Below are 261,622 nucleotides of genomic sequence, written 5' to 3'. Positions count from 1 at the left end.
AGAGCCGGGCTCGACAGCGCGCCGATGTTTCAGCCTGGCAGGACGCGCGCCGGCTGCGTTACCCCAAGTGCCAATTTTAACCAGTCCAGTAAGTAAATAGCCTGGGCCTAATCTTTACAGGCAGTTAAACTCTGCGGTGCTTGATAAGCACTCCTGGGTGGCTGCGTTAAGGCAAAACAAAGAACCCTCCTGGATAACGAGACAGCTGCGAAAATGAAAATTAACGTGCGATCCCGGAGGAGATCGGAGTTTCAGGGTCACAGAAGCTACCGTGGCTAGAGAGATACCTGTTACAGAAGAGCGTTGGGGATTAAATGCAAGAAGCCACTGCAGGTACGTTTGTGGCATCCTACAATCAATTTTAAGGTGAGTAACAGCGCCTGAAGTAAAGCTCGAACAACACGGCAACGGAACGCCAGCCCCACCGGAGCTTTGCAATTAACGGCCCATTATCAGAAGCAAACTTTGCATCAAAGGAATTCTGAAGAAAGATACTGGTTTGTAGAAAAGCATTAGCAGAGTTTGGTGAGTTAGACCTTGGGTCTTCTAAAAAAAAGTTGCAGCCTGTTGTCTCAACAAATTGTAAAAACCCTTGCCAGAAGCAGGAGAAATCTATATGCTAACAATCCTATTTCCAGTTGGGCTCAAAATGCGGGAGGTTCCGAAGAGCAGCACGAATGTGACGGGGAGGGCAGAGGGCCTGATAGAGAGAAGGAAACGATTAAAAGATTCCGAAACGCCCCCGCTCTGCCGAGCTGCCTCCAAGAGGAGCCGTGATCGTCACTGCAAAGTGTCCACAGAGTAAACAACGGTCAGCAGTCAGCGCCGTGACCTGGAAGGAGGGGAGGGCAGAGGTGAGACTCAGGCGAGAAGAGCTGCTGGAGAGGGAAGGTGGCCTCCCGGGAGACCGTGCTTGCCTTCTCGGGAGGCTTTTAAAGGTCAGGCTTCTCCATGAACCGAGGAGCATTTTCCCAGTGCTCTGGGCTGGAAGACTCTCTCTTAGAAAAGCAAGATTGTATTTTTTCAGAGAGAGGTGCAAAGTTCCCACCTAACAAGCAAGATACAAACTCTTCCCAGGGAAGGAAAATCTCTGGTAAGAGTCAACACGGGAAGCTTATTATGGAGGAAGTAGGGGAGGAGGCAGGAAGCCTTGGAGAGGAGCAGGTCACTGGCAAGCAGGGAAGTGGCGGGAGAGCCACCCTGTCTAGACTCTTCGGAAAAGCGATGACAGGCCTGTACATCAGCAGCGAACTTCCGCGGCGGTCTGTGTAGACAGTGGTGGCACAGGCAGAGGCCTTTGTTCTTCAACATGACCTGGCTGTTCCCGACGGCAGCCTCAACAGTTGGTGGCAACATACCACACGAATTCCTTGTGTCCTTAAGCTAAGAGCTAATTCTCTAAAAAACCATAGTAAGCTAGTCTTTGCAATATTTTCTATTTTTAGCTAATGGTACTTAACAGAGTGGCGGCTCAGAGCACAAGCCCGGCGTCAAGCAGACCCAGGTTCAAACTTCAGCCGTGATATGCACTGTGGGACTCTTGGCCCAGTCATATAACCTTTCGGTAACCCAAATTCTCGCTGAAATGGGGTCATCATGTTAATATATGCCTCCAGCAGTCAGTGTCCGCGGCTGCAAGAATTACACTGGAATTCGCTGGAAGGACATTAGAGAGCTCAGGAAACCGACACTGAAACCAGGTGAGAAAATGGGCGGGAAAGGAGGGGGTGACTCTCACTGAGCCGTGGGTGAGCTGACGCCACGGGAGCTGCCCTGTGAGGGTGTCGCTGCATGCATTGCTGCCACCGCCACCGCTGGGCCGTGCGCCGCTGGACCCCGCTGCCACGGGGCACAGTCTCCACCCCTCTGTGTGTCGCCATGGCGAGGGGACGTCTAAGAGATCTCTGCATCTCGTTTCTCGCACTGAAGATCTAATTCCCCGCAGGGCGCAGCTGGGTGGCCCAGCCCCGGCCACGAGCCTGCAGCACAGCTGCCGCAGGAAGCAGGGAGTGAGAGCCTGCTCCTTCTTCAGCTTCCGTGGACGGCAGGCCGCAGCCTCCCACGGAGAGCAGAAAGCGGGGACGTCCTCCGCATAAGGAAAAGGTTTGACTATCATCGGGCAGCCAGAACAAGGACAAAACCTTGTCCCAGTTCACGCCTTTGTCTCCCCAACTCTGCCTACACTCTGCTTCCCCTAATCAAACCTCCCAGAAATGTCCCGCCTAACGAAAGACAGATACCCTTCTATGGTCAAGAATTCACAAAACCCTCTCCCGAAAGGAAAGCAAGACATCGCGTCTTGCGCCAACTGGAATCCAGACTCCCCGAATAACGGTAACTCCTCCGAGTCCTCTAACAATCCCCCCTCAGTGTGTGTTAACCAGAGAACCGAACTGCAACCTGAATTACTCTGTCCCTGCAGTGTGGGAAAGGGAGAGGAAAGGAAGGGAAAAATAGCAAGCATGCAAGTCTCTGTCTAACCCAAATAGATCAGGCTCTGAATTCGTAGAGTAAGAGGTCAGATAGCCGGAGATATTATACGTGCGCTTCACGGCAAAGAAGGAAATACAGGCGGGAAGGAAATTCACGGTCATTATACCTGCACTTGCTCACCAGGCCATGGCTAAAATTTTATTTCCTCTTCCATAAACCATTTTCTGCTCAGAGTTCTTTTTCTGGTAAGGACACCCAAATATTTATTTCTGGGGGACAGATGTCTTTGGGGGTCCTACATATATGGAACCATAACAACCCTCCATTCAGGGTCACTTCTGGCTACAGTGAAAGAAGCCAAGAGCCCCCACGACCCAATCACTTCTCAAAGTTCCCAGCTTCCAATACTGCCACAACTGGGGGTAAGATTCAACGTGACTTTTGAAGGGACATTCAAACCATAGAATATCCATTAAAAATACCCACCAAGTAGTTGTTGTTGTTTTTTATTTGACTGTGGACTGCCATTTACAAATGTATAAGTATGTTGTATTTTTTTTTTTATAAAATTACAGATTATGCTTAGTCCGCTCTTCTTTAAATGCAGGGATAACTTAGTTGTCAAAACAGCATGGATGCCGTTTAGAAATCCATGGTCTTATAGATGTAATTCGCATTGAACTCTAACCTTCCAGTGTCCTTTGGATTTTGTCACCCTACCCCTTTTGGGGCATTTAGTTTGAGTTCAGTAAGGTTAGAATTATAGAAAAACCCAAATTTTTACTCATTAATCAATTCAAAGACTGCATATATTAGGTCTCTCTGGAGAATTAATTAAATATTCAGCTATTTTAAAGCCGAATCTTTGAAGGGGAAACTGTGATTAACTAACGCTTTTGCTAGGAGAGACACTTTAAACCTTCTAGAATACATCGCGTAGGAGGAGGTGTGACAAGCCGTCTCTCACCTTCCGGTTTCTGAGCGTCTCCAGATGTCTCCTGTGCTCATTTTTCTCCTGGTGATCATATTAGCGTTTGAGAAAGGACGATCCGGCGGAGAAGATGTAGAACTGTAGACGGCATGGTGACATTGTCAGAGAGAGGAGACTTCACCGACGAGACTCCAATCTCACTCCTTAAGGTGCTGCTCGGTGACCTCTGATTACGGCTTCCTTTCTCAGCGTCGTGGTTCGGATCTGCTCGGCGGGTACATTTGGACAAAGGAGAGCTGGGTCAAGTTCAAGGGCTGAAAGCGAGACTTTTAGGACAGGGAATGAGCCGGGAATTATGGGGCAGAAGCAGGTGGTAAAGTGCGATTTACAAGCAGCCCAGGTGAATTTGCCACCAGGTAGGCGCGGCGCTGGGTGCTGGGTGGCTGGGGCAGGGCGCAGGGCGGACCGAGATGACGTAGAAACTCATTAAATAAACTGTTCGCACGTGCGGGGGGCGTTAGTGAGAGAGCTAATATGCTGCAAAACAAAAACAGAAAAAAACACCTAGTCATTTTGTTTACTTCCGAAATGCCACTTAGGAATTCAAGGTCAAGTTTAAATTTGCGCCTTTCTTCCCTAAAGCAGATGGAGGGCTGAGATCCGCAGCCGGAAGTCCTGCTGTCAGGCTGCTGTCAGGCTGCAGGCAGCCGCTCTCGCTGGGGCGGCCGGCTGAGTAGGCATTTGTCGTGCAGCGTGTGGAGACAGAAGGAGACCCGGCAAGGAAGCTGAGAGCACAAACCAGGCCAAGTGGCAATAACCAGGCCCTGCTGGGAGCAGTGGCAGCACCTGGGGCAGAGTGAGTCACCGTGAAGGAGGGAGGGGACGTGTGTCACAAAAAGAGGGGAAAAAAAGACACAGAGTGGCAGCCACCAAGCCCAGGTCATATTACAGGTGGACTCTGAGAGGGACTGCATGACACACACACAGAGCTTAAATCTGTCACCATAAACACCTCTAGCAGACACCACAGACAGAAAGAGAATCAAAGAGAAAAGGTACTTTTTAATAGTGATGCTTTGTAGTCACGTTGTCAAAGACATCATGTCCTTTTAATGCCATTTTCTCTCTTTGGGTGTTCTCCTTGATTTGCTCCAAAAGCTGGGGGGAAAAAAAAGCAAGTATAAATTAACTATTATTAAGAAATTAGGCCGGGCGAGGTGGCTCACACCTGTAATCCTAGCACTCTGGGAGGCCAAAGCGGGCAGATCACTCAAGGTCAGGAGTTCGAGACCAGCCTGAGCAAGAGCGAGACCCCGTCTCTACTAAAAATAGAAATAAATTAATTGGCCAACTAAAAATATACAGAAAAAATTAGCCGGGCATGGTGGTGCATGCCTATAGTCCCAGCTACTTGGGAGGCTGAGGCAGGAGGATCGCCTGAGCCCAGGAGTTTGAGGTTGCTGTGAGCTAGGCTGATGCCATAGCACTCTAGCCCAGGCAACAGAGTGAGACTCTGTCTTAAAAAAAAATTAGAATAGGATTTTCAGATTATGATTCTGTATTTCTAAGACTACTAACTAAACAGATACTCTTTCATTCATTCAACCAACACTCGTCAGTCACCCGGCGTGAGTCAGCACTGGGCAGACCTCCAGGGGTGCGATGGTGAGCCTCACAGGTACGGCCCTGCCCTCCGGGAGCCAACGTTCTGATGGAGAATTCAGATAGCAATCAAGCAATCTCATGGTTTCTCTAACTAAATATGAGAAACCACTGTGACACAAAACCGCTGGGTGCCATGGGAACATACCGTGAAGGATTTGATCTAGCCTACAGACACAGGAAGGGTTTTCTTGGGAAAACCACAACATTTTACCTGAGCTCCAAAGGGTGAGTAGAAGTGTTTTTAGGACCTGCCAATTTAGGCATGACTCCCGGCTCTGGGATAGAGGCCTTATTTTGGTTTCTTTTAAAAAAATATGTAATGTGATAAAAGTATCAAGGCACCAAGACAGAGACCAGCCCAAAGAGTTTTATCATCCATTTTATACCGTCTGCAATAAAAACGATGTTACCCTAACTACTTTCCGCTTTCTGTCTGAAAGTAGGGCTCTTCTAGTTTCTTTGCGATTCTGGATATCACTGCAAATGCCTGCACTGAGGCACTGCTGGGGACTGTCATACAAAGAGGAGAATGGGAAAGATGTTTTGATCCTTTTTATTACCTTCCCTAAGGACCAAAATTACTGGCCTTCGATGATTATCAGTCTTTATTCTCTTAACTCATCCAGGATGCCAAGAAAGAAATTGCCTTCCTTTTTCTACTTACATAAAAAGGCAAGTAAGTACAATCTCTAAGCAAAAAAAGGCTTTGCAGCTATGACACTTTCTCCTCTGGGGAAGGGAATCACAGGTCTTGCTGTAACTTGCTTAAGAGCAACAGACAATGGACACCATCTTGGAATTTCATCTATTTTCCATAAATTTAAGCTTAATGAAAGAAGAAAAATTTTCCTACCAGAAGATGAAGGCCTTTATACCTATAAAAGGGATATTCTGGGAGATTTTCCATAGAAATGAGCTCTTGGTGAAGGAGGCTAACGTGAGGAATGGGGAAGACTGTCCAAGGATTAGGCAATATATTTGCAAAGGCCCCGGGGATCGCGGTGCACGCGAGGAGCTGAAGAAAGTGGACAGAGGGGATAAGATGCACGCGTAGACAGAGGCCAAGGAGTTTCCAGATACTACAGAGCCTTATAGGCCTAAACGATGGTTTTGATCTTTTCGCTTAAAACAAGCGAGATCCATGGAAAAAAATATTTAGCGGAAAGTAACAACAACAAATGGGTGTGCTTTAAAAGACCACATTTTTCTGCAACTTGGAGAAGAGATTAGAGAGAAGCAAAAATAGATAGAGAGAAAGGGCGAGGTGCTGCAGTGATAGCTCAAGGGGAGACGACAGTTTAGACATAGGGGATACACTATAAACTGGACTGGAGGTGATAGAGGAGAGGGAGGCGTCGACGAGGAGTTCTTAGTTTTGAGCTTCTTTGTATAAACGGGTGGGTAGTGACGGCGTTCTTAACAAGAGAGGGAAAGTCCTGGTATTAACACCAATAGGCTTGGTGGGGTGGTGGTGGTCGTGGGAGAGATGACGCGTTCGGCTTAGAACTGTTAGATGCGGGGTGCTGTGCGGATGCCCACCCAGGTGTGTATGTTATTCGGGAAGTTGCGTATTTATCCCACAGGTGAGAGACGTGGGATAATGAAAAATTGAGTCGGACTGTTGGTGGTCAAGACACAGGATGGATGAGATTATCTGGGAGAGAATGTGGAGTGGTGCTTTTGGGAAGGAAGATATTGATAGGTAGGCAAAGGGCAAGATAAAGAGGTAAAAGGAAAACTCAGAAGAGTGGTTTTACAGAGGACGAGGTTTCACGGAGGATGAAAATAGGGGTTAATGACGTGAAGGTTATTTTTGACCTTAAAAACGTCACCTCTACAAAAGAACAGAAACTACTTCAGAGTATGTCGTGGAGGACGGGTGGGGGGAGGGGATAAACAGCGTCATTGTGGGCGGCAGACCTTTCTAGAAGGTGGCTGTGCAGGGACAAGGACAGCAGGGAGGGGTACAGGAGAGAGAAGTGGGACGGGGCTAGGTCCATAAAAATGTTAACGGATGAGACTTGAAGGCGCGTGGGTGCCGAATGCAGGGGTCCATTAAAGAGGGAAAGGTTGAACACGCGAAGGGAGGCTATGGATTATCGGAAACCTACCTTTCCCGAAGCAGCAGCAGATGAGATCCTGACCCCATGGATAAGGACTGCGCTTAGAGAGGAGGAAAGCAAGAAGGACGTTGAGAACACCCCTCTGATGGCTTTTATCTTCTTTGTAAAGTAAGCGCGAGATTACTCAAGAGCCTGAGAAGGAGATGGGGGAATGGAACCGAAAGTTTAAGAAGAGCGGTGGTTGGAAAGTGTCATTGCGAAGGATGGGTAAGCAAACTAATCAAAGTACTAATGGTATTGAGGGAACTTCAGATAATGTTGAAAGCCCGGTTGAAGTCGACTGATCAAGAATTTGTGGTGGGCCGGGGCACGGTGGCTCAAGCCTGTAATCCTAGCACTCTGGGAGGCCGAGGCGGGCGGATTGCTCGAAGTCAGGAGTTCGAAACCAGCCTGAGCAAGAGCGAGACCCCGTCTCTACTATAAATAGAAAGAAATTAATTGGCCAACTAATATATATATAAAAAATTAGCCGGGCATGGTGGCGCATGCCTGTAGTCCCAGCTACTCGGGAGGCTGAGGCAGAAGGATCGCTTGAGCCCAGGAGTTTGAGGTTGCTGTGAGCTAGGCTGACGCCACGGCACTCACTCTAGCCTGTGCAACAAAGCGAGACTCTGTCTCAAAAAAAAAAAAAAAAAAAAAAAAAGAATTTGTGGTGGTTAATATCTGCCCCATGGCAAGACTTTCTCCAGCCGTTCTTCATCTACCTGCGAACAGGTACGGAAAACAAGGATGGGCAGGGTCGAAGTCCACGCTGACAAGAAGGACCAAAGACAAGTGTGAGGAACTCTGGAGTCTTAAAAAGAGGAATGATGGAACCATGGATTATAGACTCCACGTTACATATAGAAGAAAGTAAAGATAAAATAGGCTGATGAGCATAGAGGAGCCAGAGCTGTTAACAGAGTCAGCGCCCACGTGTGTTTGAATTATGATCCTAGTGCGAGCAATTGAACAGGAAATCTGGAAAGATGGAGGGCTGTACTCAGAGAGTGGGATGTTCGATTTGTGATTAAAAGTAGACAAGTTTTGGGTGTTTTCAGCTCCAGAACGTGACTCATGCAGTGAGTAGCTGAAATGAAGTGCAGCGGAAAGTTAACTGGAGAAACGAGGTCAGGACAGTGGGTCCAGGGTGGGTGTGGATGGACCACCTATTGACGTACGATGGCAGGACTCAGGGTGATGGAATTTCTAGTAGCCCATCATCATGCTCGGCAGGAAACGGGCAGGGGTACCACGGAGGCCACAACAGTTGGAAGGCAGAGTTCAGAAGGCAAATGCCCTGATGAAGCATCACTGTCAGCAAGACCGTGGACGTTATCCAGAAACAGCCTTGAAGAGCAAGGAGGACACTAACCCTCTCTCTCACCCGAGAGGCACACGGGGTATGAAAAGATGAGCACCCTCTGGCCCCCAACCCCTGGACAGCATGACCCCAGCAACCTCAAAGTATTAGCTTCCACCCCTCCAAACCCGCCGCCCTTGTTCTTCTAAATCTATCATTTTTCTCTGTCGGAAACTTCTGAAGCAATACAATCATTTCAAAATATATATATGAACACGACGGAGCGTTTGAAAGATTACATTTTTTGGTTTAAGTAGCTCCACTCTAAGACAGGTAGAGCTGCTATTATAGGCCTACCATAGAGCCCAGGAAGTACATTTTAGAAAAGCCTAAATCTGAGCTTAACGTTCAAAGTAAGAGATTCAAGGAATATTCATCAGGGACTTATACCCGCAATCTATTCAGCTGGTATATTTGGATTTTATGCTCAATATTTCTGTAATAGCATACTTTCACACTTCTGCATCTCCACAGTTACAAGGTCTTAATCATGATGAGTCATAGTGAACTCTTCTCTGGTAAGTGGGATTAACATTCCCACGTGAACTTGAGACACCAAATTATTAATAGCATCCTAAAACTTTTGGTTTTTACTGTGATGCCTGCAATGCTTTCATAAAAGTGTAAGAACATGAAAAGAAAATGTAGGCCCCAAATAGAAAAGTTTTAAAACTATTCTTCCTGCTGTGGTTTCGATATTCTTCAAGATAAGGAAGAAACTAACAACAACAGAAGGCCATCGTGAGCTTCTCGTGAGGTGCATGTTAAGGGAGATAATGAACTTAGTGATAATTTTAAAATGTTATTGCATCCTATTGAAAAAGAATAAACTCTCCACATTTTTGCTTTTACTATGGGGCATTTAGGGCTCATAAGTATGACTTTCTTGGCCGGGCGCGGTGGCTCATGCCTGTAATCCTAGCACTCTGGGAGGCCGAGGCGGGCAGATTGCTCGAGGTCAGGAGTTCAAAACCAGCCTGAGCAAGAGCAAGACCCCGTCTCTACTATAAATAGAAAGAAATTAATTGGCCAACTAATATATATATATGTAAAATTAGCCAGGCATGGTGGCGCATGCCAGTAGTCCCAGCTACTCGGGAGGCTGAGGCAGCAGGATTGCTTGAGCCCAGGAGTCTGAGGTTGCTGTGAGCTAGGCTGACACCACGGCACTCACTCTAGCCTGGGCAACAAGCGGGACTCTGTCTCAAAAAGAAAAAAAAAAAAAAAAGTATGACTTTCTTGACTGTGGTTGGCATTAAACCAATACTAATGGATGAAAAATGAAAAACGAAATCATCTGTGTGATTGCTCCCAAAAGACATGTAGTTTTACTGGGTTTTGCCTAATAATTTTCAGGAGGGAGGAGAGTACAAGAAAATATTCATGAGAGAAACTCTGGTCACAAAGAGGACATCCCTGCGCAAAATGCTGAAGACTTTATCACTAAAAAGGCCAGGAGGAAATCAGTTACAGCAATGTTACCTTCATGGGAGAGAATGAAAAATAAAATAAAAAAGGTTCTACAGAAAAGAAGGCCCTAAGGAGAAGCTTCCAGAAGAGACGTACATTACAGCTGCCTTTGACCAATGCTGGGGTTAGGGGTGCTGACCCCCTGCATAGTCGAAAATCCACATATAGCTCTTAACTACCCCAAAACTTAAATACCAATAGTCAACTACTGTTGACCAGAAGTCTTACCAATATCATAAACAGTCCATTAACACATATTTAGTGTGTGATAGGTATTATATATTATATTCTTATACTAAAGTAGAAAAGAAAAAAATTATTAAGAAAATCATGAGGAAGAGAAAACGTATTTCCTGCTCAGTAAGTGGAAGTGGATCACCATAAAGGTCTTCATCCTCATCATCCTCTCGTTGAGCGGGCTGAGAAGGAGGAAGAGACGGGCTTGGTCTTGCCGTCTCTGGGGTGGCAGAGGCAGAAGAAAATCCACGTATAAGTGGACCCGTGCAAATGGATCCCGTGTTGTTCAAGGCTCAACCGCATCTGCAAGTTTTTTTAAGTGAATGTCGGGGCGTAATCGAGTGTAAGGAAACAAGCACCATATTTACCAAAGAAAAGCAATCAAGGCATGTTTGCTTCGAGCAGTGTAGCTTTGCAACTGCCAGAGGAGGAATGACATGAGGAGAGAGCATTCAGAGGAGTCGCAGAGAAGAAAACAAAGAAGATAAGAGTCCGGGTCTGCAGCCCATGGAGCGCACTAGAGGAGGAAGGGAAGCCAAAGGGCGTGCGTTACAGAATGAAGATTAGGATACGGGAAAAGACTGAGAGCTAGAACACGGGAGTCAGAGTGGGAGAGAGAAGGAAGCCTAGAAGCTGTGGCACCGCCGACAATCATGGTGGTGATTGTAAAGCAAAACTTTTAGTAGGGAGAGGCCACAGCACATCCACGTGGACGGGTGGTGGGAGAAGACTACCAAGCTCAGTATACATTCTCAACTTATTTTTTCGGGTTGCAGACCGACAGTGGAAGGACAAAATGCGAAGTGAACGGCATCGGGGCTCCTCTTGGTGGCACTGCTAGTTTGCTGGGGCTGTCATCGCAAAGTGCCACAAGCCGAGCGGCTGAGGCACTCAGTTTAGGGAGCCCGGAGTCCGAAACCGAGGTGTCAGCCCCGACGGTGTCTTCTGGGGACTGCCGAGAGAAGCGCGTGCTCCAGCTGCTGTCCTTGGCCACAGACGGGCGTTTCCTCCTGGGGCCTCTGCACGTGGCATTCCCCTTCCGTGTGTCTGTGTCCAACTTTCTCCTTCTCCTGCGGACTCCTGCCATATGGGATCAGAGGACCACGCTGTTCCAGGACGCCCTCGTACTAATTGAACCAACTTCATCAGCAACGACCCTATTTCCAAGGAAGGCCGTACTCTAAGGCACTGGGGGTTACGACTTGGACATACGCGCTTTGGAAGGACACGGTTCGATGCAAAGCAGTGGGCAATGGTGCTGCCGGCAGAGGGATTTTTGTATAACCCAGATGTCATCTGGAGGGTCTCCTGCTGCTTGAATTTTAACACAATCCTCCTGGACCCCATCCATTCCCAGCAGATGCTCTAGCCCTTCCCGATACCTGGGCCTTGTACACCACGGCCAGCTCGGGTTCTGGCTCCTGCTCCCCTGAGCTCTCCACCCTGCACCGCGGTGACCCGGGAGTGCAGTATGCCCCTCGCTTCCTTGGCAGTCACAAGACCATACACGATACATAGGGTCCCGTGCGCATTAAGCATTTGCGCTGGTGACGGGGGCTGCTCAAGGTGCAAGGGCCATTTGAGGGGGCGGAGGGGTGAGGCGGCTGCACGGGCTGCACGCAGTGAGCAACTTAACCTTCCTGTCACTAAGAGTCCTTCAGGCCCGTTTGCCACCGGCCCTCCACTCCCAGGTCGCTGCCTCCTGACGCCGGCAAGTCTCCGAGCGAACCTCCCCCCTTCCCACGTCCACCCCGGGGTCTCCTGCCGTGCCCCCTGAACCGCAGCGGGCTCTCCGCACAAAGGGAGAGCGGCCCTGCCCAACCCACGCTAGGCCACGCGTGTCACATGGGCACTAGAGGAAGGCCACGTGTGCCCTTGCGTGGCGGTGGCCCTCCTGTGACCACGGCTCTGTCAGCGTCCCTGCGAGGCTCTCTCTCCTCTGAGGCTCATCCATGGGTGTGCCCTGCCCGAAAGACACAAATCATGCCGTCCCCTCTAGTCCCTCATCCCTTTCCCCAGGGAACGGGGCAAAACGCCTCTTGGCCCGTTTATGTTCCTGTAAAGGAATACCCGAGGCTCATTTCCAAGGAGAGGGGTTCGTTTGGCTCCAGCACCTGCTTCTGGTGGGGCCTCTGCAAGACGCACTCGTGGCACAAGGTGAGACAGCCGCACACGCAGATCACGCGGTGAAAGAGAAGCTCTTTCCAGCAACCAGTTCTGCTGGGCACAAGCGTGAGAAGCCACCACTGGGGAGGGTCCGCCCCCCAGGACCCCAACTCCCCTCGTGGGCGCCACCTCCAATACGGGTGATGGAAGTTCAGCATGAGACTTGGCAGGAGCCAAAAAAAAAAAAAAAAAAAAAAACCCGCCGAAATCACAGCGCTGCCTTCACCTCACCTCGTGCAAGTCAGTTTCTCATCGCCCGCCTGCGAGTTGAGGCTTGTCCGCACCCCAGAACACACTCAAACGGGGCCTTCTGTTTCATTTATTTATTAAGCTTCCTGATAGAGGAGTTTGGGCAATAAAAAAACAAGAAAAGTCCTGTCAGAACTGAACGAAATTGAAAGCGTAAGAGAAATGATGTAGGGGAGCGAGGCTCTGTCCTTCCAATATGCCGGGAACCAGGGAACATGTTGAAATATGGGGTGTAGGAAACTCTCGGTGGGAAGCGCACAGCCAGAGATTTTAGAGAGCCAAGGAAACATTCCCAACTGCTAGTAATTCACCGAGCACACGCTGGAAAAAACAAAGGTAAAAACTGGAGGAAAAGACCAAAAGATGACATCCTAGAGACTATTCCGTCAGCAGAAGTCAAGGCAGGTGAAGGAAGAAGAGAAATCAAGCAAGATTAAAGACACTTCCTGCGGAGACTTATGCAAGAGGAGAGTAAAGGGTGGCAGCGGGCTTAGGGACTGAAAATAGGTGGAAGTTTAGCCAGAAAAAAATTAAAAAAAAAAAAATCTTTAAAAGGAGCACAATATATCTTGGGAGGCCGAGGCGGGCGGATTGCTCAAGGTCAGGAGTTCAAAACCAGCCTGAGCAAGAGCGAGACCCCGTCTCTACTATAAATAGAAAGAAATTAATTGGCCAACTGATATATATATAAAAAATTAGCCGGGCATGGTGGCGCATGCCTGTAGTCCCAGCTACCCGGGAGGCTGAGGCAGAAGGATCACTCGAGCCCAGGAGTTTGAGGTTGCTGTGAGCTAGGCTGACGCCACGGCACTCACTCTAGCCTGGGCAACAAAGCGAGACTCTGTCTCAAAAAACAAACAAACAAACAAACAAAAAAAAAAAAAAAAAAGGAGCACAATATAGAATGGTTTCCAGAACAAGGTACAGAAAGGACACATTTTAAGGGTGAGTTGAGGGACACCAGGGGACTGGCCAGACCCCCTGCAAGCTCCAGGAAGGGAGCCCTGCCCGAGGTCAGACCCCCACCCAGCAAGCCCCATCCGAGGACTCTTCCGTTAAAGGATATGAAGCTCCGGCCACTTGGACCCAACTCGGGACCATGCTGAAGGGCCAGTCTGGCTCCAAAGCTCCCCGTGGGGTTGGTTGAGGCTGTGGTCAGGTCTGCGTGACAACTTGGCTTCTCCTTCTACCCTCCCTTTCTCATGTGCTGGTACCCAAAGCATCTTTAATTAACATCCAGACCACCAAACCTCCGTTTCAGGGTCTCCCCTCGCTTTCCTGGGGAGCCGACCAGTGCAGGGGGGTGAACCTGCCGTGAGTGAACAAGTGCATTCGTGAGACCGCACCCAGGACTGGCATGCCAAGCAGAGGGAAAGCGCCTCTGTTCACAATGTCACTTCTTTCAAACTCTAAGGATAGTCTGAGAAGACTTTTGGTGTTCAATGCCATGTGCAGGAAAAGTCAATATTAACGGCTTTTTTAAAAAAATAAGTATATTATCAATATGGCATTAAAGAGAGAGAGAGAAGGTAATTAGCACTTTCTGTTAACTGTGCTGACACACGTCTTGCATGAAACTTATTGTAAAGACGGGTGTGTACGGTGGGACATTGATGGACAAGACTTAATGTCGTGCCACAGACAGGAAGCTCGGCGGGCTAGCGATTGACAGAACCAAAGCAGCAGCAGGGAGGGCCTATGTCACCCACCAGGGGGCTGCAGGGCTGCAGGCAGCCCTGTTCCAGTGTGAGCAGCAAAGATGAGAGATGAAGGGAGAGCCCTGGTGACACTCAGGTCCCCGGTTTTAGTTTATTTTTAAACCCTCTGAAGAAGAAAGATCTCTGCCCTATGTTGGCCGGAGGGAAACAGAATCCTTCGCAGAAGAGCTTCGGCATGAAGACACTCTCGAGAAGGGACAAGGAACCTGTAATGAGAAAGCAGGTGAAGACTAAAGGAGCAATTTCTGGACCAGCCTCCTCCTTCATGGTGGGTTCTGACCACCACTAAAACCTGCTCTGTATTAATGGCCAGGTAAATTCAGACATTGAAAGGGTGCCGTAGCTCTGTATTAGCATGAAACGAAGTCAATGGCATATTGTCCACCGAAAGAAGATTTCAAAACAATATGTTGATGACTTCTTTAATACAAAAGACTATACCTCTATATGTGGCTGTGCATACCCAGTTGTCTCTGGATAGTGGCATTTTTTTTTTTTTTTTTTGAGACAGAGTCTCACTTTGTTGCCCAGGCTAGAGTGAGTGCCGTGGCGTCAGCCTAGCTCACAGCAACCTCAAACTCCCGGGCTCGAGTGATCCTTCTGCCTCAGCCTCCCAGGTAGCTGGGACTACAGGCATGTGCCACCATGCCCGGCTAATTTTTTATATATATATATCAGTTGGCCAATTAATTTCTTTCTATTTATAGTAGAGACGAGGTCTCGCTCTTGCTCAGGCTGGTTTTGAACTCCTGACCTTGAGCAATCCGCCCGCCTCGGCCTCCCAAGAGCTAGGATTACAGGCGTGAGCCACAGCGCCCGGCCTGGATAGTGGCATTTTAAAGGATGTTTTTTATATTCTTTTATACTGGTTGAATTGTCTGCAACATCATACATAACCAGTATAATTTTTAATACAGAGTAAATAATGAAATCAAAGAAGACAAAAACAACTCAGTCCCGGGGTGAAGACTTTCCTGTATAACAGAAACATGATCCAGGCCTGGTGGCTCACGCCAGTAATCCCAGCAACTCAGTGAGGCTGCGGCAGAAAGATCACTTAAGGCCAAAAGTTTGAGACCAGCCTGGGTAACATAGCAAGACCCCATCTCAAAAAAAAAATGAAAAAAAAAGAATTAGACATACTACCCCTGTTAGTCCCAGCTATGCAGGAGGCTGAGGCAGGAGGATCGCTTGAGCCCAGGAGTTGGAGGCTGCAGTGAGCTATGATAGCCCCACTGCACTCCAGCCTGGGCAACAGAGCAAGACTTCGACTCTTGGGAAAAAAAAAGAAAGAAAGAAATATGATAGCCTATAAGTGTGAAAAGAAGAGAGAGAAGAATGTGTTTTAAATGATAAGACATTAAAGAACAGTAAAATTAAAACAAGTAGAACATTTTTTAAAAAATAAAAGATTAAATTACTGAGACGATGAAACTGTTGGGGACAGTCCCTCATGGATATCTTACACTCCTGCATGGTTCAGTCCTGCTGAATGAAGGACACGTTTTAAGAACCAACAGCCTTGGAAGCTAGAGAGAGTATTAATTCTCTGGGAAAATACAGAGACGTGCTTCACCCAGGACATTCCAGGGTTGTAGAGATAGAAGTCTTTTCTCCACTTAGAGACACTGGCTTACATTTGGGGATAATAAGGACTCTCTCCAGAGGGGAGGAGACAGAAAGATGTCCTAGCAGCTCAGTCTGGCTAAGAGACTCCTAACCTGGGGACTCCTCTCCTGGGATATACCCCTCTGTGCACACAGGTAGCGTGCGGCCCTCATCGCGTCACCGTGCGTGGCTGGGACGAGTAGTCTGTTTCTCAGACCCAGGGATCGTGTGCCCTTCCGTCAGTACGTGAGCATAAAGCTGGGCCGGGTTAACCTGCTACCTTTCAAGGAGAGGAAAACCTTAGATCCTTTGCAGGTTTGGACCTATCAGAAACAATGTGTAACTTTCGTTGGTTTCATTTGTGTTGGAAAAAGAAATGCGAATATTTTAAATGTAACAGCTCTACGACACTCCAATATGAATCTCTAAAACTCAAACCCCTACGCAGCTATAAGGAGACAGGTTCAGCAACTCAGTTATCTGTCCCTTAAACTCGGGTGTAAGGGACCTTGGGAGCATTGCTTCCCTTGGATGTGGCGCATGCTTTCCTGCACGCCTGCCCGATAGACAGACAGCTGTGGAATTTGATGTTTGCATGCAGAAATACAACTTGCGTACGTGTGTGTCTCTGTTCACGTTTATGCGCATCTTTTCTTCTCCAGCCTTCCCGCCTTCCACCAGATGCCGGCGTTGGCTCCGCTGCCACCCTCCCTGCGCAGGGCTGGCCCTCACCCGGCCCCTGCTCCGCTGCTGATGTGGCCGCAGCAGGGTGCAGCACCCGGCCTTCCCCCTGGCTGCTGAGACGCCCGGCCAGGGTGCTTTATTTTTCTATGGCATGTGTGTTTTCAGCTCCTGAGGTTTATCCGTTTTGTCCTGTTTTTCGGAAGGACAAATGACAGCCACCGGCCACGACGGATGGATGGGAGAAGGGACTGCCTGCCCCGTCTGCCATCTGGGGACCCCTTCTCAGCCTTCCACAGTGGCCTTACTCAGCGACGATCTAAGCCTTCAGGGTTGCCCCCAGTACACCCAGAGACAGGGACAGGCCGGGAATGGGAATTAAGTGGCTCTCCTGAGAGTGATTTTAGAGCACTGCAGATGCCCTGGCAGTATGAGCAGGCTGCTGGGATTTTTTTTTTCTTGCCTTCTTCATATTTGGTCAAGCTGCACCCTCTCAACTGCTAGTTTCCTTCCAGTTGCAGTCTTGTTACCCATTGTCATAACAAACAGTTCTGATTGCTTTATTCAAAAGGTCCACATCAAAATATGCTATAAAGATGTTTCCTGGGAAATTGACTATTGTTGTTTAAATGCACATTTATCAGCGAGCTCTAAAGAATGCCTGCTAAGTTTCTACATTTACGTAAGACTCATTTGCATCACAATGGTTGCACTTTCAATGCCTTTATTAATTTTTTTCTTTTTTAGTATGAGTTTCTTAACCTCTTCTCTTGACTGCATTCTTTTAAGCCTCAGCCTTAATGATACTTAGGTGGAGTCGTCAACGGGTAACATCTCGAGGTTCCCAGGGCTAGGTCAGGGTGCCCTCGCCTAGCTTGGATCTCTTCCATCACGGATTCTCACACCACCCACACCAAATATTCTAAAATAAAGTCTCTCTCTCTCTCTCTCTCTCTCTCTCTCTCTCTCTCTCTCTCTGCACAGAGACTTCTGCTGCACAGAAGAGTGGGAAACGAGCAAGGGGCAGGGAGTGGAGGTGAGTCACAGACTGGATAGCACAGGTGTTTCAAAGAGATGCCATCTAGATGGGAATAACCAAGGGAACCTTCTTTGAAGTATCCACTCAAATTTAGCTGAGCCAGGTTTGTCTTGGGTTACTGTGACGCCATCACAGTGATTCTGCCGCACTACACGGAGGGGAGACGTGAGGCAAGCGGGCGTCTCGGGAGTTACAGTCCAGGGCCGGACTGAAGTCCAGGACAGGCGAGCTGGGCCGTCAGCCGGTGGGATCCTGCTGAGGGCCAGAGGGGGAACTTCAAGCTCAGCTGGATTGGGGTTTAGGGACCAACAAAAGACAGGAAATAGCAGAGAGCAGTGATGAAATTCAAAGTGCTTCTGCGAAGCCTGTGTTGGGATGAGACGAGTTTGGCTCTTAAGTGGGGAAGGATGAAGGGTATAGCATGAAATGTCCGCCATAACTCACACATGGGATTGGCCCAAACTTGGCTCATGTCTTTTTTGGTAACCATTATTTTCTTGCTCTGAGTCAGTTTCTTCAACAATACTAACCACTCTTTATGAAGAACCCGCATGTGGCGGGTGTAGACTGTGTGCTAAGCACCTTACCCAGATGATCGCATCTAATCTTTACAAAAACTCTGAATAGGCCGGGCGCTGTGGCTCACGCCTGTAATCCTAGCTCTTGGGAGGCCGAGGCGGGCGGATTGCTCAAGGTCAGGAGTTCAAAACCAGCCTGAGCAAGAGCGAGACCCCGTCTCTACTATAAATAGAAAGAAATTAATTGGCCAACTGATATATATATAAAAAAAAAAAATTAGCCGGGCATGGTGGCTCATGCCTGTAGTCCCAGCTACCCGGGAGGCTGAGGCAGAAGGATCACTCGAGCCCAGGAGTTTGAGGTTGCTGTGAGCTAGGCTGACGCCACGGCACTCACTCTAGCCTGGGCAACAAAGCGAGACTCTGTCTCAAAAAAAAAAAAAAAAAAAAAAAAAAAAAAAAACTCTGAATGGTGAGTATTATTTCTTCCTCTCAAAGGTCAGGACACTGCCGTTCTTGGAAACTTTTTTTCTAGGGCCACAGCTAGATCCTCCAAATTCTCAAAGCACAACAGAAAGACACTTCTGATCACGCTCAGAGCTGACCCTAAGATAAATACTATCTTGATGCAAACGGTATATGAAGACCTCCAAGACGTTATTTCTCTTCTTTCTTCATTTCTTTCACCTAGAAGAGTTCAAAGCCTCAAAGACCGGTCCATCTGCCCTGCTCTGTCTATGGATACCGCAATCCAAGCCACGCCCACGCCGATGGGCAGTGATACCATGTCGCTGTCCTGTGTCAAGAGACATCTTCCTATAGCTGGAAAAAAATTAGATGGCAATTGCAATAGCTCAGAGTCAGGCCAAATGCTATTGTTATAGTATGCAAACATGCCTCCAAAACATCTTGCCTTAAGTTGAAGGCTTAGGCAGAATCACAGCTCAGATGTATACCCACGGATATCGGATTCGGAATTATGGTTCTCATGACAGTCATAACCTACCCTCCAGCACACAGGTAGTATTTTTAGGTGTTAGGTTGTAGTTGGAATATGGCAGCCTGAAATATACGTGTGAGATGCTCGTGGTACAGCTAACACAAGACTGGTTAATTTAGATGCCCTTTACTCTAAGGTTGTTTACCTTTATACATAAGCTGATCCACTTGAGTGTGATTTTTGCACTTACAGAAATGTGCATTTACAAGTGAAGGTGTAATAATTACCTGCGAATTTAAATTAAAGTACTTAAGCCTTTAAAATAGGCAGTGTTTGAGCTCAGCACTCAATGACAGGTAGTGGGAATAAGATACCCTCAGAGCACATTCAAATATTTAAGTTAAGAGGACCCAGGAGGCAGGAGGGCTGCTTTGTTTTTAAGGTAGAAGAGACACCTCAAGGTTAAAATAAACTACACAGGCTAGTAAATGTATTTCTTCTAAATTGTATTTATGTCCTCATGATCATACACAAACATGCAAGTAATTCTTGTAAATGCATTCATGTATTTAGAGTCATCCTCTAAAAACACAGTATACAGCGGATATGAATACTTAATCTTGAAAATTAGCATGCAATTATGTGCCTGAGTCTGCAAATGGATCCTGAAGAAGAAAGGAGAAATAGGATATGAGACTAAAGGAAACAATATTTATTTAGCTTCCCTCGTCTGTTTGGATCCCTTAGGTACCCGTGGCTACTTTGGGAAAACAGTGAATGGTTTGGCCTCAGTAGGTGATTAAATTATGAGTCAGTTTCAGACAACGTTGTAGAATTGTACCCGATAAAAGGCACTTTTTAAAAAAATCTTGCAGACGTATAAATTCTCAAACAACGTTTATATATCTAAATTATTCCTTGTCCGTAAATACCACATATTTATATGTGCATAGACATTAAGCCAGCCTTCCACATTCTCACACACACACACCCCAAGTGTTTTTTTTTTCCTTCATTCAAAATTTGAGCTATATGAAAACATTGAGCTGCGGGAAGACAACAAGCGTATAACATGACTAAGAGCAAAAGAAAGACATAGACCAATTTTAAATGGGTAAACAGCATGGAGAGGGATATTTTATAACCTAAATCTAACATTATTTGGTTTTCCTCTCAGCTTTGACTACCCAATTGTTATATTCAGAGAATTAAGAATATATAGCATTGGTGACAATTTTAAAACGTAATTGACAAAATAAAAACTCAATTGATGGACCGAATGGCAGAATGGATGTAGCTGAGCGGCTATTTAGTGAATCAGGAAATAAAACTAAAGATTGTTAGAAAATTACCCAGAACTGACATCTTTACAAATTTCAAGCAGGAACTGAAAAATATCCATGAAAGAACTTCTTCACCTAACCCCAGTGAGATTGGCCTCTATCAAAAAATCCCCAAACAACAAATGCTGGCAAGGATGGGGAGAGACGGGAACACTCTTACACTGCTGGTGGGACTGCAAATTAGTGCAACCTTTGGGGAAAAGAATTTGGAGATATCTCAAAGAGCTAAAAATAGAAATACCATTCGATCCAGCAATACCATTTTAGGCATCTACCCAAAAGAGCATAAGATATTCTATAATAAAGACATCTGCACCCGAATGTTTATGGCAGCACAATTCACTATTGCAAGGACATGGAAACAACCCAAGTGCCCCTTAATTCATGAGTGGATGATTAAAATTTGGTGTCTGTATACAATGGAATATTACTCAATTATAAGAAACGACAGTGAGCTAGCACTGCTTATATGTTCCTGGGTTGAGCTTCAGCCCATTATCCGAAGTGAGGTGACACAAGATCAGAAGAATGGGCTCCACATATACATGCCATCAAATTGGTATTGACTGATTAGCACTATGGTGCTCTCACATGGTGGTCAGGTTCACCGGGGATTTGGGGGTTGGGGGTGTAGACCCACAACTGAGGGATGTGGTGAGCATTGTGGAGGGGAAGGGCATACCTCTAACCCTTACTAGGGAGAGGCAAAGATATAAAATGTAACCAAAATGTTTGTACTCTCATATTTTCCTGAAATAAAAAAAAAAAAAGGAATTTCAGAACATTAAAGATAAAATTTAAAAATCCAAAGAGTTTTTAAAAACAGAAAGCTGAGAAACCTATAAAATGAAAGTTATCAGAAAAATTAATAATAAATGGAGTTTATAATTATAATGTGAGAATATGAGACATCTGTCATAGAAATAGACTGACCAAGTAGGTCAAAAAAGGATAATAAATTTATTCTAATTTATATTAGTTTTCTCTCTCTTTTTCTGTTTCTCCTTTTCCTCCTTCTTTTCCTTCTCCTCCTCCTCCTCCACTCATTTCTCTCAATATAAATAAAAGCTAATACTTTGGAAAGGACAATAAAATAAACTTTTAACATGAAAATAAGAGAAAAGACACATGCACACAAAAAAACAGCATTAGAAATTAGAATGGAGCATGCTTTGGGTATAGACAATTTTTTTTTAATTATAATAAAAGATAAAGAATAATTTTACTCCAACAAACCTAAAAGTTTAGACCATCTACATTATTACCAAAAGCTGGTAAAAACCTTAGTATATCAAAAACCATAAAATAATTTTTAAAGATACAATAAAAAAAAACACACCTAAAAATATACCAGGACTAAGATGTTTTAAGGCTAAGTCCACCAAAAAAGAAAGAACAGGTCATTTCTGTGCCACATAAACCAATTCAGAGCATAGAAAACTATGAAAAATGTGGCAGCTTATTTTGATACCAAAACTGAAAACACAATATAAATAAAAAGATAGGCCTAAATCACTTGTAAATATAGATTAAAAATAATAAATGATATTAGCATATAAAATCCATCACTCCATGTCTAAGTGGGATTTATACAGGCATGCAAGGATGGCTCAGTGCACTAAAGGAGAGTTTGACAAAAATAATCATTAAACTTAGAGCCCGAAGCCCTGTGTTTTTAGTCCTAAAGCATGCAGCTCACTTACCTGTTTGAACTTTGGTTGTATTTATCTTTAAAATATCTTCCAATTTTAAATACAAATTATAAAAAAAAATAAGATTTCGGGGAATTAAGAAAACCTGTTTTTGATAATGCTCCCATGCAGGGTCATTAAGTTAAATGTCTGAAACATACACTCACATAAAGAGGAGAGTGCCCCCTGAGTCATGATGATCAGGCCGCTCCTAGCAATGCAATGAACACCAGGGTCTCTGAAGTAGAGAATGAGGATCAAACAGTACTCACACTGTGCTGATTACCAGAAAGCAGGTAGAGAAGGTAAGTAACCAGGATGCCCATATAAATTAGCAGGAGCTACTCAAGCACGTTTAACTCTCAAGACAGAATCTACAAAAAATGCAGATAAATCTGAAAACCATTGCGTCCAACAATTTAGGTCAAGCACTATATTTTCTGGGCACAGAGAGATATATCTTTTCTCTGACACCTTCTAATGCTTCCAAATTACTCCTCTATAGCTGAGCTCTTTGAGACATTAGTAATGACATGTTATCATGAGACTTTACAACTCATGATAACATCATGGGACATCCACTGCTGGGATATTATGCGATCGATAAAAATAAAGTTTATAAAGGATAAAAATACATCTTTAGAAGGGATACCACTAAAATAGCATTAATTTTTATGAAGTAGAATATAGAATTGTGAATACAGTGTAATACTACTGTGTTAAAAATAAACACATATATCGTATATATACATGAAATGCATACTAGGTATAAGCTTTAGGTCTTCAAGAACTGTAGGCATCTGGATTCACTCTTGCCTTCCAATATAATGCTGCCTTCAACTTTTCTGAACTTTCCACCCTTTCCTTGATCATTCCCTTCTGAACATAGCTCCCCTCTTCTGGAACCAGCTTCTTTAAGGTGGGCATACCAGTCCCATCATTCCTGAGTGTACGTACGACCCACTAAGACTATTGGTGTGAAGATCTTTACTGAAATCTGAGGGTTAGAGAGGGGAATTCCTATAGCACAAATGGGAAACCAGCTAAAGCTAGCTAGAATACAGGGAGATTTCCTTATGTGCATTAAATCTATTGCAACGTTATAAAAATCAAAGCACTGTGGTACTGCATCCAGAATAAAGGGATGAAATAAATACCATATCCAAAAATTAAATCTAATGTGTATGTATATAAGAATTTAGAATTTGATAAAAGAAAGTCTCCCAAAACAGAAAAGAATACAATACTTCAAATAACAAGAAAACTGGCAAACTATTTTTTAAAAATTAAGTTAGATTCCTCATGTCATGTTATATTAAAAAATAAAGTTAAAATATATTAAAGATTTATTTGTACAAAGTGAAAACATTCAAATTAGACATTAATAAAAGTGAACATTGATAAAATCTTACAGCTGTGGAAGGAATTTCTGAAGCGTAAGAAAAAAATTAGAAGTCTTAGAAAGGAGCCAGCAAGTATGCTTCCAAAAACTGGTCCAAAGGAAACATTACTAACTAGATAAGAAGACAAAGATATACTTAAAATGATGCTTGCGGGACTGCCGTTTATACAACCTCAATATTTGAACTAATTTAAACTTGTCGAAAGAATTTATTAGTTAAATTAGTTATCTTACTAGTCAGTAGTTACCATAATTTATTACTTAAATAGATTATAATACTTCCATGTAATAGGATACTATGTTGCAATTGAAAATCATATGTGTTTCTATTTATTGATATGAAAATATGTCCAAAAATACTAACAAGTGGGGTGGAGGAAGCAGTTACAAAACAATATGCAAATTTTTTTTTGAAATATTCGACTGTAAAAGTAAAATGACATCTCTTCCCTCATCACCTTGCTTGTCCTAGCTCCCTAACCCCTGCAGAGCAGCCAGGGTTTTTAGCACGACATTCAAAGCTTGCTACGTCCAACACTCTTTTTCCTCTCTCAAGAGAATGTGCTTCATTCACACAAATCTATTATCCGGTCCCAAGAGAACTGTGAGCTGTCACCTTTTTATGGTGCTGGTGCTGTTCTCTGCACCTGGAAGGAGAAATCTTCCACATTCACTTCTTAAGAAAATCTTCCTCACTCTCTAAGCCTTCACTCCAATGTCACCGTTCGTGATCTTCAGTATCTTGTGTGGGTGTGCGTTATGATATGAATTTTATGGATATGATTGTGTGGACATGGACTATTATCTGGATATAATATTGTAGAATCAGGATTCATAATAAAAATTAAGATCAGGCCGGGCGCGGTGGCTCACACCTGTCATCCTGGCACTCTGGGAGGCTGAGGCGAGAGGATTGTTCAAGGTCAGGAGTTCGAAACCAGCCTGAGCAAGAGCGAGACCCCTTCTCTACTAAAAATAGAAAGAAATTAATTGGACAACTACAAATATATAGAAAAAATTAGCCGGGCATGGTGGCAGGTGCCTGTAGTCCCAGCTACTCAGGAGGCTGAGGCAGGAGGATCGCCTGAGCCCAGGAGTCTAAGGTTGCTATGAGCTAGGCTGACGCCATGGCACTCTAGCCCGGGCAAGAGAGTGAGACTCTGTCTCAAAAAACAAAAACAAAAACAAAAAAAACCTTATAAGTAGAATTGTAGTAATTCTTGCTTTTGATATAAAAAGGAAAACTGACCAGGAATGTGTGACCTTCCTTCCCCACATTCTCACAGTGCAATATTTATATCTCTTCTATACAACAACTTTTTTTTTTTTTTGAGACAGGGTCTTGCTCTGTTGCCCCGGCTAGAGTGTAGTGGCATCATCATAGCACACAGCAACCTCAAACTCTTAGGCTACAGCCATCCTCCTGCCTCAGCCTCCTGAGTAGCTTGGACAACAGGTGTGAGCCACCACGCCTAGCTAATTTTTCTATTTTTTATAGAGATGGAGTCTTGCTCTTGGCTCAGGCTGGTCTCAAACTCCTGGCCTCAAGCAATCCTCCCGCTTTGGCCTCCCAGCATGCTAGGGTTATAGGCATGAGCCACCACACCCGGCCTCCATCAGCATTTTTGACAAAAATTTTTGCACACACAGTACTGAGTTTATGTTTATAGTAGATGCCCCAATGACTATTTGCTTAAATGCAATACTTATGAAATTTTAATTATTTTTTAAGTTCTCAAACCAAAGGACAACTGATAGATAAAGATATATAGTTTTCTGTCATTTTTATTGTTTTTACTAATTAAAGAAGAATGAATAGAATTAAAAATAGTAAGCCAAAGTGCCTCATAATTCCCCTGCCCAAGACAACCTCTTGTAAGAACTCATTATATATACCCTTTCACAATCTGTTGTATGTATAGATAAAAAACATTTCCACAAAAAAATGTCATCATATCATCAAAATTCTCATCAGATTAAGCAAGGTTTCTCTGAGTGTCAATTTTCTTCAGAATTCTTCCTGCTTCTTTCCCAGATTAGACCAGCCATTTATTTGCTTTTCATTTTGTTCAGCTCCACCCATAAAGCCTCAATTTGTCAGGTGATTTCATAATAAGGAGGCAATAATTCACAGTGACTGGGCTGATCCGTCCAGACCTGTCTGTCTGTCTGTCTGACTCACACCTTTCCTCCAGCCGCCATACGGCTGACTTTGGGCCTTCTGGTTGCCAGGCCTGTGGTCCTAGTTACGCATTCCTAAGGCACACAAAGAAATCGCACGGCAGCTGCCAGCGACTAGTTTTTGACCTTGAACAGATCACTTACCTCTCTGGAACTGCTCCTTTGTGCAATCATTTAACAAGCAACTTGTGAGCACCTTTTGCACACCTAATACTAAGTGTTGGATGAATTACAACTCATACAACCCAGACTTCCAGGGCTGACAGGGAAAAGCAGAAAGGCCGGTAACCACAGATGTGTTAAAAACCCAGTGGAAACGGAGAGGAAAAGAGCCTTGCAACTACGGCGTCAGCCCAGCTCTCAGCAACCTCAAACTCCTGGGCTCAAGCAATCCTCCTGCCTCAGCCTCCCAAGTAGCTGAGATTACAGGCATGTGCCACCATGCCTGGCTAATTTTTTTTTCTTCTATTTTTAGTTGTTTGGCTAATTTCTTTCTATTTTTAGGAGAGACAGATCTTGCTCTTGCTCAGGCTGGTCTGGAACTCCTGAGCTCCAGGGATCCTCCCGCCTCGGCCTCCCAGAGTGCTAGGATTACAGGGGTGAGCCACCATGCCCAGACCCCAAATCTAAAAATAGACCACTCCACAGAAAGAAAGCAGCTTCTTTTTTCATGATCCTGTACAGGTTTCCTTCTCGAAACACTGAAAAATGGGGGTAGAACTTAGAAATACGTATTCTGGGTTGACGCATAGCTTCCCCAAAATACGCCTCCCAGCGTGGTCTGAAAGTGCCACCGGCAGCCAGACAGCAGAGGCAGGGGAGCCCCTGCCGGTGCCTGGCACGAGGGAGGGGCTCGGTGACTACCTGGTGAGTCCCCTCATTCATGCCCAACAGGAGCAGAGGGGACTGTCCAGCATTTTCTCTGTTGGCATGGCTTTGGCGAAGGCTAAGATAAGGCAGAGAAGATGTGACTCTGGGGACAAGAGCGGAGCATGAAAGGCACTCCCTGGGGCGTGGGCCTGCGCGGCTGTCATCCTGCCGTGTTTCCAGAGCTGATTTTCCAACAAGACGAGAGTAGTAATAATGAGGACACCCCTGCAAGCCTGGAAACCGTCTCCAGACCTCACAGAGCCACAGACGAGCGCGTTGGCTTGTGACGAGGCATCCAGTAAAACGCTTTCCAAACACGGAATGTGCCTTTGCGGCTGAGCAGGCGGATCACGGTTCGACACAGACGTTCACATGCTGGCAGCTCATCTACAAACGTCTGCAAGTTTCAGATGTGGGAAGGAAGGAGGAGATGGCAGCCTTCTCTGTGGCACGCCCCACCTGGCCCGGTCCTGTCCGCTGGGCGACATCCGGGCCCCAGGCGCGGCAGCTGGGGGGGGCGCAGCTGTGCGGGGCGCCGGCTCGGGGCGCAGCTGCCCGGCCCGGGGAGCAGCAGACAGGATGCCCGCTTCCGCCTGCTGCGGGCTTCAGCTGGGGCGTCTGCTATTCCTGCAAATTGGTCTATACTAAATACACAATTCCGGGACTAAAATTAAAACGAAAACGGAGCCACAATTTCTGGAACAGTCTTCAAACATTCCAGTCGCAGCAAGCGCTTCTTTTAATACAGCCAGCTATCTTCTGAGGCTGAAAAGGAATTTCCCCTAAGCACGAGAGTCTGAAGTGAGTTCTTCAAAGATCCTCCAGGGAAACTCATCTGACAGCGGGAAAGGAAGGTTCAAGATGCCTCAGAGACTCCACACTGTCACGGTGAGAGGAGGTTATCTCAGATGATACACAAAAATGCACCGCCTTGTGAGAAGTGCTGCTCAAAACGAAAAGAGTAAGAGTACTATTAAAGAGATCACCCTGTAAAAGAAGAGCCCAGGAACATGCGTGTGCCTGTCTGTGTAGGTAACACGTTATGTGAGTTGCAATATGCATATATATTGCATACAATACATACATTAATTCAGGGGTGATGTTCAAAATATTTAAAAAACTGCTGTAACAACATAGGGTGAGCAACTGCCTTCGTTTGTCTGGAACTAAGGGGTTTCCTGGACGTGGGAATTTTAGTGTTAAAATTGGGACAGTTCTGGGCAAAGCGGGACAGACAGTTGGTCACCCTGTGCACTCACCGGATGGAACAGATGCCAATTATACATGACTGATGTGATCCTAATGATGCCAGACCTGACCTCTCACCCTTGGTACCTGAGGGGACTTGTACCAGACAAACACTAGGACTCACGCAGTTCCACGTGCAATCCCCTCAGTTGCTCCTACTTTGTCCTGCCTCTGTGCCTTTGCACACACTGCTCCTTCCACCTAGAAAGCCCTTTCCTGGCCTGGCCAGCACCCGTCACTTCCTGCGAGAAGACTTCTTGACCCTTCGAAACCTGAAATGCACCTCTCTGAATGTCAGCCCTAGGACTCTGCATTCACTTCCGGATTCAGGATTTTGGAGGAAATTGTGAAAGGGAAAGACAATTCCAATGCAGTGAGACTACACAGATGTCAATTTACTTATGAATGAGATGACACCGGTGAGCATCTCCCCAGATTGTGAACCGAAGTGATCTCGTTACAACGGGTAAGGGTCTCTGGGGAGCCCCTAAGGCCACTGCGGTCTTTTGCTCAGACAGCCAGGCCCCCAAGCAGGACAGAAAAGAATCCGAATCCAAAGAGCTCAGGCGCAATGACACAGACCCAGTGTTCCTGCAGGTGTGGGCCAGAGCCCGGCTAGCGAGAGACATGCTTTTCTCTAGGTTAGTCCATGTTGTCACTGAGAACGCAATTACCGGATGTCCTTGAGAGCTGGAATCACTTAGCAAGGTGCCAGCAGACCCACAGCCTCCCAGGTGGGAGAACCGAGCCAGAACTGAAGGAGCCCTGCCTCCCTCCCTCCCTCCTTCCCCAGGTCCTCCGGGTCGGGCAGAGCCATATGTGACACTGCAGGATTCAGGAACGATAGATCCCAAAACGTTCCCCTCCTGTGGCAGGGACGGAGCTTGCCCGGGAGCCCAGTGAGGCAGGGGTGTGCACTGAGGCAGAACCAGGTCAGGAATGGGGGAACACCCAAATGGACTGGTCAATTAGGGTCCCAGCAGGAAACAAATGGCATATCCACAGCAGGAAGATGCAAGGAAAGTGGAGCCAAGAGCCTATTAACAGAGGTGCAGGCAGGGTGTCGAGAAAGCACAGGGATTAGCGCACTCCCTGGGGCTGGGACGGCAGGTGTGACCACTCCCAAGTGGGGTCAGAGAGGGCTGTGCAGGAAGGGCCATCCCACAGGAGCATGGCACTGTGGGGACAGGACCCAGCCAGCAGGCAGTGACATGCACCGGGAGCCACCTCCCTACCCCTCCTCCCTGCAGCACCCAGCTCAGGCTATCCTTGGGCCAAAGGACAAAGGAACCATTGATGTAATAAGGTCATTGTCCTGGTGCCCACAGCAGGGCAGAGAGACTCGGAGAATTCGGGAGGGCAGGCGGAAACGTGTGCACGGACACGCACATTGCGAAGCCCGAACCTCACGGTCATTTCCTTCCACCGTACGAAGAAAATTCAGGCTACTGAGAACTTGAATCTTGGCAGTGGTTGGAAGCGTTGGTGAGGCAGCTTAGGCTAAAATCCTTGGTCCACCATTACCAAGCCATGCCACCCAGAGCAAGCTGCTTCATCCCCCTGAGACTTGGTTTACCCACCTATAAATGGGCACTATAGTAACACGTATTTGTAGAGTTGTCGGGATTCAGCAAAGCGCTCAACAGAGTTGACGGTATATGTAGCAGGTGAGCGATAAATGTTCGTGTTAATTATCCGATGAACTGTTTTTCTGCAAACATTGCATACTACATGGCGTCTGATGTTTTCCTATTGAAGAGACTAGAAGATCAAAGGAACCAGGGAAGGAAGAAAGAAGTTTCTCCATCCCATTCTCTCCAGCACGAAGAAAAGAGGGGAGTCAGGCCCCTGGACGTCAGGGACCCCCCAAGATACAGAGGCTGTGTGGGCAGCCAATAAGCCCAGAATGCCAGAGACACGGAGGGCCGTCCGCAAGAGAGGTGGTAGTAGGCTCATGTAGGTTGAAACTTCCACCCCCCGGGAAAGGATTGGGAGACTCACAGATTCCTCCTGTGCTTAGCCACTGGGGTCCGGCGCTCACGGCCGCGACGCCTGGCCCGCAGCCGCACGCGCGGTCGCACGGGGGTCTGCGCTGCGCGTTGACGACGCGGCCGTCTGGCTCTTGTGTGACGAGGAAAGCTCGAAAGCACTGCAAGCTCGTTTCACTTTCCAGACAGCTTTACTTGGAATGTGAATCAGAATAGGTAACCTAGACATACATGTTTTCATTACGTTATTTTTAAATGTTCACAATTTTCTTTTAATAAATGAAAAAGTTAGAAAAGTCACATCACGGCTGTCGGCTAAAGTCTCTGTGTGCGTTCATCTGTGGCTGTCGACTGCAGTCGACGCTGGTACTGAAGTGGTTAAAAGAGGAAAACAGGCCGGGCGCTGTGGCTCACGCCTGTAATCCTAGCTCTTGGGAGGCCGAGGCGGGCGGATTGCTCAAGGTCAGGAGTTCAAAACCAGCCTGAGCAAGAGCGAGACCCCGTCTCTACTATAAATAGAAAGAAATTAATTGGCCAACTGATATATATATATAAAATTAGCCGGGCATAGTGGCGCATGCCTGTAGTCCCAGCTACTCGGGAGGCTGAGGCAGAAGGATCACTCGAGCCCAGGAGTTTGAGGTTGCTGTGAGCTAGGCTGACGCCACGGCACTCACTCTAGCCTGGGCAACAAAGCGAGACTCTGTCTCAAAAAAAAAAAAAAAAAAAAAAAAAGAGGAAAACAGACCAGAAGGAGAAATTGAGTCCATGGAGAGCAATGTATGTGTTACACAGAGAAATGAGAGCTCTTCAGCGATTTACTGGCGATCTTAGCATGTGTTTGAGAAAGCAAAGAAAACAGAATGCCTCTGACAACAGTTTCTGTCTCTACAAAAGTTACAAAAATTACCCAGTTGTGGTGTTGTGCACCTCTAGTCCCAGCTACTTGGGAGGCTGAGGCAGGAGGATGGCTTGAGCCCAGGAGCTGGAGGTTGCAGTGAGCTATATGATGACCCCACTGCACTCCAGACCCGGGATGAGAGCAAGACTCTGTCTGGGGGTCAGGGGAAGAGGAGGAAGAGAACCATGAAGCCTGTGGGATCCCAGAAAAACTGAGAGAAACTGAGTCATTTGGAAAATAAAGCCTGTAGCCTTCCTTCATCTGGTTGATGAAACGCAGAACAAGAAGCCTGAAAGCTATTAATAGCTTTTATTCCCATTCCTTTACCCACTTTATCATTTCAAACTCTTTATGGTCTCAGTCGCTTCAGTGGAGTTAATAACAGGTAAGATTCATCTTTAAAAAATGTTAAGACCTTTGTTGTTTTTCAGACTGCTAAGTATTTTTTAAATATTCACTATGCACCTAATTTTGTGCCATGCCTAAGATGATGAGGTCAGTTTTATTTTTCCAGTGCCCCATTTACTCCTTCATAATGAGGAGGATGACTCCAGGTTGCATAAGAGTAACCAGGAAGAAGAGTACTTTTTCCATGATCTAGTTCTAGAACATGCAGAATCGAGCGCAACTCTGACCTTTAAAAAACTAGAGTGGAGGAAGTAAAGCAACATTTTAAGGTAGTATATTCATTGCTTTTAAAAAGTGAAAGCACACATAAACCCAAGAAACAGCATGTCACTCGAAACTTGAGGTATATTTTTGAGAATGCAAATGAAAAAAAAAAAAAACAAACATGAATGCAAAGGTTAAAAACTAGTTCAGAATTTGTAAGCGGGATGGCCTGACAAGTGGCTGATGACAAAATTCCACATCCCATTTTGTATTTAAGTGAATTTGTTTTGTCATGTGTATTATAACTCACATCGGAAAAGCTGGTAATCATTTCACTGTTCCCTCCGCTTTTATTGAGGGAAGAGCCCGGAGAAGCAAGATCTTAGCTCTGATCCGACGCCAGAAATGAACTGCAGTCAGAACAAAGAGAAGACTTCATTATAGCCTTCAAGTGAAAGCAGGAGCAGTACGCGTGTAACTGAAATCTCATCCAAGACAAATTAAAAAAGAGAGAGAGAGAGAAGGGAATAAAAGGATTGAAACTAACTGGAATGTTGGCGTTTGGAAGAAGAAAATCAGACTTAACTTCTACCCTTTCTATACATCGATATTGGTAAAAAGTAGTTTGGCATTTGGAGTCTTTGGGAGGATTTTGAACTGATTTCGAGTCTGTTTTGTGAACTTCCCCCCCAAAATGGTATTTCAGCACTGACAATAAGAAGGATGCCAGTGGATACGGTCTCTATAGTTTCATGAAATAAAGACATACGTGACTTGAGCACAGTTTACAAAATGGGTAATTTCATTTATGGCATAAACTAGGGGTAAGCGGCATCTAATAGAAAACACATAAAAATGAACCTCTTGACAGAAGGCAAGTCAAAACTTACCAGAGTCCCATAATCGTGTCATTCGGTAAAATGAGCAGGCTGGGAAACGGGGAAACGCTAATCCGAAGGGCGTTTTCGGTTCTGAGTCAGGATGAGGCAGGGCAGGTCATCGGGGTGACTCTGAGGCTGCTGCCAGACGCTAATGACACTGAGCAGCGTCCTGAGTTTAACAAGATTTTCAGCCAGCCCTTAATTGTTAAGTCGTTATTACAACGACTGATTATTACAATGACTGATGTGTCATTTCAGCCATAATTGCTTTGGGCTCTTTTCGGCACCTGTTTTCATTTGCTGCTAGCATTAAGAGACTTAACACAAATGTGAAATGGGACGATTGCTCCTGTCAACGGCATGTGCAGATTTGTTAGGAAGCTTTAAAAAAAAAAAAAAAAAACACACACACACACATACACAACATGATGGGAATAACTTGCACCTCTTCGTGCTGTACAAATGAGACCACCGCTTCGAGCTCAGAAGGCCCCAAATTGTGAAAACTAAACAACAACAGCAAAGAAATTCAATCCAAGAGCAATTTCATAAGAAACCTTGAAAGGAGAGGAAAGCAACAATTTTCACGTAGCCCGTATCGTGTGGGGGAAGGGGATTTATCAGCCGGTACACGCTCCACCCCTCCTCAAATGCCTCCAGTCACTCACATGGCCACGGCTGCTGAGAAGTCATGGAAAATGGTGTCACTGGGAACGAGTGAGCCACCACCCTGCTCACGTCTGTTCTTCTCACCCTAGCCCTCGGTCACAGGCGGGCAGTTTGCAAAAAAGGAAAGTCCTTTTCACATTCCTGTGCTTTCTCTAAAAATAACATTGGTCTTTACCTGAACAGGTTTGAACTGAACTGATGCAAAGAATTTACACGCATATTTTGATCCCCACTGATTGGAGTAGAGATTTATGCAACCACAGAGCTTCAGCTATCAAAGCCAAAATAGCCATCATGGGCAGAGTCAGAGTCATTTATTCCCAACAGAATACTGAAAGTACCCAGACGTAGCTGTGAGGTCTAGGTACTTTCAGGTGAGTCCCCTCCTGTCCGTGTCTGGAGGGGACAGGAAAATGTCCTGGCTCTGACCACGGGGCTCAGCGTAGAACCACAGGCCCCGGGGCTCGGCACGGCACTTCAGTGAGAATAACTAAGCCAGTCTGTGACAGGGTGACTGCAGGGCCTGCAGAGTTCCATCGTGCCGGGCTTCTTAGCGCCGTCATGGTGGTGCCCCGGCGTGAGTGTGTCATTCATCCTTCACAGGGGGAAGGTTTTGAAATCCTTCAGATATCAAAACTACCCAGCCGCAGCCTGGCCTCCTCGGCCCTGGAGCCGAAGTTATCTTGTTTCCGGAGCTGAGGTTTCCATTCTTCCTTTGACATGAAAGCACGCTGGATCGATAGGAGTTCTGAAAAATCTGTTCGCAGGAAGGTTTATCAGCTAGTCCATTTTATTGTCACCTGAGAAGAGTTTAGAAAGTATGCCTTCCAACAGCAACCATCTAAAAAAGAAGGGTGTTAAAATAAACTGCTTTGTAGAGGTACTACATTAAAAAAAATAAAGCATAAAGACCTGCAGTAGCTATTTAGGATCTAATTTTTTATGTTGATGTCAAAAAGAATATGAAATAATGTCAGTAACTGAAATAGTGGATGCAAGGGACTGAAAAATGAAGCCACGACACAGATAGTACCTGAAAGTTAACGAAATTGTGGTCCTTAAAAAAAACAAACACTATACTAAGAGAGTTCTCAAAGATTTTTTTCTCTTCCTGCTGTAGTAGACAAAAAGCAGTATATATTTTACAGAAAGAGAAATTCACTCACAGCACACCAAGAGAATAAGAGAGTCATCAAAGATTACATAGCAAGCTCATTCTGGATTTTCAGACCCTAAACACACCTCTCTGATCACATTACTGCAAGTCATTTAGAAGTCATTCTACATGAGTTCTGAAACACTGCCAAAGAAAAAGAAATAAAAGATTTCTTGAGATATATTGCAGCAGATTTAGTTTTTAGAATGAAAAAAAATTACTGTTGTAGTTGACTTAATGCCCTATGGCCTCATTTTCTTAATGCTACAAGCCAATAAAAGGTTTTACTTTGCTCCTTCTTAGAAGCCAGTTGAAAGCCAGCAGATGGCTTCACAATGGACCAGATAGGCACTTTTTTTGATCTCTAACTTTTGATGGATGAGGTATAATTTTTAACACAAGAATTTTATGGCAAACTGTGAGGTTAGAAGAAAGAAACATTTGTTGAGTGATAAAAAAAACCCACCTAAGATCAAGTTAGACTTGAAACGCCATTTCCATTTTTTCTGATTTGAGAACCAAGAAGGGGGCTTACTCCCTACAGTGAGGAGATTTTGAAGATGAAAATGCAAAGTTGGGGATGTCAGCCTAAGACTGTCTGTCCGTCATAGAAAAAGCATGAATTTATGACTTTTGGAGAAGATTAAGGGAAAGATGGGTCTTTGAGAAAGGCCTGTTAAGGACATGAATTTTGTTTGGATAACATAGTGCACATGTGGCAAATTCTCTCACTATCTGTGAACGGAAAGAGATATACAACTTTATTTGTGAAATTAAAGGCATTCTAAAGATTTATGACTTTTTATATTCATTTTAAGGCATTCTAAAGATTTATGACTTACAATGAATGTAAAATATGAGTCTAGCAATGTCTGCTTTTTGCAGCTACTGCAGGGCTTGATTTGCAAATATATTTGATTTGGAGAAATGGCACTTTGTGATTTATCCACCGGCACAATAGATGATCCAACATTCATTTAGTCCCTTTCCCCACACTGCTAACAAAATGCATTATGATTTAGTAAAATTACCTGGTATTTGGGGAAGCAGGGGGAGTAGGGAGATTAGAGGTGAGAAAGGATTATATTACAGAATGCTGTCTTCTAGGAAATAATCTTGCCTTAGGGCGATATAAAATAAACAACTGATGGAGGCAGTTACAGAATATCGCATATTTGTTTTTATTGGCCAAGTCCAGTAACACTTGATGGTTGACATTATCAGTACACACACACACACACGACTATATTGCATTTCCCTTGGTTTTACTCTCCTCTTATTCAATATTCCTTCATAACTTTTCACGTAAAACACAGCATGGAGATGCAGAAAGAAAATCATATGGATGCATAAATAATTCATTCGCACCTGAAGGCATAAAAATCATGCTAGACAAAAACAAGTAATAAGAAAGGAGAACAAGAAGTTAAATTTAAATGTTGTTCGGAGAAAAAAAAACACCCCAGTGTAAATCTAACTGCAGGAGTCAGAACATTAGTGAAAAATGAGATCGCTCTCTGAATGAGGGTGTACGTAACTTTACTCTTTGGCCCATATCATAGCAATTAAACTAATTCATCCGGGATTGTCTTACACTTGAATAACTTTAGTGTCTGGAAGATTGTTAATGTTAAGATACGGAACTGTCAGCCCAAGATAAAAGAGATTTCCATCTCTATTTACATAGTGTTCTTTTTTACCTCTAGGATGATATTCTGAACTATGCCTGTGCTTCTTAGAAGCCCTTGCCAATCCACTTGCAAACTTCATGGCACCAGCACTGTCTCCAGACTTTAGAATAATAGAGGTTCTAGCACTGAATAAAAGATAGTGACTACTTTTTAAAGATAGTGTACGTGTTTAAAACATAAAAAAGTATTTTGATGGAGAAAAAATTGTAATAGCCTTAGATTTGATGATACTTTAACAAGGCATTTAATCATTTTTGTACACATTTCTATAGAGTGAAAATAGAGTGTCATTTATTAGTTTATTTTCCTATAAGTATTGAAGTATGTACCAAAACAGAAAACCAATACACAGAAAGTGGTATTTATTAGTTTATTTTTCCTATAATAAGTGTGTACAAAAACAGAGAAACAAAACACAGTAGTCCAAACCTCAAAAAAAAAAAAAAAACACTTAAGTGCACATATCTTAAAAATTTAAGATACGAAAGGTAGCCAAATTACCTTTTTGTTTATTAGTATTATACTCCCCTATGTATGTACTTCCTTTAATTCTACATACCAATAGATTAACGACAATAATAAGGGTTAATATTCATTTAATGCTATGTTTCAGGCACTATGTTAAATACTTTACAGGATTTATCCCATTTAATCCTCCCAACAACCCTATCAGTATCACCAACTTAAAGATGAGGGAATATGGTCTAGAGGAGGGAAACTAGGTAAGAAAACTTGTTCAGTGGGATGCAGCTGGTCAGTGAGGGAGCAGGGTCCCGGCAGTCTGAGTCCTGGGTGTGTATTCCTAAACACTGCGTCATTTTCTGGGTTCATCAAAGGAGAAAACATCACCAGTTCTATTGTTAGGAAGCAAAATTAGGTATGTGTTGAGTCCATTTTAGATCTTTACCAATGGATCTACTGAACTGAAAGGACTTTAGTTTAAAAACGGTTTCACCGATCAAGCAATTATCTCAAAATACGGACATCAAAGAAGTTATAATTTTCTCTACCATTAACTCCCCATCATAATATTTTACTTTTTAATTTCAATAAGCATTTATCGATCACGAACTATGTACATGGCTTTTAAAAAATAGTAGGAAGGCTAAGACAGGAAATAAATTATACAGGTATTTTATTTGGGTGGATGGATAGCTTTCAGCAAATTTCATAGATATTTAGGTGCTCACTTCCATTTGACAAATAATTGATGCTACTAATGACAATTATCTGCAATCCAGATCCACTGGACTTTCTCCGACTTCGATTATTCTTCCTTATAGTGAAAGGTTCCTTTAGCCAAGGAAAAGGGCGATCCTTTGCAAGTGATTGGAAGGTCGTACCTGTATCTATTAATAGAATTCCCTTCTCTGTAGCAGTTTAGGTTTGTGTCTTACTTTCGGTTTGGGGAATGAAGAGTCAAGGAGGTAACAGCTGCAGGTCCGAAGTCATTGCAGACCTATGGGGGACTGGAGGTTCAACAGGGCTCCGACTGCCCGGCCTAGAGAAGTAACAGGGACACCCTGGAGAAAACAACGTGGGGTGGCGTCAGTGTGGCCGCCTGGCTCCCCCATTTCTCTTCACTGTTACGCGGCCAGTGCTTTATTCAATTGTCCTGTGCTCTGTCTGGGACACAAATATTCTTCTTAGAGAGTCTTTGATTTATGAGAGTCGTTGCTATTCTAAAGCAGAAAATGAAAGTGTATCTATGGAGGAAATGGTGGAAAGATGAAAAGGGCATTTTCCCCCCTAAGAAAGCAATACAACACAAGAGGAAATCTGAAAATAAATATAATCTTTCTCTTACATACAACAACAAAAAAAATCACGTTAAAAATTACTTCAACCACTCCCCAAAGTAAGACAATCTAATGATTCTAAGATTCCTCATTGGTTGATATCATCCACTCACCTCACTGGGAAGGACTGAAGAAAGTAATGGAGCCCCTTTGTTCTCTTCCAGTCCTGCCGATGCTGGAGGTTTGAGGCTGTGCTTTGATTTTCCGGAATGAATGTATTTCTTCCAGGTCTTGGAAGCTCCAAAATAGAAAGGCGGTCTTCAAAGAAAGGCAGTTGTAAACTCTCTGGAGAAATTTTGAGCCTTTTCTCTTGCAAGTGGGCTTTTTATCCACATGCAATTGGTCTAAAATACAAATCCCTCCTGAGAAAGCTCATGGAAAAGAAACACTATTTCTAAGAAAAAAGGAAAAAAAGAAACACTATTTCTAACATAATTTTCTCATGCTTTTTATAACATCATACCGGAAGTTGGAAGCAAAGTCAGAGGTCATCCATGCAAGAGTCTCCTCTGAAACTCCCTAAGAAGTAGTCATTTGTCTAACACTGTCTGTGGGGGGGAATCCTACCTTTGTGAGATAGTCATTTATTCCTAATTCTGAAATAGAGTCTGTCCTGCTTCATGCTCCACTCATAGGTACTACATCATCCTCTTGGAGTGTCAGAGATTTCTAACCTCTCTGCCCTGTAGCAGTCCTGTGACATTTGAAGACAGTCATGTGCACAGCAAGCCCTTTCTGTCTTGCAGAGAAAAGAACATGGCATTTGGGGTCAGTCCTAGATTTAAAACATGGCTCTGCCATCAGCCACTTTCACAGGACTGGGTATAATGACAAACGTCTCTAAGCCTCTGTTTCCTTAATCAAAAAGCAGAGGAAATAACACCACACTATACAGTTGTTAAATGGGTTAAATGAGTTAATGTATGCAAAGCGCCTTGCGTTGGAGGTGCTGGTTTGATTGTGGCCAGTGTAATTACTAATCCTATGGCTTCAAGAATTGAATATGGCTCCTTCCATCTCAGTGGGTTTTCTCCGGACACAATGGAGTGGAGCTTCCCAGACAGGCTGTTACGGGTGGGCCAAAATGTCGCCATTTCCTGTGGGTGTCATGGCCTTAGTGTTGAGAAAGCACCATCTTCAACCTCAGGCTCTCTCCTGAGTCCTGCAGCATTTTAGAATACAAAAAGTCTCTCTCCCATGTCATATTTTTTTCATTATCAGCGTTTACACAGCACCTTGCCTTAGAAGTGCAGGATTCTCTAAGAGAAATGTGTTAGTTCTTGGCAGTGATTTTAGTCCCTCAGCCCTAAGACTGGCCCCACAAGGCCTTTTCTACCCATTTGTATCTTACAAGTTCTATCATTTTCTAGGTCAGCAAGGTGGACAAAAAGTTAGGAAAACGCTGTAATAGAATTTATTGATGTCTGTTTATCTAGCGTGTGGTACTATATTTAACTAAATGTTATACCCCGAAAGACTAAGAAAAATAAAATGAATTATATTCTTCCATTTGTCTTGGACCTGATACTTCTAATATTACAGCCTAAAATGGCATTTGGGTTTGGGGAGAGCCACATTAAACTATTAGCTCACATTGACCTTGCAGTTAATGAATACTTCTAGCAAAAATGCGGATTTACTCGTTCAAAAAAATACTTATTTTGGGTCTACTTATGTGCACTATTTCCAAGCACTAGGGATATAACTTTGAACAATACCCACAAGATTCCTTCCCTTATCAAATAAAAATAATACCACTTTAAATTAAGTCAATGGAATCCATAGTATGATCTGAATTTTAAACAATAAATAAATACAAGGACTCCCACATGCTGCCTTGGCTCATTTCTGATCAGAAGGGTAAATACCAGAGCCCACATGGAATAGGAATAAACTGCTTTAAAAAATAGACTAATAGGGCTGGGCACAGCAGCTCATACCTGTAACCCTAGCACTTTGGGAGGCCCAGATGGGAGGGTCACTTGAGACCAGGAGCTTGAGCCCCGCCTGAGCAAGAACAAGACCCTGTCTTTACAAAAAACTAGAAAAATTAGCCAGGCGTGGTGGCATGTGCCTGTAGTCCCAGCTACTCAACAGTCTGGAGCAGGAGGGTCGCTTGAGCCCAGGAGTTTGAGGTTGCAGTGAGCTATGATGATGCCACTGCTCTCTAGTCCCGGCAAGAGTGAGGAAAGAAAGAAAGAAAGAAAGAAAAGAAAGAAAGAAGGAAAGAAAGAGAGAGAGAGAGAGAGAGAGAGAGAGAGAGAGAGAGAGAGAGAGAGAGAAAGAAAGAAAGAAAGAAAGAAAGAAAGAAAGAAAGAAAGAAAGAAAGAAAGAAAGAAAAGAAAAGAAAAGAAAAGGAAGGAGGGAGGGAGAAAAGAAAGAAAGAAAGAAAGAAAGAAAGAAAGAAAGAAAGAAAGAAAGAAAGAAAGAAAGAAAGAAAGAAAGAAAGAAAGAGAGAGAAAGAGAGAGAGAGAGAAAGGAAGGAAGGAAGGAAGGAAGGAAGGAAGGAAGGAAGGAAGGAAGGAAGGAAGGAAGGAAGGAAGGAAGGAAGGAAGGAAGGAAGGAAGGAAGGAAGGAAAGAGAAAGAAAGAAAATCTAATTTTTTTCCCATTCATTCAATACAAATAAAAAAATGCAGAAGAATGCATAACAAGCTGCCCGACATGGCCAGCACTATTTCGGCTACCGTGTGTTATTACATGCGCCATCTGTCCTACTTCGTGAGACACATCTTTGTAGTATGCAAATTAATTGACACAAACTGGGATATCTTTCTCATAGCAACTCCTGGTGGTTCTTTCGATAAAGCAAAGCAGAACTGGGACAGAGAACCTGTCTTTACGCCACACGTGATGATGACGTCCAGGGACCCACCGAGCCATGTGTGTTCCCGTGCGTGGCACTGTGGCCGGATTGGCCAGGTTGCGACACAGTGACAAACTCCAAAATCTCAGCGGCTTAAAGCACACGTTATACTTATTTCTTGCTGCGCCATGTCTCCGTGGCGAGGTGGAAGCAGGCCGCTGCCTTGGGTGATCGAGCAGGCCCCCGGCCGGCTGGGCAGCTGCCAGCTTCAACGTCGTCAATCCCAGAGCGTTGGGGAACACAGAGCCGTGAAGGAGATACCGCCTCGTAAAGCTTTCGCTTCCTCCAGCCAGAGAAATTCATGGCCACACCTAAGTCCAAGTGCACGGGGAAGTACAGTCCCACCATGTGCTGAGAAAGAGAGACGGCCGCGATCGTTTCCACAGGAGCACTGTTCACTGATTGTTTTCCTCCTTCCCAGAGTGACAGGACTCTCAGGTGTTCAGAATCTCACTCTGGCAATGATGCTAATATGATCCATTGGCGCAATTCATAATGTGCATTAAATTTAGGAAGTTCTTATATTCACTGTCATTAAAAATGATACATCATAATACATCTGGAATGTAATCTCCAATTAGGTATTTCACTTCTTTTAATGTCAAAGGAGTAAATCGTTTTGTACTTTCATAATAGAGTGACATCGATATAAAATACTTAGGTCTAAAGTAAAAAAAATATTTATTTTATAAAATGTAAAATACTTAGATATAAAATAAGTATATAAAATACTTATTCATACCTCTGAGAGGTATGAATGTCCCACATCATTCTAGACTTATTCATGTATGAATAAGTCTAGAATGATGTGGGTCATTCATGGTTTTTCAATAAATTAGGATTTAGGGATTTGTCAACTGTGGATGATTTTGGTTGGCCCAAACAGTGAGGAGTGACAGGACGATTTTGTGAACGCTTCTGCTCGGTGTTGGGTACGGTATATTGGAGTCCTTATAAAGTGAACCACGGTCTGTAACTCAGTTTGTAAAGAAGCGTCTGGCTAATAGTCTCCTCAGGCTTGTCTTTCTTTTGTAAAAATTGTGTTGCAAATAGCCTTGTATTTTCTTGATACTGTTCCTCTCTAATGAACCTGCTTTTGATCCTCCTTTCCTGGCTCCTGCAGGCTCTGTGGCGGGGGCCTGTTTTGTTTGAGCTGATGCTCCACTGCTCACGCTGGAGAGAAGTGAATGTTCTTCTCTTATTCTTTGTTTAATCCAGGAGGCTGCAGCGTGCACTCTCCTCTGTAACTTGAATGCGTGTCAAACAGTCTGCCAGAACTCCCACACGAGGACAACAACGAAAGTAGTCAGTAATTGTTGATGAAAGCTTTGCAGCTTCCCCATCATACCACAAAATCAAATTGTTAAGAATAAAAGCTGGTCTCTTAACCTCTTCTGTATTCCGAGAAGGTATACAGGAAACTCAGGTATAGTCTAGCTATATTATTCTTTCAATTTAGCAAACGTAATATAAGACAGAACTTGAAAAAAATTAACAAGATAATCTGATGAATTTAATCTTCATATGACCAGAAAATACTATCTCTTGCTAGTTGGTTTAACTAGTAGGCCTTTAAAATCATAGGGTGTTCAGATATTCCAGAACTGAATTAGTTGAAGATTTATCCGTCTTTGCATTCATTACTGCCATAAAGTCTCCATAAATTACCCACTGTTTATTATGAAATTTTTACATACATTTGAAGCCTTGAGTTATAAACGCTTAATTGTTGGGAGCATATACTGACTCTAATGGTTTCTTCAACTTATTTATTACCTACCTATTTATTTTCATGTAACTTATGAAAATACTACAGTAGGTACAAAAAGAAAACAATAATTGAGTAAACACAGCATATAAGAAAAATATGAGTGAGAAAAATAAGGCTATGACAGTCATTAAAACCAAGGACAAAAAATTAACCTTGGTGCTAGATCTCTGACTCTCTGTGTTACTAAGTTTTGCACTAAAACTTCAAAAACAATGACCCTTATCAAATCATATTTCTCTCCCTAAAAATTCCTGGTAATAATATATTTAAGAGCAAAAATAGTTTTGCTCTTAATAAATACTATAAATAATAAGTATCATATCTTTATTCTTTTAAATGTTTAAAAATATGTATAACACGGTAGCAAGGTAGTACTTGTGCATAATAAATACCTCTGGAGTATCCTGGTAACACTGGTAACAGCTAGGGGAGAGCTAGACCACGAATTTCTGTTCTGAACAACGAGGGTTGGGCCAGGATTAGATTTATGTCATGGTGGCTGCATGGAAGACCAGCTAGAAAGTAACCACAGTAGCCCAGATGAGAAATGATAAGGATATAGGGTGAAGAGCAAACAAAAAAAGAAGGAGAGCAGGGGCAAGTTTAAGGAATATTTAGGAGGGAAAAACAATGGTTTAATAGACACAGGAATTGTCTTAGTTTTGCAAACCTTATGCAGGCTAAATCCCCAATGTGTAGACTCCAAACACGTTTCTAAACTATTTTGCTGTCAAATATATCACACATGAAAAGGGTTTACAATATATATGCACAGCTTAAAGAATAACAATAACATGAAAACCCTTTCTTCTCTACCACCCAACTCGAGTGAGGGAACACTACCAGAAGCTTGGACGCCCCTGACTGCCCCTTACCAGCCAGAGCTCGTGTTCCACTTCCAGAGCTAACCACTGTGCTGAACCTCGTGCTAAGCATCCTTTTGCTTTTCCTTAGGGGAAAAGCGTGTGTGTCGTACCATGCTTTTTACTGTACCATGTGTATTATAGAAATGACATCTCTAAACAACGTATTGTTTAATTTTGCCTTCTTTCGTTTCACATTGACAGACACCGATACAAATGTGATGTGTGCGTTACTGTGACTCCGGTCTCTTGTCCTGCCTGAGGTTCCCATGAGCCATCCGTGTTGACACGTGTGATTACAGTGGAGCAATTTTTGCCACTTAATGCTTTCCATTGTATGATTACACTGTTGATAGTTGTTTTCAGCTTTCTGCTCTTAAGAATAATAGCCTATCTTCCTGTTAGCACTGGTTGTAAAAAAGAAAAAAGAAGAAAAACACCCTATCAACATGCTCTTGGCCCATTTGTGTGAGACGGGGTGCACCTAAATGTAAAATTAATGGGTCAAGGGTCATGCACACGTACAACTTCACCAGGCAACACAGAATTGCTTTCCAAAGGGAATGTACTAGTTTACACTCCTCCCAGTAATGCGCGAGTTTCGGTTGTTTCGTATCCTCAATAACATCTAGCATTATGATACCTTTTTAGGGTTTTGTTTACTCATAAAACGGGTCCATCATTATCTTTCATTTGCATCTCCCTGACGACTCACGTGTCTCAGCATTTCTGTTCCGTGTTTATGGTCATCTGTGTTTCTTCTCCTCGGGGAAAGCCTATTCATATCTTTTGTCCAGTTTTTTACTGGGTTGCGTGCATTTGTGAGAATCCTTTCTATTCTAGATATTAATCCATTCTCAGTTATACATGTTACAAATATCTTTTCCTAATTTTTCTTTTCACATGCAGCATTAAACTCCACTTTGATGAGATGTTCACAACACGGTCACATTTCCCAATGTTTCCCTTTGCATCCATCTCACACGAGGAGTAACCACCAAAAGAAATTCCTTCAGTTTGTCTTTATCATGTTTCTATTTGCTCATTCACACAGAAATATTAAGGTATGTGCAATATGGAAAATAACCTCTATATGCTAAAAGGGGGGGGAAGACATATTGTCTGTACCCTTCACAATAACCATGACATTATACTGACCGATCATTTTGTAACCAATCTGCTGGGGAAAGTATGCATAAAAGGGAGTATAGGTCTCTCCAAGATGAATGCAGAGACATCGCCTTTCATTCTGAGGCTGGGTCCTAGGTAAGGTGATAAAAAACTGTATTGCAACTTAGTCTGTCTTTTTCTCCAGATCTATTCTGAGATCTCAACTTTCTCCTTCAAATATTGCCGCCTCAGCCTCTCCGATTTTTTCTGTTTTCACCGAATTGCTCAGAACCAGGCTTTGATAGAAAGAGCGTCTAAGCCCCGCTGTGCCCGTTAAGAAGTGTGTCCCACCTGCTCTCCCATCCTGTTCCTCTTCTTCCATCCCTCCTCCACTTGCATCTCTAGGAACCCACCCTGCCAACCAACATCCTACCTCTGAGAGCTCAACTTTCCTAGTCATGCTAGTCGAGGGAAAAGGAGTGGGAAAGTAAGATTGCCACCAGGACCAAGATTGAGGCAATTTAGTACCAGAAACGGATTTCCAAGCTCAGTGAGGCATGGGGACCACATAGCTGCCTGGAACGACGGCCTTGACTCCTAATTTGAGATTCCAGCCTCTCCAGTTCCCTTACACTTAATAAAGCTTCATTAATCTGGAGCTCCACTAATCAAAAATAGTTAGCATTCGCACAGGTACTCCACTGAAGTTTAGTTTTACACCAAGAATAATGACAGAAATTGCAAACAGCATCAGTAGCATACAGGGGGATGTTCACAAGAAAACAATTGTCTTCAAGTACTGCCAAAGAACTTGTTTACAAATATTTTGCTTAAAATGTATGATAAAGTCAGTTCACCTCAGGAAATTCTGCTAAGAAAGTATTATATTATTACACATTGCTAGAAAGACATGATAGCTTTCAGACTAATTTGAAGTAGCCTTTCTACCAAAGAGTTCCAAAATCATATTTTTCAATAAACACAAAGACATCGCAATACTGTTGAGTGGGTTGAATAAAATGGAAAATAATACTGTAGTTACATTTTACTTTCCAGAGCGAATTGGTAATTTTTTAAATGTCCTGTTGGTAATCACTCTTAATATCTTTTACCTGTAGAAAGTAATTTTGAGGAAAATAAGATGGAAACAAAAGTGTCCAAATTTTTCTAGTTATTTAACTTATTAATCATTGACCCATATAGATTTGATTGATTTTATATATATGTTATGTGCTTTAATTATCTACTGTGTAATGAATCACTCAGCAGCTTGAAACAACGAACATTTATCGTCTTACGTGGTTTCTGAGAGTTAGGTCTTTGGCAGTGGCTCGGCTGGGTGGCTCTGGCTTGGCTGTCCTCTGAGCTGCTGTCTCATCCGAAGGCTGGGCTGGGGAAGGACCTACTTCTACTTCGTCACTTCTGCCGTGCTCCGCTGCTCACAGGAATCAACGCCGGCGCAGTGGGAGAGGACTGCACGTGGGTGGAGGCGCTGGGAGACATTCTGGAGGCTTTGCTACCACACTACGGTGTTAAAAAAAAAAAAAAGAATATAAAAAGGAAAGGGAAGAAAACACAAGAGACGGGGAAGAAGATGTTTACTCAAATGGAAGGTCCAGAAACATATCCGAATATATATACACACACAAACACTATATATATATATATATATATATATATATATATATAGTATACAGAAGGGTGGTTTGTATATACGTGAATATGTTTCCGGGCTTTCTATTTCAATCCATTGATCTGTCTGTTGTGGCGTCACCATTACACCAATTTTGATCATTATAGTGTTGTAACAGATTGTAATTTCTGCTAGAAAAAAGAGGAAGACATTTTAATTTTTAACAATGACAAAATTAATTTTAAAAAACTTTTTTTTTAAATTTCATAATCTATTCTATCCTCCTCTCCTTGCCAAATTCATCGATTTCAAAAAAGTGATCGTCAACAATTTCAAATAACTTCTTTCCTCTCTCTTTTTTGACATGGGATCTCCCTGTGTCGCCCAGGCAGCAGTGCAGTGCCTACTCACAGGTGCAATCCTGGTGTACCGGCCTCAAACTCCTGGCCTCAAGTGATCCTCCTGCCTCAGCCTCCCAAGTTGCTGGGATCACAGACATGAATCCCCATACTCAGCTCAAAAAAATCATTTTTTTTTAAACCGGGAAATGGAATGCAGGATGATAAAGCTAAATAATCAATGGGAAAGTGTTGTGAGTGGAAGAAATGAACTATTGGTTCCCGGGGGCAAGTCAAGAGATACAGGAGGGCTGTCCGGAAAGTATCCAGCCACGCAAACCACTCTCGTTATAGTAACAGTGGCTGGATACTTTCTGGACAGCCCTCCTATGTAGGGGGAAATGGGACACAGAGGTACAGAACTTGTTTGAGGAAAAAAAAAAGGATGGTGACAAGGTACTCAACTGCATTTGAACCTTAATGTGCTGGTGTGGTGACTTTTTGTTTATGTCTGTCACTCGTGTGGTTTTATACTATTTCTATATTCATTTTCACGCAAGTCATCATATGGAGTTAGTGGCAAACTATAAAGTGAGGGCATTTGCTTTTTCCTTCTCCTACCCACCGTCTTCCTTTGCCAACTGCATCATTCATCACGCATTAACTGTGGCGATGAACAACCCAAACCTCAGGGGTACAATGGGATACGGGTCAATTTCTCGTCCCCGTCACTGCCCGACGCAGGCGCAGGGCAGGGAAGAGGGAAAAGCCACTCCACGCATGCCCTCTGCGTGCTTTCCCCATCCCCAGGACCGTGGCCTTCCCTGCGTCCTGTGCGTGTGATGGGCACACAACACAGAACTTGGAGGACCATGTAAGAGAGGTCGGGGGCCAGGCGTGCACGTGCTGTACTTCGTTTTCCCCGATTACAATGCAGCGACGGGACCAGACCGAGGGCACCTGGGGAATGCACTAAAGCTGTGTGTCCGGGGAGGAAAGGGGGTGGACTTTGGTAAGCGCACAGCCGGCTCCGCACACCACCCTGTCACTCTACCCAGAGGACGTGGATGTGGGCTCCCGTAATCACCCTAGTAATCAGCCCTTCAATTTATGGTTTTCTTTTTTCTTTCTTTCTCCCTTTATTTCATCATATTATGGGGGTACAAATACTGTTAGGGTTACATATGATTTTCCCGTATTGCATACTTTGGAACAGTTAACTCTTCAAACTTAGAAATAAAAAGAGACTTCACTGAATCTTAGTTAAAGCTAGCCGATAAGCTCTGAACCGAGTGGTAGACAATGTGCTCAGAATGAAAGGAAAGGACTAGTTTGGAGCTGCTGTGAGTTGTGGTATTATTATTAATAAGATCACTTGTGCTCTAACAATGGGGGATCAATAAATGCAAGTTTATGACAACTGTAAATGGTAAAAGTCCTCTTTTAATGTACTCGTCTCAAAGTATGAGAATGCATATTTAAAATGATATTCAGTCTTTAAAATTGTCTACGTGTACTAGGCAGTGTGAATTCTTATTTATAGCAACTTCTACCTGTGCAATCAATATTTTTTAATAAACCTATCAAGTAAAACAATCTTCACTTTAAAATTGACATATGTAATACTATACATTCAATAAACTATCACTTCAGGGAGGCTCAAACTACAGCCCACGGGCCACATGCGGCCCTCCAAGGACATTTATCCGGCCCGCCGGGTGTTTTTGCCACCGCTGCCTGTCCTGCTTAGCAGCCAACTTGTCCCGGGCCCACAGTGCGCATGTGTGGAATGTGCGCCGCGCTCTCCAACAGCCCTCCACGGTCTGAGGGACAGTGAACTTGGCCCCCTGTTTAAAAAGTTTGAGGACCCCTGCTTGAGACTATTTGAAGAAAAGAGAAATGTAACAAAAAATTCTGATTTCTAATGCTGAGACTTCAAAATTAAAGAAGTTAAATAAAATCTAAAACCTCAAAAGCAACAAATTAGAACTGTTATTTTCCCCCCTGGTTGATTTGCTTTTGTTATTAAGCATTAAATGACTTATGAAATCAGATGTCACAATTTGCAATCATTTATTTAATCGACCTATTTCTGGGCAAGAGACATGGTTCTAGTCAGCTGGTTGGCTTTACATGAACAATTGGTGGCTGAAATTTCATTTACTGCTGAATTAAAGAATTGCAATAAATTATTTCCTCTTGATAACATATCTATCTGCTTTAGGGTCGCCTCAATCCTTAGGCTATGAAATTGAGAATTTTATTTAGATTGCACTGACTATTAACCACCTGTTTTCCCAACTTTGTTTAAAAATAATTATGAATCATCCTACAGTTCTATCTAAATTTCACTTTTACTCATTTCTGTGTTCCCTAATTGCTGTTCCTCCAAAAATTGTACTTAATTTTTCTTCTTATTATGCATCTTCCATAAAGAGCTGCAGGGATAATTATGGTAATTAGCATGTCCTTTCTTCTTTCCTTCCTTCCTGTCTTTTTTTTAAACAGAAAAACTCACCAGGATGAATCATGGCAGTGAACTTCCTGGTAAGTTCATGATGTGAGCTATTATAGCACAGAACTAAATGAAAGATACCCAGAAAAAGTGTTTTTGCACAATCCTAATAAAAAAAGATATTTGAAAATACTAACAAACCATTGCCTTAAATTTTTAATTAAAGGTAGTAGTGAGAAGAATGGTCAAGCAAAAGAAGTACCTGGTTTTTTTGTTTGTTTTATTTTTTGGTAGAAATAGACTTAACAACAAAAAAAACCTTTCAGCTCACACCTGTAATCCTAGCACTTTGGGAGGCTGAGGTGGGAGGCTCGCTTGAGCTCAGGAGTTCGAGACCAGCCTGAGCAAGAGTGAGACTCCTGTCTCTACTGAAAATAGAAAAATTAGCTGGGCATGGTGGCACATGCCTATAGTCCCAGCTACTTGGGAGGCTGAGGCAGGAGGATTGCTTGAGCCCAGGAGTTTGAGGTTGCTGTGAGCTAGGCTGATGCCACTGCACTTTAGCCCAGGCAACAAAGTGAGGCTGTGTCTCAAAAAACAAAACAGAACAACACAACTCCACTAACTTTCTGTAACTATTAATCATTCCATTCAGATTCTCCAGGCTATAAATGCCTTAGGGGCAAAACTTTATATCCTTAGTCTGACACAGTCAATATCTGTAGAATAAATATATCAATGCAATCATATGCAAATGGTGAGAGTTATGATACATTCGTATGTTTCAAATAAAACCAGAAACCTTTTCATGCTATGATATGAAAATTGATGTGTAGCATTTAAGAACAAAGCTATATAAATGATTTTACTACTACAAATAAAGTCTTTTTAAAAAAGAAAGCAAACTGGACATTCTTGTAAAGTTTCCTGGGATCTAGTCCACTGGTTGATTTTCTTTACCTTGTGCCGATAGAAAACTCTCATCACGCTGAAAATGTCTCCATTTGAATAAAACAGTCTCATTTTTGGAAAGCAATTTGCTGCCTGTTCATTTTCTGATTACCAAAAGACTTATACCCCAAATTAAAAAAAATGGCTCATTACTTTTATAACATTATTAGACATCTTATTCTATTTAGAACATTTTAGAAGTAAATAGGAATGTGTTGGATTTCAATCATTTTATTTAAAAATGTGTCCACAGAAAGATATACATTCCTCTCATTTTTGCAGAATGAGAGAACAAATGAAACAGATTTATGGAGTTGCCCACATTAACATCTTCTAGCAGTTTCTACAGCACATTGTACTGTAACATAGTTGTTCACACATCTATAGTCCCCACTTGTTCGAAAGCTTCTTAGAGGCCAGGAACGATGTCCTCAATTTGTATCCCTGGTACAATGTCTGGCATACGGCGCACTCATATTTTTAAGCAAGAAGTGATTTGGTGTTTGTAACATAAAACGGAAGTTAGTTCTTAATCTTTTTAAAACAATGACTTTAGAAGCCAAAAATTCTCTTATTCTTGGATATGATCCTGAGATTGACTTGCGTGCTTATTAAAACATTAAGCGGTCTGCATAATACCTATTAATAGACAGGTCCGGTTGCCTCATGTTGTTTTGTCCCATCCTCCCGTCAGATTCGTGGGAACAAGGGCCTCGGCTTCATTCCTAACCACCACGGCTCTACGTGCGCAAGCAGCTACTCGTGGGTCACCTCGTGGGGTCTCCAACAGTGCCTACTGCGGGGGTACCTGCCCTTGGATACAAACACGTTGAATAAGCTGAGGAATAGCGTCAGGGAAGAGAGCGCTGGCTTCTCTTTCCTCCCGTCTACGTGTAGGGACATAAATATACGTGTGTTCTTAACACGATCAGCGCTAAGATGAGGCGAGGGACGCTAGCTGGACCAGGTACATTCTGGGGTGTTTAGCTGGCGCTAACGCTCTCTGTGGCTCTCGGCACACACCCACTGAGAGCCTGTCTCCCTCCCTCGCCCAGTCTCTAGGGTGAGCTCTCAGATCCTGGCTTTCCCCATTGCCCGCCCTGGAACGTGCACTCCCGACACAAGGGCTTCCTCCCGTTACTCATCTCATCTCAGGCACTCTGCGCATTCTCTTTCCCATCCCACCCCTTGCTTGGGTGACACCTGCCCAACTGCCAGTGTCCTCTCAAACACCACTTCTTCCAGGAGGCCTTTTCTGGATCCACTAGTCTAGCCGAGATACCACCAGATGTCTCCGGGGCACACTATACTGGATCAGTATCTCTTGTCATATCGTTCCTCATATAAATTAATGTCTGCCTTCCCTCTGGGCCCGTAAGCTTTGTGGAGAGCAGAGAATCTTTCTATCTTGTCCATCACCGTATCTCCAGCGCCCACGCTCAGTGTCCAATCACTTAATTAAATCAGACAAAGTAATCAAACTGATCATGTCTTCGACTTGAAATAGGAGACCCAGCAAAGAGACTGGAGTCTGCAGAATTGGGTTTAGATCCTATTACCAGCGTGGTGTGGCCATTTGCTTTGGCCCTGGTCCCCTTCTCTCCCCCCCCCCAATAAAACATTTTATTATGAACTCTAGCCATTACACCTCGGCGTTAAAACAACTGAAATGTATGTTTGTGGGTCTCTGTGATTTCCATTCAAAGTCTAATGAGGTCAGTCAAAACTGGGGCCAAATTCGCCATTTATTATTTATGATTTATATCCAACTTCAAAGAAGATGAGGCAGTTCAGGGTAATACACACATGAAACAGCCTATTTAAGTCACCTATTAAGATACTGTCAGAGGGGGAGAATGGTATGTGAGGACATTTGATCACTGCAGCTCCACGGGGTAGGAGTCAGGGTTCAAGCATGTGCAGCAAGGGGCAGGCGAACGGGGCATTCGCTATGGCCCTTGACCCAAAGCATCTCATTCCCCTATTTTCTTGTTCTTTCCCTTTATCTTGTAGATGTTCAAATATTTCGCTTTAGATGTCAAAAGGGGAAAAATCAATTCATAGCTCCTCACTAGCAGGACAATACAGAAGACAGCTCTTTCTCCTTAGGTGTTCTTTCCAATTATTCATTTTTTTTTTTGGTTCAATAATTAAAATACACACAAAGATTGAATCTCATGATGGAACGACTACCTATAATGGAGATTCAGTCACCCCATTCGTAATAATAATAAATAGCTCAGCCAATGTGTTTCTGGCCATCAGTATGCAGGAAAGGGCTTACTCCAAAAGTCTGTGCCCCACCATGAATGCTAATGTTCATTTGTCAGCTCTTGTTTTATGAGATCCTCCATGGACTTTGTAGATAGGGGTTGTGCGGAAGGTTTTTATTAGTTTTAAAAACAGAGGTAAAGAAAATCTTATAGGTTTTCTACTGCAATCTACCTAATATGAATTATTAAGTCATTTGGTTTGATAGCCACTTGAGTTCTGGATCACAGTGATTATATTGCTGACTTTACCCTGTCTTGCCTTGCTCCCACTGCTTTCTTAATACCTGGCTTTAAAAAATGAGACACTTAATCATGATAACCACAAAGACAGAAATAACCTAGAAACCACATCCATATTTTCAGACAGCTCATAAATCATCACAAACAGGTCTCCATCGTAGGGATTTCCCCAGATACAATTTCCTCTGTATTTTTTAAGTGTTTCCAAACCCGAAGCTTGCCTTTCTTTATCATCTTAAAAACAAACTCCTTTATCCAAAGTATAAAATTAGTGATTAACTTTTTTTTTCCTTTATTTTGGTTACCTAGCTTTTCTGGGAGCAGGATTATGATCTCAATAAACAGTGGTTACCTCTGTATTTTACTCATCTGAGTAAAAGTTTACAAACCAAAGAATTCTGGACTTTACAAAATGTTCCATAAATTAACCAACTCATTAAATTTGCCATAGAAACATTCTATGTCATATCAGGGGACTGCCACTGATAATGGGGTGGCGGGAGAGAGATAGAGAATTGATTTTTAAAAAACAAAACTGGCATGCTAAAAAAATTATCAGCCCATAAAGCACCTATTAAAGCATTCACTTTTTGGTGCCTATGTATAAACTAAATCACGAAACTAGATCATGAATCATAATACTAGATGCTAGCTGGGAAAAACACGGGCTGTTCACAGTCCCCAAACACGTGAAAGCTTGAACCTAAAACACTGAAAAGGTAAATACCACACATTATAAGTCAGTTATAATGACTTATAATGTTATACCCAGTCATACCCAAAGCGTGGTAAACCGGGGATGTAGAAAGATGATTAAGTAGAACACAAGAACATACATATTTTAACAAATTTTGTTAATTATATATTTAATATATGCAGAAAAAAAGCAATACCACACTCCTGTGATTTTACTGGTATTATTGTTCAAATCAAAGCTAAATTTAGGTTTATAAAAAGTAAATGATGTTTTATATTCACACCTACTGGGTGTGGTGCACACCATCTGGGGAAGGACATGCTTAAAGCTCTGACTCAGGTGGGGCAAAGGCAATATATGCAACCTAAACACTTGCACCCCTGTAATATGCTGAAACAAACAAAAAAATTTTTTTAAGTAAATGATTTTAATGAAAAAGATTTTTTAAATCCATAGTATATTGTTACCCCAGGTGTGACTGAAAATGGCATGATTAGCACCAAGATGATAAAGTTCCGCAAACACTATCGCAGGTGACTCACTAGTATTGGTGTCACGCCTACAGTATGACTTACGTGTTATAAAACCGAAATCAGGTAATCCTATAAAAAAGAAAGTGTGGCTAGTTTGGTTCATCAGTCACCACATTTCAGATAACATCGCTAGGGAAATGACAGTTCCTTAACATTTGTTCTTAGGCTTTTTATATTTAATTATTCTATTCAATAGTATATTGATTCAATCAATGAATATTTATTAAGCATCTACTATATATAAGTGCTCTGATAGCTAATTTCTGGAATGTAGAAATCGTTTAAAACTACGCTATTGCCTTTCTTTTAAAAACTTTTTGGTAATGTTTACTTTTAAAATTAAAAGTTTCACTATTAACAAGATAGACAATATTAAGAAGGTTCCTAAGAACCTACTATTCAGATATAGATCAAAATGCTAATGGGTTATTTTTTAATAGTTTTTGAAAATGAAAATATATACATTTCTTTTAAATATAGAGTTAGAAACAGTGTGTTTAGCTTTATATGTTTTTTCCCCACTTAATATTTTGTTTCCTTTATTAAAAAATTTTTTTTTTGGAGACAGAGTGTCACTCCATTGCTGGGGCTAGAGTCCCGTGGTGTCAGCCTAGCTCACAGCAACCTCATACTCCTGGGCTCAAGCGATCCTCCTGCCTCTCAGGAGGATCGCTTGAGCCCGAGTAGCTGGGACTACAGGCATGAGCCCGAGTAGCTGGGGCTACTCGCTTGAGCCCGAGTAGCTGGGACTACAGGCATGCACCACCATGCCCAGCTAATTTTTTCTATTTTTAGTAGAGATGGGGTCTCGCTCTTGCTCAGGCTGGTGTCAGACTCCTGATCTCAAGGGATCCTCCCTCCTCGGCCTCCCAGAGTGCCAGGATTACAGGCGTGAGCCACCGTGCTCGGCCTGAGACTGGCTCTTAAAGCACCTCCTGGTGATCCTGTGCGTGCTCTTTTTAAATCTTCAACTGCCAGCTGGAAGCAAAGTATCCAGCCGAGGGCTCTGGCTTCCCGGGCAGGGACGGTCTCCTACGTGCAGAGTCTTCTCCCCAGCCCTCAGCCAATCCACAGCGAGAAAGCAACTAGGACAGAATACATTTTTATTGCATTAAGCACCTACAATTCGGGGGTTGTCATAGCAAATAGCCTACCCTCTAATTCATTTATATTCTTCCTCTAAGTCTTAAAAATGTCCAAACCCGGCCGGGCGCGGTGGCTCACGCCTGTAATCCTAGCTCTCTGGGAGGCCGAGGCGGGCGGATTGCTCAAGGTCAGGAGTTCGAAACCAGCCTGAGCAAGAGCGAGACCCCGTCTCTACTATAAATAGAAAGAAATTAATTGGCCAACTAATATATACAAAAAATTAGCCAGGTATGGTGGCGAATGCCTGTAGTCCCAGCTACTTGGGAGGCTGAGGCAGGAAGATTGCTTGAGCCAGGAGTTTGAGGTTGCTGTGAGCTAGGCTGACGCCACGACACTCACTCTAGCCTGGGCAACAAAGCGAGACTCTGTCTCAAAAAAAAAAAAAAAAAAAAAAATGTCCAAACCCCTGTCTCCTTGCTTTGTAGCACTTTTTCTGCAGCCCTTGTTTTGTTTTGTTTTTTTCATTTTATTTAATAACAGATGAAGTCGTCTAATCTAGTGCTCTCCTGGCTGTCTGTGTGAATATACTTGATTTCGCTTCCTGCCGCTTCTCAAATCCAAAGCAAGGCAGTAGGTTGCTGCACACATCACCTAAGACTTGTTTTTTTTTTTTTTTTTTTAACCAAGGATGTATCTAATATGACCCTGCAGGATCTTCTCCTTCTTCACCATCTATTGAGTCTTCTAACACTCTGCACCCGCAGGTCCAAGAAAACCTGTAATCTTCACGACGTGCTCGGAACAGGGCGCTGAGCCTGCGTTGGTGCCTTATTGGAGGAGATGAGACTTCCCGGGACGCAATGAATCACCGGCCGCAAGGGTGACCCGCTAAAGGCTCTTGCTCCAGGAGGGATACGGCTGGCTTGCATTTTAGGGAAATAATTCTGGTAGTGCTAGCAATAACGGTTTTAAGAAATAGGAGGTTAGAAGGTGGGAACATGATGAAGGAAACTGCGAGGGGCCTGAATCGCAGCAGTGGGAACACAGGCGAAAGAAACACCAGCTCTGATAAAGCCGTCCTGGCGCGGCAACAGCCGTCTCCAAGAGGAAAAAGTAGCGGAAACTATGGAAGATGTCTTAGAAATTTCTTAAGTGCCGACGACTAAATCGGGAGCCCACGGAGAGAGATTTGGTGGGGAAACAAATGAATCCAACTCTGGAAATGCTGACTCGGAAGTGCCAGCGGAACCCCCAAGTGAGGAATGGCCTGTACGTCTAGATGCTTGGAAGACAGGCTGCACGGAAATGTGGGTGTGGGGATTAGCAGCATGCTGCAGTGGAAACCCTGTGCATGGGTCAGTCCAGGAAAAGAGTAAGAACTGAGGAAAAGAAAAACAGCCAGAACTGACTGAATTCTAAATGCCTTCTTTTTTAGAGACAGTATAAGAATTACTGAAATACTCTGGGAATGAGTGGCCTGAAAGAAAAATAAGCTGGAGCCCAGATGCCAAGACATGAGAAAATTTCAATAATAACAGTTCTAATAGGCAGTTCAACCCATCTGTTAACTTTTAAAATTTAAATTATATATTTTTTTGTTTCTGGAAGCCATGCCTTTTCTTAATTTTACTCATATTTCCTGAGCTCTTTTTTCACTTCGTGAAATGTATCAAACATACATTATTTTATATCCTGACGATTGCAACTGCTCACTTTTTCTGGGTCACGCTTGCAGCGTGTTGGTCTGCCGGCTCTCCCTCGAGGAGCCTGGGGAGTCCACGGTGACTTTCAGCTGTGAGCCACGCGTTTCATGGACCACATGGGCAGAGTAGTTTTCTAAGTGCGACGTGAAGGGAGTTCTTTCAGAAAGGATTTGTTATTTGTAATGCCTTGTGACATTATTGGCCTGGGATCACTTTTAACTGAATTCTTGGCTTAAAGTTTTCCTAGCCATCCAGGTAGTATGAATGCTGGCTGCAAACCAGAAGGAGGGCCAATCAATCGACGGTGACCAGTTTCTTAGGTGATGCGGTCGGTGTGTGTGGAGGGACGTTTCTCCGCAAAAGGGGAGGGGAATGGGTTAATTTTAGTTCTCTTGCACCTTGGGTTCGGAAGCCTTTTGGGGAGCCTGGTTTTTGCAGTTCTATTAAACTTTCCATTTTGGGGTGGGTGCTGCATTTGGTTTTTTGGTCCCAAACCCACCACCTCAGATATCTCAGGTCTGGCCAAAGCCCTTAAGGGAAAAGCCAGCTTCATGCTCAGCTTGGCCTCCTCTGACCAGTCTTTGACCTTAGCATTCTTTATTTTCTGGTTACTCACGGATGCACTTTAAAAGATTTAAAAAATATTTTACCTGCATTTTCAGTTGTTTTCATCAGATCAGTTGATCCTGGCACCTAAGCTGCCATTGTTGCAAGGGAGATTTAATTTCTAAACACAGGTTGTTCCATTTGAAAATACACTGCATGTTATGAAAATCTAAACAAAAAGTGTTAGACAAATTGCCAAGTAATTGCTTGCACAGTTTCTTTAAATAATGTGTGTCGCTGGAGCATTTAGAGTCTGCTTTACAGGTTATTAATTTAACTACTTACAGAGAGTCTGGAATCAAAACAAGAAGTTAAATTATTTGGAACCATGATAGCCAGACAATAATCAAAATATGTCCATATTCTGACCTATGCTACCCACCCCTACTGTCAAAAACCTAGTCTATACTACTACAGTCTTTCACCTGGATTATTAAAATAGCCTCCTAACCGGTCCTTGCTTTTATCTCTGTTCCTTCCTGGCCCAAACTCGGAAGCCAGAGGCTGCGATCCTATTTAGACGTAAGTGAGATCAGGCCACGTTGCACCAAACCCTCAGACCGCTTCCCCTCTCACCCTAGATAAATGCCACAGCCGGACTCCGATCTCATGCTCTCGCCTCGATTTCTCAGCCACAGCTCTCCTCTGCCCTTGCTTTTCCTCAAACAGGCAGGAACCCTCTTGCCTTAGGGCCTCTGTGTCTGCTCCTTGTAGTTGGAGCCACCTCTACGTAGGTAGCATTTGGCTGTGCCCTGGTGCCCTGCCGTCTTGCTCCAATGGATCTTCTCAGCGAGATATTCTCAGGCTATTTAAAATTGAAACTTCCCCTCACCTCTTTCCAGCATTCCATATTCTACTTCTTCACAGCATTTGTCTTCTAATACACTCTATGCTTCTAATATACCAGCTAAATAAATAAGTTAATCTTTGAAACTCTTAGACCAATGCTTGACACACAAGTGATTATAGCAGTTTATTCAATAACAACGTGTAATAATTTACAAATCTGGTTTATTGTCAGACTCCATGAGGACAGGGATTCATGCTCTTTTAGTTTGTTGCTATAACACCAGCATCTAGAACAATGGCGGGCACCTGATAAATGCTCAAAAAATACATTGAATAAATAGAAATATCTAAAAATATATAAGAAAATATGATAGAAAAGGATTCAATTTGTTAACAATCAAATTATATGGTTTGAATAAAGAAGCTTATCCCATAAAACCAAGTCTTCAAAGACCACTCTCCAAAAAGAAATGTAATTAAAATTCAAATTTCAAAACTCTTTGCAATATGCCAAAAGGTACATTTGTCTAAACGACAGTATTTTGAGCTCCCCTGAAGGGCAGAACTCTTGGCTCACAGCTGCCTGGCGGGGCTCTCCAAACAGTCGTTTAATACAGATCTGCAAGTTCAAACAAAAGAGGAACCGTCCTTGCTCAGTTTCTAGACAATAACTAAAGAAAAGAGGAAATTTCCGGACATCAGCAAGATGCAGTATGGCACAGTTAAAAGACAAAAGGTTTGGAATTAACATATCTAGTCCCTGGCCAGCTTCTAATTCCTGGACCGTTTGGGATACTCTGTCTGCATAATCTCTTTGTAGTCTGTATTTTAGTTTCTTCATTTGCACACAACTCTGTTTATCTCCTCTCAAATGTCTAAAACAGGACCGTAGGCATAGTCTGTTACTAAAAATAAGCCAATCATATTTAAATTAATCAAAAACATTCAGAAAACGGTGCAAAGCACTTCTTTGTTGTTTCCAACAGGTTGCCTTTTAGGTTCTAGATCTTGCCTTTAGGTTGTCTTTAGGTTCTAGATCAAGCACGGGAATGTCCCTCCCTGGCCCCTTTCTGCAGGTCCACACGTCTTTACCTTCCTCCAGAGACCACTGCTGTGCCCAGTGTGGACCAGCCAAACCTCCTCACTCTACTGCTGTGCCCAGTGTGGACCAGCCAAACCTCCTCACTCTACACAAGGCAGGGCCGGTTCTCTGGCCATTTTATCGACAGTTTCTATTATACCTACCCATTGTTTCAAAGATATGCTCTAAGCGGTTATCAATACTAACGAGAGAGGCTAGTTTGCCTTGGTACCAGGTTCTAGGAAGAGGTGGGTAAACAGATCTCTGGGGAGAAGATGTGAAATGACAGCTGTTTGAAACTGCCTGTCTGCTGGTGCAGAGGTTTATGTGCACAATTTATAAGAAGACTTGCAGCAAGACCTTGACAAATATCAGTTTTGAAGACTTTCAGGTCATTTAACCACTCTGCTGACAACGCAAGTCTTTCTCCGGTGAATTTCATGCCTTCATTTTATGAAATTTTAGAACTTGAAGGGAAATTAGGAACTTGAGTCTAGCCAAATCCCTCATTCTACCTATGGCAGGGAGGGTTCTCTGGCCCTTTTGCTGACATAGCTTCTTTCCATTCCACCCCTGTCACATCAAAGTTATGTTTCAAGAGATTGTTGACGCGAAGAAGAGAGAGGCTAGTTTGTCTTAGAGGTACCAGGTTCCCACATTTTCCTTCAGTGAGCTGATAGGTCGTTTCAAATAGCTATCGGTTTATTACCTAGGAACGACAGTACTCATTTTGGTCGGATGAAAGTTCTTTCCCAACTCCCAAATAAGGGCAAAATCATCTACCTGTGAAATACTTCTGCAACACATGTAGCTATTATTGCCTTTTAAGATCTGTTAATTCAAAATATTAAAGAATGCTTCCAAATGTGTCTGTGCTTCAATCAGTGACACACGAAATGCACTTTCACTCGCTCACCCTCTCCCATACTGAGCATCTCTTCAGAGCCCAGCGCCGCCAACACCTGGAAATGCAATGCCGCAGGAGAACACCGTCCTTGCCCTTAAGAAACTTGGCCTAATGGAGGTGACAGGCATTGAATAACGAATTACAAGGTAGAACTCTACATCTCCAGAGAGAACTTACAGGGGGCTCAGAGAACGGGAAGCAGGGTTTCTGAAGGGATTGATGCATACACTGGAATCTGAAGGGTTTACAGGAGTTTGATGAAGGGTGGGGGTTGTTTCAGAAACTACCAAAAGAGTTTTCTAGGCAAGGGAATGATATAAGCAAAAGCAACGTGGCTCTGGTTTACTCGGGCAAGAGGGCACCTGATCGGCCGTGGGGGAAGCAGAGACAAGCTCACGAGGTCTTTGTAACAAGTCGAGGAGCCTGGGCTTGATTCAAAGAGCCCTAGGAAGCTGTTGAAGAGGTTTCAAATAAGAGTGGTCAGAGACAAAATCCCGTTTCAATTACCTCTTAAATAAATGGTTAAATTAGAAGAGCACTTCTGGATTACGGGAGCCCAAAGACAGTGCCAAATTATGAAGAGGTAGTTTTCTCTTAGACAATGTGAAATCTAAGAGGGCTTTTAAATAAGTATTTTTGCTTTCGAAACACTATAGGAGACTATTAACCTCATCAAACAGAAGCCCTTGACAACAGTCTTTTTATTCCAGATGAGCACAACTCAGGAATTATCTCTCTCTTAAGCTTATGATAGAAACAGTCATCCACATCAGAAAAGAAAAAAAGTACAAGGCAAAATCTCACTTCATAGTATCCCACATGAGAGCACAAATGTAGAAGTCTCAGCCACATAGCAGCACCATAGGACGATCTCAGAATTTCAGTGTTGGAAGGGATGTTAAAGACCATGTTGGTCCAACACCTTCACTTTGTAGACAGTATGCAGAGTATTTCTTTGCAAGGTCATCAGAAATAAGCAATGATTGAAGACTTGGGTTCTTTTTCGAAGATTTCAGTATGTCGCAGTGGTAACTGAATCCCTACAATAAATGAAAGGTCTAATGTCCTGACCCAAACACTTGATTCCCAACACAGTTCCTAAGCCTCCAGAATGGTTCCCAAAGAGCCCGCCTTTTAGCGCTCACATCCTTGTGTAGGCCCCCTCCTCCCACCTCCCACCAGACCCTGGGTTAGGTTCCCTCTTGAGCTCGTCCTTGGTCAGATCTCTCCCGCTGGGGGAAGTCGGCTTGCCATGTCACCAGCAGCTCTGTGGCCAGTCCTGTAAGACAAGGATCTGAGGCCTCCCGCCAACGGCCAGGGAGGAACTGGGGCCAGCCTGCCGGCCACGGGCCTGAACTTGGAGGCAGATGTGCCAGGCCCGGCTGAGCTGTGGCCGTAGCCCCAGCCGACAGTCTGGCAAGAAGCTTGTGAGAGACCCTGAAGCTTGTGAGCCAGATTCCTGACCCTCAGACACTGTGTGAAATAAACGTTTGTTGTTTTAAAGTCCTACATTTGGGGGTCATTTGTTAAGCAGTGAGAGATAACTAATAGACACCACACGGCATTATATATTCTTTAAACTTAATCTACACTGTCCTTGATATCTACATAGTAATTCTTTTCTAAGTATTAAAAAGAAACCTTCACTTAAAGATGCTATCAATGGTGTTCTTTAAAAAGACACGATTAAATGGTTTACAGAATAGGTAATAGGATATTTAGTAATTCATAAGGCACTAATTCTAATTTAATGTGCGTTCTTGGCAACCAGATATAGTTAAAATTTTGAAATTTGGTTGCAAGTAGTAATTGCTGCACGTTCCCATTTCAGTACAACTTTTTTCCCCTTAAAATCCCAGTAGATAAAAAATATGAATTTATATTTAAATCAAAACATTTTCTTCATATTTCTAAGTAACCTTAGTAGGATGTTGAGTAAGGGGGAAACAATCATCATCAGTTGATAATGATGGTAACATGTAAAATAATCACTTCTCTAATTAAATAAAACCTCCAAAGTTTTACCCTTGGAAGGAAAACCTCCAGGTAAGGAGGAAAAGCAGTTGCTATAATCCTGACCTCACAGCCGGGCGTGGTGGCTCACGCCTGTAATCCTAGAACTTTGGGAGGCCGAGGCAGGAGGATTGCTTGAGGTCAGGAGTTTGAGACCAGCCTGAATAAGAGCAAGACCCCATTTCTACTAAAAAAAAAAAAAAAAAAGAAAGAAATTAGCTGGACAACTAAAAATATATATTAAAAAAATTAGCCGGGCATGGTGGCGCATGCCTGTAGTCCCAGCTACTCGGGAGGCTGAGGCAGGAGGATCACTTGAGCCCAGGAGTTTGAGGTTGCCGTGAGCTAGGCTGATGCCGCGGCACTATGGCTCAGGTGACAGAGTAAGACTGCATCTCAAAAAAAGTAATAATAATAATAACCCTGACCTCTCTTCTAAATTTCCTCTGCCCTTCATGTTCTCAGTCCAATTATTCATTCAACACACTCCATCAAAAAATACTTATTGAACCCTTTCTCCACAGTATACACAGGGATACGGCAACAAATTAGACAGGCCGATCGGCTCCACCCTCATGCACCTTCTTATTTGGGAGCAAAAAAAAAAAAAAGAAATGAAGCAGTTACAATACAAAGGCGATTATTAGGGGAGGAGGAGAAGAGGGTGCAGAGGCAGCACCTAGTAGGATACCTGCCCCGATACTGGTGGGGAGGGACTTGGCAGGGCAGGGTGGGGTGTGGGAGAGAGTCTAGAAAAAGCTTTTTGTAACTGACATTTAAATTTAATGTTAAGGTGTCAGGAGATATTTCCAGCAAAAAAAAAAGAACTCCCCGCGCAAAGGCCTGAAGGTAAGCGAGTCACATTAAGACGCTGGGCAGTTCAGCGTGGCTGCAGCACAGAGGGGACAGGCGTGCTGGCGTGCTGAGAGCCTCAGAGTGCAGCCCAAGAACGGGCTGACATGGGGAAGGATTTAAAACCAACACAAGGATTTAAAAACCAACACATCTTTACACCCTGACCTTTTGCATCCTACCTGAGAACACTTATTTATATTCCAGGCCTCCTAGGCTAGTCCGGTTTGACAACGATTATGTATGGGGCGGCAAGAGCTCTGGGGTCAGAAATACCTGCTTTGAACCTCAGCTTGGGAACAACAGTAACACCAACCTCAGGTCGTCTAGAGGTTAGATGGAAAAGCATAGGTGAAACACCCTGCATACATCAGGTGTTTAAAAACCTCTTCCCTTCAGCTAGGTGAGGTGGCTCGCACCTGTAATCCTAACACTCTAGGAGGCCCAGGTGGGAGGATCCCTTGGGCTCAGAGGAGTTCAAGATCAGCCTGAGCAAGAGCGAGACCCCATCTCTACTAAAAATAGAAAAATTAGCCATGCATGGTAGTCCACACCAGTAGTCCCAGCTACTTGGGAGGCTGAGGCAGGAGGATCGCTTGAGCCCAGGAGTTTGAGGTTGCTGTGAGCAGCGATGACACCACTACACTCTAGCTGGGATAACAGACGGAGACTCTGTCTCAAAAACACACACACAAAAAAAACCCTCTCACTTACTTTCTTTCTGAGCCCCCAGCTGGCTCTGAGCAGAAGGGCACCATGTCACTGTCCACACGTGACCTCATAATTTGGCAGAGGACAATCCTTCTCTTGGCCACCCCCTATGTCCCTCCCATTCACTTCTAGTCTCCACCCTCTTTCTCAGATAACATTACCTTCCATTTGCACAATCCCTGTCATACAGCAATAACTGTAGCACTTATAAAACAAGAATTACCCCCGTATATAGCCGAGACTCGCCCCATCACACCATCTGTACTTTACATTTTCGTATGCACTTGACCTCACTTATTGCTTCTGATAACATTGTAAGGTTGAGTATCGTAATCTCTATTTGGCAGGTGAGAGCCCTAGGTTCGGGGAGGTTATATGATTTACCCTGACCTAGGCTTTGAACTTAGCTTCTCATTTTCTAAAGAGTTCTGTCAGCGCTACAAAGGCTGCCTCCAGTGACGGTTACGATGGACATGTGTTTTAAGGTTGACTTGCGGTTTCTTTTTAGCATTGTTAGGACTAGAGAAGCACGGGCTTTTATAAGTGTATACCCATTCATCAATAAGCAGCTATATGCCCTTTCACACATATTTTAAGTTCTCTAGATGCAAAACTAAACGGGGGTGGTGGCGGTAGGATGTTCTCATAGAGATGACTGCCGAAGAACTCCTCCCATGACTTCGGCGGTAAGTACCACTTTCCGTTTGCCTCCTTGCCCAGCTATGCTCATAATAGTAAAAATAAAGCTTCCTAGTGCCTTCATAATAATAAAAAAAAAAACCTGCCTTCTCTGTGAAAATAAGAGCACAAATGAAAGGTTTAATTATTCAAGTAGACCTTAGCTGCTTATTTAAAATGGAGTTATTTATTCCCTCATGGGATCAGAATAAGATGGCGTGTAGGTCACCTGTTCCGAGCCTAGTATTTACCTAGGGTGCTGTCTCCTTTGCACGGGCGTCAGCCTCACTTCCGAACAGCTCAAGTTCAGTCCACAAATGGAGCCTATTCTGCCTTCCAAAGTCTTTCCCAACCCCCCACCTTCCTTTAGGTGTTTCTCCTAAGGTGATGCACAGATTACCTGTATCAAAATTACCTGGCTACTTATTAACGGGAGATTCCTGGGCCCCCATATTGACCTGAATCATCACCAGTGAATGGGGCAGTAGCTTTTTAGCGTCACATGACCCACCAGATTCATGCTTTGTCAATTGCATATTCTGTCTTTTACACCAAAGAGAAAAACAAATGGTTTCCGGTGAGGTCCTTCCTTATCTCATAGTTAAAACAACTGGTTTTTAACCTAAGTGGCTGATAAAAATGCGAAGTCAAACAGTGATTTCGGTTTGACACCTGAGACCCTCTCTTCCAAGCATTCCATATAGTGGGCTTGCACACAGTACTGTGTACAACTATTCAGCCAACCAAGAATACTCTTAATCAGAAGCTGTTCTACGTTGCTGGAACCATGTTGTTCACAAGGGTAGCACTTCAAATATTCGGCAGAAATTCTGAAATTATGGCCTCTATGGACTCCCCCAATATACTAGCTATTGTAACCCAAACGATGAAGTACATGATGTTAGTTTGGTACAATTCTTTATCTTGATGATTCAAATTCTGTTTCATTCTAAAATGTTAAACAGTTGGGTTTTACTTGTTTTAAAGCAAAAAAAAAAATTGCATATATGAGAAAATATTAGGAAAAAGAATCAACTTTCACCATCATAAAACTTAGGATGAAATCTTAAAACATGATGTTCACCTTAAATTAGGCAGCCTAGGGCATGGCACGCTGATAATGTAATTACATAATTACGCACACTCCGCGACATAAAGGGACTGACATCTTCATTGGGAGACGTGGGCACAAAAGTTATCTCCTTAGGGTGGGGTATTTGGCTTAAAGTCCACATCTGCCAATATCCTTTCCTGTATAATTTGAGCAACACAGGCTGGAAAGGCGTTTGAGAAGCAAATCAGGTGGCAAAAGTCAGGTCTGAGGGAGGCAAGGAGGACGGAATACTGTTTTAGAAACCCGAAATCCTTGGTCCTCCGAATAGAAACTTATCAACCCGGGAACAAGGCTGGTACTGCTCATTAGCGTAAGACAGAGACTGGCTCTCCGCTCTGCAGCTCGAGAGGAGAACACTGGCTTTGCAGGTGAGCGCCTCCGGCTCGGTGCTATTTGCACATCCACCGGCTCGGTGCTATTTGCACATCTCACCTGGGCCTTCCGGTCACAGACGCACCACCTTAAGGAGCCGAGTGAGAAAGCGAGAACAATCAATAAAAAAAAAAGAAATGCTGCCAGCTATAAATCAGCCACGTGGAGCTGCAGCTGCCGCAGCCGCAACTTCCTGGTGTGCCTCCTGCAGGCGGCTGGGGCTCCGGGCGCAGGGAGGGGTGTGGGGGCCGCCGCGCCCGGTCCGCAGGGCCGGGGGTCTGCAGGGCACGGGCGCTGAGCGCGGAGTCGTGGTCTGCAAGCACAATAAAAGTTTGGGCGTCTGGAGGCTCGGGGGCGCCGGCTGCGGGGCGGAGGCTGAGGCCAGACGCGGGCGAGCGGGCGCGAGGGGCCGGGGGCGGGCTCGGAGGACCGGGCCGCGCGGGCCGGCCGGGCGCCGCGGAGGCCGCGCAGGGGCGGGGCGGGGAGGGGCCGCGCCGGGGAGGTCCGGCCGAGGGGAGTTCCGGAGCCGGCGCGGGGAAGGGCGGGCGCGGAGAGGGCGGGCGGGAGGAGGAGGAGGAGGGAGCCGGGAGGGAAGGGGAGCGCCGCGGCGGCGGCTGCGCCGGGCTGTGTCTCTCGCCGCCGGAGGAAGATGAGGCTGAAGATCGGGTTCATCCTACGCAGCCTGCTGGTGGTGGGGAGCTTCCTGGGGCTCGTGGTCCTCTGGTCGTCGCTGTCCCCGCGGCCGGACGGCCCCAGCCCGCTCAGCAGGATGAGGGTGAGTGACCCGCCCGGCCCCTCCGGCGGCTGGACCCGCAACTTGCTCAGCCGGCGCGCGCGGCGGGAGCGGGGCGGCGGGGCCGGGCTCCGCAGGTGGTGCGGGCGGGCGCGGGCGAGGGGGCGCCGAGCCCCGCGCTGCGGTCCCGCCGGCCCGCCCCCTCGCCGCCGCTTCCTCCCGCTCCTCCCCGCCGGCGACACGGCGCTGCGCGGCCGCGCTCTCGCCGGGACCGCGGGCGGAGGGCCGGGCCCGGAGCGCGGCCGCGCGGCGCCCGACTGGCCACCGCGGTGCGGGACCGCCGCCCGGCGCGGGGCCGCGGGTGGGTCCAGGCTGCGGCCTGTGGCGCGCGCAGGCCCGAGGAGGCGAGATGCCGCCGCCGCCGCCGCGGGGTCGGCGGGCCCGGCCTGGGTCCAGCCTTCGCTCCGCCGCCGCCCGTCCGGGGGCGTTCGCGGCGGGGCTCCCCCAGCCCGCCCGCCGGGAGTGGGAGGGCGACGGCGCCCCGCCTCCAGCCCGCGGCGAGCGCCGCCTCCGCCGCCGGGGACCCGGGGACCCGGGGACTCGGGGCCGGGGCCGGGGCACGGGGCGGCCGAGGCCTCGCGCGGGCTGGCCGTTCCCCGCTGCGCGGGCCGGCGGGGCGGTTGGCGGCGAGGGCGGAGGGCGTCCGCGGCCCGCTCGTGCGCCCCGGCCCCCGCGCCCGCCGAGCCCCTCGCCGGCGGCGCCCGGGCGCTGTCCGGGGGTCGGGACGCGGCTCCTCCTGCCGGGCTGCGGCGGGGCTGCTCGGGCCGGAAAACTAACTTGAGCCGGCGCCCGGCCGCCCGCGTCCGTCTGCCGCCCGCGGCGCGCGTGCGGGCGCCGACAGCCGGCCGGGGGGTGAGTCGGGCGCCTCGGGGCGCCAGTTACCGCGCCCCGCGCGCAGCCCGGCGGGGCCCGGCCACCCGGCAGTTGGCCGCACGCACCCTCCTCGCCCGCCTCACCTGCTCCCCGGACGGCCGGCGCTCCCGCTCCGCCCTCGCCTGGGGCCCGGGATGCCCAGGGATGCCCGGGCAGGGAGGGCGCGAGGCCCGGGACCGCGCGGCGGGCGGCGGGGAGGCGGCGCGGTCTGCCGCAGGGTGCCTCCCTGCGAACACAGACAGGATCCGCGCTGCGTCTACGCAGCCTTCCCTGTTAACTTTCCCTGGCAAAGTTCGCTTCAGGAAGTTGGGGGGACAGGCTTGTGGCGTCTTCTCTGGAGAATCTCAGGAGGAGATTTTTTTATTTTTTTAAATCGGCTGTTGCCTATGGATCACGAGATTAGATTTAATCTGCATATTTTCATATTTGGAGTCCTCACTGCAGTGGAATCCCTTTCTGATATCTGGGTTGGGTTCCCATCGAAGTCACCTACATTGACGAAAATAAAAAGTGTCAGATTTTTCCCTTCCAGCGTGTTCTCAGCTCCAGTGCGGTGGTGGGGACCCCTTTTTTCTTATGATTTTGCTTGTAAAATGATTTACTGACAAAGATTAACTCGAGTATTGCAGTTGTCCGAGAATATTTGTTTTAGGTCATCAAATGCCCTGTCACACAGAGCTGGAATGTTAACCCGCCCATTTTCTGGTAGAGAAATTGAGGAACAAACTGACAAAGCTAGTCAGGGTCAGAACGTCCTGCGGCTCACGTGGTGAGGCTTTTCAAGAGATGGTGGAACATCACTTTCCAACTCTTGGAACATTTTATTAGTGCAGATACAGGGTGAGCCCTACTGTCCACTTAGTAACTCTAGGGTGAGGGTGCGGAAGGTGGCGATGGCTTGATTTTGGGTCCAATGTATTGGATAAAGCTTGTCAGTGGAGCTAGCGTAATTTCTACTACTTGTCAAAGACAGAAGCTAGATTGTAAAGACTTACCAACTTAACATTAAAAAGGACGTTTGGGTATCAGGAGAGCAAGACCTTTATATTGGCTTCCCAGGCAAATAGTAAAATCTAAGCAAGTTAAGGTTTAGTTTATGAGTAATAAGAGTGGAAAGAAGAGACTGTTGCCTTGCCTTAATAGAAACTAACCTGAGAACTTTCGAGATATGGCACTGGAAGAACATCTTCTTTAGGGAGGGTTCTGATAAGGTGCTCAGATTCTGACTGCTGAGTTTCTCCTCCCCTTTGGGGTTCTTTTTTGCTTTTGAGACCCGTTTTGCTCTGTCGCCCAGGTTGGCGAAGGGTGGTACAATCATAGCTCACTGTAACCTTGAACTCCTGGGCTCAAATGATCATGTTTCCTCAGCCTTCCGAGCACCTGGCTGGTTTTTATCATCTGTTTAGAGATGGAGCCTTCCTATGTTGCCCAGGCTGGTCTCCAAGTCCTGGCTTCAGGCCATCCTTCTGCGTCAGCCACCCCGGTAGGGTTCTTCTGCTCTGATTATGGTTGCAGACGCTTCCGCCCATTCATTGTGAGGGCCCTGCTTCCCTTTAAAGCTCATCCACACGTGGACTTTTGGGGATCCTTTTAAATGGCTTGAGACGGGGTAGAACAATCCAGTTTACCAAATACGGGTTCTGCCTCTGTTCCAGCAAGCTTATGCTTATGGCTCTGTCCACCTTCGCGTTGTCTTATCCATGTCGCAGATACTAAAGTCTGTTACAACCTGGTCCTTCCTTACCTGGACTATTTCCTTGCTTCAGATTTGCCCACCTTTGGAGTCAAGACAGGAGAAACATGTTTCTTACCTCCTCCTTGTCTCTGGGCCTCTTGCCCTTTCTCTGAGGTGGGTGATGTGAAAAACCACCTTATTCCAATCATTCTGTTGTGGAATTTTTTTTTTTTTTATTGATTTGCTCAAACATTTCTGAGTGCCTACAATGTGCCAGGCACGGACGCTGTAGGTTGTTAAGGAAGCACTCTGTGCTCTTGACCTCATGGATCTTGCAGTCTAGTGTGAAAAACACATTAATCAAGCCTCCATAAGAGAGAGAGAATGATGCTATGAAGGTAAGTATGGGACTTATAGGCCCTGCTAAGGGGTTAGGTCTTAAGAACAGTGAGGAGCCATTGAAGGATTTTATTTTATTTATTTATTTATTTATTTATTTATTTTTATTTTTTTTTATTTTTTGAGACAGAGTCTCACTGTGTTGCCCAGGCTAGAGTGAGTGCCGTGGCGTCAGCCTAGCTCACAGCAACCTCAAACTCCTGGGCTCAAGCGATCCTCCTGCCTCAGCCTCCCGAGTAGCTGGGACTACAGGCATGCACCACCATGCCCGGCTAATTTTTTTCTATGTATATTTTTAGTTGGCCAATTAATTTCTTTCTATTTTTTAGTGGAGACGGGGTCTCGCTCTTGCTCAGGCTGGTTTCAAACTCTTGACCTTGAGCGATCCACCGGCCTCAGCCTCCCAGAGTGCTAGGATTACCGGCGTGATCCGCTTGCCCGGCCTGTTGAAGGATATTAAGTAGGAGAGAGACATGATCAGATTTAGGTTTTGAAAAGATCGCTCTGGTTGCTTGCAGGAAGTATGCATTTGTCTGTAGAGCAGATAGGAGGAGTCCTGTTGGCAGTTACAATAAATAGTTCAGGTGGGACATGGCATTATCTGCCAACCCTTGGGGTGGCAGGGTCATAGTAGAGAAGGGGAAACATAAATTGATTCAGGAGCTATAAAGGATGGAAAGGCACCAAGATTTGGTGATTGAATGAGGAGGCTGAGGATGATAGCAGTTGCATGAACATAGCTCACAACAGCCTCAAATTCCCAGGCACAAGCCATCCTCCTGCCTCAGCCTCTCGAGTAGCTGGGACTGTAAGCACATACAACCATGCCCAGCTAATTTTCATACACATTCTTTTTTTTTTTTTTTTTTTGAGACAGAGTCTTGCTCCGTTGCCCAGGCTAGAGTGAGTGCCGTGGCGTCAGCCTAGCTCACAGCAACCTCAATCTCCTGGGCTCAAGCGATCCTTCTGCCTCAGCCTCCTAAGTAGCTGGGACTTACAGGCATGTGCCACCTGCCTGGCTAATTTTTTCTATATATATTAGTTGGCCAATTAATTTCTTTCTATTTATAGTAGGGACAGGGTCTCGCTCTTGCTTAGGCTGGTTTCAAACTCCTGACCTCCAGCTATCCGCCCGCCTCGGCCTCCCAGAGTGCTAGGATTACAGGTGTCACTGCGCCCAGCCTCATACACATTTTCATATTGTATTTTTTTTGGTTATGGGAAGGCTCTTTTTGCCTTTGTCACCTGGATATTTTAAGGTCAGCATTTATTAAGACTATCTGTTTAATCTTACAAAGTGCAAAAGTTCCTTTAATTAAATAAATTGTAGTAATAGTATGTTTCATACAGACACCATTTATTCCAGGTTTTAGCCCTGAGTATTTCAAGTTGAATCATAAACCTCTGAAAATAAAAGTCTATGATGGAAATGTTGACAGATCTTTGGCTTTCGTGGTTCTGTTTAGACACCCAGTACTGGTGAGAAACGGTGTAAAGTGATGGTTCTCTGTATGTGCACATGCTACTTTAGTCTAACCATTAGTGCCACTTAGCTTAGGGCACATATAGTAGGAACTAATTCGGGAACTATCCTAGGCCAGCAGGTTTTATGTGATAAGCAAACTGACAGGTTTGAAAGGAATCTAGCTTAAAGGAGGACTGGCTGGATCGCTCACTATGTGTATAGTCACGTTGCACCTTACCAAAGCCATCGTATCTCAGTGATGGTCTGTTGTAACCTGAAAATTCTGCCCTTGACCATAAGATTTTATTTCAAATGGAAGCTCCATTTATGCTATTAGGGATGGAGCTATCACTTAGTGAAAACATGGTGCCTTAGGTGGTCACCATTCTCTTTCCCAGGCTACAGGCCTGGGGATTGGTTTTTGTTTTCTTAGCTGTTCCCCATCTCCCACCCTCCCCCACCCTACACACACAATACAAACAAAACAAAACAAAAAAATCCAACATCATCAAATCTAAGAGATTTGGGTTTGTAGACCTCCTGAAATTAATGCACACTTTTATGTACATGTGCATTGTTTTCTAGGTTGAGAATCAGAAGCTTTCACGTTTCCTAAATTTTCCTGTAAACCAAACAAGGCCTCAAACCACTGACACTGAGGTCTTTGGAGGTAGGGTTCATGTTTCCTGCTCATTGAGTATCCCCCCCTTCTCTCCTGGTACTGAATTTACGGAAGGCTTGTATTAAATTTTTGTCAAGTAAAATAAGGTACGTCCATTCATGTCTCCCCCATAGGTCTGTTCACTCTGGAAATGTTTGAATTCTGAGGAATTACTGTATTTGTCAGTTCCGTGGCAGTGCTTCCCATCTGGTGGCCTTAATCCAGTGATAATATAAGAAGATAATGAGAACTATCATGAGGATATGTTTTGTTAATAATCAAACTAGTAGGTGGAGAAGGTTTCTGATATAGCCTTTTGGGGAGTGCACATTATTAGTAAAGAGAGAGTGAAAACTGCTAAATAGCAGTGGAAATTGGATCACTACTTTGTGACTTAGGCAGGCAGCACAGAATGGGAGAGATGATGAAGGATACATCTTATACAGAAATTTGGATTTCTGTATAACCTGCATTAGATTAGCCAATAGCAAACTGGAGAAAGAGGGAGAGAGAAAATAATGCATCATGAATGAAAAGTAAAATTCTGAGCTCGAGCCATTTGTAAACAGTGTTTGTAAATTCTGACTTCAGCATTTATAGAAAAAAAGAGTTGGTCAGCAAGATTTGAGTAGCTATTGAATGCAGGAAAATGATTATGATTATTCAAATTTAAACTAGATAATTGTTCATATTTTGAATTCCTACTCTCATTCTTGAAGAACGAACGTACAATTCGATAAGTAGCTAAATTAAGGTTTTCAAATTTCTAGAATACAGTACAGAAGGATATGAAAGGAGTGGTTTTATAGTTATTTTGTATAAGGTAGAAGAGGGGCAGGGGTGAGAAGGTGGAATATATATTAATAATGTGGACAGAATTCTTTGTAGGAATTGAGAGATATATTTATAAGCATGACACTCATTCACTCAACAGACATTTCAAGCATTTTTGTGTTTACCAAGTGCCATCAATGGCTGTAGGCATTGGAGATAGCGTATGTGCAGGGGGTCTAAAGTTTTGACATAGTAAAGATGTTACTCAGGTCTTGACCTAAATAGGTAGTAGCTGCTGTGTCCATAACAGTGGTAATTTTCTCTTGATATATCCTCTGTTTGATACATCAGGTCAAGCCTTTTTCTAACAACTCCCTACGCCCAACCTTCCATTTGCTCAAAATAATAGCCCGTTTGCACTGGGCTGGGCACTGGGAATGAAAGAGGTGCAAAAGCGTGGACTCTGATCTCTTCTCTTGAGTGATTAAGCTGTGTGAACATGCAACAGCCACGGAAAGGGGGTTCTCACTGAGCTGTCAGAGGTCAGTGGTCGGAGGGAAAAGAGCAGAGCCTGGCGTTTGGCTGGAGCTGGTATGTCAGTGGGAGTTGGCCATGTAGAGATGCAGGGAGGAACATTCTAGACTACGGGAATGTGGCGAGACCTGAAGGAAGTCCAGTTTTACTGGTGAAAAGTGGTGGAATTTAAGATTGGAAAAGTAAGTGTGGGCCACAGGGAATTAAATGGTAGGTTAAGGAATTGGATTGGAGTTTTATTAATTCAGTGGTTAGAGAAGCGTTTTGGAGGCTTTGAAGTGGGATTGAGGGGTTGGTGACGTTCATTTACGTAACTCTTGAGTCAGTCATCATTCAACAAATACTCAAATATTTATGGAGCATCTTCTAAGTGCCCGCCATTGCTTTAGGCATCCGGGATGCCACGGAGTGGTAAACAATAACAACTGCAATAGCTCGCATGTATCGGATGCTTCCTCTGGGTCAGGTGAGTACTCTCTGGGTGTTACGTTGCTGAATTGTAACAACAACCCTCTAACGATCACAAGTCTAATCTAATCCCCACTGTATAGATGAGGCCACTGCGGTGCAGAGACGGGAGCTCTTTGTCCAAGGTACTTCACTTAGTAAGTGGGCAGGATTCAGTCTCCGGTGCCCTAACTTCACAGCTGTGCTCTCTCACCGTACACTAAAGTTTTAACAACACAGACAAGTTCATGTGAAATACATCGAAAGATGGATATGTAGACACCAGCAGTATAGCATCAGAGAAACACTGAAGACAATGTAGATGGTCCCTGACTTAGGATGGTTCAACTTAGAATTTTTTGGTTTAGGATGGGTTTATCAGGAGTCAAAGAGCATCTCAACTTAAGATGGTACAACTTACATTTTTGAGCTTTTAGGATGGGTTTGTCTGCATGTAATCCTGTTATACATTGAGGAGCAGCTGTACAGGATAGTATGAGAGAGAATGGGAAGGTCAGTGAAGGTGAGTGAGTCATGCAAATCTAAGGGAAGAGCATGCCAGGCAGAAGGAACAGGAAGTGCAAAATCCCTGAGATTGGAATGAGGCTGGAGTGTTTGAGAAACAGAAGACCAGTATGGCATGTTCAGTTTGCAGGGAATACAGTGCTTGATGAACTCAAAGATGTAGTCAGGACTTAGATAATGGGGGTCTTGTGGTCTGTTATTAGGGTGATTATTTGTTTTCGTTTACATTCATTACCCTTTTACTTTCAAAAGTGTTCTGGATTGGATGTTAAGTTATATGGTCATCTTACTTAATACGCATGGTCCTAGATAAGCGAAATGACTAATAACCTTTTTCGGCCCCAGGTTTGTGGGCCAGACACACAGATAAACGAGTGCAGTGGGTGAGACAAGAACTGCATTTTAAGTCCACCAGGTCCTGTGGGATCACAGAGTGGCATCCGGCCTACGGAGTCGGGTGCTGTCAAAGAGTTTGTCTTAGAAAAGGACGTGTTGGAGAGGGGAAGACGTGAGGACAGAGAAAACTGCGGAAGCATGAAAGACTGTGGCCAGTCCTGGGGCCTGCATGGCTGGAAGGTTGGGTTGGAAAGGGGAGGAATGGAAGAGAGGACCCCAAGGGTACAATCTGAGCCATGAAAATCTTTGAATGATGTGAGAAGTTAGAGCTAGGCTAAAAGGAATAATGTGGAAACAGAGTGCAGGCTAGAATTCAGTGAGGAGAGAATTGTCTCTGTAGGATATAATGAGACCTAAACTAGGAGAGGGACGTAGAAACTGAATACAGAGGAGGAGAGAGTACAGAAGTAAGTTGCCCAGTGGGAGGAGGACTCATGCCTGTTGGAAGGGCTAGGGAACATCACTGCCTCAGGCAGTGAGTGGTCCTCAAACTTTAGCAGGCATCGGAATCACTAGAGAGTGTGTTAAAACATAGATTAAAAAAAATTCGGTTTGGGCATATAGCATTTTGTAGACCACAGGTAAGTCAAACGAATGTGTCTAACAGGTAGGTGCAGGTCAGGATAGAAATCAGAAGTGGATACAGAGAGTGCAGGTCACTGGCAGGAGCATGCTGTCTGCAGCCCAGGGAGCAGATTGGTGTATTGAGGGAGCATGTGTGGATGAGGAGGAAAATGTGGGTAGAAAAAACCATGGAAAATACCTTCTTTAAGGCACCAGGAGCGGGAGAGACGAATTAATGCATAGGCATAAGAAGTAAAATGATTTAGAGAATGTTGACCTATAGGAAACAGGGAGGAAAATACTTTAAGGGAAGGACCATCAAAAAGTATTTGAGAAAGAACTGATTAGAATGCAGGATGGAGCAAGTGGCTGCTTGAGTGTCGCCCGTGTGCTGAGCTAACCAGGGGGGTGCTTTGGTCGAGGGAGGGACTGCAGTAGAGTCTGCATTGGCGTCCCGGTTAATATTATGGCCCAGAAAAACTGGCTCCTCTGGTAAAGAAGTTCAGGTGGTGAACAGTTACCTTCGCTCTGTGAAAAATACAAATAGAAGAGAAAGAGTTTTATTAGAGAACTGTAACTGTCAAAGAGGAACTTAACCATTTTTGGTTATATTTGTGCTACCACAATTAGGTACCTCTCCCCCTCCCCTCCCCTCCCCTCCACCCCACTGCTGTGCGTGAGACACAGGTGCGTGTCTGTTTCCAATCGAACTGTAATTGTGTGGCTGTGATAGCGTATGACACTGTATATGCCAGATACTGTAATATGTGTATAACGTATATCGGGCATTTTTGTGCACTTTGGCCTGAAGTCCAGTGATTTGTAAAGCTGCAGATGGAGAAACAGCTTAATATCTGAAGTTGGAAAAGAAATTTTTATCCTGAGAATATCAGGCAATTTTTAGTTTTTGACACATTCATTTGGCTGATGCATATTTAAAGGAAAAACGGAATAGCAAAACTGTGCTCTCAGCATTTCAGTTATCTTAGTTTTTGCAAACGAGGTTCACCATTTAATTCCGGTTCAGCCCTTGTGGTCCCGAAGGTAACACTGGCGCAGCTTGAGCTCAGGGCTGGAGTCTCTCTGGAGAGGAAGAACTGACTTTCAGTTGCTTTGTCTGCTAAGACTCCTTAATATTTCAGGATGAGAAATGTCCTCATTTCTGCGCCATTGTGAACCCCTTTCCGGGCTCCCCGGCCTGCCCAGCATTTCCCGGGGTTGCTCCCCAGAAGCATCCAAACGTGCTGATAGGGAGACCTGATCCAGTCCGCTGAGTGCAAGAACTGGCACACTGAAACTTGAGGGAAAAAATTAACTCTACATTATCTAATTAGGTTCATAGAATTGCTGCGGAGCAGCCTGGTTTCCCAAATCTAGAAGGTACAATTAACTGCAGTATTACATCAATACCAACTAGTCTGCTAATAGGCTTCTAAGCAGAGCAATTGGAATTTGTTATTACCAAGAATATTTTAAGCTGGATGAATTAAAATTAAGTCACACACTATTGGGAGCCATTCTGTATGAGAATAAAATAGATGACCTAATCGTTCTTTTTCATCTTTAATTTTTATTGATTCCCAGGGTTTAGGAAGACATTTGGGCCTCAAGAGGCATGCTGCTCTCTTCAATAGTCTGCTTACATGCTTAATGATCATCTGGCTTAAGGGTGATTTGGCATTTGTAGTTCTAAACTTTATGAAATTATTTTATGTGCTTTAGTGCTTAAGTATTGAGTTACTTACTGTGAAAATTATGTATTCACTGTTCGTATGTACGTTATTTAAAAAAAAGTTAGTATTAAAGAATATGTCTTAAATAGACATTAACTAAGAAACTCGCCCAAAATTTTTGGGGTGAGGATCCCTTTTAAGAGAAGGTGGGTATATCTGCATTTCTATTTATCAAACTGTTTGTAATTTTCCTTTGACTTCTGATTTTCCTTTTAATAAAAACACCAAAGGAAAAAAGCCTGATGAGACACTCTCTTCAACGTGAGCAAGGTTTGCAAGTGGCCCTTCACAACTATGCAAATGCCTAACTCCTCCTCCAGCTGGAACCCTGGATTCAAAATCAACCCGTTGAAACAGTAAGGTGCGATTGTACATTGCAAAAGTGAAGTCCCTGTGTCTCAACGCTTGAAGGGCTCTAGAGGTTCTTGTCAGCATGTACTTATTGCACCTTTACATTTTTTATCATTTTTACTAACATCTATTATTCCAAAAATAGTTCCCTTGTAGCCCTAATGTAAAACAAAACTGTGAATATACTTAAGTGAATAATGCAAGTGTCATTTTGCCAGGATATATCAAAGATACGTGGGTAAAGATGTTCAAGTATAGAAAATGGGAAAGGAGGAGTGTGGTAGGGAGATTCCCATTCTATTTAGATTTATAATTTACAGTAATTGCATAAACATTTCAGAAATGACTCAGGAACAACCTAGTGAGGTTAAATCAATTAAGATATTTTATTTGCTTGATTATTTAATGCTATTATGAAAAATATGTATTTGTGAGGGAAATTAGTTGCCTAGAAAAATTTGCCATGGGCTATATTGTCCTATGTACTGGAGTTCTTTGTCAGTAACAGCCCTGTACATACAAACTCAAAGGTATGCTTTGCATAGCCATTTCAAAACTTGTCTTAGGCGTTTTCTAAAATATCTGTTTTATTAGGTATAGCGTTTTTTTAAAATTTATTTATTTTTTATGTCTTGCTTAGTTCGAAGAAACAGGTATAGGTTTTAATTATGCTCACTTGCGATGACTTAGTTCTTACCCTTCCCCTGCAAATTTTGCTTGTGGCAATTTAGCATTTTGCCATGCAGCTCTTATTAGACAATTTGATCATTATGTTTCTTAAAATTTAAGCTAACAGATTTCGTCTTTTAACCTTTAATATGGCAACGTGTGCCACATAAGTCTCAGTATTTGTTACTCGTACAATCTGTTTGCAGGGTTTTACATCTTCCTTTTGAAAGAAAGTGTTTAAAACCCCTTCTTCAAAGGTCTGGTAATTCTTGCCAGAATGATTTAAAATGAATAAAAAAATCTATTAGATTTTTGGCAAATAAGCTCTCAATTATAGTACAGAATAAATGACTACAAAGTGCTTTTTAGAGTAATGGAACAGAAATGACTGAAATCTTGTTACTTTATACATGCATACTTTTCTACTGTGGTAGATGTTTAGTTTTTAAACTAAAAGATCATTGTCAAGATTGGAAACTCTGATCACTTAGAATATATAATTATATTTTCACATTGCTAGACTGAGGAAATGCAGGCGTGCAATTTCATTAACTTGCTCCTGTGTAATGGCCTCAGAGGAAAATCTAAGTTCAGTATCTGTCATAGAAGGCTGGAGGAGAAAGTGTCCATTTTGGAGAGCAATTAAGTTTGCTCTCAGTCCAGGGAGGTCATGGTAGTAAAGAAGGAAAAAAAAATACTTTTAGCAAACAATTCTCTAAAAGTCCCTCTGTTCCAAAAATGTACTAGCAGAGGATGATTTCCAAACACCTTAATGTTTTAAAGACTTTCATTCTCTGTACGAAACTAGGATAACTCTTACTTCTCGTAGCTCACATTTAGACTCCAAATCACGGCACATACAACCCTCGAGTTTTAAAATAACTGTAGGGTATGGGAAGCACATTTGCTAACTTTGAAAACTTTACAGAGTGGGGTCGACCTGCAGACATGAAACAGCCTACAGCACCCTTCCTTCTCCCAGGCCCTGCTGCGTCCTCGGCTTGCGACAGGCGCAGCGGGCCGTCTGTCTGTCCAGACGCAGGTGCGCTGCCTAGTCGCTCTCAGGCCGTTTCTCACAGTGTCCTGTTTGAAAATCTGAGGGAGGTTTTAGTGAATGTGACTCCTTTCGCTTTCCACTAACGACTGCTGCAGGGAGGGCGCCAGCCCCCCTCTCACCAGCCCGGGCCTCTGGCTGGAGCCCGGCAGGCAGATCCCATCCCAAGCCGGCAGTGGGGCAGTCACATTTTTTAAGAGGCAGTTACCATCTTTGACCTGAGGGAAAAGTAAACGTTAAAATCTCTGTTGCACTTTGGCAAAGATCCCTCCCTAAATTTAAAGGAAATGGCTTGAGATGTCCGTTCCTGATTTGCATCTGCCTCTTCAGCTTTAGTGACAGAGACTTGTGTTTATAAGTAAACGCCTCTTATGTAATGATTTAAGATTTAAAAGGGCTGATAAAAGGCAGAAAGAGTAAAAGGAAGTTGTTGTTGTGACAACTAAGGAATAGATGATTTTTCAAAATACAGAAAATCAGAAAAAGTAATACACATTCAGTGTTTTTGTCGGCTAGTGAATTGAGATACTTTTCTTACCATTCCTTAATTCTTTGTGAAAATAACTACAGTATGTTTAACTGTTTTCTTCTCCCTTGGGAAAGAGGATTCCTTTTTCTGATCATGAGGCCTGGCATTTGTTGAGTGGTTTGGTTGGTTGGTTGGTCGGTCAGTTTCTTTGGGTCCCAGGGAATGCTTAAATGTGAGAATGGCTCCTTTAAGATTAAAAATGTCAGTTGTTTGGGAGGCTGAGGCAGGAGGATCACTTGAGCCCAGGAGTGGGAGGTTGCAGTGAGCTATGATGATGCCACTGCACTCTAGCCTTGGCAAGAGAGCAAGACTGTCTTAAAAAAAAAAAAAAGAAAGAAAAAAGTTGTATATTTTATCGACTACAAGGTAGCTAGGAAAACCAAGCCTGCCATTTGGGCACACAGCGTGTTGCCTCTGCACGATGAGGCTAGCAGGTTACTCATAATTCTCATACGGACACAACACAGAAGCTGCTTTTTCTGAAAATACTGATTCTTTTTAATTAACCGAACCTTATAACTCTTGTGTTGAGCCAGTGCTAATGAGGAAATAAAATTTCATTTCTAAAATTAGAGATAATGAACCTTTAAAAAAAATTGATGCTCTGAGTAATCTCTGTGCACCCCCTCCCCTCCACTCCACTCTCACGCTTGATTTTTTTTTTTTTTTAAAGCTGCTTTAAGAGGCTGTTGCATTCTGTGGAATGCCACAGATCTTGAGAGGGATGAATAATGAAAGTTAAAGACCGAGTGATTGACGAGGAATGGGGGAAAGATGAGCGATTTGGTTTTCTGGCATAAGACTCCTTTCTGTCAGAGGACTGCAGATTTTCCTGGGTTGTCATGGACTTAATTTAAAACTGCCTCATATATGCAGTGATGAAAATCAAATTTAAATTACTAAGTGGAACATCTTCTCGATAATGTTTTGAAAAAACTGATTTAGAACAGTGGTGTTGATACTTTGAATCATTAATATTCTGCAATTTTAACGCTGATGTTTCAATCTACTTCTCTCCATTCCCGCTACCGGGCCTCCTATCACAGTTTTAGCCAGGAACTGTTTTCAAGTGGTAAAAAATGATCAGAAAATGTAGAGTGCCTTATTAAGTGAAGTTTCTGTTTTATTTGTAGTGCTTTACATTTAGCTATAAATTCGATTTACTTGTTTCATAGATCCATGGGCCAGTACTAACATTAAAGTGTCCTTATTTAGGATTTCACATGCGGACGTTTGAAAACACTGGTAACAGATGACTGACACTCCAAAGTGAAAGAACAGAAACCACCACACTTTAACTGTTTTGTGGTGAAGCAAATGCATGGGAAATTGGCTGTTTCAGTTTGTTTGTTGTTTGTCGGAATTTCCGCCTCATTCAGAGGAAGACTTAGATTGGTTGCATTCCCTTCCCCACTCTGTGAAGTGTGTGGCAGTGTACACAACACTCGTTAAATGTGCGTAAAGAGCGAATGGTGCACTAAGTGGCACCTGGGACTTGAAAGGGCAATGTCTCTTAGATGCTTAACTTACCACTGGAATGAAGAAGATTAATCTAAAGATTAAGAAGATTAAGAAAAGGTGGACTTTTTGATAAAGGCCATTCTCACTGGAGATAAGTGATCTCTCATTGTGGTTTTCATTTGCATTTCCCTGATGATTAGAGATGTTGAGCATTTTTTCATATGTTTGTTGGCCATTATCCTGTCTTCTTTTGAAAAGTTTCTGTTCATGTCCTTTGCCCACTTTTTGATAGGGTTGTTTGATTTTCTTTTCTTGCTGATTTTCCTGAGTTCTACATAGATTCTAGTTATCAGCCCTTTATCTGATGTGTAGCTTTCGAAAATTTTCTCCCATTCTGTAGGTTGTCTGTTTGCTCTTGTGACAGTTTCTTTGGCTGTGCAGAAGCTTTTTAATTTGATCAGGTCCCATTTATATATTGTTGTTGTTGCTTTGATTGCCTTTGGGGTCTTCTTCATAAATTCTTTGCCTAGGCCAATGTCTAGAAGAGTATTTCCAATGTTTTCCTCTAGAATTCTAATAGCTTTACACCTTAGGTTTAAGTCTGTTACCCAGCGTGAGTTGATTTTTGTGAGAGGTGAGAGGTGCAGATCCTGTTTCAGTCTTCTACATGTGGTTATCCAGTTTTCCCAGCACCATTTATTTAATAAGGATTCTTTCCTCCAGTGTATGTTTTTGTCTGCTTTGTCAAAGATTAGGTGGCTATATGAAGATGGTTTTATATCTGGGTTCTCTGTTCTGTTCCACTGGTCAATATCTCTGTTCTTGTGCCAGTCCAAAGTTGTTTTAATTACTATAGCCTCATATAGTTTGAAGTCTGGTAAATTGATACCTCCCATTTTGTTTGTATTGCCTAGGATTGCTTTTGCTATACGGGGTCTTCTCTGTTCCATTCAAAGCATAAAATTATTTTTTCTATATCTGTGAAAAATGATTATGATATTTTAATAGGGATTTCATTGACTCTGTAGATCACTGCAACCTCTGTGGAAAGCAATATGGAGATACCTTAAAGAGATACAAGTGGATCTACCATTTGATCCAGCAATCCCATTACTGGGCATCTACCCAAAACAACAAAAGACATTCTATAAAAAAGACATCTGCACTCGAATGTTTATAGCAGCACAATTCACAATTGCAAAGATGTGGAAACAACCGAAGTGCCCATCAATACATGAGTGGATTAATAGAATGTGGTATATGTATACCATTCATGGAATACTATTAAGCTATAAGAAACAATGGTGACATAGCACCTCTTGTATTTTCCTGGATGGAGCTGGAACACATTCTACTGAGTGAAATATCCCAAGAATGGAAAAATAAGCACCACATGTACTCACCAGCAAATTGATTTCACTGCTCAGCATCTAAGTGGACATATAGGAATAACATTTATCGGGCATCAGACAGAGGGGAAGAGGGAGGAGGGGATGGGTATATACATACTTAATGAGTGCGATGCATACCATCTGGGGGATAGACAAGCTTGAAGCTCTAACTCCAGGGGGAAGGGGGGGGCAAGGGCAACATACGTAGCCTAAACATATTTGTACCCCCATAATATGCTGAAATAAAACACACACACGCGTGCGGGCGCAAAAGGTGGGAAAATTCACTTTGGGAGAGGAAGCTAGTATAATTTAGGATTTTGATTACTACCATTACTTCATTAAGAGAAATTCCTGATCATATAAGAATAAAGACACTGCATTTCTATGATTTTATATTACTGCTCCAGTGCTTCCTGTCCCAGGCAGTGTAATGAATTAAAATGTGTTGGATATTTAGCACAGGCAAAAGGGACCTACAGCTCAGGAACACTAAATTTAGAATTTTGTATTGTGGTTAGTTACCAGGAAGTAGTGGGGATGAAATCTGTGCTGCTGGGAAGGTTTTTTATTTCCTCATATAATAGGCCTCAGAGCCCACCCATCTTCTGCTTTTGCTGTCGTGTGAACTGTGCGCTAGTGAAGTAAGAGACGCTAGCACTGTTTATTAGGTTCAGGAGCTGTAGCAGATCTCATGGTTTTAGGATGAGCTGATATTCTAGCGGTATTTTCTTGTCACTGTCTTATCGGGATTTTGAAAATCCCAAATATGTCCATAATTTATTCAAGAGATCGCTAGGGAAGTTACATTCAACTTCATTGTAATATTGCTTACTGGAGCTTGGGTGTGTAGGGCAGGGAGAATGAGGTTTAAGATGCAGGAAGAAGATAAGCACAGGCCACCTAAAGGGACTAGGGGCTTTGCTGTGTAGTTTAACCCTTTGCACTCGCTTGCTTTTTTCTACTCGCGATTTAATTTTTTAAATGCCCCAGATTTTACAAAGCACGGCAGTAGAATAAAAAAACTGGAGTTTCTTTTCATACAAACTTATTTATTTGGATTTTTTTCCTTATATTTCAAATTATTGATACATTCAAAGAGTAATTTTAATCTCCGTAATTTTTGCTAACCGTGTCGGGTCACACTCGACATCTGAGTGCAAAGGGTTAATTAAGGTCATGGTTTAGAGCAGGTATTTGTATTGGGTTTGAGGAATAGGAAGGAGGAGAAAAGTTTAAAGCACATACATGTTTTTTTTTCTTTTTTAAAAAGTATAATCAGAAAAGAAGAATACAATCAGGCCAATAACCATGGATATTAATCCCCTCGAACACTAAATATTCTGGAGAGATTATGTTAATGTTTAATTTTCCTGACTGTGTAATGTGTAGCGCCCCAAGGACAAGGTGGAAGCTGGCAGATTAAAAATAAAAGCTGACATCATCTTATGGTAAAAGTACACACGTCTCTGCTGTGGGTTAACATCCTGGTGCAGTCGCCGTTAATAGTTTTAGTGAGCTTGGCCTAATGACTGACTTTCTCCAAACTTCCTTTTCCTTATCTGTAAAGTAGACATAAAACCAGCTTCATGGCAATGTTCTTCTGCTTTCATTTATGTAAGTTTTCGAGCTTCTAGGACAGGGTTTAACTTGCGGTTTTACACATACTATTTTTCCTTCTTTCTCTTCCTTCTTGGATAAGCATAATAATTTGCATATAGTTTCAAAGATGCTTAAGAGAATGAAAGTATTTCTGCAAATTTGTTATGAATTCATTATTTTGAACTACAAGTGAAAAGGGCTGAGTATTGTCTTTTCCCCTGGACTTTTAAACTTTTGCCTTAAAAGTTACGTCACAGTGTTCTAAAATGGGGAAAGAGGAAAATATTACCATTTATTTACTTTTAAAATACATTTACATTCAGAAAAAAGGAATGTGTGTTCATTGTAGAAAATATAAAGTGAAAGTAAGAAACTAAAAATTACCTATAATCCATCCTACCCAAAGATAAATATCATAGCTATTTAATGTATTCCTAGGCCGGGCGTGGTGGCTCACGCCTGTCATCCTAGCACTCTGGGAGGCCGAGACGGGTGGATTGCTCGAGGTCAGGAGTTTGAAACTAGCCTGAGCAAGAGTGAGACACCATCTCTACTATAAGTAGAAAGAAATTAATTGGCCAACTAATATATATAGAAAAAATTAGCTGGGCATGGTGGCGCATGCCTGTAGTCCCAGCTACTCTGGAGGCTGAGGCAGGAGGATCGCTTGAGCCCAGGAGTTTGAGGTTGCTGTGAGCTAGGGCGACGCCACGGCACTCACTCTAGCCTGGGCAAAAAAGCGATACTCTATCTCAAAAAAAAAAAAAAAAAAAAAGTTAATGTATTCCTTGCCCAAATTTAAGTACCATATGTAGACATAGACCATGGTATATATACATACCACCTTGTGGATTGCCTTTTTAACTTCACTGTAGAAATATTTTAATTGTTTTTGGGATACATACTATTTTATAAGCTAATCTCATTTTACTAACTGGTCATTTTAGCAATGAGATAGTTTAAGGAAAGAGGACATTAGAAAAAATAAATACCTGTGTGCTGGGAATTACAGATCTGAAATTGTCATGTATACCACATTTGCAAAATTTTTTTAATGTACCCTTGGAAAAAAGCTTAGGCAGTGTTCTGAGTTATATAAGATGGTTTATAAGATTTGCTGCTTAAACTTTGAGTGCTTTCTGGCTAAACCAACAATCAGATGAAGAAGAGCAACTATTTTATGGGAGTTACTTATTTCAGTATCTCTTTCTTATTCTTCACCCCAAAATAAACCACAATCTAATTTTGAGTTGTGGTTGCCTGATACTCTAAAAGCTTTTAAACTGCTGCCTAGTGAGTTAGTATTAAGAAATCTAAGTTACTGCCATGGGTTAATTATGAGGTTTAGTAAATACATTGTTTTCTTAATATACTTATTTGTCTTACTACTGTTGTCTCCGCTGCAAAGAACACTTTCTCTTTTCTTTCTGCTGATTCAGCTCAGCCACTTCAGGATTTTCTCGAACATGTTTCTCCATATTATGAATATTTAAAGATTAAAATGATGCCCTGTCTTTTAGTCATTGCATAGCTGGAGTATACCTATTTCGCGGTGCAGTGAGAGGGCTCTTCTTTCCTATGTCCTCGAATCCTACTTTAAATACATGTATTTATTTACATTTATACATAGTAGAGCAACAGATCGGCACAGTCACCGCCCACCTATAAGGGGGGCCAGATCTTCGTCTGGAAATGGACGGAGCATCACACAGTAATAAGTAACTTTCATCGACTCTTCCTGGGCCCGCTTCTAGGCGTGCTCACACTCTCCGTTTAACCTTCTGACATTTCACACATGAGGAAATATGTGGCTTAGCGAAGTTAGCTGCCTTGCCCAGGTTCACTTGGCCTTGTAGGTAGTGGAACCCGAGCTCAGGCCCAGGCTGACTGCAGAGCCCGCCCTCCCAGGTGGGATTCATACCGCCGGCAGCACTTTCTGGTGCGTTCTGTGAACCAACATGTATTAGCAGGCATTGCTTTGAAAAGGGGTTTGGGGCCAATAAACTTGAGAAATATTGCATATTGTATCACCCCCTTGAAGATTGAGCACACACTGGTGTGTGAAAAGTCCTGCAGAAAAGAAACTTTAGCGTTTTGTCACATCTTTTATAAACTGACCCGGTCACTGATCCACTTTTTTAAAAAAAAAAGTGTGTTTTTCTTTAAAGAACTTTAGTGTCCTGATAGAACAGTTTGCTGATAGCTGAATCAGAGTTGTCAGTTACCTGGGTGATATTGGCTCTGTGGACAGATGTGCTTGTCTCCAGGGCCGGAATGTCGCTGCCTGGGCTTGCCGAATTGTGCCTTGAGGGCTTCGTTACACGTTTGTTCGTTCGTGTGTGACCTGTCATTGTCCAACTGTCTAAATCTTACCATCTTTCAAGATCAGTTCCGGCTCTGCCTGTTCTCTGCAGCTTCCCTGACTACTTTAGTGTCCGCGCTGACGTATCTGGTCTCAGAAAGGCTCCTCATGTGGGTTCACAGTTACAACTGACTGTAATCCTCTTTAGCGTGTGACTGTTTCCCAGTTGGACCCTCAACTCCTTGAGGGCGGGCATACCCTGCCACTCCCCCGTTCTGCCGGCTTTTGCTCATTTAACAAATACTCATCGTCTCCCTGGTCATGAGTCCCACTGAGACCTGCGGCTCATTCTTAGTCCTTAAACTTGAGCTGCTCATGTAGACACCTTACACTGGTCTCAGCCGGTGTGCTCCGTGTTGCTTTCCATTCGAATACAACTCACTGATCGTGCCCTGTTATTCATCAAGAGCGATTCCAGTTCTGTCGTAGGTTCTTATATACAGTGTATTTCACAATTACAGAAAAATTCTACTCATCAGTTAAGGTAGATTTCCTTAGAAAACTCCTTTTTGCCGGTCACTTCCGTCTTGCTGCATTGCTACAGCAGTGTGATGAGTCTGCTAAGTACCTGTATTTAGGAATTTCTTCTATACAGGGAACCTCAATGTAAGAGATTCCTTGACTTTGGTTGTGAGTCACATGGTTTTAAGTGCAAATCATATTAGATTCATATTCATATAGAAATAGATGTTTAATGTATAAATTATGTTTCAGTTATTGAAAACTCATTTATATGATGGAAATATCAAAATGGGTCCCCCAAACCAAATAAATGCTTTCCATAAACATTTTGCCAGCATGCAAAATCAAAGCCATGCCAGGTATATTACATGGATGAATTTTTCTGCATGAGCAAGATTGAAGTGTCTTAAAATATTAGTCTAATAAAGTTTGCACTGAAAGCGGCACCTTTTGTTTTGGAAACTCCCTGCAGTAATCATGGTTATTCTTCCCTTGCTCCAAGGGACTCTGTGTTCAAAATTAACATCATCTGTCTTGAACGTTTTTATTCCCTATTCAGTGTGCACAAATGCCTCTGGAGGTGTTTGAATGGTACCTGCCGAGAAGCATTATTTCTACCACATCCTAACCTACCCTTTGGAAATATGTGAAGGCTAGACCATCAGTAACAGTTGGCTCTGTCGACTATGTGAACTTAAGGGATGATAACTAGATATCTAGGGTTTATGTTAATTAGAATATAGATTTGGCTACTACAACAGAAATCCAAAAAGTTAGGTGGTTTTTTTCTCTTCCATAAAGAGAAATACCCCCACTGATAATGGCAACGCCTCGTAGTCCCGTAGGGTATCTTCAGGGGGCTGTGCCCCTTCTCTCTCGCTCCTCTGTCATTCCTAGGGAGTTGCTCTCATCTACCTGGTCTGAGATTTTACTGCCTTGTCCGCATTCTAGCGGTAGAAAGGAAGGGACAGATCAGGGAGTTTGCTTTTTCAACTGTACATGCCACTTTTCAGCCACATCCCATGGGCCAAAATGTAGTCATTCACTCCGAGGGAAGTCAGGAATGTGTTTTTATTCTAGACAGCCATGTGCGTGGCTAAAAATTGAAGGTTAGAGGGTTGGTGATTAATGAAGTAGAATGGGAGAAAGGATATTGGGAGGAATAGCTGTCTTTGCCACAAGCTAATAGCACAGGATTTTTTTAATGATGAAGTTGTAAAAGTAAGAGTCAAAAGTCACTTGTAGCTCGACTTCTAGTTCTGCCTAACATCTCTTGCCCAGAAAGGTTAAGATGGTTTTGGTATCTACTGAAGGTTTGATCTTATTACCCAAACATTAAAATTTGTCACTTTTTGTATGACTTGATTAACTGTTGATTCCAGGTCCCTTTTCAGACTTGGGTCCTAATCTCACACCAACAGGGCCAGGTTTTAAGTTTTTTTTAATACTCCTATTATCACCAAGCAGTGCTTTTTCATGCAGGTGTTCAATACATTTATATCACATTGAATTATAATGGTTCATTAAAACTCTACTCTTTTATTTATTTGGTTGTTAATAGATGGAATGGTCTCTTGTCTTTCTTCTGGAACAATCCCCACTCCCCGTGTCAGATGCTCTATCCACTCTCAGGGACGTGGAGGTGTGGGACTGGCAGGGACGTGTTGTCGCCAAGTCATCGCCAGTCAGGCCCCTTGGCCGTTGGCCGCCAGGGGACCGTGGCAAGGGTTAAGGGTCATCAGAGAGATGATGGCTTCGCATAGCAGCGTTGAGAGGCAGGTCTTACCGTGGGCAGGACGTACTGGAGCACTGAGGACATGAAATGTTGAGGAGACACAGATAGTTCCAAGAGGAGTCGCCGCCTCGAGGGCTGGCGGAATAAAAGGAGGAGGCTGGGATGGCGAAAATTCGGACGCTCACCAGAGGGCCCTGCAACCTGGGTGCCAGATCTCGAGGGGGCGGGATGGGGGGTGCTGGCTGCCTGCCGCATACCTAGAAAATAATGAGGCCGGTTTGGGGGCGAGTACGTGCCGAAGGTTGGGACCACCCCAGCTGGCGTGGGGAGCTGGCGTGGAGCAGGAAGCGGAAGAGCAGATGTCCCCCGCCAGCCTGTCGGCTCCGCCGCGCGCTCGCCGTGGAAGCCCGGCGGGGAGGCAGTTGAAAGGAGGCATCCAGGAGGGTGGGTCTGGAGCCCAAAGAGAACCCTTTGGGAGGTTCGTGCTGCCGGAAGAGTCGGGGCCAGACAGGACTGAGAGAAACTGGAGAGGCGCGTCCGGACGGGACGTGCTGTAACCGAGAGAGCCCCCTGCCAGGGGCCGTCTGTTCGCACGCGCGCCGGGCAGAACCGCGGTCCGCTCCGTCGTTCATTTGCCATAAAAACTTCCTTGTTTTGGCTTCAAGGATTCTCCTTGTTTCGGAATTTTGAATTTGATTCACAGCCTCTCCCTGTCCATTAGGATTTTTTGTACATTAGCCACATTCTTGCTGAGATACTCACCTTTATAAGCAAAAAAAAAAGTCCTATTTTTTTTTTTTACTTGATCTTCAAACTGAAGCTGTCACATCCCTGTATTTATATCAGTTGCTCCTGCAGAAAAATTCCTAGTTTTTGTGCGTGGGGCCTCCCCACTTCTGAAAGGGTGTCTTTCAGACAGTGAAGGGTGCCCCAGCTGCCCTGCCACCAGCAGGGTGGGCGCATGTCATGTCACCTTTATATGTCCAGTTGAGTTCTCGAATTGTCATCGTTGCCTTGAAAGGCTGCAGAATTAAATTGTCGGGAAAGAATCACAACACACCTGCCTGAGCCTTTCTCCCTCGGTCTTCCATGCTATCCTCTGCATACCATTCGATTCCAGAGGGACCTGGTAACACAGATGCCTGTTTTGTTTTGAGCCATGTCTCATTCTCATTTCTCCGTCCCTGTCTGTGGTTTGGAAGAGACGGCCCTGTCCCATGGACACTGTTGATTGGAACCAGGAGTGTCCAGGCGAGATGAGTTACATGCTTTGTCCCGGGATATTCGAGTCGCGTGTTGGTGTGCACGGGAGAAGGTGCAGAGCTGGCCTGTAGACGCAGCGCCAGGGGCAGCTCCTTAAGCACTGAAGTCACATACAAGGCAAAGCTCGGTGGGAGGAAACCCAGAAAGTCTTAGCAAGGAAGCTAGTCTGCAGAGAAAGGAATGAGGTGGATTTTCTTTCCAGAAGCAGAGGTGAAAGGTGATCTGTAGATGGACAGACAGAAAAAAAAAAAAGATTCTTCCTTTGCCTGAGGACCTTCTAATTCCCATGAGACCTACTGTTCTTCCTGCCGATTAGGTTCTATAGCATTTGCCTGAATCCTCATAATCAATACCATCTACTCACGCTAGCTTAGATGGGTTTCTATAACTTGTATACAAATCATTCTAGAGTAACGTACACCTCACGCAGAAATTACCTCCTGCTTTAATCTAAAGGACTTTACTGTTAGCGAACTTCCTGTGAAAGCCGGAAAGGAGGACTGTTGAGCAGGACCCGACAGTCACATACACGAAGTCGATGCTCAGCCACCTCATGTCCCCTGTCACCACTGCTGTCTTCTCTCTCCCCTCGCCCCAGCACTGTTTCTGGGGCGTCCCAGCTGAGGAAGATGAAGCCTGTTTTTGTTCAAGCGTAGAACTTGTTTTCCTATAATTTTAAAATGACGCCTGGCTTTTTGTTGATCTTTTCTGACAATAAGAAATCATTAACTGTGATACATAGTATGAACTTTGTAGAAATTTTGGTGTAAATGAGTGAAAAATCAGAAGGCAACAAAAGACAAAGGGATTTACTAAACTTCCAGATTGTTGCCTTTAGTTAATATAGTCAGTGAGTAATGTATTTGCTTTACCCAGAATCCCAAAACTTTTATATTTTGAGATAAGATTTTTATTTTTAACTTCCTTTTTCTAAAGGATATGAATGTTATGAGTTTGAAAATTACTAGGGAGCTATCTGAATGGCTTATAAGATAGATGATGGTACCAAAAACTATAAATTAAGTTTTAAAAGGAGGCCGAATATATTCAGCTGTTGACAGTACTAATTTACTGCTTTATTTACTGAGGCTTTTAGCTAATGTAAATTTTGTTAATATGCCTATGTAGTTACAGATAGTGAAAGCAATTAGACTTTAGTTTTCAACTTTTCTATTTATAAATGGATTTAAGGTCCTTTTGATAGTCTAAGAACCAATTAAATATTTCTTTAATGATTCAACTAATTGCTTTATAACTATTATTTATGTTACTGTGTTTGCTTAGGGTATATAGAGTTAAAAGCAGTAAGATTATAGAAGGTTAAAGAGACTAATGATGTAAATTAATTGGGCTTATTGTCAGATTTAATATGACAAGATTAAAATCATATTTTAACATATGGCATTTACACAGAGGGATGTTTTGTATATACCTTAGATTGTTTAAATGGGTAATTTACAGTTAAAGTAAGCAATTTACTTATCAACTTGGAAAGTCTGTCTTATTGCCCGAGGGCTAGTATACACCATATTGCAACCTTTAAAAAATGTTTGGAAAGCTGTTGGGAACTTTTTTTTTGTCACAAGTCCACATACATAGTAATATTCTGTGGCTTTGAATGTAAATTTTGGAATTCATTGTGTTCACGAATATGGGAGAGGCGATATTTACTGATAAAACTAGTTTTAAATCTAAGCACTTGCTTTGGAGGTGGTTTCACATGAGTCTCTCATTGGGATTTTATCTTATTGAAGGTAAATTTAATCTGGTTTTCAGCCAAAGAAACATTCAGACTGAATCTTGAAAACGTCCTATGTGCTTTTTGTTGCTATTGAAGAGATTGATGAAGGGTTTTGTAAACCTGAGAACTCTTAGATTTCATTTCCTTAGCTAAATTTCAATCAGATTAGAATCAGTGGGTAAGTAGCAGATGTTAATTTTTAGTGTTAGTTTAATAATAATTTGTTCATATGATTTGGTTTCACATGCACATAAAGTATTTATAAAGCCATTTATTTCCTTTAATTTTAAGACCAAAATACAACATCTGCCTTTGGGATTTGGAATTAATATTGAGTGTTTAGGGCTTGACGAAGTATCCTCAAACAAGTCTGTCATAGCTCTTACACTTTTATCATTTTTATTTCTTCATCCTCTTCTCTAAGTATTTGTGGCTACTTCCCTTGTGGCTATTTTAGCTGTTTCTTAAAAGATGATGAAATGATCTATAAAAGCAGGAATCACAGTCTTCCCGTCTTCCTGAAGGGAACCTGAGCAGTTGGCTCCAGGCTAACTTCGAAATGCCTTTCATATTTGAAACACTTCTCTGAACCTATGGCCTTTCCATCCAAAGATGTCTAAGTGCTTGAGTTGGTGTTTCCTCTTCTCTGGAATAAACTTGACTGTGTGATTTCTCTAGGATCTTAGTGTCTTTCTGCAAAGGAATAAAGATAACATAAAACCCACCTCTACTTCCCGGTGCCTTCAATACCTGAGTGTAACCCAGAAGCATATTTTCTTCTCTAGGAACAGTGGGTCCTAAAGATAATCTCAAGGTAGCAGCAGAGTTGTTCTTACTTGGCTATTCTCTTTGGACAGTCTGCAATTATCATCAAGAACTTCTGTTCATTCCATGCTTACGATGAATCAGATGAGATGACTTAGATGAGACAGGTAAAGGAACTTGTGTTTGCTTTACTCATGTGTTGTCTTGTAGTGAAGACACTAGATCTAGCATGTGGGATTTAATAATGAGGACACAGAGAGTGCATACCACCATGTGGCTTCTACTGACATTTTAATTGAAGCTCTAAAACTAAAAGATGCCTTTTATTAATGTTTGCAGTCAAAAGAATAGCTACCTTCAAGTAAATATGGACATGACTAAGAACCTCAACTACTTAACTTTACTTGCTTTTAGATGTGGATGAGATACTTGAAGTTATTTGATAATTCTCCATTAATGGGGAAAAACATCTAACTCTTGGACAATTCAAACTTACATTATAGTTTCCTAGTTCATATTTGAATAGTGAAGGGACTCTTAAGTTAGAATGTATTTAGTTGTTTAAAATGGCAGCATTTTATCTGTTAAGACCTTCTAAAAGAAACTTGGAATTTGGAGCAGGGATAAGGCACTATTATTTGGTATACTGAAGATTGTTGTTTGGTTGTCATGAAAGCAAATTAGTTTGGCGATTATAGTGCAATAGTGTAACAATGCCCTAACCTCAGAGACACTTCCATATTTGGATTTTGCTTTGCTTCCTGAATATTATTTTCATTCATTCCTGTCGCTTAAAGAGCAGGTTTATGCATATAAAAGTTGGGTTCTTTGCCCAGACATCCAGAGGTGCATTTGAAAGGTACATGTGTTTCAGAGAAGGTGAAATTTTTAGATCTTCCTTTTTTTTCTTGCAGGAAAACAGAAGAAACTATATCATTTGGGGTTGTCATGATGTGGGTAGGGAGATCTAATTCCATGAATGCCTTCTCTGTGTAAGTTCTTGAAAGTAACCCCAGAGTTTCAGACTCTTGACTGAAATTATATTCTTTTCTTAAACAAAATAGTGCTGCTATGCAGGCTTTCTATAACCTGTTTTTTTATAAAAAAAAATAAGTTTATATTGCATCAAGATGGTAGTATCTAGAGCCTATTATAATATGTTCTCTTTAAAAGGGTAAAGACATTTCATGCATATGAAGGAAAAGAGAAGGATAAGTTTGATTAAACCCTGGACTAGACTTTTGTGATAAAATTAATTCATTTCTTAATGAACTTAACAATTCAGCAATAGTTAGATGAAGAACTTTCTTTTCTTGATAGTAAAAGCATGAACAATGGTTGTACTACTGGTAATCAGAGGTGTTCCTGTTTTGTTCTGATGTGTAGATTCCATAGCCCCTAATGCTGTTGAATATTAAGAAAACGTTTCTCCATGGTTAGTCTGTCCTTGCCTAGGAATTGCGCAGGCAGAGTGTAAACACGTGTAGGGGAGGGCGAGATGCTCTCCTCCACACCTGCTCCAGCCTGGCGAGCCACACCCCACTCGGGGTCCTCCCAGAGCGCAGACCCGGGCACGTCCAGGCCCTGGTCGGACAGAAGTGGGGGCTGAAGAGGTGGGGTGCGCAGTAGCGGGAGGATGGGCTTCGGAACCAGGAGGTTGTGAATTTGAGTACTGATCTATCTATCGTCTTGATACCCGGGTGAATTGGGGCATACTGCTTGACCAGTCAGAGCCTCACTCTCCTGACCTGTGAAAGGGAGGTTGTGCCACCGTCCCAGGGCTGCCCTGAGGGCTGGGTAGGCCAGCGTTTATAACCTAGAAATCTCACATTGCGCCACGTTGCATCCTTACCGCGGCAGCCCTGTGAGGATGACGCAACCCGCTTTGTTTGCTCTCACTGGACCTGTTTCTCTACTGCAGAAAAGACTGTGGAGAGGGACACTTCTCAAAGCAGCGTCCACAGTCTGCCGCGTAGCTAATCCATCTTTGTGTGGCTCTTCCCAGAGTGTCCTCCTGTGAGGAGATCCATTAAAAATACAAAAATAAATTCCAGTGGCCCAGTAAGCTCTGTGACCAGATAAGTCTGGAAAAATCTGTCTGTTACACTTGCCTCTTAAAGACTCACAAGCCTGAGAGGTCTTGAAGGAATGTAACTTTCTCTAACCCAGAATTTCACAAACTCGTATGATAAACGAAGTCTTTATTTAGTGAGATAACCTGTCAACAGCAGTGCATTTGCTATTTCAGTGAATGACGTTTGAAAACTAGCCGCGTGCCCCGCGCACAGCTGTTGTCGTGGCTGTCCCAGGGAGGACCGGGAGGCAGAGAGAGAGGTAGAGAGAGTGAAATGAGGATTTCAGATAGCGATGCTGAGAACATCCTAAATCAGGGTGTGGGTGCCGTGGGCGAGAAGTGAGAGCTGTTTTAGACCAGATGTGGCCATAAAAGGCCTCTGGAAAAGGTGATTCTCGAGCTGGAATCTGAATAATTCAAGTGAACTGGCCTGGCACAAATCTTGGAGGGTAGAACCTTCTAGGCAGAGAGAAAAACAACAAAGGAATTCGTGTTCTCAGGAGCCCACTTTGAGGAAAGCTGTTATGATAAGGGCAAAGAGCCTGTGCTTAAGAAGTGTTTCCTAAGAAAATGTTTATATACACAATATCTGTAAATGTAATTCATTCAGCGTTATTTGCTAGATATTGTGTGCTACAAACACGGAGAAGACTTCCTGTTACATGTAAAGAGTAGAGTGATTCAGAGGAGAAAGTAATTCAGGTGACGGTGGTATGATGGAGTGGCTGAGGCTAGGGCCAGACTGCCTGTGTTCCATTGCCAGATCTGTCACTTACTTAATAACCTTGGCTAAATAACCTCTATGTCTGCGCATTAGGGACATTAATAGTGCCTCTCTCAGTGGGTTGTTAGTATATGCCGAGTTCTGAGAACAGTGCTTGGAACGTACCAACGAACCACTTGCTAAAATAGAAGATGATGGTGGTGATACTGATATTCCTAATATAATCATTGTCATTTTTGTGGTTAGCATCACTGTGATCTTTTGCCTAGTGCCATGGCCCAGCCCAGATACCTGGATATTCTTTATCCCTCCCAAGGGGTCCTGGGTCTGCCCACGAGCATCCTGGACATTATCTTCCACCACGTAGACACAGTCCTTACCTAGCAAAGAAGAGATTGAAATTTGCTTCATCAGTTTTTCTACTCAAGCTAACTTTGTTTGGTACCCCCACCAATAGCAAAACAAAACAAGTTTCTTGAGGGTTTATAAGTCTGGCTGTTTTCTGTTTGGGGCAGGGTGGCAGTGGGTAGTGGTGGTGGTTGGGTTCAGGGTAGGATGGAACCAGTCAGAGTCTGCAGAGAGCTACTTGCTGGAAGAATTGGATTAGGTGAGAACCACAGTTCTGTAAATAATAATGGATTATCATTAACAGTGGCACTAAAAGATTCAACCTGCTCCTTCTAAATCGATGAAAGTTAAAATTTTCCTGGAATAGTTTAGTACATTATTGGTTTCTAATTCTCAGAAAATTGGCTATGTATAGAATAAGAAAGTCTCTGTTACTGCAAATATTCATAACCTGAAGAACCCATTCCCTAACCGTTTTAGATAAATGAGAGGTTTTTTTTTTTATATAAAGCTAAAGAAATTATTAAAATTCTACTTGTGTGTGGAAGAAGCCATTTAGCTAACCGATTATATACCTAACTTCTGTAGCAGCCCTTTGGAATTAATCTAATTGCATCCTATTGAAAGTCAGCCACCTATTGCAACATGACAATTTTATGCCAAGGGAATGGAAATGTCAGGCCTTTCCCTTACAGAGAGCCACATTTTCCCTTGATTGTTTAAGGCAGAAAGAAAGCCACTGAGATTAATCTGTTTAGAACTATTTTCAGTTGTCTGTATATGTCATATGTGCTGTCATGTTCTAATCCCACTTTGTTCTTGGATGCTGCTTTCCAAATCTATGGGATTCTACTCTCAAAAAAAAAAAAAATCTCACTTGACATATCATTTGATTCAGGAAAGCCTAATTAATACACTAATATCAGAGAGCTGACAACCTCCTACATGTTATTTTAGGATTCAGTGTACAAGACCATGTTATTCTAGTTATTTGAATAGCATTTATTCTTCACAGCTTGCTTACAGCAGTTTTGTTTGTCTTTTTAAATGTATGCCTCTCTAGTCTTTAGGGTATGCTGAGGAGTGGGACGTGAATCTGTAATCATAAAGAATGTTGCAGCAAATGTATCTTTGCAGGAGGATACAGCTATTTCCATTTTTTTTTTTTAGCACAAAGATCCTATAATCTTGAAATTCCATATTTTAGATTGTTATATGTTGCTTTTTATTTCAGTGAGACAAAAGTAATACTCTGAGAAAAGAATGAGGGTGGCATTTCTCAAATGTCACTCTTGAACCTCAGATTAAAAAGAGAGATTCATCACAGAAAAGATTAAGAGAAAAGAAGAAAGAACATTTATGGAATAGCTAATGTGTGCAAGGGATTATACTAGGTGCTTTCATAGAGTATTTAATTCTTAAAATAAACCTTCAAGATTTGTAATATCCATCACACATAATGTGTTCAGATTGAGTATATGGCCTAATGAATATTACTGTTTTTGACTTGGCTTTGAATATCTGTGAAGTTCAGACCTAATATTTTATACTTACTTTTAGCAGTTATATGGGACCTTTAAGAATAAATTTTGTGCTTATCTTTTTTTTCTCCCGATTTTCCTGCCTTCGTTTTTCTTTTCTGCCTGATATTTTAAAAATTGTATTTTAAAGATATATATTTTAGATAAGCTACCTCATGTCCTTTTCAATATAAAGCATGGTTATTTAATGAATTAACTAATTATAAACTTGGCCAAAGTCAAACAGGTAGGAAGCGGTAGATCCAAATATTAATATAAACCCAAATATGGTAAATTTCACAGCTTCCGTTGCACCTTGCTGCCTTATGGAATCAAGATAAAAATAAAGAAAAAAATTTAAGTGCTTTGAAAGGGTTCACAGCTATTTGTATGACTAGAATATAATCTATTTTGAGTAAGGAGAATTGGGTTATATGCTATTTCTAGATTGAGCCAAACCGGTAAGTCATTTTCAGTCTGTAGGATTCAATTTAACATTGTATTAACATTTATGAAAATGTCAACTCCCATTCAAAGCAGATGACCAGCAAGCAATAGCAGAGAGGAAGTCTTAGAAAAAGCACCCTTTTTTCTAGCAACTGCTGATTGTACCCTACAACCTTCCGTGTCATTAGCTTGCAGTGCCTAGGTAACGTTTCAGCCGGGTTGCCCGGAACACTGGAACATCTTTTCAGCAGCCCACGCTAGGGTGCCTTGTCGTGGCCTTTCCTTAATGAGAAGGTGGAGAACTTTTGGACCCTGACATCTGTTAGTAGATTTAAAAAGTGATGGCTTTTTAAATCTACTGGTAAGTGGGTGCCTGGGTCTTATACTCCTGAAGAGAGGAAACTCTCACAAAAAGAAAACACAACAGACTCTATTTTTATGAATTGTTTATTAGGAAGTCTGGTTTTGCTTCAGGCAGCTGTGTGCTGGTCTAGAAAGTTCATAACATTTATTTATTTTTCTTATGATTATTATTGCTATTTTGTAGCAATATTGATCTTGTATAATAGAATTTTTTTTTTTTATTTTGCCAAAGGGTAAAATGCCCTATATTTCTGAAAACTAAAAAGCAAACAGCATCTAAAAGTGCCTTTTCTGGTTCATGCCCAGTATCTGTCTGGCACACGGCATGGTTCTAACGAAGTCCTCTTGGATATCCAGGGTGAATGAGAACTCTCCAGAAGAGAAGCACAGAGCACTGTGAGCCCAGCTCTATGCCAGACATTAGAGAAGGTGGAAAGCACTGCTACCCAAGCTGGCAGGACACTCGAGGGAGGAGCGTTTGTGAAGGGGGTTTGCTAGTGTAGGTCTGCAGCGGCCATGGAGCTGAGAAGTCACTGGAAGGCGGGGAGAGGGATCTGCCTGCCTAACTTTGGTCATGCTGTTGCCTGTCCTTTGATGCCTCTCTGCATCGTGTTTTGCCTCTTCAGTCCTTATCTCTCTGTCAGAGTCTAGCTCATGTCCTACCTCCTTCAGGAAGCCTTATCTGCTCACCTCAGGTCTAAATTATTTCTTCTGTTCCTAGCCATTTATAGCATTTGTTTGATCATACAATCTACCCCTTAATCCCGGAACTTCCTAATAAAAGCTATCATTTTGTTGACAACAGACTGTATCCTTGTTTTTATTTCACAGCAGCCCCAATGAAGTACGTACTATCATTGTCCCAAATCTCAGTCCATCTCTCCCTTCAGATCTATAGATACTTGCTTTATGTATTCGGTGCTATGATGTTGGGTACATGTGTATTTACAATTGTTATATTCTCTTGATGAATTAACCCCTGTATCTCTATCTAATGACCTCCTTTGTCTCATTTGACAGTATTTTACTTAAAGCATATTTTATCTGATATAAGTATAGCTACCTTCAAAGTATGGCTTTTCATTCATTTTTGTGTTTCCATTTGCATGGAATATCTTTTCATCCCTTCACTCTTAGTCTATGTGTGTCCTTACAGGTAAAATGAATCTGTTGTAGAAAGCATACCGCTATGCCTTGTTGTTTTTTTTGTTTTGTTTTTTTTTAATCCATTCAGTCACTCTACATCTTTTGAATGGAGAATTTAATCTGTTTACATTCAAGTTAATTATTAATGGGTAAGCACTTACTACTGCCATTTTTTAAATTTTTTTTAGTTGTTTTGTAAATCTTTCTTTCCTTTCTCCCTCTCTTCCTTTGTGATTAGGTGATTTTCTCTTGTAGTATGCTTTGATTCCTATACGGTTTTGCTTTGTGTTATGAGGTTTATATAAAACATCTTATGGTTATAATGGGCTATTTTAAGTTAATGACAGCTTAACTTTGATTGCATTTTTTAAAAACTACATTTTTATTCTACTTGCTCCCATATTTTCATGTTTTTATCTTACAGTTTACATCTTCGTATATTCTGTCACTTAAATTACATTGTAGCTATTATTTTTATAGTTTTGTCTTTTAACCTTCATACTAATGATATAAGTGATTTACACACCACTATTGCAGTATTAGAGTATTCTGAATTTGACCGTGTACTTACTTTTACCAGTGAGTTTTATACTTTCTTATGTTTTCATATTACCAATTAGCATCCTTTTCTTCCAGCTTGAAGTACTCCCTTAAGTATTTCTTGTAAGCAAATGTAGTAGTAATGAATTCCCTCAACTTTTGTTTGAGAAAGTCTTTATCTTTCTATTTCTGAAGGATAACTTAGCAGGTAGAGTATTCTTGGTTGGCAATTTATTTTTTCTTTCAGCACTTCAAATATATCATTCTACTCTCTTGGCTTATAATATTTCTGCCCAAGGAGTCCACTGCTAGCCTTCCTGGAAATCTCCATTATGTTATTTGCTTCTTTTCTCTTGCTATTTTCAGGATCCTCTCTTTATCTTTTGACAGTTTGATTATAACATGTCTTTGTGTAGCCTTGTTTGGATTGAATATGATTGGAAACCTTTGACCTTCCTGTACCTGGATATTTATATCTTTCCCCAGATTTGGAAAGTGTTCTGTTTTGTTTTTTTTTTTAAAATAGGCTTTCTCCCCTTTTATTTCCCTCTTCTTCATGAATTCCTAAGACTGAATTCTTTGCTCTCTGGATGCTGTCCCATTAATCTCATAAGCTATCTTTATCTCTTTTCTTTATTTTTTCTCTTCTGACTGTATGTTTTCAAATAACCTGTCTTCAAGGTCACAGATTCTTAAATCTACTTGATCAATTCTGTTTTTGATGCTATTTGTATTTTTCATTTCATTATGTTTTTCAGCTTAAGAATTTCCATTTGATTTTTAAAATTTTAGTCTCTCTGTTAAATTTCTCATTTTGGTCATTTATTGTTTTCTTGATTTTACTGAATTATTTCTCTGTATTTTATTGACATTTGCTAAACTCCTTAAAAAATTATTTTGAATTCTTTGTCAGGCAGTTCAGATATCTCCAATTTTGAGGGGTCAGCACTTGGGAGGTTATTGTGTTCCTTTGGTGGTGTTATATCTCCTTGGTTTTTCATGTTTCTTTTTGCCGTATGTTGATATCTGCACATTTAAAGAAGTAGGGACTTATTCCAATCTTTGCAGACTGGCTTTGTCTGGGAAAGCCATTATCAGTCAGGCCATCCAGAGATTCTGAGCAGACCACCTGATGTGATTCTCTGACAGGTTAGCTGCTGGAGTCCTTGGGTAAGCTGGCCTGTGCCTACGTCAGCAGATGGGTGGTCCTGGTGCCTGGGTTTATAGGGTTGTGCCCAGAGCCTGGATCCACTGTCTTGAACCTGTTCATTGGATATGCAAGGGCAGGCCTGGAGCCTGGTGCTTGAGTGGGCCTTGAGCTTGAGTCTGCAAGTAGTGACCAGGTACTAGGATGGGCCAATCTCCTAAGTCCACTGTATTGGCCTAGGGTCTGGGCTCAGTCTTGGGTCTACAGAGGGGATCCTGGAGCCTCGGCACATGGGGGCCAGCATGGCAGTGGGGTCTACTGGGATGGGCCTGGACCCTGGGTCTGCTGGAGCACAGGGCTGCAGGGACTGGACTGGCACTGGGAAATCTTGAAGCCTGTTCCCACAGGTGCCAGCCTCATGCCTGAGGCCAGAAGTGCTGACTTATTGTCGGGCTGGTCCAAAGCCTGGGGCTGTATAGGTAAATCTGGCTTTGGGATGATCTGAAACCTGGGGTGGCCATGGAGTCTGGGTCTATCTATAGAGGCTGGCTTGGCGCTGGATGGGCTTAGAGCCTGTACCCACAGGGATTCACCTGGCCAGGTGTTTGGGTGTTGGCCTGATGGACTAGGGCTGCAGGGCCAGACTGGCACTTGGATGGTCCTGAAGCCTAGTGCTACTGGGGCTGCTCTGGTGGTAGGGTGGGCCCAGAGACCGAATCTGCCAGACTGCCCTGGACCCTGGGGCTGCAGGGTCCCGCTTGATGCTGGAGCAGACTTGAAGGCTTAGTCTGCAGGTACAGCCTGGAACCTGGGGCTACAGAGGCTGGCCTGGTTCTGGGTGGGCCTGGATCCTGTGTCTGCAGCCTGGAGGCTGCGGCTGTGGGTGCTGGCTTGATGCCTAGGGCCTTGTACTGGGTTTTATTAGGGCAGGCCTGGTTTTCCTGGGCAGGGCCAAGGCAAAGTCCAGTGCTCACCTCTTCCTCCCTTCTTCAGTGGAGGGACTCTCTCTCCATGCTCTGCTGCCTGGGGTCAGGGCAGGAGTGACGCAGGGGATGTAAAACCGTCCTCCTACCTTCTTCAGTGCATCTGTACTTATTTCTGTGCCACACCCAGGTACCGTAATCCCTCACTTGGTTTCCTTAGCTCTCGGGAAGGTGTGTTCCTATGTGGATAGTCATTCAAATTGATGTTTCTCCAGGAGGACATGCTGGAAAGCCCTGTTCTGCTATCTTGCTGACGTCGGTCCCATTGTCCCAGATTTACAGATGAAGGAACTGAGGTTCAGGAAAGTTAAACCTTTTGCCAAAGACACAGAACCAGTCAGTAGAGCCAAGGCTCCAGCGTTGGTCTGCGTGACTTCAGAAGCTGCTTGCTTCCACTGTGTGGGTCTGAACTGTAAAACAAGGCTTTAGGTGTTTCAAGAATTTTTTTCCCCTCTTCTTATGTCCCAGGAAATGGGAAGTAGCGAAGAACAATGAAGGATGAGGCTGAATTGTCCCTGAGTCTGCACCGTCCCCAGGAGTTCTGTCGCTCAGGGGAAGAGTACGAGAGGGGTGCCGGGGAGATTGTCCGTGGTGCCCAGCTGAGAGTCTTCCTCCCACTGGAGTGGTTTCAGATTCCGTGGACTGTGCTTGCAGCCAGGGTGTGACACTGCCTCTGGCTTTGACCGCCTGCCATTGCCAGCCCTCAGGGAACTGCTGTTGTTGCCACCAGGGCCTCTGTGACAACAAAGGGCACTTTGCTTTCTGTCACGGTGGCCACACCAGCCTCTGCATGGACAGCTCCTGTCATAGCAGTTGGGATTTCCCATCCAGTAAGTGGACTCTACAGCGGCCTCGAACGCTGGCTCGAGTCCGGGCTGTGGTGGTTTGCCCTCTTCCAGTTCCTTCTCACGGCCGGCTCGTTTGTACTGTTTGCAGTACCGGACCCTGCAGGGGGTTCCGGAACGTCTCCAGCGGGGACTGCTGGCTTTTAGCTGGAGCTGTCGTGCGTGCACTGCCAGCAATGCTAGCTACCCTCTAGCAAGATATGCCCCTTCATGAGCTTTTTTAAAATCTTAATTCGAGAATAAATTTCTGTAGAAAATACAAAAAAGAATAAAGTAAGAATTACCACCCAAAGGTAACTTAATAATTTTGGTGTGTATTGGTACAATATTTCCCCACAACTATGTACATATATTTACATAAAGAAAACAGACTTTTAAAATAAAATGGCTCAGTTTGTACCTACAGCTTAGCAGTCTTTTTCTCTTAAAACTGTCTTCCATATCATTAAATATTTTATTGTTTAGTAAAATTATTAGGCTAATCCCCTAGTGAGTTGTTTTCTACCTCTCTGCTGTTATAAACAGTTTTGTGATGAGACTTGATGTAGCTAATTCTTCGTGCACATTCTTAAATACTGTATTTTCCCCCTTCCTTCTGGTTTCTTTGTTTTTCAAGTAATATATGTGCATGAGGGAAGTAACTAAGTTTCTCTTCCTTCTGATTCACAGCCTCATGATTTTCCTACATTTCTGGCATTTTAATTGTTGGACCAAAGGGTGTGCAAAAAATTAAATTATTTGCCTTCTAGAAAGGTTATATAAGTTTACTCTCTTACCAGTGACTGAAACCCCTGGTAACACTGGATATTATCATTGCAGATTTTGTCAGTTTTATAGGTGAGGAAGGGAATCTCATTGATTTTCATTTGTAGTTTTAGATTGCTAGAGAAGTTGAACATGTTTTTGTTTACTTATTGGCTATTTGAGTATTTCTTCTCTACAAAAGAAGAAAAAAAATCAGGCAATTTATAAAATTGCCTGTTTTTTATTTTTTGAAATAGATGTGTTTATTATTTCCTATTAATTTGTAAGAGTTTTGGGGCGGGGGCTGGGATTTAAAAATAACAAATTTGGTATCATAAATATTAGAAATATTCCCCCTAGCTGTTTGCATTTTCATTTTATTTGTGATATTTTAAATTAAACATTATTCAAGGTTATAGAAAATTATAATTGTTAAAAATGAAAAATTATGTATGCTGTCTATTTTCTACTTAACAGCATTAAAAAACATGCAGTTCTTCCTATTTTTTATTTAACAATAGAAAAATTTCTGTGTACTCTTTGACAGAAAAGATGCATATTTGATCTCTTTCCCATTTACCTCTCATCCTATCAATATTTGAGATTTTAAAAAATTCTTCTCTTGGCCAGGCGTGGTGGCTCAACGCCTGTAATCCTAGCTCTCTGGGAGGCTGAGGCGGGTGGATTGCTCGAGGTCAGGAGTTTGAAACCAGCCTGAGCAAGAGCAAGACCCCGTCTCTACTAAAAATAGAAAGAAATTAATTGACCAACTAAAAATATATATACAAAAAATTAGCTGGGCATGGTGGTGCATACCTGTAGTCCCAGCTACTCGGGAGGCTGAGACAGCAGGATCGTTTGAGCCCAGGAGTTTGAGGTTGCTGTGAGCTAGGCTGACGCCATGGCACTCACTCTGGCCTGGGCAACAAAGTGAGACTCTGTCTCAGAAAAAAAAAATTCATCTCTTGTTTACCTTTAAGACTTGAAATACACCTAATTCTCATTTTTAAATTTCATTATCATTTAACAGGGTCTCTCCTGACTCCCTTCTTTATGAAGTGAGAATATTAGTACCTTTACCCTTTCTGTCGCCTCCACCCTGCAGACTCTGAGCCCAGAGCATTTCCAGAAGCTTCTCCCTCCTCTGTAGTCTACACAGGACGGGCTTCTGTCTCCACTGCAGCTCTCTCAGCCGGTCCATCCCCCACCTGGCTTTGCTTCCCATCTTTCTACTCTTTCCCTTCACTGCAGGTTTTCCTCCTTGTGCTGCTGTCCTTTTAGTTCTCAAAAGATGAAAGGCATCCTGCCTACCTGTCATCTTGAACTGATCCTTGTGGTGGCTTTGGATGTATAGAATTTTAAAAATTTTTATGTAATCCAACCTACAAGTGATTCCTTTAGGTTTTGCCTTTGATGCCATGTTTAGAAAGTCCTTATCCAGTTTAAGATTATGTATCTCTAATGCTTCTATGAATTCTTTCTTTTAAATCTGTATTAATTTCCAGAAGTTATTTTGGTGGGCAGAATAGATCTTTTGTTCAAACGGTTAGCCAGCTGCCCCGGTATCTTTGATTAAATAATACAAAGTTTTGAAGTGCCACCTTTTTACGAAATACTAAATTCTTACACATTTGTGTCTGTTTCTGAACTTTTCTTAATTAATCTGTCTCTGTCTGCACTGGTGCCAAACTTTTAATTATTGCGATTTCAGAGTTTATTTTAATATCTGGAGGGCGGGTCTTCACCTTCCCCCTCAACCGCCGTTGTTCTTTTTAAGAATATTCTCAGCTCATGTTGGGTTCTCTCTTCCCTGCTGCAAGAAGGAAAGCTTGCTGTGGTACACATGTTTGCATAAGGCAGCCTGCGTCAGCCTGTCCCTTAGCTCTTGCGTATTTCTTCCCGGCGAGGTGGTGGGAGTAAAACTTCTGTGTTCTCCTAGTTTCGTGTTCCACCCAGGTTTTATTCTCACTGGCTCTCAGGTCTAGGTAGGGATGGAAAATCAGTATGTGCCGGTAACTCCAGTGCTCTCTGCACTGTGAGCATATACTTTCACTGAAATTTGTGTGAAGTTACTTGGAGCCAAGAGGAAGGTGGTTGCCTCGCCAGATTTCGACACCGCAGGTGTGCTGCCAGTGCCTGGCACCTGCCAGTGCCTGGAGGTCACCCAGCCGGATCTCCTTATCTCTGGCAACCTGACCAGCCTCCGTGGCAGCCGCCCTCAGGAATGTGTGGAAGGTCCTCAGGCCATTTCCTCAGGCTCCCCCTTTCCCACCCTGTCTGCCAGCCTGGCCTCGGCCTTCCCAGCTCCCTGGGTGTCAGCACCTGGAGAGTTCCTGACCTCAGGTGCCCTGAACTTGACACCTTAGCAATTCAGGAAATAACGTATTTAATTATGCTTACATAGAAACATTGCAGCACAAACACTCTATGGGGCTCCAGCCGGAGGAGCGAGTGCTTGTCTCCTGGCAGGAAGGGTGCCAGGAAACCTGCGCTTTGGAGTCTCTGTGGGCGTGGAGTCTGTCTGAGGTGGATAGAATTTCAACCGTCAGAAACTCACCTCCACTGACTCTTTTATAAACATCCTTAGATGATAAAGTGGAAAATGGTCACCTTTGCACCAATCCCTATCTGATGCCAAGGGGAGCAGAGCACTGCTTTTACTGCTTCTTTATTCCTTTTGCATTTGCTGTATGAATTCCATCCTTCTTTTTGATCCTGCAACAAGAAATTCAAATGTTAAATTTTTTCTTAGAAGATACTTTATTGAAATTCTATGTCGGTGCTGTCCAGTAGATAAATAAATGCAAGTCACAGATATAATTTCAGATTTTCTAGGAGCCATATCAAAAATGGTTTTAAAAACTCAGGTAAAATTTATGTAACCCAATTATCCAAAATAATATATCAGTGTAAGTTGATACAAAAATATATTGAGATACTTTACATCCTTTTTTTTTTTCATTTGAAATTTGATGTGCATTTCACACAGCACATCTCAATTTGGACTAGCCACGTTTCAAGTGCTCAGTAGCTACATGTGAGATCACTTTACTTCCAACTTCTGGATTATTTCATTGTGTCTTTATATTGAAAATAACCATATCCAGGAGTTCTTAACCAGAGGTACCTGTCTAGAATCGCCTGGAAGCCTTTTCTAAATATGCATTCTTGTCTATACCTCCACTGGGTCTATTGTAAAAGTCTCTGCATGTCAGCCTGGACATGTGTGTTTTGAGAAAGGAACATGTTGACTTCCTGTCAGTTTGCGAAACAAACAAACAAAAGAAACATGTAATTTTGACAAGTAACGTTGTACCCTGTACAATGCACACTATCTGGGTGATGGGCACACTTACAACTTTGACTCAAGCAGTACGAAAGCAACCCATGCAACCAAAACACTTGTACCCCTGGAATATTCTGAAATTAAAAAAAAATAATAGTGCCCCCCCTCCAAAAAAAAAAAAAAAACCAGAAACCACTGAGATAGTCCAGTTTCTTCATTTTACCTATGACTGAACATGCCCAGTGTGATCAATGGCTTTTCCACGGATGGTGACGGCACAGACCCGAGTCCTCTACTGGCAACTCTGTTGTCCTCTCTCCTGTACCACTCTTCCTTCCCTAACACACAGGATCAGAAAGTAGACGACTGTTGTACGCAGATTTTTTAATAACAAGAGTTGGCAACGAGAGGGATTTTCAGAGTAATCTTTAGATTGTCAGGAATTAAATGTAAAATACCCTACCAGCTCACGTGTGCTTGCGTGTACACACACACACACACACACACACACGTTGCCTAAATGATCTTGTCAACTGAGGACTTACTGTTATGGGCGTGACTGTGTAGATTTCATATGCACTTCCATTCTCTTGATACCCTTTAGACCCATCTTACAGACTAATGCTTTTTTGAAACTGCGTTTAAAAATCTGTATCAAAATAGCAATTGAAGGCTATTGTAATTACTTTTTTTTTTTGAGGCAGAGTCTCACTTTGTTGCCTGGGCTAGAGTGCCGGGGCGTCAGCCTAGCTCACAGCAACCTCAAACCCCTGGGCTCAAGCGATCCTCCTGCCTCAGCCTCCCAAGTAGCCGGGACTATAGGCATGCACCACCATGCCTGGCTAATTTTTTCTATTCTATAAATTATTTCTATAATTTCTATTATATTTTTTAGTTGTCCAGCTAATTTGTTTCTATTTTTTTAGTAGAGACGGGGTCTCGCTCTTGCTCAGGCTGGTGTAATCACTTTAATGTGTCTCCAGACATCATGACCTAATATAAAAGTTCCTCAGCCTATCAATTTTCAAAGGGTCAACTCTGTAGTTTTCAGGGTAAAATTTCATGTCTTCACTGACAAGACTGCCAGACATAAGCAGGCAGTGTGGTTGAGCACGCTGAGATTTTATAGGAATTCCTCATAGGGTGAGTCACAGTGGCTCTCTTCCCTTTCTCATAGAGCTGACAAGGGCAGCACATGTGCTACACCAAAAGATAACAAATCTCCGAAAGGTCATCCAAAGGTAGTTTGAGGATTATTTTAGATGAGTTGAAGATACGGAGAAAAATGTTTGTTTTTTTTAACACTGACTTTCTATGGAGTGACTAAACTTATAAGATTACCCAGTTTCGTTCATGGGAAGTGAATTTAACAAATACATATTTTCACGTTTCATTAATCCGTATCCATGTCTATTAAAACTCAGTTAAGTCACAAGTCACTAACAAGGCCTGTTAAATAAACCGACGGTATCCATAGCGTCCTACAAAGGACTACTAGGCTCTGAAAAAGAATGTTAAAGGTCCAAACTGCTTAAACAGCATTGAGCAGTAATCAGAATGGTTGTGCGGCTGCCACTTAAAGAGGCTTCAGTGTGGATCACCGAGAGTATTTCTTCAAACTGAAAATTCAGACTGGGATCCGCAGAGGTCAGGGGTTAACGCCACTCACACACAATTTCCTCCCAGCGCCTGTTCCCCACTGACTCGATCACTTTGCTGACTTTTCTTTTTCCATCAGCTGTGATGACTTTCTTTTGCTGGAATGTAATGGCATATCAAGGTGTGGTGATTTCCTGTAACCAGATGATTAGAATATTTTGACATACGTGTTGGACTTACCAGTACAGTGGAACAAGGACAACAGCAGTGCAACTTCAGTGCCTCAGACTTGCTGTGTATTTCCTTCTGGTTATCGGCCACAGGGCGTTAAATAGAGAAGGATCATTTCTTTAAAAATAAGTGTCTTAGGGCTGAATGCAAGAGCCAAATTTTAAAAATACCTTTTTTTTTTTGGAAAATACTAAAACTTGGGAATATAATACTGTTTTTCTCTTTTAACACGCTCACTTCTTTAAAAAATCCACTTTGGGCAAGTATATATAATTGTATATACAATGCATGGGAAGTACAGGTTACTGTTGATTGACTTCTAATGTATTAAATATCTGAGAAAAATGTGTATATTTTATTAGTGATTTTAAGTTGACCAGATAATAGAAAATCCCTTATTTGGAGTGCTACGATGTATTCTTAGTGTTCAGAATCATTAAACAACAAAAAAATGTGAATTCTCTTTTTATAGTTTCCTCCTAGCTAGTGGTTTTTTTCTTATGTGGGACAATGATTCTTTTTTTTTTTTTTTTTGAGACAGTCATTCTGGGTAGAGTGCAGTGGCATCATTGTAGCTCACAGCAACCTCAGACTCCTGGGCTCAAGTAATCCTCTTGCCTCAGCCTCCCGAGTAGTTGGGACTGCAGGTGCTCACCACAACACCCAGCTAATTTTTCTGTTAATGTTTTTAAGAAAGATGGGGCCTAGCTCTTGCTCACGCTCTTGCTCTCCAACTCCTGAGCTCAAGCAGGCCTCCAGCCTCAGCCTCCCAGAGCGATAGGATCTCGGTGGCGGGAGCCACCGTGCCCAGCTGACAATGATTCTTTTGTAGAATTAAAACTGGTGCACCTGATCCTCAACTCGGTGTACTATTCACGTTACCCGAGTGAGGAACTGTTCCCTATAAACTTGGGAGTTGATTAGAAGCTACTTCATTTGGGAGGTTATTATTAGGCTTAAGCATTTGCCATTCAGGAGAGTTTAGGAGTTTGGAAGCTGGCACGAAAAAAACAAGTTGTTATTTCTATGCCAAAGTTTGTAGAACCAGTCAGGCATAGATGGTAGTCTTTACTACTTAAACAATAAGTGAGCTGTGATGGACAAATGTGAATAATCATACACTGTCTTAAAAGAGTCCTGGATTAATATTTTTATTATGCATTGTACTTGCAAACAGTGGTATCCATAAAGTAAAGGAGGAACAAATAAAGGAGTCTGTACATAGTCTAAAAACTATCATTTGATAAAATGATAACTCTACAGTGATTATTTCTCAGTAACTTTTGAAGGTCTGCCAACCAAAAACTTTTAATAAAATTTAGTCTTATGAAATTAAAGATTAAATTACAAAACACAATTGTTCAGTTGGAGAAGTATATATACAAGATAAATATTCAATTACTGACAGGCATACAGTTCATCAGTTCCATTTGTTTGATGGCAATTATGTTTTTTACCAATTCAATTTTAAAAGTCCCATTTTTCTCCTTGCGTGAATTAGATGAACACCCTTTCCTATTATTACTAAAAAGGATTCCTCATAATTTTTTATACCACCTTTGATTTTAGACTGAGGCCTTACAGATAAGCTTAAATAGATTCACCCACCATGCATTTCTAAAATGTTGACCGCTGCACTCTACTAACATACGTTTCACTTTGTGAAGTGAATATAGGCGCTTTTCTGTGGCTCCAGGCAAATTTAGTAAACATCAGACAATCTGTGGTTTGTAAAAAGATCGTGATGCCTCTGGAAATAACACGTGACCCAATTTTTTTTTTAATTGCCAAGACATGACTGGACATGTGATAACTATGTACTAGTGTACCCTTTGACATCTTAGTAGAAGTTCATGTTGTGTCCTTTACCAGCAGTCCCCGACCTTTTTGGCACCAGGGACCAGTTTCATGAAGACAATTTTTCCCACAGACCCGCAGCGGGGCGGGGATGGGGGGAGAAGATGGTTTCGGGGTGATTCAAGCACATCACATTTATTGTGCACTTTATTTCTGTTATTATCACATTGCAACGTATAATGAAATAATCACACCACTCACCACAATGCAGAATCTAATGCCCCCGCTGCTCTGACAGGAGGCCGAGCTCAGGCCGGGATGCCGGCGATGGGGGGCGGCCGGAAGTACAGACGGAGCTTGCTCCCCTCTGCCCCCCTCTGCTCCCCTCCTGCTGTGCAGCCTGGCTCCTGCTGGGGATGGACCGGCACCGGCACCGTCCGCGGCCCAAGGGTCGGGACCGCAGCTTCAGACAAGTTCAGTTTCAAAGACAGAATAAATACAAAGCTCTTTAAAAACTCTTGAGCCCGCCTTGCGTTAAGTATTTCAGCCTTTGGATTTTGATAACCCGAGAAGCTTTATTTTGAGAAGTCATTAGCTTGTGGTTTGGCCCGGGTCGCTCTGTAAGGTCCCAGTGGCTCTAACTAGCCTGCCCCTGGGGACGCAAAGTGCGCTTCAAAAGAAAGAGCGCGGCCTCAGTGTGATTAAATCAAGTCGCAGGGGACTGAGAGAGCCTAAGAGAACACCAGATTTTAAGACATCCTCGTACAGAAAAGGAACTGACAGACCCGGGTGAGCCCTAAGGAAAAGCGCGGTGCTGGGTCCCTGGCGTTCTGCGTGCGTTCTCCTAGAGACAGACGCTGCAGCCTCCAGCCCGGGCCAGGTTCCCCAGCCTGGCGGGGAGTCGGATTCCCGGGCTTGGCAGCAGGGCGCTTGTAGGACGCCTCCACGGTCCACCAGGGAGTGACCTGTTGCCCTTGCCTTCCTTTCGCTCCCAAACTTAACACTTAATGGATTTCCCTTTCTGAATTATATCCCTCCCAGCCCCAGTAGTTGGACGGCATTTTCCAAGGTGTTACTCAACACCTCTCAAATACCACAGGCGGCACCCGCGCACCCTGGCGTCCGGCCCGCGGTTGTGCTTCAGGAACACGCCGACCGCCGCCGCCTCCGTGCTGGCCACAGGCCCGCCGGGCGGTGTGGCCAAGTCGTGGTTTGGACGCCGGGACCCTCCTGCAACCCTGTCGCGGTTACCTGCTCTCTTTCTCCCCCGCCAGAGTCCAAGCGCCTGGAAGGCAGACGCCGTGACTTTAATCTCTGGTATCTCTAGAGCCAAGGCCGCTAGGAACACGCAAGGTGCACGTGGACAGTGAGTTGGAGGAACAAACCCATCTGTCCAGAGTGTTCTGAATAACCCCTCACACATCCGCTTTTCTCTTTTTGGTAACGTCCAGGTCCTCGGGGACTGGGGACCACAGCTGCCAGCTGGGGGAGGGCCCCTGGTGACCCTAATAGTACTGACCTGACCTGAGCAGTCCGGGGTGTGGAGCCTCCGCCGGGCTCAGGACTCTCTTCACGGAGCAGCCTGACAACGGGACCATCTAAAACACACAGTTCTTTTTGTCAAGTGTTTTGAAACTGGCTTTAAAGGGAACTTATATTGATATCTGTATGTGGTTTCTATCTGAGATATTTCAGTGTGTTCACTCTTCCCTCTTTTAATATTGTTTGAACCACTGATACAAACTTCTGTTGCAGACATGGTGACACACAGATATTTTGCACCTGCCTCTGCCAGTTATTAAGCAGTGGGTTGATAAACTTGCAATCTTGCCTGTAGAAGATTGTGCCTATCATGAGATACTCCCTCTAAAAGGGAAAAAATGCTAAGGGTGCTGACAGTTGTTTATAAAATACAGTCATAAAACCATCAGGCTCCAGAGAATTCTCTGATTAAATTTCATAACAACTTTAGTTTTTCTGACTGAATCACTTCGTTAAATTTCCTCCTGGCTTCTAGAGACAGAACAGTGAGACAGATTAAATTTTAGTACCTCGTGATAGCTATTGGGCTTGGCAGAGTTTCTTTAAAAGCTTAAATGATAATAAAGATAGATTAGACTCTGGTTTATCTGCAAATCTTAGCATAGACATTTTCTGTAGATTAGAAGTCATTTCATTTGTGAATGAAATATGCTTTCTAATATGAAAAGAAAAATGAATCTTATTCAGTGTCCCCAGGATTGGAAGACATTGTTGGAATTTGGGGGTTGGGTAGTATTTTTATTATAACTACTACTCTAATTGAATAAACATGAGGTTTTCTAAAAAACTAAAAAGCTCTAAAAGTAGAAAGGATTAGTTTTATGTAGAACATGATAGTGTCGTACTTACCTAAAATTCTCCCCTCAATATTTTGTTTTGTTTGCTTTAGAAACAACATCCAGCAGTGGCTACCGAGAAGAGTGTGTGTGTGTGTGTGTGTGTATGGGGGTTGTTTGAAGGAAACGCTGCACATGTACTCTAAAAAGAGCAACTCAGGCAGGTTTCTCGGCCACTTAGATTTCCTGTTTCTTTTTAGTTTGAGCATTAGTATTCACATCGCATGGATTGTAGGAGGATTGATAGTGTCTAGTAAAAATAATAACAGTAAAAATTTCTGCTTAGAGTTAGTTGTAGAGTAAATGTGAAAATATCTTAAATAGAGAGTGATAAACATATGCTATTCTTTTAAATTTTGGCAGTTGCCCAGTGCTCCCCATTCATTTATCCGTTGGTGATTTTATTCAACAAGCATTTATTGACACCCTACTGTTGGTAGCACCCCCATCTGCACTGTGCTGGGTGCTTGGTATACAAAGACAAATGAGTCGTGGCCCCTCACCTCAAGCTACCAAATGGTGGTCATTTTAGTTGTTTTATTTTTTATTTCTTTTCATAAATATTCTGTCTTCCAGGAGAGCTGCTAGGTGGTAGGGATATAACAGAAAAAAGATGGGAATAGTCTCTTCCTTTATGGAGTTGTTTTCTAGCCCAGAAATAAAAGTCAACATGAATAAAATAAAGAAGCAATCAATACTGAGCTGATTTTTTAAAATTAGAGTAGAGCTAGTGATCATATTAGCACAGAGATAGAATTCTTTGATGAGAAGCTAATTAATATATGAAATAAAATACAAGGGATATTTTTTTTTAAGGGACCAATTGAAGTTAGGGAACTACCAATAGAAAGAATGAAACTGCATTCCATACTTGCGGTTTCCACAGTCAGACTTGGAACATTGTAAGTTAACTTAGCAATTGATTTATCAAGAACTTTAATATTTCAATAGAACTAACTGTTAAATAGTTACTAAATTAACTATTTTAACTTTGAAAAAGTTAAAAGGCAATATCACAGTTCTAAAATACAGCTCTGACTCAAACATTTGGTAAGTTTTATTGTCACATCCAGACTTTATTATATAGGCAGAGATTTAAATTATTTACAGTTACCTCAAAGGGGTGTGTCATCCAGGTTTATTCAACCCTACTCACTCTTTAATTACTATTGCTCAGAGAGGTCGATCTAATGAGAGATAGACTTAAATTTTAGCATGACTCATATAAGGGGCCAGAAACTTTGTTTTCATTACTCCATGCTCTGTAGTAGAGTTCTCAAACTATTAATGGTGAAGGAGCACGTGTGGTTTCTTGTTTAGTTTTTAATTTCCATCCAGCCACAAACCAGTACAATAAAATAAAAGTGAATTAATAGAAAAATGAAAAGTTTAAAAGCATGCATAATACAGGCCCCAGTTATATTCAGAAGACACAAAATTAAGCTATCAAACGCTTTAAAGCTTCTCAGTGCTGACTTTTACTCTCTGTACCTACCTCTGCAAGGACCACAGCAGTTCCCACGGAGCTGCGCTGCTCTGCAGTCCCAGCACAGGCTTACCAGACCCGCAGTAAACTTGTGCAAGAATGCAGCACTGGTTTCACAGAGAAGATCTCAACATTATTTTAATAATATACACCCCATACTTAGGTTTGGTATTGGTTTGTTTTTAAATCAGCTTTTTAAAATTATAAGTTTGAAACAGTGAAGATTTATACATTCCAAACACTTCTTTAGAAATTTTAAACCGTACCTGCCCCTCCCTAATCTGTTGTGTTTAGACAGGACCTGCACGTAAAGTGCTCTCCCACACGTGAACTCATTTGATCCTCTGGACAGCTCTGTAAGGGTGGAGGTTACTGTCCCTGTTTTACCAGTGAGTTAACTGCTGTTTACCTGAGATGATGTAGCTGACCAGTGGAAGACACTGGCTGGTAGCTAGGATTCATGACTCCTGCTTTAGGGCTGGGATCAGACCCCTTCTATCATCAGCCTCCGTCAGTGTTTTAGAGAAAAATTGCTGCTAAGGTGAAAGCATCAGACTGCTAGCTTCCACCTCCAGACTGTTTTTTGGCAATAGTAGTATAATTTTTCTTCACAGTGAGAATCTTCCTTAAAAACAAACCAGCCCCCAACCCATCTTAGTTAGCCTCTACATCGATTCCAGGAACCACTTGTACTTAGGTGGAGCTTCCTAAGACTAAGGATTTGTTTTAACAAAGATGAGCCCTTCAGAAGCTGCCTAATGAGTGAGTGTGAGAGTTAACATACTTACTCTAAGCATCACACAGTCAGTCACACAGTCTCTGCATTCTGTGTAGGAGTCCATTCATCTAGTCTTAAATGCAGTCGACTTCCCCACCCCTTTTTTATACCGTAGCCTGCCTTGTTCTAATCCATATTAAGTGTTCAATAAGTTAAGTAGTAGAGTTTTTAATTAGAAAAGCAAGATTTCACTTTAAGAGAAGCAGATCATACTAGCTCTTACATACAACAATGCTGTAAGGGTAAAGGAACTCTGTTAAGTAATAAAAACATTATTATTGAATTAAAACTGCGCAATACATGCTGTTGCATATGTTTTCTTTAAGAATTCCTTTACTTCACTTTTGGAATAAATCAAACTCTTGTCTCATATATGAGACCCCTCCCAGCCCAAAATGTGTCAAGCTAAGTTATTAAAATCACTTACAGAACTTTTGAAATGTTATTTTCCTTAAGCTTTTTATAACGAAAAGTTTGTTTACAAAAAGTTGAAAGTCTGGATTCAACATGTAAGTACCTCGTAGATTCAACAATTGTTAGTATTTTGACAAATTTGCTTTCTTTCTTTCCCTTTCTCTTCCTCTTTTTGTATATATACACAGACCTAACTATGTAAGTCCTGGCTTCATTTGAGTTTAGATAAAGATATTTCTTCATTGATATGTGTACTTCATATTGTATCACATCAAGTGGCAGATGATGTCAGATTGTCTCATTATTAGTGATGCTGTTTAATCACTTCTTTATGGTGGTAACCACCAGATTTATTTTGTGAAAAACACATGTGCCTGAGTGATGCTTTGGTACCATGTGAATATCCTGTTGCTCAGCATTTCACTTGAAGGTTTCAGCATCCTTTGGTGGCTGCCAGAATCTGTTATTCCATCAGACTCTGTTGTTCTGTCTGTGTTGGTTAGCTGGCATTCTTCATCACTTCCTCATCCACTGTGGAGGAACTACAGTTCCTTCTCAAAAGTGAGGCTTCATGCCTAGTTCTTCTGCTTTAGTTACCGTGTTTCAAGTGGATCTCACCAAGTCAAATTTCTCCCTTTTTTTTTCATGTTATTAATACTTTTCTTTCTGATACAACTAAATTTGCTCACCTTCTAATTTTCTGCCTCAGACCTAAAATCACCCTTTTCTTCCAGGAGCCCCCGTTCCTTTTATCAGGGAGTGGCATTTAGAAATCAAGACTAAGTGTTGGGTGTGCCTATTGCACCGTGTCATTGGTTCTAGTGTACAGGGCAAGCAGATATGTTTACTTTTAATTATGAGTTCATATTGATATTTCTAATTTAAATTCAATGTTAATTTTAAAATCTTATTTGTATCTCGTTGAATATCTTGGTTCTTATTAACATATTTGATTCACATATACATATGTATGCAATTTAAAATCATAGTAAAATTCCGAGTGAAGTTTAAGATTTCTTTATAGTTCTTTTTACACCTGGGGATTTTTTTAAAAATATAGATATTTGTGCCCATTCACCCCAGATCTTCTCAATCAGAATCTTGGGGAGAGAATTGTGTCAGCTTATAGGTTTGTATTTTTAAACTGACAAATCATGGTCTCTTGCCCTCGTCAGTCTCAGGCCTGCTGGGATATGTGAGATTTGTTTTGCTTTGTGTCATCTCTCTCTACTCTCCCTCCCTCCTTTTTGCCTTCTAAGACATTTTTATAATTATGTTGTAACTGTTGAATAAACTGGCCCGGGGAGAAAGGTGTGAGGAAATGGGAAAAGGATTGACTGGGAAACCAAAAGATGTATCAGGAATTTGCAAGGAGGTGGCAGAGGGAGCTTAGCCACAGCCATGAACAGTAACTTTTTATATGTTCTGAATCCCACTGTCCTCAGCATCTTCTTTATAGTTTTTCAGAGGATTTTAAATAGTAATCCTATTTTGAACAACATTTTAGGATTTGTTTAATAACGGCCTAACATTTATTGCATATTTAGTGTTGCTAGGCACCAACGTGTTTTATATATTACCTCATTTCATCCTTGCAGGGAACCTTAAGTTTGCTCACATATTAATATTCCAATTTTGTAAATGAGGAAGTTGACTTAAACATATGTACTCTCTGCTTATGGAGCTACTTTTCAAGGAAAACCCATTTTATCTTCTGCCACAGGTTGGGTTATACAGGAAGCAGACCCCTGAGTGAGGATTTGGGTTTCCGAGATTCTGCTGGAGTGGTCTGGGCAGGGACGAACCCCTTTGGAAGAGAGGGGACGTGGGGAGCGGAGCTGTGATGCTCTCTGCAGAGACCGCAGCCAGCCCCCCAGCGCGCTCTGAGCTAGGACCGTCCTTCTCAGCTCCGTGTGGGCAGGAGGGCCGCGCCTTTTCGCCTCTGGTCGGTCGGTCGGGGTCGGTCGTGTGCAGGCTGCCCCTGCAAGGAGGCTTGGCCCAGGCCGGGGTCAGCATCCTCTGCAGCCGCGGGGAGGCGGGGAGTGGGGGAGGCCTTTCATCTTGACAGGGGTGCTGGGGTGGTCATCACAGTGTCCGTCGCATCTCCAGTAAATGTGCTGTAGTTTCTCCAAAACAGATACTTCCTGACAAAGTCTTTTTTTTCCCCTGTTGTCTGTCCTTTTCATGTTTCCTGTTGAGGAATGTTATGTTCAAAGAAGTTTGCCCTTAAGTCATTCACCATAAACCTGAAGTCTTTCTTTCAACCCAGTTTATCAGCTTTTAACGCCTTGCCTTGCATGATATTGGCTGAGCCAAAATGTTTTACAGTGAGATCATTTTTGCTGTTTTTGTTTTTGTTTTGAGACAGAGTCTCACTCTGTTGCCCGGGCTAGAGTGGCGTGGCATCAGCCTAGCTCACAGCAACCTCAGACTCCTGGGCTCAAGCAATCCTCCTGCCTCAGCCTCCCAAGTAGCTGGGACTACAGGCATGCGCCACCATGCCCGGCTAATTTTTTCTATATATATTAGTTGGCCAATTAATTTCTTTCTATTTATAGTAGAGATGGGGTCTCGCTCTTGCTCAGGCTGGTTTTGAACTCCTGACCTTGAGCGATCCACCCGCCTCGGCCTCCCAGAGTGCTAGGATTACAGGCGTGAGCCACCGCGCCTGGCCGCTGTTTTCTTTTTTAACCATCAGATTGTTTAGCATCCTCATCCAGCCCCCAAAATCTCACCTTGCCTGTCTTTATAGCCCCATTTAAGAAGGTTCTCAAAGAGGTCAGTGCAAGAACGTCCTCACACTGACCCGAGCTGGGGCCTCTGACTTCCAAGCCCTGCTTAGTGGAAAGCTCCCTCTTGGACACTCGGCATCCGCCCTTCCTCCTGGGACGAAAGTCGCTGGCTTTCACAGCCTGTCCCCTCCCGTCCCAGCAGTCTGTCCTCAGCGTGGCATGCTCTGTCACCCCCTGGTGCAGGAGGAGCCGCTGCCACCTGCTCCTGGACCAGTGGACACAGGGCCGAGCAGTGCCGCTGCTGCCCACACGCCTCCTGCCGGTCCACCTCGTCCCCTGTGGGAGGAATTATGTGCTCTCAGCTAAAGAAGTGCCTGGGTTTTGTTTTTGTTTTGTTTTTTTTCATTTGAAGTAGGTCAGGCTGTATGCTGTAAATGTGCTATTTGTTATCTTCTTGCTTTTAGAGTATATGAGGTCTTCACTTTTATTTGAGGATCTCAAAATATTTAAATATGTTTGTTCTATAGTTTTTAAAAAATAAGTAATTCCTGAGTATATTGAAATTCACTATCCGGGAACATAACTTCCTTTGCTTAACAATTTTTTCGAAACTAGAATTGAAATGCTTTAAAATGATGCATGTGTCAGATATGCTTTAACATGTGGTTGAAGGCCAATCTGTTAAGATTCCATAACCTAAAGATTAATGCTAGAATCCAGCCACTCCTCTTAATTGCTTTGTTCCTCATTTACTATCTATGCCTATCACTTTGGAGAGAAATTAAGATAAAGACTATTAACTTCACTTCTTAATTTTTAATTTAATTTTTATAAATTTGAAGTTTAACTCCATTTAAAGAAGAATCTGGAGGAAGATTGAACCTGGGAGCAGGGAAGTAGGAGAGATCTGATAAAGAGCAAAGTGTAATGGAAAGCACTCGCTTTCTTTTCTAAAAAGATGTATGCATCTTCACAGAAAGTACTGTGCTGAGCAGGACTTGGGCTCCTCTGAATGTCATTTTAGAAGATATCATAGCACAAAGTTCTCTTTGCTTTTAAGTGGTTGATACTTGATTAAATATTTAATAATTGACTTCACTGCATTCTCTGTATTTTATGCCTTTAAAAAAAATTAAGCTGGATTTTTTGCTATTGAATTTTTAATGTGACTTACAGTTTGGTTGTATTCTCAAATGAAAAATATTCCTGGCTGTGCCCTGTGTGTGAACTTTCAGCCTAATCCTTTTGTGGTCATAAGTATTGTTTCCCTGAGCCTTCTGTCAACTGTATCAGCCATGTGTTTTCTGCTTGATCTTTAAATTATGTGAAATGACTTCTTTCGCAATCAACAAATTTTATAGCTTGCTGTGATAAAGAACTTCCTATGGAGGGAAAAAATCTCTAGTTATTATCTAAACTGTTTTCTAACAGGTCAGTTTTTTTCTGAATAAATGCTTTTTAAAAATGAATTTAATAGGAAACTTAACAATTTTTTAAAAATGTATACAAACGTGCTCAATATAAGAAATAAAGAAAATCAAAAGATGAAAAAACTATCATTTAAAGCTTACCACCAGAGACAGCTACTGTTAACTTTCTTTTCTTCTAGTCATATCTGTGCCTTTATTTATTTTTTGCATCTTTGAGGTCAATAAGCAGTATTTATATTCAATGTGTATATTCTACTTTTTAAAAACTAACATCATATTGTAAAGATTTTGCACAAAAATTATTTTTCTTAAATATTTTATAGTTATATACTATTCAGTTATGTTAAGTAGCATAATTTTCCTGACAATTCTCTCATTATAGAATATTCTGTTTGTTTCTACTATATTTGCTGGTATATGCTGCAGTGAACATTTACGTGTAATGTCTTTTCTGTAATTAAAATTATCTCCCTAGAATATATTCCCAGGTCTGAAGTTTTGCAGTCAGGAGGAATGAATACTGTTAAGGATTTTGATACATACAGCCAGATGGCTTGCAAAGAACACTAGCAGCATTATACTGTCTGTACTTTTTTTTCCTTCCTTAAAAGAGGGCCTAAGATCTCTGTGATCCTAAAAAGGTTAAGGGCCACTGGTTTTATGCTTCTCGAGGCCATCACTGCCTTTTAATTCTGGAAACCTAGCACTTCAGATGTACCCTGCAGTAGATTTATAAGAAATTTGTCAAAAATACGAGACCCAAATCGAGGATGCCTTTCAGGAATACTAACAGGAAGTAGAAGTGGTGGCAACTCTTCCTTGGCGTCAATTTGAAAACTTTATTTTATTTACTTCATATCTGTCAGTGGCAGACAAATGATAGATTTTTGAAAACCATTCTGTGTTTCCATGAAATCAGAATATTAATCAAAATAGCTCAGTTTAATGGTCCTATGTGCCAAAGTGACTAGCTGAAAATAATTTCTTTTTTCTCTGTATAAATCAAATCACATGAGCATATCATCCTCAGTATATTACATTTTATTATATCTTGATATTCACCTAGGCTAGTGGGCAACATAGTGAATTATTACCACCTTTTGAAATACTAATTGGATTTCCAGAAGTTTACTTCTGTTAAACCAGCCCTTTCTGAACTATTTTATTAATTTTAGTTAATTCTAATTAAGTTCATTCTAATTCATTGTATTGGTTTGAAAATAAGGGATGTTTTTATTGAAATTAAAAGTGATTCTAAGGAATGTATTTAGGTTTGGGGATTTTAAAGATCTTAAAAGATGTCAACTTATTTAGCTAAAACTTCCCCTAAAAATTCTAGTTTAGGGTGTGAAAAACATGAATGCCTTTCTCCCTGGAGAGAGATAGTCAAGATGGTCTGGAGGCAGACCTGGGGTTTGAATCCTACCTTTACTGCTTCCTTGGTAAAGTTACTGAAAACTCTGTGGCTCAGGTTTCTCAACTGTAAAATGGGATAATAACAAGGGTTATTGCAAAGATTAAGAGAGAGAGGAGTAATGTGCTTGGAACAGAGCTGGTTTCCTTGGATGGGTTCTTCTACCTCCTTCTCATCCTAGGATCATCTTTGTGGTAGTCATCATGATGCAAATCAGTGTTCACTAAAACACTTTCACGGATACATTGATTTACCTCTGTTTTTTTTTTTTCCCCTTTTGTTTTTGTTTCTTCCATTTTTGTCGTTAAGCCATTGGAGGTTCTCCGACTGGCGTGTTGGCAGGCTGTCTTCAGCGTGTGCCGTGGCAACAGTGTGCTTCTTTTACTTGTGTTGGTTGACACCAGGATGAATGTGTTGCTTAACTTCATTATTCTAGGTAAAGAAGGGAATCTTTTTAATAGAAAACAAATAAACAAACAAAAAAACTCTGGAGGACTTAGGGTCATCAGAAGATTGTGGCACAATAAAAGTGAGATATTTGGTTAGACTTGGCCATTCCAGTGTTATGTATGTCATTTGCCAGAATTTCACCTGCAGTTGCAAGGGGTGGCAGAGTTCAGTGGTACCATGTTGGCGGCGTACGTGTGACTAGCTGAGGTTGGTTGGGCTGTGTCAGACCTGCTAACTTTAGGCATGTGTGGTTGACTGGCTCCTCTCAGCTCATTGGTAGAGTTGCTTCCTGTTGCTCAACAGCTGCTGGGTCCTTTCTTCAAAGTGCCAGAAAGTTTTTTGAAACAATCACTGTAATTGGTTTATAAGGTATCCTAGAAATAGGTATAAATCGTAAGAACACTGGCATGATAGAATACTCTAACATTTAAAAGGTGGTGGTTATTAGCAAGATTAAGAAATGTAAATAGAAAGAAGTGGAAAGTTAAAGTTAACTTTATCCTATTTTTAATGTTCTAATAAAAGTGTAGTCTGTTCACTACATAATAAATCAGAGTTTGAATCAGGAAAACGTCCTGTATTGTTCACCATGAGGGTTGTGTCTTGGTACGCTACTTGGATTCCACAGCGAGCATCCTCATGTGTCCTAGAACACAGGCTGTTGATTGTGTATCCGGGTAAGTTCTCCATAGGGGTTTCCCCCTAATCTCTTTCTTTCTTTAATTGATACCTTTTATGCTGTGGGAGGGGAAAAAATGGACCTCTGATCTTGTATATAGTCAGCATGTCCCGAGAGGTGTAGTAAGATCTTCTGTGATGGTGTAATTATCTTCTACAGTCTTTATGGAACCAAGTATTATATTTGATAAAATTTTTGGTTAGAGTAGAATATCAAAGCAACCATAATCATGGGTTCAAAACTTGAATAATGTGGTTTTCTTCCATAGCCAAAGCAATACTTTTGGTCACAAAAAGACAAGAGTATTCTTTAGCAACGGTTTGAATAGTTCATAATTCATAGTATTATGTCAGTCTGAACAGTCAGATTAACATGGGATGAAAACCACTTTAGTCCTTACTTACGAGAGAAACTGATTTAATTCTTTGTGTAAAACTGTTCAAATGTTTTCCCTTTTATTTCACTTGCTGTCAGGGGAAATCATAACCTAACGAAATGAAGGAGTAAAAAAAAAACCTATGACAGGGCAGATCTCATTGTGAAGATTGTCAGAAATGGCTACTTCGGTGTAAGTAGCAGCCAGAGACAAGCTTTATAATGTGATTAAAAAGCAGAATAAAGAGACATTATAGTGTATATTCTAGTTGGACATCAAGTTAATTATTTTTGTAAATTTCTGGGTTCCTAGAAAGTAGAAATCATCATCAGGAGGTCTTTCCGAGTGGTTTAGCACTATGGCTAAATACGCAGGCTTAGGAGTCACACAGACCAGGGTTCAAATCCGAGATCACCTACTAATTGTGTGATGTTGGACATGGTATTTAATCTCTCTAATCTTTGGCTTCCTCAACTATAAAATGTGAGAGTAAAATTACAGGACCTGTCTCAGTGGATAGTTGTGAGGATTGGAATATGTAACATACTTAACAGTGTCTGATTGTTTTATTCTTAAAAATCAAACTTTGCATTGCTGCCCCCACCCCCAAATGCATCTAAACAACATAAAGCACACACCCTCCTTTAGAAATATGGAGGAAACCTCACGTTTCCTGTTGAATAGGTGTTATTTTTTTTTATATGAGAATAGGAATAAGGAAAACATAAATGGCAGATAGATGATTTAGGAGAAAAGAAGAAACATAATAGAAATTCTTACTGTGCAAAAAGAGCAAAAGACTACATGACTCTCTTCAATTAGAGCTTTGTAGTCTGGTTGGGGAGGAAAAACCAACATATAGGACAGTTAGAGAATTATAAAGTATTGAGTAGAAATTCCTATGAGGGAAAAATATCACTGGAACTAGAGCAGATGGTGGGGGCTGAATCTTTCTAAATAGAGTTGGAAATGGACCGAGAAAGAGGAGAAGGAAAGCAGGACAGCACTGTAGGCTAAGGTGGCTAACATGAGCCAAGCCCTAGAAGCAGGACTAAAGGTGGTCTTTTCTATATGATCTCTAAAGGACCATGACTGACTAATGAGTATGGGGACGGCTTGAGTGAGTATGCAGTGGGTGACATCGGAATGCTAGGCAAGAGAGTTTCAGCCTGATGTGTTAGAAAAAGATGGGGAGCCTTTCAGTCCCTTAAAAAAATACCTAACATACACTAGGAATCAGTGGGTTTTTAAAAAAATTTTTTTTTACTGATACATAATAACTGTACATATTGATGCGGTGCCGGTGATATTTTCATACATACATGCAATGTGTAATGATCCAATCAGGGTATTAGGATATCCAGTGCCTCAGACGTCCATCTTTGTGTTGGGAACCTATCGTCTATTTTCTTCTAGCTATGTTGAAATACACAATAAATTGTTAACTATAGTCACTCCGCTGTGCTCTTGAACACTAAAACTTTTTCCTTCTATCCAGTTGTGTGTTTCTACCCATTAACCAACCTCTCTTCATCCCCACTCTCCCTTCCCAGCCTCTGGTAACTGTCATTCTGCTCTCTACCTCTATGAGATCAATTTTGTTTAGCTCCCACATGTGACTGAGAACATGTGGCATTTGTGTTTCTGTGCCTGGCTTATTTCGCTTAACATGATGACCCTCCAGTTCCATCCGTGCTGCTGCAAATGACAGGGTCTCGTTCTTTTTATGGCTGAATAGTACTCCGTTATGTATATACACACCACATTTTCTTTTTCCATGCACCTGTTCATGGACACTTAGGTTAATTCCATATGTTTGCTATTGTGAATGATGCTGTGTAATAAACATGGGGGTGCAAGTATCCCTTTGACATACTGATTTCCTTTTCTTTGTATTTTGCTTTTTGTTTTGAGACAGGGTCTCTCACTCTGTCTTCCAGGCCCTCTGTCTTCTTGCAGTGGTGTGATCATGGCTCACTGTAACCTCCAACTGCAGGGCTCAAGTGATCCCCTGGCCTCAGCCTCCCGAGTAGCTGGGGCGACAGGCACGTGCCACCACGCCCAGCTAATGATTTTCTTTTCTTAGGATAAATACCCAGTAGTGGGACTGCTAGATGCTATGATAGTTCTGTTTTTAGTTTTCCTACAAACCTCCACAGTGTTTTTCCATAATGTCTGTGCTAATTTACACTCCCACCAACAGCGTGTAAGAGCTCCCTTTTCTCTGCGTCATCGCTGGCATCTCTGTTTTGTCTTTTTGATAGTTAGTGGCCATTCTGGTTTGGGTGAGGCGATGCCTCATGGTGGTTTGGGTTTGCGTGTCCCTGAAGATGAGTGATGATGAGCATCTTTCCATCTGCCCACAGCGCTGAACCGGCAAGTCTGAGCGCGAGACGCGATGACTAGATAGAACAGAGGCGACTGTGGGAATAATTCGGACAGCAGTGGTGAGGGTTCGGATCCCGAGGAAGAGAAAAATGCTGGTGTCTGCTCCGCTTCCGTCCTTCTGTGGCAGCTGAGGGGACTGTCCCCCTGACCAGGCCCTGCTGGCCCTGCACAGCCTCGGCTCCCCCCTTCTACATGCTCAGAAACTTTCCACTCTTGACCCCTTCTCTTATGTACTTCAGTGTCTCACCCTTGCCTTTGCTTTTCAACGTGCTCAAGCCTTTCCCATTGAAAACCAAACAAACCAAAATTTCCTATTCCCCCTGCTCTTTCTTCCAGCTACCTCTTTGTCTCTGTTTTTCCTTTTTTTTTTTTTATTTTGAGACAGTCTCACTCTGTTGCCCCGGCTAGAGTGCTGTGGCGTCAGCCTCACTCACAGCAACCTCAAACTCCTGGGCTCAAGCAATCCTCCTGCCTCAGCCTCCCGAGTAGCTGGGACTACAGGCATGCGCCACCACGCCCGGCTAATTTTGTTTTCTATGTATTTTTAGTTGGCCAGTTAATTTCTTTCTATTTTTAGTAGAAGTGGGGTCTCGCTCTTGCTCAGGCTGGTTTTGAACTCCTGACCTTGAGCGATCCTCCCGCCTCGGCCTCCCAGATGCTAGGATTACAGGTGTGAGCCACCACGCCCGGCCTGTTTTTCCCTTAACAGGCAAATTTTTCACAAATGTCTGTTCGTGCTTGCACTGTTTCTATACACCCCAGCTCCACACTTCCACCCACTCCAGCTGGGTCTTGACACGATTACACCACCAAGAACGCTCTCACTGAGTTATTGGTCCACGTCAGCTCCACGTTACCAAGAGCAGTCCTCGCCTTACGTGGCTTCTACACGGCGTTCGACCCTGCTGACTGTTCCCTGTCTTGAACACAGCCTTGGTTTGGGGTTTTTCCTACGTACTGGGATTGTCCTCTAGCTCTTTGATCCTCTAGCTCACTCTCTTCCTCACAGCGGGCTCCAAGGCCGTCTCCTGCACTCACTTTACAATCTCTCCATCAGTTGTTTTATCCAGGTTTTTGTGTCGGTTATTACCTACATAAAGATGCCTGCCAAATTATATTCTCCAGACCTCTTTGCTGAGCTATAAATCCTGTTTCCATCTCCTCTTGAGTGTTTCAGAAGCACTTCTAACTCAGCATATCTAAAAAGGAACTCATCATCTTTAATTCTGGTCTATTTCCGTGTTTCCTCTCTCAGCGAATAGCATCCCGCTGCATGGGATAGAAATCCGAAACTCATTCTTCATACCTCTTCTTCGCCACACATATCCAATCCATTATCAGATTTGTTCATTTTCCCTCCTAATTACTACACTTTGAATGTTTGTCTCCCCCCCCAACCCCATGTTGAGATTTGACCTCTGGTGTTGGAGTTGGGGCCTAATTAGAGGGTGTCTGGGTCGTGGGGGCGGCCCTCTCAGGGGAGTCACGAGTGAGTTCTCACTCTACCCAGGAGAGCTATTGAAAAGTCTGGCATCTCCCCTCTTGCTCTCTTGCTTCCCGTCCCATCGTGTGACCTCTGTGCCCACGGGCCCCTCCACCTCCTGCAGTGGGCGGACCCAGCCCGAGGCCCCCACCAGGGGCAGATGCTGGCGCCCTGCTTCTCCTACGGCCTGCAGAACCGTGGGGCAAATAATCCTCTTGCCCAGCCTCAGGTGTTCCTCTGTAGCAGCACAAAGACACACTTACTTGCCCCTCGAATCTGCCCAGCTTTTGGGCTTGCTACCACTACCACCTGTCTAGGGCAGACAAACTATTAACTCGCTTTTCCCTGCTCTCAGAGTAAGACTCTAGACTCGTTGCCATGGCCACCAGTCCCCGCTCCGTCTGGCTCCTGCTGCCTTCAGCCTCACCTGGCCGCGGGCCCCTCACTGTGTGCTCCGGCCAGGAAGGACCCAGTTCATCCTTCCCGCCGTGGGCCTCGCTGCTACAGAGACTTTGCACAGCATTATCCCCGCCGGGGATGCCCTGCCCTCCTCTCTTCCCCTGACTACCTTCTCCTCTGCCGGGTCTCCGCTAGGCGGTGCGCGTTCCCAGGGAAGCCCGTCCCAGCTTCCTAGATTGGGTCAGCCTTCCTCAAAGGCTCCCACAGCGCCCTATGGATGTGACTGTTTGGTTTTCTGTCTCCCCCGCTGGGCAGGAAGCTCCGCAAGAGCAGGGATGTATTCGCTCGTCTGGCATCCCCGTAACCTGGCACGTAGTAGGTGCTCAGTGCATACCTGTTAACCCACCAGTTAGGCTCCTGGGCCCCGCCACCTGGTAAGGCTGGGCAGCTGCCACCAGCGTGCGCCCCTCGCCCATACCTCGGGCTTTGTAACTGTGTTCATCTAACGTCGTAACCACAGTGTTTAGCCCTGTTGACCGCTCCCTTCTTGAGATTCTGCCTGCATTGCCTTCTCTAGTATTTTATTTTTAAATTTTTTCTATTTTTCTGGAAACATCTTGGCTTCTCTTCCCATTCATTTGTTTCATCGGAGCTCATTCCAAAATTCGGCTTTGCGCTGGCAGGCTTCCCTCTCAGGGCTCCCATTTCTAAAAGGATGAAGTCTGAACCCCTCGGCAGTTCGTGAGAGGCCCCCTGAGGAACTTACAGGATCTCCAGTCCCATGTCCTGGCCCCCTGCCACGCCCCCCAGCTGTCCCTGCAGTCCTTACACCAAGTGACTGGGAGTTCCCTGCACACTCCGTGCTCTTACGCTGCACCTGTGCCTCGGCCTAGGATGGTGCCACGCCCTGCTCTCCGTCCCCACCTCCTGACCCCCCAGTCACCCACTTGTGTCCTGGGAGCCCCTCCTGTTTTCATCAGGTATCCCCTTCCCGGACCGAGACTCCCTCAGAGGTAAGGCCTTTTTCTATATAACACTGTACTTTTATAGAGAGTGCCTGGCATAGAGTAGGCCTGTAATAAATATTTAGATAACAAAAAGGGTAGTTCTTTTATCCTTTAATGATGCCTATAAATACCGACCTGAATGCCAAATAGCACTCCCGATGAACTGGAGTATCACTGGAGAAAGCGTTCCCTCCTGAGATCCATGCCTGCCGATAGCTGAAAAATAAAATGTCGGAAAGTTTATTACAGAAATAACCTTGATCTACTCTGGATGTATTTTTCTGTCTCGCATAATTATGTTACCTTGTCTCACCCTCCTAAAACGGATTTCTGGTCCTGACACGGTAGTTAAATGTTGTTCTATGCTCCAGAATGACATATCTGCCATGACAACTTTGAAGTATTTTCTTTCTTGGGGTGATTTTTTTTTTTTATCAGATTTGCAAGAGAAAGTTATCATATACCAGTCAAAGTGTATGTGTTGTCAAGCCACACACTGCAGTGCTTTTTTTTTTTTATGAGCTGTTATGAAAGCCACGCTTTAGGGCAAAGCAAGAAGGCAGGAGAGGAAAAGCTGTTTTATGCATTTCCAGCTGCAGAAAGTAGTGACACTTCGCGTGGGAGTGCTGTATTCATTCTTGGATCTCTCCCCTGGAGGGATAATAGGACATTGCTTTTTTGGCTTTCAAAAGGGTATTGCATTGTCTCCCAACACAAATGCCGCAGTTTGACCTCATTCTGCTCTTGCTCGGTACAAAGTTTTCCTTAATGTCATAAAAAATTATTGATGATCCTGTTGGTGACATAATTTCCTATAAGGTTTTCAGGAAGATTTGGAAATCATTATGTGTTTTCACTGGGTGTGCCAGATGTGGAAGAGGATTAAGAATTAAACCGTCTGCTTGGCTTTGGCCAGTATTAGATTATAAAATGTGCTGTGATACTGGAAACAGGAATCAAAAGGACAGGACTAAATAGGCACTTCCCTGGATTAAAAAAAAAAAAAAAGAATGTATTAAGAGAGTGGTCCCCAGGAGTTGATATTGGGAGAGCTTTTTTAAAAAGTATTTTAAAGATGATCTAGAAAAGAGAAAAAAGAGGTTCTTAGCACTTCGTGCTAAGAAAGTAGGGTTGATTGGCACAAGCTGAAAGTCCCAAAACATTATGTGAGTGGGCAGGAGAAGAGCAGATGTGACCTCATTTCCAATCAGTTCAGCCTTTAAGTAGTTCTTCTTTCTCCACCTGATGAAATGGTGAGATTGTTCTTTTGAAGGGTGTGTTCAGCAGGGTTAATTTCTTATCCTACTAAGTCATTCGGTTTTTGAAGTGTATTTCCTTTCTCCATTGCATACATTATATATATATATATATGCATACATAAATATTCATGTGTTTAAAAATCTTCACAGATTTTATTTTACAATCTTACCCTCATTACTGTGCTTTCATTTTTTTTCTTCCTCTTTCCTGATAGCTTTCTTACTTTTAGGTCATTTTGTAGAAATAACACAGTTAAGAAATGTCAAATATTGACGAGTTTATTAAACTATTTCATGTGACTTTTATTATATGTTATTTTTAGAACGAAAATACTATTTAGGAGCTTTCTTTTTAAAATCCAGGAATTGCTTAGCTCCCAAACATGGAGAGTTAAAAATCTACCCATTGTAGTCTTTTCATGATTTCTAAGAAGTATTGCAATTGGCCTTTTACTACCTGTGGGAGATGGGGCTTTTAAATGGCAATGGTACGCCTGGTATTTTTAGCCCTGTGTAGACATATGTGCTCTTAACCAACAAAATGATGGCATAAACTTTGACACATACAGCTTTATCACCTTTTGAAATATACCACAAAACAATGTACTGGTTGTTTGTTTAATATTCATGTTTGACTCCTAAAGCTCAGTTCAAATCAGCTAAAGAGTTAAATAGTAATGATAAGCATTTTTTAAGACTGTCGTGTATATTTATGATTCAGTTCATGAGCTAAAGCATGAATTTTTATAAGGTCTCTAAAATAACTTATTTAGATTTTAGAAATATTTTTAAATTTTGTGGGCTTCCTAGACTTCTTGATTAGTTGTCTTATGATAATAACTTTGATCTGGACCAAATAAATAGTCTTATGAATAAAAGTGTTTTTGTAAAAGGATAATCAATTTTTTGTTTGTTATTTTTCTATTATAAAAATTAACCTGCATTTTGGTCCTTTAATTCCCCATTTCTTCTTTTAATTTATTCCCCCTTGAGTATTACCTAATATTTTTCTGACCTGATTTAGCAGGAATCTGTTTGCAAGATAAATCGGCCTAGGGAACCTAAGACCAACATCAGCGGATTTACTTTCTCATGTTTAAATAAGGTACTCATTTTCCATGAAGTACCAAATTTTACTTGCAGACACGATTTATCCAAATCTGAAGAAGAGAAGAAACTAAAAAAAGAATTATTCAAATTTTAGATTTGTAGGGAAGTAATGTTTTCAGTTATGTCATTTGGATTCCCAAAATGCTATCTTAAACCAAGCCAAGCAGTAGCATAAGGTAATAGGTCTAAAGTCAATTTATATTCCAGCAGGATAATAGTAAATGACCCACAGCTAGATGTTCTCTGTTTACTCGGTCCGTGAACAAACGTGCACTGAGTACCCACTGTCTGCTAGGTGCTTGGGACACACAGATAAATAAGATACACTGTCTGTCCTCAGAGAGCCCCGAGTCTGGGAAGAAATACGCAAGGCAGTGCAGCAAGAGCAATGCTAGAAATGTTCACAGCACTGTGGGAGGAGGGGGCGGTTTCCAGGAGCTGGTTCCTGAGTTTAAAGTTGTTGGTTTGAACTATTGTGTGCTTGATGGTAATTTCACATTTAGAAATAATAGTGTTTCATGTTAGACATAATAGTGCTAATACAAAGAAAGATTTCGTATGAAATTTCTTTTTCCAGTTTTAATTTATATTTTGACAATGGAAAGTTTTTATTACTAAGAAATTTGCAGTTTACCCTGATACCCTTAAAATATGCAGTGCATTGACATGGTTTTTTTAAAAGCAAATTTTAGGATAATTTTAATAAATTTGATCACCTTCTTTGAATGAACTAAATTTCGTTCAAAATTATACTATATACTTCTGAGTAAATATAGTGGATTTATTACCCCTGTTTACTAATATCACTGCCAAAACCACTTCTAAACTACACCCAATCACTAGAATAACCTAGAGTTCCAAATGCTCAAACTTAAAAAATTAGAATATTTTTATATTTCTGAAGTTTTTCTTTTTATTAGTATTATAACCTCTTATCTCTGAAACACTTTAAATAAATGCATATCCTATAAAGAAATTCATACTTGTCCATTAAGATGGGGTGCTGGTAAAATGAAGTTAATTTTTCTGGTCAGTTGAAGAGTGATTTTCCTAAAGCCTGAATGAAGAGATGCCTACACGCACACAAACACACACACACACACACACACACACACATGGGTACTCACTTGCAGTGTCCAAGGATATGTGTGGGATTAAATTTTTAAAACTTACTGAAGTATCTACTTGAAATATAGAGGTGGCCATGGAAATTGGGCACTGCCTAAATTACAACAGGGGATACAATCAGTGGATAATTATTATCCAAAGAGAGAGTATATGGGACTGGTGTGTCAATACTTCTTTATATCCTAAATCGAAGTCTTAGCCTGGTAGGAAAAAACTTGTTCAACCCTTGTTTGGTTTCCTAGATGATTCTAAATGCTTAGAAGGAGGGATCAACATTTTCCACTCTGAGCATCCAGGTCTTACCATTTACCTGGAACAGGAGTCCTCAAACTTTTTAAACGGGGCCAGTTCACTGTCCCTAAGACCATTGGAGGGCTGTTGGAGAGCACGGTGCACATTCCACACATGTGAGAGCACGGTGCACATTCCACACATGTGCACTGTGGGCCTGGGACCAGTCGGCTGCTAAGCAGGACAGGCAGCAGCAACAAAAACACCCAGCGGGCCGGATAAATGTCCTCGGCGGGCTGCATGTGGCCCTCGGGCTGTGGATTGAGGATGCCTGCCATAATGTATCAGAAGTCTTGAGAGAAAAAGAAAAAAATAACCATTAGCTATTATATAACAGGCAGCTCTCCACAGTCAAGAGTCTGATGTTCCAGTCTCTAGGGTGAGTTTGGGTTGGACAATAATAGTTTGCAGTACAGTACTCAGCCTGGCTGCCCTGCTGACAGACGTTAGCATGCAGCTTTAGAGTTGCTGACCTGGATTTCTGTTGGTGAAGCAGTCACGTGATGCTAATCCTGCTCTTTTCTCCATTCTCTTACCTTTGATTTACATCCTGGCCCCGTACTTAAAAAAGTCAGAAAGAAAAGGAATCCCTCCTAAGCGAGTCTGTTTCTTTGAGCAGATAATTATTATCAGAATGTCATACTTTATCTTAATTAAACCATCCCCAAGGCTTGTATAGAACTTTTATATTTATATAAAGTCACCTAAAAGCACACATTCTCCATCTTCAGTTCTGCCCCAGTTGCTAACAGAGGCATTGCCCTTGGATGGTGACCTTAAATCTTGTCCTAGTTTAGGGGCATTAAAGTATTCTTGGAATGGGGTCCTTTCCTGTAAGCGATGACATCCTGGATATTTGAAGGACTGGTGAAGTCTCTGTCAGACAAATTCTTGGGGGCCCCCCTGCCCCTCCCAGCACCCAGCAGGGCCCCAGCTCCCAGTGCAGTCCGCTCTCAGTGCTCTGAAAGGAGCAGGGCTTGGAGGTCTCCAGTCAGCCCCAAGGTCAGATGCACTGGCTTTCGCAGGAGCTCAGTGGCAGGAAACGAGGCACGGGCCTGGAGGGCCCCACCGGCCCACCCACGTCCTGCCACGCCACGCGTTGGTTGCTAGGAGTCCCGGGAGCGCAGCCTGCGAGCACACCTCGTTCCCTCCCGACTGGAGCCTGTTATTTTTACCACACCTGCCTGCTCTCCGAGCCTGTTTCTTCTGCTCCTTCTAAGTGACTGAGTGCCTCCAGAGAAAGGATGCCAATGGGATTTTTCTAATTAAAGGTGTTTTCGATGGGGAGTTTTTAAATCCAGAATGAAATCTGGCTTGTTATACTTTTAAATCCCGTGGCTCGCGGCGCGTGATAACCAAACTGTGCATGTGGCTCAGCAGGGGCCGTCTCTTAAAGCTAAGTCGTCATTTCTCAAGAGCTCGTCATTAAGACTTTAGCTTTCCAGGGTCCACCGATGATTTCAAATCCACACGAGCCCGTACTGCTGCCATTTGCTCTAATGACCATTTTTTTAAAAAAAATCCCTTTGGATGTATGTGATTTCTACCAAGGTCTGACTATCTTGGAAAAATATCACACAGAGTAGAGTCTGGGGGTCGGGTCAGGGGGACTTGGTCAGTTACGAGGTGGATAGTGACTAGTGCGACTTTATTTATGGCAATTCGTATCACTGTCCGGTGATGGTTATTATATTTTTCAGTCCATTTCTGCCTTGATGAGCACACTGATCTTGGAAAATTATCTAGGTCCTCTTTTCCATTTCTAGTCAACAGCGACTCATTGATTTTGGCTGTATAGTAAAACAGCCGGTGGTGATGAAGGTATCATAGTACCAGTGAGTCATAAAGGCGAGTGCCGATTCTCATTCACTCTCAGGAAGAAGGAGTATGTAGAAAGGATCTCAGGGGAGCGAAGTATGACTCTGCTTTGAGCCATTCCTTGAGTCACACAGTATTAAGATTTGACATGATTATTACCTTAATTGACTTGGAGTTAGACAGTTCCCATACTTGGTTTTGCCTTTGGATTAACGGCGTGCAAACTTTGCGGAAGTGCGCGAGTTCAATTTTTCTGGCATCATGTCGCATTGCTAAGAGTGCAATACTGCACAGCGAATACAGAGGACTCAGTAAGTACTGCAGTAAGGGTCTGTCTGATCCGAGCCCCCTCTCCCATTTCATATCTCCATCCTCTGTCTTTCCCTTTTCTTCTCAGTGTCTCTGTCACTACTGAAACAGAAATGTTAGGATTCATTCCTTTGTTTAGTGACTGTTTATTGGGATTCTGTGCCAGGATGGGCTCTGGGGCTGCAGCGGTGTGTGTGGTGGACAAGGCCTCCGTACTGGCACAGAGTCTAGCCCGGTGTGGAGACCAGGGGACCGGACCCAGCCCACACCTGTCTTAGTAAAAAAAGACTCATTGGGACACATCTATGCACATTCATTTACATATCGTTTGGTAGCTGCTTTCACACTGCAGAGGCAGATTTGAATAATTGCACAGAGACCCATGGTCTGTGAAACCAAAAATATTTACTACTTGACCCTTCACCAGAAAAGTTAGCTGACCCCTCCTCTCACAGGTAACGCTGGAGGTGTTGCATACATGCAGGCTGGAGCCTGAAAAGCCCCCACTCCCCGAGGACAGTGGGCCTGGCGGAATGTTGTAAGCAGGGAGAGTAATGTGTTCGTATTTGAGTGCTAGAAAAGTCCTGTGTTCATGCATTAGGAAGAGAAGCACTAAGTTATGGTGGTTAGGGGTATGGGCTCTTGAGCAGACTGTTTGGACCGAAATTTTGTATACCAGGTGTTGATTCTGATCTTGTGTAAACTTCTCTGTTAGGATTTCTGTCTATAAAACAGTAATGGTAATCATGGTACCTAATTCATGGATTAAAAGAGTTAATATCTGTGAAGCACTTAGAATAGAGTGTCCACAGTGGTTACTGTTGCAGTAGTTCTGCTTAGAGGTGACAGTGGCCCGAGGCAGTGGCAGTGAGGATAATAGAAGTGGCCAGACTCAGGGGCTACACAGGTGATGGAATTCACAGGGATTCGTGGTCGATTGGATGTCAGTAAGGCAGATAAAAGAGAACAATCCTTAGTCATCCCGTACCTACTAAATTCGCATCTGAAATAATTTTCTGTAGAGATTTTTGCCTCTAAGTAAACTATCAGCAGACAGCAACCCACACATCAGCATCATACCCAGAACCTTACCTCTGTGTTCCTGTGTTCTTCAGAGCAGAGTTTTCAACCCTTTCGAGGCAGTTCAAACTCTCTGGAAAAACACTAGTCGGATGGTGCTAATTGTATGATTAATGTGTTAAGGGATTGCACAGTCTTAGGTACAGGGAGGTGACAGACCAGCCAGCCCGCTTTGCATGGTCTAAGTGCACCTTGCCTCTCCCCAGCCATGCACTCTATGACCCCCTGTCTGATTGCAGTGAGCGGCTCTCCCTTAAGCTAGTGATTCCCAGGCTTAGATGCATATTAAAATCACCAGGGTGCTTTTCTAAAAATCCAAATGCCCAGACCAATTAAATCACAGTGTCCAAGGGTGGAACACGGATACCAGTATTTTTAAAGACTGCTGAGGTGATGCTAATGTTGAGAAGCACTGCTTTGCACAAAGGATGGTACTGGGCTAGCAAAACCTTAACATGTGACACCTGAAAAGCAGAAGCACCCAGGATTACTGACTGAAGGATGTGCGTAGGTGATGAAGGGTCCAAACAGAAAAGAGAGGCACCTTTGCTGCGAATGTCTTTATGTGCAGAGTCTGCTTTTCCCTGCCCACCTCTGCAACGGGGCATTTTGGGTGTGGTCCAAAAGCCCAAGCTGACTTGGCAACAGTTATTAGAGGTTTTTTTTTTAATAGTTCTGGATGTGGATAGACTCTCACTGAGGAGAAAATACTGAATCGGGACTGTTGAGTACATATCACCACCATGTTCCTCCCCCACGGGGGCACCAAGCCAGCCTAGTGAGGGGTGACATCCATCTCACACCACTGCCACCATATGGCCGTATGGCTGACGAAAGGTTCTATTTATCATGCACCGGATGACTGGGAAAACCGCATGCTGCGCAACGTGACCTATTGAGCATCTGTTTTAATGAAAGATCCTAAAACCTGATTGCACCATGCCTTAACAATATGCTTTATGAATGGGTCTTTGACAGAGTTAGGTTTATAAAGGGAGAAGTAAACAATTCAGCCATTCATTTATTTTGGAATAGTGAGATGAGGAAACAGCCTTAAATCTTGGTATTTCTTTTCTGTCCTAAAAGATATCCTCTAATGGGAAGTCCTGGTTAATAGCCTGCTTATATTTCACATTGTAAACTGTTTTGTTGCCTCAGCCTTTTTTAAAAACATGAACATTGGTGTCATGAACTCTGCTGTGGTGGTTTGCCTTCATGTACTCATTGTATATCCCCTCCCTTTTGTGTAGGAAGACAGAGATGTCAATAACCCCATGCCTAACCGAGGAGGCAATGGACTAGCTCCCGGGGAGGACAGATTCAAACCTGTGGTACCATGGCCTCATGTTGAAGGAGTAGAAGTGGACTTAGAGTCTATCAGAAGAAAAAACAAGGCCAAAAATGAACAGGAGCACCCTGCTGGAGGAGATTCCCAGAGAGACATAATGCAGAGGCAGTATCTCACTTTTAAGCCTCAGACGTTTACCTACCGTGATCCTGTGCTACGCCCAGGAGTCCTTGGTAACTTTGAACCCAAAGAGCCTGAGCCTCACGGAGTGGTCGGTGGCCCTGGAGAGAATGCCAAGCCATTGGTCTTGGGACCAGAATTCAAACCTGAAGTCCAAGCCAGCATTAAAGAGTTTGGATTTAACATGGTGGCGAGCGACATGATCTCACTGGACCGCAGCGTGGGTGACCTGCGTCAAGAAGAGTAAGCGCACACCCTCTTCCTTCTAAACTCGGGGCAGCTATTATTTCGATCGATGTGCAGGCTTAGTTAGAGTGTTAGAATGGAGAGATTTATTTATGCCTTAGTTTCAAGGAAGTAACAGGTTCTTTGATCAGCAAAGCGGCCAGAAGGAGGAGGCTCCTCCATTTATGCCACCTACTGAAGGTTTGGTATATAAAATTCCGGGGTCTTCTGCCCCAGTGCTTCTCAGAGTGTGGTCCCCAAACAGGTACCGTCTATTGGTTTTTTGTTACCAGTCCACAGTGAGGAAATGAGCTTACATCAGGGTGTAAAGCAACTACATTGTCAAATACTTTGTTTAGGTCAACTGACAGTTTTTTAATAACAAATCTCTCTTGATGTGTTGATTTTCATTGTGGAGCAAGCTGCTTATCTTGTTGTGGAACAATAGCAAATAGCAACAGTGCTCTGCATGTCTTGTATAATTAGCCAGCCTCATGTTTGCTGCGATTTTTTTCTCAGTTACTGAAACTGGGAATTGAAGTGCTTGAATGTGTGCAAAAGGAACACTCAGGTAAAACTGTGGCCTAAACTTTCAAGTTCTTTTCACGTAGCAAGATTTTAAAATGAGGATTTCTAGCTCTTACCTTTTGAGAGACACTGATTATTGAATGAACTCAAGGCTTTTTCTCTTTCAGGTTATTCAATAACCAGGTCTACGGCTATAGGGTCTAAATAGCTTTCATCAGTGTGGATGCAAGTTTAATTCACTGCTGCTAAAGAAAATACTCACAGTGTATTCCTGATGATGTGCTGTTAGCATGGTCTTCATCTTAAAAGGTTAACACAGCAGGTGCACACCCCCACCCCCACCCGTGTACACACACGTACATGCACACACGTGCATTCACCAGCATTCTTTATGACCACTAAGTAAAACTCCATGTCTAACGCAGTGCCACTCGATAGACCTTGGGCATTCACATACATTTATTGGTAAGTGAGAGGGATGGATGAAATTTGCAAAGGAAGCAGGGGTGGAGTATAGCAGCCGGATATATATGATGGTGAGAGGTCTGACCTCTGACACGGAGAAGGGTTGGAGCGTGTCTAGGGGCTGTGACGGAAGAATCTTGGAGCAATGTATTCCCAGTAAAGTACAGACTTGCCTGGTTCTGGGGTTAGCAAATAAAAATACAAGACACCTAATTAAATTTGAGTTTCAGGTACAGAGTGAAAAGAATTTAGTATAAGTTATGTCCCAAATATTCATAAAATGTACTTTTAACAACGTTGGTATCCGGAATCCAAATTTAGCTGGGCGTCCTGTGTTTTATCCGGTCGCAGCCCCGGTGAGGATGCGGGCCATGTTGCCGAGTGTCGTTTCTGAGGGTCGTTCTTCCATCTCCGCTGCCGCTGCTCGGGTCCACGGTTTCCCCTGGAGTCCCACAGTCTCCTTCCTAGTCTCTCCATCGCTCTCACTGCCTCTCACAGGCCCCGGGTGGTCCTGGCGGAACCCAAGCACAGCCCGCTAACGCCGCCCGTGCCCTCCCGCTGCACTTCGCGTGGAGCCCAGGCCCCCAACGCGCCGCGGCCTCCCGCCCGCGCGCGGTCTGTCTCGCGCGCACTGCAGGGCTTGTCCCTTGTCGCTGAACGCCCGCCCCCTTCGTCCTGTGCCTGGCTCCTCCCCGTCCCTTATTCCCGTGGGGACCTCGCTGTCTAGGCTGTGTGACGCGGTGGCGCCCGCCTCGCCCCCTGGCACTGCCCTCTGCCGTTCAAGGCGTGTGCTTGTCGCCTCCCCTGCGAGCAGCGCCCGTGTCCACCCCACAGTCCCGGAGGTCACCCGCGGGCTCAGGGTAGTGGGCTGGAGAGGGTCTGTGGAGAGGGATGGCGGACGGGTGGGCTAGAGAGGGTCTGTGGAGAGGGATGGCGGGTGGGTGGGCTGGAGAGGGTCTGTGGAGAGGGGGTGGCGGGTGGGTGGGCTGGAGAGGGTCTGTGGAGAGGGGTGGCTGGTGGGTGAGCTGGAGAGGGTCTGTGGAGAGGGATGGCGGGCGGGTGGGCTGGAGAGGGTCTGTGGAGAGGGATGGCGGGCGGGTGGGCTGGAGAGGGTCTGTGGAGAGGGATGGCGGGCGGGTGGGCTGGAGAGGGTCTGTGGAGAGGGATGGCGGGCGGGTGGGCTGGAGAGGGTCTGTGGAGAGGGATGGCGGGCGGGTGGGCTGGAGAGGGTCTGTGGAGAGGGATGGCGGGCGGGTGGGCTGGAGAGGGTCTGTGGAGAGGGATGGCGGGCGGGTGGGCTGGAGAGGGTCTGTGGAGAGGGATGGCGGGCGGGTGGGCTGGAGAGGGTCTGTGGAGAGGGATGGCGGGCGGGTGGGCTGGAGAGGGTCTGTGGAGAGGGATGGCGGGCGGGTGGGCTGGAGAGGGTCTGTGGAGAGGGATGGCGGGCGGGTGGGCTGGAGAGGGTCTGTGGAGAGGGATGGCGGGCGGGTGGGCTGGAGAGGGTCTGTGGAGAGGGATGGCGGGCGGGTGGGCTGGAGAGGGTCTGTGGAGAGGGATGGCGGGCGGGTGGGCTGGAGAGGGTCTGTGGAGAGGGATGGCGGGCGGGTGGGCTGGAGAGGGTCTGTGGAGAGGGATGGCGGGCGGGTGGGCTGGAGAGGGTCTGTGGAGAGGGATGGCGGGCGGGTGGGCTGGAGAGGGTCTGTGGAGAGGGATGGCGGGCGGGTGGGCTGGAGAGGGTCTGTGGAGAGGGGGTGGCGGGTGGGTGGGCTGGAGAGGGTCTGTGGAGAGGGATGGCGGGCGGGTGGGCTGGAGAGGGTCTGTGGAGAGGGATGGCGGGTGGGTGGGCTGGAGAGGGTCTGTGGAGAGGGGTGGCGGGCGGGTGGGCTGGAGAGGGTCTGTGGAGAGGGGGTGGCGGGTGGGTGGGCTGGAGAGGGTCTGTGGAGAGGGATGGCGGGCGGGTGGGCTGGAGAGGGTCTGTGGAGAGGGATGGCGGGTGGGTGGGCTGGAGAGGGTCTGTGGAGAGAGGGGTGGCGGGCGGGTGGAAGGAGGCTGCCGGAGTCCGAGCCTCAGCTCTGTCGTTGTAAGATGTGAGATCTTTGAGCAGCTGCTCACCCTCCCTCAGCGTCAGTTACCCGAGCCTTCAAACGGGCCTGACGATACCCATCTCTCAGGACTGGCATTAGAATTAAGTGACGGAATAGGCCAGCAGTCTTTTATTACAGGCCTGTTGGTCAGAAACTTAAGTATTAGCTGTTTTCACTGCCGTGGTACTGTTTCCAGTATCATCTTGTCAGCGTTTGAATGTTTTCAGTTACCATCTAACTTTGATACTCTCTGTTGCTTTTTGGAAAACATAAGTGTCACACATTGTCTTATCCACATCATCTTCTACTTGTACCTTCTGTGATGGCAAAGCCTCGATCTTTCCTTTGAAAATTTCATACACAGCAATTGTCATCTCAACCTCCCATTTCTCTGAGTCCTCACTGCTCTCCTGCAGTTCCCTTCTTGCACTTTTCCTTTCCTTCTTTCTCTCTCTTTTTCTTTTTCTCTTTCTTTTCTTTTCTTTTCCTCTATGTTTGTTTCCTCCTTTCCTTTTTAAAATTTATTTTTATTTTTTTGGAGACTGGGTCTTGCTATGTTGTCTAGGTTGGCCTTGAGCTCCTGGTCCCAGCATCTTCCTGCCTCAACCTACTGAGTAACACAGACTACAGGTGTGTGCCACTGTGCCTGGCTCCTCCCTTCCTTCTTCCTTTTGTTTTCTTTTCTGTTCTCCTTCCGTTCCTTTCTTCCTTTCTCTTCTTTTCTCTTTGTTTTCTGCTTCCCGCCTTCCCGCCTTGCTCTGCACAGGCCCGTTGTTTCCCATATTCTTTTCTCTTAACACAACCGGATCAGAAATAGGAAGTTGCATGTTTTGTGTGTCATTTCTTTAAGTATTGTATCCCCAGTCAAATAAAAGACTCAAGACTTTCTTAATAAATGCTCCTAAGCCTCTCTTTGAAATTCTATCCTAGTGATAAAACTCATTTAATATTTCAAAACGCTCAAATATAACCCCCAGAAAATTTTTTCAACTGAGTCCAAATTATTTTTTAAATTGGATTCTTTCTGACACTTTTTACAAGGTGAGATAGGCTTCATTCCTCTTCGTACACTTAAAATTCGCTGTAGAGTGTACAAATAATTTTTAAGTAAAGTTATTCATGATTCAGAATGTGGATAATCTTAGGATTTTCTCTAAGAAAACCAGCAATGAATAAATCTCCCTTAAGTTGTGCATGTTATCTAATAATGCATTTTAGCACTTTTCTGCTTTTATTGGTAACACTGAAAACAAGCCATACACACACACACACACACACACACACACACGTGCCCTTCCCCACCCTCATGGGGAATGCGCTCTGGACCCCCTCAGCCACTGGCCTGCTCTGGCTGCTTTTTGCAGCTTTGGAATCTAGGCCTTTCCAGCCTGTTCTCCTGCCTCTGTCAGTCATATAAATGAGCCACCTGCAAAGCTTTGAAACCAAGCTCTGGGCTGTTTGTCCAGCTGCGACATCTGACACTGTGGTTAGCTTGTTCGTTCTTGTGGCTGTTCTGTAGTCTTCTCAGATGAATGTTCTCTACCCTAGGAGCAGGAAAGAGCTGCCCAGCTGCTGGTGTGACTCATACTTCTGTATGTGATAGCTCCAAATTACACTCACTCACTGAGTAATTTGCTGGCTGTCGATTGCTTGTTAAGAGAGTGAGTAACAGTATTTTGAGTGAACTGGAGGCCTACTTCTTTTTTTAAGACTTGAGCCAAGCATGACTTCACCTGACTTCACACTTTTTTCTATAAAAAAAAAAAAAATATGATTTTCTTCAGAGTTCGACAGACATTGAGCATCTCTGTCCGCAAGGCACTGTGCTGGCCAGCCGGAGGATGCAGCAGTGAGAAAACACAGTCCCTGCCTTCAAAGGGCTCACGATCTACCCTGGGGAGAAAGGCAGGAATGCCAGAGTTTAAGAGCCATAGGAAAAGTCTGAGCAAAATGACATGGTTCTTTGGAGTGAGAGGTGGTGCCCAGTTACAGGGAGTATCAGACTACTGGGTAGAGGAATCTAGAATGGATTAGGGGTGAAGAACTGTTCCAGGGTTAGTGTCATTAGAAGTGGAACTTGTGTGGAGTTTAGAGAATCAGGAAAAGGAGACTCAGTGTGAGAGAACAGAGGAGTTAGAATCAGTGGGCTTTGGCAGGCGAACCAGAGGAAGGAGGAATCAAAGATAGAGCCAAGGATTTGAAGCTCAGTCACACACACAGAAGAACGGTGCCAGGAACAGACGGGGTGGCCAGGATAGAACGGCCCGGCCTCCTTTACTTAGCCAGTTTACTCCTTGGCTTCAAGTGAACTCATGCGGAGACAGTGAGGATGAGGAGCTTATTTATAGGAAGAGGTAGAAAGTTCTATTTGTGGATATGTTCGATTTTCTTCTGATAAAGTTTGGGATTTTATTTCCTTTAATGTGAACTATTGATGCAAACACATGGAAATTATTCTTACCCTTTTTCTGCCCAAGAAGGCAGGCAGTCAGAGGTATATCATCCAAGCTATTTTGTTTCAAACAAATGAAGTAAATATTTTGACTTGTTGAGCAAATCCATCTGCTTCTAATATTTAACCTTTTTTTCCACCTACACACCTTTTGCATTTCTGTTTTGTAGAAAGCTATCTTAGTTGCATTCACAGAGTGAAATAATAGATGTAAAAGTGCTTTGAAAATTCTGAGAGCTATGCAAATGTTAATATGATCGTTAATATCTTTCATAAGCTTGTCTGTGGGAAATAGAGTTTTTTGAAAGATATTTTATATTTATATTCATGCTTTATACACCAGATCATTTTTTCTTACCTGATGCCACAATAAATATTTATTTTTATACTCTTAATTTTATTTAAGGTGAGTTGTGGTTGTGAGCTTTTCTCATTCTCTATCCATATTAAAGGCTATCTTTGATATCTAACAAGTTGTTTAGAACATAGTGCTATAATTTATAAAATGGTTGCTATTTTTAAAACACTGATTTAGTTGAAATGCTATAGCTTTCCTTTTCAGTTTTTACATATCATGACCCATAGCTTTCAGTTAGGCTAACTACAACCTTAAAGCCACTCACAGAGGTTAAAACAGATATTTAGAATAATATATAAATCATATACACATATGTATATGTGAATCATGAATATGCATATGTCTTTCAAGACTTTACCCCCATTTTTCTATGGTCAGAATATATGTTGGTTCTATATGACCATCCGGCCTCTGCCAATGGTAATTTTTAACACACAATCTTTTTTTCTCATAGACTGCTTGAAATATGTTTCATTTTTCAGACTACAATTTGGCAACTTTTTCAGACTACAATTTGGCAACTTTAGAAGATCTAATCTGCAGGAAGCACGTTTGAAAGTGGTTTCAGATGACCCATGATGGACATGTTGCTTTCTTTAGGTACAAAAAATACTTTCTGACTGGCCTGAAAATGTTTACTCTTGGAAACTGGGGTACTTTGTGATTTTTTCAGGGGGTTTCCAGATTAACTTCAAAAATAAGTTGCATGCTGATACCTAGTTTCTTTTCTTCTTGTAGGTACCCAGATAGGAACACAAAAACACATGTGTACATTCCACTTTGGAATTTTCTCAATGATGGTAGTAGAGCTGGTTTTTGCTTAAGGTCCTAACTGAAATTATTATGGAGATCGGAAGGTAACCTATATCGACCCAAATTTCCGCAGCAGTTTTGAGGGGTACCATGGTTATGAAGTGAGGCTAAAAAACTGGAAATGCTGTGATGCTCTAAGCTGCCATTCACAGAGTAGCAGCAATCTCGAATCCTGCTGTCTCCAAAGTACCTCCTTTTCCTTGGTAGGATTCTGGGAGACTCACTCCCTTTAGTGGGATCATCCTCCTGCTCAGACTTCACTTGTTTGGGAAGGACCTTCCCACTGTCTGGTCCTCATCCAAGTTAGCTTCATTTCCCCTCCCTTCATGTGCCCAGCCCCCGCCACCAACATTACAAATCATAAAATGTGCCTGACGAGATGTTATAAACTCACGTTGCATTTATTGTTTTTTTCATGGTCCTCTATCTCCCCAAACTATTGGAGAATAGTTGGAAAAATATTTACAGTGGCACCACTAGATATCACATCACATCCCACCCCAGTGATAGACAATTTCAGGAAAACCTAAATGCTTTTTTTTCCTTCAGAATAAATTTCCTTCCAATGGGGAACACTGACACGGAGATTAAGGAATGTTTTCTGTACCCTTTCCTCCTCCTGGAGCATCTCAGTTTTGGAGCTAAGAGTCTTTTTCAATGTCCTCGGCTAAGAGGTTATCAGTTCCTCCAAAAAGAGAGCCTCCACCAGTAGACCCAGACGTGCCCAGTGCGGTGTGGCTGGCAGAACACAGGCCCCTTCCCTCCGTGGGTCAGCACGGTCCCTCTGGTCGTTTAGCAGTTCATACTGTTAGATGTAGCCAGGACCGTGAGATACATACACTTGCTTACTGCAGTGTGGGTTTCCTTAACGCACAGTGGCTCTTGTGTTTGTTTGATAAATAGGGAAATGGTATCAGTTCAGTGCAGAAGTCCTGGTGGTTCATAAATTTCCTCTTGCACGTTAATGTTTGGAAGTGGTCAGGGGGCCAGGTTACTCACAGTTAGCGAGATAGGCACAGCAGTGTACACATGAATACCTTAAGGGGGAAAGTATCAGTTCTGCAGAAGTGTCTCTCTTTTGTGCAAGACATAGAGGAGTTTGGTGGCTTCAAGACCCATTATACTTAGCACTGTGTTAAACTGTCTGGGAAGCTGCAGGCGCATGCAAAGGAGCTGAGAAGGAAATTGATGGATGACAAAGGCTATTCTTGGATTATACTTTTAATGTTGGCGGAATTGCTCTGTATTAGAAGTAAATGTCTCCAAAGACCCACAGAAAGGAAAACCCAAGCTCCCGGGTTTCAAGGTTCTGAAGGGATGGACTGTGACGTGTAACGAAAACATCAGTGGGCGATTTCACTGAGCTGATTGCTTTTGTTCCCCTTAGGGCTCTGGTCCCAACTTCTATGCCTATTTTACCCTTGAGTCCTATTTTTTTTTAAATGTATGGTTTTGCCAAACAGAGAGTTTACCAAGAATATATTATACATATTATGCATATACAAGAATATATTATACATTTACCAAGAATATATTATACACACATTGCAGAAGCACCTGTATTGCACCTAAAGGACAGCCGAAGCCAAACTGCCAGGTGTAGGGCCATAGAGTGACTGCAAAGCCATACTAAAAGAGGAAGAAGGGGAGATATTTTTCACACTGAAGATGAATAATTTACAGGAAACTGGCTAGCTGGTAAACCAAGTATAAATCAACATTTAAGGAAAAGAAAGATCCCCTACTTTTTCATTTATTCTAGAAACACAGCAACCATTCTAAAAAAAAAAAAAAGCAGCTCTCTGCACGAGTACTCCCCTTGAGCCGCACACCTGGGAGAAACTTGGACCAGTTTAGAGCCAGGACTCGCTACTGCTGTGACAGGCCGTAAACACCCGAGATGGCAACCTCACTCCGTTCACGCTCACATGCGGGGGTCTTACCTCTGGGATGCTGGAGAGGAGACACTCTCTGAAACTAGTTGAACCGGGTCAGAGGCAGTTAGGGAAACCACCTTGTGGAATCTCAGAATGAGTTTCAAGCCGGCATGACTCCGTGACCTGTGGGGCTAATTTGTGACAGCCGCCGTGGTAAAGGCAGGTGGTTGGAGAGCTGTCAGGCAGGAGCATGACCACCAATTTTTTTTTCCTTCAGCAAGGATTTTGGAAGTAATAATATGAATAATTTGTTGTATAACTTCTTGGATGCACCTTTGAGCAAGTTAATTATCTTTGCTCATTTTAAGCTAAATATGTAAACGATGCACTTGGTTATATTATAAATAGAATTGTCCTTTCATCATTCTTGCAATACTTATAAGGTGAATGTGCTAAAAAGTAAAAAGAGCCTTGCACCCAAAGCCAAGCTAATTGCATGAGTTAAAATTATATAAATAATATAATTACACTCAGTAAACTTTTAGTGCATCCCTGAGAAATGGCCTGTGGCCTTGCTTTCCCTCTTCCCTGAATCCTGGGAGAGATTCCACTCTTCAAAACGCAGCTAATGTGTAGGGGAGAAAAAAAATCACATGTTTGATAACCTAGGAACGTATTTTAGAGTGACGCCCGCCATTTTAATCAGACGGAAAACATCCACGCACCCTCCAGAACGGGAAGCCCCAGCGAGCAAGTCAAGAACCAGGACAAAGGGCTCTGGGGGACGACTTGAGAATCTAAACTACCCTGGAAATGCACCGCTGTCGCTTTAGGGGAAAGAGTTGTAAAGCCTTCAGTGAAGGATGCGCCTTGTCTTCTGCGAGGCAGGAGCTCCCTCCAGAGCCCGGACGTGCCACGCTGCAGCCCGCTGGAGTGGCCCGTCCAGGGACGGGTTTTCAGGTCGATTTCTTCTCTGAGTGAGAGGGAAGGAGCATATGGGAGGACAGAGAAAGTCTCTCCTAAAGTCTGTGTGAGCCACAGCTACTTGGGAAGCAGCTCGGGGTGTTCTCATTCACATCAAGTGCAAAGGAGGAGCGGTGGTCCAAGCAGACAACAGCACAGTGGACCAGGGTGTGGCCGGTTCTTGACCTCGTGTCTGCTGTCGCGGGGCGCCGGTCTCTGTCTCTACAGTCGCACGCCGCCGGACGTGGGGGCTGGGCGAGGGAAGGGCTGGACTTAACGATGAGTGGTAGTGCGCTAGGGCATGCACTGCAGGTGTAGAACGGCACAGAAAGGCAAGTTCCAGCCCCAGGGTATTCATTCCACGTGTCGGTATGGTTTTCGGGGATATTTCTCTATCGTTTCAAAGGAAGTATAAGCTGTGTCTTCCACGTCCACTTCCACGTAATCAACTGCGTTGCTGTGGCTGCTGCTTTCCCTAATTTCTCTGTTACAGCAGCTAATGACACAGGGCGCTCAGCACGTGGCAGTAAGGACAGACAGCATCCAGGCCCACGTATTGGTCACCTGCTTATGTCTGGCAGTGTGCTAGGTTTTTTTCATGCACTGTCTCCAGTCCTCATAACTGTCCTGAGACAGTATGGTTTTATTTTTACTGTGTTTTTAGATGATGGAGATGAGGCTCAGAGAAGCGGATAACTTGCAGGTCACACGACTAAAAGATGGAATTCCTGGGGCTCAGATTCTGGCTTATGCACCACGTTGCCTTGATAGTGACCGGCCAAACTAACGGCCAAGGGTTTGTGGTCCAGTATGCCACAGGGTGTTAACCTTTTAAAGAGAAAAACAGAGGAAGTTATTAATAGGAAAAGGCAAAAGGCTCTGTGTCTCGTTAGGCAGAATTTTTTTTTCCCGTCTCCAAGACAGTGTTTCTCGGTCCCTGGCGCTGTTGGCGCTGGGCTGGATGGTTCTTTGCCGGGGGCCGTCCTGCATGTCCTGCAGCATCCCTGGCATCTACCCTCGGGGGGCCCGGAACGCGCGCGCACGTACCCGTCTCCTCCTCCCGAGTCGTGAGAACGGGATCTCCCGGCCTTGCCCCACGTCCTCTGGCCGGTACAGTCGCCCCTGATTAAGAATCAGTGCCCTGAGGGGCCAGTCAAGGTCTCGTGTGTGTGTGTGTGTGTGTGTGTGTGTGTGTGTGTGTGTGTGTGTGTGTGTGTGGAGTGACGCAATGGAACGTACAGGGATGGGATTTATGGCATCAAGGGGACCAGCCGGGTCAGCCTGGTGCAATGGGACGTTCGGATAGGAGGACTTACTCCTGGGTAAGGTGAAGTTAGTTGTTAGACGTGCAGGGTCCCGTGCAGGCTCACAGGCTACATCGAGGCCGGAGAGCTGATTACGATCAGTCGCCACGCAGTAACCATTGGACGTTTTTTACTTTTTTTTTAACCCTTTGCACTCGCTTGCTTTTTTTCTCGATTCCTTTATTCTGCTCGGGATTTAATGTTTTAAATACCCCAGATTTTACAAAGCGTGGCAGTAGAATAAAAAACCGGAGTTTCTTTTCATACAGACTTATTTATTTGGATTTTTTTTTATATTTCAAATTATTTATACAAAGGGTAATTTTGATCTCTATAATTTTTGCTAACCATGTGGAGTCACACTCGACATTGAGTGCAAAGGGTTAATGACAAATACTGGGGGTGGACTAGAGGGAGCCGCCCTTTTTTCCACTATTAAAAAAGATCCTGAAAGACTCAGTCTTTCCTGCCTTTTATCTGGTTCCACCTTTGAGTCAGTGGTGGCCACTGATGGCAGTTTCAGAATTTGGTGCGTATTTGTCCAGACCTTATTTATCATAAGTTATTAAACCCATTCCCCTCTTGAATTTTCCCCCTAATTTCCATTTCTTTTCTTTTTAATCGGAAGAATTGCTAATTTTGGGGGAAATTATTCTAAGTAACAAGGAAAGTACTGATAATGCCTATGTCATTAACCTTTGAAGATAATTTTGCAAAGATACTTATCAGCACCATTGTGAGAAATTGACTCATAAATATTGTGGATGCGTATCAGCGAGGGCCAGAAGAGATCATATAAAGGTAAAACATAACAATACAGTTAGTCCTCTCCACATCAACGGCAGGTTCTTGGAAACTTTGACTTTAAGCCAAATGGCATACAACGAAACCAGTTTTACCATACGCTAATTGATGTAAATAAGAGTTAAGTTCCTGTGGCTTATTTCTGGTCACAAAAACATCACCAAACTTCTAAATAAAGACCAAACACTTTTAATATTAAACATTTAAATAAACATGACATACATACATTTAAGAAAGATGAATAAAAACAAGATTTTCCTAGAGTCAGGCCCCTCTCTTTTACATGCTTAAAGATTACCGAGAGTCCCAAATTATTAAGCTTTTGTTTATGTGGGTCAACTACCAAAATTTGCCACGTTGAAATTAAAACAGAAAATTTTAGTTATTTACTAATAGATTTTTTTTTCCATACACAAGAAGTCCTTATTACTAATAGATTTTAAAATAATACATCTGTTACATGCTAACATATTTTATGAAAATTTTCCAAAATAAAAAAATTGTAAGAGTAGCATTATCTTGGATTTTAACCAGTTCCTTTAATGTCTTACTTACAGAAGAAAGCTGAATTTTAGTATCTACCTCTGTATTCGGTCTTTCCCCTTATATTGTTTTGGTTGAAGTACATGAAGAAAATCTGTCCTCACATAGATATGTTTGTTATTGGAAAGAGGAGCAGTATTTTAATAGCTTTTTAAGGTAATTGTGGATATTCTTTTTTGATGCTATACTAAAATTCAACAAATGGTAATGTTTTTAAAAAAGTAGTAGCAACATAGAATCTGAAACTGGATAAATTAACCTTTTATACCCTGTCGTTAGACTATCTTGCACTCTTACAGGGTATTTTATCCTCACATATTGTTATAATATCATGTTGTGGTCATCTGGAAAATATCAGTTTCCCAAGTAATGCAGATCTTTTCCAAATATTGACAATTTCATTATATAAAGATAGCCAACAGCACATTAATATCACCATTAGTCTCATCAGAAAAGTATTAATTCCTAAGAGGCTATCATATTTCCAAATTTCTAAGTTTTGCCGGAAAGCTTAAGTTTTATCATTGGCAACAAATGCTGTCAGCTGTTTTCCTTGAAGTGACAGACTCCCTTCATTCATGCTCAAAAACATGCTGAATAACCAGCTCTCAATGACTGTAGTTTGTCCATTGAGTCTTTCAAGTAAAAATGCCATTCTATGGAAAAAATCATAGAAGCTTATTCAGCTTGCAACTTAGTCTCATAGGAGCTTTTGCTGTGAAATGACCATCATATTTCTTTTTCTTTCTTTCTTTCTTTCTTTCTTTCTTTCTTTCTTTCTTTCTTTCTTTCTTTCTTTCTTTCTTTCTTTCTTTCTTTCTTTCTTTCTTTCTTTCTTTTTTTTTTGAGACAGAGTCTGAGTCTATTGCCTGGGCTACAGTGCCATGGCATCAGCCTAGCTCACAGAAATCTCAAACTCCTGGGCTCAGGCGATCCTCCTGCCTCAGCCTCCCAAGTAGCTGGGACTACAGGCATGTGCCATCATGCCTGGCTAATTTTTTCTATGGCCAATTAATTGGCCAATTAATTTCTTTCTATTTTTAGTAGAGACGGGGTCTCACTCTTGCTCAGGCTGGTTTTGAACTCCTGACCTTGAGTGATCCTCCCGCTTTGGCCTCCCAGAGTGCTAGGATTACAGGCGTGAGCCACCGCACCTGGCCTGACCATCATATTTCAATACGTAACAGAAGTGCTTCATGCATACTTCCTATTTTGTTTCAGAACTTTAAAAAGGCATGTACTCAAGGAATTCAATATAATTAGAAAGTCGTCATCCAAGAAAACTTACTGTTTCATCAAGGACATTCACTGTAAGTGGCATTTATGTCACTTTCCGTGTGTGGCAGTGAAGAATGCCATAAACACAAGTACCCTTTGGTGTCATCTCTTCATTTGTGCAAAGGCGCCAGCAGTTTTACCCAGCTTTGCTTTGATACCATCAAAGGAAATATCAACATAGTGAAAAAGGTAATTAGCTCTTTATATTATGATTAAAATAATTTTTATCTAACCAAACTCCTCCAAGGGTCTTGGAAACCCTGAGAATCTGTGACTTGTACTTTGAAAACCACTGCTATAGATTTTAGAATGAGCTAGATGAGTAATAATAATAAAAGTCTTCAGAAAAAGAAAAAATTCATCATCTTCAGTCTTATGATTTGATCATTGACAAATACAATGCTATTTTATAAAATTAAATTAGACCTCTTATACATGATTCATTGGTAATTTCACTGGATTCCATGGTTAGCAATGATTTAGATAATTAAGATGCTTAATCCCAAATTATATGGAGCCCTACTTTTTAATTAACTGATAAAGAAGAACTTGATTTCATATTCCAAAAGTGCAAGAACATCTGCAAAAGGGTAGATGACCTGATATTAGGAAATCCTGTCTCTACACTAATTACTTAGGACTTAGGGATGGAATAATAGCAAAAATTGCCCAGTTTTTTGTTGTTGTTGTTGTTGTTGTTGTTTTGGTCCTGGGACAGAAATAGTTTTAAACGCAGCCAGCCTCCAAATTGGAAGGAGTACTTTACTGTTGTCATAGTAATTAAAATTAAAGGAATTCATGGGAGCAAACAGGAATTCAAACCCACGAATTCGAAGTTCAGCAATTTATGAGTTGGGTGCTTTATTATAATATCAATACTTTGTAGTGATTGTGTTTTGAATTTCAGGAATTCATAACAGGGAGCACAAAAGTTGTCCGTATATCCTGTGGTACAGAGATGGTGCTAGGAGAAATATCAATACATTACATAAACACATCATAAAATAAGATCAGTAGAATTTACATGATGAAAACCTTTGTTCAGATGTCATTATGATGACTTGAATTCTAAACTGCTGGCTCATTTGTCCAGGACATCTGCAAAGCTATTTCGTGCAAGACCTTCCCCCTTAACAAATTACTAAGCATAAAAGGGCATTTTATCATAGGTAGTGTTTATATAGACAAGTTTTTTGAAGTTAAAAGTTAGTCGTAGGACCAGATTTTCAGTAGGGAAATACAGAAACTCGAGAGTCTGTTTTGATGTTTCCACCCCACCCATCCTTCTGTTTTCAAAAGAAAAATGCCTGCTATAGGATACCTGAGTAGTCAGAGGAGCTTATCGTTTCTATTCTAATGATTGTAAAACTAAGCAGACACACTGTAGAGCAAGAAGAATTCACCCAAAGCCAGAGTAACTAAGCCATGAGTAGCTGTGATACCAGACAGAGTGTTACGAGACAAAGCCAACCCTCCAAGACGGTGACTCAAGTCTTCTTTCCCCATCAGTCTCCGTTGTAAAGTACAGCGTGTGGCATGTACCCCTTTGGTGCCGGTTCTCGTGGCTTTCTCCTAACGTGGCGTGAGTTCTCCGGACACAGTAGGATCCGGCGGGGTGTTGTCTGAGTCTCAGTTTCCTTATCTGTAAAAAGGGGGAGCTGCTTTTTAAATTTATTTTAGCCACAGAATCCTTCCCCAAATGACTTCGTGGGCAGCTCCGTACTTTCATTCTTGGCCGCTGCTTGCAACCCGTGGGCTCCTCCAACCAGTTTGGAAACCGCTGGCCTAGATACCTTCCAAGGCCTCTCCCGTTTTAAAATTAATTTCTTTCTGTGTCTCTGCATTCTTCCCTGGGTGTCCCACAGCGTTCCTCCAGACAGAAAAGCTGCATAGGCCCCGCCGGCAAGCAGCTGGTGTGCAGCTGTTGTCGCTGGAGCGTGGCGGCGTGCTTTCTGTTTTGGTGTTGCCTCTTCCCGCATCCTGGAAGGGCTGAGGTGCCTGCCAGCCTCTGGGCCACAGCCAAGCGTGACGCTCTTTTTGGAAAGCAACAATAGACGCGACGTCCGTGCAGAAGCTAGTGCTGCTCTGATTTCCAGCGGAGCCGTTTGCACCGCCTGGCTGCACTTGCGCTTGGTGTCCAGCCACTTGACACGGCGCCCCACCTAGCAGAGAGCATCAGGCTGGCAGCCAGGGTGCCAGGCTCACCCTCCTCCGTGTCTCCAGAAGCAGGCAGGGGACCAGGATGGATTGGCGGGAAAACAATCAGCCAGTTTTATATTGCCAGGCTCAACCCTGCTGGCATCTCCAGGACGTGATCCTGCTGTGAGAGTGTGTCCTAATAGGAGCTTTTGTTGTGCCAGCTCCGGGTGGGAGGAAACCCACGTTGCCATGTAGACCAAGAAGGGAAACTCCTCTTTTTCACTTTCCAGAGGCAGCTCCTGTTTGGTGGATTTCTGTCCTGTTCTTTTCCCATACACCTGTACACGTTCATGATTTGGGGACCGTAATTCTCATCGCTCCCCTACGCTTCCTTGTGCTTCAGCCTCACCAGCCTGCTTGTGACATGGTCACCATGCTGCCCCGCACGTGGCTGAGCAGCAAGTGCCTGCTAGCCGTCTATAGTGGCAGTGACGGTGGGGTAAGCACTTCTCTGTCTCCCTTCGCCTTCTCTCCAGCAGTCCAGGATCGCCTTGACTTTCTTCTACACTGCAGTCCTCAGTTTTTGCCTTTTCCATCTCCTTCCTCCAAGTCTAGATCTCTGCTTTCATCTTACCCCTCAAACGGCCCAGACTAACTGCTGCTCAGAACGGATGGGAGCCTGGTGCATAAGATTGCACTTTTGGAGTCTCGTGGTTTCTTGTAAAGGGAATTAATTCCTTGGGCACTCCAAGAACCTTGCTCATGATATGTTAAATACGTTATAGACTCAGGATTTTAGAGCTGAAGGGGGCCAGAGAAGTGCCTTGGTGTGCCATGAGAGATGCTTTGTTTTATGGATAAGGAGTCGCAAGTCCAAACAGTTACGTGACCAGCCAGGACGAAGTGGCTGCCAGGAGTGAATCCAAGTTTTCTAGGACCTTTCACCGTACCAGACAAAAGATCAGGCAAGTCTGTTTATCAGAGCAGTAGTTTTAAGTGTAGTGTCTGTGGTGCATTCGTGAAACATTTTTATAGTAATAAAAATTTTTGCTCAGCAGCAAAAAGAACTATGTTACCAATCCCAAAGTGACTCTCCCTTTAAATGTGAACATATAAAATCCCAATCACGTGTAGAAGGGCCTCTGCTTAAGTCTAAGTTGGAAGGGGTCGTATGAAGAAGAGAGCGGGCATGAAGACATGAAGTCTTGTCAATTGCAGCAACATGGATGAGCCTGGAGGACGTCCTGCTAGTTGAAGTAAGCCAGGCGCAGGAAGACACGCGCCACACGTTCTCGCGCCTACGGGAGAGCTGCGCACGTGGATCTCAGGAGGTAGAGAGCAGGGAGTAGACAGCGGTGGTTCCCGGAGGCTGGGAAGGGCGTGTGGGTGAGAAGGGGATGCAGAGGCTGGTTAATGGGCGCAAACATACAGTTAGTTCTAGTATATTCTAGTGCTTGATGGCACAGTTGGGTGACTGTAGTTAACAACAATTTATTGTATATTTTCCAAATGACTAGAAGAGAAGATTTGGAATGTTCCCAGCATGAGTGATAAATGTTTGAGGTGATGAATATCCCAAATGCCCTGATTTTATCATTACATATTACATATGCATGTATGAAAATACCACATGTACAGTTACTGGGTGTCAGTTTAAGAAAGGAGCAGAAAGTCGCCTTGGCATGGCCCCAGAGCGGAGGATCAGCACTGAGGGCGTGGGCAGATTGTACCCATGTGCCGTGCCTGTCACTTAGATCGAAGCCGAGTGCCAGGGAGATGCTACGAAAGAGCTCTTTCATTGACGCGTCCGTCAGGCTCCAGGGTGGCGAGTGGCCACACTGGAGAGTGTGTTGAAGCTGTGGACGGGTGATCAGCCAGCGGGCTCTGGGGCGACGCCGGGAAACCGTGGCCTGGGCACAGACGGGGCCTTGCCCCAGAGTAGGCACAGCAGGGCGCCGGCCGCACGGGAGCAGGGGCGCCCTGGCCGCTGAGCCCCATCGCGGCAAGCCCGGGCTCCCGGAAAACGAGGGGCGCTGCGCGGACCCGAGAGCGCCGGGCGCGTGAGGACAGGTGAGGTCCACCTGGGGGATCCCACAGAGCGCTGCAGGAGTTACAGGCGAGATAGCTAGCCTTTAGTGAGCTGTGGTTTCCTCTCCTGGCAAGTGTGGACAGTAATCCTTGGCTCCTAAAGTCGCTGTGAGGGACAGACGTGGTAGGGGGCGTGGAGGCCCCGTCGCGCGGCAGGCAGCGTGGGCCCCTCGCGTGGTGCGGGGACACCTAGGCGAGCTTTCCCCTGCCAGGCGTGTGGCGTGCAGCCTCAGCGTCAGAGTGTCTTGCCCTGAGCACTGTCTTTCATCCCCGCGCCCCGCTGCAGGAGAGGAGCGGGAGGAGTCCTAAAGAAAGTGAGAAAACACAAGACTCTTTAATACCAACGTAAGATAAAGACATACTTGCTTGTAAGTGCCGGGTGATGGAATCTATAATTTGTATCAAGAGAAGTGAGGAGAAACATGTCACAGCTGTAGGGCTTAGTATTTAAATAAACACTTCATAATAATGAACACCTTTGTCATTTCTGCAAATACACGTCTGTTTCCAATTTAACCCTGTAATTCTTCTAACGCTCAGCGTCTTTGTAGCCTAGGCTGTCATTTAAACAAGAGACCACGCTGTCCTCTGAAGGGCAGGTTTATCTTGAAACAGGTTCATTTCTCTGTGGGTGGCTCTTGGTTACGACTGCTGCTAAGTGGTGCAGACCTCTCTCTCTCTCTCTCTCTTTCTGTTTGCAGCTTCCTGCAGTTTTCAGGGCACATTTTTATACAAAGAGTTCCCGAACATTTTACAGAATGTTCCTGACTCACCCTGATTTTTAATGACCCTGTTGATTAAAGTCTTATTCTCTAGCATAATAATTGTTTGCAAAGGATACACTTAATTTTAATCGAGAGGATGCGATTCAGTCTCCTTCACGCACATCTTGCAGGTAATTTTGGCAGCCAGAAGCATTTGCTCACAGAATGGAAATGCATCCGCCTGTCACGCTTCCCCTTTATGGAGGGCGGTCCAAAAGAGCGACAGACATCATAGCCGACCTCTTGTAACTGTCCTTACCGGTGAAATGTAATTTCTGTGCATCTACCTGTCGATCGATGCACAGTCATTTCTCACTCTTGGCAGCTATGTTCTGTAAAGCCACTGTGAGCACTGTGTTAGGAGCACTGGGCCACTGTTCCCAGGAAAATGACAGGGTCAGGTTCCTGCGAGCCTTCGGTCACAGCATTTTCGGCTAATCGTCTCTCTGTTTAAAGGCGCCTTGTCTGCCATTGTATTGATCGATCAACACTGAACCGGGCCAACAGCGGCACTGTCACTCCTGCCTGAATGCGGCTCATCTAACACGGATTTTCCCCGTGAGGCCCGGCACGGCCTTCGTGTGCTCAGGAATGCCAGGCGGCATTGGCACCACACCTGGGGGCTGTTTTAAACAGCAAAATCGCCAACTAAAAGCACAGAAATGGGAAAGGCGTGACACCAGGTAGGCTGCAGGAGGGACACTTGCTTTCTGCACGGGCAGGAGCCGGAAGCAGAGAGCCATCCTGTGGGGGTCCCTGTTCGTGGACCTAGAATCCACAGATCATAGGGATCCACCGTGTTGTTATATATTTGAGTATGGAGGCCAGCTTAGTCACAGAAATATTCAGTATATAGGTAAAGGGGGGAAAATGCCCACTATTTCCTTACAGAAAACTCAAATTTCAGTAATGCTGAAAATGGTAATTCTGATACAACAAATAATTTTTACCTGTTAATTCATACTGAAAATAAAATCTAATAACAGCTTTTAGAAATGTCAAGACCAAAAAGCGTAGAATATTAAGTTTTTCTGTTGGGTTTTAGCCTGGAATGCCGGTTCTTGACGCGCTCATGGCCGGAGAATGAGCAGGCACACCAAAGTAAGGCAAGCAGGAGCATGAGGTTGATGGAGGAGGGAAAGAAGATAGGACTGTAGGGCAAGAGCAATCTAGTTTTACGGGGCGAGATGCACATGCCACAGGTGACGGCTGCATGCGTTGTCGCAGCAAAGGGAGAACGAGAGAGGCAGGGCGCAAAAAAGGCAGGGGCTGGTCATGGTCTGCATCTGGTCTTAGAGTGCCCAGATTGGGACCTCCATGTGGCTCAGATGTCACCGTGGAACATGACATTGACTGGACAGTTGGCAGCTGCGTGACCTGAGCCTTCCTGCGCACATGGGTCTCCCCTGAGCCTCCCTGAGAGCCCGTTTGGGGAGCGAATCGCAGCAGCACCCACCTTGTCCCCAGGAGAGCTGGGGTCCCTCGCTGTCTGCCCGACATTTCCATTCCGGGAGCAGAAATAAACGGGCCCAGTCACTATTACACGTACCCCCATAATTCGTCTTCCTTTCCTCCTCCCCACCTCATCCTCCACTTCCCTCCGTGTGGGAATCTCGACAGCATGCACCCGGCGGCCGGCGGGGGGAACACCGGAGGTCCCCGCACGGTTTGGGACATCGGTTAGCTGCAGTGCTGGAATAGCCTCTGTTGAGTGGCAGGCCTGACCGGAATCTCAGTGGCGCCGATGGCTGCGTAAACGTGACAGTGCCGTACTGTCTTCAGTCTGTGTAATTTCCTGATAACTGGCCCTGACTTTTATTGGGAATGTTGATTCATTTTGGATTTAATCTCCTCTCGCCTCCCCAAGAGAAGTGATTTAAATTCTTTCCAAGTAGCAGTTGCACCTTTTTCTTTACTCCGGTCTTGGTCTCAAACAGCAGGAACCTATGGGCATGGCCGTGGCCATGGCGTCCAGTTGCAACGGTGCAGTTAAAGGAAGGAATGTGTTCTGAGGATGGAAAAGTTGCAGGCATGGTGCCAGGGGGTTTCACCTCCAGTGAAACCGGAGGTACCTCACCGCAACGGCACCCCACCCCACCCCACCCCAAGTGACTGTTGCAAATTTGTTTGGAAAAATCGTGTGAAGAAAGCAAGGTGATACAGGTCATTGTTTCTAGAACCTGAAAATATAAAATGCTAATAAAGTGTGCTTCGAAGTACAGCCACTGGTTTTAGCAATTCTGCAGCAGTACAGAGGAACTGTTACTGGCAGTATGTTAAGGATGTGGATAATTTCACGGGGAAATCTTTGAAATCAAGATGGGAATAATCTGGAAGAAAATATAGGGCAAACTGTTTTTTTTTTTTTTTTTTTTTACTTTAAATGTGATAATAACCCTTACAATTGCCTGTGCTCCCCAGAATTAAAGTTTACCAGCTTGACGTCAGTTTCAGAAAAGAAAACGTTAGGTATCCACAGGCTTCAATCCAGTGGCTCCTGTGAAGTCTTGAGCTATCGAAGGTTGAAAAAAGAATGTTTTCTTTGTGACAAGTGTTTTGGGGAATTAGAGTCTAGGAGAAAAACTGAGGTTCTGAGTTCCAACACCTAATGAGGAAGCTGCAGAGATAGCTTCCATTCTTCTTGAAGGCTTTAGCATAGAAGATCACCATGGAGGTCAGTGCCATGATGCTGATCTCTGGCGGTCAAATGTTGCCACAGGCAAGCTGTCGGAGCCTTCAGACAGCAGCAGAGGCTCTGAGAAGTCAGTTAAATGCATTTAAGTAAATACTGTTCTTTAGATGTCTGTGAAGTGATGTCTACTTACAGCTATTGAAAGGAATTTGAAAGTCAAACTTTTTTTACACTTGAGAAACCCGTAACTGAACCCATCTCCATTGCTTCAGAATATCTAGGATTTCTAAGGCATTCGATAGATTTCTCCATCGAAAAGTATAATTTTTCCACCACGTGAAATGCTTTATTTTTAAAATGGTGATAATTAGACATATTTACTGGTAGTATTTGGAACTTTATGCTGGAACTCAGGAAGAGCTGGCTTTCCTATTTGGGTTTATGAAACAGCAAAAGTTGGCAGCTGGCCCTTGTAAAAGATTCTTCCAACAGAGCTCATATATCTTTGTTTGTGTTTTCCTTTCCCACTTAAGCACGTTTGTCTTTGCTTCCAGCGGCTCCAGGCCCTGAGACACAGTAGTCTTCTTGGCAGCTCTGCCCCGAGTGGCTCCTGCTCCGTCAGCACTGCGGCTGTCTGTGTGGAAGGGCTGTGTAATCAGGTGGAGTAACCAGCTAGTAAGAGAACGGAAAAAACTGGCACAAATTAAGTACAGATGTACCTTATGCATAATTTGCAAATCTTTCAATTATCCTGTTATCGAATGAAAATGAGAACGGGCATAAATAGGAATGTTTTCTAAAACGTGCCTCTGCTTCTTGCACTAGCTGCATCCGGCAACGCCAGTTGCAGGGTGAATACCAGAGTTTAGTCTGACAGTAAAGCGGTGCTCTTGTTCTGGAGAAAGCCTTAATGCAATAGTTTTTATGAGAAAAGAGATACCGAGATTAGCTCTCTTGCCTAAGGGTTTGCTGCTGTTTACAAAGCTGCCAGAGTAATGTTCTGTTTGCTCATAGTTGTCTTAAGTAGCTATTTTATTTTTAAACATTTTGAAAAAGGGAAATAAATACATATGTTTAATAGAAAATTTTAAAGAGTAAAGTAAACATCACCTGTAAGCCAACCACCTAGGTAGTATTTCCTTTTTTTTTTTTTTTTTTAAAGATGAGGTCAGGGCTGGGTGTGGTGGCTCCGGCCTATAATCTGAGCACACTGGGAGGCCGAGGTGGGAGGATGGCTTGAGGCCAGGAGTTCAAGACCAGCCTGGGCAATAACGAGACCCCATCTCTACAAAAAATTTTTAAAAATTAGCCAGACTTGATGTTGTGTGCCTATAGTCCCAGCTGCTCAGGAGGCTGGGGCAGGAGCATCGCTTGAGCCCAGGAGTTTAGGTTGTAGTGAGCTATGATGATGCCACTGCACTTTTTGAAACATTTTTATGTCCTTAAATGTTTTTCCTACCCACGACACCATTTGCTAGCTGTGTAACCCCCTGCATGGAGAACCACATTTATTTCACCAGTCCTTTACTTTGGAACAGATGGGTTGTTTCCAGTTTCTTACTATTATGAACAATCCTGCGATGAACACACTTGTGGCCCAGCCTTTGTGCCCATCATTGATTATTTCAATAGGACAAATTCCTAATGGAATCACCAGATCAAAGGATTAATAACTCTTACTTGGTAGTGTTTTTTCAACTCTGGAGTTCTCCTCGACTGCCACCATGTCCCTGTTGTACACTGCCTCCACCTCGCACAGAATAGATTCCTATCGCTCTTTCCTTTATTCTTCTACCCCCTCTTTTGATGATGGTCTCCCCCCCATATATCTATTTATCTGTAGGCTATTATTAGACATCCAGGGACTCTGAGGAGGGAACAAACTGATAATATTTTAAGATGACAGTTAAGTGAAGCTCACTTGTAATGTTCACATATGTTAAGTCCTTGGGTTCCCTGCCAGATTTTAAGTGAGCTAAAATGTTTTCCAAAATTTTGGATTGAGATTTTCTGGCATCTGCCTTCTTTAGGGTGAACATTAACATACCCTTTCAGTTCTTACTTCATAATTCCATCTTTGGGCCATGAACTGTTTGATAACTAACTTCAGCTCACTCCCGGTGACTTATTCGCCTCAGAAGGATTTGATTTTCTGGAAAATTATAATGAAACAAACATGTAAGAGAGAAATAAAAACTCAATTAATGCCAGAGAAGAGGTAGACTACTTTAATGATTTTTTTTTGAAATAGCATAAATACATTTTCTTCTCTACAGTATTTGTTGAACATCTCATATGTATCAGTTGTATTATCTGCTAAATGAACTACTCGGTTTCCCAATACCTTTAACAAGATAAATTACTAAATCTAGCCAATATATTTTAGTAGCCCCAGAAATTACCTATTTTTGAATTAATAAATGCTAACTTTTACATACTATATATTGTTTTCCACATTTGTAATAAGAGTTTTATAGTTGAGCAAGTCTTCAAAAAATGATCTATGCATCTCCTCATTTTGCTACTTACATTGATTAATACGAATCAATATTTAAGACTTCCATAAGTAAATATTATACAACCTGTCTTGATAGCTCCTTCAGTCTCTAACAATTCTCTATTGGGAAATTATTTACTAACCCCAACCTAAAGTTATACAACTACTGTAAGCTTGTACCTCTTCTTCAGTCATTAACAGTGTTGAAATTTGCTTTTGGAAATGCATGTCCTCATATGGTTATTATAATTAGAGAACATTGAGAAGGCATATCATCACTCACTGAGTGATAAAACGTGAAATAGAAGATGACTCAATAAACATTTTAAGGAATGTTTTGTAAAGTGTGATTTTCAAATCTGTGTTGAACTTAAATTCCCAACTTGTTCTCTGCACAACTGTTTTTACTGACTTGCACTTTGGTACGATGCCATCGGTCTCCATAGAAGCCTTCATGAAAAACAGTCCAGCAAAACTCATTACTGTGTTGACCATAAGGAGACCCCCTATTAAAAAGAAAAAAATACCATCTGGTCTTCACACCAAGAATATTGTACTGCTTCTGAACAACTGATTTGTTAAACACAGATCTGACCAGGTTTTCTTGCTAGAAAATTCAAGCCAAACTGTGGCAACCCCCAACAAGAAGTATCTAGGGGGCGGGGGAGGGTGCCCAACCCACCATGCTGCATGAGACTCAGGTGGCGCCATTCACCGCGTTCGTTATGAATGGTGGCCCAGAGCTGTGCACACGGAGCCCTGCACCCTCTGGTATACGCTTCTAAAACCGCATTCCTGATTCCTCCTCCTTTTGTCCCCTCATTCATTCTTTATCCATCTTTCTTTCCTCCTCCTATTTTAACTGTTGTGGTATTGTTTCATTTCATGTGTAAGCTGCCCGAAGTCCTTTGTGGAATAAATTGCAGCGCCAATTATTAACGAAGTCAAAGACGCAAGCCTGCATCTCCTCATGCTGTGGTAGCGTCTTTACGTGCACGCCTGGCACCCAGCGTGGATCTCGCTCCTGTTGTTGCAGCTTGCAACGCTGGTGTTTGATAAGCTGTACTTCCGTAGCACAGAGTGTGGTATGTAAGTCATATTTGACATGAGAGTCCAATATAGCTGTAAACATATGGCTCACACTGTGAAATGTTCTTTTTTCCTTTCCCAGGGAGTTTTGAAGGAATGTACAAGAACATATGTCCATTTCTAGGACTCCCTGCCAGATTTTTTTTTTTCCTAAATTGTGGTTGGAGATTTCAAATAATTAACTGGACACATCTGTCAGAGTATGTTCTCCTTTTCAAAAAAAGGAATTTGAAAACAGCTACCCAAAAGACATAGTGCAGCATTCTTAATTTTCCTTAACATATTTAGTATCCTCAACCCTTAGAATCAAGCAGAAAGAAATCCTCTGAGCTGTGTGCAGCCATTTTGTGAGTGGCCATGCCTTCCCTGGGTATGGGGTGAGAGTAAGGAATCCATTTTCCTGTTTGTTTTTTAAATATATATATTTATATATATTTTATATATATAAATATATATATTTATGTTTAATTCTTAGTAAACCTGTGGTTTAGAGAAAGAACCTTGAAGTTAGAGTGAAAGGATTCATTTCCAAATCTCGTCTGTCACCGTGTGACTTTGAACAGGTCATATAATCCAACAATGTCAGCTTCCTCCTGTAGAAAATGAAATAATTATAATAATGCCTGCCCTGTCTACCTCACAGGGTTACTGTGAAACTCAAATGAGCTAACACACATGAAAGTGCTTTGGAGAAACAAGAGCTGTTAGAACTGCATTTCCCCAGTCTAGGGTACAATGAGATCACAGTAACTAATAGCAAAATCAACATTTATTTGGCTCAAACACTGTCTATTCTGCAAGAATTTCAGCTCCATCAGCTTCTTCACAGCTAGCTCTGGGAGTCAGCTCATGGTGTTGAGCGCACGCTTGGGCACGAACCCGCGCCTGGGTTCCCGCCCGGCGCCCGTGTTCTCTCGGCCCACCGAGGTGCTCTCTCCACTGCTGCTCACGCGGCCAGCGTGCGCTGACCCGGGCCGGAGCCCCCCGAGGCCACTGACATCCTCACCAAAGGGAACTGGAGCCACCCCCTGCAACCACTCCTAACATCTGTCACCTGTGACGTTCTCGCCTACATCTTCTCTCCCAGTGTCTCTGCAGGGAGGACACACCCTTCTCACCTGGCTGGGCTCGTTAGGGCTGTTTCGGGAAAAATTCTCAAACCATGCTTTCTCTCTCTGTTTCCATACTGCAACACTCAACACAGGAGACGTCTGTGACCAGACGTGAGGGTTTTTCCCCACACGCCAGCGGACGCCAGCTGGACTTCTCCAATTCAATTCCAACACCACCTACCTAGAGATAGCATCAGATCCCACAGGGCAAGGGCTCAATCCCCAAAACTGCCACTCCCTTCAGATACCAGCTGCAATCCGCCACCCTTCAAGTTGGGATTCCCACGACCACCTCTTTGGGTTCACTTAATTTGCTGGAACAGCCCACAGCACTTGGGGCAACACATTCACTGGTTTATTATAAAGGCTATTGCAAAGGACGCAGATGCAGAGATGTGTAGGGTGCGGTATGGGGCGGGGCGCAGAGCCTCCAGGCACGCCATGCTCCAGGAAGCTCCATGTGCTCAGCCATCCAGAAGCTCTCTGGACCCAGTCTTCTTGAGGTTTTACGGAGCTCCCTAAATCCCCATGGGGGTTTGTGGAGCTTCATGACACAGGCATGATTAACTAAAAGCATTGGATCAACTTGACCTTCGACCCCTCTCCGTCCAACCCTCTAATCATGCCTTTGTTTTTTGGGATGACCAGCCTGTCCAGAAGCTGCCAGTCAGCATTCGCATATAAAAAGATGGCACTTGGGAGGTCCCAAGGATTTTAGGAGCTGCATGCCAGGAAACAGGGATGATGACTAAATATGTATTTCACAAAGCTCAAGGACACTGAATAAGGAGAAGCATCAGGAGGTGGCAGACACCAAGGTATTCTCTAAAGCTGTACTGGAAGGTTCCTGCCTCAGAGTCTGTGCACATCATTTAAAGTTGCGGCAGAGGCTGCAGGCCGGGTGGTCCAGTGACAATGTCACGCAGGCTCTGGCTGTTTTGGAGCTGTGAATTCTAACCATACTGTGAGTTTGTTTGAGGATCCTTGGCAGCCGAGTTCTGCATGGGGAGCTGAGGGAAGAAAGGTGACATCATTCCTGACTAATGGCTGGACAGCTGAATCCCACTGATGGGAGGGAGGGAGAGGGGGAGTGTGAGCCAGGAAACCAGCTACCTCGGGGACTGTTAGAGAAAATGGAAATAAATACAAATGCAAGCTTTTCAGTGAGCCTCTGTGAGAGGAGGCCGCAGTGGTCCCGGGAGGTAATGGTGCTGCTCTTTGCCGCGTAAGCTACATAGAGCAATAGTTTTCACAACTCTTTCTGTAGCTTCCCAGCCTTAGGGTTCAGCCGCAGTGAACTTGCGAGTTTCTGGTCCTAGTCGTGCTGCTCTGCTGGACACAGCCCCTCTCCTCCAGCCCACTGATTGTCTGGACATGAAATAAATCTGTGCATCTCAGCCCTGTCTGGAAAAATGAAATCTATCCTGGAAAAAGTTTCAATGTAGCAACTTGGTTGGAACTGGGGACGTTTGTCTTGAAACCCCGTCAACCAAAGAAATGACAAGGTTCATAAATTTGGCAAGGAGAGCTTTATTTCTCATAAAGGGTTGCAGCCCGTAGGTGGCCATTCTGACAGGCTAGGAGGCAGAGCCTCCAGCCAGAAGCTAGAAACACATGCTTGGAGGGAACAGTATAGGAAACAGGAATTTATGCTGAGCAGGGTGGCCATATATACATATTTAATAAGCTTTGGGAGGAGTCATGAGTATTTATGAAAGGAGAAGCATGCACATGTACAATTGAGCTTCACTCCCCTTCGTGGGGTCCATATTCAGAAAATGGTGGCCTTAGCACGATCTGAGGGTGGAGTTTTTGACCCTCTGGTGTGAAAAGTTGAAGCAGAGGACATGAAAACCCTTTCTGTTCTTATTCCGTAGACTGATTGGACCCACTCTGTGGTTGGTGGCTTCTTATCAGTAGAGAACTCTGTTCAGTTGTAGGAAGAGTGGATCAGGAGATTGGTTTCAGTTTAGCCCTCAGGGAAGAAAGCCTGGTGGCTGTTAGGGAGGGAGGGAGTACAATGATGCGTGTCTGACCTCCCAACCCGTCATGGCTTGGAACCCAGTTTTAAGGTATTTCTGGGGCCTCCTTGGCCAAGAGTGGGTCCGTTCAGTTGGTGGAGGGCTTAGGATTTTATTTTAATTTACAGCCCTGCACACGTGGCAAACATGTGTTTTATTTAGGTGGAGCTCATTAGGAGAGGTGGACCTGGTAGGGATTCTGGACACGGTGAGCTAAAGCCACCAGGCTGGGCACACCTTCATACTTGCTCTGGTCTCCTGCCTTCCAGCTGTGGCACCAGAAGTATGCTCCAGAGAAAGGATTATAGTTAACAGCCATGCTTTCTTACGTACCTAGTTTCATACTGAAAGTTGATATATTTGAAAAACTTTCGCAAGCACAACCAACCATTAATTCTGTGTTTTGTTGATTTTGACCTTCAACCTTAAATAGTAGAGCAGAAGTTAAAAATGTATTGTTCTCTTTTTAATTAATATTTAATTCATTCATGAATAAAATGGGTGATGTTCTGTGATATAGTACAACATTGAAGAAAGAAATATTCCCTGAAAAAAATTTGAAATAAAATCAATAGATATGTATTGAGTATTCACATAATACATGAAAATGCCATTCTAAGAGCAGAACTTCTGATGTTTAGCTTTGCTGACATTTTCATCTTGCAGATGATAAGGAAAAATGAGTTTTGCTAGTCTAAACTTAATGTTGAGGGAGACTTAATGTTCAAGGGAGGTCTGATGGATGAAAACACTGGGGAAAAGTAACTAGGTCATCTTAGAGTTTCTAATAGTTAAGGAAAAGAATACAAGCAAGTATTCCTAGAATACTAAGAATCAAGGTAGAGTTTGAGAAAACGGTTACATAAAAACCAAACTAACCTCAATTTCATTGTGCCTAGTCAAAAGAAAGACTATGCAGTGCTATCAAGAAGGGAGTAGTCTACATGAGGGTTAGAATAAGGTAGCCAAAGAAAAGATGGGATCATTGTACCCCCAGCTGTCCATTGGAGGGGGCCCTGAGTTGGCCAGTATGAATTTAGTCTGTTCAGCAAACAGATGGAGGGTGTGGCGGAGGGTGCATGGAGCACCCTCCATGGGTGGCGGAGGGTGCATGGAGCTTTCAAAACCATAAGGAACCAGCCATTAAAACAGATTCTGTGCTCACCAAGCAATGTTCCTATTATAACTAGAATTTGCAGGTAGTTTCTAGCGATGACTAGGTTATATGAACATTTGTTTTATTTTTTCTCATTTCAAATAAATATTGTATATATCAATTTCTTGTTTGGTTAGCATATGTAATTCTCTTAAGGTTAAGCAATTTTGTGCATTCATAAAAATCATTTTTAGGACCTGCCAAGTAATACCAGCTAGTGCAGCCATCTCTAGCTCATCTTTTTGTACTTTCAACAATGACCATAGAGAAGGATCATCAATAATCTCAAATTTTAAAAGAAGATAGACTGATTAAAAGTTAGTGAAAAAAAGCTTCATGTTTAATTATTAATATAGGAAGGCATATACATAATGAACTAAGTTTACAGAAATCTCAAGAGTAGCATGTTAGACGTGGATTATTTGCACAGAAAAAAATCGGTTTAACTAGCTTAAGCTAAAAACGGGGGAGGAGGGGCAAGCTACTAATTGAAAGGATGTAGGAGTATCTCATAGAACCCAAGGCCAGGAAGTACACAGCCGTGGGAGACTCCAAAGCAGGAATTGAAAGTCGAAAATTAAAAAATCGAGAACCAAAGTCACATGCTCCCTCTGAGAATTCATGAGCTCTCATCTCCACTTCTCTCTTTCTCTGCTTCTCCAAGCCCAACCCTTGCCTCACAATGCTAGAGCTCAATAGAAACCAGCTGGAGTCTCAGAAAGCTCAACGTTCAGAGAGAAGTACTACTCTGGTTGGCCCAGCTCAGACAAGTCTTCACTTCCAGTCCATTCTGTTGGCCCAGGGATGACCTCACATGGTCTCTTCTACTCAGGAACTGCTGTTTAAGGGGTTAGGAGAAGGGGACCTCCGCAGGGTTGAGTGATGGCGCAGCTTTCAGAAAAGCAGGAGATGTTCCAGATATACATCTCAAGTGGTATCTGCAGATGTAACAAAAAAATTGTTTTAAAATTCAGTTTGGAGTGATATAATGAAAAAGCAAAGGGTAGGCAGATTATTAAGGCATCTTAAATGATTTTAATATATGAAAAAAACAGACATGCACAATACCTTTTTATTGCCTTCTTAGGTATCTGCAGAAGTGGTTTTCATACTGAAAGTTTTATAACATCTTAAGAGGGCATTAGATTTGCTGAGGACTTTTTAAAGCCTCTTACAGCACCAGATATTAAGGAATGTGCCAGATGAGTTTGAGAGGAAGTACTGTCAGTAATACACAGGTATTAGGGAGAAAAAGAGAGATTTTTAGGAAACCGGAGGTGGGAAAATATTGGCTTTTATTTTCCAAAGGGAAGAGAAAAAATTTGGTTCTGGAATCTTGACATTGATGCATAGTAAGATCCCAAGGGAGATCATTTAGGCATACGTAAAAAGTAGTCATTAGGCCGGGCGTGGTGGCTCACACCTGTAATCTCAGCACTTTGGGAGGCTGGAAGTTCAGAGCAAGACTGGACAACATAGAGATACTCCCCCACCTCTACAAAAAAAAGAAAAAAAACTTAAAAAATTGGCCAGGCACAGTGGTGCGTGCCTGTAGTCCTAGCTATTGGGGAAGCTGAGGCAGGATGATCACTTGAGCCCAGGAGTTCGAGATTACAGTGAACTTGATTGTGCCACTGCACCCCAGCCTGGGCAATAGAATGAGACCCTGGCTCTAAAAAAAGAGAAAATAAAAAAGTAGCTGTCATGGTGGAAGAAAAAAGTAGCTAGGTGCCTGCATGGGTGTATGAAAATGAGTCAGACCAAACTCATAATTGTATCTAAAAGAAGACGTGAGCTTACCCTAGTAACCAGGAGACTCTGATACCTAATGCATCTTAATTTAGTAGGGTATTTAAGTAGTAGGAATCTTAAGATTCCTATGGACAAGAGAAAAAGATGTAGTTTGAAAGGCAGTGCAATTAGGTGAGGTTGATGAATGGAGTGATATCAGCCTCTCAGGGATAACACCTAGCTTTAAAACACACTGACCTCATACTTGTCCATCTGAATAGTAGATAAAGTGAAATCATAATAATCCAATTTTTCAAAATAGAAAACTGGGAGGGATAATTATATACAACAAATGACAGAAATCATCAAAGAGAGAACCCACTGAAGCACGTACCTAAACCAACAATGTAAAATACAATTAAGTGCAAATATGGTATTCTATACCAAGTTCAACTGCAAAAATACAAAATGGAAAACACTGGGCTTACCAGTAGCTTGGGGAGAAAAATCCTAGGGATTTGTGAGCTAGCAGTATAATATGGTGAAAAAATACAGTGCCAACAGAATTTTGGATTATGTTTATAAAGGAATTACATCCTTACCAAGTGCTATAGGTATTCCCCCCTTATATCAGCTAGTCCACATCTGAATTATTATAGAAGTCTTTCCTGGGAAATACAAAAATGGAGCATTTCCAGAGAGTGATGACGAGGAAGTTTAATCTATAAATTTCTTTTGATGCTTAGATCTACTCTGCTTGTGTAATGTACTGTGAGGAGTAAAACCTGCCATACCCTGTTCTCAAGGGGCTTACTTTGTATCGTTCCAATCAAAGTGCACAGAAACTGAACACTTAGGTAAAACCCACTCCCCCTCTGCTGTTGAGTTTGAGCAATTGGGTTTAACAGGTGATAATTCTTCTTTTATTGAAAATGTGATTTTCAATAAAATTTTTGATTTCTGAATGCTAAGTTAAACTTTGTATTCTACAAATAGTAACTTACTCAGTCATTGGGTGTCAACGCTTTCATGTAAACTGCAAATATTTTTCCACTTCCTTTTATCATGGGAATGAGCAAAAGAGATTTTAGATGAAGGTAGGAAAGGTTCTCAATTTATTTAAAAATAAAAGTGGACAGTTAAAAAATCAGTTTCCCAAATTGAGGATTTGTTTCCTATGCCTAAAGAATCTTCACTATTATATTTAGGTGGTTTGCAGAATTAAGGGAAGAGAATCCAAAATGACTTTTTTTATTGAGACTCTTGAGTGAATGATCTAGAAGTAAGGTACAACCCTTTAAATGGGGTGAGATGAATGACACGTGTACAAGTGCACACACACACACATTACTGTAGATTAAAGATAGCATATATGGATCGCACATAGCCTGAAAATGTTAACTTTTTCATGTCTGCTGAATTAGTTATTATTTATTGATAAAGTCTAAATACTACAAGGCTTTATATTAAACTACAGATGTTAAAGATATAGCCACTACAGAGAAAATGCAAGTAAATTATTCCTAGGCATTTCATTTTGGGTTTTAAAATCTACTTTTTTAAGTTCTTGAGAAGTCACCGTGAAAATTCTTAATTGTCATCTTTTCTTCTGATACCAAGCAGCTGGCCCACATAGCTTCCACGAAAATACTATTGCAAAATTACTCTGACTCTATAGCTTTAACCAGTGCAAGCCTATAATCTGAATATGAATATCTGCCATCAGAGCAGTTCTGCAATGAAGCTGAACCACTGCTGTCCTCGACGTTAGAGGATTTAAAAGCTCTCTTGGAAAATGAGATGCCGGAGAGTAGAAATTAGTGTAAAAATGTGTAACAGGACCCATCAATCTAAATGTGGCATTCTTGTTTCAGCTGGCCTCCCTTCTTATTAGAACTTATTACAAATCCTACACCAGTCAAGTGAGAGGGAAATGGAATGGGAGCTTCGCCTCAGTGCCAGGGGAGCGTGTTTCATTACTGGGCCTTAATGGCAAGGCCGCGGGTTATCAAAGGCACTGCGTCTGTGTGCTCCACCCAGTGGCTTCACCTCACCCTGGCAAGCCAGAAAAACTGCCAAAGGGCCGAGAACCTTCCCGGGCCCCTGCATGCAGGCCGTGGTGGCAGATGAAAGCTTGTGGTTACAGGGGACCCGCTCGTGCCGGCCTGAACCTCTCATCTGGGCTGCGTCCTGGAGGGGGTCCTGGAGGGGTCGTGCTGGGGTTACCCGCTTCCCTCCGTCTGTGCTGCCGCCTCCTGGCTCCCAGCAAGGTGTGCCCAGGTGTCTGCTGCTGAGGGAGCCCCGCTGCAGGGACCTGCGGGCGGTTCTCCTGCTGCCCTTGGTTGGGACTGTGGCCCTTCCAGGCCAGCCCTGCTTTCTGGGGACTCAGCTCTGCTTGGGCCCTCACTGGTCCCGCGGACCCGCCGAACCCCGCTAGTGCGCGGGGCCAGGCCCCGCCTAAGCTTCCACCTCAGAGAGTCACCTCACGGCGCCGCGTCACCTCAGTCCTCCCCGCGGCAACCCCGTGAGGCAGGCCGCGCTCTCACTCTTAGCTGCCTTCCGCGGTCCCCACCTGAAGGACGTGGACACTTCCGGCTCCGTCGTGGGAAAAGGAGGTGTCTCGGCTCTCCTGCCTAGGTATGCTCAGCGACGCTTCTGTCCCTCGCCGCAGCCACCTCGTACCGTACCGGGCGGTCTCGTCCCGAAGCCCAGTTGTGCAGGCCTGGCACAGACTCCCTCCTGCACCTGCGCGTGTTCCGTCCCACCCGGCACCTGCTCCCTGCAGGTCCTACCCCCGTCCCTGCTAAGAGCTTTCCCTTCCTTCCCTTGTCTGTGGAAGAGGACCGTGCCCGCCCTCATAGAACGCGGGGCCGTGTGCTCGCGCCTGTTCTTACACGCTTTAAATAGTTTCACCTCAAAAGAGGAAGATTAGGGTGGAGACTACCCTAATACATCAAGAGGCATTTCCAAAATATAATCCCCAAAGCAATTCAGTAAATAATCACGGAGCAGCCACTGTGTGCCGGATGCTGGGAAGCACGGGCGAGCGACAGAGCTGAGGCTCCTGTTCTGAGTGAGCTCACAGCCGCGAGCACGTTGTGGGGAAGCTTCCTGTGCAAGGGCGTTGAGGGGGACCCTTGTAACACTATTTGTAGAAACAACTGAAGTGCCTATCAATGGGGAAATGATTGAATAGATTACGCAACAGCCGTGTCACACAGGAGGTAAAAAGAATTAGATAAGTCTGCACATACTCATCCAAATATATGTTGTATATAAATACAAACGTATGTCCGCATGAGTATTAAAAAATCTAAACAAATACACAGCCGTTAAGAATAATTTCCTCTAGGAGGTGGGATTTCACGCCTACCAGGGGATACTCCTTTTCCACAGGAAAGGAAAGTAGAAGTTCTTCTAATAGGGAAAGTGGAAAATCTAGAGGGATGATAGAATGTTTGACAAAAGCTGTTGGGGACAGGTAGAGAGGTAACTCTGACCTTTATTTTATAAACTTCTCTATTATTTGGATTTTATACAAGCTGTGTATTATTACTTTTGTAATTCTATAGACCATGAGTATGAGAAAAGTAATAAAAAAATACACCAAGAGTTGTCACTGGCACACAATCTAGTTTTACATTTTTTGAATTATTATTTCTAAACTGCACAGGTGAGAAGAGATGGAAAACACCCCTGTTCCAGCTCTCTCCACCCCATCCTCTGTAAGAATGCAGTGCCTTCAGGGGGTCTCCACCTGGCGGTCCCTGGGACAGTGAAGTGTCCCTCATGGGCCTGGTCTTTTGTCTTCAGCCTGCCTTCTTCTTCTCTGTTTCAGCCCCTCTATGTTGTCAACTCCTCTTCGTCTGCCATTCAAAGTTCCTACCTTGCCTATTTCCCCAAGTTGCATCTCCTGTCTTAGAAATCAGCAAATCCCAAATCTCCTTCATGTTTTAAATATTTTCACCTATTCTGGTGTTTGTTGTAAATCAAAATTGCTGTCTTTCCCACCCAGTTCTGCTACTGTAAGTGCAGTGGTTAGAATACAATGAAGGAAAGTGTTGCCTGAGTCTCTATCTGGGTCACAATGTGTGTTTTGGGATTATTATCCCTACTTATCTAAAATTAGACACACCTTGCTCTGCCTGTGTTGGTTTCTCTCCAGAAACACTTATCACATCTTCCTCTAATATCTGTATTTCTCCACTCTTGTATATTTAAACTTACTATTCTGAGAGCGCTTTTGACCCCTCCCAACTTTGGGTAACACTTTAGGGCCCTCTTTCAGCATCTTCTGTGAAACTTACTGGGCCCTCCCTGGCTTCTTGAGTCTTTATCAGGCCCTGTTTTTGGTTTCTTCTGGTTAAGAAGAGGCTTCTCTTAGGCAGGAGGATCACTTGAACCCTGGAGTTTGAGATTGCAGTGAGCTGTGATGACACCACTGCACTCTAGCCCTGGAGACAGCTAGATCCTGTCTCAAAAAAGAAAAAAAAAAACAAAAAACAAAAAAAAAAACCCAAGAATCTTCTGGCAACTTTTTTCCTGCTACAGTTGTTTCAAATAGTTTTGTGTAAAATAGCTGAAGATCTGTCTTTAGCCAATCTAATAGCTCTAAGCAATATTAGAACTTTGTTTATTCGTCCAACAGTAAATATTTGAATGGTTGCTGTATGCCTTCAGTTAACCTGTTTTTTTTTCTGAATATTTTAGCCATATAGAACAGGATAGCTTTCAAACACAGTAATACAGTGGTTTATTTACAGCAAATGAAATAAATCTCTTCCACCAATAGCTCACGTTTCAAAAAGAAAAATAAACTTGAGATCTAAGTCATAAAAAAACACAACCCAACCTGATAGCTGTAAATACTATCTTAAGTGTCCTTGGCATAAAGTCACAAATTAGTTCTTTTTATCAGCACACTGAGTGTTGGTTATGAAGTAGCTTTATGTAGGAGCAACTTTATCTCATAGTAGCTTCCCTCTTCTATCTTGTGTTTCTGTTAAAATATTAAGGGATGTATTTTATTCATTTACCTTAATTAAGTCAGTAATATTTCATTTAATCAGAAAATATAGCTATGGCAAGGTTGGAGCCAAGCATTATAGATTGCCTGTAAATAAACATGCTGAAATTTTCTTTTTGCAGATGCAAGTATTGGCATTATGATGAAAACCTGCTCACTTCGAGTGTTGTCATTGTGTTCCATAATGAAGGCTGGTCAACCCTCATGAGAACAGTCCACAGTGTGATTAAAAGGACTCCAAGGAAATATTTAGCAGAAATTGTGTTAATCGATGACTTCAGTAATAAAGGTAATGCCTACAGAAGTAACATTTTGTCTATAAAATGAGTTAATTATGAGTAACTACATAAATGTTATAAAAATGTAACTACAAAAATGAAATTTCAAAATAGATTTTTAAAACTTAACATCCATTGATAACATCTGTTAGCAACAAATTGACACCATGCCAAGCACCATATTCGTATATGAATTATTTCATTTAATACAATAATTCTTGCAGTAAAAAATTGTTGTCTCCATTTTACACATGAGGGTTGGAAACGTTAAGTAACTGGCCAAGTCACAGAGGTAGTAATTAGTATCTAAATCCATAGGCTCCTAAGACTGTGTTTTTAACCACTATCTTAGACTTTACCAATTCTTTGGGGCTTGGATTTTGCAAAAGTTTAGTCATAGAGGTCATTCATTGAAAGACAAAAAATGCAATTGCATGTATATTGCAGTTTACAATATACAAAACGTATATTGAACTGCCACACGAAGCTCCATCTGTAGTTTTCTATCTGAAATCCATATGCCCATTTCATAGCCTATCTTTTACATTTGAATGATGATGCAAATATTGAATCTGACCAGAACTGAGGACTATTTTTATTTGTAATAGAAAGCATCTTCTAAACCTTATTTTGTTCTATATTAGTTTGAGGTTTTTGAATAAAAGGAATTATGGCTTTTATTCTTTATTAGGAGCCAGTTATGAGAGCATTTAGGAAGGCATCAGTTAGTCTTGGTTCAACTTGGCAAGAGAGTGATTGAGCAGTGATTTTTCCAGATACATGAGTTTTTAAAGTTATTATAACTTTAAAGTTTTTCTTTAAATACATAATTAGTAGTTGATCTTCTTAATGATATAAATATGAAAAGATAGATGATGCTGTAGCTCAGATACTAAGTCAGCATGTCAAATAAAAATGTAATTATGCTACCGAAACCCAAATCTGGATACCTTTACTTATCACAAAACTGAATTGAAGCTTTTGAAAATTGACCAGAGAGCTCAGACTATTTAATAACAACAGGTTGTTCGCATTTTGACAAGTAATTTTTGCATAGAATATTTGTGTACAAGTAATGATACCATTAAATATAAGGTTACAAGTGAAGAGAGAACATGGGAAGCATGAAAATATCTTTTTATAATGCTTTATAAAAAAAGCTTCCACCCACATTGTGTTGGCCACAGCAAGTCAGGTGGCCCTGCCTGACATCGGTGGATTAGGGAAAGACTGTCTTCACCCAAGGAAGGGCAGTGAGTGTTTTGGACCCTAGTACAGTCTACTACTACAGTGCAACATCCCAGAGGAGCCAGTAGTTATTGGATTCACTGTTTCCCCTTTTGGGCCATAATAATCAAGAATCTAGATTTGAAGAACAGGCCATCAACTCATTTCTGTCTATAAAAATTTATTTAAGATTCATTTAGATTGCATATCCAGAAAAGGTCCTAAGGGAATTCAGAAAGGCTTTAAAAAAAAATAATTTAAGACTGTATTAGGCTTAAAAAAGAAAAAGAAAAAGATGATAAAGACTTTTAAAAAAAACAAAAACTTGAAGGGAAAATTACCCAGGTTTTCTGGGGAAAAAACATGACTAAGCACAAGAATTTTATTTTAATACTTATTAAAACTGGGTGCCAAAATAAAAAGAGGGAAATTTTTTTTCTCAATTCCAAATACCCATGTGTGGGTGTCTTGCTAATAATAAATTCCCTAAAATGAGTAAAATACTAAGTGTACAATCTGATTTGCCCATTTAACCACTAGCTCATCTCTAAATATAGCAATTTTTTGTGATCATGTATTCACGGACCAAATTTTTAAAACAATTTTTATGTCTGCAAGAAGCTTCTTTAAAGGATCCAAGAGCTTGTTCTGGCCGTGGTGAGACAATGGACTCAGAGTGATAACCAACAAAAGCTGGTCTGTTACAGTGGGAAGCCAAAATGGGAACGTTGCCAAATGTGTGTGGTTTCTATAACACAAAATTTCCTCTATTAAATTAGAAGCATATATAAATACGTGTGTGTATGTAATTACAACCTAATATAATTACGTACACTTGTTGATGCTTAAAATACAGAGAAAATGGGATTTTTATTTTTTTATTTGTATAAATTTAAGGGGTACAGGTATGATTTTGTACATAGGCGTTGTGGAGTGGTGAAGTCTGTGCATTCAGCGCATCCTTTGCCCAGATAACGTACTTTGTACACGTTAAGTAATTTCTCATCGCCCCTCCCACCCTCCTTTTGTGGTCATTTGCCAGCGTGGTGGGAACCCCATCCGTCACTCCAGGACGGCAGCTTTCAGCCCTGACACATGTGGCTGGAGAAAGACGGCCCAGACACTAGTGTTAGTGACCTATAGCCCGTGCGGACTCCAGCGAGGTGGCGTAATAGCACCAGCAGGCCATGCGCCCGCAGAAATCCAGAGCCAGTGCTTTTGCCAATAGCAAACAAAATGCTGAGTCTGAAAGCTTTTAGGTTTGGTGTTAACATCCAAACTTAAAAAAATATATTTTTTAATATATCTTAACTGTCAATTGCCATGATCGTTATTTAATATTTAGAGGTATGTTTGACAGTTCTCAGGCTAACCAGTTCTCTGTAGGTATATTAAGCTCAAAACTTAAACAATATACTTCACCTTCCTTCTTCATAGATTAAACATTCAATCTGGTCCATGTAAAATTACTGACTACCCACTGTGTACCTATTTCCTATCCTTGTTGGTTGAGAAAAATGATAATTAATTGGTTTATATACATAAGTCTAACGTATAATACTGATTGAATCATTTTTCATTCATAGAACACTTAAAAGAGAAACTGGATGAATATATTAAGCTGTGGAATGGCCTCGTAAAGGTATTTCGAAATGAGAGAAGAGAAGGTTTGATTCAAGCACGAAGCATTGGTGCTCAGAAGGCTAAACTTGGACAGGTAGGAAGCATTTGATCTCTGCAATGTCAACATTTTGGATTTGGTAACTAAATCATACATTTTAATCACCCTGTAGTTTTTTTTTTTTTTAATTTAAAATGAGAATGCTGGCTTAAACAGATAACTTGTATGTCAAATTGACTATAATGCTAATTTTTATTAGCATCTAATTTTAAATTGTGTGTGATATATGCTGTACCATATATGAGGAGCATTCTTTCACCCTGCCTCTTTTTTTTAAGGTTTTGATATACCTTGATGCCCACTGTGAGGTGGCAGTTAACTGGTATGCACCACTTGTAGCTCCCATTTCTAAGGACAGGTAACATCACCTTGCTTTTTTTTTTTTTCTTTCCTGGTTGAAAAGTAAACCTTGTCCTAGAAGGGCAAATACGCTCATTCTTTGATTCAGTTCTATTAGTGCATCAAGTGTTATGTTAAAGGTGTTATTCCTCAGTTAGTTGTTTCCCTGGGTGGAGCTAGAATGATTATACCATGAGCTGATGTAAATGTAGGCAGTCTCGCATTTGAGAGAAAACAAGGGCTTCTCACAGGAGAATCGTCTTGTGGTTGGGTGATTAAGACTTCCTCTATCTCCAAGAAACTTCTCTAAGAGCTGTTTTAGTTGCTCTATCTAAACTGGGGTAAGACTTGAGGAAAAATGCTTTAAAATTACACCTGCCAATTTTTATGACCTTTTAAATTACTGCTTTAGTTAGTGTCAACTGTTACTTGTGTCTAGGCTTTGAGTTCCTATAGAAATTTTAAGGTTTAGAAATAGACAACTATACCATGAAAATGTGGCAATCACCATTAAATTGCCAGAATCTAGGAAAATAAGTCATGTCCCTGTGACAAATGGTATGAGTCAAAGAAAGACTTTGGAGGATTTAATCATGAGTGCATTTATTCATTTATTTATTTATTTTTGAGACAGAGTCTCACTCTGTCGCCCAGGCTGGAGTGTGGTGTCACAGTCGTAGCTCAGTTGTATCCTCAAGTGATCCTTCAAGGGATCAAGGGGCTCAAGCTATCCTCCTGCCTCAGCCTCCCGAGTGGCTGGGACTGCAGGTGCATGACACCACACCTGGCTAATTTTTAAATTTTTTTTATAGAAATGGAGGGAGGTCATGCTATGTTGCCCAGGCTGGTCTCAGACTCCTGGCCTCAAGCGATCCTCTCACCTTGGCCTCTCAAAGGGCTGGGATTACAGGCATGAGCCACCATGCCTGGCCTCATGTGCAGACTTAACGTGAAAGCCTGTCATAAACGTTTTTCACATGCTGTCTGATTCAGTCCTCACGGCAACCCTGCAAGATGGAGATTATTATCTCCATTTGACTGAAGAGAAGACTGAGGCTTAGAGAAATTAAATAATTAGCCCTAAGTCACATAGCTAAGAAACTGTCAAACCGAGGTCTCTCTAGAACCCTTTGCACATCACCATTTATTTTAAAGTGTAAAAGTCATGAGAAGTAAGGAAAGGTCACTGACCAGGTGTCAGGTAACCCTCTCCAGGTGAATTCTAGCAGCCCTAAAAAAGACGGTGGCACACAGAGACGGTGGCAGCCCCACGAGTCCCACAGTGACCCTCTGTGAGAGTTCATACTCCGCAGGGAAGGAAGCACGTTTCTAGAATCCACACCTCCCATCTTAAAGCTCAAGGCAACATAGGTTTTTCCCTTTTCCTTGGTGTCTAAACATCTAAAAAGCACCTTGACCTGGTTACGGCAAGCTATAATCTCCATTTTAGGAAAATAACATTTTAAAATCCTTTCTGATCAGATGAGCATTCAAAGGAGCAGAGTACCAGGTTATCTTTGTCTCGTCACCTCGACGCCTATGGTTATATAGCACTAGCATTTTTGTGCCGCCTAAATATAAGAGTTTGTTTTTTGTTTTTTTTGTTTTTTTTTGCTGTAAATTCTCAGACCACTTCCTAAGTTTTTCAGCAGGGACTGCTGAAGGACTTTTTTTTGCTTTGAGGGACTTTTTTTGCTTGTTTTTTTTTTAAAGCAATAATAGAATTTTTTAAAAGCAACAGTAGAATTTTTTTTTCTATTGGTTTTTGTTCTTTTGCAGTAAAACCTGTTTTTTAAAGTCAAAGGAGTGTGGAAGAAGATCAAGTAAAAATATAGAAACACATTTCCATAATAACTGTTTCCAAAGAAGTAGAAAGCAACAGAGTTGGGAGAACTGCTAGGAATGTGGCACACACACACACACACACACACACACACACACACACTTTAATGAGGAATAAAGAAGGAAAATAACAGGCAGGAAAATCTTGTAAATAAGTCAGAATTACCAAGAGATAGTTGCCTGTAGGACCAAAGGGAGGAGAAAACACTATTAAGCTCAATGAAATGGCTTTGTCCCTGACATCTGTCTGAAAGTGCAGGGGGAGGTCTCCTGTCTCCTGCCCTTAGAAAAACCGGATCTTTGGCTTTTATGGGACATTCATTTACTCTGTTTTCCATTAGATATTTAAAGTCCCCTAGTGCAAAACCAAATCAACAACAAAAAGGCATGCTAAACCAGTCAGTTTTGGGTTCTTAAATGCTTCTTTATTTTCTGTAAATGTTTCAGAACTACATGTACTGTGCCCCTAATAGATTACATAGATGGGAATGATTATTCCATTGAACCACAGCAAGGTGGGGATGAAGATGGTTTTGCCAGAGGGGCCTGGGACTGGAGTTTACTGTGGAAACGTATTCCTCTAAGCCACAAGGAAAAGGCCAAAAGAAAACATAAAACTGAACCTTATCGGTAAAGACTACTACTTTTATTTTCTTATGTTGAATGTTCACCTAAGTCCTTTTTTTTTTTTCTTCCCCATGAACTCGTGTAAATATGTGGGTCCATACATATGCTTCCATTTGATCATTGCTGCCATCATCAACACAATGCAGAACCATTTGCACTGTGCCGCTTATAGATGTCATAAATGGCAACACATACGAAATTGTACCCCAAGGGGGTGGTGATGAAGATGGGTATGCCCGAGGAGCATGGGATTGGAGTATGCTCTGGAAACGGGTGCCTCTGACCATTCAAGAGAAGAGACTGAGAAAGACAAAAACTGAACCGTATCGGTAATCACTAAATCAACTTACATATTTTTCTTTTCTCCAGTTGCTGCTAACCTGTTAACCTCTTGCCAAGCTAAAAATGTGTTACTAAAACTGTAGATGGTGTCTCAGATTCTGAAAGAGCATCTTTCCTCATTCTGTTTCAGAGCTTTGAATTCACATTTGCTCTATTAAAATTGCTTTCACCCTAAATGAAATCTCTAACTACTGAGAATTACGCTCTCTCATTGGAAAAAAAAAAATGTAACATGACATTAATTCCAAGTATAAGTGAAAAAAAGAAAATCTTTGCTCTCCTGTCCACCTAGACTAGACATCATATTTTATTCTTTTGATGATCATGTCATTCTAGAAACGTAAAATACATAAATTACTTTATAATCCAAGACTGTTACTTCCATTTGGATGTCTTGGTTGTAATGTTAACAATGAAAGGCACTAGCAAGAGATTTTTGGTTTTTCCACTTTTTATTTTTATGCTAGCTCTCACGGAATAATTTTGTAGCAGTTAAATCTCATGAATAAAAATGCATAACTTTAGAAAATGTTACATAGAATCCTTCATTGTTTCATTCTCAGAAGGGTGATTAAACAAAAACTATTCTAAAATCAGCTTTTGTTCTTCTTGTGGTTCTTCAAGTAGAACAATTTATGGTACTGTCTTCTTTTCATCTTTTTTTTTTTTTTAAGAGACAGGGTCTCACTCTGTCACCCAGGCGGGAGTGCAGGGGCATGATCATGGATCACTGCAAGGTCCAACTCCTGAACTGAACGATCCTTTCACCTCAGCTTCCTGAGTAGCTGGGACTACAGGTGTCCACCCACTACACCTGGCTAATTTTTAAAATTGTTTATAGAGATAGGGTCTCACTACGTTGCCCCAGGCTGGTCTTGAACTCTTGGCCTCAGGTGATCCTCCCTCCTCGGCCTCCCAAAGTGCTGGGAGTATAGGTGTGAACCACCTCCCCGTCTGCTTCTTTTGATCTTTTAATTGGAACATTTTACTGCCTTTCAAAAAGTGATCCCAAGTGAAATGTTTGCTCAGATATTAGTGCAGCCTTCTCCCGAATGTGTCTGACTTTATTTTTCTGATCCTGTGGCTCTGCCTTTGGTCTCTCTCCTGTCACGCTGCTGACAATGTTAGAACTCTGTTTTGGGAAGGTGCTTCCAGTGTCCTGGAAGTGCTGGTAGAGTTGGGCATGCCATGAGATCAGATACTGAATGGCAAACATCAGGAAATTATATAACCGTAAGGTTCATTTCATTCAAATTTAACCTAAATTTTCATTTGTAAATTTCTTACTCAGAATAGTCCAGAAATCTATTGCTTACCTGCTTAACCTAACAGGTAATTCTGGGAGGAAGAAAAGAAAGGGTGCTGAGTACATTTATATTTCTGCTACTTCCACGGACTAGGCTAGTAAAGAAATGTTTAAAAATGAGCTAGAAAAATTTAGGGGAAGTTTCCATTTTATTAACTCACTAGTTTCCACATTAAAAGTGCATTTTCAAATATATACAGAGTTGAATGGGAGTATATTTAAAGGTCAAAAAGGCACAGTTACAATGGAGTCTATTTTAAACGATGGTTAAATAAATGTCACCAAAAACGTAATAGTGCTATTTAGTGAGTCAGCTAGTATACTTTAAGAAGAAAAGGCATGAGAGAATGACTTTCTCCTGACATGACTGTCCTTTAAAACTGAAAAATGTTACTTGACTCATTATTTATCCACTCAACAAATATTTACTGAGTGCTTACTGTGTTGCCAGGCACTATTTTCTGGAGACAGATTTAAAAAGATTTGTTCTGTCATTGAACTTAAAATAGTGTGAGTCAGACAGAAATTACCCAGGTAACTACACAGATGACTCTGAAGCAGCCACGGTGATCAGCAGTCTGAAGAAGAAAAACCCCAAGGTGCAGGAGCTCATGGGAAGGGGAACCTCATCCAGCCTGGAGGACCAGGAAGGGCCTCTGACAAAGAAAGCATCGCTTAGGCTGAGACCTGCAGGGCGAGGAGTCAGCCTTCAAGACAGGGAGAGAGCACTCCTCAGAAGCGGGCATAGTGGAAGCAAAGGCCTGAGACAGGAGGGGCTGCCTCACCTGGGTGTCCCCCCCCTGCCGAGTCTGCTCTGGCCGGGGTGTGCTGAGACTTGGGCCTGGTGGAACAGAATGAAGGAAATATGTTCGGGAGACACTGCAGACTCTGAGCAGTGTTGGCTCTATCCAGGGTGGAGGCAGTGGAATTGGAAAGAAGTGGACCGACTTAAGGTGTATTTTCAAGGTAGAAGCAATAGGACTCAGTGGTAGATTGAATGTTAGGTGTGATGATGAAGAAAGGACCCTGGTGGTGTTACATACTGTGACACTTAAGGATCACGATGCATTAATAACTAATTGCTCAGGGGTGAGGAGCAGGGAGCTGAATGAAAACGATTTTGTTATCATTTCTCCCAGGGGTCGGAGTGACTTGTGCCTAAAAAGCTACCAGATCTTTATTCTCTTGCCCCTAAGAAGTACCCAACTTAAGACCCATTCAGGAAGTCGCGCAGAGCACCTGTTTGCATTCATACCGCCTAGCACAGTAAACAGCTGTGTCTTATTCTCCTGTGTGATTTCTGTGCCACATTTGCAAACTCCGAATGAACTGTGCCTGTTCTACAGTGATTTACACCTTTATTTGGCAAGCCCCTGAGCTATAAAGTTAAAAAATGACAGACTACTTCCATGGTGTATGGTTTCATTCATCCCAGAATGACTCATAAATCATTGCAGGAGCAGTTAGCAGACCATGGCTATATGGCTCAATGTTTTTAAGGGTGAAAGAGAAAATTCTATTTTAGCTTAAACTAAGGTTTAATTTTTAACTCAACAAAGGAACCAAGGCGCCCTCTAATGGCAGAATAACACAGTGCTCTACTTTGTAATGAACTTAATTTGGTTTCACTTAGAAACTGGTAAATTTATTAACAAATTATGAACAGGCTGTTTTGTAAAGGCTTTATAATTTCTTAATGTTTGTCCATCAGTTTTGTCTCCTCTGTGCATTTTGTAGGCTGTATTCTAAAAGGCTTCTTGTCTGTTGGTGAAGGGATATTGGGGATTTGTCTTTAATGGTTATAGCATTATTTCTTTTTCTTAGGTCCCCAGCCATGGCTGGGGGATTATTTGCCATTGAACGAGAATTCTTCTTTGAACTGGGTCTCTATGATCCAGGTCTCCAGATTTGGGGTGGTGAAAACTTTGAGATCTCATACAAGGTAATATTTTATTTAAACAGATAACAGTTTTCCAAGTAGTTACTGACTTTTGTAACTTTCAGATAAGGTTGGTTTCTTGTTGGGAAAAAAAAGCATAATAAATGTCTCCAAATTCCAAGGAATGACTTAACAAAAATGTATGCCTTTTGCCAAAAATATGACAAAATTCAAGCTCCAAACTTACCACATATTTACAGGGCTCAGCTCAAAATTGTGGCCAAGAAACTCCAGAAATGAAAATACTCTCCACCTCCCCCACCCCCACTTCATGCTTTCTGTTCACTGGAGCCTTTTATGCTAGAAGCCCTTGGGAAAATCTGCATATCTTAGGGCCACCATTGACTCCCCACTGACATGGTCACCCTTTATCTGTAGGACATGATGACTCCAGACAGAAGCAGACCCCCACAGTGACTGTGCCTCCTCAGACTGACCCTGGAGCTGTCTTCCTGCAGCACCTCCCCTGTTGTTGAGGCAGTCCCTGAGCAATACCGCCTTCTGTGCTCCAGCCCCCTCCTCAACCCCCACTCCTACCCCCATTTCAAAAGAGAGAGAGAGAGAGAGAACTATATCACAGCTTGAGTTAAACAGGTATTCATTACCTCTTGTCTTAAATGTCCTGTGCCTGGCACTGGAAGGGATAGAAGAGGGGTAACCCAGTCTCTGCTCTCAAGGATCTTACAGTCCCTAAGAAGAGATTAGAACATGAAGGCAGAATGGCATTCAGTTGGTGTGACTAACAAATGGCATTGTGCTAGAGGCAGAATTTGAGACAGAACTAGAAAGACGCAGCACGGCACGGCAGGATGTCAATAAGCAGAGATAAAGAGAGGGGAGGGGATTCTAAGCAAAAGGAACATATTCAGGAAACAGCAGGGAACACAGTCTGGCACAATCAGGCAGCATGAACAAGGAAGACATATAGGAAGATAAAGTGGACAGGATGGTTAGGACCATATTGAAGACAGCCGTTAATGCTGAGTTAACAGATTTTTTACTTGATTTGATAAGCAATGGAGAACCATCAAAAAGATATTCAGCAAGGGAATAACACGACCCAAAGCTGCCCTTCAGCTGTAATAATCTCTTGCTATAAATAAGGACAGAGTTAAGCGGAGAGAAGCTGAAGGGGAAGAAGCCAGTTAGGAGGTTATTACAGTAATCACCCCAGGTAGGAAATATTTTAGCAGTGGGCATGAGGGATGAGCTAGAGATGAAGAATCGGCATGGCTTTGCAAGGTTGCGTTGGGGAGAGGCTGCTAGGGGCTGCGGCTCTGCAGGAGGAGGGAGGCCCCTTAGTAACGGTGCATTACCATATTTCCTGTTGCCTTCTCTGTTATTATCTGAGTTTCTAAACAAGCACACTATTTTAGAATTTATTTTGTCCGTGGATTCCTTGTGGACATTGCATCTAACTTAGATTACAGATGTATATTTACAAGACAATTTTTCAGTTTAAAATTTATTTTTTTTCTTTTGAAAAAACTTCCTCAGCATGTGTTTTCCTTTGACAGATATGGCAGTGTGGAGGCAAGTTATTGTTTGTCCCTTGTTCTCGTGTGGGACACATCTACCGTCTTGACGGCTGGCAAGGGAATCCCCCACCTGTTTCTGTTGGCTCTTCTCCAACTCTAAAGGTGAGTTTTTTGGCTAAAAAGGGGAGAAGGATAGGGAACTAACATTTATGTGACACGTGCTATAGTAGTCACTTAAATGTCAGCTTAGGGAATGTCCGCTGGTTCTCACCTTCAGCTTAGGCTAGACTTATTCATGAGGTGTAGTGTTCTTTTTTTCTCTTTCTCTTTGTCTTTTCTTTTCCTTTTTTTTTTTTTTTTTAAGAGACAGGTTCTCTTTCTTTTGCCCAGGGTGGAATGCAGTGGCATGATAATAGCTCATTGTAACCTCGAATTCCTGGGATCAAGGAATCCTCCTGCCTCAGCCTCTTAAGTAGCTGGGACTACAGGCACATGCCACCGTGCTTGGCTAATTTTTTTACTTTTTTGTAGAGACAGTGTCTTGCTCTATCACTCAGGCTAATCTCTAACTCTTGGCTTCAAGTGATCCTCTTATCTTGTCCTCCCAAAATGCTGGGGATCACAGGCATGAGCCACCACACCTGGCCTAATATCATGCAGTTCTTTAAGATTATTTATTGTATCCCATTTTTTATCCTATTTTTTAAATTAACAGGTAAATCTTATATATATTTATAGCTTATTGCATAATGTTTTGGTATATGTATACATTGTTGAATGGCTAAATCAAGCTATTTAACATATGCATTACATTACATGTTTTTGTGGTGAGAACACTAGAAATCTACTCTCTTAGCAGTATTCATATATATACAGTATAGTTATTAACTGTAGTCACCATGATGTATAATGGATCTGTTGACTTTATTCTTCTTGTCTAAGTGAAGTTTTGTGCCCTTTGACCAAAATCTCTCCAATCCTCCCAACCCCCAGAGTCTGTCAACTACCATTTTATTCTTTGTTTCTGTGGGTTCGACTTCTTTACACTCCACACATGTGTGAAATCATGCAGTATCTGTCTTTCTGTGCCTGGCTTATTTCACTTAACATAATGTGCTCCAGGTTTATTCATGTTGTGGCAAATGACAGGATTTCCTTCTTTGCTATGTGTGGCTGAAAAGTATTTCATTGGTGTATATGCTACATTTTCTTTACCCATTCATCTGTTGATGGACATTTAGGTTAATTCCATATCTTGGCAGTTGTGAACAATGCTTCGGTGAGCATGGGAGTGCAGATACCTCTTCAACAAACTGATTTCACATCCTTTGGATATATAACTGTTAGTGGGATTGCTGGATCATACAGTAGTTCTATTTTTAATTTTTTGAGGAACCTCCATACTATTATCCATAGCAGCTGTACCATTTTGCATTCCCACCAACAGCGTACAAAAGTTCCAATTTCTCCACATTGACATCAACCCTTGTTATCTTTTTGATAATAGCCATTCTAACATGTGTGAGGTAATGTCTTGTGGTTTTAATTTGCATTTCTCTGATGAATAGTGATGTTGAGCATTTTTTCATGTACCTGTTGGCCTATTTTTATGTTTTCAGGAATGTCTGTTCAGGTCCTTGGCCCATTTTTAAATCAGGTTGTTTCCTTACTATTGAGTTGTTTGAGTTCCTTATATATTTTGGATATTAACCCCTTATCAGATGTATATTTTGCAGATATGTTCTCTGTCCCTAGATTGTCTCTTTGTTGATTGTTTACTTTGCTATGCAGAAGCTTTTTAGTTTGATACGATTCATTTTGTCTATATTTACTTTTGTTGCCTGTGCTTTTGGGATCATATCCCAAAAAAATCTTTGCACAGACCAATGTCATAAAACTTTTCCCAGCCTCTGTCTTCTTCTAGAAGTTTTACAATTTCTGGCCTTTTTATTTAAACCTTTCATCCATTTTGAGTTGATTGTTATGTATGATATGAGATGAGGGTCTAATTTGATTCTTTTGCACATGGATATCCAGTTTTCCCAGCATCATTTATTTGAAGAGACTATTTTTTCCCCATTGTGTGTTCTTGGCATTTATGTTGAAAATTAGTTGACCGTAAATGTGGAGATTTATTCCTGGGCTCTCTATTCTGTTCCATTAGTCTATGTGTCTGTTTTTATGCCAGTACCATACTATTTTGATTACTAAAGCTTTGCAGTAGATTTTGAAATCAAGTAGTGTGATGCCTCTGGCTTTATTCTTTTTGCTCAAGATTGCTTTAGCTATTTGGGGTCTTTTGTGGCTCCATATGAATTTTAGGATTGATTTTTCTATTTCTGTGAAAAATGTCATTGGAGTTTTGATAGATATTACGTTGAATCTGTAGCTTACTTTGGGTAGTATGGACATTTTAACAATATCAATCTTTCAATCTATGAACATGGGATAGCTTTCCACTTATTTTGTGTATTCTTCAATTTCTTTCATCAATGTACAGTTTTAAGCATGCAAATTTTTCACCTCCTTAGTTAAATTTATTCCTAGATATTTTATTTTTTGTATACAGTTATTATAAAGGGGATTATTTTCTTGGTTTCTTTTTCAGATAGTTCACTGTTAGCATATAGAAACACTACTGATTTTGTATGTTGATTTTGTATTCTACAACTTTACTAAATTTATTAGTAAATTAAAATAGTAATAGTAAATCTGGAAGTTTTTTGATAAAATCTTTAGGGTTTTCTGCATGTAATAGCATGTCATCTGCAAACAGAAGGTAGTTTAACTTCTTCCTTTCTGATTTGGATGCATTTTATTTCTTTTTTCTTGCCTAATTGCTCTGGTTAGGATTAGTGTATTGAATAAGAGTGGCAAGATTGGGCATCATTGTTCCTGATCTTAGAGGAAAAGATTTTAACTTTTCGCCACTGAGTATGACATTAGCTATGGGCTTATCATATATGGCCTTTATTGTGTTGAAGTACATTCCTAATTTGTTGAGCATTTTTATCATGAAGTTATGTTGAATTTTGTCAACTGCCTTTTTTGCATCTATTGAGATGATCATATCGTTTTCATCCTGCATTCTATTAATGCAGTGTGTCACATTTATTGATTTGTATGTTGAACCATCCTTGCATCCCAGGGATAAATCCCACTTGATCATGGTAACTTTCTAATGTGTTGTTGAATTTGGTTTGCTAGGATTTTGTTGAAGATTTTTTACATCTGTGTTCATCAGAGATATTGGCTTATAATTTTATTTTCTTATAGTGACCTTGCCTGGCTTTTGTTTCAGGGTAATAATGCTGACCTCGTAAAATGAGTTTGAATGTTTTCCCTCCTTTAATTTTTTGGAAGAGTTTGAAAAGAATTGGTATTCATTCTTTGAATGTTTGGTAATAGCAGTGAAGCCATCAGGTCCTGGACTTTTCTTTAATGCGAGACTTTATTACTAATTTGATGTCCTTACTTATTACTAGTCTATTTAGTTTTTCTATTTCTTCAAGATTTTAGTCTTGACAGGTTGTGTTTAGGAATTTATCCGTTTTTTTTAGGTTTTCCGATTGGTTGGCATATTATAATTGTGCATAGTAGTCTCTTGTGATCTTCGTATTTCTGTGGTATCAGTTGTTCTCTTTCATTTCTGATTTTATTTATTTGGTCTTCTGTTTTTATTAGTCTGGCTAAGGGCTTGTCAATTTTATCTTTTAAAGAAACCAAATTTTAGTTTTGTTGATCTCTTCCATTGTTTTTCTACTCTTACTTATTTCTGCTCAGATTTTTATTATTTCCCTCCTCATTTCGGGCTGTTTGTTCTTTTTCTAGTTCCTTGAGGTACAATATTAGGCTGCTTATTTGGAATTGCTCTTCTTTTTTGATGTAGGCATTTATTGCTATAAATAAATGCCCTCTTAGAACTTCCCTCTTAGAACTGCTTTTGCTGCATCCCATAAGTTTTAGCATGTTTTTTTCATTTTTGTTTATCTCAAGATATTTTTTAATTTATCTTTTAATTTCTTCTTTGACCCATTAGTTTAGGAGCATGTTACTTAATTTCAAAATATTTGTAAATTTTTCCAAATTTCCTTCTGTTACTGATTTCTAATTTCATACCATTGTGGTCATAAAAGATATTTGTTATGATTTTAATCTTCTTACATTTGTTAAGACTTGTTTTGTGGCCTAACATATGACCTATTTTGGAGAATGTTCCATGTGCACTTGGGAAGAATGTGTATTCTGCTGCAGTTGGATACACTGTTCTGTACATGTGTGTTAGGTACATTTGGTCTAAAGTATAGTTCAAGTCTTAATGTTTGCCTGTTGATTTTCTGTTTGATTGATCTGTCCGTTGTTGAAAATGGAATACTAAAGTCCCATACTGTTGCAGTTTATCTCTCTCTTCAGATCTATTAATATTTGCTTTATATATTTCAGTATTCTAGTGTTGGGTGCATATACATATGTTAATAATTATATCTTCTTGATGAATTGATCACTTTATCATTATATAATGATCTTCTTTATCTATTTTATAGTTTTTTACTTCAATTCTATTTTATCTGATATAAGCATAGCTACCCCTGTTCTCTTTTCGTTTCCATTTGCATGGAATATCTTTTTCCATACTTTTACTTTCAGCCTGTGCGTGTCTTTAAAAATAAAGTGAATCTATTGTAGGCAGCATATAGTTGGGTCTTGTTTATTTATTTTTATTAATTCAGCCACTTTATGTGTTTTGATTGGGGAGTTCAAGCCATTTACATTCAATGTAATTATTGGTAGGTAAGGATTATTAATGCCATTTTGTTAATTGTTTTTGGTTCTGTAGATTCTTTTCTTGCTCTCTTCATTTGTGGTTAGGTGATTTTTCTCTAATGGTATGCTTTGATTCCTTCCTTTTTATCATTTGTGTACCTACTGTACGTTTCTGCTTTGTGGTTACCATGGTGCTTACATAAAACATCTTATGGCCGGGTGCAGTGGCTCACACCTGTAATCCTAGCACTCCGGGAGGCCGAGGCGGGTGGATCATTTGAGCTCAGAAGTTCGAGACCAGCCTGAGCAAGAGGGAGACCCTGTCTCTACCAAAAAAAAAAAAAAAAAAACATAGAAAAAATTAGCCGGGCATGGTGGCGCGTGCTTGTCCCAGCTACTAGGGAGGCTGAGGCATAAGGATTGCTTGAGCCCAGGAGCTTGAGGTCGCTGTGAGCTAGGCTGATGCCACAGCATTCTAGCACAGGCAACGGAGCGAGACTCTGTCTCAAAAAAAAAAAAAAAAAAAAAAAACCATCTTATAACAGGGTATTTTAAGTTGATAACAACTAAACTTTGTGTACAAAAACCCTACAATTTTATTTCACGTTCCCAACACATTTTATGTTTTTGAATTCACAATTTATATCTTTTTATGTTGTGTAGCACTTAACAAATTATTGTAAATATTATTTTCTAATGGTTTTGTCTTTAACCTTTATACCAAAGATATAAGAGATTTATGCACCACCATTATAGTATTAGAGTATTCTGAATTTGACTGTATACTTATTTTTACTAGTGAGTTTTATACTTTCATATGTTTTCATGTTACTAATTAGCATCCTTTTCTTTCAGTTTGAAGAACTCCCATTAGCACTTCTTGTAGAACAGATCTAGTAGTGGTGAACTCCTTCAGCTTTTGTTTGTCTATGAGTCTTTATATCTCCTTCATTCTGAAGGACAGATTTGTTGGGAATAGTATCTTGGTTGGCAGTTTCTTTTCTTCAGCACTTTAAATATATCATCCTACTATCTCCTGGCCTATAAGGTTTCTGCTGAGAAATCTGCTGCTAGCTGTGCTGAAACTCCCTTAATATGTTATTTGCTTCTTTTCTCTTGCTGCTTTTAGTATCTTCCTTTCGTCTTTGATTTTTGACAGTGTGATAATAATATGTCTTGGTGTAGTCTTGTTTGGATTGAGTCTGATTGGAGACCTTTGGCCTTCCTGTACCTGGATATTTATATCTTTCCCTAGATTTGGAAAGTTTTCTGCTATTATTTAATTGAGATTTTCCCCACCTTTGTCTCTCACGTCTCTTTATTGGATTCCTGTGTCTTAAATATTTGCTCTTCTGATGCTATCCCATAAATTCTGTAAGCTTTTTATATTCCTTTTTATTTTATTCTCCTCTGACTGTATGTTTTCAAATAATCTGTCTTCAAGTTCACAGATTCTTTCTTCTGCTTAGTCAATTTTGCTATAAATACCTCTGTTGCATTTTTTAAAATTTCATTCATTGTATTTCTCAGCTCCAGAATTTGTTTGATTTTTTTAAAAAAATAATTTCAGTCTCTCTGGTAAATTTCTGTTTGGTTGTTTATTATTTTTCTGATTTCATTCAGTTGGTTCTCTGTATTCTATCAAAGTTCACTGAGCTTCCTTAAAACAATTATTTTGAATTCTTTGTTACGCAGTCCATATATTTCATTTCGGGGGTGGTCTGCTACTGGGAGATGATTGTGTTCTTTTAGTGGTATTGTATCTTCTTGGTTTCTCGTGTTTCTTGTTGCCTTATATTGATGTCTATGTGTTTGGTGGACCAGTCATTTCTTGCAGACTTGTAGTTTCAGTGTGAAAGACTTTCCCCTATGTGGGGGGTGGTGCAAGGCACTTGGCAGGTGGAGTGCAATAGTTCTGGCACCAGTGGAGGTGCCAGCTGTGCGTTCTCTGTGTAGCTGTGCTTGCTGAGGTCAATGCTGATGAAGATTGCAGCAGCCCTCTGTGACTAATACTGAGGATGTCTGTAGTGGCTGTGGAGGATAGTGGGGTATTTGGTTGATATGGTTGCCTAGGTCACCCTGACCTCTTTTTCTCTCACTAGGGGAGTTTTGGCTGAGGGGATCCACCTTTGCACTGAGTCTGACTTGTTGGCTCACTTGCAGTGGTCGTGGCACTGATGTCCCACGAGTGGGGCCTGTGGAGTGGCCCTGTTGCTGAGGCCCGAAGCATGAACACAAGTGGAGGGACTGTGGCTCTAGGATCTGAGGTGGCAATAGCCCTGGTAGCTGGGGTACGGGCAGCCTGCTGCCACAGTGGTAACAGCACGTAAGGTGCCAGATGCTTCTGGAAGAGCCAGCGTAGCTGAGAACAGGAGCACGGACATGCTCGTGTTAGAGCAGCTCTGGGGGCAGAGTGGGACCTGGCTCTCTGTGGTGGCTGAGCTGGTGCTCGGGGCACAGGTACTTCACTGCCACATTGTTGGCAGTTTTAAAGGCTCAGATGCTTGTAAAGTAGCATGGTGGGAGCACACATGTGTGTAGATGACAGCAGCTGCTAGGTTGGGCCAGGCCCTAGCTCTCTTTGATGGCTGAGCCGGTGCCTAGAGCTGGGGCATGTGCAGTGAGGGCTTGACTCTGGGGCCCAGCCTGCAAACTAGCTCGCCACGGTGATGGCTCCAGCGTCTGAGATGTGGGCGGGCCCACTGCAGCCACCGAGCCCAGGTCTGCAGTGTGGCACTAGCAGAGCAGGGTCAGGACTCGCTGGGGTGTGGGAGACGTGGCAGATCCTTTCCTAAATCGGCTCAAGAGCACCTGCCTCTTGGGTGGCACAGGGGTGTCCGACCGGCTGCCTCCCCCTAGCTAGGGTCCCACAGGAGAAGGGCTGCCGTCTACTCCAGTGGCAAGAGATCCCGATGTTCTCTGTGGGGCGACCTCTGGAGACCACGGTGATTCCCCCTGTGTGGCTGATAGCGTTGGCGTCTGCCTTTCCTGTCCATTCCTAGCCGTGACCTGGTGTCTCCGGCATGCAGATCTCAGCAGCCACCCTTCCTGTGTGGATGCCTCTTTCGCTCCACTTTGTTGCTGCAGATTCTTTAATGGGCCCTGCAGCTCTCTCTGGGCTATTTTGGTTTGTGAAGAGCTGACTGTAGTTGGGGTTCTCTGTTGAGGGAAACGAAGGCTGGTGTCTCCTACTCTGCTCTCTTGGGGACCTCACCTCCCATTGCACCCCATTCTCACTAAGTTTTCTATATTGAATGTTCTTCATGAATATATCTCGAATAAATTCAGAAAGGACTGATATGTGTGTTGGGAAGTAGTTAAAAGGAAAATACCAGCTTCTGTTTTTCACACATGAGTAAAATGCTATTTTTGTTTGGTTTTTAAAAATTAAGGTAATCATAGTAGGAGTTTGTGTTGTAAACAAAATCAAATTTTTGAATAGTGTTTATAAAAGATTAACATCTCTTGCCCCTCAAAGATTTATAAATTAATGTAAGTATCCTTTATTTTATTGCATTGTCTTCAAATTGTCCTTCTCTCACACATAAAATAGAGGAAAATTCCACTATGACACTTTTCATTGGGACATCCAAATTGTTTTATTTTAATGACTATTTCACCATGATTATTTAATCAAAATCTTATCTCCAACCTACACCATAGATGTAGAACTAGGATGGATAATCTGTATTTTATCAACAATCATGCACCTATAGACGAAAATGTTAGTTTTAAAGACATTTTTAAAATTAAAAAAAAATTCTACTTATACATAAAATGCATGTTTAACTTAAAACTGCACAGGACTACTTCAGTGGGATGGGCATCCTCCCAGGCTGCTTTTCCCACTAACTACTATTAGAAAATAAATCATGATTCTAGTTCCTTCTGTTGATTCCCACCATTCTCTGCATTGTGGTTCTCTCTTCCTGGTTCCCGAAACAAAACGTGTCACAGCCCCCTCGTCCCAGCGGAGCAGTCGCGTCTGGCCTGGGAGGGCAGCGTTGGAAGCAGTGTGGTAGCCAACACTGACCTGGGTGGTCCAGCGTGGCGGGGTCACCCGGTTCGTCAGCATTTCTTCACAGACTAGTCACTCTCGGGGCTGGCATTTATTTCTGGAACAAACCAAGGAAGCCTCACGCAGAAGGCCAGACATGTCCCACTCCTTGGAAGACGAAGGCCTCTGTCCCTGGCAAAGCAACTTGGAAGTTCCTTCGGTTGGGCAGCTTTCATAAACTCTAAGAGGCGTGTGACTGTAACGCCCCTCGTTTTCTGGAGCCCTTAACGGCAGAAGGCAGTTTATTATTGGCTGCAGATGCGACTTAGGGGAGTTCACGAAAGGGAAATGGATGAGGGAAGCAGAGACGGGGGAGGCTTTATGAACCAACACATCTTTCCAATTGGCCGAGTGGAGGCCCAGCCACAGCAGGGGATGAGGTATGAGTGTCTGTGATGAGACAAAGGTAGCGCCGTGCCAACGTCAGGCGTGACTGACATCGCAGGGAACTCCCCCTGGAGTTGGACCCACGGCCACAAAGAACCGATGAACAGCCAGCTTGATTCAAGTTCTGTCCTGCAGAGAAAAGGAAAAGAGCTGAGAGGGAAGTATTTATCCACTCTAAAAATTAACTGTAGCTATCGTAAAAACATCTCAGTAGACGTGAAATTTAGCATGCGCCTAATGAGTACCTAACCACGTGCCAGGTGTTTTCTCTCCTCCAGTTCAACACCATCCGCTTGAGCCACCTGGGTGCCAGGGGCCGGGTCTGTTTATCCAGCCCATATGTCTCCGCTCAGCCCCAGGCCTTTATACCAGTTGCCTTCTAGAATTATCCTCTTGGATGCCCCTCAGTGTTTCACTCAACACAGTCAAAGTCGAACTTTTAACTTTTCCTCAAAAGTGATTCCTTTCCCTGTATTTTGTGTTTGCCCAGGAATGAAGCGTTAGGGGGCATGCTAGAGCTGTTCCCGTGCACCAAGCCCTCACAGTGGCTCTTTCTTCCGTGCTGTTCTCTCCCTAGCGCACTGGGTAGCTCCCCCTGGCTCTGCGCCGTCAGCCCACCCTCCACACACCACCGGTGTCACTCACCTGCACGTTAAATCTGATGTCTTAAATGACTGATGACTTGCTTAAAACGTCTTCATGGCTGTTACCTCAAGAATACAATTCACAGTTCTTTAAATAATATCAATAATAGCTAACACTGGCCGGGCGTGGTGGCTCACGCCTGTGATCCTGGCACTCTGGGAGGCTGAGGCGGGCGGATTGCTTGAGATCAGGAGTTCGAAACCAGCCTGAGCAAGAGCGAGACCCCCGTCTCTAGTACAAATAGAAAGAAATTTTTAATTGGCCAACTAATATATATAGAGAGAGAAAAAATTAGCTGGGCATGGTGGCGCATGCCTGTAGTCCCAGCTACTCGGGAGGCTGAGGCAGGAGGATCGCTTGAGCCCAGGAGTTTGAGGTTGCTGTGAGCTAGGCTGACGCCACGGCACTCACTCTAGCCTGGGCAACAAAGCGAGACTCTGTCTCAAAAAATAAATAAATAAATAATAGCTAACACTGATCGAGTGCTTAGTGTGTAACAGGCACAGATCTAAATGCTGTATGCAGATTAACTCCTTAACTTTCACAACACACTATGCAGTAGTAGGGGCTATAATTATTCTCATCTTAAAATGAAGAAACAGAGGCAAGTTTTCTCTCAGTAAATCCTGCATTCCAGTCATTATAAACTGCCTGTTTATAATGACTCCAATCGCACTATGATTTGCCGTACTTAATTTGCTTTTCTCTTTTCCCCCTGAATACCATTCCCACCTCATTTACCACTGCCTCGATATTGGGCAACACAGTGCCACGCCGGCCCTCGCCATCCCAAACAGCTCCTTGCTCCTTCCTTTCGTGTGTGTGCACAGGACTCCTCAGGTTTGTTAGTGTCTGCAGGACATGGCCTGTGGCTAATTTTGTATGGATTTGCAAGGATTCAGAATCCTTAGCAGTAATATCATGTGTCCTTTGGGGACACTGCTACTTAAAAGAAACTTTTATTTAAGCCCTGGGGCTTTTGCAACAGTATCCACCTGAGGGCATGTTCATCCTTTGATGAACATCTTGTAGCCTAGAAAAAGCTTAATCTGAATGCTAGATATTCCTGCTCCATATGTAAAACAGGGGTCAGGAACTGTGGCCAACAGGCCAAATCCAGCCCTTTTTGGTAAAAAAAAAAAAAATTGCATTGGAGCATGGCCACACTCACGTGTTTGCATATTGTCTGTAGCTGCCTTCTCACTGCGCCAGTGGAGCTGCATAGCTGCCACGGAGACTGTATGGCCCAGGAAGCCAAAGATGCTTACGCTCCGGCCCTTTATAGAGAAAATGCGCTGATGCGTGATGTAGAAGACCGAGGGACTGGGCTGAGTGTTGTTTTAGTCCATTTGGTGTTGCTGCAGCAGAACACCTGAGGCTAGCTGATTTATAAAGAAAAGAGGCTTCGCTGGCTCACACTTCTGCTGGCTGGAAAGTTCAAGATTGGGCAGCTCCACCTGGTGAGGGCGTCAGGCTGCGGCAACTCTTGGTAGAAAGTAGAAGGGGAGCGAGTATGTGCTGGAGATCACATGGCAAGAGAGGAAGCAAGGGAGAGAAATCAAGGAACCCGGACTCTTTTTAACAACCCACTCTCATGGGAATGAATCCATTTCCGTGGGAGGAAGAACTCACCTCCTCATCCCCACAGGAGGGCGCTAATCCGTTCACGAGGGATCTGCCCCCATGTCCCAAAAACCTCCCGCCAGGCCCAACTGCCAAGACTGCCACATTGGGGATCAAATTTTAACATGATTTTGGTCAGGACAAGCTACATCCCAACTATAGCAAGTATACGTCTGTGTAATCACACACACACACACATATTTGTAACAAGATCAATACAGTCAAAAAATGTTTTTTATTAAACAGAGCTATTATTTTTCATGGTTTCAGAAATTAGGTTGTTTCCCCCTAAACACACCAGTAGTGTGGTTCTAATAGAAAGAGATTGTTTACCAAGGATATGTGAAGAAGAAAAAAAATAAAGAAAAAATAATGTAAATAAAATTACAAATAAAAAGAGATTGTTCTAGGAGAAGCAGCACCAGTGTCCAGTCAGGCTCTTATAAACCCTCCCTGGGCTTCGATTTCTTCTTCTATTAGCAGAATTGAATATACTACCTTAGAATATATGATCTTCCAGTTCAGAAACATCAGATTGTGTGTTCACCACTGTTTAGTTGAGCGCGCGTGACATTTTTCTCCTTGGCAGATAACATATTCGAGTCATTAGCTCACTTGCATTTGTTGTTTAATTAAAAGGCCAGCTCCTGTTGCAATGAGTCTGTTATATGTTGCTCATATTTCATGTGTCTAACATAGGCTGTTTGTGGCGTTACATTTATCCATACTTATCCTAATGCTATTAATTTCCTTTTTCACAGAATTATGTTAGGGTTGTCGAGGTCTGGTGGGATGAATACAAAGACTACTTCTACGCCAGTCGTCCTGAATCAAAGGCACTGCCATACGGGGATATATCGGAGCTGAAAAAATTTCGAGAAGATCACAACTGCAAAAGTTTCAAGTGGTTCATGGAAGAAATAGCTTATGATATCCCCTTACACTACCCTCTGCCACCCAAAAATGTTGACTGGGGAGAAGTAAGTACCGGCAGCGGTGGACATTCACATCTCAAAAGTGTTCAGAGTCTGGGAGAAGGCAGAGAGAGGTGGAAATGTGCGAGCCAAAGAGAATTCTGGGGGAAATGTTTGGGTCAAACCCGTCTCGTGGCACCCACCGCCCCCCACTAGACAACCACAGCTGCCTGCCCAGCCTTTGCACAGGTGGCTTTCTGGCCTCGGGCACGTCCCCTCCCTCCTTTAGCACCTGCCACTTCCCTGCCCTCGACAGCTAGAGCCAGGGCCAGTTATTACTCTGATTGGGCAGCTTTATTTTATTCACTTCTCATTCACATGAATCATCAAGATTCTGAAATTGTATCATTCTATTTTTTCTTCTGTTGGTAGTTTATGGAAATCTATAGGCCGGTGCCCTCAGTTGGAATGAGCTGATTCTAATGTTGAGACTTCAAGACCATAAACGATTTCAAAGATGGCTAAAAACTTCTCAAAAAAGTATGCTCAAAACTACTTAAAGACTGACAATACAGTCATAAGCTGGCACTGTACATACCCAGATTTTCCCTGTGAACTGCAGTTTTTAACAGGAAACTTCTACTCTTATGCTAGAGTTTATTAAATATTAGACTGTTGCCTTCTTTTTTGCTTCTTTGTTCTTTTTTTTTTTTTTTTTCCTTTTTTCAGATCAGAGGCTTTGAAACTGCTTACTGCATTGATAGTATGGGGAAAACAAATGGAGGCTTTGTTGAACTAGGACCCTGCCACAGGATGGGAGGGAATCAGGTAAATCACCTTACTTTTCTGTTTAAATGGGCCTGTGTTGAAAGCCGCCAGGTTTATTGATCACAGGGTTTAGTTTGGTTTTCAGTTTGGTAAGTTTGTTTTGATAAAGTAAAACATTCTCTGAAAAATTGGCAGTGTTAAATAAAATATTCACTTAAATGATGTGATATGATAGCAGCATTGGTTTTCACACAAGCAGTCAGAATCTAGAATTGATGTCTACCTAACATAAGAAATTCTGGTAGGAGTATATATTTCTCACTACCATAAAACTATTAAGCCTAGTTCCCTGATAATAATTTTTGCACATGTTGTTTAGATTATGAAATATTCTCAGATCTGTTTAGATTGTGAAACATTATCAAGTCTGTTTCTGCTTTTCCTTTTCTCACCTTGTTGGTACATAAAAATATGTGTTAATGACCCATTCTGGATCTTAGAGGCTAAAGAACATAATCGTTTAATAGAAGTCTTCATTAACATCCAAATAAATATAAGTCCTGTCTGTAGACCTATAGTTCCACACAGAAAAATTGTAAGTTAGTCATCCAGTTTAATTATAGCAGTTAACTAACTTCCTCACTTCTTCCCACCCTCCTTTTTTTATATAGCTTTTCAGAATCAATGAAGCAAATCAACTCATGCAGTATGACCAGTGTTTGACAAAGGAGACTGATGGATCAAAAGTTATGATCACGCACTGTAATCTAAATGGATTTAAGGAATGGCAGTACTTCAAGGTATTCTGCATTCTAACCCCTTAAATAATATTGCATGCTATTTCATTTTCAGTAACACCTGGCATATAGAATTTAGAAGAGTAAATCTTAAAACTTGCATTCAAATTGACTTGCATTTTTTTTCTTTCATTTAGTCATTTGTATAGGTCTTTCTGAGCACTGGATGACTGTTCCATAATGAAGCCTCACTTTTGTTCTGTGGCACAATATCGTCATGCAATGAGGTCACAAAGGTGTCTGTGAAGACCCACTGCAATTTCAGTAACACGGGAAAATTGGTGTTCTGTGAGGCAGTCATCCCCATCGCTCTTGTATCAAAATCTTATTTTTAAAATTTAAGTGAATCATTCATTAAAGTTAAATATATTGGGTTAGTATTTCTTGTCGTCCAGCAGGTGGAGATAGAGACAAACTAATAAAACTTGGAAAGGAAGACTTTCATAACTGCTTTATCATTGTCGGCTGCTAAATACAACAGGATAAATGTAGCCAGTTTCTTGCTTTAAAGGTCAAATTTAGTTACTCACTTGACCATGCTGGGACTGTTTCTCTGTTTCAGCTGTATTTACAGCTCTGTGGCAAGTTGAGGAGTACAGTGGATTTGTATATAGTTTTCAAAGTCTAAATTTGGCTAAAATAAACCAAACAATAAGTTGGGAAAGCTGCCTCAAATAGAAAGAACGTGGCAACTCTCAATTTTATTTACTCACCTAGTATTTGATACCATTTCCCATCTGTCATGCAAGCACTTGTTTGCTTTGAAGTACTGTTACGACCCAGCTTAATATTCCCTGCTGTCATCACTCCTGGATAATTACCATGAAGTGGTAAGCATGTTATCAATTGCTGATTTTTTTTTTCCTATAACAAGTTAGGAAGGAGAAGATTAATAATAAACCCTAAAGAACAGAACATTTATTTTCACAAAGAATAACGAATAATAGCAATAAATGTAGGGGTCAGTGATAAAAATATTAGTAAATTAGTAAAAGAAGGTTCGCAGACCAGAAACTAATGGATAAAAGTTGGGCATGGTGGCACATTTCCATAATCCCAGCTACTCGGGAGGGCTGAGGCAGGAGGGCCACTTGAGCCCAGCAAGACCCAGTCTTTAAAAAAAAAAAAAAAAGAAGTAGTAGTAGTAGTACTGGGTAAAAAATGGAAAGAACATGTTTTAGATATTTTAAAGAACATAGCACTGAATATACATTTATGTATTAAACATTCCTAAAATATGCACTGAAGCCCAGTGATGGGGTGGACTGTGGGGTTTCAAAAAATAGATTCAAGTACACTGTAGTACAATGGCAGAGAGGAAAAAGATGCAGAAATAAAAATAAACAGGATGCCATAGGACAGCAAAAAAGAGATTAATAGTGGGAATGATTTCATTGCACTAGGTCCTGAAATATAAAAAAGCTTTCTTTGGACGATAGATAAGAAAACTAGATGAACAAAGGCATGGCATCAAAATGCATAGGAAATTCTAAGAACTACATTTAGCCTGGTATCCCTGAATTGTGTTCCATACGAAAAAAATTGAACTTCATTTTATAAGTTTTGGAGAGCTATTGACATTATTTGAGGAAGGTAGTGATCTTAAACAATGGGTGCTTTTAGGAAAACAATTCTGAAAACATGTAAAGTATAGACTGATGAAGCCAGGAGATCAGCTTAAGCAGCCGTTTTCATACTTTCTGGCCTGTGGATTCCCTTTATACTCTTAAAAATTAATGAAACTTGCCCAAACAGCTTTTGTTTATATAGGTTATCACTAACAGTATTTCCAGAATTAGAAACTAAATCTGAGAAATTTGTTAAGCTTTTATATATTAATTCATGTAAAAGTAACAATAACAACCCTGTCACATTTTAATCTAAATCACATTTTTAATGAAAAATAATATTTTTCCATAAAAATAGTGAGAAGAATGGCATTATTCTATATTTTTGCAAATCTTTTTAACGTCTGGTTTAATATAGAAGACAGCTGGATGCTCATACTGTTTCTGCCTTCATTCTGATGCAGTATGTTGTTTTAGTTGATGCATATGAGAAAATCCAGCCTCACTCAAATACATAGTTGGAAAAGAAAGGGGTAATGTAATAGCCTTTTCAGATCATTATGGCGATTCTTCTTTGGTTCTGCACAACTCAGTAAGTGGTAGCAATGTAGAATGGGTATCCTCAAGATAGCATTGCACTTCATTATATGGAAGTCCTTTATATATATTTCCCATTCTACCTCATAGAATATTTTAAAAAGTATACTTGGCAGGGCGCAGTGGCTCACACCTGTAATCCTAGCATTCTGGGAGGCCGAGGCGGGTGGATTGCTCGAGGTCAGGAGTTCAGAACCAGCCTGAGCAAGAGCGAGACCCCGTCTCTACTATAAATAGAAAGAAATTAATTGGCCAACTAACATATATAGAAAAACTTAGCCAGGCATGGTGGCACATGCCTGTAGTCCCAGCTACTCGGGAGGCTGAGGCAGGAGGATCGCTTGAGCCCAGGAGTGTGAGGTTGCTGTGAGCTAGGCTGATGCCACAGCACTCACTCTAGCCTGGGCAACAAAGTGAGACTCTGTCTCAAAAAAAAACAAGTATACTCAAAGGTCAAGATTTAGTAAAATTAATAAGTGTTGCTACTTCATCAAGGACATCCTTAAGTGAAACTGGCATTTTCCTTTTTAACTGTGTGTGGCAGTGAAGAATCCAGCTGTAGGTACTAGCATAGTTTGGTGTCACTGCTTGATTCGTGCTAAGGTCCCAACAGTTTTCCTTACCATTGCTTTTGCACCATCAGTATGAATGTCAAAATAGTAAAAAGGGCAAATGCGGTCTTTGTATTTTTATGAAAATAGTTTCGGCCTTACAGACTCAATCTGGATAGTCTGAGGACCACACTTTGAGAAGCCCTGAGCTACACTGAAGAAACCTACAACATATGTTGAGAGCTAACCCAGGGCATCTGCAGTGGGGATAAGAAGGGGTATAAACCAGAGACGTTGCAGATATTCTTCAGTGGCTGCTGTAATATCAGCGAATGAGGGAAAGTACAATATTTCCTGAGGACTGGAAAACTGGTATTGTTATTAGCCAAGATAGGAACCGGAGAAGTATGTTTGGAGGGGAAGATAATGAATTTAAGTTTGTATACGTTGAATTTGAGGTACCAACAGTATATGGTGACTTAATAAAGTAACTTAGGACTTAGAAGACTGACACTCAAGAGAAATGCAAAGTCTGAGGTATGGTTGGTATAAGCTTGTCCATTTGCTTGAATTATCTTCTTTGGAAAGTCAGGTAATGACTTCTTTTAACGTCAGTGATATCAAAAGAGTCCGAATTTTAAAACATCTTTTTCCTTACTGTTTTCCAGAACCTGCACAGATTTACTCACATTCCTTCAGGAAAGTGCTTAGATCGCTCAGAGGTCCTACATCAAGTATTCATCTCCAATTGTGACTCCAATAAAAAGACTCAAAAGTGGGAAATGAATAATATTCATAGTGTCTAGAAAGAATAAAAGAAACCAATAACCTACCTGCTGACAAGTAAATTTATACAGGACTGAAAACCGCCTGAAATCTGCTGCAACTATTATTATTAACTCTGTACAGCTCCAAACCCGGAACCTCCTGATCAGTTTGAAGGACATTGATAAACTGTGATTTTACAATGACATTATCATCTGCAGTTACTGTTTACAAAACTGCTTTTACCTTAAACTTTGTAGATGTTTACATCTTTTTTGTTTTGTTTTGTTTTTAGATGATGTCGGTAATTTGTGCCTTTAGCTCTGTTTTATTAGAATAGAGTTAAAAGCATGTTGTCTTCTTTGGGATCACACTCAGGGTCTGAAAGGCAGTTTGATTTTTTTTTTTTTTTTTTTTTAAACACACTTGAAAAAAGGTTGGAGTAACCAGACTTTCATATATGACTTGGTAATTATCAACCTGTCGTGTCTTTATTTAATTTTACATCTTTTTAAAGCACTGCCACAGGTTATTAGCCAAGGTGGCCTTCCTTCACAGTCATGCTGCTTTTTTGAAAGGTGAATTTCAACACATTTAGTGCCTCTTTCATTTCTCAGTATATATTTCAAGAGCTTTTGATGAAATTTGTAGGATGGTAATGATGGAATTGTCACCTGTATGGGGAATACTTTTACTACTCAGAAATGAATTTATGTGCTGCCCTTTGCTATGAGGTTGAATGTTGTTTAGCTTAAGAAAAAATATGGAACATCCCAAGGCTATTCCATAGGATTTTAAGTTGTGTGGCATTATCTTCCTTACCTGCTGGCATTCCCAATGCCCTCTGTCTGTGCCAACATCTAGGATTGCAAAGGAATCTTCTAACTAGAGAGAGAAACTGTCCACTAACATTTGGGATTTACTTTTCTTCAGTACCTGTCACTATAGAAAACTATAAATAATTCTCAATTTTGCAACTTGAAAGGGGAGTAACAAAAAACAACAAAACACCATTATAAACATGTTAAAAGTTTATTCTGACTGAAGAATTTTCAAGCCCTTATTAGATTAAGCCTTATAAAACTCCTGTGCATTATAACCTAAGCTGTGCAACCTATGAATCCAAGAGTGAATTGATGTTTCATTTTTATCTTCATCCAAATGAAATTCCCTGCATGTTTTTAAAATTAAAAAAAAAAAAGACTATTTAAGGATACAGTTCATTGAAAAATGTTGAAATACTTAATGTTAGATTGGGTGTTAGTTCCCTAGTGTTTCTTAATTTCTTTTTAGGAATCATATTTTTTATTAGTACTTTTCCAGTGAAAAGATTTATTTGGATTTAAATAAACATTTATTAAGATAGTACCTACTATAGGAGAACCAAATATTACAAATGGCCAATTAGATTTTAATTTCTAAATAAGTAATTTTTTATCACCCAAAAGATTAAAATGCCTGAATTTAGTGCTAAATAAAACAATGTGATATGGTAGGGAATGGCAAGTAAATTAAGCATTATTGATCTTGTAATCATGATGTCATTACAATGAAAGGAATTCACAAACTACTGCCAGAGGGAAATATATATTTTTTTTAATTTAAGAGGGAAATATTTTTACTTAAAGCTTAAAAAAGAAAAGAAAAAACTTACATTTGTTTAAAAGAAAAGCCTACAATTTGTTTCTTCCAAGCTTAGCTCTTAAATTTGGAGAGTCAAAGTTAAACATCCTCAACAGAGTTTTATTTATAATTTTGAATTGTCAATTTGTATTTTGCTACTGATCTGTGATCAACCATTTTAACTTTCATCTGTAAGGATGTTTAAAAGGAATACATTTATATGCTTATGTAATTGTAAAATAAATCAACCATAAAAAAGAAACTGAGAGAATTGATACTTGTGTGTTTGCAAGTAGGCTCCATTTTCCAAGTTGAGTAGATTATAACCTTGTTAACTATGCATAGGCCTAAGAAAGGTGGCAATGAACTGTGCATGTAAATTGTAAATGGGTATTTTGTGCAATTCATTAAGATACTCTATGAATATGATTCTATATATTGAAATCAGAAACCTTACCAAACAAAAACATCAGAAGCTGCTGCCATAATGACTATTTTCTACGGTAGGCTGCTTTGGAAATAATTCCCATATCCTTGCTTTGTAAGTTGATAATATCACTATGCATTTCTACACATTTTATAAATTTGATTTATGCAGATTTTGATACACTGTATGTTTCTGTAGAAATTGTATAAATATTCAAAATTTTATTAGGGTAAATTTGAGAAGCTTATGTATATCTTAATTCTGGGTTGCTTGTTTTTTAGGTGAGAAAAAATAAAATATTGTATTTTAATCCATTAGTTTTTTCATTACTTGTAATTGTTTCTAAATCTAAACACTGCATATTTGAAAGAATTACTTTATTTTATTATTTACAAGATACACTTAATAGCTAAAATATTATAAACCATAGTGAGTATATATGTGCTTGAGTGTTAGAATTCTGTTACACATGCTTAGAATACTCAGATCTTACATATCTGTAGGAAGGAAACAGTTTATTTTTACCTGTTTGCCAGTGTATAGCAATTTTTTAAAGTCACCTATCCAATTATAAAAAACAACCCCAGCAACATATATCTTTCTTAGCAGTGTATTATACAATTTCCTACTGGAAGCAAAAATGTCTTTAAATCAAAATTCTTTACAACCTAACAGAATAACTGAGTAGAAAGAAGAGAAATAAAATTAGAAATAGTCCACGGGACCTATAGTACAAAACACATGGCAAGAGAAGAACATGACTGCTAACAGATTCAAGTAAGTGGCTGTGTTGATTTGTGTCAATTGACTTAGTGTCAAGTCTCCCAATTCTTAAGTGCTGTAGAGGTAGGATAAGAAATTTGAAAAAGTGACAGCACCAGACTAAATAGGGGCTCACTTATTTCTTAAGAATATATTTAATTTCTGGACTTACTGTAATTGAAAAAAAAAAAAAAAACACTCCATATATAATTCAATGGAAAACATGGCAGGTACCCAACCAGAACAGAGCTAGATATCAAGTAGGCCAATAGTTTAGGTATATGCAAATTATTCCATGTGAAAGCCACCAAAAAGTATTGAGCACTGTGAAAATGTGTATTATTCATTAGAAACAATCTGTTGTAAGAACTTGGACAAAAGAGTATTGTTTTTAGGGACTACTATACCTGGAATTTGCAATTAAAAGGACTTTCTCTAAATTGGATCCAACAATTGCTTTGTAATTCTGATTTTTAAGGTTATAAAATGCTCATAATTGAGCACTGGTAGATTTGTTTTCTGAATGAATTGGGCCTGAGGCCTACATCTGAGCAGAGGTAGACAGAGGGCTCCTTAATTTCATAGAATATTAAAATCTGCTCATCTGAATGGTAGTATATACAGTATGGTGGACTCAGAAGTCTGTATTCAAATCCCTGTTCCACTACAACTTACCTGTATGACCTTGGATATGAGTTATTTAACCTCTTATACCTCAGTTTCCTCATTTGTAAAATGGGGGAAATAATAGTGCCTATTTTATAGGATTGTCATTAGGATTTAAAAAGTTATATCTAAAGTGCTTAGAATAGTTCCTGGCACATAGTCAAGGTAATATAAATGTTAACTATTATTCAAGTTTCAAAGTCTTAAAATCTGTCTTTAATCAGAGGAGTAAGAAAGCTATGTTGCAGACCTCTATAAAGACTATGGGTGTGTGCATGTGTTTCATATATCAGATATCATAACCCCACCACCTTTAGAAGTCAAGAAATGAATACCAGAAGTTAAAGAAACTGGGGGTGAAATGATTACCTTAAGGGAAAAAATTATCTCTACCTCATGCCAATCACATAGCATGTATAGAATGTAGTTTTCAGTTTAATCCTCGGATAGAACTAAGTGCATCATGAAGACTATCTCAGACAGTGCATCCTTTAAATATGTCTAAATTTCTCTTGGAGCAAATAAACTCCAGCTGTATTAAGGATTAAAAGCCCCCAAAAAACTAAAACTTCTAGTAAAAAATAGAGATGAATAGACTTCTACTTCTGGCTATGACATAGTAATTGGTATTGGACTTATCCTATCCTAAACTATAAAATGACAAAATATATGAAGCAACTGCTTTCAGGAATTGGGTAACAGTCAAAGCAGACTTATATTTAAAATGGAAATACACGGGGTAAACCTCAGGTTCACCATGTCTGTTTTTTGGGGGAAAACGTTCCTAACCATGATACAAGGAGTGGAGCTCAGAGTGGTGGTATCACTGAGCTGAGGAGACACAGTGGGAGTTTGGGGCTGCTAAAACAGCTGGAATTTACAAGGCAGGTTACTGGAGGGGAGTGTGGTTGGGTACCAGATCTATACAGCAATTTTTTATAGCACAACCATTTGCAATAGCAAAAACCCTGGAAACAACCTAAATGCCCACCAACAGGAGAATGGATGAATTGTGATATAATCACATGGTGAATATGAATGAACTAGTTATAAACAAGTTTCAGTAATATAGGGTTGAGTGAAAAGACAATTCACAAAAACTTCATTCAGAACCTTTTCTAAATATCAAAAGCAACTAAAAGTAAATATACATCAAGTTGCACTTTTATACATGAGAGGTTAAATAACTTGTCCAAATTCACAAATTCAGTATTGGGGTGAAAGATAATCCAACTCCAGTACTCAATATACCTAGAACCCTGTGCAATGAATTTGTATTTGGTGCTAGGAAAAACTCTCCTAAACAACATGTGTTTTCCATATAACTTAATTTTCTTCTCCACCTAGACTGTCAAGAATCTCAAAACTGAATCTGATACTCTATCAGCATCTATATTAACCCATATACCTTGGAATGTATATGCTTTTAGCTAATATTTATTGAGCATTTACTATTTCTTGCCACCAGGATAAGTGTCTTAAATGTATTACCTCATTTAATCCTCAAAAAAATTTCAAATTTTACAGATGAGGAAATAGCAGTTATAAATTGTCTGGTATAACCAAACCAGTAAGAAAAACAGAGCCCTATTACAACTGATTCACCACCTCATTTTTAATTTTTCATAACCTTGTTTTTTCCCTTTGTATGTTTACAATTGTTTTTTGCATAAACCATGTAAATTTTTTGAAAAATGTGAACTAAAGAATTATATAAATGAGAATGAATTGTTTTACTATCTTTTACCTGCCCTAGGACAATGTCCAAGTTGGTTGCCATTTCTTCCAAGAAAGGAGACTGGACTAAATGATATGAAGGCCATTTCCAATTCCTAAATGTAATGCTACATACTGCTTAAAAGTTATTTTTCTTTCCTTTTAATGTGACAGTCTAGTTGTGCTCCTAAGTCACTACTCTATAGAGGTAGTAATACCTAGGATGAGGCTCATTAAAAGAAGTCTGCACTGTTAAGTCCTGAAGAATAAAGGCCCAGGACCACAATGAAGTTCCACTGAAACATCTGTCTAGATCTTTTTGTAGTTTATAAGAATGATGATTGGGTTTTCATGCACATGTGTGAGATGTGCCTCCCTCAATCCTTGTTGAGACATTGGCACGTAATGCATCTGACATGAAGAAGAAAATAAAGAAACCTGTCTATATTTACCTTTACTGCAGGATAAAAAGCTGAATTCCCTATCAGGGCAAGAAGGGTTTCTTAACTATAAAAACAATGCTTAGCTGTAAGGTATACATAAACTTTGCCAACAGGTCTGACTCAAGTAAACTTACTATTAATAATCTTTTATTTACCTACACAATTTATATAGAAGTGACATACTGATGACATTTGGGTAGAATCTTTACTATAAACATTTGTTCTTTGACCCGAAATTTTGAATTCACTGCCAGTGCTGTATTTAAAATTCAGATTTCACAATTTTTTAAACATAGATTTGTTTTCACTTGAAAATTTGGGAGATCTAAGAATCCTGTACCTATACTTCCATCAAGCAACAGGACTAAGCTACATAGTGGCTGTTCCTTTTATCCTGAGCATTAGTATGCTTATCAATATACACAGAACACTATGTTTTTGGCACTAGGGGTATAACAATATACAAAAACAAATTTCACTGCCCTCATTTTTTTTTTGGAATAGGATCTTGCCGTCACCCAGGCTAGAGTGCAGTGGTGTCATCATAGCTCACTGCAGCCTCAAACTCCTAGGGAGCTTATTTTCCTATATGCTCCTTCACTTTACCACATCCAGCCCTTTTCCCTGTCTAGTCTCTATGTCTTTGCATTTCCCGATGTCAATAAATATCCTAAAAATGTCAGTAGTCTCTTAATAAGAATCTAATGAAGAACTAATCCCCAAATGCTTAATCCTAGAAGGGTATGAAGTTCCATTTTTAAATGACTAAATCTTATGAAATGGCTAATAACCCCTCTAGCTTTCTTCTTGCTATTCTCCAAGAAATAAAATCACTACTGCCTTGCAAAACATTTTTAGTGATATATATAGTAATTAAAAGTCAGGTTTAAGATGTTGTACTATTCTCAGACAAGCTTATGATTTATTGTTTAAAGTAAATGATGCTGTGAAAAGGCTAAATACTTACCATCTATTGGCCAAGTTTACAGTGAGTGCTTTGCTACCTAAGGGACCTTCGGATCTTCTAACCCATCCCTGCTTTTAAAGATGAAAAAAACAAAAGTAGTGACTGATACTAGGAAAGACTGATACTAGGAAAGAAATTTGAGCCCCCACCTTAGTCTGCACCAAAATAAATTCCAGAAGGATCAAAGATTTAATTAAATTTTTTAAAAAAAGAAACCAAAGTACAATTGTTTTTATGGTCTTTGAGTTTTATAATCTTTGAAGGCCTACCAAAAAAAATCAGGGAAAGAATTGATAAATTTGCCTACATAAAAATAAGAAATCTCTGTATGAAAAAAGCATCATAAACAAAGTCAAAAGACAAATGACAGAGAAAAATATTTACAAGCACAAAGGGTCATTTTCCTTAATGTACATGAACTATTAATAAACAGACCAATGAGAAAAGACCATAGGAAAGAACACAAATGGCTCTTAAAACATAAAAAATAATTAAACTCCTAATAGGAAAAACAATTTATATATATATATCAGAATTAACAAAGACTAAGTTTGAGAACTATTAAGTTGCTGAGATGAGGAAACAGGAACTACAAAACATTCACTGCTATGGAGCATTAGTCCAATTTCTATTGAGAGCAATTTTAGAAGAACAAGAGTTTTTGGTATATATTAAGTATAAGTTTTAGCTATTTTAACCAGCAAATTTTTAAATGTGCATGACCATTGGCCCAGCTACTCCACTTACAGGACTTTTTTCACGTGTGAAATCACATACAAGGATATTTACACCAACATTTTTAAGGGAAAAATGCAAACAACATAATTATCCTTAGGGAACTGGTTAAATTATAATCTATTCAATGGGATACTATGCAGGTATTTATTTAATTTAAATAAATTTAAATTTATTTAAAAGAATGTGACAGCTATTGTGCTGAGATCTCCAAAATGATGAAATTAAGGAGAAAAATATACATACTAATAGTAAGCTTCCATGTGTGTAATACCAATAAGCACACACGTATTATGATTACATCTTTCTTGAAGGATAAATTATTGCATTGTTGAGATTGCCCCCTGAGAACAAGGTATCCAGGAATCAAGGAAAAATATAAAATCCACTACATATTCTTTAAAAAGATTTTCACAAACACACCTAATTGTGGGTGGTCTGGGATAGCACTTAATTCTTACCTTCATTTCAGTGTTTTCTGACACATACACTCCTTGAAGTCACCAAGTCTTATTGAGAATTTCCTGGTTTAGTCTTTCAAGATTTGCAATTTTGATCCATACTTACAGAATATCAAACATGAGCCAGGCAGCACCCATCTCAAATCCTGAGGCTGTTCTGGAGCAGCTCTTGATTAAAAGAATCAGTTGTTCTTAGCTTAGAAACTTAAGATATAGAGAACAGAACGAAAGTCACAAAGACTCTCAAAAAGGTGACAAGGAACCCAATAGATAGGTCTGCCTCTAGGGTCTAATTTATGTACTTAGAAATTCTTAAGGAAACAGACTATTACTCTATTTCAATTTTAGAAACTCTTAACATCTCTTCTGTACACTGGGTACCATTTCAAAATACTTTTAACATTCTCATCATTAAACACTGTGAAGACTCTCCAGTCTGGCTGTCAGAGCATGAGACTCTTGAAACACCATGAAGTAGCTATTGACCCCATGGGGAGATGTAAGCTCAGAGGTAAAGTTCATACTGCATTTATACTGAAGTTCATACTTCATTTATTTGGTAAAGGTAGGGAACTGGGATTCAGACCTAGATATGTCTCTAAAATACCTTACCCCAAATGTTTTAGAGTATTAAGTCATTTAACACTAGAAAACACTGAAAATTAGTTTTCATTTTGTGATCAGTGAAACCTCCAAATTTGAATGTAGAGATTTATTTTTTACATAGGCAAACTTAACAGTTCTTTCATGGCTTTGGGAGGCCTTTCCCAAAGTTTGGGATTACATTAATAGTGGGCAATCATAAAGATGTTAAAAACTTTACTTGAGTCCATTTGCTCTGGTAATTATGCTAATACCTGAATTCTATTTAACAAAACTTTGGTTCCTATTTCTTGTTTTAAGAAATAAAATCATCCTTACCAAATATGACATAAGTGACAACCAAAACTTCCATGGTTGGGTAATGTTGACTTCTATTTTAAAACCTGATATGTAACCAAGATTGTCAAGTTTAACTATAAAATTGTCAATAGGTTGTTTCTGTAAGTAATTAGCCAACAGATAGCCAAGTTTCACTAATAACCTAACAATTATTCATAATAGTTTTTAGCAACTTCTTCCTCAATCAAGCATTCTTAATAACTGCCCTCTGCTGTAAACACAAACCCTAGTGAAATTCAGTTAAATTAGTCATAGGATATCATAACCACCTCAAATACTTTCTTAGGCTAAACAGAATTTCAAAGCTTAAAACCAAACTGATTTTTAAAAGATATACAGCAGTCCTCCCTTACTGTAGTTTCACTTTCTGCAGTTTTGGTTACCAGCAGTAAAAATATTTTGAGACTACAGTCACGTATTACAGTATATTGCTATAACTGTTCCATTTTATTTTTGTTAATCGCTTACTGTGTTTGAATTATAAATGAAACTTTACCATAGCTATGCACATATAAGAAAAAAACAGTATATATAATTTGGTACTATGGGTGGTTTCAGGCGTCCACTGGGGGTCTTATAACCCACAGACAAGGGGTGATTAATTCAAAATCTATCCTGGTATTCCTGAACTAGTTCAACTTAAAAGAAAATTTAAACTTGTTAGTGATTTTTCTTTAAAGTTTATGTGCTTTTAGGTATGGATTCACATCCCTGTCCTTATAAAGAGAAATTCCCACCCAAAACAAAGTGTTAAGTTAAAAAGAAAACACCGAAACCCTGAGGAACAAGTTAGCTAATAAATGAACAGAGAAAATATCAAGAAAAATATCCTTCTGTAAAACTACACAGATTAATTTTTAAAGTTCACTGAATTCCAGATTGATTTTTAAAGAACACTTTGGAATATAGGCATGTTTGGTTTTCTTTTAAGCCTCAACACATTTTTTAAATCAACTGTAAGCAAAAATACAAAAAAGTTGACACTTCTCCATTGCTTTTTTTAAGTGAAAGTTAATTTAGCATATTAAGAAAAAGACAATAGAAATAATATACATAATTTTATTACAAAATTTTTTTAAAAAAACAAAATGCAACATCCTAAAAAACCCAAAATTTACTATTGATACTAATTCCTATCAGTTTGCTGTGCTACCATACACAAGTCAAGAAATTAAAGAAACCATTAAATATTTAGGAACATTCAACAATCAGAAGCTTTAAAATCTAACTGTATGTAGTAGCCCCTCAAAAAGCTACAACCTGCATTTTTTGTAAAAGTATTTTCTCTACAAAGAATCTTATCAGCTATACAAAAAATCTGTACAGTTTTTATACTGAGCTAATATTGAGCTGCACTTGAATTCACATTCTTAGCAAAACAATTGCCTGAGCATACACACACACTCCATACGCATCATTACAGGATAGCCATTTATTCTTCGTCTTCTTCTTCATCATCATCATCCTCATCTTCCTCCTCCTCCTCCTCTTCCTCCTCATCTTCTGGTTCATTCTTCTTCTTTGAGCCTGTTGGCCTGCCAGGGCCCTTCTTTCCTGCTTCACTTTTGCCCTTGGCACGGTATGCAGCAATATCCTGAAATATTGTCAAAAAATAAAATCAGCATCCGGTATCATTACTCAACTGTGAAAACCACTTTGTTGTAAACAATCTAAGATTATTGACCAATAACCCTAACTACTGTCTAAAAAGGTATTCAGTTTTAAGAGTATTGGTTCCCTCTAGGCTTTAAAAAGTTTATGATGTATAAGTTCAGGGGTAACATTAGATCAGTATCAGTACTTTCACTACCAACATCCCTTTACCTCAGAGGTAGCCAGTCCTGCCCCCACTTCACATTTTAGACACAATTCTACATATTTGCTGCACCATTTTTAAAAAGCAGACTCATAATAACAACAGTAACTACAAATGAATCTATATGCAAGAATCTACCAGTGCTACAAACACTGGTTTCCATCAAAAGAAAAGGTGTTGCTTCAGTATACAATTTTCATTAGGCCCTTTCACAGCATAACTGTGACAACCACTAATATAAGATTACGTTTCCCAAATTGCTACAGTTCATACCTATTTCTAACATACTTCTTTAGAAAATATCCACCTAATTTTAATCTCAGCTTTAAAAAGGGAAAAGGACAATGTACCTTTTCATACTTCTCCTTTAGTTTAGCTGCCTTCTGTTCATACGGTTGTTTATCTTTGGCTGACTGTTCAGACCACATTTCACCCAATTTTTTTGCAGTATCCCCAATGGATAGGCCTGGGTGTTCACTTTTGATCTTTGGGCGATGTTCAGAGCAAAACAGGAAGAAGGCAGATCTGAAAGGAAACAGCAGAATTAATAAACTGAAGGAAAAAGTCCAAGGGGCAATTTGGTTGATTAAAAAAAACTGACTTACGGTGGCCTTTTAGGAGCATTGGGATCCTTTTTCTTTCCTTTCTTATCACCTTTGGGAGGAACGTAATTTTTCATCTCCCTGTCATAGCGAGCTTTGTCGCTTTTCGCCATATCTTCAAACTTCGACTTTTCCTTCGCAGACATGGTCTGTGGGCATAAAACAAGCAGTAGAAATACGGCAAACCTGTAAGCCGTGCAAAGCCCAGCACCAAGATCCTCTCTAAGGGCCACGTTTCCCTTATTTAACAGCTTGTGCAGTCTAAGAAAAAAACCTAAAGTAGCCTGCTTCCATCTCTTAAGAAATCCGGGTAAGTCACCCGAAGTTTAAACTTACAAGCGGCTGCCCGCTTTAAGGCCCCAGCCGAAAACACACCCGAAGACCCTCGGCTCTACCCGAATTCCGGCCTCACCTTCCATCTCTCCGAACACTTCTTGGAGAACTCGGCGAAGTTGACGGAAGAGTCCGGGTGCTTCTTCTTGTGCTCTTCCCGGCAGGTCTGCACGAAGAAGGCATAGGAGGACATCTTGCCCCTCGGCTTGTTGGGGTCTCCTTTGCCCATGGCGGCAGAACGGCGTCTACCTGGCGGGGAGAGAGCCGGAGCGTCGGCGCGGGGCCCGCGGCTGCCCGGGCGGGCACCGGCGGGGCGCAGCTTCCCGCCCAAACCCGCGCCCGCCCCGCCCGCGCCGCCGCCGCCCAGGCCGCCCGCGCTCGCCTCCCGCGGCCCTGCCGGCCCGGCCCGCACCGCCGCGGCCGAGCGCCCCTCACGCGGCTCCGCTAGTTGCTCCCGGGTCCCGAGATGCCGCCGCCGCCGCCGAGGCCCGGGACGCCGCGGGCGCCCTCCAAACCCGCTCCCTGACAGAAATGCCCCCGCCTTCCACGCCGCGAGCCGCGCTCGGAGACTACGCTAATCGCCTCGCGACCGACATTCAAAAAACTCCTGGAACCGGGCCCGGCGAGCTTCCCGCCTTCCGCCCGCCCCCCACAGCCCCGGCCCTCACCAGCCCGCACCCCAACTCCGCCCGCCGCCCGCCGGGCCGAGCCCCGAGAGCCAGCGAGCGGAGACCGCGGGGCGGGCTCTGAGGAAGAGGGAACAGCGGACCCACGGTCCTGAGGAGTCGGAGGGGATTCTTGCCTGCTCGAGCTTCTCCTCAGAGTCCCGCAGAGCAGCCGGAGCCGACAGCGACGCTCCCTCCCCGAGCTCCGGCGAGAACTGGTTTATCTCTAACGCAATCCTCAGCCTCTTGTTTTGCAGAGTTCTCCGCGCCACGGTAACTTGACGAGCCGGCCACAGACCACACCCCCCACCTTCTTGATTGGTCCCGACGATTATTCAAACTCGAAGAGTCCCCGCCTCCTCACCACGGTGGCTTACGATTGGTCAGTGTCTCTCTGGGTCCGGCCCTCCAGCCCCAGCCTAGCAGGTTCGGTGGGTCGCCCAGGTCGTTAACTCCCAGACCCGTTAGAACCGGTCTGGAGAGGAATGTACTGCTCGATCCTGATTGGCGGCAGGAAAAGGGTTTGAAAAATGGCGGGCCTCACGCTGACTGGCTAGGGCCGTAGACGGTGGGAGTGGTTGGCTCGAGGGGGAAAGTGCCGCCAGATTTAAAAATACGAAGTCGGGGAGCTGGGGGGTTGTTCTCCAGAGCTGGGCGATGGCGGCGGCTCGGTTTGCTGGCGTGAGGTAACCGAGGAGCCTGCCCTGACTCCCTCCGACCGCTCTTGGGCCTGTCTCTCCTGCGCGCCAGCTCGGCCCGCAGCGTTGGCTCCTGGGAGCTGTAGTCGCTGCGCTCAGGCCCTGCGGGGTCTCCCCGCGCCGTCGGGAGAATAATGCGGGGAGAGACGGAGAAGTTTGCCTGGCGGAGCGAGAACCCGGTCACCCCGCTTGTCGCTGAGCCTGGCGGGGGACCTGAGGGAGACGAGGCCCGGGGCCTCGGAAAGGGGCGGGGGCAGCGGTTCCCGCGTCCCGTGAGGTGTTGCAAAACCGTCTCCAAGCGGGGCGCTTCCCGCCCGGGGACTTTAACTCGGGGTCCCTCCTCCTCCTCCCTTCCCTCTTTGTCTCGGGTGTCAAATGCCGGAGGTAAACAAGGGCGCCCTCGGGTCCCGAAGGGGCGGCGGCGGCCTCTCCCCAGCCCCCGCCCCGCAGCGGGCCGGGAGCGCCGGGGACCCCGCACCCCGGCCGGGCGCCTGCCCGCCTCCGGCTGGCTTAGCCTTCGCCGCGGCATTCGCGGGCAGTCCTTCTAGCGTGATAGTTGTTACAAACCGAGGATCCCACGGAAACAGCGGTGCTCCCCGTCCCACCCCCAGTCGCATATATTCGCCAAACTGCCTACAGCCACATTTTGCCGCGTTTAGGACCTGTTTTAAAATCTAGTGAGAGCGCACCAAAGCTACCTTGCCTTGCCGCTCACCAGCCTCACGTGCTGCTTGTTCCAAGGTAGGAGGACTTTGATTGACGTGTTAGTATGCTGCTTCTGTGTTGCATTTAGTTTTGAGGGGCTTCGCACACCTTATTATTGGCCCATAGGTTGCGATGACGGCTTCAATAGATTTTAAGTATTCTGTCTTAATTTTTCAGTAAGTTCACCGGCATTTGTTAGGCTGTGCTCCTGCTTGGTTTGTGTGTGGTCATCATACTCAATAGTACTTAAGAACCAGCAGTTCTTTATCTAGATTTATTAATAAAAACGAGATTTGAAAAAATGCATTTTCCTTAGAAATGGGTAGCGGTTGCCGAACATTGTGAAAGTACTCAATGCCAGTGAACTGTACACTTAAGAATGGTTAAAATGGTAACTTGTTTTACGACAATAAAATAATAAAGTGGCAGTTTTTCAGAAAGAAAAAAAATGTATTTTCTTGTATTTAAGGGTCCCAGAATTTTATTAATCATAATCTTTGGTTTATAACATTCTTCTGTCTGCCTGAATCTTCTATATCTCTACAAAATCACAGTTACAAATATACTATAAAAGCACACAAATCCAAATTAACAATAAATCATACTACTTTATTCAATAGCAATAAACAGATCACTAATGCATTATACTTTTAAAATGTATTTTAACTGTATTAAATTGTATATTCTTATTTTATTTGGTGTCCCTGGGTGGGCATGAACCATATGTTTTTAAAATATATTCTTTTTTTTTAAAAACTGCAGCATAAATAAGTCGTACTTAAATAAAAATTTGGCATTCGAGAACTATTTACTAATTATGCCAATCACTGAGCTTAGCAGAAGAAATATAAAGATGAAAAGTCATAGTCTATGCCCTCAGAAAATTTATGGTGTAGAAGGAGACAAAAATAGGGAACAGCAGTACACATAATAATTAAAATTTTTCAATAATGGGAGCATAAGACAATCAATCATGTAAGACTGTAGGGAAGTAGGGAAAGCCTTCAATGAAAGTAACATTTGAGTAGAATTGAAATGAAGGATGTAGAGCAGAGGAGATAAAAAAACAAAACAAAACAGGCCTTTGAGAGAGCCTGACTTGTTTACGGATCAACTAGTAGTTCAGTATTATAGAAGCTTAGTGATGATGCTGGACTGGCAGCTTACAAAGGAATTTAAGTCTTTATCCTATAGGCAAAGGAACCACTAACAAACATGGGAGAGAGTGAAATAATTAGATTTCCATGTTAGATGGCAGTGTCTATGGCGTGGTATAAATGAGCTCCGGTTTATAAGTTAGAAAGCAATTCACTGTGTTCTTTTCTTTTTTTTTCTCTTCTCTTAGCTGGAACTAGAGGTGCTGCCACCACACCCAGCTAATATTTTTTTCTATTTTTTCGGTTGTCCAGCTAATTTCTATTTTTTTAGTAGACACGATCTTTAGATCTCCATCTTGCTCAGGCTAGTTTCGAACTCCTAAGCTCAGGGGATCCTCCCATCTTGGTCTCCCAGAGTGCTAGGATTACAGGTGTGAGCCACTGTGCCTGGCCCACTGGGTTCTTTTCTGTGACTCCAAAGCTAGAGGGAGATCGGTAACAGATATGATATCACTTATTTACATGCATAATCTCACTACAAATTAACGAACTTTTTAACGTTCACTAAAGTTTTACTTGAGGAATTTTGCATTGTTTATGTAATTTAATAGAATGGTTTCACAACCTTTTTTTTTATGTCACTATAATGCAAATAGTGGATTTGTTCAAAATCAGCTACTAACTAAATTCTGGATTCTATTCTAACCCTTCTACTTTCTAAGAATCATGATCCTTGGACTTTCTATCACTTGCACTACCAATTGATTGTATTTGACATGCTATTTTTCAGAAAGGTTTTTAAATCACTTCTCAATTGTTGATGGGTAGGAGAGGCAAAGGACCATAAGGCAAGCTAACAGTGAATGCTAGGCCGACTTAAGGGTTATGGGTTGAATTGTGTCCCTTGCCCCCAACTTCACATATTGAATTCCTAACTAACACCTAGTGCCTCAGAAGATGATCTTACTTGGGAATAGGGTGAATGCAGATGTAATTAGTTAAGATGAGCTCATAGTGGAGTAGAGTGAGCTCCTAATCCAAAATGACTGGTGTCCTTATAAAAAGGGGAAATTTGGATACAGAGATAGGCGTAGAGATAAGACAATATGAAAAGGCACAGGAAGAAGATGGCCATCTACAAGTCAAAGAGAAAGGTCTAGAACAGATCTTTCCTTTTTTACCTTCTCTCAGAAGGAACCAACCCTGCTGATTCCAATTTCCATTCTTTTCTCTATCACAACAGGAAAACATTTCTATATTTAATCTGCCTTTTACGTCACTGCCAAGACTTCACTCTAATACCGTATATCCTTACCTAGAGGTAAGCACAGTAAAGTGACAAATGAAATGAAGTTTAGCTGAGATCTATATAGTTGGTTACAGAACAACCTTATTTTTTGTGAAAAATATATACAAAAGCTGGTAGCACAGAAAAAACTAGTCCTAAACATAATTCTGAAAAGATGGATTAAATACATACCAAAAAATGAGGCCTGATTCACTACCCTGGGAATTATTTGGCATACTATTATGACTTTATCAGAAAACTAAAATGTGTCATGAAAATGTAATAATAAAAGTCTTTCTCATTGTATTTCAAATCTTGTTGTAGTCCTAAATGGGAAAATAAGATTCTATTTCTAAAAGAGCTTTAAAGCTATTTTTTTAAGAATACATCAATTTTATGTCTTCTAAAAATAATTACACAAATTTATTGCTATTAAAATGATGCATCTTTCTAAAAGATGATAAGGAGGAATACGTTAATGTTCTTCATTTTAAAAAAATGTGTAAGTGAAAAGCCAGTAAGGACTTCTGGTTTTGAACAGTTAGTTCACTTAGCATTTCTAGGCCTTTGATTAACAAACTGTACATTGAAGTTTGGGGGATAATCTGCAAGGTACCATTTGGCTCTTAAATCAGATGATCTATAATTCTGTGACTATGTGATCATAGTATGAGAAAATAAATATATTTTAACTTATGTAGTCAGGAGATTATAATTAAATTGAAAGAGACAAGTGACTTTAAGTCCTAGGAAATCCTTTGGCTATGAGAGTATCAATTAGTTTTGAGTCCATTTATTCCAAAACAGTGTTTGATGAATTAAGAGTAGATAACTACCCAATATAAACTATGTAGATTAAAGTTTAGATTACACAATATTGGTCAGTCATCTTATTCTTTCATTAAAATGATCTTACCAACCTTTACCCCTAGATGATATCAGTGTATCACTTTATTTGCTAAACTTTGCCTAAGTTCAGCATCTCATAAATTATAAAACAAGCATTTAGCAATAACCTAATTATAAGTTAGAGAAGCTATTTCCAACGTAGTCCCCTATCCTATACCTATAAATAGCCATTCTGTTGATAAACTGAAATGTATCTACAGCAGTGTCAATCTGGTAGGATGATGTAAAAATGATCAGTATTATGCTAGTTATTGGAATTTCTATCATTTATACAATCAGTTTTCCCCAAAATTTGGACTTTTCATAATCTGTGGATATCAAACCAAACTGGAAAACACTGATGGAAAAAGACTATCATATACATTTTTTGGTAAACCTTTTCCCTGCAAAGCAATAAATAATAAATTGTCAATAATTATCTGTTATTATTGATTAACTCATATAGTTAAACAAAATTAAGTGTACTTTATATAAAGTTAGTTGCATATAATTATTTTCTTGAGTTGCATAGTTAATGTAAAAAACTGAAAACCATTACTCTGCACATAGTTTCTCAAAGATGAATCTTAGAGTTTAAACATTTTCAAGTTGTTTGAAAGGTGATGAGAGTGGAAGGATAAGCATACTGAAGTTTTATCAAACGGGCACATCCACTTGTGGGTAGATCACTGAGTCTGAGGCCTAACTGTATATTCACTACAGAAATTCAATTTAGTGATGTGGTTCAATATTATATTTCTGAAGAAGTGGAAATGCAGGTTAAGAAAAACGAAAACCCTTCATTCTGCTGCTAATATTTGAATGAAAATGGTAATAGTCAAAGTTATTTTGGTTTTGTTTTTTAAGAACCTATTTTTGTGAATCAAGATAAACTAAATGTCTACCAAAAAGAACACAACTTATTTACTCCTAAAAGCCTCCAGTGCTACGATTAGAAAAAAACAAAAGACAAGTTGCAAAAATCATGTTTTTAAATACATTGGAGATCTGTTGAGGCAATCAGAAAATAACTCAAATTAAGATTCCAGACAGGGAAGAGCCCTTTCTAGATGTGCTGATGACTTTTAAAAACATTTTGTAGATTTTAGGTATAGAACTGAGGCTCTAACTGACTTGGCCTGGTAGAAGGACTTTGACTAAGGGAAAAAGAATCCAGCAAACATTTGGCAGTTGTGTTGGGTTAACTCAATGAGTTGGAAGGTAGAGGTCCCCTAAATATACATAATGGCCTATCTTCCATGGCTTGGCTGAATTCTGAAGTGGTATGCGAAACTAGAAAGTTGTGCCAGAACCTTCTAAGACACAGTGGAATCTCCCAGAATTTCATGGTGCTTAGTAAACAAAAGTCTAGCTGGAGGGAGGGGTCTGTCATAAACACATGACTGTCTCTTCCTGGAGATATCTGCCATATTTTGAAGCTGTGTAGGCAGGAATGTAGAGACGCAAATTCAAAATCCTCAAAGAACAAAAATGAATTTTTCATAGTCTTTCAGGGCTAAGGAAACAGAGACCACAATGTCCAGGGAACAGGAGTGATCCATGGGTGAACTAGGTCCCACTAAAACTTTACAGGCCAGATTGGACACAGCTCAATTCCTCATTGGATTGAGATAATCAACCCCTTATTCTTCTACCTATTAGCAATAGGTAGACTATAGCAAAGGTCAAACCCTCTCTAGTAGAAGATATCATATGGAGCGCATAATAATAAAAAGTGCTAAAAAGTAAAGGCAGAAAATCTTAAAAGGAACTAGAGGGAAAAAAACACAGTAAACTCCAAAGGGCAACAATAAGTCTGAATACTGACTCTTCAACAGAACTATGAAAACCAGAAGACCATAGAATGGCATCTTTAAATTGCTGAAGAAAAAAAATGCTAACCTTGAGTTTTATTATATATTCAGGAGAAATTTCAAGACTTCAGACAAAATGAAGATTTTTCTGGACAAACAAAACTGAGTGGCCGGGCGCTGTGGCTCACGCCTGTAATCCTAGCTCTTGGGAGGCCGAGGCGGGCGGATTGCTCAAGGTCAGGAGTTCAAAACCAGCCTGAGCAAGAGCGAGACCCCGTCTCTACTATAAATAGAAAGAAATTAATTGGCCAACTGATATATATATAAAAAATTAGCCGGGCATGGTGGCTCATGCCTGTAGTCCCAGCTACTCGGGAGGCTGAGGCAGAAGGATCACTCGAGCCCAGGAGTTTGAGGTTGCTGTGAGCTAGGCTGAAGCCACGGCACTCACTCTAGCCTGGACAACAAAGCGAGACTCTGTCTCAAAAAAAAAAAAAAAACTGAGTGAATTTACTGCCAGGAACCCTGCTTAAAGAAAATGATCTTAAATCCTCAGGAGGAGAAAAAAAGCATAAATGAGGGTAGTTATGTAAATTTTTAAAGAGTAATACTTGCTTAAAACAGCAATAATGTCTTGTCGGTTTTTCTAACATGTGGAAGTAGAATGTATATATGACAGTAGCAAAAAGGGTTAGAGGAATAAGTGGAGTTAAATAGTCGTAAGGGTCTTTCATTGTTCAGAAAGTGGTAAAAGTAATATTTGTGTTAAACTGTAAGAAGCCAAGCATGCTATACCCTGATGATGTGCTAGTTACATAAGTATGTGTATATATACATATATATTAGATATGTATCTTTGCAAAACTTCATTCTCCTGCATACAGGATACCAGCTCTTAAATTAGTCTATGCTAAAAAACCAATGACTGATGGCTACTAAGCACATGAAATGTGTTTAACATCATTAGTCATTAGGGAAATTCAAAGTAAAGCCACAGTAAGATACCACTTCTCATTCACTAGGATGGCTATAAACAAAAAGATAATAGAAATGTTGGTGAAGATGTTGAAAAATTGGAACACTCATATGACACTAATGGGAATGTAAAATGGCAGTAACTATGGAAAACAGTTTGGGAGTTTCTCAAAATTTAAACACTCCTGGCCATCTGCCTAAGAGAAGTGAAAACCTATGTCCACAAAAAAAGTGTACACAAATGAAGTTCATAGTAGCTTTATTTGTAATAGCCAAAAACTGGAAAAAATTTAAATGACCACAACTGGGGAAAAGAATAAACAAAAATATGATATATCCATACACTGGAATACTATTCATCAATAAAAAGGAATAGGAAAAAAAGGATTAAACATTGATATAAGCTGTAACATAGATGAACCTTAAAAACATGCTGAGTAAAAGAAGCCAGACAAAAAACATTGTATGATTGTATCTATATGAAATTCTAGAAAAGGCAAATACATAGAAGCAGAAAAGTGGTTGCCATAGGGCTGGAGGCGAAAGCAGGGACTGACTGCAGAGTGGCACGAGGGAACTTTTTCAGGTGATGGAAATGTTCTAAAACTAGATTATGATGACGGCTGCACAACTGTATAAATTTACTCAAAATCATTGAACCAACACAACGGGTAAAATTTGTGATATGTAAATTATCCCATAAAAAAGCTGTTTCAAAGAGGCCAATTACTTCTTGTTTTTCCACTTACAGAGCACTGCATTCAAAATAGTCAAGGATAATTTAGACTTTAACAATGAGAGCTTCAAAATACAGTGTGAAAAAATAGGGATTATTTGAAAGAAAGTGAATACAGCTAATTTAGTTTAGGAAATAGTAGCTAAGAGTGTCAGTAGCTCTCGAATTGTTAATTTGGCCCACACTCAGCTGACTATCTGTTGCTTTCATACACTAGGAAAATAATTATTTTGTGATTTCATTTGAAAATACCTTTTTATCTGCTTTTATATAGGTGTTTCCAGTTAAAGTAAATTTGTGAGATGTTAATACTGTGTTGATCTTATATCAAGCCAATGATAGTTAGACAATGACTTAAAATTGCATGGTATAAATACTCATAAATGTAAAGGACACATATTTACATTATTCTCTTAAGTAATTTTGTTACTGAGCTTGGTAGTTTGTATTTAAAAATATATTCACAAACAATACAAAATTTTCACATGTAGTTTTCAGATGTAGTTTTCAAAATATCCATCTAATTTTAAAGCCTAGAATTCTAATTAAACTGAAAGATACACTTATGCATAGTTGAAGATTGGACTAATTAATAAAGGACAATATTCTGTATCTAGTAGAATTAGCTGAAATTTTAAAGGACAATAAAAATTGAAGAAGTGATCTTACTTTGTTGAAAACTTCAACAGTCATTCTAGGAATTTCTGTAACCAATTCTCTGGACAATGATCCAAACCTTGCACAGACACAGCAAAATTTATTCAGTAACATGTAGGCCTATCCCATGCTCACATTGTTTTGTTTGTTTGTTTTGAGGTTTTTTGTTCTCAAGGAGCTTGAGAATGGGGTAAATGTAACCCTGGAATCTGAGTCTGCTGAATATGAGAATCAAAATAAATCTATTCTCAAAATCCAAACACAGAAGTCAGTGAAGTAACTTAATACAACTGTAAAATGATCTTAAGGTGGACAAAATTGAATCAAAAGAATCTGTATTTCTTAGGCCTTTCTCCTACATGAGGTCCCCAACAGCCTACTCAGAAGAGTCTGGATTCATCCTTAGGATCTAATATAACCTATTGTCTCCCACTGCCAGGGCTGCTTTCCACCTCACCTGCCCTCTCACCACTGCAGCCTCCCAAAATACAATAGCTCATAAGAACATTTAAACCTTTGGACCTCCAAAATGTCTATTTTATGCCTGAAGTGAGTGAGAGAAAGACTGAAAAGCATGCATTGCTGACTTAGGAGAGAAGAGATGAATAAGGGAGAAGACTGAGGCATAAGAGGACACAGGTAGAGAAGTGATGGTTATAAACATTAATGACAAGGGAGGACAGGGGCTGATTGTACAAGGTGATAAACTTATGGAGAGAGAGATTCGATTTTATAAACTTTATGGCTGAGATCACATATATTTAACAATACAGAATGATGCACAATATCATTTATTCAACAAGCATAGTGTTTGTTCCAGGAAATATTCTAAGTGCTCTAAAAATACTAACTCATTGAATCCTCATAATAATACCACTGAGATAGGTATACTATTTTTATCCTTGTTTCATAGAAGTAACTGAGGTAAAAAAAAAAAAAAGTTACTTTCCCAAAGTCACATTGTCAGTGTTCAATCAGGAAAACAAATATCACTTTGAGTATTTCAGAGAGAATATTATTACCTTGATTATCAAGGGAATTGTTACAAAAGTGCTGGAAGGGCTGGAGGAACAAAAGGGGGAAGGTATTATTATCCAGATATAACTTTTATATTATTGATATTTTTTTTTTTTTTTTGAGACAGAGTCTCACTTTGTTGCCCAGGCTAGAGTGAGTGCCATGGCGTCAGCCTAGCTCACAGCAACCTCAAACTCCTGGGCTCAGGCGATCCTCCTGTCTCAGCCTCCCAAGTAGCTGGGACTACAGGCATGTGCCACCATGCCCGGCTAATTTTTTTGTATATATATTTTTAATTGTCCAATTAATTTCTTTCTATTTTTAGTAGAGACGGGGTCTTGCTCAGGCTGGTTTTGAACTCCTGACCTCGAGCAATCCGCCCGCCTCGGCCTCCCAGAGTGCTAGGATTACAGGCGTGAGCCACCGCGCCCGGCCTATATTATTGATATTAATATTGAACAAGAAGAACTATCGGCCTAGACAGGGAGAGCAAAAGGGAAGTAGCATTATCCAAAGCCCACAAATGCAGCACTTCTGAAGCTTTTGGAACATAACTGTTGTGTTATTAGAAATATCTCTGCTAGCTTCCTAGCTAGAAGCCTTCACCCCACTCTGGCCACTCCTGGAACCAGGGTAGAAGAGCACAGCACTACCAAGGCTACTGGACCCAGAAGAAAAGAAAAAATGCCTTCCATCCTCTTGCCGTAAAATCTCCCATTAGTAGAACTGAACTGGAAACCAACTGGTCAGTGAATCTGAAAAGTGTTTTTTAGGATTGCAGTACCTTGTGATATAGAGGAGAGAGTGAAAGAATGAGAATGGAACTGAGAGACAAGAGACAAATAACCAGCACAAACAACTGGCAATTGGGAGAGTTCACATCTCAAGCAACCTGGCTCCTGAGTCTATGCTCTTAAGTACTGTAACATGCTGTGACACATGATATGCTTTAACCACAGTGTTGCATACATTGTTAAATTAATGGCTAATGACCAATGTAGGCTGGCAGCAAAGAAATTGAAGGAATTGGATTCATTAAATATCTTACAAATACTAAGTTCCTACTTAGTGCCAGATACTGCCACTGGAAATAGACTGATACTCAAACAAAATGAAGCATAAAAGAGGGAAGAGAGCTCATTTCTCCCTGTTTCAGATTGGATGAAATTCCTTGGGAAGGATTCTAACTGGCTTGAATCATGTGCCTACCCATCGAACCAAGCACTTTAGCTGAGGGGCAAGTATTTGGGGAAATAACCTAGTGGAAATGCCCACCAGAACCTTAAGACAAGGATTTTAGTGCAAATAGTTTATCTAAGGGATGCAGGAAACACCAGTAGGAGGTGGGGAAGTGAGACAAAGAAGGGAAAGCAGTCAATAAAGGGTGCGGTGTCAAGCCAGCTACCACTGCTAATGACTGGAGTATAGTCCCATGGGAAAACTCTGGGAAGCTGTGTAAAGCACAGGCCTCAAATTTATCCCATCTGAGGGCCAAGAGGGCTGGGGTATCTGTATAACAAATCCCGCCAGTCACGAGGTGAAGGCTGCTGGGGTGGGAGGTTGTTAATTCCCAGGCACTTCCAGAGTGCCCTGGCCACACAGGGACAGAGCAGCCCTCAGGCAAAGAAATGGACACTGAAGTGGTAAAGGCCAGAGGGGCCGGAGTCAACAGATTCTGCTACCCTCAACCTCTTCATCAGATAAAAATTTCCTCTGCCTAATGCACAGTTATGAATTTCACAAGAAATAATAGCTGTGAAAGAGTTTTATAAAGCAAAAAGTGTAATGCCAAGAATCACTGTTTAGAAATTTCTTGAAGGCAGGGAATGTGTGTCATATCTTTATATCTCTCATACGGCCCAACACAGTGCTGTGCATATGGCACAGGCTCAAATATTTACTGGGTGGGATTTTTAATATAATACCTGAACATATTATTTTTCTTGGTTAACAGGTGGAATTATTTTTAAACTTGTAATTAAGATCAATAAGTCATTTCTAACGTCTGAAATAATTTTTCACCTGTATGAAAAATTTAAAGTAGCACGGTCCTCTATTCCTTTGTCTAAGATTCTTCTTAGATTTAGATGTTGTAGAGAACTCTGTTAATTACCCCCGCACCATTCCCTCCTTTCTTCTTATGTTAAAAAATACCTTGATTACAAATGAAGTGTTGATAGATTATTGCTAGTTCAAACCAATCAGGCGAATGCTATTCTCAGTAACATGAGAGGTAGCAAGAAAGTCATAGATGCCAACCCTGACATTACTGAACTACTGAACAGTAGCAGTCTTCTCTCAGTCTTACTATGTCAGAAAAATAAACTCATATGTTAGACAAGCATTTTGTTATAAAGCCAGTGATTCATAACTTTTTAAAAAAAATTTTAAGCATGACCACTTAGGAAATATAACTTTTTAAATAGCATTTTTTTTTCTCCTTTTGCATAGCAACCCCAAGATGAGTCATTTATTTCTGGATTATATTATTTTATTATAGTAACCCATGAGAAAACTAAAATGAGCAGTGTTTGGCCACACTAGTTTTAATCCTTCTGTATTCCCCTCCGACTAACGACAAAACACAGTTTTCCCCATAGCTCTCCACCTGTGCTTTGCTCTTCAGTATTCCATTCGATATTTTAAAACTTACATCTACAGAAGCTCAGGAGGGTGATAGAAGAAGCTCTATCACCAAGAAAGTTGTCGTGAGACGATGACCTATCAGATGCAAGTTAAAGTAGCATATCCAGTCATGCATGATCTGCACAGCCACTTTGCTTGTTCTCCCTCCAGAATGTATTTTGAAACTCTCTACTTATCTCCATCTCTACTATCATTATACAAGCTCAAGCCATGATAATTTTTTACCCAGAATACAGCAATAGACTCTAATCTGGTCTACCTAATTTGAGGACTCTTAGCCTTAACAATCCATCTTCCACAGAATAGCCAGAGTGATCTTCAAGCAGAGCAATCACTTACCAGAACAAAATCTGTAAAGGGCCTCCCATTCCACATAAAATCCAACACCTTATCATTGCACACAATGCCCTGGGTAATCTGCCATCTTTCTATCTCTTTGATCACATCTCCTACCACTTTCCCTCTCATTCCTTTTGCTATAATTATATAGAACCGTCTTTCAGTTCCTCAAACACACCAAAGTCTTTTTTGCCTCAAGGAATTTGCACGTAGTATTCCTTCTGTCTACAGCGTTCAGACCTTCTCTCTCTCATCTTGGGCAGCTCCTTCACTTTAGGTTTAAGCTTAAGTATGAATTCACTACCCAACTTTCTCTCATATCACCTAAAACATTCATCAATATCTATAATAATGTATATATTTGTTTGCATGTTAGTTTAGTATCTGTCCTCAACTAGGCCCCAAGAGGGTGGAGATAAAGTGTTGGGTGCATAAGTCCCTGTAAATTTGCATTGAATGAATGAATGAATGAATGGCAGTGATTTTATTTTATAACAATCCTCAAATTCCAAGCTGGATTTTTGTGTGTGTCTTTCCATGTAAAAGAGGGATGTGTGATTGCAGTTTTCATCACTCTGATTAGATACTCAGGTATTTTAATGTATTCCTCAAAATTAGTACCTGAATAGATTATTTTTAATGCATTACTGGGATGGGGAAAATGAGGAATTTCCCCTGCCACCAAAATAAGGGTGGATAGGGCACTGATCATGAGCTAGACTAAGACAGGGTAGTTTCGAGGGGTAAGTAAACCTGAGGAGCAAGGTAGCTACGAGAGCAAATGCCCAAAGCACATATTTGATTTTTAATCCTTTGCCTATAGGCCCACAACAAGGAAATGAAACTGAAATGGATACTATCTAAAGCTGGGACCCTTTAAAGAAACTAAAGTGGTACCATGTTGGTAAGCACACTTTGTCTTTTGGCAGAAACAGATGGAAATCCTATGTGAAAGCATCTTAATTTAATGTTACAAAAATATCACAGATCACTCAAAGTATAGGTACACAATTAGAGATGACCAAGCACATGAAGAAGCAAGCTACCATTGAACACCCAAAGAATTCAAATACTTACAATTGTTAGATTCAGAATATAAAAATATTTTTTTTTCTTGAAATATTTTTATTATCACGTTCCATTCTGGGGTGCTGGAGGAGGTGACAGCAGAGAAGCTAGAGATGCCTGGGGCCTCCCCGCTCAGCTGTGGAGGAGGCAAGAGAAGCCCCAGGCCCCACCTGACACCACACGGCAGCTGGCAGTGGGGCCAGGGCCTGGGCTGCACTGGGGCAGAGGGTCCTACTCCACCCTCCCCTCGCAGACCCTGACGCACCACCTGGGGGCTCGCCCTTGGAGGTGGTCCTTTTCTCCCACCTTCCCTCCCCAAGGCCCAGCCCTGGGGAAAGAAGTCAGAGACCAACTCAGGGAAGGCAACAGGCTGAGGACAGAAAGGCAAGAGGTTCAGGGTGAGAGTGAGTGAGGCCCTGCAGGGAAGGGGCGCTATGGGCGGTAGAGAAGGGGGTGGGAACGGCTAGTTAGAGACGCGGCGCTTTGGGTGGACCTAGTGTTACTCTGGACGTGGGCTCCCAGCTGGGTCAGTCGAATGAGATGAGCTGGGCCTCGCTGCTCCGTGCCACTGGTCCCTGCACAGATAGCTGCTGGGCCACAGGGGGATGCTGCTGGGGGGTGCTGCTGGTTGGGGGGGAGGAGACGTAGGTCTGTGGGGGCGGCAGGGGTGCGACCTGGCTCGGGAGGGTGGTCATGAGATTCTGCATGTTGTAAGGCTGGTAGCCCATGGAGACTGACTGGCTCCCCATGTAGCCCTTGGTGCCAGACTGCGGAGGCTGTGAGATGGCTGGGAGGCTCTGCTTAATAAGACAAAGGATGACATTACAAAGGTGAGGAAGCAACAGGTATCTATCATGAATGACAAAAAAGATCTGAAAAGAACCAATGGATCTTTGAGAAATAGAAAACATAACTGTTGAAATCTTAATGGACTAAACAGATTTAATAAAGCTGGAAACAAAATTAACATAGTTTGTTGAAGAAATTATAATGATGCACAGAAGAATGAGATGAAAAATATAAAAAAGTGAAGCTGAGAATTGTTGAAAACAGATTTAAACCAAATTCTAAATCAAATAGACCTAACAGACATTTACAGAAAATTCTACCCAAAAACTTCAGAATACACATTATTCTCAGCAGCACATGAGATATTCTCCAAGATTGATCATATCTTAAGCCACAAAACAGGTCTCAACAAATTTAAAAAAATTGAAATCATACCATGTACCTTCTCAGACCACAGCAGAATAAAACTAGAAGTCAATCACAAGAGAAACACTAAAACCTACACAAAGTCACGGAAATTAATCTGCTGCTGAACAATCATTGGGCCAAGAATGAAATTATGATGGAAATTTAAAAATTCTTTGAGCTGAACAACAAAAGGGACAAAAGCTACGAAAATCTTTGAGACACAGTAAAAGCATTCCTCGGGAAAATTCATAACCTAAAATGCCTGCATCAAAAAGACAGATCACAAATTAACAACCTAATGTAAACACCTTAAGGAACCAAAACTCAGCAAAAGAAAAGAAATAACAAAGGTCAGAGCAGTACCAAATGAATTGGGAAACAAAAAAACAATAACAAAGGATTAATAGAATAAAAAGTTGGTTCTTTGAAAAGATAAACAAAGGCAACAGACCTCTTGCTAGATTAACCAAGAACAGAAGAGAAAGGACCCAAATAAGTTCAATTAGAAATGAAAAAAGATGTACACTGAAAGATCGGACAAAAAAAAAAAAAAAAAAAAAAAAGAAATGAAAAAAGATAACATTACAACTGATACTGCAAAAATGCAAAGCATCATCCATGAATACTACAAAAATCTCTGTGCATAAACTAGAGAATGTAGAGGAAATGGACAAGTTCCTGGAAACACAAAAATTCCCAAGACTCAGCCAGAAAGAAATAGAACTACTGAACAGACCGATAACTAGCAGTGAGATCAAATTAGTAATAATAAAAAAAAAAACCTCCCAACAAATAAAAACCCTGGATCAGATGGATTCACAGCTGAATTCTATCAGACTTACAAAGAAGACCTACCTGGTACTCATAATACAGAAATTATTCCATAACATTGAGAAGAAGGTAATTATCCCCTCATTGTATGAAGGCAGTATCACCTTGATACCAAAGCCAGGAAAGGACACAACAACAAAAGAAAACTACAGACCAATATCCTTTATGAATGTAAATGCAAAAATTCTCAATAAAATGCTAGCAAACAGAATTAAATAGCACATAAAAAATATAATCCACCAGGACCAAGAGGACTTCATCCCAAGGATGCAAGGATGGCTGAACACATGTAATCAATAAATATGATTCATTCACCACATAAAAGCAAAAACAAAGACCATATGATCATCTCAGTAGATGCAGAAAAAGATGGATAAAAGACTTAGATCTATGGCATGAAACCATAAGAATTCTAGAGGAAAATGTAGGAAAACCACTACTAGACATAGGATCAGGCAAAGAATTTAATGAAAAGACCCCAATGGCAATTAGAGCAACAACAAAAATTAATAAATGTGATTTGATTAAACTAAAAAGCTTCTTCACAGCTAAGGAAACAATCAACAGAGCAAATAGACAACCTACGGAATGGGAAAAATATTTGCAAGCTACACATATGATAAAGGGCTAATAACCAGAATTTACAAAGAACTCAAGCAAATGAGCAAGAAAAAAACTAAACAAACCTATTAAAAAGTGGGCAAAAACATGAACAGAAGCTTCTCAAAAGAAAGACAAAGGTCCAATAAACATGAAAAAAATCTCAAGTCACTAATCATCAGGTAAGTGCAGATTAAAACCACAGTGAGATATCACCTTACCTCTGTTAGAATGGCATTTATTTAAAAATCCAAAAACAATAGATGCTGGCATGGATGCAGAGAGAAAGGAACGCTTATACCAGGCATCCTCAAACTACAGCCCACGGGCCGCCTAGCACATTTATCTGGCCCTCTGGGTGTTTTTGCTGCCATTGCCTGTCCTGCTTAGCGGCCGACTGGTCCCAGGCCCACAGGTCCCAGGCCCACAGTGCGCACTCATCCAACTGTCTGAGCGACAGTGAACTGGCCCCATGTTTAAAAAGTTTGAGGACCCCTGGCTTATACACTGTTAGTAGGACTGCAAATTAGTACGACCTCTATGGAAAACAGTATGGAGATTCCTCAAAGAACTGAAAGTTGACCTACCATTCGATCCAGCAATCCCACTACTAGGTATTTACCCAAAGGAAAATAAATTATTGTATCAAAAAGACACCTGCATTCAAATGTTCATTGCAGCACAATTCACAATTGCAAAGACATGGAATCAACCTAAGTACCCATCAATTCATGAATGGATTAATAAAATGTGGTATATATACACCATGTTGTATTGCTCAGCCATAAAAAAGATGAATTAATGAATTCCTTTTGCAACAATCTGGATGGAACTGGAGACCATTCTCCTAAGTGAAGTATCTCAAGAATGGAAAAACAAACACCACATGTACTCATTATTAGAACTAACCAATAAGCATATAACTGCACAGAGGGAAATAAAACTCAGTGGAAAGCAACCAGGGAGAAGAGGTAGTGGGGAGAGGAATAAACCAACCTAATGGGTACTATGAACGTTATTTGGGTGACAGGCACACCTATAGCCAGAACTCAAGCATTACAAAAATGTAATGTAACTCAGACATTCCAGAAATGATCCATAGTAACTAACCTAAACCATGTGTACCCTCTTAATATTTTGGAATTAAAAAAAACCACTAACCAAACAATGCTGGTATGACCTCTCTAATAACAAAGTCAAATTTGTTACAACAGTACTGCTAGAGACACAAAGAACATTTAATAAAAGAATTAACATACCAAGAGCCAATAACTAGAGATCTTAACACCTTAAAAATACATGAAATATGAGCCAGGTGCTGTGGCATGTACCTGTAGTCCCAGCTATTGGGAGGCTGAAGCAGGAGGATCACTTGAACCCAGGATTTCATGGCCAGCCGGGCAACATAGCAAGACCTCCTCCTCTAAAATAAATTTTAAAAAAATATCATGGTCATTCAACTTAAAAATTTAGATGAAATAGATAAATTCCTTGAAAACAAATTTTAACAAAACAGACAGATGCAGAAATAGAAAACTCACATGTTCCTGTATCTATTAACAAATTGAGTCTGTAGGTAACCTTCCCACAAAGAAAATTCTTGGCACATATTGCTGCAGCAGTAAATTCTAACAAGCATGTAGGAAGCTCATAAACCTCAATACAAAACTGAAAATACAAAAGAGGAAAAATATTTGAACTTGTTTTATGAAGTAAGCAAAACCTTTGTAACTAGGGTTACCCAGTTAAATTTGAACTTCAGATAAACAATAATTTTTAGTATAAAATATTTCACAGGATATACTAAAAAGTACTCATTATTTATCTGAAATTCATATTTAATTGAGTGTCCCATATTTTTATTTGCTAAATCTAGCAACCGTATTGCTAACAATATCTGACAAGTTACTTTACAAGAAAAGTAAATTACAGGCAAGTCTCTCTTATGAATATACATGCAACAATCCTGAGCAAATTATTGATAAATTAAGTCTAGAAACATAAAAAAGGATAATCTTGCATTCAAGAAATGCAAGATTAGTTTAACATTTAAAAATTAGTTTAAAAAACAAAATGTGGGCCGGGGGCGGTGGCTCACGCCTGTAATCCTAGCACTCTGGGAGGCTGAGGCCCGCGGATTGCTCGAGGTCAGGAGTTCGAAACCAGCCTGAGCAAGAGCGAGACCCCGTCTCTACTATAAATAGAAAGAAATTAATTGGCCAACTGATATATATATAAAAAATTAGCCGGGCATGGTGGCACATGCCTGTAGTCCCAGCTACTTGGGAGGCTGAGGCAGCAGGATTGCTTGAGCCCAGGAGTTTGAGGTTGCTGTGAGCTAGGCTGACGCCATGGCACTCACTCTAGCCTGGGCAACAAAGTGAGACTCTGTCTCAAAAATAAATAAATAAATAAATAAAATAAAATGTGATTTGTTATATAATGGAATAAAAAAAATCATACTATTGTCTCAAGATGCAGAAGCATTTGACAAAATTGAATACCCGTTTATGATTTTTAGAACACTAGCAGATTAATGAAAGGGAACATCCTTAATTTGATAAAAAAAAAAGATATATCCAAAAATCCTACAGCAAACATCATATTAAATATGAAGTGTTGAAGTAAATTTTCTCCTTAGATTGGGATTGAGACAAAGAGAGCCACTATCAGGTTTCTATTCAGCCTGTGGTTCTAGCTAGTATAATTAATAAAGCCTTCCTAGTCCCCAACCCAAAAAAGGACTGGAAAGAAGAAACAAATGTAATATGTAATGTGTGTGTAAACTATAAAGTAAAATTAGACAATTAAAAAAAATTCAAATTGATTGCATTCCCAAAATCATTTCTACCAGGTTTTTAAGGAATTTGACAAACTGATACTAAAATTTATGTAGAAATGCATTGGGCCAAGAAAAACTGATAATATGGAAGAAGAACAAAGTTATTAATAGAAGACCAGATATCAAGATTATTATAATGTGGCAGTAGTTAAACAGGATGGTATTGGTGAGAAGATAGACAAGTAGGCCAGTGGAACAGAAAAGACTGACAAAAAGAAAGTCACTTGATTTATGACAGAGGTCTCACTACAGTGCACAGTTGGGAAAGGATGATATTTTTAAATAAATGGTTCTAGGTTCATTGGGTATTTACACAGAAAAAATTAAATTGGACTACTACTTCACCTCATATACAAATGTCAGTTCTAGATGTATTATAGTGCTAAATGTAAAAAGCAAAACACTAATGCTTCTAGAAGATGACAGAAGAGAATATCTTCATGAACTTTCAGTAGGCAAAATTTTCTTAAACAAGACACAAAAGCACTAGCCAAAACGAAAAACATTGATAAATTAGACTTTGTTAAAGAGAACTTATGTTCATCAAAGGACTTGATTATGGGTGTGAAAAGGCCAACCCCAGAGTGGGAGAAGGTATTTGCAATATATATGTCCAACAAAGATCTCATATCTAGAAAATAAAAGAAACTCCTACAAATCAATAAGAAAAAGACATCATTTTAAAAAAATGGTCCAAAAGACTTGAGAAAGTATTTCACAAAAAGGATATATAAATGGCCAATAAACATGAAAATATGTTTAACATCAATAATTAGAGAAGTGTAAATTAAAACCATGATGAGTGGCCTACGCCTGTAATCCTAGCTCTTGGGAGGCCGAGGCGGGCGGATTGCTCAAGGTCAGGAGTTCAAAACCAGCCTGAGCAAGAGCGAGACCCCGTCTCTACTATAAATAGAAAGAAATTAATTGGCCAACTGATATATATATAAAAAATTAGCCGGGCATGGTGGCACATGCCTGTAGTCCCAGCTACTCGGGAGGCTGAGGCAGGAGGATCGCTTGAGCCCAGGAGTTTGAGGTTGCTGTGAGCTAGGCTGACGCCACAGCACTCACTCTAGCCTGGACAACAAAGTGAGACTCTGTCTCAAAAAAAAAAAAAAAAAAAAAACCATGATGAGATACTTCTACACACCACCAGGATGTATAAAATTTTAAAAACTGATCATATCAAAGTGTTGGTGAGCCTGTTGAGCATCTAACTCTCATACACTGTTGGTGGGAGTCTAAATTGTTACAACCACTTTGGGGAAACTCATTTGACTGCATGTACTAAAGCTGATCATAGACATACCTGTGACACTGCAATTCTATTCCTAGGTCTACACACACAGAAATGTGTGTCTATGTATAAACATAGGCCAATATACATGCTGGAATGTTTATAACAGTTTTTGTAATAGCTAAAAATTCACAAGGGAGTTGCAGTGAATTATCTAAAGGGTGAGTTTAGGAAAAGAAATTGGATATGTGTAACCTGGCCATTTATTTTCCCCTTTTCTGTTAGGAGCAAGCTGCCTTCAGGAATCTCACATTCTTTTCTCTTCCTCCATGCCTTATGTTTCAAAGTCTTGTGTGGGTGTGGCCTTTGGTTGAAAGATTAATCTCTCTAATCCTGGGATTTAGTATTAGGAAATTAACTTCCTGCTGAATAAGTCAATTCCCTAATATCTATTTTATCAGTAATAGGATATTTAGTCTCTATCTGTGATGTCTTTAGTCTTACTTCCCAATTGCTTCATATTATTTAATGGGCCTCTTCAAGGTCCTAACATCTGGTGCATTGGCCAAAATCATTAAGAAATAAAACAAAAAGGAGGTAAGTGGCAGATAAAATACACAGAGAGATTGAGACTTCTGGAGTGAGCTGGGTAAGTAGCATTAAGTTTTTATAGTGCTTTAGTAAGCACAAACCATATGAATTCTTGACCTTGGTCTTTGAGGCTTCTATTCTGCAATGTGGCAGGTTGTTACAGTTATACAGTTTACTTTTAACTGCTATGCCCTTCTGAGGATGTCTTTAAATCTTAGGTTTCTAGGTCTTTCACTCCGGTGGATACGGAAATTTATGGTAATAGGCAAATAGCTGTTTTTAGAGGGCCCTGCTAGCCCTAAGCAAACATACATGAATCTCAACAAAGAGAAAGCCTCTAAAAAGCAGACCAGCTCCAGAAAACACAGGTGGGCCTTGCTGGCGGGCCTAACAAGCAAAACCCCTGCTCCTTAGGTCAACTAGGCTCAGTAAACTTCAGTGACCTCAGTGAATAGAAGGCAAGGAGGCCCTGAGCAGACACAGCAGACAGCAGCACCTTGCCCCTCTGGTAGGTGTATAGCCCCTACAACAAGGAGATTTCTGCAAACTATAAAAATAAAAAAATATATGATCATAGGGAAAAGAGTCTTTACTTGTATAGACCCATCAGACATTAGAGGTAGATCAATTATTTGCTGCTTTTACTGTATTCTTCAGGTAGGTCTGTAGGTGAGGACTAATTCTGTACCGAAGTTTCATGTGTTTTATAAAGCACTAGTGTTTGACCTTTTAGCTTTAAATTGTTACTGCCAGGCCTAGTTAGACAGTGTGGATAAACTAAATCCTATCCATTTGCATATATTTTTTGTCTACCTATAGTGGTAGAACAGGAAACCATATTAAGTGCTGTATTAACCTCTTGGATTCATGTGGCTTGTACACAGATACTTGAAGGTCACTCCACATCAGGTTGATTTTAATCTGTTCCTTTTTTGTTTTTCTTTTCTTTTCTTTTCTTTTTTTTTGAGACAGAGTCTCACTCTGTTGCCTGGGTTAGAGTGCCGTGGCATCAGCCTAGCTCACAGCAACCTCAAACTCCTGGGCTCAAGCGATCCTTCTGTCTCAGCCTCCCGAGTAGCTGGGACTACAGGCATGTGCCACATGCCCGGCTAATTTTTTTTTCTATATATTTTTAGTTGGCCAATTAATTTCTTTCTATTTTTAATAGAGACGGGGATCTCGCTCTTGCTCAGGCTGGTTTCGAACTCCTGACCTTGAGTGATCCACACAGAGTGCTAGGATTACAGGCATGAGCCACCCCACCCACCCGATTTTAATTTGTTAATTTCATATATTCTGACCAGATTAAGATCTGTCAAGTCATACCCAAATTCTAGCTTTATTTATAGAAGGGGAGTGGATTTTTTATTTACAAATAATGGGGATTCTTATTTTAAATGTTATTACATCTTTTGAGGTTGTAGGAGAGAAACAATTTGATGAAATTACTGCAAATCCAAAGGCTAAGAAGACAATTTCAAAGATTATGCTTGGAATATTATCTCTAGGAATCAGGTCTGCTCAAGAAATTAAGGAGAGGCTAAGGTGGCTTGAAAAATGTGCTTCAGTCTTATTTTCAGAATAGGAGTAATAGAATAAAAAGACATAAAGGATGACAGGCTTATTGCACTTGAGGAAGAGAGAGGTTTCTTTAAGAGAGCATCTGACCTCTTGGGGAGAGAGCTTTTGGGGGACAGACAAGAAAGGTGTGAAAGGGAAAATGAGATAGGTATAACAGAAATGGACATGCACCGATATCTATATGTCCTCACAGAGGCCAGGCACGGTGGCTCACACCTGTAATCCTGGCACTCTGGGAGGCTGAGGCAGGTGGATCGCTCAAGGTCAGGAGTTTGAAACCAGCCTGAGCAAGAGTGAGACTCTGACTCTACCAAAAAATGGAAAGAAATTAATTGGCCAACTAAAAATATATAGAAAAAATTAGTCAGGCATGGTGGTGCATGCCTGTAGTCCCAGCTACTCGGGAGGCTGAAGCAGAAGGATTGCTTGAGCTCAGGAGATTGAGGTTGCTGTGAGCTAGGCTGATGCCACGGCACTCTACCCTGGGCAACAGAGTGAGACTCTGTCTCAAAAAAAAATTAAAAATAAATAAATGTGCTCAAAGAAATCATTAGAAAATGGGAAAATGTCTTCATGTTTATTATATTAATAATATATCAGAAAAATGATTGAGGCCAAAGGAAATCTATCAGAAGAAAAGGAGCAAGATCTCCAGTGTCAGACTCGAATGACTCCTCAAAAGGAATCAAGATCTATGAAAGTATTGAGAGAAAAATCTCTAAAGGCATAGATTGACTTTGTAAGGGCAATGCTGGAACTGCCTCTTACCGACTGGGGCTTGACTTGCAGGGGATTTAAACTGTTGCACTTTTAATTTTTCCTTGAGAATTTGATAATGGGAGGTCGTTTGTATTTAAATGTGACACATATGTGTAGTTAGTAGTTTGTTATTGAAATAATCTTATACATTATATTATTGAAATATCTTCATGTTTTAATTTGAAGTCATCAAAGGATCTCTGCTTACTGTGTTGCACAACATAACTAGATATCATTTGAGGTAGGAAGTAGAATCAAGAGTGGATTTTCAGCCTTGAGTACAGAGTGGCTTTGGAATTGGTTCAATTAATGTCCTGATCCATTTCAGAGCCTTCTAGGGGAACAGAGCTACACCGCCTGCTTTATTCGCAAAAGAGTGGTGATTAGGATTGGAGGAAGGCAGACTTGTGAAAGTGGGAGCAGAATTCTCCTGGTCAACTGCTGAGCTCCTCCCAAAGAGGATAACTGCATGCTGGAAGGCCTCTGGGCTTCATGTTTTAGCACAGGGGGCTTACAGAAGAAAACATACAGAAATAGTGAGTGGGGGTGGTGAAATAATTCTTTACCTCACTCAGTTCCCTCACTTACTCCTGCCCTGAAGAAGTGGGGTGACTTATCTGATTGGTGAATTTGGAAAGAAAACAGGCATTCCTCTTCCAGAGCTCTCCTGTCTGCTGGGCGTCAGCCTGCCCTCTTCTACAGCATAGGTTCTGCTCTTCTCTGTTCTGTGATTTGGGCCAAAGGAGAGGCAGCCCCTGGCTTTCCAGCTCTCCCTGCGCTTTAGTGGTAGGTCTGCCTATTTCCAGGGTTCATTATTATTGCCTAAAGAGAGGAGCTGGGTCCCCAGCAACAGCTTTGTCAGTAATAAAGGAGGTGCTGTGGGTCTCCACCCGCCTTACTCTTTAATCTTAGGTAAAAATGGGTTCAAAACTTATTAATAGATGGAGAGTACTAGCACTATTTACACGGTCCCCTCAAATTTCCAAGAGGCTGCTTTCAGAAATAAGGTGATTCCAGAGTGGAGTTCGAAGGATGAATAGAGTGGATAGTGCGAGCAGAAGGAATGATGAGTGCAGAGTGAGGGAAGAGCGTGCACAAAAGTACAGATGCTGTGTGGTGTGTTCCAGTTGGCGCAACAGTAATGCAGAAGCAGAGTCAAGGTGAGGAGTGGCAGCAAATAGGATACCAAGGTAGGCAGGGGTCAATTTATCCTGCAGGTGATGGGAAGCAATGGAGGCAGAGAGAATGGGAGAAGGGTTCTAAGCATGGGAAGTGATGGGAGGTAAAGAAGTAAAAATAGTAAGTGTTAACCAGCGTTTTAAGGAGCTTGACTATTAAAGGAATCTGAGAACTTAGATAAATATCTAGAGGGCCTCCTAGAGTTAAGGGAGGGTATTAGTTTATGTGAGGTGTTGGTTTTAAAATAGGAGAAACTTGAGCAATATGTAGGTTGTAGGAAGAGACTGAAGATAGAGGAGGGAGGGGTGGATAATTAATGGAACAAAAAACTTAGGGAGATGAGAAGTAACAAAATCCAGGATATGAATAAAAGGATTCTTCCCTCTTCCACTGAAGAGGCAAAGATTTGTAAGAAAGCACATCACTTTGTTGTTAGGTGTAAGACAAAAGGAATTTCTAAATGTTAGCTTCAGTTTTAAGTTGCCGGTTGGTCTTTGCTGGAAATGGGGGGATAGATGCTGGAATGGGTGGTCAGGAAAAGTATTGATTCAAAACTAGCTAGGGATGGACAGAAGGACCCACAGTGAAGCTCTATGGAGGAAGGAGCCATCAACTAAGATTGGATTGAACCAGGGCTGTTTTGCTAAACAAGCGGGAAGGAAGGACAATGAAGTTTAATGGAACAGAAGATATTGAGAGTGGCTAAAGTGACAGAACATAAGCTATGGATGGAAAAATAAAGTTAATTCCTCATATTCATATCCTAAAGTTCTCATATTTGAATGAGTTGAAATTTCCTGTATATTAATGGGAGATGGAAAGAAGAGTCAGAATAGCTTCACAGAATTCATCTCTCGTGGAATCCTTCCTCTGTTTCTATAGCAGAAGACTAATTTCCTTAAAACACGGCAACTCGGTGAAGCTATCCTAACCTGATTCTGATGGGCTTCTACACACAGGCCTTGCCTTCCAAGATGACGTTGTTGCTTTTAGAAAGTTATTTCACAGGTGTTTTCTAAGATCTGCTATCTCCGACTGGGCACTTTCTCTCTCGCTCCCCAGTGTTTGGACCCTATTCAATCTCAGCCTTGTTGACAGCAGTTTGTTCTTAGGGTACAGCCACAGCGAGGCTACACTCACTTTCAGTTCTTGCCTGTGTTCTCTGGACTTCCTATACGGGCTTGCTATCTAGTGCTTCTAGTCTCAGTTGTCTGTTACAGCACTCACATATAATTTTGGAGTTCTGAGATTTTCTTAGTCAGCTGTTTGCTGAAAATTCAGTTTCTGTGAATTTATTTTCATTTTCCTTGTTGCTCTGGATAGATTTTAGAAGAAGAAATGAAAAGTTTCAGAACTAAGCACATCCCTTGTTCTTACAGAATGCTAATATAATTCATTTTTGTTCCATATTTTCAAAAGATATGAAGAAATTCTCTGAAAGTGCTCAGATTACTGGCTTCAGATAATAAGAATGTTATAGTTGTCAGTAGCCTAATTAGAGTCAATTATATAGATGTTCACACCTGCCTTGACATTAAGGCTATGTCTAGAAAATAATATCCCAACGTAATTTTTACAGAAAATCATTTGCAGCATGCAGTATATATTTTTTAAAATTAAAATGAAAGCATCTCAGTAAGAAGCAATATTTTATTCTGGTACATAAAAAGAAGATTGTTAGTCAAAATGTTTCTCTTAAACTGAAGCAACTGGAAGACTATACATAATGTTTGAGAGGATCTCATTCCAATCCAGTTGGATTATGGGTGAGGGAAAGTCTCAAGAATTCTTGTTTTGGTGCTGGGGATTTTAAGCCATGTTCCATTTCTTTTTAAAACTTAATACCATTCTGTCATGGTAGTCAGCCACAGATAATTCTATAACCAGAGCAAGTTCTATCATGACCTGGGAACAACCTCTGCTTTTTGTATGCCTCATACACCAATGAGAACAAAATCAAGGTAGAAGCCACAGAGATATGCTAAGCAAAATTTTAGCCCAGGGATAGTATCAGAAAGCAGGTGTTATTTTAATATATACAGTACTATTTATAACTAGGCAACTTAAGATAGGAAGTAAGAGGAAGAGCTGAGCATTTGGCAGTCACTTGGATCTAGAGTTGGAGTCCAGTATGCATTAAGAGTGGTAAGCCTAATGAAACACCTCCTCCTCCCCAGGAAGCAAAGCCCCGAGGTAAGGATATGGACTGGAATCATCTTGTTGGCTCGGAACACCTCAAGCATTGGTTCAGGATGATTGCCACCCTTTCATACCTGATAGAAGCAAATGAAGCTCCTCTCTGCAGGAACATAACACGATGCTTCCTTCAAAGTATTTATATAATTTATTTTTCAAATACAATGAATAGCAAACAAAGAGAATGAATCCAAGAGGGATCAAGCATGAGTCAGCACTAGCAGAAACAATTGACAAAAGAAATGGACTTAGTCTTAAAACCATGATGCTTACTATATTTATGTAAGAAAATATCAAGCTTATAAACTTTGTCAAGGAAATGAAAACCATAAAAAGTGACATTTAAGATTTGCAAAAGAATCAAATAGGAATTATAAAACTAAAAAATACTTGAAAGTACAAAAACTATGGGTGAATTTTAAAGCAGATCAGGCAGCTGTAAAGAGAGAAATAGTGACTGGAATATAGGTTAAAAGAAATAAGTCAAAATAAGAGAAGAGGAGATAAAATTAAAAATAATGATATGTCAAGAGACATGAAGGATACAGTTGGAAGACCTAATGTATACTGAATTTGAGTCTCAGAAATTGAAGACAAAGAATGTGGGCAGAAACAATATGTGAAGACATAGTGGCTGAGGGTTTCTAAGAATTGATTACAGATATTAATCTATAACTTAAGAAACCCAATGAAATGAAGGACAAGCAAGATTTGGAAAATAAAAGGCATGTTCTTTGAAATGAAACCATAAAAAATCAAAGACAAAGAGAAAAACTAAAAAGAAGCCAGAGAAAAGACAGATGACCCTCAAAGGAAACTTGCATTTTCTGAAAAGAGGGCAAAATAAAGATTAACATTGGACTTAAGCAAATAAAGGACACAGGTGGTAAGTTTTAGCATCAAAAGAATTGAAAGTGTATATCTTCCAAAATAATTGAGGGATAAATGGGACTATTAAAAAACCATCCAAAAGAAAGCAAGAGAAAAAAAGTTAAAAAAAAAACATAGATCAGGAATGACAATATAAAGCACAGAAGACAATAGATGGTAGTTTGAAGGCCAAATATATTAGTAATTACAGAACTATAGACTAAATGTCCTAGATAAAACACTAAGATTTTTTGCCTAGGTTATAAAAAACAAAAACATGCAAAACCACGTGCTCCAGAGACACATCTAAACTATCAAGATATAGAAAGCTGAGAGAAAAAGGATGAAAAATGCGTCTATGAACAGTCAGTAAGCATATAAAAAATGGAACGGGATCTCTACCTCTACCACTATCCACAAAAATCAATCATAATCCTAAATGGGAAAGGCAAAACAATGAAGCTTTTAGAAGATAATGTAGAAAAATATCTTCATGACTTTGGGATAAGGAACAATTAAGTCAGAAAATCGCCAGCCATGAAAGAAAAGATAGATATAATTTTTCCACATTAAAAGACACTAATCAAAAGTAGCTACCATGGAGTCAGAGGGCAAGTTATAAAGTAGGAGATATTTGCAATATAAAAAATTGTCAAAGGGCTGTTATTTGGGATATATAAAGAACTACTACAAATCAGCAGAAAAAGACACAAATTCAATAGAAAAATAGGCAAAAGACCCAAATAGAAACTTCCAAAGAGAAAATCCAGAAGACTAATTTAAACGTATAACCTAATTAATAATATCAGGAATATTAAAATGAAAACTACAATGAGATACCATACATGCCCATTAGATCTTTAATAAAAAGTATAAAATCAAATGGCAGGGAAAGATACGGAACTAATACACTGCTTGTAGAAGTGTAAAAGTTTAGAAGTATTTAGTCAAGTTGAAGGCATGTCTGCCTACCTTTTGCCGTAGCAGTTCTGTTCATATATGTATTACTGAACTGCTAGCTTACATATGTATCAGGGTACATGTACAAGAATGTTAATGGCAACATTACTTCTAATAGCCCTGAACTGGAGACAACCCATAAGTCTATCAACAATAAAATGGATAAACTGTAGTTTATTCATACCATAACGAAGACAGTTAAACTACACATAAGCAGATCAAAGAAAACAGAATAAGTACATAATTCCACTTACATAAAGTTCAAAAACAAGCAAAACTAAAAGAAATATTTTTAGACTTGAATATGTGGTAAATGATAATGAAAATTGAAGTAGCAAATATCTTAAAAGTCAAGATAGCTAGATGGGAGATGGGGTTTATGATCAAGGGGCACTTGGGACCTTTCTGGCATATTGTCAATCAGGGCCAGCTACATAATTTGTGGAGTCTGGAGCAGTTATTTTTCTTTCTTTTTTGTTCTCTCTCTCTCTCTTTCCCCCTCCTTCCCATGGTATTGCTTTTTTTTTTTTCTTTTTTTTTAGAGACAGGGTCTTACTCTGTCGCCCAGGCTGAAGTGCAGCGGTGTGATCATAGCTCACTGTAACCTTGAACTCCTGGGCTAAAGCGATCCTCCCACCTCAGCTTCCCAAAGGGCTGTTATTTGCTATTTAATGTCGCATTCCCTAGGGCACAGGTGGAAAGCTGACCCTCCGGGGAGCCAGGGCTGACTCAGCCTGAGGGCAAGGGGAGGAGCCTGCGCGGCCGACCCGACTCGTTGGCACGGTGTCTCCTGCAGCCTGTGAGCAGAGCCGGGCGGCGGGGAGAATGGGCAGCCAGAATGCATCTGGGGTGGGAGGGGAGGTGGCAGGAGGACCACTTTGCCGGAGCCAACACATTTATCCCATTGATGCCTCACTTATAAAACACAAATTCACGAATAAAATTAAGAATTTCATGACGGTGATTGCAGAGCATTAACCCTCAAGCAGGGTGGAGGGAGTCGGAGGGCGGAGAAGGGTAGGCTTTGAGCTCGGAGCTCCGTGCCACTGCACATCCACGAAGCTGGCCTCGTTGGCAGTGTTTCTTGACCTGGGTAGCACGTATACGGATGTCTACATAACCACATTTCAAGTGCTGCACAGACACATACAGCTAGAGAACATCCTACTGGACGGTGCAGTTTAAGAAGATAAACAAAATACTTATGAGCCAGAATTTTTATTTTTCCTACCCAACTTATGAAACATTTAAATTCTTTTTTGCCACATCCTAGAACCCAAACGCACAGGTGAATAGCTTCGAATTTCAGCATAGATGGCATTTTACATGTTAAAAAAATCATCCATCACTCAATTTACTCCTAGCTAAAAGACTTTCAAAGAAACCTACTGCCTGAAATGTAAAAAATGTGATTTTGTTTAAACTAGAGTGTTACACAGTGTTATCTTCTGACAAACAACGACGCCCGGTAGCTAGCCCAGGTGCAGCTTTCCCGTTCGCCACGCCCATCCCCCGCCCCGCCCCGCCCCCCGCAGGGACACACACGCGGACGCGCGCGCACACACGTACACACGCGCGCGCACATGCACACGCGCGCGCCTGCGATTCACACACGCCCGCGCGCGCCCGCTGCCCCCTCGCTCCCGGCGCTGCCGCGGGAAGTTTCTGGAGCGGCCGAGCGGACTTGGCGTGCCGGGCCTCCAGGCCCCTTTCGAGGGACGCCGGACCCCGCCCTTCGCCAGTCCGCTCGAGGAGAAAGCGGAAAGGCGGCCAGGGAGGCGGAGAGTGGCCCTGTGGCCGCCAGCCAGTCAGTGGCCCCACCTCGGAGGCGGGGAACCTGGTGCGCCCAGGAACGGAACGTGCTTCTCGCAGGAGCAGGCCGAGGCTTGGAGACGCCCCCAGCCAGGCCCGCGTGAGGCGGCCGAGGGCCGGGGTGGGCTTCCCCCGCCCCGGCAGGCGCCCCGCGAGTCTGGCGCCTCCGCGGCCGGTCCGGCGGTGATGTTAGCCGCGGGGCGTTCGGGACGCGAGGAGCGCCGTTCTCCCGAGTTCTCTGTGGTCTGGGTTTCCCACAAAGCGTGGTCACAACAAAAACTGTTTTTCCACCAAGGCGAAACGGCCCCGAAACTTTTTTCCCACTCGCTCACTTACTCTACGTCCCCACCCCCTTTAGGCTTGGCCTCAGGAGTCGGGTGACCTCTCCGAACACAGACTCGGAGAAATCCCGGGAGCCAAACACGGCCCAACTCCGCGGGAGAGCTGAGAGGAGAGAAAACTCTGTGAACCCCAATCACTCTCTACTGTTTTCCCGGCGCCTGGAAGGGGGGGCGGAGGCGGCCCGTCGGCGCGCTGTGCATGCTAGGATGAGTAGTTCCTTCACGCCGCGGGGCGCGGGGTCAGGGCTGCCTCTGCCGCAGCGAACTACAATTCCCGCCGTGCCCCGCGGCAGAATGAGAGGGGCGGGCCGGGAGGGCGTGCGCCGCGCTTGCGTAAGTCCAGGGGCCGGAGGGAGGCGGAGGCGCCGCGGTCCAACTGCTGAAGTCTCCATGTGACAGTGAGCGGCGTCCCCACCTCCAGGCGCCGCTCGGCTGTGTCCCGGCCCCTAGAACTGTGCACCGTTTCGGCGCCAACAGATAGCAGCAGGCCCGGGACCCTGGGCGTGCGGCCGTGCCGCCCCCGAACTTGGTGTGCAGAGCGAATCGCCGCCGCCGGGCGGGCGCCTGGGGGACCCGGCGGCGAGGGGCGGAGCGGCGGGGCGAGCGCGGATTCCTGTCAGCGCCGGCGCCCCGGAGCGCGGAGACATGAACGGCTTCACGCCCGAGGAGATGAGCCGCGGTGGAGACGCGGCCGCCGCCGTGGCCGCCGTGGTCGCCGCAGCGGCCGCCGCCGCCTCGGCCGGGAACGGGGCCGGCGCGGGCCCGGGGGCTGAGGTGCCCGCCTCCGGGGCGGTCTCGGCCGCCGGGCCCCCGGGAGCTGCGGGGCCGGGCCCCGGGCAGCTGTGCTGCCTGCGGGAGGACGGCGAGCGGTGCGGCCGGGCGGCGGGCAACGCCAGCTTCAGCAAGAGGATCCAGAAGAGCATCTCCCAGAAGAAGGTGAAGATCGAGCTGGACAAGAGCGTAAGTGACGGCGGGACCGCGGGCCCCGGGGCGCCCCGGGAGCCGGGCAGAGGCGCGGGTTGCGGGCGGGCTCCTGCAGACCTGGCTGCGGGGTGGGCTCGTTGGGAGGTCCCCGGTAGCCGGCAAACAACAAAGTCGCCGCAACTCCGCCCGCCGCCCGCAGCGCGCACACACTGGCACACACGCTGCCGTTCCCCTCCTCCCCGGCCCCTGCGCCCCGGCTGCCTGCGTCCCTCCCGCGCCGTCCTCCGTCTTCCTCCTCCGCTGCGATCAGGAAGCGAGACAAAGGGGACCACCGCTCCGAGGGCCCAGAGTAGTTTTCCTGCAGCCCGGCAGCCCCTCCTGGAATGGAGGCGCCTTTGTTTTGCTGCCCGAGCTTGCGTTTGGCCCCGGGGAGTAGTGGCTCCGCGAGTCCGGGAAGAGGGGAGTCGTGCAGGACCTCACGCCGCAGCCGGAGGAGATCCTGTCCTTGCCTGCGTTCCATCTCGTTCTCCGGAACGCGGGGCGGCGGGGAAGCCAGGCTCACCGCCGCCTGGCGAGGAGCAGGGCTGTGCCGGCGTCGGCGCTGTCAGCTCCCGGGGCGGCCACTCCGAAGGTGGGGAGCACGTAACCTCTCCGCTTGGCAGCCATCAGGATTTCTTTTTCGTCCTTTTGAACGTCTGTTCTTTTTTACCCTCTATGGGGGGTTTAGAATCAACCATTGCTACTCTTCGGAGATCTGGCTAGCGGTCAATGAATAATAAGATATCAGAACCTAGCACAAGCCCTGCATGTTTTTAACTCGCGCTTAGCTTAGAAATAAATGCAAAAGCCTGTTGGCGCAGTCCTTGTTTTTTTTTTTTTTTCTTTTTTAAAGGCGTTAACTGTCAACATAACGAAGCCCAATATTTCAGATGTTACTATACAGCTCTCAAGAGCATAAGTCATTAAAGTTTTTGAAAAGTTTGTGACACTTTCTGCCTGTTTAAACAGCTCTTGAGTGGTGTTCATGAAAAACTTTTCAGGGACCTTGCGTAATTTCAGATTGCTTTGATTGGAAAAACACATTACAGATAAACACATCCATTTAATACTCAGAAAAGTTTGTAATTGAAATTTAAATATAGTTAGCATACAAATCGGTAGCTCATTTGTAAAAGTGGATAGTTTTGTATCTGGAGTATAATACCTTGGGTATTAAGTTAGAAGATTAGAAAGCATACATTGTACTATTTAAATACGCTCTTTAAATAGAGAAGATTAATATCAAGTAGCAAAATTGTGGACAACAACATCTTTCCCCTTGTTAGTTGGCTCCAGCATGAACTAATTTGGGTTACCCTCACTGCAATTTGATGATAATACCCACAAGGTTGGAATTTCTCATCTCCTCTGTCTCCCTCTCTTCCCCAACTGGTGCCACCCCTCCTTGCCTCATTCTTTTGACAGTATTGCCAGATGTCTTATGTTTAACAGGGTACAGGGTTTAAGAGTAGAAAGAAACATGCCATTCTCTTAACAATGGCCTGTTTTGACTGTCTTTATTTTCAGTAATATACTGTGGACTATGCATTTTACAAATATGTAGACACATTTTTACTGTAATCATATACAGTCTGTGAAACTTTTCTGTTTCAGGCAAGGCATCTTTATATATGTGATTATCATAAAAACTTAATTCAGAGTGTTCGAAACAGAAGAAAGAGAAAAGGGAGTGATGATGATGGAGGTGATTCACCTGTTCAAGATATTGATACTCCAGAGGTAGATTAAAGTTTATGTATGTTTAATGTAAATCCTAACTAGTACATTTTGAAACTTACATAAAAAGATACAAACATTTAAAAAAATGTTTAAAGCATTTGAGAAATCTGAAAATGAAAGCAAAATTAAAAACAGCCAGTTAACATGCATTGACATAATCTGAATTGTTATATTTTCAATTGACAATTCTTACAGCTCTATTGTCATACAACTTTTTTTGACCCCAGTTTATAATATTTATTCCCAAAAGATTAAAGTATTTAACAATTTCTAGTTTTGCTTATATAAGAGGCTTATTTGACAACAGAATTAAATTTTTATTGTGCGGAAGTTGAAATGTTTGTTATTATACATGATAATGGTAAGTTTCCAAAAAATTGTATGCACTAATTCATATATGTTAATTTTTTCTAGGTTGATTTATACCAATTACAAGTAAATACACTTAGGCGATACAAAAGACACTTCAAGCTACCAACCAGACCAGGACTTAATAAAGCACAACTTGTTGAGGTATATATGAGTTTTAAGCTATTTAAACTAGAGCTCAATTGCACAAACAAGGGGTGATTAAATACTAATGAAATTATTAATGTAGTGTATGTAACAGTACAATTTAGTTAAAAAGATCGAAGTTAATAAAAAAATCTATTGTGGAAGAATCTAGTTTCCTAGAAATGTTTGCCACTTAGGAAATTCTTTTATGTAATGACTACTCAATGGATTGTCTGTATCCATTGAGCATCTTCTAATACTGGCTTTCAAAATATTAAATGAGAATTTTTTAATCCTAATTTAAGAAATCAGTTAGCTTTAAAATTCCATTTTACTAGTGAATATTTGAACACCTAATTGAGAAATAATAAAATTAATAAGCTTTAATATCTTTGTTAGAATTAATATTTTGAAGTTTCTGATAAAATGTGTCTACAGATGAGCTCCTAAACAGTATTCTTAAAACTTTTTGATTTAACTATTTCAGAATTTGTCCTTGTTGATGTTAGTGTGTTTTATTTGAAGTATCTGTGTTTTCTTCACATACAGAAGAAGCAAAGACTTTAATCTCTTACATGCAGTTTGCTTACATGCAGGACTGCTAGTCCTTCAATGAGTTTTGAAAAGTTGGCCAAGTGTGTGTGTTCTCAGGAAGTAACAGAACCAAGAAATCTGTACATCTTATTAAGATAATTACAGATTTATATATTCATAATTTAATTATATTTAAAATAAAAAATTTTAGTCCCGGCTATTCAGGAGGCTGAGGCAGGAGTATCACTTGAGCCCAGGAGTTCAAGTCCAGCCTGGACAACATAGCAAGACCCTGTCTCTAAAAAAAAAAATTAACCTAAACAGAATAGAAGTGTAAATATATAAATCAGTTTTCTCATATTCTTCACCTTAAATTTAGTAGTTACCCAACATTTTCTAAAATGTGCATATTGAATATGATAAAAGATGAATTCAAGTTATAATTCTTTGGCAGAATGCTTTTTAACATAGTTAAAATCCAAGATATTAATTATTTAGCCAGAATTTCTTCTTTATTTCTAGCCTAGGCAACAAAAATTTAATTTTTCTTTAACTTTGATTCAAAAGATCTGGTTCTTTTTGGATTGTATAATACATCACTATAACATATATATAGTTATTGCCTGTCATGATGAAATATATCAGATACTAATTGAGTGAAGGCACCTTTGTTTTGGGACCAGTGAGACCCAAAGAACTGATTATATTAAATGTTATGTTTAAGCATATATATGTTTTAAATGCATATATCATACCTGAAATTTTTTATAATTTGACCTTCTAAAAAGTTATATTATTTCTAGAGCTATTTTCTTTTTTAACCATAAGAAGTTGGCCAGGCACAGTGGCTCATGTCTGTAATCCTGAGGCCAAGGTGAGAGGATTGCTTGAGGTCAGGAGTTTGAGACCAGCCTGAGCAAGAGCGAGACCCTGTCTCTACAAAAAATAGAAAAGATTAGCCGGATGTGGTGGCACATGCCTGTAGTCCCAGCTACTTGGGAGGCTGAGGCAGAGGGATCGCTTGAGCCCAGAAGTGTAAGGTTGCAGTGAGCTGTGATGCCACTGCACTCTAGCCTGGGTGACAGAGAGAGACACTGTCTCAAAAAAAAAAAGAAGAAAAGAAGTAGCGGTTATACTTTAGTCAGAAATGTAGATATTAACAGATTAAGGAATGTACAAATGTAGCACATTTATTTTAAGGGATTCGGGTGTTGGATTGCTATCTTCCTTCACTCCCTTAATTATAGTATGAATACACTTTTTCTTTAAGAAGTTTTTTCTTCTACAGTCTAGATATGCATGTCAGCACCCCAATATTATTCTATTGGTAGTTGCAATGTACACGTTGTATTAGCACAATAAAAAGGCAAGGAAGCAGGTAAATATCCTTCATTGAACATTCCTCCTCCTTCTGTCATTTTCCATCCATAATATTTATTCAGAAAAATATTCAAGGTACCTTAACAAAGCATAGGGCCAATGAATTAATAAATGAATATTAGTTGCAGCAAACATATTTAATAAGATATTTTGTTGTTTCTCTAGTACCAAAAATTTTTCAACTTCGTATTTATCCTTTTTCCATCAAATGAGTGTAAACCATTACAGGTTTAATGATGCATGTGGACTCTTTTGTTTTATTTCATTGGTATTTAAAGTTTAAAAGTAAAAATATTTACTTCTTAATCTAGATTCCAATTATACAACTTAAAATATATAAAAAGAAATATACTTCCTAATCAATATATATTGAATTAAGTGGGCTAAAGGGTCCTTTGAAATCATACTATCTCTTGTTTATAACATCTTTTTCTTATATGCTTTTCATCCTATTGGTATTTTGTTAAATACAATATAATTTTTAAAGGAAATAGCTCTTATCATCACATAGCACCATTTGTTTTGATGAAACAGTATTTTTTACCTGGTTTGTGAAATCTATTAATATCTAAAATTTAATATCCTCAATTTTTTTTCTTTCTAGATAGTTGGTTGCCACTTTAGGTCTATTCCAGTGAATGAAAAAGACACCTTAACATATTTCATCTACTCAGTGAAGAATGACAAGAACAAATCAGATCTCAAGGTTGATAGTGGTGTTCACTAGGAGAGATGGAATTGAGACTAATACTTGGATGCTAACACCGTTTACTGTTTTTTCACGTGTAGAAATGTTCCTTGTGTATTTTTTCTACAGAGGATTTTCTCTGGTTTTATTTTCTTTGTTTCTGACTCTAATAATTAGTTGGAAACTCATGTAAAATGAGCTTTCCTAGATTAAAAACTATTTTAAATAAAGGTTATTAATATTATAGTTGCTCCAGTGTATTTATTCTGTGAAACTTGATTTTTCTTTTAAACTAAATTTTAGGGATTAGTATTAATTGAGATTTTAATGTAAAGTCCTTTATTTTGTAACCTGTTTTTTAAGTTCCAAGAAATTAGCAAGTTAAGGAGAAGTAACAAATGTAGCACATTTGCTTTCTTTGGTACAATCTGATTTGGGATTAAAGATATCCTAAATAGTATTATTTTTTAAAATGTTTTATATTGCTAGCAGTTGAAAGATAAACTTCTATTGGGATGCAAGTTATTTTTTATTTCCTTTTTTTGTTATTATTACTTGATGACATATCAGGAAGAACAAATAATTTATATATCCACGTCCTTCCAAAGAAGATTTAATATGCTAGTAAAGAAAGATAAACATAATCCAGAAAGTTGAAATAAGAAAGTAAAATTAAATAGTTGTTTCTTAAAATTTTGTCTTAGAGAAAAGATGCTTATATGACATGAATATGGAACATACCTCTGCAATGCCCCTTAATTTTTGTTCATACCCTATACTGTTTACATTGCAAATTAAAACTCGTAAGTTAGAGAGATCTAGATATCTAATAAGATCTTTATTTAAATTTTGGTTATATATAGCTCTAACTTGATTTATAACTACTTTTTATGTTTTATTCTGGGTGAGTTTTCTATCAAACATTTTTAACCTCTGCTTTTACTACGATTGTATTGCTTAGCTAAATTCTTACCATTAAAAATCAAAGCTATAGCTTATGACATGAAAAAAAGAAAACAGCATCAGTGGTGTTCTGAGATTGTGCTGCAGAGTTTAGACTGGAAATGGATGAGACCATTAATGTAGCTCCTGATTTCTCAAGGTTGAGATTTGGACCTGATAATTCTTTGTTGTGGGAGGCTGTTTTGTGTTTTGTAGGAGGATTAGCAGCATCCCTGGAGTCCACTCACTAGATGACAGTAGCTTCCCCAAGGTGAGACAACCAAAAATGCCTCTAGACACTGCCAAACATCCCCCGGGGACAAAATGACCCCTGGTTGAGAACTACTGAGGTAGCCTAAAGTGCTATATCTAATGTCCATTAGAAGGTGACTCTGCATGTTTTCAAGTATTTTAAATGTATTGACAGCTGGAAAACACAGTGAACAATAGAACAATAAGCAACTGGCCTTTTTCTTGATATGACCATTTAAAGATTTACTTGCTGCTTTGTTGGTAAGCAGAGGCTGTGATAATTGGTATTACAGAAAATTCTCATTTCTAGTATTCCAGAAATCTCTGTGAGATTTCTTAGCTATATGAAAATGAACCACATATCTACAAGACAAGGTGATTTATTTGAAGAAAGTATTACTTCTATATTTTATATTTATCTAAATTTAATTTTTAAATAAAATCTTGACTCTAGGCTTATTTTTTCCTATAAAAACATATTAACATTCTTGTAAAAAAGCTTGAAGTTATTTGCTTACATTAAATTATGTTTATGACAAAACTTTTAACTGGCATTGTTAGTTTCATATCATTTGTATGGTAAAATGTAGTTGTATAAAAAGTGAAAGAATAAGAGTTCTGTATGATGATTATCCAATGAAATTAAATCCTTGTTAAAGCAATTCAATTAAACATGAAAAATGGGATCTTGTAAGTTGAGAAATTTGAGAACCTCACCAAAGCTGAGTAACTTGAGCTAAAACGTAAAGGTAAGTTTTGTGTAAAAATTATAATTCTTTATTATTGGGTTTTAAAAATGATGAATTCACTAGAACCCTTTTTACTTACCTATATCCAAACAGACAATAAATGGAAATATATCTCTATAAAGGGATAGATTACTTTTAATGTGAGAGCATCAAGAGAAGAATCTGAATTTGACTACCATTGGAGTGATGGATGGAAGCATGCTGAATGTGTTGCAGGGCCTCAAAAAATTAGTTACTTGGTAACTAGGCAACTGAATTTATTTTTTATTTTATTTTAAGATTTATTTTTTTTATTTCGGCATATTATGGGGGTACAGATTTTAAGGTTTCAATAAATGCCCATTTCCCCCCCTCCCCCCAAAAGTCTGAGTCTCCATCATGACCATCCCCCAGATGGTGTACATCTCACTCATTATGTATGAATATACCCGGCCCCCTCCCACCTGCCCAATACCCTATTACTGTAGTACCTATGTGTCCACTTAGGGGCAACTCAGTTAATACCAGTTTGCTGGAGAATATATCTGGTGCTTGTTTTTCCATTCTTGGGATACTTCACTTAGTAGTATGGGTTCCAGCTCTAACCAGGAAAATATAAGATGTGCTATATCACCATTGTTTCTTAGAGCTGAATAGTACTCCATGGTATACATATACCACATTTTATTAATCCATTCTTGGATTGATGGGCACTTGGGCTGTTTCCACAGCCTTGCAATTATGAATTGTGCTGCTATAAACATTCGAGTTCAGGTGTCTTTTTTGTAGAGTGTCATTGGATCATTTGGGTAGATACCCAGCAATGGGATTGCTGGATCAAATGGTAGATTCACTTGTATCGCTTTAAGGTATCTCCATATTGCTTTCCACAGAGGTTGAACTAGTTTGCAGTCCCACCAGCAGTGTAGGAGTGTTCCTCTCTCTCCACAACCACGCCAGCATTTATTGTTTGGAGATTTTTTGATAAAGGCCATTCTCACTGGGGTTAAGTGATATCTCATTGTGGTTTTGATTTGCATTTCCCTGATGATTAGAGATGTTGAGCATTTTTTCATATGTTTGTTGGCCATTCTTCTGTCTTCTTTAGAAAACTTTCTGTTCAAGTCCTTTGCCCACTTTTTAATGGGGTTATTTGATTTTTTCTTCCTGATTTTCGTGAGTTCTAAGTATATTCTAGTTATCAGTCCCTTATCAGATGCATAGGATGCAAAAATTTTCTCCCAGTCTGTAGGTTGTCTGTTTACTTTCATGACTATTTCTTTGGCTGTGCAGAAGCTTTGTAGTTTGATCATGTCCCATTTATTTATTTTTGTTGCTGCTGTGATTGCCTTTGGGGACTTCTTCATAAACTCTTTGCCCAGGCCGATGTCTAGGAGAGTGTTTCCAAGTTTTTCCTCTAGAGTTCTAATAGTTTCATACCTTAGGTTTAAGTCTGTTATCCAGCGTGAGTTGATTTTTGTGAGAGGTGAAAGGTGTGGGTCCTGCTTTAGCCTTCTACAGGTGGCTATCCAGTTTTCCCAGCACCATTTATTGAAAAGGGATTCTTTTCCCCAGCGTATGTTTTTGTCTGCTTTGTCAAAGATTAGATGGCTATATGAGGATGGTTTTATATCAGGATTCTCACATCTGTTCCACTGGTCAATATTCCTATTTTTGTGCCAATACCATATTGATTTAATTACTACAGCTTTGTAGTATAGTTTGATATCTGGCATATTAATGCCTCCCATTTTGTTTTTGTTGCCTAGAATTGCTCTTGATATTCAGGGTCTTCTTTGGTTCCATACAAAGTGTAAAATTATTTTTTCTATATCTGTGAAGAATGCTGATGGGATTTTAATAGGTATTGCATTGAATCTGTAGATTGGGTAGTATAGACATTTTGATGATATTGAGTCTGCCGATCCACGAGCATGGTATGGATTTCCATCTGTTTACATCCTCTGCTATTTCCTTCCTCAGTGTTTCATAGTTCTCCCTGTAGAGGTCTTTTACATCCTTGATTAAGTATATTCCTAGGTACTTTAATTTCTTTGTTGCTATTGTGAAGGGAATTGAGTCTTTGATTTGGTTCTCAATTAAATTGTTGTTGGCATATATGAATGCCTCTGATTTCTGTGTATTGATTTTGTATCCTGAGACTTTACTAAATTCATTGATCAGTTCCAGGAGTTTCTTGGTTGAATCTTTGGGGTTTTCTAGATATAATATCATATCATCAGCAAACAGTGAAAGTTTGATCTCTTCTGCCCCTATTTGGATACCTTTGATTCCATTTTCCTGTCTGATTGCTGTAGCCAAGACTTCCAGCACTATGTTGAACAGAAGTGGAGATAGTGGGCAGCCTTGTCTGGTTCCAGTTCTAAGTGGGAATGGTTTCAATTTTTCCCCATTCAGTATGATGTTGGCTATGGGTCTGTCATATATGGCTTGTATCATTTTTAGGTATGTCCCTTCTATGCCTATCATGAAAGGGTGTTGAATTTTGTCAAAAGCTTTTTCTGCATCTATTGAAAGAATCATGTGGTCTTTGTTTTTGCTTCTGTTTATGTGGTGAATTGCATTTATAGATTTCCGTATGTTGAACCATCCCTGCATCCCTGGGATGAAGCCCACTTGGTCGTGGTGGATTATTTTTTTGATAAGTGTCTGGATTCGGTTAGCTAAGATTTTGTTGAAAAATTTTGCATCTATATTCATTAGGGATATTGGTCTGTAGTTTTCTTTTTTTGTTGCATCCTTTCCTGGTTTTGGTATCAGAGTAATATTCACTTCATAAAAGGTGTCGGGGAGGTTTCCGGTCTTCTCGATGTTGTGGAATAGTTTATGCAAGATAGGTACTAGTTCTTCTTTGTAAGTATGGTAAAATTCAGGTGTGAAGCCATCTGGACCGGGACTTTTCTTTTTAGGGAGATTTTTAATTGCTGTTTCTATTTCAGTTGTTGAGATTGGTCTGTTCAGGGAATCTATTTCTTCCTGGTTGAGCCTAGGGAGGCTGTGTGTTTCTAGAAATTTGTCCATTTCCTCCACATTTTCCAGTTTGTGTGCATAAAGATTTTTGTAGTATTCATAAATTGTATCTTGTATCTCTTTGGGATCAGTTGTGATATCTCCTTTTTTATTCCTGATGGAGCTTATTAGAGATTTCTCTTTTCTGCTTTTCGTTAGCTTAGCCAATGGTGTGTCAATTTTGTTTATTTTTTCAAAGAACCAACTTTTTGTTTTATTAATCTCCTGAATAGCTTTCCTGTTTTCAATTTCGTTTAGTTCTGATTTGATCTTGTTGATTTCACTTCTTCTGCTGGGTTTGGGGTTGGTCTGTTCTTCTTTTTCCAGCTCTTTGAGTCGTTTCATTAGATTGTCTATTTGTGATCTTCTTGTCTTTTGGTTATAGGCATTTATGGAGATAAACTTTCCTCTCAGAACTGCTTTAGCTGTGTCCCAGAGGAGTTGATAACTTGTCTCTCCATTGTCATTTTCTTCATAGAATTTTTTAATTTCCGTCTTGATTTCTTCATTTATGAAGTAATCATTTAGTAGGAGGTTGTTTAATTTACACGTTTTTGTGTAGAAATGTGAGTTTCTATTAGGGTTGATTTCTAGTTTTATTCCACTGTGATCTGAGAAGGTACATGGTATGATTTCTATTTTTTTAAATTTCTTGAGATTTTCTTTGTGTCCTAGGATATGGTCAGTCTTAGAGAATGTCCCGTGAGCTGATTAGAAGAACGTATATTCAGTGGATTTTGGGTAGAATGTTCTGTAGATGTCTGTCAGACCCAATTGTTCTAGAGTTTTGTTTAAGTCCATTATTTCTTTATTAATTTTCTGTTTGGAGGATCTGTCTCGTGCCGTCAGTGGGGTGTTGAAATCTCTGGCAATTATGGAGTTGCTATTAATCCATTTGCTTAGCTCCAGTAAGGTTTGCTTTATGAATCTGGGTGCACCTAAGTTGGGTGCATATATATTTAAAATTGTTATCTCTTCTTGTTGAACTGGGCCCTTCACCATTATATAATGACCCTCTTTGTCTTTCACTACTTTTGTTGGTTTAAAAACTAAATCGTCTGAAATTAGAACTGCTACACCAGCCTTCTTTTGGCTTCTATTTGCTTGGAATATTGATCTCCACCCTTTTATTTTTAGTCTATATGAATCCTTGCAGGTTAGATGTGTTTCCTGGAGACAGCATATACTTGGCCTGTATTTTCTTATCCATTCAGCCAGCCTATGTCTCTTGAGTGGAGAGTTTAAGCCATTCACATTTATTGAGAGAACTGATAGGTAAGGTAGATTACTGATCATTCTGTTGGGTTGGATGTTGTTGCTATGATTTCTGTCTTGAGCCATTGTAATATCTGGCCTTTAATATCTTTGGGTTTTGGTGGTTTTTATATTTGTGGGTTATTATTATGATGTTCCGTGCCTAACGCTATTTTAAGTACTTCTTGTAGGGCTGGTCTTGTCTTGGTGAATTCTCTGAGCCTTTGCTTGTCTGAGAATGTTTTTATTTCTCCTTCATATACAAAGCTTAGTTTTGCAGGGAATAATATTCTAGGCTGGGCATTGTTTTGTTTCAAAAGAGTGAGAATGGGGCCCCAGTCTCTCCTTGCTTGTAAAGTCTCATTAGAGAAGTCTGATGTTATTCGAATTGGTTTTCCCTTGTATGTTACTTGCTTCTTTTGTCTTACAGCTCTTAGAAGGGCCTCTTTAGTTGATACTTTGGTCAGTCTGATGACTGCATGTCGTGATGTCTTCCTGTTTGCATTGAATCTCCCAGGGATCCTCTGAGCTTCTTGAACTTGTATATCAAGATTTTGAGCAAGGCCTGGGAAATTTTCCTCTATTATATCTTCAAACAGCTTGTCCAACCCTTGAGTGTTGTCTTCTTCCCCTTCTGGTAACCCTATGACCCTCACATTAGGTTTCTTCACATAATCCCACAGCTCTTATAGGCTTTGCTCTTTTCTCTTGTTTCTCTGCTCTATTTCTGTGACTGATTTATTTAATTGGAGGGTGTTATCTTCAAGCTCTGAGATTCTTTCTTCTGTTTGATCTACCCTGTTCTTGAGACTTTCCACTGTATTTTGTAGTTCCTTGAATTGATTCTTCATTTCCAGGAGTTTGGTTAAACTTTTCTTCATTGTGTCTATTTCTATTTCCATATCCTGGAGGCTTTTTGTGGTTTCTTTGTGTTGGTTATTGAGTTGTTGCAGCTGGGCGAGTTTTCTTATGATCCACATACGAAATTCCTCTTCTGTCATATTGGTCGCCTGATTTTGGTGGTGTCCATTTCTAGGGGGCTGGTGCTCCTCTTTGGGGGTGTGTTTTCCGTTTGGTTCTTCATATTTCCTGAGTTCTTTCGCTGATTTCTTCCCATGTCGATCAGTTGTTGTTTCTTTCCTTAAGTTAATGTTTGGGTATTCACACACCTTGTTTAGTTTCTGAGGCGTTAGGTGGTTTCTGTGGGTGAAATTGGACCACTCCCTGTATATTGAGTCAGTGGGTGCCGTGGAAAGGCTGTGCAAGATGCCGTCCCTGTCAGTAGGTGGCATTTGCTTGGAGGAACAGGCTATGCTGTTGATTTTGTGTCCTGTTATCAGCTCTTGTTCTGGGCGGAGCTGGGTTGGGTAAGCCTGCCCTCAGGCAGTTAGCAGGGGTCAAAGTTCTGTTCTCTGCTTCCAGGGAAAGCTGTCAGGGCGGGGCTGGAATGGTCCCGCTCAGCCAGAAAGTCTGGGTGTGGGGGTGGGGCTGTCTGAGACCGGCAGTCTGGAGCGGGCCTCGCTTCTTTCCACCCTCTCCAACTCCGCAGCTACTCCTGGGCCTCTGCCAGCAGGCCAGACCACAAGCCACCAGGCCTCCCTGGACTGTGATGCCGGCGGGGGTGGGGAGGTTCCCTGCACAGGAACGCCACCTGGGTTGGGCGCACGGCCTCCTCCTGGGAGAAGGGTTGCCCTCTAGGACGTTGATCCGCCCCTGGAGGCACACACACCTCAGTAGGCTGTTCACGTATAACCCTTCTGTGCCCCGGGCAATGCTAGCCCTCGGTGCAGGGGATCTGGTCTGCAGGTCCGACCTCTGGGTCCCAGAGTTCAAACTGTATCCCCACCAGGGAGAGGATTTCTGGTCCCAATTCACCCACAGGGAGCCCAAGCTGGGTCTATGTCTCTCAGCCTCTGAGTCGGCACCGTTCTCCTAGGAACACAGTGCCAGCAGCACCTGGGAGGGCGGGCGGGTAGGGAGCTCACAGTCTGAATTCCCCTGAGTCAGCTGTAGGGTCCCAAAAGGGAAGGTCCCATTCCCTGGAGGTGCCTCTGGCTGGTGGCTGTATTGTCTCTCTGGGCGGCCGCGGGTAGGGTCGGCGGAGGGGAGGAGGAGGCAATATGGCGCCTACCGCGTGTCTCGGGTCTGTGCACACGGAGGTGCCCGGAGAAAGTTGGGAACCTGGTGCCACGTCTGCTACAGGCTCACCGCTGGCTGGCGGCAGCCGTCTCTGGGCTGATGTCTGCAGGTCTCTCCACCCTCTGGGGAGCCCACCAGCAGTCCCAAATGCAGGGGAGGGGAAACAGCAAATCCACCTACCCTTGCCGCTGGTCTCCGGGCTGCTCCGGTGGTCTCAGCCTCTAGTTCTCCTCCACAGCCTCCTCCCTGGAGTCTCCCGGGGTCTCAGGTACCCCTCCTTCCGGCCCTCGTCCACTGTATGCTCGTCTTCTTGCTTCTTTCCTCTAATTTCTGCTAGAATCTGTCTTTTCTGCAGAGACACTCTGTCTGGCGGTGTTATTCGTCTGCCATCTTGCTCCACCCCCCCACCCCACCCCCACAACTGAATTTAAAGAACAATTTAGTAAAAGTCAAAAAATTAATGCCTGAAATACATTTCTTTATAAAAAAGTTCTATGTTATTTCTATATAAAGTGTTTTAATTAAGAAATTTGTTATATATTTAACTATACTAAAGTATACAATTTGGTGATATTTAGTGCATTTACAATATTGTATAAACAGCTCTAATTTCAAAACTTTTTCTTCACCCCACAAAAACCATATGTAGTCAGTACCCATTTCTCTCCCCATCTCCTGCTAACCTCTAATCTGCTTCATATCTGTATTGATTTGCATATTCTGGATATATCATATAAAGAAAATCAGATACTATTCTTTTATGTCAGTTTCTTTTGCTTATCATAATATTTTTGAGGTTCATTCAAGTTGCAGCATATATCAGTACTTCATTTTTTTATGGCTGACTAATATTTCAGTGTATCTGCATACCACAGTTTGTTTATTCATTCATTTGTTGATGAACATTGGGTTTTTACCTTTGGCTATCATGAATAATCCTGCTGTAAACATTCATGTACAAGTTTTTCTGTGGACATATGTTTTCATTTCTCTTGGATATATACCTAGCAATAGAATTTGCTGAGTCACATGATAATTCTATATTTAACTTTCTGAGGAACTTCTGAACTTTCCAAGTGACTACATCATTTTACATTTCTACCAGCAATGTATGTGGCCTCCTATCCTCCAATTCTCCAACACTTATGTTATTGACTGATTGATTGATTGACAGAATTTTAGTCTAACCCGTAGTAGAGTGCAGTGGCATGATAGCTCACTGCAACCACAAACTCATCGGCTGAAGTGATCCTCCTGCTTTAGCCTCCCAGAGTGCTAGGATTATAGGCATAAGCTACCATGCCTGGCTGTGTTTCCTTTTTTAGATATATGTATTAAAACCATCCTCCTGTTTATGAAGCATATTCAATTTGTATTCCCTTAATGATCAGTGATATTGAACATCTTTTCAGGTGCTTATTGGCCACTTGTATATCTTTGGAGAAATGTTTATTCAAGTCCTTTTTACTCATTTTTTAATTGGGTTGTCTTTTTGTTGTGTTGTATAGGTTCTTTATTTATTATGGGTATTAATTTCTTATCAGATATATGATTAGCAAATGTTTCCTCTCATTCTGTAAGTTGCCTTTTCACAGTTTTGGTAATGTTCTTTGATGCACAAAAGTTTTAAATTTTTATACAGTCCAATTTATTTTTTCCTTTGGTCCTCATACTTTTAATGTCAAATCTAAGAATCCATTGCCAAATATGATGTCATAAATATTAATGTGTATGGTTTTCCCCCCCTAGGAGTTCTACAGTTTGAGCTCCTAAATTTAGATTTTTGAACCATTGTGAGTCAATGTTCATATATAAGTGAGATAGGGATCCAACTGCATTCTTTTGAATGTCGTTAGCCAGTTGTCCCAACACCAATTATTGTAGAAACTATTCTTTCTCTACTGAATGGTCTTTATAGCCTTGTTGAAAACTGGCCATCGATGTTTGGGTTTATATCTGTACACTGATTTCGACTCCACTGGTCTATGTATTAATTCTTATGCCAGTGCTATGCTCTTTGACTATTGTAGCCTTGCAATAAGAATTGAAACCAGGATGTGTGAGTCCTTCTACTTTCTTTTTCTTTTTCAATATTGTTTTACCTATTGAGCACTCCTTGTACTTCCATATATTTTGAGGATTGGTTTTTCCATTTTTGTCAAAAAAGCCATTAGAATTTTGATGGGGATTGCATTGAATCTGTGGACTGCTTTCAGATTGTCATCTTAACAATATTAAGCATTCCAACCATGAATATGGGATGTCTTTCCATTTGTTATAGGTCTTTAGTTTCTTTATGCACTGTTTTATAGTTTCTAGTGTACAAGTCTTTCATCTTTGTTAAAGTTGTTCTTAGGTATTTTATTCTTTTTGATGCTTTATAAAAAGAATTGTTTCTTAATTTCTTTCTTGGATTATTCATTACTGGTGTGTGTTGACCCTGCAACTGTGCTGAATATATTAGCTCTAGTAGTTTTTTTATGTGTGTGGATTCCATGAGATTTTCTATATAGAGAATCATCTTATCTGTAAATAAAGGTAGGTTTGCTTCTTCCTTTCAAATTTGGATGCCTTTTATTTCTTTTTCTTGACAAATTGCTCTGACTAGCACTTCCAGTACAATGTTGAATAGCAGTGATGAAAGGAGGCATCCTTGTCTTATTCGTTTTCTTAGGAGTAAAGTGTTCAATCTTTCACCATTCAATATGATGTTAACTATAGGTTTTCATAGATGTTCTTTATCTTGTTAAGAAGTTCTCTTCCTAATTTGCTGAACTTTTTATCATGAAAAGGTATTGACTGTAGTATTGAGATGATCTATTTTTTTTCCTTAATGTATATTACTTTGATTGACTTCCTTATGTTGAACTACCCTTGCATTCTTGGGATAAATCCCACTTGGTCTTGCTTATAATATTTTTAGTGTGCTGTGATATTTGTTCTGTTAGTATTTTGTTAAGGGTTTTTGCATCTATATTCATTTCAAGAATTCTACTTTTTCCTATTATCTATTTCATTTATCTCTTTTCTAATCTTTTTATTTTATTTCTTCTGCTGGTTTTGGATTTAGTTTGCTCTTTGTCTATTTTCTTCATGTGTAGAGTTAGGTTGATTTGCAATCCTTCTTCTTTTTAATGTAGGTATTTACACCTATGAATTTCCCTCTGCATAGTGCTTTTCCTGCATTCCATAAGATTTGATATTTTTTTTCAGTCATTTCAAAGTATTTTCTAATTTCCCTAGTGATTTCTTTTTTAAATCACTGGTTGTTAAAGGGTGTATCGTTTAGTTCTAGGTATTTGTGAATTTTACAGTTTTCCTTCTATATTGACTTCTAACTTTTTTCCATTGTGGTTTGAGAAGATAATTTGTATAACTTCAGTCTTTTAAAGCTTATAGATAATTGTTTTATGGACTAACAGTCTCTCCTGGAGAATGTTCCATGTATATTTGAGAAGAATATGTATTCTACTGTTGTTGGGTAGAATGTTCTGTTTATGTTTAATAGGTCTAGTTGGTTTTATAGCCCTTCTTCTTATTGATCTATTTTCTTATTGATCTTCTTTCTAGATGTCTATCCTTATGGAAAGTGGGGCATTGAGATCTCCAACTGTTATTGTAGAACTGTATATTTCTCCTTTTAGTTCTCTCAATGTTTGTTTCACATATTTTTATGGCTCTGTCATTTGGTGCATATATGTTTATACTTGTTATATCTTCTTGATGAATCTAACCTTTTAACAATATAAAATATCTTTCTTTGTCTCTTGTAACAGTTTTTTACTTAAAATCTAATTTGTCTGATATTAGTATAGCCACCCCAGCTCTTTTTGGGTTACTATTTTCATGGATTTACATAAAGTTTTGATATTAAAATTAAGATTATGCTATCTAGGCAAGTGATGGTGGTTCAAAAATAAATTTTGTCATGTTATTGTTTACTCATTTAATGGAGTTTTAAAAAAATTCCTAGCAAGCTCTTACTTATAAGTTAAAACAGCTTATTTTCCTGTTTTTATTCTGATTTTTTTTCAAGGGTGCATACTATTTACTATAGAATTCATTCCCATATAGTCTATATGATCAATTATAGTTCTCAAATAAGTCCTATTAATTGCTACCAGATTCACATATATCTAAATATATATTTACATGTGTGTGTCTATATATATATGTATGTATATATATATTTTAATGATACTAAATGTAGATAGCAAGTCATATTTTTATGCTTTATATCCAATAGATTTATCATTTTACTTCTAAACGTCTGAAAATGTAGATCACACAAACTTTTTCTTGCTGAAAATTTACTATAGCTTTTATCTATCAAATTCTTGAAATATATCAGCTATGTATATCCCACACATTTCTCTCCATGAGCATCTTATGGTGATACCATTCTATAAAATTATATTGAGGAAGTTAATTCAGTGTCAATAGACTATAATTTGCTAATATCATTTTCTCTCCAAATCTTTGAGGGAAAAATTTAAGATTAGACTATTAATGCAAGATTGACTTAGAGATGCATGAATTTGATTATTTTTTCCTTTTGAAAAATTATTTTAAAGGCTGTAGTACCTTACTTATAGAGTTTATTACATTTTAAAAGTAACTGATATTAATATTTTATAAAAATGATTTATGATGGAAAGAACTTGTGTACCTTTTGACAATTATAAGGAAGTTAAAGTTACAAAATGATTCATGAATGTTCCTACCTGTCTTTCCTTTCCTCCAATAGTTGTTGCTCATTGTTTGGTTCTTCATGTTGTTTTTAATTCTCTAATAATCCTTTAGGATCAGTACCTAATCTCAGCAAACAAAAATATCCAAGCAGTCCCTATGAATTATAAT

General features: G+C 41.7%; 3 protein-coding genes, 1 long non-coding RNA gene and 1 other non-coding gene across 9 annotated transcripts; 3 read left to right on the top strand and 2 right to left on the bottom strand.

Annotated features, from left to right (window-relative positions):
- Positions 1–60,136: 60,136 nt before the first annotated feature.
- LOC105874642 (uncharacterized) lies at positions 60,137–65,372 on the bottom strand. The gene is made up of 2 exons (XR_001155592.2): positions 65,254–65,372; positions 60,137–60,493 (listed from the first exon to the last, which is right to left on the bottom strand). It is a non-coding gene; the product is annotated as an uncharacterized LOC105874642 (long non-coding RNA).
- A 410-nt stretch (positions 65,373–65,782) lies between these two features.
- GALNT7 (polypeptide N-acetylgalactosaminyltransferase 7) lies at positions 65,783–200,763 on the top strand. 3 transcript variants are annotated; one of them, XM_012770675.3, is made up of 12 exons: positions 65,783–65,968; positions 134,871–135,331; positions 171,160–171,326; positions 174,129–174,259; positions 174,502–174,581; positions 177,178–177,360; positions 180,504–180,621; positions 182,136–182,258; positions 194,334–194,552; positions 195,216–195,314; positions 195,926–196,054; positions 199,436–200,763. In XM_012770675.3, exons 1-12 carry the CDS (start codon positions 65,843–65,845, stop codon positions 199,571–199,573), a joined length of 1,974 nt encoding a protein of 657 aa, XP_012626129.1. In that variant the 5' UTR covers positions 65,783–65,842; the 3' UTR covers positions 199,574–200,763. The 3 variants fall into 3 exon arrangements, with proteins under 3 accessions (XP_012626129.1, XP_012626128.1, XP_012626130.1); XM_012770674.3 differs by lacking the exon at positions 177,178–177,360 and adding an exon at positions 176,852–177,034; XM_012770676.2 differs by lacking the exons at positions 65,783–65,968; positions 177,178–177,360 and adding exons at positions 69,190–76,393; positions 176,852–177,034.
- Positions 200,764–205,039: 4,276 nt separating this feature from the next.
- On the top strand, positions 205,040–205,143 carry LOC142876824 (small nucleolar RNA U13). The gene has a single exon (XR_012923639.1). It is a non-coding gene; the product is annotated as a small nucleolar RNA U13 (small nucleolar RNA).
- Positions 205,144–208,029: 2,886 nt separating this feature from the next.
- Positions 208,030–211,976, bottom strand: HMGB2 (high mobility group box 2). Of its 2 annotated transcripts, none has more exons than XM_012770678.3 (5): positions 211,828–211,976; positions 211,105–211,274; positions 210,696–210,841; positions 210,441–210,615; positions 208,030–209,868 (listed from the first exon to the last, which is right to left on the bottom strand). In XM_012770678.3, exons 2-5 carry the CDS (start codon positions 211,252–211,254, stop codon positions 209,707–209,709), a joined length of 633 nt encoding a protein of 210 aa, XP_012626132.2. In that variant the 5' UTR covers positions 211,255–211,274; positions 211,828–211,976; the 3' UTR covers positions 208,030–209,706. The 2 variants fall into 2 exon arrangements, with proteins under 2 accessions (XP_012626132.2, XP_075866832.1); XM_076010717.1 differs by having other exon boundaries at positions 211,105–211,270.
- Positions 211,977–242,968: 30,992 nt separating this feature from the next.
- Positions 242,969–248,658, top strand: SAP30 (Sin3A associated protein 30). 2 transcript variants are annotated; one of them, XM_012770680.3, is made up of 4 exons: positions 242,974–243,577; positions 245,195–245,320; positions 245,735–245,833; positions 248,334–248,658. In XM_012770680.3, the coding sequence occupies exons 1-4, from the start codon at positions 243,263–243,265 to the stop codon at positions 248,454–248,456; spliced, it is 663 nt and encodes a 220-aa protein (XP_012626134.1). In that variant the 5' UTR covers positions 242,974–243,262; the 3' UTR covers positions 248,457–248,658. The 2 variants fall into 2 exon arrangements, with proteins under 2 accessions (XP_075866831.1, XP_012626134.1); XM_076010716.1 differs by lacking the exon at positions 245,195–245,320 and having other exon boundaries at positions 242,969–243,577.
- Positions 248,659–261,622: the final 12,964 nt, after the last annotated feature.

Source organism: Microcebus murinus, chromosome 15, assembly GCF_040939455.1.
Source record: "Microcebus murinus isolate Inina chromosome 15, M.murinus_Inina_mat1.0, whole genome shotgun sequence".
In the NCBI taxonomy this organism is placed as follows: Eukaryota; Metazoa; Chordata; class Mammalia; order Primates; family Cheirogaleidae; genus Microcebus; species Microcebus murinus.
This window is presented reverse-complemented; position numbering and strand designations above follow the sequence as displayed.

Excerpts from the sequence above, each read along its gene's own strand:
- GALNT7 (XM_012770675.3), top strand. The coding sequence starts at position 65,843 with ATGAGGCTGAAGATCGGGTTCATCCTACGCAGCCTGCTGGTGGTGGGG. Across the intron at positions 174,260-174,501 it reads AGAAGGCTAAACTTGGACAG|GTTTTGATATACCTTGATGC; the intron begins GTAGGAAGCATT and ends CTTTTTTTTAAG. Across the intron at positions 180,622-182,135 it reads ACTTTGAGATCTCATACAAG|ATATGGCAGTGTGGAGGCAA; the intron begins GTAATATTTTAT and ends TTCCTTTGACAG.
- HMGB2 (XM_012770678.3), bottom strand. The coding sequence starts at position 211,254 with ATGGGCAAAGGAGACCCCAACAAGCCGAGGGGCAAGATGTCCTCCTAT. Across the intron at positions 210,616-210,695 it reads AATGCTCCTAAAAGGCCACC|ATCTGCCTTCTTCCTGTTTT; the intron begins GTAAGTCAGTTT and ends GTTTCCTTTCAG. Across the intron at positions 209,869-210,440 it reads TAAAGGAGAAGTATGAAAAG|GATATTGCTGCATACCGTGC; the intron begins GTACATTGTCCT and ends ACAATATTTCAG.
- SAP30 (XM_012770680.3), top strand. The coding sequence starts at position 243,263 with ATGAACGGCTTCACGCCCGAGGAGATGAGCCGCGGTGGAGACGCGGCC. Across the intron at positions 245,321-245,734 it reads AAGATATTGATACTCCAGAG|GTTGATTTATACCAATTACA; the intron begins GTAGATTAAAGT and ends AATTTTTTCTAG. Across the intron at positions 245,834-248,333 it reads ATAAAGCACAACTTGTTGAG|ATAGTTGGTTGCCACTTTAG; the intron begins GTATATATGAGT and ends TTTTCTTTCTAG.